This window comes from Schistocerca americana, chromosome 3 (genome assembly GCF_021461395.2).
Source record: "Schistocerca americana isolate TAMUIC-IGC-003095 chromosome 3, iqSchAmer2.1, whole genome shotgun sequence".
Lineage (NCBI taxonomy): Eukaryota > Metazoa > Arthropoda > Insecta > Orthoptera > Acrididae > Schistocerca > Schistocerca americana.
The window spans coordinates 700,417,867-700,706,224 of NC_060121.1; the positions used below are offsets into that span (position 1 = coordinate 700,417,867).

Here is a 288,358-nt window from a genome sequence, read left to right on the forward strand (position 1 = left end):
TCCTCTGTTTCAATGCCATCATCTTTACAGTGTCTCGATATGCTGTTTCGATCCACTTACTAATTTAACGTAAGATCAGAACTTCCTAGGATTTTCTGACAAGTCCGTACATAGAATTTTGCTTTCGAATTTACTGAACGCTTCACGCATAGCCCTCCTTGCGCTAACTTTAACATCGTTTGGCTTCTGTTTGTCTGAGAGGTTTTGGCTGCGTTTAAACTTGCAGTGAAGCTCTCTTTGCTTTCGCAGTAGTTTCCTAACTTTGTTGTTGAACCACGGTATGTTTTTTCTCGTCCCTCACAGTTTTACTTGGCACGTACCTGTCTAAAACGCATTTTACGAGTCCTTGAACGTTTTCCATAAACACTCAACATTGTCAGTGTCGGAACAGAAATTTTCGTTTTGATCTGTTAGGTAGTCTGAAATCTGCCTCCTATTACTCTTGCTAAACAGATAAATCTTCCTCCCTTTTTTTATATTCCTATTTACTTCCATGTTCAGGGATGCTGCAACGGCCTTATGATGACTGATTCCCTGTTCTGCGCTTACAGAGTCGAAAAGTTCGGGTCTGTCTGTTATCAGTAGGTCCAAGATGTTATCTCCACGAGTCGGTTCTCTGTTTAATGGCTCAAGGTAATTTTCGGATAGTGCACTCAGTATAATGTCACTCGATGCTCTGTCTCTACCACCCGTCCTAAACATCTGAGTGTCCCAGTCTATATCTGGTAAACTGAAATCTCCACCTAAGACTATAACATGCTGAGGAAATTTATGTGAAATGTATTCCAGATTTTCTCTCAGTTGTTCTGCCACTAATGCTGCTAAGTCGGGAGGTCGATAAAAGGAGCCAATTATTAACCTAACTCGGTTGTTGAGTATAGCCTCCACCCATACTAATTCACAGGAACTATCCACTTCTATTTCACTACAGGATAAACTACTACTAACAGCGACAAACACTCCACCACCGGTTGCATGCAATCTATCCTTTCTAAACACCGTCTGTGTCTTTGTAAAAATTTCGACAGACTTTATCTCTGGCTTCAGCCAGCCTTTCGTACCTATACCAATTTCAGCTTCTGTGGTTTCTATCAGCGCTTGAAGTTCCGGTACTTCACCAACGCAGCTTCGACAGTTTACAATTACAATACCGATTGCTGCCTGGTCCCCACATGTCCTGACTCTGCCCCGCACCCTTTGAGGCTGTTGCCCTTTCTGTACTTGCCCGAGGCCATCTAACCTAAAAAAAACCGCCCAGCCCACGCCACACAGCCCCTGCTACCCGTGCAGCCGACCGCTGGGTATAGTGGACTCCTGACCTACCCAGCGAAACCCGAAACCCCACCACCTTAGGGCGCAAGTCGAGGAATCTGCACCCCACACGGTCGCAGAACCGTCTCAGCCTCTGATTCAGACCCTCCACTCGGCTCTGTACCAAAGGTCCGCAGTAAGTCCTGTCGACGATGCTGCAGATGGTGAGCTCTGCTTTCATCCCGCTAGCGAGACTGCCAGTCTTCACCAAATCAGATAGCTGCCGGAAGCCAGAGAGGATTTCCTCCGATCCATAGCGACACACATCATTAGTGCCGACATGAGCGACCACCTGCAGATGGGTGCACCCTGTACCCTTCATGGCATCCGGAAGGACCCTTTCCACATCTGGAATGACTCCCCCCCCGGTATGCACATAGAGTGCACATTGGTTTTCTTCCCCTGCCTTGCAAACAGAACACAGCATGTTGTTCTCAATGGAGAGACGTCTACAAACGGTAAAGTAACCTCTGTCGAACCACAGGAGATTGTTATGGGATTATTGCTTTTCACAATATATATAAATGACCTAGTAGATTGTGTCGGAAGTTCCATGCGGCTTTTCGCAGATGATGCTGTAGTATACAGAGAAGTTGCAGCATTAGAAAATTCCAGCGAAATGCAGGAAGATCTGCAGCGGATAGGCACTTGGTGCAGGGAGTGGCAACCGACCCTCAACATAGACAATTGTAATGTATTGTGAATACATAGAAAGAAGGATCCTTTATTGTATGATTATATAATAGCAGAACAAACACTGGTAGCAGTTACTTCTGTAAAATATCTGGGAGTATGCGTGCGGAACGATTTGAAGTGGAATGATCATATAAAATTAATTGTTGGTAAGGCGGGTGGGAGATTGAGATTCATTGTGAGAGTCCTTAGAAGATGTAGTCCATCAACAAAGGAGGTGGCTTACAAAACACTCGTTCGGCCTATACTTAAGTATTGCTCATCAGTGTGGGATCCGTACCAGGTCGGGTTGAAAGAGGAGATAGAGAAGATCCAAAGAAGAGCGGCGCGTTTCGTCACAGGGTTATTTGGTAAGCGTGATAGCGTTACGGAGATGTTTAGCAAACTCAAGTGGCAGACTCTGCAAGAGAGGCGCTTTGCATCGCGGTGTAGCTTGCTGTCCAGGTTTCGAGAGGATGCGTTTCTGGATGAGGTATCGAATATATTGCTTCCCCCTACTTATACCTCCCGAGGAGATCACGAATGTAAAATTAGAGAGATTCGAGCGCGCACAGAGGCTTTCCGGCAGTCGTTCTTCCCGCGAACCATACGCGAGTAGAACAGGAAAGGGAGGTAATGATAGTGGCACGTAAAGTGCCCTCCGCCACACACCGTTGGGTGGCTTGCGGTGTATAAATATAGATGTAGATGTGAGCCAGTTACGTGTTTTTGGCATGAAGGTCTAAGGTGTAGGAGCGCAAGCAACATAGCATCTCATCTCTTTAAATTTTGTTCGCGATATCATGCCAAAGGAAAAACTCATTACGTGGAATTATAACTGCAGCGCCAGCGCTGAAAACAAAGATCGTATCATGATGTTTCTCCATATGTTGTTCAGATGAAGGGCGGTTATTTTATGGACTTTCGATAAGGAGCTAAGGCTCTTGTAACTTCTGCCTCATGGATTATAATCATCACGCCTGGGTAAATTCAGATAAAAAGGACATTTGGTGAAATAGGGGGATGGGAAATGATAAGAGTGTTGGAAAAAGATGGCAAGGTGAATATTCCAAAAATATCTCATTCACTGATGTCACTTTCGCTAGAGGATTGTCTTCAGAGAAGAAAAGAGACCTCAAAAGTACGATGGAATACCTACCTGAGGTGCATAAACAGTTTTACAGTGAAATGTGCCAAAACTGAACAGTACCGTGATTACAAGGGATAGAAACATTACAAAATTTGTTTGGTGGGCTTAGCCCGTTTAGCATATCAGTGCAAATTTGCTTAGAACAGTCGGTGTCTCTTTGGTAATCCTGGATCGTGCCAAGAGATAACTTGCTTTCCTTAAGTCAATGAGCAAGTGTTAATGTGGAGTCAGTTCTTATTTATGTTCACGTTATTTGAATTCAATTTATTCTGAATAACGTAGAAAGTACATTTTGATACTTAGCCCATTTAGCGTGATGACTGGGCAGAATAATTTGTGTTCGAACTTAAAATACTTTTGAAATGTGCAAAATTCGTGTGGCTATTCCGGGTAGTACAAGCGACGTCACTACGGGCATCACTCTGAACAACAGCGCAAAGCGCACTGTGAGTTTGGTGCTGTAAGTGATGTTGTCTATGAGCTACACAAGAAGTGAAACTATTGTTACGAAACTGCCGAGAGCTCTGCGTGAGGCTGATGCGGAGCACTGAGAACATCAGGAGCATCTGCAAGCTGTCCAGCGACATCAGGATGTAGAGACGATCAGTACGAATGCTACATCTCTGTGCACTCAGTAGCTAGGGGGTGCGGCGATGCCCAGTAGCAAAGGTCAGTAGCGTCGCGTCTGCCTGCAGTATGTACTTGGAAGTGTGCATTTAGCATTTAACGATTATTTCTGTTTTAGTACACCTTTGAGAATGCTTGTTTTGCCACTACAGCGGTTATTATAGGAGCATAAAGAGAACACCACAAGTGTTACGTTACCTACCGACGGTGCTGGCATTCAGTGCATACAGAGTGGCTCAAAAGTAACTGTACACGTTTCATGGGTGTATTGTTTGCATAAAAATAAGTGTAAAATGTCGAATAAAGTTTTGTCTGAAACGGCTTTGTTTCAGAGTTATGCAGTAGAGTAGGGGCCACAAATGGAATACAAACAACAATTCTTTACGGAAAGCAACGACACTAAGGCACCTGAAATACAACTAAACTGCGTAATGTACGTTTACCCCAGGACATGTTCAAAACGATGTCCATGTAGAAGACTTCCTGTCGCTCTGGGAACATTGTGGGCTTCATTCATCTCATTCTGGACAGCTGCACAGGTGTTTTCAGTTCGCTGCTGTAGTTGTGCTGCATTCTCAATTGCAACGCCATAGACTAACCACCCGAGACGGCCCCAAAAGTAGAAGTCCAGGGCTTAAGATCCGGAGACCTGGCGGGACAAACTAATGGACCTTCACAACTCGTCTGCCTATCGGGACAAGCTACCTTGAGATACTCCGTTGCCTCCCGACTGAAATGTGCAGGGCAATCGTCGATAGAGTAGCATCGGTCAATAAGCATGCGAACACGACACGTCAGATGCCTGTACTGGCCCAAGATGTAATGTCTACTGCAAATGACACTATGCATCATAAGTCGAAAATAGTAGCTTCAGAAAAACTTTTTTAACATTTTACTCTTGTTTCAATCCATTAATTACACCCACGAAGTGTGTACAGCTACTTTCGAACACCCCACATAAATTTTTCGAAAGTGAACTGGAAGCGGAAATAGTGTCCCCCAGAGGCGCCAGGGGAGATAACAGCCGGAGCACGTGATGTCAGACAGAGAGAGAGAGAGAGAGAGAGAGAGAGAGAGAGAGAGAAAGAGAGAGAGAGAGTGCACTCTGGCGGCGTCGCGATGTATCCTCTGTCTTCACACAACACATGAAGCGGACACCACTAACCTGCATCGCAACGTCTGTTTGTTGTTAAAGATTTTTATCCACACTGTGACGTCCCTTTGGTACTGCCCTGTCTTGTAACAAGAAGTCATCTCCTACTGGAGTCGCATAAGGTCATTCATAAAAATCGTAGCTGTTGTCGCTACAGACCTACGCAGTTCCAGTTCAATGTCATGAAAGATGGAGTGCTATATGCCCACCTTAATACACAGTTATAATCCCACTGACATTACAACATCCACTGATCGATAAAGGGTTCTGGCTCTTCAGAAGGTCCAGACACGTCTGAAAAATAAACCAGGACTAGTTGGTGTGGCGTCGGACTGCTCAGCTTCATTAAGTCTTCTGCACTCAGTACAACGATTCAGAAATTCGTAACTAGCATAAGTGTAATTAGGAAGCGGGCCTTGTACGGGATGTTTCGACTACATATCTCGATGTATCGTTCAGTGGTGAACACTAGAGCCTTAGCTCGTCCTTTGACACAGAATGCAAAACATACAGTTAGAAGTCGTTGCACAAACTATGATTGATCATATGTCCACCGCTGTTTACGTTTCAAGTGAAGTTTAGCTCACTTATAATTCATGAACACTTGCGGCTGCTCACGCTCTTACTTGCGAGAACACCAGTGGGGGCGTGGTGGGACGCGGAAGGAAGGCGCGTGTCATGTGGTGCTGCAAAATGGAAGAAGAGCAGCGGTGAGGTCAGCATTATGTAACATCGATAAAGTCTGCGCATTTTAATCCACAGTTCGAGGAATCTTACCTTTTCACACAAAACGATGGGTACGCAAAATGTTTAGTGCATCATAAGATACTGAATGCTTTCAGCAGGTTCACTTTGCGAAGATACTGCTTGTCCTACCACGTCTAATAATTCATAAACAGTAAAAGTGAAGCACCTGAGCGTAGACAAAAAGTATTAAAAATGAAAAGGAAGCTCTCTGAAAGGAGACGTTACAAATCTGTATTAGTTTTAGTGAAGCCCTTGCGCCCTTTCAGGGATGGTGATTTAAGACGTTCGGAGCCAAGTGCAAAATATTTGCAAAGAATTTGTTGCACGTTATTTAGCGCTCTATGATAGTGTAGATACCACAGGCACACAGCTGTATATGACATTCTTAGCAGTGTTGAAGAAAGTTTAGGAAATATGGGTATGTCATGGAATTTATTAATTTCCATGTCTGCAGACAAACGCCAGTCATGCTGGAAAACAAATCAGGATTCATGGCGCAAGTGAATGGGAAAACGAAAAAGCTTCCAGTCAGCAGCTTACACTGACCTGCAGCTTAAAGCAATTGATCTGCAGTGCTTCAGGGAGTATGAGGATGTCTAGATTCCTCCAAGTAATTCCGCTCAGGATTGATTTTCCCGTTTACACGTGCCTCCACACGGCTCCCCGCCCTGTTCCCTGTGCTCGCAGGCCCGCGCTCACCGCCTCATCGTGGAACACGCTGGCTGTGAAGCCCTGCCCTAGGCGACTTTAGACAGTGGTGTGTATCCCATCTGACTTCCCCACTCTCTCGGCACGAACTGTGTTACTCTCAAACGGGTAGCAGTCCGCGACGAAGCCATGACGTCGTCCTATTGCTACTCCGCTGTTTTGCATTCTCATTTTAACAGACGACCACACTGATGATAATGTAGTGACAAAAATCCTCAGTCGTCATAGGTGTCTGACTGCCTTTGCAATAAAATGTATTTTTTCCAACAGGAGTCAGTCCAGTAATGAAATATTTTAGAAAGTCATAAACAACAGAATTTCTTTGGATAACTTGATTCATTTCTTTCCATCCACACATCAAGAATATCATATGAGAGGAACACAGACTGCATATCTGTGATTGACGATCTTTCCTCGGTCTATGTGGAATATCTCCTTTTACATCTATACCCCACAAGATAACGTCTGATCTATGGTGGAGGGTACTTCGTGTATGGCTCTCATTTATCCTCGTCGCTGTTCCAGTCGCGAATGGTCCACTGGAAGACTCCGTGTGGACCAAGGTCTCTCTAATTTTACTTTTACGGTCTTTTCGTGAGATATACGTAGGCGGGGCCAATATATACCTTTCCTCTTCTAGGAACGTACGCACTCGGAATATTAACAGTAAACCACTCCCAGTAAGCGCAACAACTCTACAGTAGCGTATGTCACTGCAATTGACTGAGCTCTTCTTGACGCTTTCACGCTTAAAAAATGAACTTCACACGAAACACGCTCCTCTTCTTTGGATCTTCTTTATTTCCTCTATCAACCCTGTCTGGTACGAATTTCAGACTGACAAGGAATATTCAGATGTTGGCAGAACGAGGGTTTTGCAAGGTATCTCCTTTGTAGGTGGATTAAAATTCCTCAGAATTCTTCCAAAGACTCTCAGCCTGGTATGTGCTTTACCTGCGATTGGTTTTATGTGGCCATTTTCACCTTAAATCGCTCCCTATCCTTATTCTTCGATATTTATTGCACGTGATTGTTCTGTAATCGTTTAACCATATAATACTGGGTATTTACATCTATTTATGCGCAATAGCTAAGATTTGTTCATGTTGGGGGTCAACTTCCACATCCTGTACTAAGCGTCGATCCTCTGCAGGTCTTCCTGTATTTCGCTACAGTTTTGTAGCTTTGAGACTTCTTTCTACAGAGTAGCATCATCCACAAACATCCTCACCGAGCTTCCAACGTTATCCACTAGGTTGACTGAGGACGGTGTACTGAACAACATTACATCAGTATTTACGTGTTATCTGCAGACTAATAACTATAGCTTATAACCATTACAAGTTGTGTGTTTTTAGATTGAGTAGTATCTTCAAGTATATGTGGCAAGAGGAAGCCATTATGCTTATTTTCCGATGGGCGGCAAGTCAACTGATTGGTCTGTGCTGACAGGCGTGGTCCACTTAGTGGTGCAGTACGATCGTGTAGAAAACATCAAGCCGCAAAGTTTGTGATGTGTTCGTGGGAAGACTGTTCGGTGGAGAGAGAAAGTAACTGAAGCACTGATGTGTGTACGTACATTCACGCCACACATAAAAATATCTCACTTACACTATGTGATCAAAAGTAACCGGACACCTGGCTGAAAATGACTTACACGTTCGTGGCGCCCTCCATCGGTAATTCTGGAATTCAGTATGGTGTGGGCCCACCTAAGCCTTGATGACAGCTTCCACTCTCGCAGGCATACGTTCAATCAGGTGTTGGAAGGTTTCTTCACGGAGTACTGCACTGAGGAGAGGTATCGATGTCGGTCGGTGAGGCCTGGCACGAAGTCGGTGTTCCAAAACATCCCAACGGTATTCTATAGGATTCAGGTCAGGACTCTGCGCAGGCCAGTCCATTACAGGGATGTTATTGTCGTGTAACCATTCCGCCACAGGCCGTGTATTATGAAGAGGTGCTCGATCGTGTTGAAAGATGCAATCGCCATCCCTGAATTGCTCTTCAACAGTGGAAAGCAAGAAGTTGCTTAAAACATCAGTGTAGGCCTGCGCTTTGATGGTGCCACGCAAAACAACAAGGGATGCAAGCCCCCTCCGTGACAAACACGACCACACTGTAACACCAACGCCTCCGAATTTACCATTTGGCACTACACACGCTGGCAGATGACGTTCACCGGGCATTCGCCGTACCCACACGCTGCCATCGGATCGCCACATTGTGTACTGTGATTCGTCATTCCATACAACGTTTTTCCACTGTTCAATCGTCCATTGTTTACGCTACTTACACAAAGAGAGCCGTCGTTTGGCATTTACTGGCGCGATGTGTGGCTTATGAGCGGCCGCTCGACCATGAAATCCAAGCTTTCTCATCTCTCGCCTAACTGTCATAGTACTTGCAGCGGATCCTGATGCAGTTTGGAATTCCTGAGTGATGGTCTGGACAGATGCCTGGCTATCACACATTAGACCCTCTTCAATTGTCAGCAGTCTCTGCAGTCAACAGACGAGGTCGGCCTGTACGCTTTTGTGCTGTACGTGTCCCTCACGTTTCCACTTCACTATCACTTCGGAAAGAGTGGACCTGTGGATGTTTAGGAGTGTGGCAAATGGTTCAAATGGCTCTGAGCACTATGGGACTTAACATCTGAGGTCATCAGTCCCCTAGAACTTAGAACTACTTAAACCTAACTAACTTAAGGACATCACACACATCCATGCCCGAGGCAGGATTCGAACCTGCGACCGTAGCGGTCACGCGGTTCCCGACTGAAGTGCCTAGAACCGCACGGCCACACCGGCCGGGTTAGGAGTGTGGAAATCTTGCTTACAGAGCTATGACACAAGTGACACCCATCACCTGACCACGTTCGAAGTCCGTGAGTTCCGCGGAGCGCCCCATTTTGCCCTTTCACGATGTCTAATAGCTACTGAGGTCGCTGATACGGAGTACTTGGCAGTAGGTGACAGCACAATGCACCTAATATGAAAAACATATGTTTCTGGGGGTGTACCGATACTTTTGATCACATAGTGTATAACCAATACATCCTGTTAAAAGTAATAGTTCAGTAACATTTCCTATGTTTCTGTTACGTCTGAATATTTGCCCCATTAAAAATGTCACGCCGTGTTTTCTTTACTAGCAACTCTTCAGTAACAGATAGGAATAGGAAATAGTCATTTATGCAGAACGTGGAAACTTGTTATGTATAGCCTGCGAGTTCGTCAGATAAAAACACTTAGGTGCCAAGCTGAGAAAATTTTCATTCCTCATACATATTTCCTCAGTGAAGCGCGAGTGTTGTGGCTTAAGCGCGACTGTTTATTGCAAGTGAGTGCGAGGAGTCCGTACAGACTGGAGTGTCGTATTTGTGTTATCTGACGATTCAAGAATTGAGGCAGGGAATATAATCTGGTGGAGAAACGTAACATGACGCATCACCATAAAATATGTCAGTCCCGTCTCTCCATGACATGCTGGTTAATATGATTGTATCAGCGACTGTTCGTGGTATCGTCTCCACACCTTCTCGGCCAACTGCTGACGATAGGACCGGACAACAGACGAAGGAAGGAATGTATGGGAAACACTGAATGGAAGAAAGGACAGGCTGGTAGGTTATATCTTAAGACGTCAGTGAATAGCTTCCGTAGTACTGAACGGAGCCGTAGAGGGCAACAGCTGTAGACGTGGAGATTGGCACAGAAATCATGACGGGCCAAATTATTCAAGTCAGAAGACTGGTGAGAAAAAAGAAAAAGGATCCGACAATACACAACCGCCAGATTGATCACCAGTGCAATGGCGTTCGCTTGGGCTTTCTATTACAGTGGAGGAGTCCAGTCCGAAGCAGTTATCAGTATTATCTACTCTCTTTAAGAAAACAACACAGTGATGATCTCGCGATGAGACGACATTGAATGACGCTTTGGCGGCTGCCAAAGCCACAGCCACCTGTTGAGAAGGAAAGAGTTTAGCTGCTTCCTTATCGTCGAGGCGACGAGGGACAGGTTGTGCTGGCGTGTAGAACGGGGCAGCTGGCGGCTGGTGGAGGCCCCCAGGGCCCGTTATCGCCGCAGCGGGACGAGGATGCAACACGACGCTGCAGTGCGGCGCCGCGCTGCTCGACGCGTGGGAATTTCACGATCGCCGAGGAGGCCGGCGGCTGTTTGTCTTTCCCAGCGGCGCGCAGACCCTGCCCGGCCAACACGGTTCGCCGCGGTGATTGGCGACGCCTCACGTTCGCAACTTCTGCATTCTCAGAAATCGACGCATTTGCCCCTGGCGTGACGTCAGTGCTGCATTCAGGAGGCGTGGATGCCGCCGATCGATAGCCATAAGAATCTTAGCGCCGGCAGATTTGTCCACCATCACCACTACCATTATCATTATCATCATCACGACGTAATCTTTTCCTACTGTTATATCGCTTCGTTTAGAGGTCCAAAACCTGATGAGACCACTCGTTATGGAAGTGGTACACTTTTATACAGGCTGTCCCATTTACGAGTGGCGTTCAGTAAGTAAAACAACACTTTTTTTTCTCGGCGAATTTACGTTTCAGAAATGCTGGAATTGTTTTGCGACATTGCAGAATGTTTCTGCTTCAGTCCCTACAGTTTCATGAAGTTCGGAAAGGTGGCAGCATCACACGTGGTCTGCAAAATGACTTCAGTAACGGGGGTGAATTCCAAGCAAGGAGCTCTTATTAAGTTTCCTTTGGCGGAAAACTACAGCCTCGCAAATATTCACAGGTGCTTGCAAAATGTCTACGGAGATCTGAAGTAAACAAAATCACGGTGAGTCGTTGGGCGAAGCATCTGTCATCATCGCAACAAGGTCACGAAACCCTGTCCGATCTCCCTGTGTCGGCTGTGACTCTTGACGTGGTGAAAAGTACGGACACACTCATTCGAAATGATTGACGGATCACAGTCACACACCTGGCTGCAAAACTGGACGTCTCTGTTGGTAGAGATCACACACTCCTCCGGCAGCTTGCTTACTCACAGGTGTGCGCCCGCTGGGTTCGTCGCCTCGTGACAGAAGACCACAAGGAGCATCGCTTCCAACCGAAAACAGAACGGGAATCTATGGTGTAGCGCCACACAACCTCCTCTCGGAAGAAAAAGTTCAATGCAGTACCCTCAGCCGGTAAAGGAATGGCGACGTTCTTCCAGGGCTCTGAAGGGGTTATTTTGTTTCGTGTCCTCCATGTTGCAACGATCAGCTTTGAAATGCATTGTGCTACCGTGAGGAAACTGAAGAAACTACTTCAGCCTGTTCGTCGCCATAAAAATAAAAACAAACTTCTCCTTCTCCATGACGTCACATAGCCTCACACGAGTCTTCACACCCGCGAGGATTTCACAAAACTTCACTGGACTGTCCCTTCTTATCCAACCTACAGCTCGGATTTCGTACCTCCTGCCTTCCATCTGCCTGGCAGAATGAAGGATGCACTCCGTCGGAAGCAGTACGAGGGTGACGTGGAGTTTATCGATCCAGCAAGAAGTCGCCAGTACATTGGTACCATGTGGGTATACAGGCCTTTTCGTATGGTGACGTAAGGCCGTCTCATTGAATGGAGATTATGTTGAAAAATAGATTTTTGTAGTCAAAAGAGTGGGAAATAAACTAATGTATTGGACTACTGAATAAAACCAACCTGCTTTCAAAAAAGATACGCGTTGTATAACTTATTAAACGTATCTCTTATTGACCACTCCAAAAAACTACTTGTCCAGAAGTAAAATATAAAATTTTGTTTAGCTGGCGGGGGGACATCAACCAGCATGATTGATTTCTTTGTGACTCTTTGTTACAACCATAAGAACAGCAGTGCGTAGTTTTTAAATAGCGGCCTATATTTTTTTATTCGGTAATATGCTTCTTATCCTGCAGACCTGTCCAGAAACTGATTACAGTTTAACATTCACATAAAGATGAAGTAATTAAGAACGTAAAACAAGACTGACTTTGATTCTTCTGTACTAGGAAATAATGCTGATATCTGGGTAACATAACTAGTCCCCTTGCTGAAAACACTGTTGACAGTAAACAAATGATGCCTGTGTATGAGAGTAATTTCAACCTTCACTTTGTTGGTGTGCACTGTACGCACAAAAACCTTCAACTGAAGACGCCTGACTGAGTGACTGGTGTGCATTTTTCTTGTGTTACTATTTGTTAACGATCAAATTATCAAGTGGACGCGTTATATCACACCGTTACCTGCTACTAAACAAAGATCTTCTCTAGTCCTTCGATAGTTGCTTCCTGGCACTACTAACCTAGTTACTGCATTTCGACATGATGCTAAAAATATCAACAGAGGTAGAAAATACCGCTTCAGCTGTAAATTACTTTATTTTCACACGACCGGTTTCGGACTGTTATAAGCCCATCCTCAGGTGTCGTAGCTGTGCTGTGGTCCCCGAGCGCCGTGTGTACCAGGCGCCTGGTACACACGGCGCTCGGGGACTACAGCACAGCTACGACACCTGAGGATGGGCTTATAACAGTCCGAAACCGGTCGTGTGAAAATAAAGTAATTTACAACTGAAGCGGTATTTTGAACCTCTGCTATAATGCTCAGTTGCGGTTGTTCTGCCAACAGGATTGTTTGTAAAGGTATCATGTTTGTATGTGAAGGTCAAGTAGATATTGACACCTCTTTCACCGAGTTTAAATACAACAGTGCGAAGTGTTGCATCAAAGTACGGTTGGTTCATACTTACTGACAAAATATATAACATACTGCTTGAATGATGGTAGGTATAAATTTTACATACTCATATGTATTAACAATTATCAGACATCTAATTTACTGATTATACATGGACAAGTTTGGTACACTATCATATCATTAGTTAGGTACTGGAGACAGGCGCAGAAACATTCCCCTTCACGTGCCACTCAGGACACCCCATTTCGGAAAAAAACACACCATACACATCACGATTTAGTATCGCACGATTTAGTACTGTCAACAAGAAATTGGGTTTTAGTCACTACACGTTCAGTTGTTAAAAATTTAAAAACTAACAGTATGTGCAGTAATGGACGTCCCAAACAGAATGAAGCAGTTACTTCAAACGTCAGTGACGTACGGTTTCAGTTTGAATCAAATAGAACCTCCTGACACTACAACAAATTCACTAGATGCTATTGTCATGGTCTTCAGTCGAAGACTGATCTGCTGCAACTCTCCATGCTAATTTAGCCTATGCAAGTTTCTTCATCTCCGTATAACTATTGCAATGTAAATCCATCTGAAACAAGTTACTGTAAACAAGCCATTGTATCCCTGTACAACTACACTCCCGTCCCCATCCCATCACCTGTATCCACCTCCGTCTACTACTAAAACTGACGATTCCTTTCTGCTTCAAAATGTGGCCTCTCAGCCAATATCTCCATTTAGTAAAGTGCTACAAAAATTTCTTTTCCCCTTGATTCGAGTCACTACTTCTTCAATTGTCATATTCTCTTACAGCACCACATTTCAAAACCTTTTACGCTACTTGCCTGAAGTCCAAGTTTCACTTTCGTAAAAGATAAGACTTCCTATTACTTTAAACGATTTTTACAATTGCCAATTTGCATACTTAGCCGTTTCTGTGTAATGAAACAAGTCTTAAGGGAACTTCTAAAGAAAACGTAAATTTGCAATAACACTTAGTTCTTCAGTAATAGTGTAACTAAGTTTCAGTTACAGTTTATGTGGTACATGTCTACCAAATCTTTGTGTCGTACATTGATGAATTTAACAAAATTTCCCCATTTCCAAAATTGGTAGGTAACATAATAAGAATTTTGCGTATTTCTGTGAATTAATGCTGCTCTAAGAAAAGTAGCGTTCCTATAGATTCTACTTTGTAGGAGTTACCAAAGAGGTCACGTGTTTCACGTATTTGTGGTTATTCACGAAAAATATTTTTTATTAAGTATAAAATCGTTATTATACACCAGAAACAGATCTAATTTTTTCATAAATACAGGCATTGTCTTAAGCACGTGGCATATGTCGACGTATTTTAAATTATATTTTTAGTTTATTTAATGCAAACTAGACTACTAAATTTGTTCTTACATTTATGTAAACTTCAGAAAAGATATCTTTGCTTAAATTATTTACTACTGATAAATAGGAAATGAACTGACCTGACAATGAATCATTAGCTTTTTTGCAACATTCCAGAAAGAAATGTTCTAAGGTATAGAAAACTGCAAGTCGTAGTCGACAGTCGTGGTACATTCGTTGTTGAGGCAGTATCAACTATGCAACTTATGCACGAACCGCTTTATCTTTGTCTCATATAGTTCTTTACTGATCGACGTAAAGCTTCTTTGCTATAAATCATCAAAACCTGAACCTATCCATCACTCTTGAACATCAAAGAATTGAACCTCTGAACACCATGTGACCACTGGTATAGGAACTAGGCCTAAGCACAATGAGAAACTCAGACAGGAGAGTACTGCAAATGTTAGTATAAGGAAAGGTTCTCATAAAAGTATAATTAAAAATAATGTAAGTACATTTCATCAAAATATTGGGAGTTTAAAGAATAAAGTAGATGAGCTTCTGGTTTGTTTGGAAGATTTAGAAGCTGAGAATGAAATAGATATACTATGCCTGTCTGAGCATCACATTGTTACTGATATGGATAAGGTAAATGTAAGTGGTTATAAGCTCTCTGCACATGTAATGAGAGAAAATATGGAGAAAGGAGGAGTTGCCATATATGTCAAAAGTTATCATTGTGCAAAAAGCATAGAAACAAAAAAGTTTTGTGTAGAGAAACATATAGAAGCATGTGCCTGTGAGCTTAAATTAAATAAAGGCACATTTATAATTGTAACTGTATATAGGTCCCCATCAGGAAATTTTCATCTATTTCTGAAAAATTTGGACTCCTTGTTGTGCTATCTGTCAGACAGGGGGAAGCAAATCATTATTTGTGGGGACTTCAATGTAGATTCTCTGAAAGAGGGTAATAGGAAAAATGACCTTGAAGTATTACTCGGTTCTTTCAATTTGACACCCGTTATTGATTTTCCTACTCGGGTGGTAAAGGATAGCAGCTCACTGATAGATAACTTCTTTATAGACCAAGATAAGTTTAACCAGATAAATGCTCAGCCTGTTGAGAATGGTCTTTCTGATCATGGTGCACAGCTAGTTACAATATATGACATAGCTCCATTCAGCAATACTAAACAGTCCTCCAAAGTAGTACGTTCAGTCAACAATTTAACAATTGCAAATTTCAGGGAAAGCCTACAGCAGTTAGACTGGGATGAGGTGTACCGTGAACCTGATGCCAATTTAAAATATAGTTTATTTCATGACATTTTTGTAAATGCATTTGAAAACTGCTTCCCCAAGAAAATAGTTAAATATACTGGTAAGAAACCTTGTAACAAACCATGGCTTACTAAGGGTATAAAAATATCTTGTAACCGGAAAAGGGAAATGTATCTGACAGCAAGAAAGAGTAGTGACCCAGAAACTATCAAAAATTATAAAAACTACTGTGTTATATTAAGAAAAGTTATTAAAAAATCCAGGAGTATGTGTATCATATCTGAAATCAGCAACTCTGATAATAAAATTAAAACAATTTGGAATATTATTAAAAGAGAAACAGGTCAACCAAGAGCAGAGGAAGACAGTATTAGCATCAAATTGAATGAAAACTTTACAAACAAAAAGTCAGAAGTTGAAAATATTTTTAATAATCATTTTCTAAATGTTGTGGATATAGTAGGATCCAGGTGTTCATTAGAAGATGCTAGGCTGTTAATGGAAGAGGCCATACCTATGCAATTTGATACAATTGAAATCTCACCCACTTCTCCCTCTGAAATTAGGAAAATAATAAACTTGCTCAAAAGCAAAAACTCACATGGAATTGATGGCATTTCCAGCAAAATACTAAAAGCTTGTTCTCAACAGATAAGTAAGATTCTCAGCCACCTGTGTAATCGCTCTCTGGAACAGGGCATTTTCCCTGATAGACTGAAATATGCTATTGTTATACCTTTGCATAAAAAGGGGGATAGATCTGATGTCAACAATTACCGTCCAATCTCCCTTCTAACAGCTTTATCCAAAATTTTTGAGAAAGTAATGTATTCAAGAGTAGCTTCACATATCTGTAAAAATGAAGTACTAACAAAATGTCAGTTTGGTTTCCAGAAAGGTTTTTCAACGGAAAATGCCATATATGCTTTCACAAGTCAAATTTTGAATGATCTGAATAACCGAACACCACCCATTGGGATTTTTTGTGATCTCTCAAAGGCTTTTGATTGTGTAAATCATGAAATTCTGCTAGATAAGCTCAAGTATTGTGGCATGAGTGGGACAGTGCACAAATGGTTTAATTCGTACCTAACTGGAAGAGTGCAGAAAGTTGAAATAAGTAGTTCTCGTAACATGCAAAGATCAGCACATTCCTCAAACTGGGGAACTATCAAGAATGGGGTTCCACAAGGGTCAGTCTTGGGTCCTTTGTTGTTCTTATTATACATTAATGACTTGCCATTCTATGTTCATGAAGAGGCAAAGTTAGTTCTCTTCGCTGATGATACAAGTATAGTAATCACACCTGAGAAACAAGAATTAACTGATGAAATTGTCAATACTGTCTTTCAGAAAATTACTAAGTGGTTCCTTGTAAACGGACTCTCACTGAATTTTGATAAGACACAGTACATACAGTTCCGTACAGTGAATGGTATGACACCATTAATAAATATAGATTTTAATCAGAAGCATATAGCTAGGGTAGAATATTCCAAATTTTTAGGTATGTCCATTGATGAGAGATTAAATTGGAAGAAACACATTGATGATCTGCTGAAACGTTTGAGTTCAGCTACTTATGCAATAAGGGTCATTGCAAATTTTGGTGATAAACATCTTAGTAAATTAGCTTACTACGCCTATTTTCACTCATTGCTTTCATATGGCATCATATTTTGGGGTAATTCATCACTGAGGAATAAAGTATTTATTGCACAAAAGTGTGTAATCAGAATAATAGCTGGAGTCCACCCAAGATCATCCTGCAGACATTTATTTAAGGATCTAGGGATATTCACAGTAGCTTCTCAGTATATATACTCTCTTATGAAATTTGTTATTAACAACCAAACCCAATTCAAAAGTAATAGCAGTGTGCATAACTACAATACTAGGAGAAAGGACGATCTTCACTATTCAAGATTAAATCTAACTTTGGCACAGAAAGGGGTGAATTATACTGGCACTAAAGTCTTTGGTCACTTACCAAATAGTATCAAAAGTCTGACAGATAACCAACAAGTATTTAAGAAGAAATTAAAAGAATTTCTGAATGAGAACTCCTTCTACTCCATAGAGGAATTTTTAGATATAAATTAAGAAAAAAAATAAAAAAAATATAAAAAAAAATAAAAAAATAAAATAAAAAATAAAGAAAAACAAAAAAACACAAAAAATAAAGTTGTTATATTAACTTAAGTATGTTGTTAAATTAACCTAATTATGTCATGTATTGGAAAATTCGACTCGTTCCACATCATTATGAAATATCGTATTCATGATCCATGGAACTAGTATTAATCTAATCTAATCTAATCTAACACAGATGAGTACAACAGCATTCTTTCGTAAGAACTTTTTTATTATCTGTTATTACTGTCCACCTTTCTGATAATGTTAGAAATGTACTGAAGAAGTAGTGTCTGTTGTTAGAAACGTGCGTATTTCAATACAAAATTGTTTATTACATAGAATAACAAATAAGAACGGGGACATTACATCTGATAGATTTAAAATATCATCTTCGAAGCTCAAAGATTATGGTTTTCCTCCCTGAACGTTAATTCCCTCCTAATATGCCGAGTTGGTGACTTAGAGTATCAGTGAACATGCTGAATTTCACTACAGAAGTCAACAATCAATATGAAATATTTTATTTAACGGCTGAACTGGTTTTGACTTTCATGTCATCGTCAATAGTCAAAATACGAAAACATCATCTGGGAAAGATGAGAAAATGAATATTTCTGAGGAGTCTGAAATTTGGAGCACCTACAAAAATGAGCCGGAGACTTTATTTAAAGAGCAATATGGATGGAGTATGAACGGTATTTACAAATCGTTCAACGACTTCCTTTGAGACTACCACTCCAGTTTTACGTGTTTTAACACACCAATGTCCGTTGTTTATTGTTTTAAATCATGTTTACCTTTATTGTTATTATTTATTATTATGTACTAAATACGGTGCAGTTGAGGTATACATCGAACATTTTACATCCGTGCTTGTTATTTTCCCGCCACCTGAAGACGGTATAGAGTGCTGTTATCTGGCAACGCTCTGCGGACCAACGCAATGGCAATCTCGTCTACGAGTAATCGCTGGCCTGCCTACGATATCAAAAGACATCTCTTCAGTTACGCCGCCGTCGCTAAGCGTTAGTATGCTGCTCGGCCAGCGCAGATGTTGCGTCAGCTACAATCAGTCAGTTCTAGCTATGTTTGCTGAAAGCATTGCTAACTTCTTATGCAGCCTCCATCTTAGATTACACTCCATCAGCTGCAGACTGCCATACACGTGACAACGCAGTTAAGGGGGGTAGGACGTCAAAGGGGCTGACTTGGAGCAGGAGAGGCACCACAGGACATTTTAATTTCCACTGTCTATACTTTTACAAATAAATTCACGTAACTTTGTCATCATGACCAGGAAGGATGCAGAATTCACACTCATAGCAGTGGAAGTTCGAAAACATAACGAAATGATCTTTGCTACATGTGAAATTTCATCATTTTTTCACTTACTAATGTCAGTATTTGTTGCTATAGGTACACTTTTCTTCATAACTAAGAGAAATTCTTCGATGAATTTTGCACAGCATACAAACCATATTTACAGGTGTATGAAACTCTAGAATTTTCCAAATCTATTAAACACTGTGGTAAAAATTGAGATAATTAACTATAAAATTAGATTTTTTTTGTCAACATGAAGTTTAAAATATATAATATGAGTTTTTTCTATACATGAAGTTTAAAATGTAACACCACATTCACTTTTTCATAAATTAAATAATTTCTAGAGCTTCATACACCTGTAAGTATGGTTTGTATGCTGTGCAAAATTCATCGAAGAATCTCTTTTACTTATGAAGAAACGTGTACCTATAGCAACAAACGCAGCCAATAGAAGTGAAAGAAATGATGAACTTTGACATGTACAAAAAAATTATTTTGTTATTTTTTTGAACTTCCACTGTTATGATTGTGAATCCTGAATCGCCGGCCGAAGTGGCCGTGCGGTTAAAGGTGCTGCAGTCTGGAACCGCAAGACCGCTACGGTCGCAGGTTCGAATGCTGCCTCGGGCATGGATGTTTGTGATGTCCTTAGGTTAGTTAGGTTTAACTAGTTCTAAGTTCTAGGGGACTAATGACCTCAGCAGTTGAGTCCCATAGTGCTCAGAGCCATTTGAACCATTTTGAATCCTGAATCGTCCTGCTCATGCTGACAAAGTTTTATGAATTTATTCATAAAAGTATAGACAGAGGAAAGTAAAATGTCCTGTGGTGCCTCTCCTGCCCCAAGTCGGCCCGTTTGACGATATATCCCCCTTAAAAAAATTGAACACGGATTTGTTTTTATTTCTGACGGAGAAGCAAAATACAAATTTTCGTAGATTGAGCTCCAAAAATGCTTCCACGATGAAATATTTCGATAAAAACTATTTAACACCCCCCCCCCTGGGGGTTGAATTTTCAAAAACAGTGCAACGCTGAAACACGTATTTTTTATTTCCAACCGAGAAGTCGTATGCCTGTGTTTACAGAGGTAGCTTTACAAACGTTTTAGTAGTACTTTAATATTGATCTACTTTAAAAAACATTCACTAGTTTACTCCCTCTCTGGCTGAATTTCAAAAAATACCGAAATACATATTTGTTTATTTCTGACCGAGTTACGAAATACCAGTTTTCGTAGTTCTGGTTTCAGAATTGATTTAATAGCGACATATTTTCATAAAACGTTTCATCACCCATTTCATCCCTTTAGGGGTGGAATTTCGAAAAAACGCTTCTTGAAGGACGCCTGCAGTATAAGGTCACACCAACTCCAAATTTCAGTTGCTATTCACTGCGGTTCAGACTTGGCAATGATGATTCAGTCAGTCAGGACATTGCCTTTTATGCACTGAAGCGCCAAAGGAACTGGTATAGGCATGGGTATTCAAATACAGAGATATGTAAACAGACAGAATGCGGCGCTGTGGTCAGCAACATCTATGTAAGACACCAAGTGTCTGGCGCAGTTGTTACATCGGCTACTGCTGCTACAAGATTTAAGTGAGTTTGAACGTGGTGCTATAGTCGGCACACGAGCGATGGGACACATTATCTCCAAGGTAGTAATGAAGCGGGGATTTTCCTGTACGACCATTTCACGAGTGTACCGTGAATATCAGGAATAAGGCAAAACATCAAATCTCCGACATCACTGCAGCCAGAAAAAGATCCTGCAAGAAAGGGACCAACAACGACTGAGAAAATAGTTCAACGTGACAGAAGTGCAATCCTTCCGCAAATTGCTGCAGATTTCAATGCTGGGCCATCAACAAGTGCCAGCTTGTGAAACATTCAACGAAACATCATCGATATGGGCTTTCGAAGCCGAAGGCTCACGTGTGTATCCTTTGTGACTCCACGACGCAAAGCCTTACGCCTCGCCTGGGCCCGTCAACACTGACATTGGACTGTTGATGACTGGCAACATATTGCCTGGTCGGACGAGTCTCGTTTCAGATTGTATCAGCGGATGGACGTGTACGAGTACTCAGACAACCTCATGAGTCCATGGGCCCTGCATGTCTGCAGGGGACTGTTCAAGCTGGTGGAGACTTAGTAATGGTGTGGTGCGTATGCAGTTGAAGTGATATGGGACACCTGATACTTCTAGATATGACTCTTGACTGGTGACACGTACGTCAGCATCCTGTCTGATCACTTGCATCCATTCATGTCCATTGAGCATTACGACGGTCTTGGGCGATTCCAGCAGGACAATGCGATACCCTACACTTCTATAATTGCTAGAGGGTGGCGTCAGGAACACTCTTCTCAGTTTAAACACTTCCGCTGGCCACCAAACTTCCCAGACATGAACATTATTGAGCATATGTGGGATGCCTTGTAATTTGCTGTTCAGAATAGATCTCCAGCCCCTCGTGCATTTACGGATTTATGGATAGCTCTGCAGGATTCATGGTGCCAATTCCCTCCAGCACTACTTCAGACATTAGTCGAGTCAATGCCACGTCGTGTTGCGGCACTTCTGCGTATTCTCGTGGACCCTTCACGATATTAGGTAGTTGTACTAGTTTCTTTGGCTCTCCATTGTATATATAGACTGTTAACGTGTGCAGTTTAATTCTCTTTATAAAGTTCTCCTTAGTTTCCTCCACAGCTTTCTTACTTTACAAAAAGAATAACAGCAGGGATGGGCTACAACCCTGTCAGTATTGCCTCGCGTTCCTAAACTTTTCCGGATACCAGACTCAACCTTCCGAGGTCGACTTCTTCTAGTCTATTCATGCCAGTATTTTGCAAAGATGAATTATTAATCTGATGGTTCGGTAATAATGATACCTGTCAGCACCTGCTTTCTTTCGAATTGGAATTTTTATGTTCTTGCCCGCATCTCGTGGTCGTGCGGTAGCGTTCTCGCTTCCCACGCCCGGGTTCCCGGGTTCGATTCCCGGCGGGGTCAGGGATTTTCTCTGCCTCGTGATGGTTGGGTGTTGTGTGATGTCCTTAGGTTAGTTAGGTTTAAGTAGTTCTAAGTTCTAGGGGACTGATGACCATAGATGTTAAGTCCCATGGTGCTCAGAGCCATTTGAACCAGCCATTTTATGTTCTTCTTGAAGTATGAAGGCATTTTGCCTATCTCATATACCTTACATACCAGGTGGAGTAGTCTTGTCATAGTATGCCTAGTTAATTTTGCTTGTATCCCTTGAAGATATCGATCGAGGTGGCGCGATGGTTAGCACACTGTACTCGCATTCGTGAAGATGACAGTTCTAACCCGCGTACGCCCATGCTGATTTAGGTTTTCCGTTACTTCCCCAAATCGCTTCAGGCAAATGCAGGGATGGTTGCTTTGAAAAGGCACGACCGACTTACCCCCCCATCCTTCCCTAGTCCAATGGGACTGATGACCTCACTGTTTTGTCCCCTCCCCCATTTCAACCAACCAATCCTTGAATACGTGCCTTTGGCTTTATTATATTAGAATATGTTTTAAACAGGTATGTTTCTTCACATGTTTAAGCTCTTTTTAGACATACCTGAAGATTACTACCATGGAGCCAAATCATAATCTGACAACAATTTCTGTTATCATAGATTGGAATTAAAGAAAGAATAACTATGGGTGAAGCAAGCATGCCTATAGATTCCCCGCCCCAGCCGATGTGGTTCCACCTGCGACATGGCAATTATTATGTAACGTTGAGGCACGCAAACCACTTCACTGTGGAGGGTCCGCTGTTCGAGCAGGGGAGGGTCATTAGATAGAATATCTGAAGTTCAACGCATGGCATAAATGCTCTGTCACACAGAGAATTCTATCAGGAAGAAGTAAAACTGTTATTCTATGTATTTTTGTGTTTCGCCATGAATGAGATCTACTTATGTTCAAGGAATTTGCCTTCATGGCTTCAGCGTAGACAGTCGTGTTATATTAGCAGTCAGTACGCCAATTCCGTTCCATAAACCGCTAATGTCGCTGAAAACTAGACAGACTGTTCAATGTTTATCTAAATCCCATCTCTTGATTTCTTGGGATAGTGCAAGGATGTACATGGCATGGTCTGTTGCTCTGATCTTTCCATTGCTCTGAGAACCGAGTGTATTTTATGGGTCATGGAAACCAGATTTCAGGTTACGTTTTAACATGCTGGAGCCATCAACTTGGAAAACCAAAAACGTCCATCAGTATGTCATCTGAAAAGGAAGTCACCACTTATTACTTACAGAGTAAAGGATATTGTATGTTTGTAATGACCAATGTATACCTTATTTTACGCCAAATACGGTCAGTAAGAAACGATTATAATTGAATTTACTTCCAAAGACACTAGACGTGTCATATCCGCCCCCTTTTAAGAAAAATTCAATTTGTGAATAACCCAGGTGAAATTATGAACCACTATAGAATCTGGATGATTGCCAAAATTAGAAATTACTCTTGGAGTCAGCAACACCATGAAGCCTCCGCCGTTTTCACCGAGGCTGCAGACTCATCACAAGTGCTTTGAATGCTGGTGCTGGAGGGGGGGGGGGCTTGAAACACGTATGTAACATAGCAGCGATGGCGAGGCATTGTAGCATCTGTGACCAGAGAGTTTGCGCTTGACCGCGCGAGTGTTGCGAGCGGTTCTCAGTCGGTCAGTCAGTCGTTGCGAGTCTGTCAGTCAGTCGTTGGGAGTCTGTAGCTCTGTCTAGTGGAGGGCAGTACTCTGTCAGTAGTCGTCGCGTGCAGTACGCTAATAGTCGTCATGCAGAGCGGTCGGTCAGTAGTAGCAGTCCAGTGCGGGTGATGTAGGCGGTCGGCAACACTTGTCAAGATGGTGAATAAGGTATACTGTTAATTAATATAATCATTAGATAATGAAAAATTTTATTTATTGTAATTATTGTCCAACAAGTCCCCCAATAATAATTTTTATTTCAAAAGCATTTTTTTCAAAAATTTAATTTTTTATTGAACTAAAGATTTCGTTGCACTTCCCATTTCATTCCACTTCTTTTGAAGAAAAATTTCACTAAAATCACAAAAAAAGAGAATATTATTATTTGCAATGCAGTTCCTCCAAGCGGTGCGCAACAACAAGAGCAGAAATGTGACATCCATTTATTCTGAGGTAAGACTTTAATTCTGATTGTTTTGCACAGGGCCAAAGACCGATATTTCGGTTTAATTGAATTTTCTTGTCACTGAATGGACTTTAATTTTTTGAAGGATTTATATTTGAGTCAGATTGCGAATTTCACATTTTTGTTGCCATTGTCAGTACATTTCATTGTGGGCAGGTTACACTTAGCGCAATGTCCATTAGGATTCATAATTAAATATTGTCATATTTCTTTCTTTCAAATTTTTGTGGGGAGGTTACACTCGGCTCCCATTTCTATTAAGTATTGTCTTTTCTTTCTTATAAAATTACGGTGGGGAGGTTACACTTGGCGACACCCAGTCCAGGATCGTATTTCGTTGAGAGTCTTTTGAACAACAGTCAGATATCTGCTCTTGTTTGCTTAGATATAATTAGGATTTGGCGCAACGCTTTTATTAACTTGTAACTTTTTTTCTACAGGTCAACGGCAATTCGTTGCTCTATTGTATTTGTGTGTTGCTTTTGCATTTGTGCTTATTGTTTTGTGAATATTTGTGACTGTTGCAAAAATGCCGCGAAAGACTGTGAATAGTGTATCGCGAGGTATTACGAACGAAATTACCGGCTCAAACGACTCTACCGATAGGACATGTGACACGCAGTGTAATGATGACAATCCTGCGTTCACTAACAATCTGTGCATTACATCCACTAGTGATGACTTTTATATTAATGATGAACAAACGAACTCAATTGTCTCGTCTGTTAATTTGACGACAATTGATGACGCGGGACGCTCTATTGTAATGAGCGCTGCCGAGCTTAACACACCCGATTTGGAAAATTCATGTAACATACAAACAAATTTTTCGAATGAAAATGGTCAGTGTAGTGAAAGTACGACGGAGTTAATTAATTCCGAAATAGGGACTGACAGTGTATGTTTAACTGGCAAACCTTTTTGTAAATTACGGAATGACCAAATGGTCACGCAAAACGAGACAATTCCAGATCGACCATTGAATAGCACAGAGAATAGAAATGCCAATTTTGAATCGGATCCAATTATGGCATTTTTGCGGCAAAATTTCAAACAGTTTAATGAAAAATTTAATAAAATTGATGAAAATTTCAAACAACAGAACGAAAAACTTGACAATAATGACGAAAATTTCAAACAACTTAGCGAACAGGTCAGACAACAGAGGGAAGATAACAAACAAGATAATGAAAATCTCAAACAACACTTAAATAAAAAATTAGACGACAATTCCAGACAGCTTAGTGAACAAATTAGAGCCGTTGCCGCGCAGTGTCATGACACTAAGGAACAGTTGCGCACGGAAATTGAGGCTTGTTCACAAAAAAATAGCGAAGAAATTAAGTCTGTTGCGCAGGAATTAAGAGAAATGCAAACAGCCGCAACAGGTACACTCAGAGACGAAATTAGCGGAGTCGCTAAACAATGCTCTGAAAAAGCTACACAATTACGGGATGAGTTTAAAGCAATGACGGTAGAACTTTCGCGCACTATGGACGCAAAGATAGACGCGAAATTCGAACAGCAGAACACTCAGATTAACGAGCGCTTTAATCAGCACATACAGAACAGTGATACGCGTTTCCGCAGATTTATTCAGGATCAAAACAAAGTAAAACGACAAGTCATGGAAACAATCACTGCACAAAGACAAGAGGACAAACGTAAAATATTCGCGAAAGCGAAGACGTATGTAGACAATAATATTACTACAGTGTCCGACAAAATTAATACCATAGAACAATTGAACGCGGAATTACGGGATGAAATTTCTGACCTTAAATCAAAAACAGATACACACACAATAAATATTCAAACAGTGACAGACAGATTCGAACAATTAGATCTAACACAGGATTGCGATGTCATCAAAGCTGATGTTAAAAAACTGAGCGAAACTACGCGTAAGTTGCAAAAACAGATTAATGCGTCTGATTCTAAAACCGATGATCAGGTTAAGATACTGACTGAAAAATGTGATGAATTGGCCAGTCGTATTGATGTTATCGAAAATACTAATGACAATAAATCGGACGATACTGCACCGGTTTCATTTAACCAAACACCTGAATTTCAAAATTTACAGCAGACAATTAATGAGATCGATTCATCTAACAACACGTTACGTAGGAAGTTGTCAAGTTTACAACAAGAAGTAACAGAAATGAAAAACACTTCAGTTAATAATATACAACAGACGCCACTTTATGAACATGTGTCAGACTCACGCAGCGCGTATAATTTGGGTAATCTACAGAGAGTACGAGACTTAGATTCCGATCAACCAAAGTTCAATAGATTCTCTTACGATCCTGAACCTGTTCCATCATACAGAGATGATAACTTCGACTACAAACATTTTCTGTCAGTGAGAAAGTTTAAGGTTTTCAAAAACGATAGAACGCAGATTCACCCACTGGATTGGATTCAACAATTTAGCTTTGCTCTTCCACCGACTTGGCCTGTAACACACAAACTTGAATTTATTTGCAGCTTTTTGGAAGGCGAACCGGCAACTCGTATGAGACCGATCGCGAGGCAATGCTACTCAGTAGAGGAATTTCAGAATGCTTTTCTGTCAGCGTACTGGTCGAAGACGACACAGCGCGGAATTAAAGACCAACTAATTAGTTTGCCAAACTACGAGAACTCAAATTTTCCCAGTGTAACGCAATTTTTTGAGCACATGGTACAACAAAACCAGTACCTAAGTGAACCGTACAGTGAATCCGCACTTATACAACTATGCATCTCTAAATTACCACGGTCATTACGAGTGTCACTTCTAACGGGCCAGCAAAAAGAAAACATTTCAGCATTCAGAGATCTTTTACAGCTCTTGGAAGTACAGCAATCCGATTATTCTTTTGTAAACAAAAACTTTTCGAGTAACAACCAAGGTCAACAACAGTACTGCAATTATGATCAGGGACGTAATTTCAATCGGAAAGATAACAGACGCTTTAGGAACGACAACTACCAAAACTTTAATAACAGGCAAAATTCTAATTATCAATACCATCAAAATTTTCAGAAACAGGAACAACACTTTAGTAACAATAGAGGTGTTTCACAACAACAACATCAAAACCGGCCGGTTAGCATACCTAACCAACAATGGAATGCACAAGGTCAACCAAGCTTTAATGTTCCGCCGCGTGCACGTATAGTCCCTGGTGCAACAAATATTAACGCACGGCAGCAAGGAAACAACTACGTACAAAGAAGACAGTATTTCAGTTCCTATCGTAATGCACCGTATAGGAATGACTATTACGACAGACGTAAAAACGACGAGCACAATTATCAGCGTACATATAATAACAGTCGGTCTCACCAACAGCAAAATTATTCACAAGAACATATTCTCATGAATGAACCCGACAGTAGATACCATCCAGAACGTAATACGTCTGGAAGAAGTAATAGAACGGTTCAAATAGTCGAAATGCCACAGAATCCTCCTAATAATAATAACACGTCAGATAGAATCTGACTAGATAATGTACAGGACGCATCTTGCAATAATACAAGCACTACCTTAGACACGCAAAATGTTGTTCACGAAAATGTAATTACTTTTGACGACATCAGAGACACTCTTTTACAGGAAAGACCAGTTATTCAGAAAACCATTTCACATCCTGTTATCGAAATTAAAATTGGTTCATCGAAATTTTCAGCAGTAATCGATTCCGGATCACCTATATCAGTAATTAATGAGGAGACTTTCAACGAGTGCAACAAAGAGAATACTTATCCGACGTTACCTTTAGGCAAAACAAAAGTGAAAGGAGCAGTATCGAGTAAAGGTGTAGACGTTAAATTACAGACGCATTTATCATTTTGTATTGGAGGTCATACTTTTCACTCTAATTTTTGGATTGTGCCTTTATTGACAACAGACGTTATTTTAGGTACGAATTTTCTGGTACAACACGACGCAGTCATTGATTTTCAGAATTCTTATTTAATGTTAAAGGATGAAAATGTACAACTTGGTTTAGAATTTCAGCACTCATTATCTGCGGAAGAACAAACAATCAACCGCACAGAGGTCATTTCCGCAACACGTGACATAGACTGTAATCCCACATTGTTAACGGATACGTACGTACACAACTATAATACTCCAGACGAAGCTGACTACGACGTAATGCAATTGATTTCTGATAAGGTTAAAAAGAGCAGTGCAACTACAGACGACGAACGAAAGCAATTACACAAAATTCTTTTACAGCAAGCTCCAGTTTTCGACAACATTCCTGGTACTATGTCCGGATTTATGTATGAATTTCAAGTGAAACAGCACGACACATTTAAAGCAAAGCATTATCCCATTCCATATATCCACAGAGAACAAGTTAAAAAAGAATTGCGGGATATGCTTGATCAAGGAATTATTGAACCAGCAGTTAGTCCGTACATAAACCCGCTGCATATTGTTAAGAAAAAAGATGGCTCACTTCGCCTTGTACTTGATTCACGTCACATTAATGACATTATTATTAATGAAACAGATCGGCCACAGACATTAGAGGAACTTTTACAGAAATTTCACGGTACAGCTATTTATTCTACACTAGATTTGAAATCGGGATTTTGGCAAATTCAACTTCATCCAAATTGCAGAAAATATACAGCTTTTCTCTGTTTCGGCGACTGTTATCAATTTTGCAAATTACCGTTCGGCTTAACTATTTCTTCTGCAGCTTTTATTCGCGGTTTGAACACAATACTTCCGACAGAACTTAGAGACAGAATCACGACGTATGTAGACGACATTCTTATCGCAGAAGCTAACTGGTCTGAACACAATCTGATTCTTGAACAACTGTTGCAAACTTTTCATGCACAAGGACTTACAGTTAACCTCAGTAAATCGCATTTTGGCAAAACTTCCATAAAATTTCTTGGACACGTAATTTCAGCAGAAGGCATTGCACCTGATCCGGAAAAACTTCAAGCTCTACGTGACATTACTGTTCCTACGACAAAAAAGCAACTACGCAGTTTTTTAGGCTTAATTAACTTTTTTCGTAAATTTATTCACCATTCTGCTTTAGACACGCCTAGACTATGCCAATTAACAGGTAAAAACAGTATTTGGTCTTGGGATAAGCAAGCACACTCTGAATTCATGAACCTGAAACATGCTCTGTTGAATGCTCCACTTTTATCGCACCCAGATCTTACCAGAAATTTTTCCATTGCTACCGACAGTTCCAACACCGCTTTAGGCGTGCACATTTTCCAGGAAATAGAAGAAGATGGTTCAATAGTAATTAAAAACATCGCATTTGCAAGTCGCATTCTGTCACCTGCTGAACGAAATTATTCCGTTACAGAACTGGAAACATTATGTGTTGTATGGGCTTTCACGAGATTTAGGCACTTTCTTTATGGCAGACATACCACAGTTTACACAGACCACAGAGCAATACAATTTTTACTTTCAGCTAAATTTACTCACGACAGATTAAGCAGATGGAAACTTTATTTACAAGAATTTAATTTTACAATAGTTCACATTCCCGGCACGCAAAATGTTATAGCAGACGCACTATCGCGTTCTCTGAGCAACAATCAGCAAGACGTAGCAACCAACTTCTGCAAAGCAAATTTCAGTGTCATGTACATTCAGCAAGTTGCATTTGAAAATTTTATTTCATCGTCATTACAGGACATAGCACAAGAACAAAATAAAGACAACGTGTGGAAAGAAATTAAACACCTTTGGCAAGATAAGAAAAATGTTACGATTAGAAACCACTACACTGTACGCAATGACATTCTGTTTCGCCGCTCTCATCCTGACAGCAACAATTGGTTATTATGCATTCCTGACGAACTGGTCAACAAATTAATTTGGTACACTCATTTAAGCTACGCACATTACGGAGCACGAAAATGTTTTCTTATACTGAGACAGAACTGTTATTTTACTAACATGGAAAAACGTATACGACGAGTTTTAGCGTCTTGTAAAATTTGCCAGAAAGCTAAATCAGACACCACTTCACATATTCCTCCTTTATATCCCATTATACCTGTTAAATTAAGACACATGGCTGCAGTAGACATTTTTGGTCCGATTCCCAGAACTAACAGAGGTTTTTGCTACATCTTTGTCGCTGTTGAGCTCACTTCAAAATTTGTTACTTTCACTCCGTTACGCAAAGCTACTGCTAAAACTGTTTCGAAAGCATTTGTGAAACATTTTCTATTTCATGTAGGGCATGTAATGAAAGTAATTTCTGACAATGGATCTCAATTTCGTAGTAGCGTATGGACACGCATGTTACGAGCCAGAAACATTTCTCCGATCTAGATATCCAAGTACCACGCTTCTTCGAACCCTTGTGAAAGATTAATGAAAGAAATTGGTAAACTGTGCCGAATATACTGCCACAAAAGACATATTGATTGGGACACACACATATTCTCATTCCAAGATGTAATTAATTCCATTCCAAATGAATCCACTATGCTATCTCCGTCTGTTATACTGAAAAATGCTGAACCACCTAACAAAATTAAAGAATTAATAACATTTCCTACATCTCGTCGATTACGACACCACGAAATAATTGACATTGCGCTGAACAACATCAAACGTGCAGCAGAGCGCCGGAGAAGACAGCAAAAACAGGTTTGTACACGCCGCGTCTTTCACGTTGGACAGAAGATACTAGTACGTACACACTATTTATCCAGCAAATTAAAAGGTAAGTGCAGTAAATTTGAACTTCTATACGCAGGTCCGTATCGGATTCGCAGCATCCCTCACCCCAATGTTGTACACGTCGAAACTTTGAGAACCAGAAAATCGAAAGGCAATCACCATATCTCAAACATTAAACCGTTTATTGAGTGAAACCACTGTATGATTCAACACACTATGATGTCATTTACTAATGCAATTAATTCACCTAACTAATTACTGGTGATTATCGTATTTTTTCTTGGCAAGTGCCCGGCAAGGTAAGGTTAGCAGGTCGTTTTTCTTGTCGTTACACATCAGACCGTGCACATTTTCCACTTTTTTTTGTGTATATGATTGTACTCCAGTTTTGTTTGTATGTATTGTGAAATAGTTAAGATATAACACACAACAGTCGACTTTGACATTTTTTTTTTGCCCTATGACATCTCAACATCGTGACTGTTTTACATTTTGTTTTGCTACTGCATTGTATTATTCTGTGTACATTTTTGCATCTGAACACTGTCAACGTCTTTAACATATTACGTTTTCTGTCATGTTATGCTGTATGCTTAATTGCGTCACCATTAACCAGTCATTATTTAGTGGGTATATGATTTAAATGCAAGACATTAATCTTTGTTCATCAATTTCAGAAAGAATAATGCGTGTAAGAGATAAATTCAACAGAAATGGGAATTTCACCTACGGAATAAACGAAAGAAGATGCAATAACCTTATGAGGAAGAGTAAATGGATCAGGATTGGCAAACATTAACAAGAATATACTATACTCATCACAGAATAGCAGTCTTAACTAATTTTTCTTTCAGAATACAAGGTGATTGATGCAGGCTGTCAGAGAGAACTACACATCTTAGTTTTAGTGATGAAATATGCTAGAGATAAGGAATAGTTGTATAATGAGTAATGAAGTGATTTTTTTTGCTGATGATAATGAATACTGATGAATAATGATGAAGGAAATGGTATTATGAATAATGAAGTTTTTCTGTACAGGTGATGATAATAATGAAGTTATGGTAATGTGGATAATGAAGTTTTTTCTTTACAGATGAGGATAATGTTGAAGTTATGTATTTATGTTATGTAGTTATTTAAGTATTTGTTGCAGTTTGCTTTGACAGCAGGTGTAATATTGCATAGTAGGATGACGGAAAGTTTTGGAAAGGACAGCTATGAAACACATTTTTATACACATTTCGCTACCTGTTAATTCGAAGTTCACTACTTTTCAGCATAGTGTGCGTTTCTTCTTTCAGGTCAATAATCCATTTTGTAATTTTTCCAGGAGAAGTTTTTCATGATACTTACTAAACCTGTTACTTATTATACCTGTTCTAGTACTTGCATTTTTATATTTTTTACCCATTTGTGTCTATCGTTTATAAATGTGATCACATGTACTGCCTTGTTACATAATCTTGCTACAGCTGACTCATGACGAATGACGTTACCTATCCTCATTTGCTGCAATAGGTCAAAAGCAAATAGTGTTATGTTTCAGCAATTAATTATCGATCCCAACGCAATGCATTGCTACCAAAAAAATGTATTACCAGTCGCACATAATGTCACTAGTTTATGATAATTCTGAATAATACTGATCAACTCTGAATAGCATGTCACTTGAATAATGACCACTTAATGAGACTATATTCAAAATAATGCTTTGTCACTAGCTAATAACTGCCACTGTTTATTGTAATGATACTACTTATAATGCCTGTGATTATTAATGATTTGACTGTAATTAACTGATTTTTAATAATGACTTCGTAATAATCTGAATAATACTGAATGATGATTCTATTCAATACTTGCTGGCCACTGAGTGCCAATAATTAATGTCACTTGAAGAATTGTTATTAATTATGCCATTAATTAGCCCTTTTTTTCCCCATGTTGAGTTTTCATGTTTTGGTTAATGGCCAATGAGTGCCAATAATTTGTATCACTCAATGTATTATGTTAATGCTAGGCCAATAATTGACTCTCCTTTTCAGTTAAGGCTTCTGATGAACATTATTCTGTCTTACTAAATATACTTTGTAACTGGCCAAGGACCGCCACTGTTTATTGTAATACGATTACCCATGATGCCAGCTAGTGATTCTTAATAGATTGTAATGACACATAATTAATTAACTATGGTACTGTTTAATAATGCTTTGTAATTAGGAGAAGACTAATGATTCTTACTATATTAGAATGACAAATGATTAATTAACTGTAATTAGACAAATGATTAATTAACTGTAATTAGACAAATGATTAATTAACGACAAATGATTAATCAACTGTAATTAGGAAAAGGCTAATGATTATTATTGGAATGACAAACGATTAATTAACTGTAATTAGGAGAAGGTTAATGATTCTTAATTATACTCTGTAACTGAAAAGAATGAGATTATTTCATAATATTTTGTAACCAGGAAAAGAAGGCTACTGATTCTATGTAAAACAATTAATGAACATTTTTCTGTAATACTACATACTTGGTACAGAAATGTTCAATAACTGGGCTATGAATGCCACAAACTATCAATGAAGACTGTAATTGTCAATATTATGTGACTTGATGTCCTTCACCTCATAAGCTGACTACCCTGAATTACTGCAATGTCCATTTGTCCTGTTTATCCTAGTGATCATGGAGCACTATATTTGGTTTTTGCACTAATTCTACGTTGGTGTGCCTTGTAAGAGTGTGGTGTTGACACGACATGCTGTCCACCACCATGAGCGATGAAGACATTATTATGGTCCCACTGTTTGGTGTACGTAATGTACTGCCAAAATGAAAACATGGAACATTACTACGACAGTTCAGTGTCTTGGCTACACTGATAAATTCTGATGGGAAAAGAACTTCAAGTTGTGTCACTTGGTGTTGTACTTCTGTGGAAAGATATGGACTTTCAGAGCAGCTGTGTGCAATCTAAAGTGCTACAACCATGATGCAATCCTTCCCTTTCCTATCCTGATTCTTGTCACATAAAGAAAAAAATTTTTTGGTAACATCATTTATGTTCATAGGTTATACATTTTTTCGATTCCTGAACTCCAGTGCGAGTACACTTATGGCACTGGTCGACATGATGTTTGCCATTATGTTTATTTGTTGTGAAAATGCTAAAGACATTTTTCAGTGCATGTGCACTTTGGACATGATTTTCTTGCCATTAAGTTTATTCATTGCGAAAATGCTAAAGACATTTTTTTTGATTTGTTCTGAAGTACAGTATATGTCCACTCTTGTCTTTTATATTGTATATACATTTTTTTATTTTCTGAACTACAGTGCATGTGCACTTATGTTAGGTGTTAATATGTTTTTTACTGAACTTCAGTGCCTGTGCACTTTTCTCATTTTTCAATATGATTTGTATAACCTTTATGATTTCCTGATATGTTCATAAAGTACACTCATGTCACTTGTCAACATAATATTTTTTGCCAGTCTGTTTATTTGTTCTGAATATGCTAAAGAATTTTTTCAGTGCCTGTGCACTTTGTTATCTGTCAAAAAATTTGTATATACATTTTTCTGATTTGCTACTATGTTTTGTATTCACATTTTGTCTTTGTCTGATACATTTTGTACTTAGTGCGTGTGCACAACATTTAAATATTCTGTAAGTTGTAGAATTTTGTTAATTAAAGAAAAATTTTGCCGCGCTTGGCAAGTCCAAATGACTCACCATCGCTGCCAAATTTTTGCCCCCCCAGTGGAGGGTTATGAAACACGTATGTAACATAGCAGCGATGGCGAGGCATTGTAGCATCTGTGACCAGAGAGTTTGCGCTTGACCGCGCGAGTGTTGCGAGCGGTTCTCAGTCGGTCAGTCAGTCGTTGCGAGTCTGTCAGTCAGTCGTTGCGAGTCTGTAGCTCTGTCTAGTGGAGGGCAGTACTCTGTCAGTAGTCGTCGCGTGCAGTACGCTAATAGTCGTCATGCAGAGCGGTCGGTCAGTAGTAGCAGTCCAGTGCGGGTGATGTAGGCGGTCGGCAACACTGGTCAAGATGGTGAATAAGGTATACTGTTAATTAATATAATCATTAGATAATGAAAAATTTTATTTATTGTAATTATTGTCCAACAAGTCCCCCAATAATAATTTTTATTTCAAAAGCATTTTTTTCAAAAATTTAATTTTTTATTGAACTAAAGATTTCGTTGCACTTCCCATTTCATTCCACTTCTTTTGAAGAAAAATTTCACTAAAATCACAAAAAAAGAGAATATTATTATTTGCAATGCAGTTCCTCCAAGCGGTGCGCAACAACAAGAGCAGAAATGTGACATCCATTTATTCTGAGGTAAGACTTTAATTCTGATTGTTTTGCACAGGGCCAAAGACCGATATTTCGGTTTAATTGAATTTTCTTGTCACTGAATGGACTTTAATTTTTTGAAGGATTTATATTTGAGTCAGATTGCGAATTTCACATTTTTGTTGCCATTGTCAGTACATTTCATTGTGGGCAGGTTACACTTAGCGCAATGTCCATTAGGATTCATAATTAAATATTGTCATATTTCTTTCTTTCAAATTTTTGTGGGGAGGTTACACTCGGCTCCCATTTCTATTAAGTATTGTCTTTTCTTTCTTATAAAATTACGGTGGGGAGGTTACAGGCTTCAGTGTGTCTCTGCGTGGTATATCGCCGCAAAAGCCGCCAATCTGCAGCGCGGCCACCGCAAACGTGTTATCACGTGTGGGAACAGCTAGGCAATGACCCTGACGACTTGAACACAGCAGTGGTTTTGGGGAACTCCGAGTAACGTTTATCGCGATCTGTGTATGTGAGTATGTTTGACTAAAAGTTCAATGCGTAGCCTTTGCGAATCTTTTATAATGCGTATCACGAACCGCCATTTAGCCGAGCTGTGCCTGTCTCCACCCGCAACTAAAATCTTGGAGAGTTCGAGCGCTGCTGAACTTCTGATGCTAAATGAGATGAAAGTATTGGCGGCGTTTGGCGACAGTCGTTACTGACAGGGTAATAAACTTGTAAATATAGTACGTATTTAAACAAAATTCTTGCATACCTAGTTTATCTTCACCTATTCTGAATGAGCTACTATTCGATTTTCAGATTTTAATTGAGGTAGGAGTAAATTATAATAGACAAGACAGCTAGAATAGGACAATAAGGAAGAGAACAATGATTGCATCACACAAATCTACATCTACATCTACATGGATACTCTGCAAATCACGTTTAAGTGCCTGACTGAGGGTTCACAATTCTCTGTTATTCCAATCTCGTATAGCACGCGGAAAGAACGAACACCTTTGTCTTTCGGTACGAGCTCTGATTTCCCTTATTTTATCGTGGTGATCGTTCCGTCCTATGTAGGTCGGTATCAATAAAATATTTTCGCATTCGGAGGAAAAAGTTCGTGATTGCAATTTCGTGAGATGATTCCGTCGCAACGAAAAACGCCGTTCTTTTAATCATGTCCAGCCCAAACACTGTGTTATTTCTGTGACACTCTCTCCCATATTTCTCGATAGTGCAAAACATGCTGCCCTTCGAACTATTTCGATGTACTCCGTCAGTCCCATCTGGTAAGGATCCCACACCGCGCAGCAGTATTCTAAAAGAGGACGGACAAGCGTAGTGTAGGCAGTCACCTTAGTAGATCTCTTACATTTTCTAAGTGTTCTGCCAATAGAACGCAGCCTTCCGTTAGCCTTCCCCACAACATTTTCTATGTGTTCCTTCCAATTTAAATTGATCGTAATTGTAATACCTAGGTATTTAGTTGAATTTACGGCTTTTAGCTTAGCCTGATTTATCGTTTAACAGTAGTTTAACGAATTCCTCTTAGCACTCATGCGGATGACCTCACACCTTTCGTTATTTAGGGTCAACTGCTAATTTTCGCACCATTCAGATATCTTTTCTAAATCGTTTTGCAGTTTGTTTTGATCTTCTGATGACTTTATTAGTCGATAAACGACAGCGTCATCTGCAAACAATCGAAGACGGCTGTTCAGATTGTCTCCCAAATCGTTTATATAGATAAGGAACAGCAAAGGGCCTATAACACTACCTTGCGGAACGCCAGAAATAACTTCTGTTTTACTCGACGACTTTCCATCAATTACTACGAAGTGTGACCTCTCTGACAGGAAACCACAAAAATGGTTCAAATGGCTCTGAGCACTATGGGACTTAACATCTGAGGTCATCAGTCCCCCAGAACTTAGAACTACTTTAACCTAACTAACCTAAGGACATCAGATACATCCATGCCCGAGGCAGGATGCGAGCCTGTGACCGTAGCAGTCGCGCGGTTCCAAACTGAAGCGCCTAGAACCTCTCGGCCACCGCGGCCAGCCCAAGAAATCACAAATCCAATCACATAACTGAGATGATATTCCATAAGCACGCAGTTTCACTACTAGCTGCTTGTGTGGTACAGTGTCAAAATCCTTCCCGACATCCAGAAATACTGAATCGATCTATCGATCTGAAATCCCTTGTCAATAACACTCAGCACTTAATGTGAATGAAGAGCTAGTTGTGTTTCACAGAAACGATGTTTTCTAAACCCATGTTGACTGTGTGTCAATAGACAGTTTTCTTGGAGGTAATTCATAACGTTTGAACACAGTATATGTTCCAAAATCCTGCTGCATATCGACGTTAACGACATAGGCCTGTAATGTAGTGGATTACTCCTAATACCTTGCATGAATATTGGTGTGACCTGTTCAACTTTCCAGTCTATAAGGAGCGTTCAAAAAGTTTCCTTAAATGCTGCATCTTATATGCAACCAGCGCTATTCCAATGCGGTCGTATAAGCACTAGTATGCAGGGAAGGAATTAGTGTGCATTCGTGTCTTGCCGTCGTACATGCGATAAATGCGGAAACGTGAATTATAGCAACGTTATTACCAAACACGTCTAAATAGGACCAACGTGCTGTTATTCTTTCCTCAGCTGCCGAAGGACAAGCATGCGTAGACACTCATCGGAGAATGAAGAAAGAGTATGGGGCAGCATGTTTGCCGATATCCATCTGTGAAATGGCGCACCAAGTTCCGTGCTGGTCGCGATTTGACATAAGACGCCGGTCGATCAGGAAGGCCAGCCTCATCGGTTACCTGGTGTCTCCATCACTGGGGAACGCTACTACACAACGCTTGCTTTCAGTTAAGGCCAAATGTCCGGTAAAACTGCGACAAAGGGAGCTGGTGCTACATGATGACTGACGTATTAGTATTGTTATCGTAACGCAGAAGTTATGTCAACTCAAGTGGGAGATACTCGAGCAACCGACCTATGGTACTGACATCCCCCGTGCTATTACATTGCATTCAGTGCCTCAAAAAAGCTTTAAACCTCTACGGTTCCTGTAGGATAAGGATATGCAGCAGGCAGTTAAGGACTATTTCACGTAGCAGGGCACGGTGTTTTGCCAAACAGGTAAATGTCCAGTCAGTAAGGACATCAGATTAGATGAGTTTCATTACACAAAGTGCCAGACAAATTTGCAGACCTTCTCCCACATAAAGAACCATTATTTTTTCATTCCCATGTTGTAGTAAACCCCAAGGTTCATTCTTACTTGGTCACTGCTTCTGCAATGCGCATCAGAATCGAAGGATCACTTTTCTGAAACCCCTTAATTGTCTCCCATTTCGAGGCATAAGTTTAAATTTTAGCTCAAAGGTGCTTTTTAATTTCCTCTGTAATGACGCAAAAGCATGGCGCCCTTAGACGTATCTCTCCGTCCCCCCCCCCCCTTTCCCCTTCCCTGGGCTCGAAGACGCTTCAAACAGCACGGTATCGACAAATGTGAGAAAAAGGCCAGATCTCAGATGTTCACGTGACGTGTAAAATGGCACCAAATTACCCTAGAATTCTGCCCAACGCCACCGTGGACGTCCCACGCGATAGTAAGGTCGTCATAGCCCTTCTTACACACATTTAACTCCTTCTTTTGACGCCTATCTGCTGGTAGTCAGAACCGCGGCGCCCAGCGTTGTAATTACAGTTTCCTTAGTGGTGGCGGGAGAAAACATTTCAGACACACTGCCGCTCAGAATCTAAACGGAAAGGCTTCAGGGGGTCGTATGAAGGGCGTCAATGAAATCCACCTCATGCCTTGGGACGATGACTCCCACACATTTCGCGCTCGAAAGTGGCAGTTCGTGGTGCCAAGAGCAACGGAAATACTTTCTTGACAACCTTTTGGACTGTTGACACACCCTGAACGATTCAAAACATTTCGACAGGCACAACAGGTTACAACACCGTTTAATGTGTTCTCATCTCTCAGTGCTCCTTTTTCACGCCCTCCTGTGACATGATCATGGGGTGTGACACTGACACATATGTGAATAAAATGGCAGAGCGTCCCTCTTACGCACCCCTGTTCGGTGACACCCACCCGCATTTATTGAGTATTTTAATGTGCATTTACAGGGATACATGTGAAATACTCCTAGGAGTCTTCAGACAGGTAACACGCCTCAGAAGTGTGTCAAGCGGTTGCCTACCTGCAGCCCCCTTGGGGTACTTGGCGGGTTTTCTCTGTAAAGGTACATTTCTAAAATTCTCAGTAAATGTTGGCGGCTGCCACCGAGGGTATTGGTGAAATGGGTGAGGCGAGGGGGTCTTACGGGGACCCTTTGCCGTTTTATTCACGCTTGTGTCAGTGTCTTGATAATGCTGCAGGAGGACGTGAAGTAGGAATGCTGAAACAGCGTAAGGATTCTTTGCTGCTTGATCATGTTCAAATATCGTCGAATGGTTTTCAGTGGCTCCTAGTGGTTTCACCGTATGTACCGAAGCAGAAATTGCACTACAAATGAGTGAGATCACTTTCAATGGAGATAGAGCTTCTGACGTCACTTGGGAAGAGCTGAATAGCCCAAGAAATGTCAACAGTGTTAAAGGTTTTCAAGAACACCTTACTATTGTTCACCGCCTTGCAAACTGTCGTTTTCGATCGCAAAATGTGTGGAAGTCAACGTCCAAAGGAAATGAGTGATTTCATTAACGCCCTTTATAGCACCCCTGAGGTGGTGTGCCTGAAAGGTTTTCCTCGGCCACCCATAAGGAAGGTGGGTGTCACGGTTCTGACCTCCATAGCAAAGCTGTCAAAAGCAGGGATGAAATGTGGGTAAATGGGGCTGTGTCGACTTTCCTATCGTGTGACACATCCACTGTGGCGTTGGGCAGAATTGCGGTGTAATTCGGCGCCATTGTGACACCATTAATCCATATTCGACGTCACATGTACTTCTGAGGTCTGGCCTTTTATTCGCGTGTGTCGCCTCGTTGCTTCTTGAATTTTCGTCGTGCTAGAGGGAATCTTACCTTGTTGCTCATTCATCTATTCACTCCCCTACAGGATGAAGATGAATTGGGAGATAAGATACTCCGTGAAGAGTTTGACAGAGCACTGAAAGACCTTAGTCGAAACAAGGCCCCGGGAGTAGACAACATTCCATTAGAACTACTGATGGCCTTGGGAGAGCCAGTCATGACAAAACTCTACCATCTGGTGAGCAAGATGTATGAGACAGGCGAAATACCCACAGACTTCAAGAAGAATATAATAATTCCAATCCCAAAGAAAGCAGGTGTTGACAGATGTGAAAATTACCGAACTATCAGTTTAATAAGTCACAGCTGCAAAATACTAACGCGAATTCTTTACAGACTAATGGAAAAACTGGTAGAAGCGGACCTCGGGGAAGATCAGTTTGGATTCCGTAGAAGTGTTGAAACACGTGAGGCAATACTAACCTTACGACTTATCTTAGAAGAAAGATTAAGAACAGGCAAACCTACGTTTCTAGCATTTGTAGACTTAGATAAAGCTTTTGACAACGTTAACTGGAATACTCTCTTTCAAATTCTGAAGGTGGCAGGGGTAAAATACAGGGAGCGAAAGGCTATTTACAATTTGTACAGAAACCAGATGGCAGTTATAAGAGTCGAGGGGCATGAAAGGGAAGCAGTGGTTGGGAAAGGAGTGAGACAGGGTTGTAGCCTCTCCCCGATGATATTCAATCTGTATATTGAGCAAGCAGTAAAGGAAACAAAAGAAAAATTCGGAGTAAGTATTAAAATTCATGGAGAAGATGTAAAAACTTTGAGGTTCGCCTATGACATTGTAATTCTGTCAGAGACAGCAAAGGACTTGGAAGAGCATTTGAACGCAATGGACAGTGTCTTGAAAGGAGGACATAAGATGAACATCAACAAAAGCAAAACGAGGATAATGGAATGTAGTCAAATTAAATCGGGTGATGCTGAGGGGATTAGATTAGGAAATGAGACACTTAAAGTAGTAAAGGAGTTTCGCTATTTAGGGAGTAAAATAACTGATGATGGTCGAAGTAGAAAGGATATAAAATGTAGACTGGCAATGGCAAGGAAATCGTTTCTGAAGAAGAGAAATTTGTTAACATCGAGTATAGATTTAAGTGTCAGGAAGTCGTTTCTGAAGGTATTTGTATGGAGTGTAGCCATGAATGGAAGTGAAACATGGACGATAACCAGTTTGGTCAAGAAGAGAATAGAAGCTTTCGAAATGTGGTGCTACAGAAGAATGCTGAAGATTAGGTGGGTAGATCACGTAACTAATGAGGAGGTACTGAATAGGATTGGGGAGAAGAGAAGTTTGTGGCACAACTTGACTAGAAGAAGGGATCGGTTGGTAGGACATGTTTTGAGGCATCAAGGGATCACAAATTTAGCATTGGAGGACAGCGTGGAGGGTAAAAATCGTAGAGGGAGACAAGAGATGAATACACTAAGCAGATTCAGAAGGATGTAGGTTGCAGTAGGTACTGGGAGATGAAGAAGCTTGCACAGGATAGAGTAGCATGGAGAGCTGCATCAAACCAGTCTCAGGACTGAAGACAACAACAACAACAACAACATCATGCCGTTTTTGGAAACCCAGAATCTACTCTGTAGGAATCAGCATGGATTCCGGAAACAGCGATCGTGTGAGACCCAACTCGCTTTATTTGTTCATGAGATCCAGAAAATATTAGATACAGGCTCCCAGGTAGATGCTATTTTCCTTGACTTCCGGAAGGCGTTCGATACAGTTCCGCACTGTCGCCTGATAAACAGAGTAAGAGCCTACGGAATATCAGACCAGCTGTGTGGCTGGATTGAAGAATTTTTAGCAAACGGAACACAGCATGTTGGTATCAATGGAGAGACGTCTACACGCGTTAAAGTAACCTCTGGCGTGCTACAGGGGAGTGTTATGGGACCATTACTTTTCACAATATATATAAATGACCTAGTAGATAGTGTCGGAAGTTCCATGCGGCTTTTCGCGGATGATGCTGTAGCATACAGAGAAGTTGCAGCATTAGAAAATCGTAGCGAAATGCAGGAAGATCTGCAGCGGATAGGCACTTGGTGCAGGGAGTGGTAACTGACCCTTAACATAGACAAATTTAATGTATTGCGAATACATAGAAAGAAGGGTCCTTTATTGTATGATTACATGATAGCGGAACAAACACTGGTAGCAGTTACTTGTGTAAAATATCTGAGAGTGTGCTTGCGGAACGATTTGAAGTGGAATGATCATATAAAATTAATTGTTGGTATGGCGGGTACCAGGTTGAGATTCATTGGGAGAGTCCTTAGAAAATGTAGTCCATCAGCAAAGGAGGTGGCTTACAAAACACTCGTTTGGCCTATACTTGAGTATTGCTCATCAGTGTGGGATCCGTACCAGATCGGGTTGACGGAGGAGATAGAGAAGATCCAAAGAAGAGCGGCGCGTTCCGTCACAGGGTTATTTGGTAAGCGTGATAGCTTTACGGAGATATTTAGCAAACTCAAGTGGCAGACTCTGCAAGAGAGGCGCTCTGCATCGCGGTGTAGCTTGCTCGCCAGGTTTCGAGGGGGTGCGTTTCTGGATGAGGTATCGAATATATTGCTTCCCCCTACTTATACCTCCCGAGGAGATCACGAATGTAAAATTAGAGAGATTCGAGCGCGCACGGAGGCTTTCAGACAGTCGTTCTTCCCGCGAACCATACGCGACTGGAACAGAAAAGGGAGGTAATGACAGTGGCACGTAAAGTGCCGTCTGCCACACACCGTTGGGTGGCTTGCGGAGTATAAATGTTGATGTAGATGTAGAAGGATGAAGAAACCACAGCAGGGAAGAGGAGATGACTGTTTGAATTGTGTAGACCATCTTTTTGTACATAGTACTTAGTGAACATAAGCGTAGATTAGTTAAAGAGTTGTCAGAGCTGCTTTGGAAAACACAATGTAGTGTAGTTTGAATTTTCGTTGTAATAAAGTTGGTAGTTTGGTATGAAGTGCGAGCCACATCTGTATTGGCGGGTATCTGCACCTAAGAAACTGTAAACACCAATATCTTTGCATGGGAACGTAGTTGACGATTCAAGGCATTTGGTGTTTTGTGTATCACTTTCCAACCCGACTGTGTTAGACCTTATTCCCCAGTTCTCCAAGAGTAATTTTCCTCATGTAAATAGTTTACGGACTAGTGTAGAGGTACCCCAATTATGTTGCAATTTTTCGGTACGAATAAATATATTTTGCATCTCATTCAAATGATGGAATAATTTAAAGCTGTATCGGACGCATTATATTTTGTCTTGTAAATACTGTTTATCGGTTATTATGTTTTTTTATGTTCAGGGATGACAGTTGTAATACAATGTTCTTACCTCTGTCAAATACATTCCTTTTTGTAAATCTTGTTTTGTCGCCTTCGACTTGTGTTGTTTCCCTGATTTGTGTCAAAGGTTTCACATGAAAATCACGCCATCCTGTGTACTTTCATTATTATTATACACTGGTATGTTATTTTCATGATGATGAAGGTTTACATGGCGAGAGGGGGAGAGAAGAGACACCCTCAGATTTGGGGGTAGGAAGTGGTGTTGGTGTTATGCTTTCTTGTTCCTCTCCCGCCGGACCTCAGGCTTTACGAGATCCTGCCACCACTGTCCTGCTTACGGTGACGCTTCCCCCCCCCCCTCCCTTCCCAGCTCCGCCTGGAGGGCACCAGCTAAGCGTCTTGCAGTGTGGACACCGCCCTGACTCCTCACCCAGCTACTTGTAAACATGCCAGTAAGGCCACCACCAGCTGCTCGTTACTAACGTAATGCAGCCAGTGGCAGTCAGAACGGTTCGAGATGACTTAGTTTCTGATGTCACGTAGAGCTGCAGGGGGTGTGGACCATTGTAAAGAGGGTCTGAGAGAGGTCAGCTTTTGGAAGGCCATTAGAGTTGGTCAGCCGTGGGGCCTTAAGGTGGCAAGGAAAACAGGCAGGATTGCTAGTTATCCTCTGGAGATAGGCGACGAATGGAAAGGCATGTTGCCTCGTCCCTTGGGTACGTATGCATGGACAAATTTTGATTCATGAATAGTGAGCACACGACAAGCATCTTTGCCTATAGTCAGCTTAAGCTTCAGGCCAATTTCTGATAAACTAATATGAACTCTGTGAGAAGATTAGACGCGAGAACATTCGTTAAAACTATATAGATACCTACACAATCATGAACACTTTCTATTACTAGGTGTCTTGCTCATTGCTGATGGGAACTTTGAAAACGAGTTGTTCCGGGGCTCATGCGATTTGATCATTAGTAAACAATATTTTACTAGTCAGGCCTGTGTAAACGTCATGAAGATTGAATATTAACTATCTGTCACAGATGCAATAGAAGTCGGTGATGTCTGAATGGCATTGAAAGGAACTAATTAATAGATAGAATGAGAGACAGTCAAGAGGCCGTAATTCAGGAGTGTCTTCAGGCGAGCTGCGTCAGATAGTTTGCCCTCATATTCGCCATCAATACATTGCGGTAGAGACCCTCATGCCAACGTCCGTCCGAACTTCGAAGTCATTTTTTGTGTTCCTGTTGTACCAGCGTCGTGCCTTCATAAGATACTTGTGTTTCTGTGTGAACTATGATGCGATGTACATCTCTTCGTTTGTTGTTACTGTAGACAGACAATTGATACTTCAGTGCTTAAATGTTTGTTTGTGTCGCGGCTGATGGTATCCAAGTGACCACATTTCTTTCTAACTGTAAAAACGTTCAATATCCAAGATTACATAAATATTTCTTTATTTAGAACAATCAGTTTCGACAAACTTTGCTGCCTTCTTCACGTCTTCAAAGGTCTTTTTTGTGAAACATGTTCATTTTACGACGGACCTCACGCCAAGCTGTCGTGTGCATGAAAATCAGCACATGATAAAAGACTTGTCAAAGTGAAGTATTTAAAAAGATAAAGCACCTTGGGCAAACGGCCATATCCATATACATACGGTTCACAGATACTTGTCACGTCACAAAAATACAGTGCGCAGCAGCGCATCTGTTTACATAAGCTGGACATTAGAACGTGACTTGAAGATGGCAGAAAAGTCTATCGAAACCGGTTGTTTTAAATAAAGAAATATTTGTGCGATCTTGGCTGTTGAACGTTTGTATCTTCTCAAAATGGGATGATTCAGTTCTATCTGATGTGTGTTTTCCCTGATTATAACAAACAGTATTAGTTTTTGTATGTCTTTTTTTTAATGTATAGCTAAATCACATTTAATGTTACCCAAAAGAGCTATTAACCACTTCTTATTTCCTTTCTGTCCCTGTTTGATATCATTTCTGACTGTTCCTTGGTTCAAGGTCTGTCATTAATGTTACGTACTGATATGTTTTTGTAAACGTCCTTGTAATCTCTGTTACTAGTCCAAGTCCTGTCAACCTATCCTCTTAGTCTGAGATATGTGCTAATTTTCAGTAAAACAAGCTTAGTATTTGTGGGTATGTGACATACTTACATAGACTGTCATTTCAGCTGATAGGATTTGTAGTGTTTCTAATTTTCCTTCGTTTTTTAATACATTTGTCAACTGGATTAATAAGAGGCGATTATTGATTCTAATTTTGCCTTTGATATTTTGTCCTTCAACAATCAACATAAATGTAATTTTGTCTTTAATGTTTCCCTTCCTTATACAAGATACTAATTTTGTCTTAATGTTTTTGTTCTTACACAATCAACATAAGTGTAATTTTGCATTTGTGTTTTTGTCTATGCTATTGACATACAGACCCACTAAGAGTATAGTTGTTTTTTACCTCTCTAATTTTTGGAAATACTGCACAATTTCAGTGATGACCTTTTTTTTGCTCTTCTCAAAATGATTTCTGTCTCGTTTCTTTACGATAAAATTTTAAAAAATTGCTTCTTCTGTAAATTTTTCCGAAACATCGGCGTGATGAAAGGGATACCTTTTTCGTCCGCTTTCATAATTTTTGATTCCAAGGATTGCTGGTATCTCTAGTTTGTTGTTGTTACTGTATAATTGAGGTCGTACCGATATTTGTGAATAAATGCAATGGAACAATACTGTTTTATTTCTTTTGAGATCAAAAAGATTTTCCTTTCCTCTTGTCAAGCCATGAATGTCTGTCTGTCCAATATGGATGTTTGAGTCAGTGTTATCAAATGTTCTGGGGCCGATCAGAGGAGTTTCTTTCCCTCAGAGCATACCAATACCAATCTCCCTGTTTCCATTCCATACAGTATCACAGCATGCTGCAAATCCAGAGCTGTCTTGCTTTTTTCGTGTTCACCCGACTGAATAGCCAAATGTCGCCCACCCACTCCGTACAGAAAACGTTTTCTTGATGTACTCTTGCTGCCGTCTCCAAGATGTGACTGTGCTTAATCTACTGGAACTTGTTTCAGTCTGAGTTGGGTTGCTTTGTGCTTGTTAGGATGTCGTTAAGGATGAACTGCAGTATCGTGTACACTCATAATTAATAATACTTCGTTTAGTGATGCTTGCTTATGAGTCTTGTTAAAGTATAAGATGTTGTGGACATGCTTTCTCCTTAGGCAGTATGCGGACACATGGGCTGATCGTGTTAATTGCTAGATTCAGTATTGCATATGTTGTTATTGTTTAATATCACTGGTGCTACGAGTGTTGGTTCCGCGCGCTGTTCCTCTGTAAATTCTACTTATAATCCATTCGTTTAATCACTATCGGTAAACTTTCCTGTTATCATTCCACCGCCGTCCGTGTTGCTTTCGTTCATTCCATATTATATGTTCAGCAGTTTGAACCAGTCCTTTGTGTAGCACTCAGAGTATGCTGATAAAATAACTCCATATTTAGCAATTATATACAACCACTCGCTCACAGAAAGATACGTACCTAAAGATTGGAAAATTGCTCAGGTCACACCAACATCCAGAAAGGGAAGTAGGAGTAATCCTCTGAATTACAGACCTATATCACTAACGTCGATTTGCAGTAGAGTTTTAGAACATACTGTGTTCGAACATTATGAAGTACCTCGAAGAAAACGATTTATTGACATATAATCAGCACGGATTCAGAAAATACCGTTCTTGTGAACCACAACTAGCTCTTTATACTCGTAAAGTAATGAGTGCTATCTACAGGGGATGTCAAATTGATTCCACATTTTCAGATTTCCGCATTTCGACACCGTTCCTCACAAGCGTCTTCTAACCAAACTGCTTGCCTATGGAATATCGCCTCAGTTGTGCGACTAGATTCGTGATTTCCTGTGAGAAAGGTCACAGTTAGTAGTAATAGACGGAAAGTCATCGAGTAAAACAGAGGTAATATCCGGCGTTCCCTAAGGAAGTGTTATAGGCCCTCTATTGTTCCTGATCTATATTAACGACATAGGAAACAATCTGAGTAGCCGTCTTAGATTGTTTGCAGATGATGCTGTCATTTACCGTCTTGTAAAGTCATCAGACGATCAAAACGACTTGCAAAATGATTTAGATAAGATATCTGTATAGTGGGAAAAGTGGCAATTGACCCTGAATATAGAAAAGTGTGAAGTTATTCACATGAGTACTAAAAGATATCAGCTAAATTTTGATTACGCGGTAAGTCACACAAATCTGAGGGCTGTAAATTCAATTAATTACAAATAACGTAAATTGGAACGATCACATAGATAATATTATGGGTAGAGCAAACCAAAGACTGCGATTGATTTGCAGAACACTTAGAAGGTGCAACAGGTCTACTAAAGAGACTGCTTACACCACACTTGTCCGCCCTATTCTGGAGTGTTGCTGTGCAGTGTGGGATCCGCATCAGGTGCGACTGACGGATGACATCGAAAAAGTACAAAGAAGGGCATCTCGTTTTGTATTATCGCGAAATAGGGGAGATAGTGTCACAGACATGATAGGTGAATTGGAGTGGCAATCATTAAAACAAAGGCAATTTTCGTTGTGACGGGATTTTCTCATGAAATTTCAATCACCAGCTTTTTCCTCCGATTGCACAAACATTCTATTGGCACCCACATACATAGAGAGAAATGATCATCACGATAAAATAAGAGAAATCAGGGCTCACACAGAAAAATTTAAGTGCTCGTTTTTCACGCGTGCCGTTCGAGAGTGGAACGGTAGCAAGACAGCTTGAAGGTGGTTCATTGAAACCTCTGCCAGGAAGTTTATTGTGAATAGCAAAGTAATCACGTAGATGAAGATGTAGCGATGTCTTTCCCGTGGTTTCGAATCTATGCTTTACATTGAGAAATCTATTAGAGGGAGAACAACTCATTGTGTACAATGATCACGACATCCATGATAACAATTTTCTGCAACCGGTTTTATTGGATTTAATTTGTTCTGTTTTCACACAGTAGCTTCTTCTTCCCGTATCTGTCCGTAGGCTCCCTCTCTAGTCATATGACACTTATTATCCTTATGTGCATGATAACCATCCCCTTTTTCAGATATCATCGGGGTAATTCTTTCATACTGGATGTGCCGAACGTATATTTCCTCCTACTCTTGTGTGGTTGGTCATTGGAGGAGATCCAGTTTTATAGTTTTTTTTTTAGTAATTCCGAAGCATCAGATCCCACGTTGCCCTCTGAGAGATGGTTACTGCTTATCAACTGAGTTAACGAGGTAAATACAGGGTGTTTCAAAATGAATATACAGGTTTTAAGGCTTTGTAGCACATATTACATTCACCTCACAATTATAAATAATACATCAAATGAAAGAGAAACAAAAACAGTTTTTCTTACAATTATTCAGTGTGAACACCGATCACACATCGAGTCGATAGGGGAGTTGTTCCGCAACCTTAATCAATGTGTCAGGAGTAACTGTTGCAATAACACTGTTTCTAAAGTCGGATAGATCAGCTGCTATCTGAGGCCCACACACGTGATCGCGTCAGATCGTGTGTGAACGTGGAGGCCGTGCATAAAATGCTGTGTGAACCGCCCCCTTGCGCCCAATCCACCGGTCGGGTACAACGTCGTTTAACCAGTCGCGTACTGAATTATGCCAATGAGGCGGCACACCAATTTCCTCCCAAACAAAGATGTGTTTTTCAGTTTCTTCCCATCGAAGCACGGGCCACAGCTGCAGAACATCTAGATAAGAAACATCAGTTACAGTTGATTCACCGAAAAAGAAAGGCCCATAAAATTTCCGCGGAGATATTTCTTGGGGCTAAGCGTGAATGACTCGCACTCGTTCAACACGTTTTTCAGTCTCTCTTTGTCATTCCACACTCTTCCCATTACGCACAGGTATACACACAAAACTGTTTGAGTTGCTCTTTCATTTGGTGTATTATTTACAATTGTAAGTTGAACGTAATAAATGCTACAACGCCTTAAAACCAGTATGTTCATTTTGAAACACCCTGTATTTCCCTTGTGTAATGGAATTTTGTGAAACAATCTTTCTTCGTCGTATAATGACTGACTTCGGTGCGGGAAAGTAATTATTTGTTATAAAATGTCAGTTTTATTGGAACTAATCTTTAACTGGTTCACCCTCCTTTCAGCCTTTATTCTTATTAGTATTTCATATGTGTTAAAAATGAGTGGGCTTCCCCCTCCCCCCCCCCCCCCCCTTAAAAGACATTTCTTAGAGCAGAAGCATTTGTGAGATGTGTTCACTCTCGAAATGAGTAATGAACTCATGAAGAAACGACGGCCACCATATAGCCTCGCAGAATCCCAAGCGCTGTTTTCCTTTGCGCGCCTTAATGTTTTAATCGCCAGTTTAATCTAGCATTTAAACGTTAGTTCAGTACGACCTTCCGCGTACAGTGAGCGGCGATATTATTTATATAAGAGTAACAGTAGAAAAGCATTTCGTCACAATTGTCTGAACTATCTCGGTAATCAAATAAAATCCACTTGACATGTAAAAAGAGAGGATACGCGCAGGAAGGCTAATCAAATGTTACGAAACTGTAGAAACCATTCTTAGTAATCGAGAGAAACTAGGTAGAGATCGTTTTTAACTTTGGAATCACTAACTATATCGGCTACCAACAATAGGGGGCATCTTTTAAGATGACTTTTGGTTTGACTCATGGCGATGAAGCCTGGTGCACTGAAAACAAGAACTCAGTCAAATTGCAAATTGTCTCTACATCCGCTCTAAAAATGCCCATTAACTACATTTTATTGTCAAACGTGGGCTCTATACCACGCGAAATACCACATTAATCTCTTTTGACGCCCAACTTGGGGCTCTAAATCACGTGAGTTACGACAGAGCGTTGTACTGTACGCAAGAGAAATATGGGTGATGAACAAATCGAACAAGAGGAGTAGATGCTTTTGATATGCAATGTTACAGAAGAATGCTGGTGATTGGATGAGTTGACTGTCTAGCTAATGACGAAGTACTGAATCGAAATGAGGAAAACAGAAATTTTTGGCACACTATGACTAAAAGAAGGGATCAATTGATGGGACACATCATGAGACATCAAGGAATCATCAGTATGGTACTGTAGGATAGTTTGGAGGGGGGGGTGTGTGTGTCGAAGGTTACGATTGTGTAGGAAACCTATTGTTTCACTACAATAAACAGGTTCAGATGGATACAACCTACAGTAATAATGGAGAGATGAAGACGCTTGCATAATATAAATTTGTGTGGATAGCAGCACTGAACTAGTCTTCAGACTGAAGACCACAAGAACAAAAAGTACATATTTAAAACAAACGGTTAAAGCAGGTTGGAGGTTGGAGAAGCACTGAACTATCACGTTGAAGGAAAAGCTCTAGTGCTGCAGGAGATTCCGGAAAACCGCATGCAATTTTACACTGCGATGATGTCGTATTTAACAAAACTGAGCCCCTATAAAGAACGTATAGGCTGAATACTGCATTCTGGTCCCCGATGCGGATCACCCAAATGCTGCAGCCGATGAAATACATCTTCAGTCTCAGATCTTCTGGTTCAAAAAAATGGTTCAGATGGCTCTGAGCACTATGGGACTCAACTTCTGAGGTCATTAGTCCCCTAGCACTTACAACTAGTTGAACCTAACTAACCTAAGGACATCACACACATCCATGCCCGAGGCAGGATTCGAACCTGCGACCGTAGCGGTCGCGCGGTTCCATACTGCAGCGCCTAGAACCGAAGGGCTACCTCGGCCGGCTCATATCTTCTGGAATGTGTCAAGTCTTGTACGGCTGTACTGTGAACTATGTGTGCTAGATCATTCGAACTGTGGTTAGCCGGCCGCGGTGGCCGAGCGGTTCTAGACGCTTCAGCCTGGAACCGCGCGACTGCTACGGTTGCAGGTTTGAATCCTGCCTCGGGCATGGATGTGTGTGATGTCCTTAGGTTAGTTAGGTTTAAGTAGTTCTACGTTTTGGGGGACTGATGATCTCAGATGTTAAGTCTCATAGTGCTCAGTGCCATTTGAACCATTTACACTGTGGCTAAAGACTACGCAGTACACGAATGCCTTTTAAAATAAATGAAATTAGGCAAGTTGATCACGGCAGAGTTGTGCTTAGGAAATGATCACACATTTAAGTTCCAGAAACTAAGATCCATGCCCATCCAGATATGTCCAGAGATCAATTGGAGAAGAGGCAACAGAGATTCACATTATGGGAAAGAACTTTATTTCGTAAGTGCAGCGTGGAAAGAGGGATGGACACGACGATGCCAGATTGACTGGTAGGAACAGCGGCAGCTGACGCATTACACGGTAGTCGGTAAGCAGCTCACCGTCATTCCAGTCTGATTAGTCCGGGGGTGGCTGAGGCTCTGTCTGTCTCCCATTACTTTCCATGAATATTGAAATTATCAAGTCCACCCTGCGAAATGAAAGGAGCGGCTAGACACGCACTCGTTTGACATGCTGTGCGCTGGGGAGCGAGTCCAGGGTCAGGCGAGCATAGCTCTCAAGAAGGTAGCAAGTGGAGCTGTCCGTCTGACCAGCAGGCGACGACTGACCTACTGCCGCGCGGGATTAGCCGTGCGGTCTGAAGCGCTGCAGTCATGGACTGTACGGCTGGTCCCGGCGGAGGTTCGATTCCTCCCTCGGGCATGGGTGTGTGTGTTTGTCCTTAGGATAATTTAGGTTAAGTAGTGTGTAAGCTTTGGGACTGATGACCTTAGTAGTTAAGTCCCATAAGATTTCACACACATTTGAACATTTTTTGACTGACCTACTGATATTGGCGAAGAATACGGACCACGAAATAAGTCGGCTGATCAGATGGGTATCAGGTAGTCTGAACGGTTAATGCGACTGGTTTGCCCCAGCCAAGTGGCCATTGCACATCCGTGTGGTGGCTTGAGAGAGCCGCCATGGCAAAAACCCGAGGCCGCAAGTTATTTCGCAGCCACCACATACTAACTCTACAATAACAATACAAAGAAGACAAGGGCACCACGTGAAAGAGAGACAGGAGGGCGAGGAAGCACGTACAAACACCCACTCTCTACACTTAATAGTACTTTAGATATTGAAGATGTAAGATATGAATACTCTTAATTTCTATAAAAATTAATAACTTCTAAATACATTAAGCTATTGTAGCGACCGAAGTATTAACTGATATTGCTTGAATAGAATTACCGGAAAACAGCTTTAGAGTTTGTATTGAAGCACTATGGTTTCAATTATGAGTCAGAATGTTGATTCTGAGGTAAAAAAGTATATTTTAACGTGAAATAAATTACAAAACTATAACTGTTACATAACATATCACAATATTATCGAATGAAACTGTAAGTTTACTGCTAACAGTCACTATATATTTATATTCGCAATGCGTGTCGATGGTGTAAACCTCTATCAGGTGAATTTATATGGTGTCAATACAACATGTGTGTGTTATGTTGTGACTCTGGAGTTACCTATGGTAATGTCTAGTGGAGAAACAGAACACTATCTCAAATGATGGTTTTGAGGAAGACTTTGACTCAAAACTAAACATAAACGTAAATGTGAAAATGAAACGACTAAAACATAATAACTCCAGTGGTAACAGTCTCCTTTTTCTGTCGTAGTATGTCTTGTGAACAAAGATGGTGTCTGGAATCTACCAGGCGCAAAGAACATATAGCATAAGCAGAAACATTATTTCGAAATACGAAGAACATACAGTAATCCAACGTAATTATATCAGAGTAAGTTTTAAAGAATTGTGGAGGTCTTTGGTTGAGTTGATGAATACATACATTGGAGTAAATATTTCAAGTGATATACAACTCCTTTACTCTCAAATTTATATAGATTCATTTTCGTAATCGCTTGTGTAACCATGTGACATGTCGCAAACCTTAAGTGCAATAATCATTTTGCCAACAATGGTAAATTTATACATAAATAACGATTTTGGCTGGGATTTACAGATAGAGCATGAAGGATTGTGGGAAAGAGAGCTATGTTTCGGATATGCTAGAGTTGTAGATTTGTTAAACTTACATTTAATAACTAGAAAATGCTGAAGTAATACCTTGATGCCTAGTTAAAGATATGCAGACAGATATACTATAAGTCATATAAGCAAATATACATGTAATATCAGGCTGACACGGGGTACAAATTTTTTGCGTTTTTTGGATGAATCTATTGAGTTTTGTGACTTAGGCAAATTAATCTCCGTTTGGAAAAAATCAAAGGAAACATGCAAATAACTAAATTAATTAAATCATGGAAAATATCCTGGGGGGAGGAGAGAGAGAGAGAGAGAGAGGGAGAGTGAGAGAGAGAGAGAGAGAGAGAGAGAGGTTCAGGTATTCATGTACAGAGGGTAAAGGAGTGACTGAAGCACCCCAGGGGGGGGGGGGGGGGAGGGGGGGCGAGGGTATTAAGATTATATTTCTTGCATGTTGTACCTAAGTAAAGCTGGAGTAGTTCATTGACTATACTTTAAAATATGTAAATAAATACCTTTCTGCATATTTTTAACTTGGCATTTATGCGTTAAGTCAGCGTTTACTTAGTTATAAGACGTAACAGATGTAAGTTCAACAAACTTATAGCTCTGCATATTCAAAACTTAGCTCTCTTTCTTAAAATCCTTTCATCCTCTATCTCTGAAACCCAAACAGAATTGTTATTTATGTACCACCTTACCGCGGTTAGCAACATAATTGTTCCATATCAGGTCTGTAACACGTCAGCTGACTACACAGATGATTACCAAAGTAACGCCACACAGAATCGACAGAAAAGGACTTGTATACCATTTAAAATTTTTATTCTAGTGTATTTATTCGTCAGTTCAACCAAAGATCTCCATAATGCTTTAAAACTTTCTCGGAAATATTAGTGTCGTTGTGCTATATATTCTTTGCATTCCTGAATAATGTTTCTGCTTTGCTACATATTCTTTGCACCCAGTAGATTCCGCACAACATCTTTGTTTACCAAATGTAACAGATTATAAGTGATATTTTACGACTGTGGACGGAGCCTCTACCAATGGAGATACTCTCTTTTAGTTGTTTCATTTTCACATCCCCAAAAACATGTTCTGAAATATTGTTTTGTTTCTTCACTAGACAGTGCCACAGATTACCGAAAAGTCGTAACACATTAGACATGTATCTTATTTACACATATCATATAACTCCACCTGATGATGGCGGCTTAAGCCTTGTCGATGTAAATAAATAGTGACTGATAACAGAAAACTTGTTTCATTTTATAAGCTAAAAGGTTGCATTTAAAGCTACAATACCTAGTTGATGACATTTGATTCTCCTCCAAAAAATCAAATGTGTGTTAAATCTTATGGGACTTAACTGCTAAGGTCATCAGTCCCTAAGTTTACACACTACTTAATCTAAATTATCCTAAGGACAAACACACACACCCATGCCCGAGGGAGGACTCGAACCTCCGCCGGGACCAGAAGCACAGTCCATGACTGCAGCGCCTGAGACCGCTCGGCTAATCGATTCTCCTTAGTATTAAAATAGGTAAATAATGCTAGTTTTAACAGTATCACTGTATAAGCCCGCTCGGTTAGCCGTTCGGTCTAACGCACTGCTTTCCTGGCTGGAAGGCGTGCCGAACCCTGGCCCGAATGCCGCCCGATGAATTAGTGTCGAGGTCCGGTGTGCCGGCCAGTCTGTGTACTGTGGATGGTTTTTAAGGCGGTTTTCCATCTGTCTCGGCAAATGCGGGCTGGTTCCCTTTATTCCGCCTCAGTTACACTATGTCGGCGATTGCTGCGCTAACACTATCTCCATGTTCGCGTACACCATAATTACTCTACCACGCTAACATTGGGGTTACACCCGTCTGGTGTGAGACGTTCCCGGGGTATCCACTGGTGGGCCGAACCGCACTATAACCCTGGGTTCGGTGTGGGGCGGCGGTGCGGTAAGTGGACTGCAAATGTCCAAGCAAATGTGAACATGTTCTGGAATTTTGGAGAGCGAAGTTGATTATGTGTGAGTGCCTAAACTTTGACAACTGTCTGAAAATAGAAATTAAACTTTTCACTCGAGGGAAGATTCGAACCATGGACCTCTCGTTCTGCAGCTGGTCACGCTAACCACGGGACCACGGCGCTCCTGAGCTGACACCAAGCTTGATGTTGCCTATGTTGCTCACGGACTACTTAGTTTGTATATTTTGCTTATTTTTCCATAGTTCCATACAACTTCTTCCTGTTTTCTCAATTGATCTGTCTTCAGTTTTTCAAGGCCTATCCACTGTGCCAAATTATAACTAAATCTGAAGGGGGTGCGATGGGGAGGTTGCCTTGTGAGAGCTACGGCGGGGACGGAGCCTCTCCGTCGTTTCTAGATTCCCAGTTCCATATCATACAATACAATACAATCACTTAATAAGATGCAAATACCGCAAAAGAACTAATCATCAAAGCAAAAATCGAAGACGCCACAAAAGCTGTTGAAATTCTAGACTTAAATCATGTGTGCTACCTATAGTAGGGTTAAGTTTAATGTTATTTTTATTCATTATAAAATTGATAAAAAGCAAACATCCTCCAAACAGGCCTTCAAGGCTGAACGGTACCGACCGGCCGCCGTGTCATCGTCAGCCCTTGGGCGCCGCCGGATGCGGGTGTGGAGGAGCATGTGGTCAGCACACAGCTCTCCCAGTCGTTGTCAGTTTTCGTGGCCAATGACCTCGGCGCTGTGGTAACACCGTTCCTGTCACATCACCGAAGTTAAGCGCTGTCAGGCTTGGCTAGCACTTGGATAGGTTGCCAAGTGCGGTTGGCAAGTGGGGTGCACTCAGGCGTTGTGAGGTCAGTTGAAGAGCTACTTGATTGAGAAGTAGCGGCACTGTTCACGAAAACTGATAACAGTCGGAAGAGCTGTGCGCTGACCACATGCCCCTCCACATCGGCATCCGGTGACGCCTAAGGGGTGAGGATGACCCGGCGGCCGGTCGGTAGCGTTGGGCCTTCAAGGCTTGTTCGGATGGTGTTTGTTTGTTGTATAAAATTTGGAAGCAAATAACGAATGATATTATGTTAGATTTTTCTGATAAAAAGACAATGAAACTAATATTCTTTAATCGTTCATAGGAATCAGCACGCGACTGTGTCGTATAAAGTCTACAGACAGGTATTTTTTTCTACTAATATGTACAGTATGTCCAGTTTTGTAGACTCCGCAGCGATGAATCTAGGTTACATAAGGCTCGTGGCCACGATGGCCTGGGCAGTTCACTTTGCGAGTTCCGTTGATCAGAAGGTGCACTGATTAGCGACGTATCAGACGCGATTAATGTGTTTGAAATTTCCGCGAAAGAAGTTTAGGGATTTTTGTGGAGCTGTTCGGGAACTTCGACAAATTTTCGACAGTCGCGTACGTGGACTTCAACTATGAACAGTGGAGCAGTGTTAAAGACTTGTAAAATTTTTGTATAGGCGCGAGGACTGTTACTCTGAACAGCCTCGTGATGTTAAAGATTTGTAAAATCGACTCGTGGATTTCAACTGTGAACTGTAATAGCGTGTGAAATTTCTGTACAAGTTCGTCGACTTTGAAAAGTTATCCACAACCGACTTTTTTAGTTTTAAACTGCAATGTGGTGAGTCTTGTGAATTCTTGCTCGAGATCCCAGATCAATCTGTCATTACACTCACAGTATTAAGCAAGGGCTCAATAAACATTGTGTTTACTGAACAGTGCCCAGCTTGTGTTACGGATAGGTATACATTTCGCCAACCATAATCCTGCTTGGAATTTAATCAAGTTATAGAAAAGTTAAAATAACGGTAACAGCGAAATGTGATAAGTGTGACTCCGTCCCAGAGACACATATTAAACCAACAAACGTAATAAAAGCGACACTTAGTAAAGATATATTACAGAAAGAGAGTGAATAAGGATTTGGAATGTAGCAATCTGTGCAACATTTCGCAGGTCTCTTGTTCTCAACGCATATGTAGATGACTCCCTGAGATCCCAGCAGTGAGTTTGTATCCCAGACGTACACGATATCGGAAATTGTCCAATGTTGGTAATTAACAACCGAAATGACACAATTTATCAAAGTGAAACGCCTCCCTTTAAAAACAGCGGGTACCCATATTGCTTCCTAGATCTTTTGATCTGCAACTACTGTATATTGCCCTTTGGGATCTATTTACAGTATGAAATGAACATCATATTTTGGTTCAGAAAACTTATGAAATAATCTGAAAAATTGTCTGTAAGCCCTTAACATTTTGTAAAGTCTGTGAAAGGATTATGTCGTACCGATAAACATTCTATTAAGGGGTTTTTAAGATTTAATTTTATGTGTTCTTGCCTTCTGTTTTATTTTCTCTTCAAAACCTTAATCATCTTCGCATCAACTTGCATTCCACCACCTGAGTGTATTGTTACAAATAGATACAATATATATATATATATATATATATATATATATATATATATATATATATATATATCACACACACACACAGAATAATATATTATAGGGTTCAAACAGACAGAGCAGGAAAGCAGAAACGAAATATATAAGAAAAGCGATATAACAAGCTAATATCAGATTCTATTTGTATTTCAATATATTACACATTTTAAATGGTGTTTCAATAGACACAAATACAACAAGGACTTGCTTTTATCAACAATCATTGGTATAGGCTCGAACATGTAACACATTCATATTTGGTCTACAGTACAGCACAAAAACAATATTGTGTCTCAACCGACAGTTTACAAAGTAAGTACATATATTTTAAGTTTCCATTAAAATAGCACAACAAGTAAACGATATGAATCTATGGCGTAACATGCAACATACTACCTAATCAGTCCTCAGTTCGTATTTTTTTTTTCAGAACATAGCACACATGCGTAAACTATAATATATCGTAAAATAATATTCTTCAAAATATACTTAATAAAACAATGTACAAAGTTTAATACTTCCGGGAATGAAAATAAAAGGACATTAAATGATTTTTCTTACATTTTTACTTCGTGAATGTCTTTCTACAGCTGCAAATGTCAGCTGCGCGACAAGTTCAGAAACACACGGTAATAACACAAAGGCAGCATGTACTCTTGGACATAGTAGGAACTTCTGCGTTTCAGGCCAGGAGGAATAATGGGTCTGAAAATTTCTTTCTGTGCGTCGATGTATTCTGAAATCTGTGCAATTGCCGTATCAAAATGAGTCGTCATAATTCGATGTTTCTGACATGTGTGTACAATGTTACTAAATGACGAAATCAAGACCGAGCGTATCCATAATACCTATTTACTTCCTTCAAGATAACAATTCAATTTTTCTATTAGCAAAAGATTCCCGTTTTCTTGCGTGTATTGTAAAGCTCCATTGCTATTCTGTGCCAAACGCTCATCTGCAGGTGTAAATATGTATTACCTAAGTCGTTACGTCACCGCTGATTTTGAGTGCGTTTCTTATTTCTCTTTCTTTCGTGCTCAGGAAAGTAGACGGCAGCCGACTGGCGTATTCTTCTCCTCCTTTAGCTTATTTTGGTCGTCCGAGGCGATTGGGCTCGGCTTTTCGGCCGAGAAATCGACGCCGGCAAGTGGCCATTGGAAGTGCAGCGCCGCAGGACACGGTATATTTCTGCCGGCTGACCATATATACCGTATCGTCATGTTTACGGCGCGAGCAAAAAAGCCCGGCCCCGTAATGAAATTAAGTGTTTTCTTTCTCCGGCGACGGCGGCGCGGCCGCTGCACGCCGCTCTCGTGTTTCCTTTTGGGCGGCGCAGTGTTGAATGCTGACGTCATAGGCATGGCGACCTGACACGAGCCAGAGGGTACAGTCGCTGCGCATGCTGCGGCACCCATACGCCGCACACCCTAACAAACATGGACGCATTTTGGTCTTTCTGAACGCGTAACGCCATTTGTGCTGTGAGCCAGCTTAGGAGACTGCGGGAGAAGGGTTGTGGGCCTCTCTAGCCAAGCGTGCGCCGTGCTTTTGCGCAGGTGGTTTTAAAAATGGAAGTACTCCTCTCAGAAATGGAAGTTCTCTCTTTAGTTATAGATTTTACGTCCCAAGGCTAAGGGAATGCGCTGAGAGAAATACAATTGTCCTGTAAAAATACAGGACAATGAATGACAGCGCAAGACCCACATCGCGCCGTATAGCGTACGGTTGAGCATACAGGGACAATGAAAGATGCATCACGTAGTACCCAAATGTTCCCTTACTTTGAATTGTGCGCACAGATTGCCATGTGTACAGTGAAACGCCGCTAGGTGTCTCCTCAAACATCCCTTTTCAAATCAGAACAATAAGTGGCGGTGAGCTGAGTGATTCGTTTAGTTGTTTGTGAGCCTATTTCCAACGTAGTCTTCCCGTCAGTTTGTAATTACACGACGGATGACTTGAAAGAGCAGCTTGTCTACACAAACGTTTGTTTTAAATTTCGTGAAACCGCTGCAAATATCCACCAGATACTGAATTAAGCTCTTAGAGACTCGTTTCAGATTAGGCGCAGAGTTATGACTAGTATCAGATTTTCGAAAAAGGGCCGACAATACTGATCATAAACGACCTCTTCGATCGGCTGTCAACTAGGGTTACACCACAAAAGTTCAAAGTGATGGATCTGATTCTGTAACATCCCTGTCTTCAACACCTTGGGGACACCTTATGGTACCTGCGAACGTATTCTGTAAGCACGAGAAGAACTGTGGCGAAGTTTGCGCCCCGTCTGTTTCAAGATGACCGGAAGTGACATCGCACGTAACTTGGCAGGGAACTTAAAGGACTGCTTGAACCTGATCCAGACATCCTGTCAAGGTTGACATTGGAGACAAAGGTTAGGTCTATGGCCATGCCCTGGATCTGAGCAGCAATCATCGCAGCGAAAGATCATTTTTCACCTCGACCTTTTACATAAAAAAGTTCGTCGGGCTTCGTAATGTAGTCCATCAAGATTTCTTTCGCGTTTTGGGTGAGAACATGAGTAGAATAAGAGCACAGAAACAGTGTACAACGACTGGGTTCTCTAACACGACAATGCCCGAGCGCATACAACCGACGTTATCCAGGAATTTTTGACTAAAACCAAGACGACAGTTCGTTTCCCATCCTCTGAACTCACAAGATTTTGCTGGAAAGGTGATGATGCAGAACTATATCTATATAAGACGTAATAATTTTAAGCAATTTACGTCGGAAACTTTTGGATACTACGTTGTTTCTGTGCTATAACACATAGTACAGAAATCGGCATTACCCGCGACTGCAGTAGTAGTACCATCAAACCAGAAAAGTTTAGAAAAACTTCAATGAACAAAAAGTACTGCGCATATATTCTCTTTTAGTCCTAAGGTCTCCGAGTGATGGACATCAGTGTAGTGTATAACAAGAAACTTGTATTACTTAAAACGAATTTGTAGTGCTCGCTATAAGGAGACGTCGTTTATGGATATGATGCCATTTTTAGAGCGTTCTAACGAGCGCTGATGTAACAGTTTTAGTGTGTGGTGTCAACTATGACAATTGCACGGTTGACAATTTTTGGCCGACACTAGTAGTGTTTGACAGCAGACCACAGTGTAGTCTGAAATGAGATCAGTTACAGAATATGCGACAGATAATTATATCTTGCTTCTAGATCGAAGCAAAAGGCCAACTGCATCAAAAACAAATAAGGCACGGATGCATCCAACTCACAGACAAGATAATAAGTAAATGGTGTGGAACATGTGACGAAATTGATTGTTTTTAACAAAGTGATGCACAGTAACTGTACAAATCACAGTTTTTCAAAAAAATTGTAAGCTTTAAATCATCGCCTTCTTAAGACAACGAGGAGTTTAATAAGTTTACTGCTGGAGAATATCAATCGATAAATTATTTCTCGGCACAGCGTTCGTCGATGAACACACACAAAAATACTTCAGCTAAAAATAATACAGAGCAAAAGAAGAAATCATCGTATTATTATGCTGGCTGCCCTGTCGGCGACTAATCTCTCTCCCAACGCAACATGTGACAGGTACAGTCTCTCATGTCACCTTGGCGTGATTTATTAATGTGCTGATTAAAGGTGTTCAAACGAGTTGTTGATGCTGTTTTTATGGACATTTCGACAACCCACATAAGTGCGCATAATGACAACTCGCAGCACTTGAAGGACACGATTCAGTGACTGACTGCATTATGGGGATAAAAATGAAATCAACAATTCGGCGGAACATCGGAAAGCACACCATTATGAGAGGTGCAACGCATATTGTTTCTTCCAAATGTCAATAACCTTACATATTGTCGTTAGTGAGAACCAAAAGCATTTCAACGGGGACTCGTGAAACTCAGGGGTGCTGGACGTCGAGCACGGTGCTGAAGCTTCTATCCATTTAGAAAGACCAGCGAAGGAAAGTTATTAGACACTTCAGTGCTCCTGTTCACTGGCATCACTTCGTCACCAGCGTGAAAAACTGTCCATTTCGCAGCACTACAGGTGGAGACTGACACTGGTAGTTTTTGAACTCGGGGAGAATATTTCTTTGACAGGGGTGCTACCGCCCAGTCAGGAGAACGGAAGGGCCGGTGCCAGAGGGCGTCACAGGTTGGCGCCGCAGTCCGGGTAGCCGGCCCACAGGTGGGCGGGCGACGCGTCGGCGTCGAGCGGCGCGTGGTAGGCGGCGCGCTGCGGCAGGTACTGGCAGTGGGGCAGCGCGTACTGCGCGCCGTAGCCGCCGTGCTGCGGCGCCGCCTGCGGCTGCAGCTGAGGCTGCGGCTGCGGCTGCGGCGGCGCCAGCAGCTGCTGGCCGTACGCGTCCAGCTTGCCCGGCTGCAGCTCGTGGTACGACACGTCGGCCGCGCCCGCGCCCGCCGCCGCCGCCTCCAGCAGGTACTTGACGTTGTTGTTGCTCTCGCCGGCGGCCGGCTGCTGCGGCGGCGCGGCCACCCACTGCTGCTGTTGCTGCTGCTGCTGCTGCGGGGGCGGCGGGGGCGCGTAGTAGTACTGCTTGAGGTACTGGTCGAACTCGGCGGGCTCGAGGCCGCCGCCGTCGATGATGTCGAGCAGGCCGTAGCGAGGCAGCTCCGCCAGGTAGGCGGCGCTCGAGCGCGCGTATGCCGGCGCCACCAGCTGCGACGGCTCCGCACACAGACCTGCACCCGAGCGTACGTTAAGTCATACATTGTATTTACATGTACACTCATCAAAAATAAGTGCTGGCTCTTCCCTGTAGACAGCAAAGCAACAAATGTCAGACTGCCACTAAGTGTACTACATAATTGGATTCGCACTTGTCATGCGAACGCGGAAGTGGTAGATGTAGAATACTCGACGCCATACAGGATCTCAGCGGTTCCACGCGGCTAGTGCCAGAGAGGACAATTGTTCTCTCATTTGTGCAGGATTATATAGTCTCGTCAGTTACCACGAGTCAGGAAACGGGCTTGTCTACAGAGTGGCAGCCTAATGACGTCTGCTACACTACGAACTGTCAGCGCGCAATATTTACTGTGGGTTCCTTCCCATGGTAGGACAGAAAGGTGCCCTAACAATGGTGTGCTCAACAGCATCACTGGACGGAGGACCGATACCGCGTCGTCTTTCCAGAAGAGTCTTCTTTCCCTGCACAGCATCCGAGTGTTGATCTTCCGAGGAGAAGGAACACTGCCAGGATGCTTTCGTCATCATCATAAGGGATCAACAGCCGACGTGATTTTGTGGTACCGTTGGGTACACAACGCAGTCACCTTGCGCTACCACACGTAAACTGACTGCCACAGTTTTCCTGTCCCAGGCAGCATGAATGAAAGGTGCTTTCCCCAGTTAGCGGACGAGGTAAATACTGATAGGCCAACGGGATCTCATGTTATAATTCCACCCTGTGTCACCGAGCGAGTTGGCGCAGTGGTTAGCACACTGGACTCGCATTCGGGAGGACGACGGTTCAATCCCGCGTCCGGCCATCCTGATTTAGGTTTTCCGTGATTTCCCTAAATCGCTCCAGGCAAATGCCGGGATGGTTCCTTTGAAAGGGCACGGCCGACTTCATTCACCATCCTTCCCTAATCCGATGAGACCGATGACCATGCTGTTTGGTCTCTTCCCCCAAACAACCCCCCCTCCACCCTGTGTCAGACTGTGGGAAGGCATGGACTAAGGCCCTGTATGGTGGTTATAATTTCGCACCTTACAAGCACCCATCCACATACTTTGCCGTGACCTACAAACACAATTAAGTATCATGTGATAGGTTGTACATCGTATATATGAATATATAAAGGAGACTGACATTGTCACGTACGCCTTGTAAATAATTGTTAACGCTTATTGCATGAAAGGTGACGGAGTGTCTTTATTATCACACTAGTAGAGGTTGGAACGACAGTGGAAATGAAACGGCAGGCGGAACTCAAGCCCTGGGTGGAAGTCCCACACAGGTGTGCTGGTACTGCTTAAACACAGGAAGTAGCAAGACGGACATTCAGACGGCTGAGCGCTGGGGCGCAATAGAGTCGCGACTGGCCGGTGTTGTAGCCGGACGGGAAGGATTATACTTCAGAAACTACGAAAATCTTGGACGCAGCTGAGAGGAACGAGGAAGCGTCACCTCGGAAAACGCACAGGCTGTGTTATTTCCAAGGGAAGGGTAACCAAAGATGCGTTTTATTTGCAGGACACTTAGGAAATGTAACAGACCTACTAAGGAGACTGCCTACACTACGCTTGTCCGCCCTCTTTTAGAATACTGCTGCGCGGTGTGGGATCCTTACCAGATAGGACTGACGAGTACATCGAAAAAGTTCAGAGAAATGCAGCACCTTTGTATTATCGCGAAATATGGGAGAGAGTGTCACAGAAATGATACAGGATTTGGGCTGGACATCATTTTAAAAAAAAGTCGTTTTTCATTGCTACGGAATCTTCTCACGAAATTCCAATCACCAATTTTCTCCTCCGTATGCGAAAATATTTTGTTGACACGGACCTACATAGGCAGGAACGATCATCAAGATAAAATAACGGAAATAAGAGCTCGTACGGAAAGATACAGGTGTTCATTCTTTCCGCGCGCTATACGATATTGGAATAATAGAGAATTGTGAAGGTGGTTCGATGATCCCTCTGCCAGGCACTTAAATGTGATTTGCAGAGTATCCATGGAGATGTAGACGTAGATGTACTCAGAAGCGTACCATTGTACGAATATAGGTTTTTCCTCGCAAACTTTCTGCGCTGGACGACAAAAGACTAAAATATTGTTGGTCGGAATTCGAAAGAGTCTGTAGAGAGGGAGAATATTCCGTGGTTTCGGCAATATGATTTGTTTACGGAATTACGATGGTGGAGAGCCGAGCTTTGCTGGGAGGCCAGCGGTAGAGAGACGTAGTCTTCCGTTGAGACGGTCGCTCGATATCAGCTTTGTTGGTACGGACGGACTTGCTGTCTTTGCTCTCAGGAGAGTTAATAGTTAGAACAGTTAGTCACTGTACTGTTGCGTACCTATATGATTCTGGACTTCACCTCTGGGTTGGAAGTCGTCGTTGAGTACGCAGCGTTCAGTAATTGAGAGCACTTCTTTTGCCTATACTTACGTTGAGACGTTATCTGAACGCCGTCCTTGTGGCTGCGAGTTCGCGTTTCTCGTATGTAGAACACAGAGAGGAGAAGACAGTATTTGAGTAGTATATTAGTCAGAGGACCGCCTTCTGCCGTCCTAGTGTTTGAAAGACTTTATTGGTGGCTGGAGTTCTTCCATCGTCGCAGACGAGTACGAGAACCATCATTTCGACGCACCGGACGTAGTGCATACGGTGATATCGCAAATTGCTTTGGCTTATTAGGGCTATGAAAGTTAAGCAGCTTTGATTACGTTAGTTTATTTCCACTGAGGTTCCACACCACCGTAGATCATCTCTGAAAGTAGTGTCTTCTAGTGTTTGTTAAGTAGATGATGTCAGTCATTTCGCGTTATTGATGTTGGACCGTGCTGCGTATAATAAGGGGCAGAGCTGCGCAATTGATTAGAAATCTTACTTAGGAAATGTAAGCTTTTTAATATAAAGTTTTTTTTAATCTGCAATAGTATACAAGCAGAAACAACGTTTATCATTTAGTAGGATTAGTAGCATTCATCATTCATTTATGTTTAGATTGTAATTCATAGAATTAAGAGATCCTAAGAGCTGCTTCAGGGGGTAGTCGACAGGGCCAAATCTTCATTTTAGCGTTAATTATTCTTCGCTGCGCACCCGCCTGGAGTAGCATATTTGAGTCCTACCTGCAGGAAGCCACTGATCCGAATGAACACTGGGGAAAGGTGGCAGAAATCGCAACACAAATAAAGGATTTAGAAACTAACACAGAGAGATATATTCTGAAGCCAGCATGGATCATAGTACTGTTATCCTGGGGCAGCCTCCATTTATATAGAGATAATCACAGCACGACGTATAGAAATAATATACACCCATAACCACACGAGTTTTGAGTGTGAGCACCCCCGAGAGAGAATACTAAACTATGAGTACCAGGTTTCGACAACAGAAATGGTGAATCTTACGCATGACTGGCGCTGCTGATCCCCCGTAGTATCGCGACATACCCACGATCGCCAAACGACTGAAACGGCGATCGTATCCGAGCAGTGTTACAAGACTGTGCCCGAAGTAACGATCCGTTTGATCCGCGTGGCGGAGCGTAACTACAGACAAGAGGCGGTCGCAGGGGAGACTGTAGTTGGTGGACCTTCCAAGAAGGCGTTACAGAATAGGCAGGAGCAGCGATGTTCAGGTGTTCTGTTAGCTGGTCGGCACCTCACACAGTGTGCCTCCGGCTCAAAAAAAGTAGTTCTGGTGGCAACTTGCTGAGTAGTCAAGCAGTTAGACGTCGCCTGTTGAGCCATAGAACACGCCGCTTCTCTGGTACAGCTGGGGCAGCGGGATGCTCTGTGTTGGTGCGCGCATCAAGACCGAGAAGGCGCTCCATCTGAACTTGAATCTTTTTAACTGAGCTGCCATTTTGCACAATTTATTCATTCCTCTCAAAATGACGGTAACTGAAAACTGTTTACAGATATCGGTTCATTTGTATGTAGGGAATTATTATTATAATGTTTCTTTAGTTTATGTAATTACATAGGTGCTTTAATTTGGGGGTTGAATCTTTAGATACTTCAAATAAAATTGATACGCAAATTATGGGTGGAGGAACGGTTTGTTCATCGTCAGTAGGTCCCGAGTCTGTCACCTAATTTCATATTCTTTAATTGCCTCTCGACTCATGCTTGTGCAGACGCCTACGTGCTCATCATTGCACGTGACTTTCTTGGGAGGGTTCGTAACAAAATGTGTTATAACCTCTGGTTCGCGTAGCCGCATTTGGATAGGATGCGTTGCATTTCTGGTGAGCACAGACCGTTAGCTTTCCCATGACTTCGAAGTCTCTATGATACTGTCTTTCAACGAGATAATCAAAGGCCGCATGCTGCCCGTGCTGCCCTGACCTTCCTCCGCCCAGACGGTGTTACCCTGGAGAAAGGTCCTCGGAATCACTCATCCGTTGGAAACATTGGGTCATGGGCGGCCAAGGAACTGTCTCTGTCCTCATAGCATAGAGATGAAGCAGCATGGAATTACGAAACTGTATCTGTCACCCATGCTCAGTTCGAACAGAGACCCAGCAGGGATGGAGGTGGCAGACTTAATTTCGCACACTGTATATTACTACACTGTATACGCACAATAGCTAAAATTTCGTTATTTGTTTCCTTCTTGGATAGAAGTTTTAATGGCCAGCTGTTTATCTTTCGGTGGAAATTGTGGAGATCCCTCGTAAGTGCTCGTAAATTATCAATACGTTAGAAATCTGCAGTCTCATTCTTCCTGCACTGTAGCAGTAGATGCAGAACTGACAGCTAGTATCAGAAAAATCAATTCAAGCCAAACAATGCTAATACCCACACATGCACCTTCCACTTACCAAACACTATGGACTCACCAAATTGATCGAGAGGTAACCAGTTAAATCACAGCCCCGCACCAAATATATTTGGGAGTGACACTAAAGAGGGACTTACGTATATTTACACAAATATTTCTGAAGTCACATAGGAACAACACCCATCTCCTTAATCAGTATAACAAAAACATTCAACTACTACTTGTTATTCACTGGCACATTTTATTATGTGCGCAGCTCCGTGTACTGGCTCCAATGTCACTAAGGAGTTAGTGGTCCGAAGATGGTAACATTTTGAAACTGGTTACCACAATAAATAAATGTTAGTTGTGATATAGATTGATTGTTCCTGTTATACTATATATTTATCTACTTACTGCTTTACATTTGACTCCGTTGTCTTGTGATCTTGAAGCGCTTTGTGACATTCTGCAATGTGGCACAAAATAAAGGATCACTTTTTCGAAACCTCGTAATTGTCTCCAATTGCAACGCATAAGTTTGAAATTTGGCTCGAAGATAACTACAACCTTCGTCTGTAATGTTTCAATAGGTTGGCGCTCTGCGATATCATCCTCGACCTCGGTGACATCAGACAGCAAACATTTCACTCCTTTTGACGCCTCTGCATTGAAGGTCAGACCTGAGGCACCCAGCACTGAAATCAAGCGATTTTCGTGTGGATCGCCGAGGAAAACATTTCAGACACAGCTCCGCTCAGAATTGACACGAAAAGCTCAGGGGGTCGTATGAAGGGCGTCAATTAAATCACCTTTTCCCTTGGGGTGTTGATTCCCGCACCTTTCGTGGTCGAAAACTACAGTTCGCAGTGAGATTAGTAACAGGAAGATGTTCTTAACAACCTTTGGCACTGTTGACACCTCCTGGACGCTTCAGTCCTACTCTAGGCACATTGCGTGGTTGCAGCCTCACTGAAGATGATTTCACTCCTTTGGAGTGTAGAGTAACAGCAATTTTTGCTGTGCAATACAGGGTGGAACCACAACGGACCGTTCAAAGCCATTCGACGAAATTTGAACGTGATCCGAAAGGAGTATAGTGTTTTATGCTTTTTCATCCCTTCTTTTTCACGTCGTCCTGTAGCGTGATAATGAGAGGATTCGACATTGAAACGTGCACGAATAAAATGGCAAAGTGTCCTTCTAAGATCATACAGTTCGGCAGCATCCTCGGTGCCACCCTTGCACCCACGTTGAGCTCGTCAAAAATGTGTCTGTCAGAAACTTTGAAACCAATTCAGTCTGACGCCTCCTCTAGCGCCTGAGTGGTAGGCAGCCCCTTCGACACCATTAGGATGAGTTTCTCTGCCTTCAGGCCCTAGAGCAGTTGCGGGACTAAATTGGTGTCCAAGTTTCTGACATGCAAATTTTTGTCGCTCTCAACAGAAATGCAAGCGTGGTACAGAGGGTGCCGCTGAACTCGGTCATCTTAAAGGGACAGTTTGACATTTTAATCGCGCATGTGTCGATGCTGAACCCTCCAGTGATCAGGCCTCAAGAGGGCGCGGAAAAGGAAGGATGAGAAAGCGCAAAAAACTTTTCTGCTATGAATCACGTTCAAATGCCGTCGAACAGTTTTGAATGTTATCTAGTGGTTCCACCCGGTACAACACAGCAAAAATTGCTGTCACGCTACGCTCTTAAGTGATGAGGTCATGTTCAGAGGGGTTCCTGCACCACAATGTCTTCAGAGGAGGGTGGAAACGTGCAGGCGGAGGCATCAATGGCCAGATTTGTCAAGAACGACATAGTCTTGCTCATCGCACTACGAAATGTCGTTTTCGACCATGAAATGTGTGGGAATCAACGCCCAAAGGGACAAGGTGGTTTCATTGACACCATGTATGGTATCTTCTGAGGCCATCTCGTGTCATTTCTGAGCGGAGGTAGGCCTGAACTATTTTTATCGTCCATCTATAAGAAAACCGCGTGATTTCAGAGCTGGATGTCGTGGTTCTGACTTTCATCTCAGAGACATCAAAATAAGGGGTGAAATGAGGGTAAGAGAGGGTGTTACGACATTACCATCGTGTGAAACGTCCACGGTGATGTCGTGCAGACTTATGGTGACTTTCTCTCTCTCTTTCTTCCATGTTTTTAATGCGTGCCACCACGACATTTCTTTCCTAAATTAGGGCCTATGTTTGATACTAGTAGACTTTTCTTCGCCAAGAATGGCGTCTTTGAATGTCCACTCTCAGCCATCATCAGCTCTTCGTCACCGCATGACTAAGGGCAGCATGGGCAGTGACACAGGTGATTCATTGCCTCCTCGCCTCTGCAACAAGATTGTGACGGCCCTTTGGAGTATCTCCTTTCGACAAGGTTGTCTCTGAGTTTACCGACACCTGATCTTGGCCTCTTCAATTATCGCCAGGTGGACCCATCTAAAATGCCTCAAGGCGGTAGACGGTCAGCAGGTTTCATCCACATTTGAAGTTGGTCACATCTAGATGCCCATAGTGAACCTCTGGCAGTGCGTGGAGACATAGTCAGTGTTGACGCTGAACTGAGGAAACTTCTTCTTGATTTCACCCGAGATCTTGGTGGTTGATGACCATGGAGTGAGTGTAAATGATTTATTGCAACCTTTTACCTTTCAACGTCTTCAGCCACTTTATCAACGTACATCCCTTGGTGCAATACATGCCATGCGATTAACTTTGTCTGCAGGTATCGGGTTCAGAAATACAGTGATCAGTACTGCTATGAAATTTCCTGGCGGATTAAAACTGTGTGCCGGACCGAGACTCGAACTCGGGACCTTTGCCTTTCGCGGGCAAGTGCTCTACCAACTGAGCTACTCAAGTACGACTCACGCCCCGTCCTCACAGCTTTACTTCCGCCAGTACCTCGTCTCCTACTTTCCAAACTTCACAAAAGCTTTCCTGCGAACCTCGGAGAACTAGCACTCCTGGAAGAAAGGATACTGCGGAGACATGGCTTAGCCACAGCCTGGGGGATGTCTCCGCAATATCCGTTCTTCCTGGAGTGCTAGTTCTGCAAGGTTTGCAGGAGAGCTTCTGCAAAGTTTGGAAAGTAGGAGGCGAGGTACTGGCGGAAGCAAAGCTGTGAGGATGGGGCGTGAGTCGCGCTTGGGTAGCTCAGTTGGTAGAGCACTTGCCCGCGAAAGGCAAAGTTCCCAAGTTCGAGTCTCGGTCCGCCACCCATTTTTAATCTGCCAGGAAGTTTCATATCAGTGCACACTCAGCTGCAGAGTGAAAATCTCATTCTGGAATCAGTACTGTTGTTTCATTTAGTGCAACGTTCACTTGTTTTGTACGGGCACAGCTACACCATACAGTGGACGCACTCTCTCCTACAAAGAAACAGAGTGCCATGGCGGAGGTTCTGATAACATGAGACTCGCTTCCCAAGTTACTGCAAGTGACGTTACAAACAATGTTTTTTCTGGCTGACATTTAGAATCAGGCGTTGAGACAGTGTTTTTGGCCTGTTGAGATCTGTCTGAAGTTACGCCAATGTATTTAGGTGTAAAACAGTGCCCGAACTCGGTGCAATATAAATCAACATTATTTAGTTGGGTTGCTAAGGCAAGACCATCAGCAATATATGAAGCTTTAGCGCTTGTTAGGCCTTGATTAGTCATTGGTGTATATGTTATAGAGAGTAAATACGGCAAAACGCTTTCTTCGAGCGATACATTCTTTTGGTTTCTCTAGCGGCTTCGTATTCCTTGAGCAAATGTGCAACGAAATGCCTAAAATTTCCATGGAGCCACAATTGTGTGTCATGCTGTAGACCTACTGCAGCATTACATGAAGGTACATCAATAAAAATAACCCCGTTGATGTCACCTGTTTCAAATCCGTCCTGTATGTGTTGGGTCTGAAGCATACCTGTTCAGGTATTAATAGACGGATAGGCACAGGGTCAAATTGTCCAAAAGAAGCCATTCAAATACCTTGTAAAGATGGCAGAGGAAATAAGCGGATAATATTTGAGGTTGGATGGTTCTCTCCCAGATTTCAAGAAGGAAACTACTTTGCTTTTTCTCGATACTTAAGTGATCTGCTTCTGTTGAAAGCAGTTATTAAGAAATCCATGAAGCCATTTCATCGGTGCTTGTCCAGATCGTTCATTTGCATCCAGGACAGTTCCTATACGAGCGGTTCTAGGAGCTTCAACCTGGAACCGCGCGCCCGCTACGGCCGCAGGTTCGAATCCTGCCTCTGGCGTGGATGTGTGTGAAGTCCTTAGGTTAGTTCGGTTTAAGTCGTAAGTTCTAGGTGACTGATGACCTCAGATGTTAAGTCCCATAGCGCCCAGAGCCATTTGAACCATTTGAACAGTTCCTATATGCTTTTTGCATCCCTCAATTAACACGTGCCAAATACTAGTAGTCAAAGGGTGTTGAAAACTTGTATTTCACGAAAGAAAAACAAAACTTACGTAAATCATGAAAGTGGTGCAATATTTTCTTAAGCTGTTGTGCTGTATGGAGACGGGCAATGATTTTATAGAGAAATGTGCCTGAGATTATAAAAGTCCAGGATAAGTAGCACGAAGTATTAGGAGTAATGTGTAAAGTATAAGAGGCAGTCAAATGAAAACGACACAGACAGAAAAAAAGTAAGTAAACTATTTATTATTTTAAATCGTCATAGCTGTTAATGTGTTTATTCTACTGTGAGAGATGTCGGTCAATGCCCTTTATGGAACAATGTTTGCAGTTGCCTACAGAATCATGATTCTACCCAGGCGTGCACTCTAAAGAAAGACATTCGAAGCAAAGCAGCTGCTACGAATGTCTTTCCTTAGGGCTCCAGAAATATGGAAATCGCAAGGGGTTGGATGAGATTGTACGAAGGACGTTTAAGGCTTTCATAGCCAAACTAATGTAGTATAGTCGAAACAGCCTTGGCAACATGTGGGTGAACATTATCCTGTAACAGGATGACGCTGTCTGTCAACAATCCTGGGCGTTTGCACTTCATGGCGCGCTTCAATTTTTGCAAAGTACACGAATACCGCTGTGCGTTAACTGTGGCTCCGTGTTCCATAAAGTCAGTGGGCAATGGGTTGACGAACATCATCATTCTGTTTCGTGATAATGTCCGCCCACATGACGCCAATATTGTATCGACTACGCTGCAGAAGTTTCGCTGGGAAGCTGTCACATATCCCTCACAAGCCATTTTCCTGTGGTGTTGGTCAATTTGGTTCGAAAGAAGTGGTGCACCCTGCGTACATTCTGGTTCCGTAGGCCACGGCAAACGTTTTTCCATGAAGGCACTGACCGTCTTGTCTCACAGTAGGGTGAATGTGTTAACAGTTATGGCTATTACATTTGAAATACTGTAATAAACAGTGTACTACTTTTTTTGGATCTACCTCGTTTCCATTTGACAGTGTCTTATACGTACGGGATGTGGTGATGCCTATAGAAACGGCCATACGAGATGAAAAGGAAAAGTTTTCACATAGACTGGCTTATGCAGCCGCAAGGTTGAGGTACAAAATGATACCACGAAACAATTATGTTTAATATAATGCGAGAACCTGAATAATAGGTAATACTGAGACGGTGGTTCCGCCCCATTCTTTCGCCTCGAGGTACCCTCATTACTTTATCTTTAGTGACACACTATTCACTTTCACGTCTTTCTTCGAGTACCGAGAGCTAAGAGAAGTTTACCAGTACCAAACATAGGCCTTCATGTGAGGAAGAAATTTCTGAGAGTGTACGTTTGGAGCTCAGCGTTGTATGGCAAACCGGCACAGAACAGAATCGAAGCATTAGAAATGTGGTGGTAAGGATGAATGTTGAAAATCAGGTGGACTGATAAGATGAGGAATGAGGAGTTTCTCCGCAGAATCGATGAGGAAAGGAATGTTATGGAAAACACTGACAAGAGCAAGAAATAGGATGATAGGACACGTGTTGAGACATCTGGGAATAACTTGCATGGTGCTAGGGGGACCTGTAGAGGGTAAAAGGCGTACGGCAAGAGAGTGGTTGGAATACAACCAACAAAGAATTAAGGACCTAGGTTGTAAGTGCTCTTCTGATGCGTAGAGACTGGCTCAGGAGAGGAATTCGTGGCGGACTGCATCAAACCAGTCAGAAAACTAATGAGTCGGAAAAGAGAGACAGAGAGAGCCTTTGGCGAAGGGATGGACACACGATTGCTTTTGTTTATATATTTCATGTTGCCCATTCTTTTCCTATTCCTGTTATGTTGCTCTCAGTTATGGAATGACTTGAGTGTTTTGAATGTGGTTTCTTGAACTGAGCAGCTGTACTGTAAAGATACGTGTTTTACTTAAGCATTGGTGCTAACCTAATGCCTGGGGTGAACAGTCCACGATACACCTGTGCTGGTGGAATCTCGTGGTTGGTAGGAGCCTCTTCTCCTTCCCCTCGGCGACGAGCAGAATGACTGTTAGCTGGCACTTCGCAGTTATCAGGGATTCTGTTTCCAGGTGGCCCAGAGGATAATTGCACGGAGCAAGGACCATCTGCTTCGTAAGTTAGTTAGGAATAGGGTTTGCGTGTACTGCGAGTGAAATTTTGCTGTTAATTCCAGATCAGTCCCACTCGGTGAGTGCGTATTATATTTCTGGCATTGACTTCCAATTGCCCATGTAGTCTGCACGGTCACTGCAGATTGATCGATCTATTAGAATTTCAAGTAGGCTAAACGTGTGATCGTGTGAGAGATTTGTTAGGATGTTCTGATGATTTATATGTATTTTATCATGTGTGTTTTATCTGTTTGACCTCCCAGTTTTATGATATCTTGAAGTTACTCGTTGATTATTCTCGCCAGAGCTGAAACAATAGGCATGAGCCAGTGTATGGATGGCATGAAAATAAAAGTTACGTATCGGAATCACATTAATCCTAGAAGTAGTATATTTTTCCTCCTAATCCCACGCATAATAACTTACGAGGCCGCTTAGGTTTAGACACTGGCCCCCTCAGCGCCAAATATATCATATATGCTTTGTTCAAAAAAATGGATCAAATGGCTCTGAGCACTATGCGACTTAACTTCTGAGGTCATCAGTCGCCTAGAACTTAGAACTAATTAAACCTAACTAACCTAAGGACATCACACACATCCATGCCCGAGGCAGGATTCGAACCTGCGACCGTAGCGGTCACTCGGCTCCAAACTGTAGCGCCTAGAACCGCACGGCCATTCCGGCCGGCTGCTTTGTTCACCATTGAGATTTGGACCGAGTACCAAAATAAACGGTATCTTTAACAAGAATCAACGTCTGTGTTCACGGTAGTAATTTCAGTCACCTGACCCCACCTGATAATGCAGTCCTGAATACTTTTTTCTGCCAAAATAGCACTGAAACAGTCATTAAGTAAATGATATACCCATGTGGATACTTATAGTGGCAGACAGTGGTCTAAATGGTTTCATTCAGCTACCTCCTATGGCTGCTTGCCCGCTCCCATTGCATTGTGGATTGTACTAAGTTGTTCATTTCAAGGTTTATCTAATTAATTGATTAAATAAATATTGGGGCAGCCCTCCCAATTATTATCAACAGCAAACATTGAATCAGAGAGAGCAGCACTAGTTTAACGTCCGTCGCCAAGCAATGATTCAATGTAAATGAAACAGAAAGTGAAATGGGTCCTCTTGTCGGAGAAGTAAAATTGTCAATAGAAGCAGAAAAGTTAGCTAATGGCGTGAATATCCATTTTCGTTATTTCTGTATTATAATAATATAGTTCATTCTATACATGCCCGTATCGATTTGAAAGTTGTTTGAATCCAACATGAGTGAATAATATTATTAAAAGCCATCGATGTCAGTCTTCTGGAAACGGACATCTTGTCGTTGCAGGAAACTAACATTGGCCTGACAAGAGGTCCTTTTTCAGAATCTCGCAGCTGTTTATGCAATGTTCCAGACAGTAGCATCTCCTAAATTTTACAGGCATTTTAACGAGCTCGGAGTAGTTTTGCGTAAAACAACATTTTATGATGACAATAAAACCAAACAAGACAAATGATACCTTTTTACATTACAGTTATAGATGCCTACAGATGTTACCAATTTACCGTTGGCTACAACACAGTATAAAAATACCAATACTTTGCCAAAAGATAACAGCACAGAATTGACTAATTTCTCTCAATCTGGGGCCAGTTTACTTGGTTTTCAATTTATGTACACTGCAATGTGCTATAGATGTGAAAAGGGTTAAGCACATAATATGTAAAGTTAACTTAAAAAACTGCATATAATGTTGAATTTGTTTCTTAAACATGTGCAACGAAACAATGGTACTAAAGTGAAACTTTAAAACACATTATTTCAAAAAACCCATCTTGCGTCACAAATATTCAAACTGTCACTCAAAATTAGAGATAAAATTCCTTTTTTTTACAAATTGTTCAAATTTAATACGCACGTAGAATTTTAAGTTAAAATCCAAAAGTTTCGAAAACAGGTCCTTTTCGCTTTCCGTTTCACGTACTATTCGACGAATAATAAAATCATATCAGGCGAATTCTACCCGCGCAGAAGTAAAAGCAGCACTGTGCAAGGGAAGGAAAAAGCGAGCGGACTGCAAGTGCTCCCGCCTGGGCAGTGAAAGGGACGGCAGCTGCAGCTGCAGCTGCGACACTCACCGCTAGTGGGGCTGGGCGAGCCGTGGGCGGCGCGGCGGTCGCGGTCTGCGGCGCTGCCCGGCGTGGTGGGCGGCGTCAGCGACAGGCTGCTGCTGGAGCCCGCGTCGCCAGCCTCCTCCTGCTTGAACACGCGGCTGCCGGCACACAGGAGACACACCCACTCACACACCACGTCTGCGACTAGCTCTACAACACTAAGTTTTACACTGCCTCTTACAGTAAAGACCATTGCCAAATTCTTACGAGGACTGTACAATCTACTTTTCCATACATTTTATTTCAATATACAAGGCTTACAGAAACAGTTCCTTCCTCGAACATACGTAACGGTAACCAGAAAATCTCCCAAATCCATGCGTATAACATTGAAGGGGCAAAGAAACTGCTACACCTGCCGAACATCGTTAGGGCCCCCGTGAGCAGGCAGAAGTTCCGTAACACGACGTGGCATGGACTCGACTAATGTCTAAAGTAATGCTGGAAGGAACTGACACCATGAATTTTGCAGAGCTCTCTACAAATCCGTAAGAGTACGAGGGGTTGAGATCTCTTCTGAACAGCACGTACCAGACATACCAGGTATGCTCAATAATCTTCATGTCTCAGGAGTTTGGTGGCCAGCAGAAGTGTTTAAACTCAGAAGAGTGCTCCTAGAGCCACCTATAGCAATTCTGGACTAATAGGGTGTCACATTGTCGCGCTGCAATTGCCCAAGTCCGTTGGAATGCACAATGGACATGAGTGGATGCAGGTGATCAGACAAAATGCTTGCGTACGTGTCATCTGTCAGAGTCGTATCTAGACGGCTCAGAGGCCCCATATCACTTCAACTGCACACGCTTCCCACCATTACAGAGTCTCCACCAGCTTGAACAGTCCCCTACTGGCATGCAGTATCTATGGATTCATGAGACTCTCCCCATATCCGTACACGCCCATCCGCTCGATACGTCCGACCAGGCAATATGTTTCAAGTCATCAACAGTTGAATGTCAGTGTTGACGGGCGCAGCAGAGGCATAAGGCTTTGTGTCGTGCAGTTGAAATACTAAACACCTTTTTCCAAAGCTGTTTCACAGAGGAAGACCGCACTGCAGTTCCTTCTCTAAATCACCGCACGAACGAAAAAATGGCTGACATCGAAATAAGTGTCCAAGGAATAGAAAAGCAACTGAAATCACTCAACAGAGGAAAGTCCACTGGACCTGACGGCATACCAATTCGATACTATACAGAGTACACGAAAGAACTTGCCCCCCTTCAAACAGCCGTGTACCGCAAGTCTCTAGAGGAACGGAAGGTTCCAAATGATTCGAAAAGAACACAGGTAGTCCCAGTTTTCAAGAAGGGTCGTCGATCAGATGCGCAAAACTATAGGCCTATATCTCTGACATCGATCTGTTGTAGAATTTTAGAACAAGTTTTTTGCTCGCGTATCATGTCATTTCTGGAAACCCAGAATCTACTTTGTAGGAATCAACATGGATTCCGGAAACAGCGATCATGTGAGACCCAACTCGCTTTATTTGTTCATGAGATCCAGAAAATATTAGATACAGCCTCCCAGGTAGATGCCATTTTCCTTGACTTCCGGAAGGCGTTCGATACAGTTCCGCACTGTCGCCTGATAAACAAAGTAAGAGCCTACGGAATATCAGACCAGCTGTGTGGCTGGATTGAACAGTTTTTAGCAAACAGAGCACAGCATGTTGTTCTCAATGGAGAGACGTCTACAGACGTTAAAGTAACCTCTGGCGTGCCCCAGGGGAGTGTTATGGGACCATTGCTCTTCCTAATATATATAAATGACATAGTAGATAGTGTCGGAAGTTCCATGCGGCTTTTCGCGGATGATGCTGTAGTACACAGAGAAGTTGCAGCATTAGAAAATTGCAGCGAAATGCAGGAAGATTTGCAGCGGATAGGCACTTGGTGCAGGGAGTGGCAACAGACCCTTAACATAGACAAATGTAATGTATTGCGAATACATAGAAAGGAGGATCCTTTATTGTATGATTATATGATAGCGGAACAAACACTGGTAGCAGTTACTTCTGTAAAATATCTGGGAGTATGCGTACGGAACGATTTGAAGTGGAATGATCAAATAAAATAAATTGTTGATAAGGCGCGTGCCAGGTTGAGGTTCATTGGGAGAGTCCTTAGAAAATGTAGTCCATCAACAAAGGAGGTGGCTTACAAAACACTCGTTCGACCTATACTTGAGTATTGCTCATCAGTGTGGGATCCGTACCAGGTCGGGTTGACAGAGGAGATAGAGAAGATCCAAAGAAGAGCGGCGCGTTTCGTCACAGGGTTATTTGGTAAGCGTGATAGCGTTACGGATATGTTTAGCAAACTCAAGTGGCAGACTCTGCAAGAGAGGCGCTCTGCATCGCGGTGTAGCTTGCTGTCCAGGTTTCTGGATGAGGTATCGAATATATTGCTTCCCCCTACTTATACTTCCAGAGCAGATCACGAATGTAAAATTAGAGAGATTCGAGCGCCACGGAGGCTTTCCGGTAGTCGTTCTTCCCGCGAATCATACGAGACTGGAACAGGATAGAGAGGTAATGACAGAGGGACGTAAAGTGCCCTCCACCACACACCGTTGGGTGGCTTGCGGAGTATAAATGTAGATGTAGATGTAGACATCAAGGGTACAAGAGTGGGCCTTCGGCTCTGAAAGCCCGTATCGATGATGCTTTGTTGAATAGTTCGCACGCTGACACTTGTTGATGGTTCATCACTGAAATCTGCAGCGATTCGTGGAAGGCTTGCACTTCTGTCACGTTGAACGATTCTCTTCAGTCGTCGTTAGTTCCGTTCTTGCAGGATCTTTTTCCGGCCCCAGCCATATCGGACATTTGATGTTCTACCGGATTCCTGACATTCATCGTGCACTCGTGAAGTGGTCGTGTCGTAAAGGGAAATACCCACTTCATTGCTACCTCGGAGATGCTGTGTCCCATCGCTCAGACGCCGACTATAGCACGTCGCTGAAACTCAAAGCTTGATAACCTGCCATTATATCAGCAGTAACCGATCTAACTACTGTGCCACTTTTTGTCGTATATAGGCGTTGCCGACCGCAGCGCCGTACACTGCCTGTTTACATGTCTCTGTATTTGAATACGCATGCCCATACCAGTTTCTTAGCACTTGAGCGTATCATTGTGCAACGCATAATTCAGGAGATAGTATGTCATAAACATTGAGCTGCGTATAATATGTTAAATATATGTAAAATACATCTGGCATGTGTGTATGCAGTCAAAACCATGAGTAGAAAGCTCCTAAGCCCCCGAAACGTTTTCAACCAAATGTGGAACACATCCCACGTACAGTCTGGAAAGAAATACTGTGGGGGTAAGAACCACCAAGCTCCTATTGGCGTGAGCGTGAAGGAGGAAGAAAGATGTACAGACAGCAGCAGGGAAGAAAGAGATAGGCACAGGTTGTGGGGTGGGTTGGGAGGGGTGTTTTACACAGACAGTGGAGCAGGAGTAGATGAACCGAGATTGGACGGTGTAGGAGGTGGACATATAGAGGGGGTGGAGGGGATGAAGTAACAAAAGATTTGAATAAATATGTGCCAAGTCCACGCCGGATATTTAGCAGTATATTGACTAAACTTATCAAGTCTTAGCTAGAGCTTATTCTGAACCATCACCTAAAAATTACTCCCAATGACAGCAAAAACACCGAGCCCATCACTTATGCTACTTTTCAAATGCACCCTGTCATTGTAATTTGTGTGGGGATCCCTTAAGTCTAAGGTGTATCGCAATAACCCTCGTAGTCTTCAAGACTTGCAGTAGAACATTTCGAATGAAACTGCAACAATTTCAACAGTCCAGCTTCGATCTGTCTTTAGTTGCTTGCTGACCAGGTCTCAGAAATGCCAAGAGATGAATGGCGCTCACTTTCAACATCTGCTATTGTCAAGTTGGTAATGTGTTTCTTTTTCTCTGCTGTGTTTCTTTTAACACTGGAATTCTGTTCTCCGGGCCACTTTTATTTGCCCCATCCTGTATTATTTTCTGTTAATACCCATAAATTTTAACCTAAATAGAAAAATGAAGCCCATTTAAAAAAAGTAACTATAAAGAGAAGTCAATTGCTCATTACAACTCTACAAAGGGTTTTTAAGCACTTTCGTTATCAATTTATACTTTTTCTATAAGCGTTGTTATACCTTCCTGTAACGGAAGCGTTATTTCAGTTGTACCAGTGAATGAAAGAGACAGTCTCCTGATAGAATTGTGCACGGGACATAATTTAATCATTGTTAACACTTTGCTTAAGAATCATGAAAGAAGGTTGTATACGCAGATGAGACTTGGAGACACTGGAAGGTCTCAAATTGTTTAAATTATTGTAAGGCAAAGATTAGACACTTCCAGAAACAGATGTGAGCCCTTGCCACAATTTATTGGTTATGCAATACACTTCATATTGCGGCCAGTAACAGCTGTAACAATGCATTCGCGTAAAACAAAACGGTAGCAGTTTTTGAATAATCCTTTTTAACTACAACCAGTTCAGCAACCTAAAATTGCATCATCATGTACACTATCAAATCACTCACAGCGAAACGTAGAGATTACTGGACGCTTCAGTTCTCTCAGATCTTTAAAGGAAAGAATTTTTAGTACAACTTGACTGAGAGTGATAGGGGGTATCCAATTGTATCTACGTTTTGCTGTACATGATTTGAATATGTGTCTGATAATGCAACTTTAGGTTGCGAAACCGGTTGTACTAGTAAAGGATTATTCAACAGCTGTTGCCATTTTGTTTAATAAGAAAGACTGGTCATGAACCGTAGATTAAAACTACTGAAGAAATTGTAAAAAGGTAGGAAATTAAGGAGGTGGCACCTGTATAAATTGAAAGAACCAGAGGCTGTTGAGAGTTTCAAGAGAAACATTAAGCAAGGACTGAATGGAACAGGGGAAAGAAATGCAGTAGAAGACGAATTGTTATTTTTGAGAGATAGTGGGGCCAGCAGTAGTAAAAATCCTTGAATTTCACAAGAGATATTGAGTTTAATTGATGAAAGGAGAAAATATAAAAATCCAGCAAATAGAGCAAGCGAAAGGGAATCCAGACGTTTGGAAACGAGACTGACAGTGGAAAATGGCTAAGGAAGAATGGCTGGAGGACAAATGCAAGGCTATTCAAGCATGCATAACAAGGGAAAAATAGATACCATTTATTGGAAAATTAAAGAGACATTTGGCGAAATGAGAAGTAGCTATATGAATATCAAGAGCTTACATGTCAAGCCAGTATTGAGAAAAACCAATGAAGGGAAAGCTGAAAGGTGGAAGGAATGTAAAGAGGGACTATACAAGTGCAAAGAGGGCACTATTATAGAATGGGAAGAGGAAGTAGATGAAGAAAGGATACGATGCTGCGAAAAGAATTTGACAGAGCAGTGAAAAACCTAATTCTAAAAAAGACTCCTGGAGTCCATGCCCGAGGCAGGATTCGAACCTGCGACCGTAGCGGTACTCCAGCTGGTGTGCAAGATGTATGAGACAGGCGAAATTACCCTCACATTTCGATAAGAATGTAATAATTTCAGTTACAATTAAAGCAGGTGCTGACAGGTGCGAATATTACCGAACTATCAGTTTAATAAGCCGTGGTTGCGAAATACTGTGACGAATTATTTACAGTAGAATGCAAAAACTAGTAGAAGCCGATCTCAAAAAGATCAGTTTGGATTCAGGAGTAATGTAGGAACATATGAGGCAGTACTGAACCTACGACAACTTTTAGAAGACTAATAGCTTTTGGCAATACTGACTGGAATACACTTTTTGAAATTCGAAGGTAGCAGGGGTAAATATAGGGATCGAAAAGATATTTACAGCTTGTACAGCTTGTACAGAAACCATATTGCACATACCTCGTATAAGGGACAAAGGGCATGAAAGGAAAGCGGTGGTTGAGAAGGGAGTGAGGCAGGCTTGTACCCATTTCCAATTGTTATTCAATCTGTACATTGAGCAAGGAAACTAAATACAAATTTGGAGATGGAATTAAAGTTCAGGTAGAGGAAATAAAAACAGTGAGATTTACCAATGACACTGTAATTCTGTCAGAGACAGGAAAGAACTTACAGCAGCTGAAAGAATTGGACTGCGTCTTGAAAGGAGGGTGTAAAGTGAACATCAAATAAAGCAGAACGAGGGTAATGGAAGGCAGTCGAATTAAACCAGGCGACGCTAAGGCAGTTAAATTAGGAAGTAAGATAGCAGATGATTTTTACTATATGGGGAGTGAAATAACTGATGATGGCGAAAGTAGAAATGATATAAAATGTAGATTATCAGTGTCAGGGAAAGCGTTGCTGGGTAAGAGAAATTTGCTGACATCGAATGTAAAGGAATTTTTATAGTGTTTTTTTTTTTTTAAAGAAAAGATCAATTGCCAGTCACCTGACTTCTCCTGTGCTAACCTCTTCATCTCAGAGTAGCATTAGCACACTAGATCCTCAATTACTTGTTGGACATTTTGACATACGCTCTACAGCTCCCTCTAGTACCGTGGAAACTATTGCCTCATCCCTTAACTCATGTCTGATTGTTCTGTCCTTTCATATTATCAGTGATTTCCACATGTTCCTTTCTTCGCCGGCAGAGACGAAAGACTGCATCCCTGCCTCACTTCCTTTCTAAGCCGAGTACTTCGTTATTGGTCTTCCAGTCCTATAGTTCTCTCTTATTTCTTGTACATATTGTATATCACCTGTATTTCCTTATAGATTACTCGCATTTTTCTCAGAATTTCGAACATTTGCACCATTTTACATTGCTGAACTTTTTTTCCAGGTATAGAAATCTTGTGAAAGTGTCTTGTCTTTAGTGTTGCTTCTACACATCAACTTGAATCTCAGATTTCAGAAATTTAGATGGAATCTATACCTTCTGCCATATTTGATCTGCCTTGTATGGGAGTGAAACGTGGGTGATAAGTAGTTCAGACAAGAAGAGAGTAGAAGGTTCAGAAATGTGTTGCTACTGAAGAAAGCTGAAATTGAAATAGGCAGATGGCCCATACTAACGAAGAAGTATTGAACGGATATAAGAAAAGAAATTTGTGGCACCACTTGATTAAAAGAAGGGAAGGGTTGACAGGACTGGATGCAAGGAATTATCAATCTAGTACTGGAATGTAGAGTGGAGGGGGCAGGATTAAAAATTATTGTGGAAGGGGAACAAGAGATGAATGCAGTAAGCAGGTTCAAATAGAAATGGATACAGATTGCAGTGATAGTAGGGCTTTCGCTGGATAAAAGATAAGAGTAGCATGGGGAGCCGCATCAGAGTAGTCTTCAATTACGCAGGATGTATTCCTTAGTAGAGGTAGGCGACGATTCAAATTTCACACAAATTGCAGTTATGGAAGTATCTTGATCGCATAATTCTTTATTAAGTGCTACTCATTTAAAAAAATCATTTTCAGATATAAACTATGGGACAATGTACATAAATTATGAAAAATGAATGGCACATGCCTGTATAAAGCATAATCGCGGCAAACGCTGTATGCGCAGATATTTCAGTGCTTGCATGTAGATCTGGTTTTAGGCTCAAAAAACTGAGTACATGGAATCTATACCGTAATACAATTCTCATTCCATAAAGATTGCATATGGTAGTACAAAAAATGGTTCAAATGGCTCTGAGCACTATGGGACTTAACAGCTATGGTCATCAGTCCCCTAGAACTTAGAACTACTTAAACCTAACTAACCTAAGGACATCACACAACACCCAGTCATCACGAGGCAGAGAAAATCCCTGACCCCGCCGGGAATCGAACCCGGGAACCCGGGCGTGGGAAGCGAGAACGCTGCCGCACCATGGTAGTACAGTTATCCATTCAATGAAAGCAGGTGTTAAACTGGCTGTAGCTATATGTCGCTGTAGTTTACTTCTTCGATAGCTTAATACTCTACAACCAACTTGACACTTGCTTTCATTGAATTGATAACTTATTACCATATGCAGTCTTTTTGTGAGGTTGGGGCACTGTGAAAAACAGTCAATGTGCGTTTCCATCCAGCTCCAACAACATTGGATAATATGCGACCGTCGCCGCACAGCAACAGAAGCCAATGCAGTAATTCTGCAAATGGACGCAAACGTATGGGACGACTTTAACTATCGTTCGCAAGTTTGTCCTTTGTGATTAGACACTGATCGTTTATGAAATGTAAACGAAAAGTTAAGTCTTCCTCCGTAGCTGAGTAGTGAGTGCGGCGGCTGCAATGTGGAGGACCTGGGTCCAATTCCTGGTACTGCCACGGTTTTTTTCTTGATGGGAAGACTAGTACGGGGTGCAGTTAACCTCGTGAGGCCGACTGAGGAGCTAACCGACCGATTAGTAGGTTCCAAAGAAAAAAAAACAAACAAAAAACGACAAAGACCGAAAGAGCGGTGTGCTGACCACGTGCTCCTCCATTCCGCATCTGATGACGGCATTGGCTGAGGATGGCACGGCTGTCGGTCAGACCGCATTGACGTTTTAGGACCAGAACGCGGAACTAAATGAAAACTTTGATCTCAAACGTAATCCTCAAAAGCAGCCGAGGTTGTGTATAGGTGTAAGCAAAAGATATTCATTTATAAATCTCTTATTGTTCTGCGTAGTCCTACGCTTAAGTCGAAATTCACCCCCCGTTTCTAGCTTAATTCAAGTGAAATCGGAGGGATTGTTTTGAACGGCCTTCCATGCTGCTCTACCCTTGTTATGGACAGCAGTGGCTGTTACATGGACAAAGTAGAGCAGGGCCCCATTCCTGAGAGCTTAATCTACGGGATTCGGAGTTGCAAAACGTTGGCTAGACACGCACCTGAAGACGACTCCGTGCTGGTGCGAGACGGCGTGCAGCGGCGGCGGCGACCCCGCGGCGGCGTGCGAGTGCGCGTGCGCGGCGGCCGGCTCCTGCTGGCGCGCCAGGGCGCCGCCCGCGCCGCCCCCGCCGTCGCCGGCGCCGCCCCCGCCTCCGGCCGCGCCTCCTCCGCCCCCGGCGGCCCCGCCCTTGCGCCGGCGCGGCTGGTACTTGTAGTCGGGGTGGTCCCTCTTGTGGATCATGCGCAGGCGCTCCGCCTCCTCCACGAACGGCCGCTTGTCGTCGTCGCTCAGGAGCCTGCGGGCACAGCGCGAGGCGTTGGCTCAGCTGCTTTGCTAAGGCTGGACGTAATCGGCGCTGCACTTTACAGCAGCCGTACTGCTTAGGAGTGGGTCCTGCTCTCCGTACATGACCCACTATTGCCACCGACGACATGGACGAGGCGTGAATGCTTAGAGAAGGTAAATTAGAGGTGGCCTCTGGTACCGTCGTTAATTACATTTACATCCTCCTGAAAAAGAGTAGTTAAGTGAAATGAGGATACATACTGAATATAAAACTGTCACTGTCGCGAAGTTACTTTTATTTAAAGTAACGCGTTTCCCCGTGTTTAAGCATCATCAAGTTACATAAAAGTGTCACATGAAGTTCATTGCGCCGGTTACCAAAGCTCTATGGCAACCACATACACATAAAAAGACTGGATGGAAATCCGGTCGTCAGACTAACTAAAAGGGACCGTGTAAACTTTTGAAAAGTTATAGCAGCCAGAAGAGCACAGCGCAGACCCATGGGTACATCACGGTGCCGTTATCAAGAGCATTTGGAATTGGCATTCTCAGTATATAATATGGATATATACAAAAAATTATACACATAATAGGAGCTGTGAGGCAGTCTCACATATATGCAGTCTAACTACAAAAAACGTTACATAACTTACGTCATGCTGCAACGAGCAGAATAGTTTTTTTTCCTTTATTGGATTTCGATCCCCCCCCTTCCGAAGGGGGCGGGCTGGAAGCAGCTTAGTACGCCGCTCTTTAGCCTACAGAATTTTTAAAACATATGAAGATAAGAAACAATAAAAACAGGCGATAAAACGGTGATGTAAAATGTAAATCGGCGGAAAATTGTGGAAAGTTAAAACATAAAACTAGTGGTAGGTGATGATAACAAAATACAAAGGAAGCAGACATGGAAAAAGTATACAGAGAATTAAAAAAAAAGAAAAAACGAAAAACACGGCGACAGCATGATGTCCATTTGCAACACTTCGCAAAAGACGCGCAACACTGAACAATCAGTAGGAATGCTGCACTAAAAGGTCGGCACGAAGATGACACTCCACAGGCAAGGGCAAAGGGGAGATGGGAGGGGGGACCTGGACAAAGGAGGAGGAAGAAGAGGGGGAGGAGGGGAAAAACGGAAGGCGGGGGGGGGGGGGGACGACGAAGGGAGAGGACTCAGAAGGGGGGAGCAGGGTAGACACGAGAGGGAATGGGGAAGGTCAGAGGGTGAAAAACGCAAAAGGGCTTGGGGGAGAGAGGGGAGGCAGAAAGAGGGTAGGAGGGAAATAAACAGAATGGAGGGGTGAGGGGAAGGGGATATGGAGCCCGGGAAAAGGACAAAGGAAAGGAGGGGGGAGGATCAGAGTTGATAGGAGGGATAAATGGAGGGAGATAGGCCATCATCAGGGAGGGGGAGTTGATGGAAGCCACCTTGGGAAAGGAGATGAAGAGTGTAGAGATGGAGGGTAGGGGAGACACAACAGTGAAGGCGTGGCAGAGGGATGGGTTGGAGAGGAGAAGAGCAACCAGGGGGTGAGGGGGATCAAGGCGACGGGAGGTGTAGATTATGTGGATATGTTCGAGGAATAGGAGCAGATGGGGGAAATGACTCAGGTCGTAGAGGATCCGTGTGGGGGACAGGAGGCGTATACGGAAGGCGAGGCGGAGTGCATGACGCTCAAGGATCTGGAGGGACTTACAGAATTTTGGGGGGGACTGGCATAACAGAAGATGGGACGGATTAAGGATTTGCAGGTGTAGACGATGGTAGAGGGGTGCAACCGTCATGTCCAGCCAGAGAGGAGTTTGAGGAATCGGAGGCGGTTGTGGGCTTTGGATTGGATGGAGCAGAGATGAGGGATCCAGGTGAGGTGACGGTCAATGGTGAGGCCAAGGTAGGTGAGGGTGGGGGTGAGGCGAACAGGACGGGCGCAGACGGTAAGGGAGAAATCCAGGAGCTGGAAGGATCGAGTGGTACGACCTACGATGATTGGCTGGACGAGAATAGTAAAAGTCAAGTGGATTTAAAAGGTTTTGCGCCGAAGGACACCATGAGATAAAACTATAGGCCTGCAGTTCTATACGTTAAAACTATTAGGATACATTAGCTTAAGAAGAGTTATTCGAGAGTGTTTCAGATTTTCATATTGCATGTTTTTTTCCAAATAAATGCTAAAGTTGATTATTTGGATTTAATAAAAGTGTAACATATATGCAACGGAGGGGGCGTCCAAGTCGAGCGTAAGGTTACGTCCTCTAACGTGCAAAATTTAAACCACTAGAAACTTTTATGAGCTCCAGCACGTTAAAGAACGTAACGTGCCATTCACTGCACGTATTCTACTTATTATTAAATCCAAATAACTACTTTTAGACTTTATTTGAAACACATAAACGGTGGCTGGCCGTGGTCAGGTTGTGTGGCCGATGGCGGCGGCCGGCCGAGGCGAGGTGAGGTGAGTTCCCCGGCCCGCGGCCCGCGGCTGTTTGCTGACGCAGCGCCTAATGACGATGACTGGCGGCGGCGTGTTTACGCTGCACGCCGTGATCCCACGCGCACCGTTTGTTGACGTTCGGACACGCGACGACGGCCGCTGCGGCCGGACCATTGCTCCGGGAGGCCGGGCAGATAAGGCGAGCGGCCGAGACGACGACTAACCCGCTCGCCTACTAGGGGCCCGCTCTCACGCTTTCATAGCTAACGAATACTCGCATCATTTCGAACGCGCAGCCAACAGCACACTAAGTCCGTCGAAAAGATTCCGAGCCTGATTTTATTCCTGGCATGTAAGCGACGTCAGCGTACTAACTACGGTGGCATATTCAACAACCAATTGTAAACAACCGATGTGCATTCCACCACCACTCAGCTGCTAGCAGGCAGTGTTCAGTAGTGGACGTACGGCCGCAGGGTGTCAACGTTGTTGCGTCACAAATCCCAACGCAGCAACGTATCTAAAGCAACTATGCACGGCATTCTGTAGAAGCTTTTGGAGAAGGGAAAAGTTTGTGGAAAGCGTGTCCCGCTCATTTTGACTCCAGAAAAACACAAACAATCGTGGACGCCTGCCGTGACTTGTTTCAAATGCTAAACGCGAATAAATCTTTGTTGTAAAAAGTAATAGCGACAAAGTGCCGAAATTCAAATGAACGGTCAACGATTTGACGACGTAGCAGACTTTAGAGGCAGTGTCACGCATGAGTTGAGCACGATCTCAAATAAGGAATTTTCTGATCGTTTTATGCGGTTATATGAAAGACCGGTGCGTTATACTGAAGTCAAGGAGGACTACGCAGAACACCAGTAGCATTAAAATAACCTTCTTAAATTTTCTTTGGTTTTTGTTAATCCAGTCTTTGTGGTATCACCCATCGAGATCACTCTACGGCGTATCAGGGCTGGTAACAGAATTACAAGTTTCCGCCTGACACCGACACCGGTGGCGCGGGGTGCAGCAGAGCAAATGGCGTTTTCCCCGCTGCGCCAGGCCTGCAGCGGCTGTGTAGCAGGTGCGCCTTCCGCTGCCTCAATACAAGACGGCCGGCAGCAGCCTCTCACCTCATCTGTGTTTAGAGCCGCTAAGCTAGGACACATTCGTTCGTGCTCCATCTTTGTTGACAATGATGAGCTGGACTATGCTTCTTGCTGCGGTATTCATGATTAATCTTCGTGCGTTTGCAGAAATACGTGTTAAGTAAATAAAAAAAATGTCAAATGTGTGTGAAATCTTATGGGACTTAACTGCTAAGGTCATCAGTCCCTAAGCTTACACACTAATTAACCTAAATTAAAGGACAAACACACAAACCCGTGCCCGAGGTAGGACTCAACGTACGCCGGGACCAGCCGCACAGTCCATGAGTGCAGCGCCCTAGACCGCTCGGCTAATCACGCGCGGCTGTTAAGTAAATCTTCTTTTTATTGTGTTAACTTATTCGCTAATCATATCTGCTCCTGTGCAGCATTTCTACGATGACAGCTGCTGCACCATTCTGTAATTCACCTTTGCTTACCGCTGTGTACGAACTGTACACAATAGTCTTGAAACTATTTGGATTGATGTGGTAAACGCGATGTTCCATGGGCGTGGCACTGGCTAGCATTACAGAAGGACAAGTTTTACTAAAAGATGAGAATATTCGCAAGTAGAATTAATAATTTTAACGTTTGTATTTGCCGAGATACATTGCGTACAACGGTAACTGTAGATTTTGTAAATGGGGCGAGGTATCCTCTTAACTGCACGCTGTAACTCTCTAGAAGAAGAAAGCAGTGATACGAGAATTATTCTGAAACTAATGCTTCCTATTTCTTTAGTTACCTTTGAGTGTTAGAGGCAAATTACGTTCGCCTAGTACCAGTTATTGAAATATTCCCGGAAATTTGCTGTTGGTTCCGGTGTTCTGCGATAGATGGCGGCAGAGTTCCACAATGACGTCTGACGTGGAGCTGTGTATAAGACAGACACGCATCTCAGAATTCGTCATTGCTGAAAAAACTGCGGTAAGTGAAATATATCGATGCTTACTAAACGTGATGGGAACGGTACAGCATGAGTAATGTAGAGGAAACTTTGCGCCTTGAGGATAGTGTATCTAGTGTACTTAGTTTCTGGTCGATGTTTCTGCCTAGCGACCGATTTTAGAATCACATGGAGGAACTCGCCCTACAGACCGCCGTAAGCATTTTCCGGCTTCTTTTACTCTTTCGGCTGTTGGTAGACATTAGGCTGCCTTTTTTTTCAAATATTTTAGAGTCACATAGTATTTTGATGATGTTGTTACTTCTTCAGTTACAGAATTTCATAGTGAGTAAAATTCTGTACATTTTTAAAACTAGTTACAGAACTTGTGGGCTATTAAGTCATACATAGTCAGTCTTGCACCATCTTGTGCTTTAAAAAAGAAATTCTCTTTATAATAGGACTCGTGATATTTGGGGAGAACTAAGTTTCCCTAATGTCTTAACAATTTTCTCTGTCTCGAAAATGAAATTTTGCTTTACCAGTCAATAGCTTTTATTTCAGAATGTTTTTATTTGCAAATGGTTTTAATAACATTTCTTATTAATTTGATTTCAGTGGCTGTTTATCGGTCAATAGCGTAACACAAAGCAAGCACTGAACAAGTGGGAATGTGCGGGCTCTACATTACCTACATGCACTTTCCACAACGTTTTCTCGGTTGCAACATTTTTAAATATGAATAGAATATTCGTCCCTAGGTACATGAACATGTTGTAACTTAAAAAATAATTTCAAATTTGGAAAAACCTTATTTTATCAGAGTAATTTTTGTAATTTCAGAAAAAGACTTCAAGACACATAACGTAAATGCTTTAATTTAAAACAGATTAAGAAAATTTATTAAACTTCTAAACCAAGGCTTGCTGGAGGTGGAAGTCTGAGAACTCTCATCTACTGTGTTTCAATGGCGCCGAAAATATCCTGAAGAGCCATGTCCCAACCGATCCCGCTCATCCGTGATGACTGGGGGCTTACGTACAAGGAACTGTGTATTCGGCTCAATGTCAGCTGCAATATGCCTTAGATAAGACGTATCGCAACCTTGATTATTGCAAAGTGTGTGCCGGATGGATCTCACGAAGCTCACCTGAGGCCAAAAATTATGGGATGAAAATTTATTGAAACCTGCTGAACGAACGTAAACACCATCATCACGGGAGATGAAAAGTTGGGTCACAATCTGGAATCTAGAAAGCAATCTGTTAAGTGGCAACACCATCAGAGAAGAAGTTTCAGACGCAACCATCAGCAGGCAAAGTGCACAGTTTTCTGAGATGGGCATGGTGTGGTTATTTGTACTGGGGCCAATTCAGTACGCTACAACATAAGCTCAGTTTCAGGAGTCAGGCCAGAGAATAAAACAAACGTCCCCTTTCACGACGATAATGTCAGGCCACACAACACTGCCAAATTTGCCTGAACTGTCCTATCACACGCATTGTATAGCCCTGATTTAGCATCTTCAGGCTTGCATCTTCTTGGGCCTAAGAAAGATGCCCTGTGTAGCCACCATTTTTACAAATGCTACCATCAAAGCTTTAAGACAGTGACTAGTTCCAGCTGTTTAATTATGGGAAAAAAATGATAGTATGTAGCTGAAATCTTGCTCCTAACTTTATTATTATCCCTTATATATCTTCTATAGTTTCTGTGAGAATGAATGGGAGGAATTAATTGATTTTATATGTGAAGACATGCGTTTCGGTCTGTGATACCGTGCAGTTTTGTATTTGCTTAGAGATATTTATCGGAAAGTTGGAGGGAAACCCGCGCCGGCAATTTTGGTCTTCATCTTCGGAACACGGCCAATCTACTTCTTGCCCCATTAAAAGCCATTTTGAAAATTAACTAAAAGCTCTTTCGTAAAATGTGCTAAGCACGTTGAAGTGCTAATTTGGAGAGACTGACACGAGATTGTTCATATTAGTTGATGTGTAAGATGATTTTAAACAAAACAATGTGAAAACTTGCTTTAATGTTTTTGTAGGAAAAAAGTTGCTAGAGTACGGCTAAATCCTCGCACCTCTTCTTACAATCAGCTGTCTGAATCGTGATTTGAATATAAATCTGTGGACTTCCCTGCCGCTAACGATTGTATTAAAATCATCCGTGGTGTACTGGCGTGTTATCATATTAAAAATTTAAAACAGTAAAGAATGTCAATGTTTCGGACGTATTGCACAATTTTCCTCATATACATTGATTTTCTCGGTAAAATATTTGATCAGAGGCACATCCGCAAATGAAGGACATATTAATAGAACAAAAATCTGGTCCACATTAAACAACCGCACGGGAGCTAGTATCAGAAATTGTGGCGCACGCTTCGTCACCACTATTCGGAAGTGATATTGGTGTGGCTGTGACTCCCCATGACTGACTCGACCGCCACATGTTTACGGCTCTATAATTACACTATGTGATCAAAAGTATCCGGACACCCCAAAAAAACCTACGTTTCTCATATAAGGTGCATTGTGCTGCCACCTACTGCCAGGTACTCCATATCAGCGACATCAGTAGTCATTAGACATAGTGAGAGAGCAGAATGGAGCGTTCTGCGGAACTCACGGACTTCGAATGTGGTCAGATGACAGGGGATCACTTGTGCCATACGTCTGTACGCGAGATTTTCACACTCCTAAACATCACTATGACCACTGTTTCCGATGTGATATTGAAGTGGAAACGTGAAGGGACACGTACAGCACAAAAGCGTACAGGCGACCTCCTGTATTGACTGACAGAGGCCACCGAAAGTTGAAGAGGGTCGTAATGTGTAATAGGCAGACATCTATCCAGACGATCACACAGGAATTCCAAACTGCATCAGGATCCACTGCAAGTACTATGACAGTTAGGCCGGAGGTGAGAAACCTTGGATTTCACGGTCGAGTGGCTGCTCATAAGCCACACATCAAGCCGGTAAACGCCAGACGACGTCTCGTTTCGTCAAAGGAGGGTAAGCAATGGACGATTTAACAGTGGAAACATGTTGTCTGGAGTGACGAATCACGGTGCACGATGTGGCGATCCGATGGCAGGGTGTGGGTATCGTGAATGCCCGGTGAACGTCATCTGCCAGCGTGCGTAGTGCCAACAATAAAATTCGAAGGCGGTGGTGTTGTGGTGTGGTCGTGTTTTTCATGGAAGGGGCTTGCACCCATTTTTGATTTGCGTGGCACTATCACAGCAAAGGCCTTCACTGATGTTTCAAGCATCTTCCAGCTTCCCACTGTTGAAGAGCAATCCGGGGGTGGCGATTGCATCTTTCAACATGATCGAGCACCTGTTCATAATGCATGGCCTGTGGCAAAGTGCTTACATGACAATAACATCGCTGTAATGGACCGGCCTGTACCGAGTCCTGACGTAAATCCTACAGAACACATTTGGGACGATTTGGAACGCCGACTTCGTGACAGGCCTCACCGACCGACATCAGTGTAGCACTCCGTGAAGAATGGGCTGCCATTTCCAAGGAAACCTTCTAGCACCTGAGTGAACGTATGCCTGCGAGAGTGGAAGCTGTCATCAAGGCTAAGGGTGGACCAACACCATACTGAATTCTAGCATTGCCGATGGAGGGCGCTACGAACCCATTTTCAGCCAGGTGTTCGGGTACTTATGATCACACAGTATATTTGGCTTCGAAACCGGTCGTGCAATAAATAAGAAATTACAAGTAAGTGAAGCGGAATTTTTATTATATTAAAATGATTTGTCGAAGTTGTATACAACGGTATATTGCCTGTTAGTGCTGTCAGTAAGGCCTCCGACCTCATAATTTTCATTCACATTGGCCCTGAAAAGTTACTAATCCTCATACCATTAGTTAAACTGATACTTGTTGTTTTAGCATAACGTACACACTCATACCGCCGTTATCATGAAAGAAAGCTTCCAACTACCCAACTACCACGGTAATGTAAAACGCACCTCTCTTGATACCTGACAGGTATAGCATCTGACACATAAGGACTGGGCAGAAACCCGACACCTATTTATTCCGCCATTCGGGCACATCTGATTCAATGAGACTATGGAGAAACCAGGAAATGATAGCGGGAATGGAGTGTGGACCCTGAACCTCCAATGTCTTAACCAGTGCGCTACACTAATCATGTCTGGACCACAGAGACCTCGTGCTCGTAACGCATTACATCGTTACGTAATGCAGAACTGGTAGTCCGGTTTCCTAGCCTTTTTCCATTTTCCATCGATTATCTGAGGAAAAAGGAGAGAAGTGTTATCGGCAGGAAGTTAGGTAACGGTGAGACTCGGAGGGCCGGCAGAGGCGCTGCCGGCGGCTGCGAACTGCGGCGCCCTGGGTGGTCTCGATGGCTCCTCCTCGCCTCTCCTCATGTCACTGCACTTCTGTCTAGGGGCCACGTACTCGCTGCGACGCGATGCAGACCAGCCGCTCAGAAAAAAGCATCCAATTCCAACCGCTCACCGCCGACTGTTGGCCAACACTGGGCAGCGAAGCTCCAGAAAGAACTCTATCGAGGGATCAGAGTCTCGTGATCAGTAATTATGTGAGTAATGAGTAACCCTGCCTACTATTCCGCGTATATGAACTTTATCAGAAGTAGTCAAAGCTGTTATAAAATGACGCAGGCATTTCGTTAACAGTGACACAAAAGTAACTCAGCTCTTGTCATATAAAGTTCTTTACGTTAATTTAACTCAGCGCTGGGGCAAATTACAGTAATGTAGTCCTTTCTGTCACATCCTTTTTTTATATAGGGCTCCATCAGCTAAAGTAACTTGCACCCTACGAAAGATACCGAACTTCACATGCACAGCAAAAATTAAAGCTAATTTTATTCCTGCTATGAATCAGTTGTTCGAGATCAATAACGGCGCTATTTGTTCTAATGAACTGCGTGATTAACAATCGATGGTTAGTGTTTTCATTTTTTTGTAAGATCTAACCTGTATAGGATTCTTCCTTCGACAAAAGTAAAATTGATTTCTACTCCGATTTTAATATGACAGCGTTTGTAACGATGTCCTCGTCGTATTCATAACCTGTCTGTAAAATTAAAAATCGATAGCACTTCGAAATTCGTCAACGCTAGTATTATGGTGATTATGGTAATGGATTCTGGACGTACAGACTCATGCATAGCATGTAAAATTTAGACTTACGTTGAAGAGCTAAAAACAGCAGCTGCTGATGGTCATTGGTGGCCTGGGAGGTTCTACAAAAAAAAGTACCAGTTGCCTCTCAGCCACCAAATTTTTGGTCGTGCATATTAATGAAAACTTAAACTGCAAGAAGCGTATTACTGAGCAATTCAAACAATTAATTCACCTGTTGTGCTTCTTCATATTTTCATGGCGTAAAGACTGTTCCATAAAACTTTGGGCGTGCAGCCGCATGAATCCATCTTCTTCTTCTAATATTTCGGCTGAGTACCGTCCAGCCATCTTCAGAGTGAGTCGAGGTGACTAACGCTGCTGCACTTGCTCCGTCCTTTTACACCCGAGCACCGAAGCACTGAGTATGCGGCCAAAGATACACAAGGCGCCAGAGACGTTGATAGGCGGCAAAGAGGTGTAACATCTGCATGGAAATGAAATCTATGGCTGCGCAGTCGTTCCACACGGTGATAGCGATGTGTCACGACGTCTTTGTGATTTAATTATAGGAATTGCCGGGTTCGATGATATGTCCAAGCTTTGGCTGCTATCTCTGTTAATTAAATTCGGTGCAAACCGAATTTCAGTTGCTTCTTTCAATACTAAGTCCCAGAAAGGTGAAGTCGAGACTAAAATTTCGACATTATCGCACACCATAGCGCGCCCAGTGTCAATACAGTGCTCCACCGCGCAGATTAATTATGTTGTAAGAGACTGGTGTACCTGCGGTGCTCTGTGCATCTCTGCTGGACTGTACGTGCCGTCTGTCCGATGTATATAAGATCCCCTGCGAGTGCCCCCGGTTAATACATGGGACAGACGGCACGTACAGTCCAGGAGAGATGAACAGAGCACCGAAGGTACACCAGTCTCTTACAACCTAATTAATCTGCGTGATGGAGCACTGCATTGACACTGGGCGCGCTATGATGTACTATAATGTCGAAATTTTAGCCTTTCTGGAAATCAGTAGTGAAAGAAGCAATTCGGTTGGCGACGAATTTAATTAACAGAGATGGCGGCTTCAGCTTGGACAAATTATGGAATCCCGCAATTTCTGTAATTAAATCACAAAGACGTCGCGACGGTGCATCTCTCCGTAACACATCGATATCACCGTGTGGAACGACTGCGCAGCCATAGATTTAATTTCCATGCATATGTTACACCTCTTTGCCGCCCATCAACGTCTCTGGCGCCCTGTGAATCTTTGGCCGCATACGCAGTGCTTCGGTGCTCGGGTGGTGAAGGACAGAGCAAGTGCTGGAGCGTTAGTTACCTCGGCTCTCTCTGAAGATGGCTGGACTGTATTCAGCCGAAATATTAGAAGAAGAAGCTGAATTTACGCAGCTGCACACCCGAAAATTTATGGAACAATTAATTCACCTACTTTTCCGCTTCGTGTAATTGCTAGTATTGAAAAAAGAAAACGAATCACCTCCTGCAATATTTTGCGTATTTCCACTCAATAATGTGTTACGGAATAATTTTCTGGGGGGGGGGGGGGGGGCAATTCACCAATCGGAACGAAACTACTCGTTGAACAAAAGCGATCAGTCAGAATAATATGTGGTATTCACCAACGAGCATCATGTAGGTAGGTACTTCTTTAAGGAAACAGCCACTTTAAATGCGCCATCACAAATTCATAATAATTTATCTATCACAATTTGAGAAGAACAGTGACATCCACGACTACAACGTTAGAGGAAAAAAATGACCTTTATTTCTCGTTATTAAAGCTGTCAGTGGATCAGAAACGAGTTCAGTATGCAGAAACAAAAAAATTTCATAATTTCCCCAACAGCATAAAATGTCTGACTGGTGCCAAAGCAAGTTTTAACTCCTACCTAAAGTCAATTCCCCTTGACAGTTCCTTCTACACCATGGAAGAACTTGTATTTAAAAACCGGTATTCTGAGAAAAAAAGACGCCTTGGTTTTGAGTCTAGTTGCATTAGCAGGACTAAAAAATAAAGTATTTATTACTGTCAACAGTGATCACGTATTTATACTGTACGTGGTTCATTCCACATAATTTCGATAAAAGAATCGTTCAAATGATATATGGAACATGTAACTAACCACGAGAAAAAAGAACCAAAGGATGAGGAATGTCTTTTAACATTTTACGCAGGAGTAAAGAGAAAGACGCACAATTGTGGCGTACATCGGATCTTTACCAGAGTCAAAACCCGCACTATGCTTGAGGTGAGTGAAACGTGATGGCGTAGTGGCATATTTTCGGAGAGTTGCAGTGTACAAGGATGGACAGATGACTTCCAACCCGCAGAGAAGTCATTACAGCAGGATCATCACTTCAGCTGGGTAAGAAAGAAGCAAGAAAACGTACAGGGCCCATTTGAAGCAGCCATGCCAACACGCACCTCAAGTTATTTAGAAAAACCGCTGGAAATCTAAACCAATGTTGTCGAACTGAAAGCTATCCTCATTCCTTTCAACGAACATACACTCCTGGAAATTGAAATAAGAACACCGTGAATTCATTGTCCCAGGAAGGGGAAACTTTATTGACACATTCCTGGGGTCAGATACATCACATGATCACACTGACAGAACCACAGGCACATAGACACAGGCAACAGAGCATGCACAATGTCGGCACTAGTACAGTGTATATCCACCTTTCGCAGCAATGCAGGCTGCTATTCTCCCATGGAGACGATCGTAGAGATGCTGGATGTAGTCCTGTGGAACGGCTTGCCATGCCATTTCCACCTGGCGCCTCAGTTGGACCAGCGTTCGTGCTGGACGCGCAGACCGCGTGAGACGACGCTTCATCCAGTTCCAAACATGCTCAATGGGGGACAGATCCGGAGATCTTGCTGGCCAGGGTAGTTGACTTACACCTTCTAGAGCACGTTGGGTGGCACGGGATACATGCGGACGTGCATTGTCCTGTTGGAACAGCAAGTTTCCTTGCCGGTCTAGGAATGGTAGAACGATGGGTTCGATGACGGTTTGGATGTACCGTGCACTATTCAGTGTCCCCTCGACGATCACCAGTGGTGTACGGCCAGTGTAGGAGATCGCTCCCCACACCATGATGCCGGGTGTTGGCCCTGTGTGCCTCGGTCGTATGCAGTACTGATTGTGGCGCTCACCTGCACGGCGCCAAACACGCATACGACCATCATTGGCACCAAGGCAGAAGCGACTCTCATCGCTGAAGACGACACGTCTCCATTCGTCCGTCCATTCACGCCTGTCGCGACACCACTGGAGGCGGGCTGCACGATGTTGGGGCGTGAGCGGAAGACGGCCTAACGGTGTGCGGGACCGTAGCCCAGCTTCATGGAGACGGTTGCGAATGTTCCTCGCCGATACCCCAGGAGCAACAGTGTCCCTAATTTGCTGGGAAGTGGCGGTGCGGTCCCCTACGGCACTGCGTAGGATCCTACGGTCTTGGCGTGCATCCGTGCGTCGCTGCGGTCCGGTCCCAGGTCGACGGGCACGTGCACCTTCCGCCGACCACTGGCGACAACATCGATGTACTGTGTTGAGCAATTCGGCGGTACGTCCACCCGGCCTCCCGCATGCCCACTATACGCCCTCGCTCAAAGTCCGTCAACTGCACATACGGTTCACGTCCACGCTGTCGCGGCATGCTACCAGTGTTAAAGACTGCGATGGAGCTCCGTATGCCACGGCAAACTGGCTGACACTGACGGCGGCGGTGCACAAATGCTGCGCAGCTAGCGCCATTCGACGGCCAATACCGCGGTTCCTGGTGTGTCCGCTGTGCCGTGCGTGTGATCATTGCTTGTACAGCCCTCTCGCAGTGTCCGGAGCAAGTATGGTGGGTCTGACACACCGGTGTCAATGTGTTCTTTTTTCCATTTCCAAGAGTGTAGTTTAGAACTCAGCGTGCGGTTCGATTTCCAGCAGTCTGAAAATTTTTCGTGGCTATAATTGAGGTCGAAATGGACCTATGTTCCCTGATCACAAAACATGGAAACGCTAACTTGCGTTAGATGGCAAGCGTCTCTGCGGAATCAAATAGCGTGAAGGACCCTATGGTGCTACTCGACAGGAAATTCCGATAAAAGTTTCACCATGTTCCTTTCCCTCCTTACACACTCTTCCGTATCAAGATAGTGTCAGTATCCCAATCCAAGCACATATCACATGGCACGACATACGACACAATTACACGTTTGGCCCTTCAGCCCCATGTGGAACTGTAACAACAAGCTATATCCATAATGTCTTTACGAAGAAGATAAACCGATATTTGTCCTGAAAGCTCATTACTGAGTGTGTACTTTCCATTTCACCGCCATCGAAAGACTGTCCGACGCCTAACGAGCAACATGTGGCACTCCCCAAAATAAAAGTTATAGTCACTAGTCCCATCATTATCCTCATCATCATCATCATCATCATCACTATCGTCTGTACCGTCGAAAGAACATCCTTATGCCATCCTCCAGGGAGCTGGCAATTGGTGAATAACCGATAAAGAAACATGGAACAGAAAGGAAATTAATACGAAGAATTTCCGTCTCAATGGGGAAAAATGGCACTTTCAAACTAAGTGGAGATAGCACCTGTTAGGAAGTATAACACTTGCAAAAATTTCTAGAACTGAATACTGATTCACAGTTGAAGTGGTAGAACACACATAAATACCTGCAAGCAGAATGTCATCAGCATGGTATGCCCTTAAGAGTTGTGTCATCAGTGTGCAACAGGCAGTGTGTTTTAGTTACGTGCTATACACATAAATAAAGCTATGACATTCTTTTCCGGGGATCAAATGCACAAAATATAAATACAGTTTTCAAACTGCACAACAGAGTCATAAAAATAATAACCAAAAATAATAGCCGAGGTCATTGTGAAGATAATGAGGATTTTAAGTGCTTTATGTGAATACATTTACCAAACGGTTGTACACATCAGAAATAAGATTGGTAATTACTGTACCAACAGCTGTGTCCATGGCCTTGGTACAAGATCTAGGCTGAACTTATATAAACCAAGAAAGAACGAAGATAAAACACAAAACAGCATTTTCTCCCAAGAGATAAAAATTTACGATAAATTACCAGTGGAGATTAAAGAAATTGCTAAAACAAACTTATTTAAAAAGGCAGTTAAAATACCTATTACCGAAACATTCTCTACAATGAAGGATTATTTAGACAACACTGAGTACAGGGTTGGTAAAAAATGTACCACAAATAATAAATAACGATAATAAAACATTTAACATCGCATGTAACACTTTCACATTACTTTTTCCCTTCTTTTTTTCCTTTTCTGGAAATACTTACTCCCAAAGCTATGCAATGTACTATCTTCTTTCTGAGCTCAATATTTCACTCGCTATAGAGGTTTATAGAGGGATGGTGACTCAGTTTTTCAGTCCAGCAAATGGGAAGTTGCGATGCACAAAATGGTCCTTATATCAGCTGATAGTATGTGTGGGGATATCAAACAATGTGTATGTAGTATGAGCAGTGACTGGGGGTGAGAAATAATTGGAAAGTGTATCATTAGACTTTTATCATTATTAAATAACTTATTTGTAAAACAGTACTTTAGGCTGTGGATAAACCGAATGAGATAGCACTGTTTTAAACAGAGTGTCCCTGTATTCGCGAGGGTGGAAGCTCCAATCTACAACCAACCATCCTGATTTATGTTTTTCATGGTTCCCCTAAACTATTTAAGGCAAATGCTGGGATAGTTCGTACCATCAGGCCACGGCCGACTACCTGTCCCATCCTTATCACTCTAGCCCCATAAATCTTTCAATTCTATATGTGTGAATTACTTTATTTTTGTTGTTATTAAGCTGTAATACCAAGACATGTCCAGTGTCCTTGTAAAAGAGCTCTACGGATGAATAAAACTACTACTACTGCTAATACTAGTACTACCACTACACAAGTCTCTTGACTGGTTTGATGAAGACCGATGCCGAATTCCTCCTCTCAGGGTAGCACTTACATGCAACGTCTTCAATTATTTGTTGTATACAGGATGCTCAAACCAGTCCGAAAAGCTTGCTATGGTGCACGGTAGGCTGAGCTGAGCAATAGTTGTTAAGAAAAAAATCTATATGTTGCGCCGTTTTCGAGTTAATTAGCATTGAAGTCAGCCAATCAGGCCGTTATGCTTGCAAATTCAAGCGGCCCGCCAGAGACGGTGTCGGCAAATGTGTTCTTCTTTTGGTTTCCTATTACCGAACAAGTGAGTGATACAAAAGTTGGACACGGGACAGTAGTCAGAATCGAATCCGACCCAAAGACTAGGCAGTCTCGTGCGCTCCCATGCACGCTGTGAGAGAGCAACCGACAGTAACTGTGTCAAGGCGCAACGGCTTGACTGGCTAACTTAAATGATCATTAATTCGGAAATGACGTAACGTATCGATATTTTTTTCTAAACAATTATTTCTCAGCAACTCCCTTACAAGCTTTCCAGATTGTTTCTGACCAACCAGTATCTGGAATCTGTATTTTCTGGGACAAGTTTTGCCCTCTATAGCTCCCAACGGTACGGTAGTGTGGAAGTTATTACCTTAGGCGTTACCACATGTCCATTTATTTTGGTCGGCCGCTGTGGCCGAGCGGTTCTAGGCACTTCAGTACAGAACCGCGCTGCTGCTACGGTCGTAGGTTCGAATCCTGCCTCGGGCATGGATGTGTGTGATGTCCTTAAGTTAGTTAGGTTTAAGTAGTTCTAAGTTCTAGGCGACTGATGACCTCAGATGCACTCCCATAGTGCTTAGAGCCATTTGAACCATTTATTTTGTCATTTCTTCGAGTCAGTATTTTCCTCGTATACCTTTCCTCAAGTTTCTGTGAAGAACATTGTCATTCCTTATCTCACCAACCTACATAACTTTCAGCATCGTTCTGTTACACTCAACTCAAACACTCCTGTTTTCCTATTTCCCGATTTTCTTAGAGTCCGTGATTCACTCTCACATTGTCCTGTTCTCCAGAAGTACATTCTTAGAAATATCTTTGTCAACTTGACGTCTACGTTTGAAAGCAGTCAAGCTATTTTGCCAAGGAATGCACGTCTTGTCTCTGCTATTCTGTTTCTGAGAACGAATTAATGACTAGCAGCTTATTATTTCTCACTTTAGGTAATAAATAGGTATTTAGGATTAAAGAATTCACTCACAGTTAGAATCAGTGTTAAGAACAGATAGTTCTCGTACTTCTGAGTATATAGTTGGAACGAGGAGATAAATTGGAGATTACCTCGGAATAAGAGGCCGAAATCTTGTCACTGAAAGGATAAGATAAAGTGAAGAGCAATGCGGCCATGAACTCGGTATATCGGTTACCAGATTTGTGTGTTTTCGTGTCACACGGTGCGGCGAACCCGCTACCGTGGCGGGAGATATTGACTGAAATAGTTTAAGGCCGGGTCCGGAGTGGCTCTTAAAAGCTGTGTCGTCACTTCCGGTGCACGTGGGCTACACTTCTGTCCAAGGGCATTCTGAGTGTAATAACCTCTGCGAGCGACTGACAGCGAAGTTCCGTTGTAAAAGCCGCGACTCATCCGCTAAGACGAAATTAAAATGTTTAATAGCGAAAGTGAGAGAGATTATCATTTAGGTCGTGATTAACATGCCAAGCAGAACTTGTGCACTCACCCTCTCATACTTTGCATAATCATTGAAAAGCAGTTGAAACGTCGCTATTTGTGATATGTACCTTGCGGATCGAAGGGAAATGATTCTTAAAGCGATAATGAAACAGAAATTAAAAAAAACTGCAGACTGTTCCCGCAGCCGAGATGCCGGCACGGTGGCTCAGTGTGTTCGGAGAGAGGGTTAGCTACCTTCTGCAATAAAAAAACTGAGTGAATGGATCAACAATCAACTTCAGCGGGTATCAGGGGACGCCCGCACCTAACAAATACAACGAACAGTAACGGACAAAATGAGATTAAAAAAGAGAAAAAAAGATAAAAGGGTCGTTGGCGCACGCCTTTGGAATGGCGCTCGGTACGGACGTAAGCCGGTTCGAACCCTGACGGTGCACGAAATTTTCACTGCCAGTATTTGGCCGGCAAGGGAAGGAGGGGTGACGGCTTATAGTTTCCGATCAGCAGTCCTTGCGCCAATGTCCTCGATTAAATTCCAAGCCTCTCCGCAGTGTCTCATGAAGTGACGGCATTTGACAACTGTTGACGGTGATCCGTTCTTCGGAGGGGGACAGTAAGCACAGCGGTCCCCTCGATGCCTTTCGAGAGGAGTCGGCTATGTGCCCGCACCGGGTTTCATCCCCTCGCTTCCCTTCATCCACGACAACACAAACCCAACCAATAGCGCACTGTTTGAGCTGTCATCACGGTGGTCACAACACAGGTACGTACTTGACTCTTCATAACAGGTCGAAGGAAGGCAACAGCAGACCACCTCCACCGGGACCTTTCCATGAGGAGAGGTGCAGGATTCGTGCAACTGCTCTCCCTACCACCATTCCCCGAGTATGGAACTCTCATTCATACACAGAATATAAATAAACGCAAGCAAGCACCGAATAAGTGGGAATGTGTGGGCTCTACATTACCTTGACCAACATTTTCGTTTTTTGTGAATGTATGGAAGAGTTTAATATAGTGGTGTCTGTAGCAGTAAGTTTCCTGTGAATATTAACAGACCCCTGTTGGTACAGTTTTGAGAGCTTCATGTCGGAAAACGTACAGTATTCTTTTCTACCTTAATGGCGAATTGGGAATCAGTTGCTCTAGACGTCAATTTCTTTCCGCTCCTCTCCCCCGCCCCTACCCCTCCCCAAGCAGATCCTCCAATAGCCACTCGATTAGAAAAATATTTCATAAAATTTTAGCTGTAGTATTTCTGTGTTAATTCAGACTAGTCAATACTTCTTCAGTAACATGTATATCTGTATGCATGCTCGAAAATCGTAATGTTACGTTGCACTAGAAATAAGATAATTATAAATGTGACTGGTAGCAGCTTAACACATAATTATTCTACACTGTCGTCGTCTCTGCACTCAGTCATTGTGCCCGCAGTTAACTATTCAGCGATGTTTGGACGAATCGCCTGACCTCGACAGAATCAGTGATGAACGTCTCGGAGAGGTTCGGCGAACCAGAAGTACCGTGCGCTTGAGTACCAGAATTAGCGGCACTCACGTTAAGGAAAGCCACAGCGACGGAGGTACTGCTGACCCAATATTGACTCAGTCCGGTCACACGGGCTGCCGCCGGCCGCTTCTCACGGCTGACGCGCGATTTGCGACCCGGCGTTATCTGGGCAACCCTCCTGTTTACCTCGAGTGCCCCTGGCCTGCAAACACGGCCAGGAGAAAATAAAAGGCCGGGGCACGGCGCCACGGCCGTGAATTATTTTCAAGGTCAAGGCCGCTCTGCTGATGATGGTGTGCGAAATTAAATTTTCACTGTGCAGCGGAGTATGCGCTGATATGAAACTTAATGGCAGATTAAAACTTTGTGTCGGACCGAGACTCGAACTAGGGACCTTTGCCTTTCGCGGGAAAGTGCTCTACCGGCTGGAAAGTAAAAAGATAAGGTACTGGCGGAAGTAAAGTGGGCATGGGTCGTGGTTGGCTGGCCCTATCGGTAGCCGCCACGTCATCGCGTACAAGACTTGGCATTGTGGAATCGACCCGAAGACTCAAAGTAGATCTAGTTATGTGTCAAGTAATATGCCTTTTACATTGTATACTCGTTCCTGTAGAAAAGTTAGTAATGATGAAAAAATACATGTATGGATGAAAGGACTTGATGTACTTGCTGATAATGTAACTAACTGCAGATATTACTCTGTACTCTAATTATTAATAAAGTGTGATCCTTGTCCCCTGTAACCGCTAGACTTACATCGCGAACCGGGGGCTCAAGGATGCAGCAGTTTGAAAAGATTCGAAAACATAGTGCCGCACTGCCCGCTGAGCGCCTAGCGTAATCAAGGTCACTCTCTCTCTGTATAAACGGGCAGTGCACGCCAGCGGAACCATTCCGCTGTGAGCTCTATCTGCAACAGCATTGAAGCACTATGCCTCGTCGACGTGTGTATCGTCAACGCCGCCACCGCATGCCAGTCTACAAACATATTATAAGCCTCGAAAATAAACTTGGAGGCAATGGAACACCTCAAGCTGTAATCTTAAATGGGCCTATATTCTTCCGAGGCTGTAGGGTTAATTTTACTTTGGATGTCGCTACCGGAAATTCTGGTAGTGGTTGGTTTACCGTAGCCACTGTTCGTTGTGAAAACGCCTCCCTTCCTGGACTGGAATCCTTCGCCGATCGAGATGTCATCGCGTACAAGACTTGGCAGTCAGAGGGCTGGTTGCCCTCTGTAAAAAAAAAAAAAAAAAAAAAAATAAAAAAAAAAACGAGTGAAGTATTCAACGATCAACTTGAACACGTATCATGTGACATCCGTCCAAAGCAAATGCCGAGAGCAATAAGTATCAAAATGTAAATGAAAGATCATTTGCTCCCTAAAGTCAAAAGTTCCGAGTCCGACTCTCCGTCCACGTCCAGCACCACCACACAGTCTTAACCTGCCAGGAATTTTCATATCAGCGCACACTCTGCTGAAGAGTGAAAATTTCAATCTATAAACATCGACCAGGCTGTGGCTTAGCCCTGACTCCGCAGTATCCTTTCTCCAAGGAGTGTTAGTCCTGCGAGTCCTGAAGTTTGGAAGGTAGGACATGAGGTACTGGCGACAGTACAATTCTGACAACACGATGCGAGTCGCGGTTGGGTAGCTCAGACGGTAGACCAGTTATGCAAGATAAGCAAGGGTCCCGAGTTCGAGTCCTCGTCCGACACATAGTTTTCATCTGCCAGGAATTCTGATGCTATGTGGGTTTCTGTGGGTACTATCACAAATAGATAAACCCTCAGTTTTATTTTCCTCTCATTACTCCTGTGTAACTCCATCATTCAGCTGAAGCTGTACTGCCTTATACCTGCCACTTATCGCCCCTTGGGTATCCACGTCATATGAATCTGAAAGAGATGTGCGTCATCTATCGAAACACTTTTAAATTCTGTTTTTAGTTTATAATCTACATATGTACTCCGCAAGCCATCTTATATTGTGAGGCATAGCGTACTTCTGATACCACTATCTTGCCCCCACCCTCTTCCCCTCCTTTCCTTCCGTGTCCCATTTGTGAAATGTTCTTGGTAAGAATTATTGTTCGCAAACTTCCAAATGAGTTTTAATTTAAAGATTTTAAACATGGCTGAGACAGCAACTGTTGAAATTCTTCACGCTAAATGATACTGTTTGGCTGTTATCATTTAGCGTGAAGCTTTAATTTAGCTAATTTTTGGGTTGTTGTCATCTCGCGAGACGTAGTTGCATTACGTACTTGAGGCAACAGAGTGGAACTATCGTGGAATTCTTGCAAACAGTTGTGATATCACAAGCGGGGCGCTCGGGTTCTGTGTGCCGTTGATTCTGGGAGGATACTCAATGTATAGAACGATTTTTAAAATACGCTGGTATGCAAAACCTAACGACGAATGTAACTTTCGCGTGATGTGTCACTGCCAAGTCACACAGCTCGATGAAACTAGGATGGTAGATACAAGGAACTACTGCAATATTGTACGGAAGGTAACTGAAAGAAATAGGCAATGAGGCGAACAGAAATGATTATTCAAATACTATAACTGGACTGAAGTCGCCGTTATTTGTGACTGCCCACGGACATTACGCAAGGCGAGACACCGTTGTCAGTAGAGTGCGTGGTCACCACGGACGGCAATATATGCTCTGCAGAGTGCTGCTGGCCTACAAGTTAGTAATGTGTTCTTGTGGCAGGGCGTTCCATTCCCCCACCACCGCGGTAGACTAATGGAGGATGGTTGTTGATGTGTGTGAAGGTACTAAAACGTCTCCCCAAACCCATACCACACGTGTCCAATGGGCTTTAAGTAGGGGTAAGGGCAAGCCAGTCCATTCGCCGAATATCCTCTCGTTCCAAAAACTCCGCCTGCGCTGTTCTATGCGCTTTCCGATTGTCATCCATAAAAATTAAGCCAGGGCCAAATACACACCTGAAAAGATGCACATGAGGAAGCAGTGCAATGTCACAAACTTGAATGTACACCACTTAAAGATTTGGAGGTCATTATTCCCATGCAACATAGTGCCTCCAGACATTGCAACGTCCGGACCACCAATACTATCATGTTCGCGGCGCATTACGTGCTCCCGCCTCTCGCCATGTAATGGTACGTCCAGAATCGCTTCTCAGACTGAATGTGATCACATCTGGGAAGAGCACGCGACCGTGCTCCTCGTTGGTACAGTCCCTGTGTTTCAAATGGTTCAAATGGCTCTGAACACTATGGGACTTTAACATCTGAGGTCATGAGTACACTAGACTTAGAACTACTTAAACCTAACTAAGCTAAGGACATCACACACATCCATGCCCGAGGCAGAATTCGAACCTGCGACCGTAGCAGCTGCGCGCTTCCGGACTGAAGCGCCTAGAACCGCCCGGCCACACCGGCCGGCCCTATATTAAATGTTGGTCTCTTCGTAACAGCTGTGAACATAACGAAATATGTACAATGCCTACTTAGATTTAAGACAAGGTCTGATGTTCCTAGTCTTGACAGGATTAATACATCATCTAATAAATAAAATGTCAAATTCGCGTGTTACGAGGTTTTCTCGAGTAATGCGAGTTAGACACGTATTTAATTGCTGTTTATGTTTGTATAAGGCTGTCTGCATGTATAACTGGAAATGATACACAGTTGACTGTGTTGTATACACTGTGGATTTTTAGCTGTGGTGTAATACAAAGTCTCTGGCGTCCGGAACCTCAATAGAAACTAAAGAGGAACTGTTTGGTACAGTTGCAGCTGTTTTCTAGTTGTACAGTAGGAATATTCGACACTTAGTAAAATTTTATGAAACGCTCTTATGCATATGTTGAGCCTGTCGGTCGTCACTTTCAAAACTACGTTAAATAACAAGGTAAGCGCGGTCTTTAGTGCTTTAAGATTAGGACGCCTGCGCGTTGCCTGTAGTCACAGTGAACTGCGCAGCAGAGGGGTGCGGCTCCTTTCCTCGGCTGCAGCGGAGGCGACCCGGCAGTAGACCATAACAAAGTTGCCACCGAAAGTCGAGGAAGTCTGTATTTACTTTGGCAAGGGCGGCGCCGGCGCGGCAGTATTTCGCGACCGTAAAAGTGACGTCACGGTGGGCGGAGTGTTTAGCCGCAAGCGCACGTAATGAGGCCGCTTGTTGAAAGTGGGGGCAGAAAAAGCCCGCCCGACACGTGCCACGTGCCTCGGCGCCACCGCCCAAAAAGCGGCGCCTGCTGTCTGCTGTCTGGCGACCACGTGGCTGAGCCGCAGGTGCGGGGCGACCCGCTGCACCAGTGCCGACACTCCAGTTTATCCACGCAAATATCTTGTCAACACTGGACGACCCTAAGGATATCTACTGTAGATTCATCTCGTCAACATTTAGGTGTGACATACTGAATCCAATTTGGGTTAATATTTATGTACGACACAGGAAACTGTGTTGTTCTTCGTTTCTCTGGTTTCGAAGAAGTACAGTGTTTCTAAAGTACATGGACTGTAAAGGTGCGTTCAAAGGGGAATATTCCCGAACAGTCTAGAAAATTCTAGAACATTCTGGAATATTCTAGAAGTCTCTAACCTTCTGCAAGATTATATAAAACTCCGCAACATTCTAAAACATTCTCCAGCATTCTCGAAAATTCTAGAAGAAACATTCTGGTCAACCGCAGCCACATCAGCTCTCGATTGCCAGTTGCTTCACCGATTTCCCACCAGAAATCCGTTGGTGCGATGCCCTCTGTTGATGCCCACATCTTCGAATGCAACCCCCCTCAATTCCAAACAGAAATCTTGTTCATGGATGGGAGCTGGACGGCTACCATGTCATTTAACCTTCGTGGGGCTGCAGGCATGTGTTGCTGAGCTATAACGTCACACACGGAGAAATCACTCTTGTGTTCATCTTGTATAGTGATGTGAGCATAAAGTGATGCTATGGACCTTGATTTCTGAGATACATAATTAAAATTTCTGACGTACTAAAGCTACCCGTCACGCTCCATTATTTTTAGCTCCATTCGCATAGCAGGGAACAGTCACTACTTACCAGTAGTAAATACACTCCTGGAAATGGAAAAAAGAACACATTGACACCGGTGTGTCAGACCCACCATACTTGCTCCGGACACTGCGAGAGGGCTGTACAAGCAATGATCACACGCACGGCACAGCGGACACACCAGGAACCGCGGTGTTGGCCGTCGAATGGCGCTAACTGCGCAGCATTTGTGCACCGCCGCCGTCAGTGTCAGCCAGTTTGCCGTGGCATACGGAGCTCCATCGCAGTCTTCAACACTGGTAGCATGCCGCGACAGCGTGGACGTGAACCGTATGTGCAGTTGACGGACTTTGAGCGAGGGCGTATAGTGGGCATGCGGGACGCCGGGTGGACGTACCGCCGAATTGCTCAACACGTGGGGCGTGAGGTCTCCACAGTACATCGATGTTGTCGCCAGTGGTCGGCGGAAGGTGCACGTGCCCGTCGACCTGGAACCGGACCGCAGCGACGCACGGATGCACGCCAAGACCGTAGGATCCTACGCAGTGCCGTAGGGGACCGCACCGCCACTTCCCAGCAAATTAGGGACACTGTTGCTCCTGGGGTATCGGCGAGGACCATTCGCAACCGTCTCCATGAAGCTGGGCTACGGTCCCGCACACCGTTAGGCCGTCTTCCGCTCACGCCCCAACATCGTGCAGCCCGCCTCCAGTGGTGTCGCGACAGGCGTGAATGCAGGGACGAATGGAGACGTGTCGTCTTCAGCGATGAGAGTCGCTTCTGCCTTGGTGCCAATGATGGTCGTATGCGTGTTTGGCGCCGTGCAGGTGAGCGCCACAATCAGGACTGCATACGACCGAGGCACACAGGGCCAACACCCGGCATCATGGTGTGGGGAGCGATCTCCTACACTGGCCGTACACCACTGGTGATCGTCGAGGGGACACTGAATAGTGCACGGTACATCCAAACCGTCATCGAACCCATCGTTCTACCATTCCTAGACCGGCAAGGGAACTTGCTGTTCCAACAGGACAATGCACGTCCGCATGTATCCCGTGCCACCCAACGTGCTCTAGAAGGTGTAAGTCAACTACCCTGGCCAGCAAGATCTCCGGATCTGTCCCCCATTGAGCATGTTTGGGACTGGATGAAGCGTCGTCTCACGCGGTCTGCATGTCCAGCACGAACGCTGGTCCAACTGAGGCGCCAGGTGGAAATGGCATGGCAAGCCGTTCCACAGGATTACATCCAGCATCTCTACGATCGTCTCCATGGGAGAATAGCAGCCTGCATTGCTGCGAAAGGTGGATATACACTGTACTAGTGCCGACATTGTGCATGCTCTGTTGCCTGTGTCTATGTGCCTGTGGTTCTGTCAGTGTGATCATGTGATGTATCTGACCCCAGGAATGTGTCAATAAAGTTTCCCCTTCCTGGGATAATGAATTCACGGTGTTCTTATTTCAATTTCCAGGAGTGTATGTCCGCCACAGATCTGAGATAAACTTTATGGTCCATTACCTACTTCGGCTACGTACACACTGAAACTGGCCTCGTGTTCTTGCTCTTGTTTACTCTAAGACAGAAGACTAAGATAACCACCGCTAAAGACTGACTTTTACCATAGCATAACCAACTGACAGAACTGACAGTTGCCCACAGTTGCTGATTTGTGCAGATTGCCTCGAAATTCATTACGATTTGTTAGGCTCAAATTAAAAAGTAGAATGGTTCGTGTTAAGTCTAGAACTCCGCTAGCAGAACAATTTTTCACGATACACACCATAGTCCTGTGCCGCTGGCTGTTCTACATTTGGCCGGCCGCGGTGGTCTAGCGGTTCTAGGCGCGCAGTCCGGAACCGCGCGACTGCTACGGTCGCAGGTTCGAATCCTGCCTCGGGCATGGATGTGTGTGATGTCCTTAGGTTAGTTAGGTTTAAGTAGTTCTAAGTTCTAGGGGACTGATGACCACAGTAGTTAAGTCCCATAGTGCTCAGAGCCATTTGAACCATTTTTTTGTTCTACATTTGGCTCAGTGGCGGTAAACGCTCTCTGCAGAGAACGACATTTCAGACGTTCTGGAGACGACAGTGATTGCTTGTTTTGAAAAATAATGAATTTTCCGTCACAACTATAACGATCCCATTACCAGATCTGAAAAAGGCCGGCAACAGTTGGAACTGGGAATTCCGTATTGAAACATTGTTGCCGTTATGCCGGCAAATTCTCGTACATTGTTTTCCAAATAATCTCTGCCAGCAATTCTGAGGTCCAAGTCTGGAAAAATGCACAGTCTACAATTGAGGAACACAATCTTAAATAATAGCCCTGCGCCAGTTTGTAATATATAACATGTGCTTTAACGAAACAGAATTATCGAATATATTCTGGAATCATTCGAAGACAGATTCGGTTTTATGTCACGGATGCTGTGGTATCGATAGCTACGATGCCACGGCGTAGGTGAGAGTTAAGTTGGCACCACGACCGACACCGACGATAGCGCCCTCTAGCAGGCGCTGTGGAGCTCTACGAACTTCGCTCCGGATTCAGCCCATTTGATCAAGAGCACACGGCCGGAACACTTCACTTCAGCTTCGCACCTACGTACTAAGTTATGTATGCCTCTGTAAATATTCATGCACCAGTAAACCACTTTTACTCACTCTCAGTACCGACGTGTTTTACCTCACCTGCTCCTAGTCGCTTCCTTCATTCAGCCAACCTTTCAGTTTTCAGGAGAACCCACGCGCAGCCTTCCAGGCGGGATAGAAAAGATGTATTATTTCTAATGCTTTAAAAATACTGCACATCCATGTGCACTTCATGTTAAACAGTGTCATTATTTTCATTTCTTTACTGCTAAAGTTTAATTTTTCCCCGAAAAATAGGCAGTGCTGTGTCGGGCTCCAGACAGCGAGCGGCTCGTAACACGTGCTTCGTTTGCTATACTATACTGATAAACCGCCTCTGTTCTGTTTGTCACCACGTTGACACGAGGCTTCCAAAACCGAATTTCGTGAACCGATTTCCCAATACCGCTTCTTGTTGGTTATGAAGACATTCCATTGTCGATTCTTGAAATGCTGTTCTAGTTGCCAGATTTCCTCTTGCACAGTCGTTTTTTGCTCTATTGTAATCAATCGCTTTTGAAATGTGCTCGAGTTGTCAAGTTACGCCTTGTTTCCAAAAATTTTCGGCCAGAATGATTGGAGTGACACTATGTCCAGTGGAGGAGAAGTAGAAAAATTGGACTCCGTTATTTAAATAAAGAGAAACAGCCACTGTACTGACTAAATTAGAGATCGGAACATCTTATTTCCAGAGGCCATTTCCGTAAAACAACTGAGGATCGGAGAACCTACGTCTGACCGAGCTAACAGAACCCATTCCGGCCTTAACATATAAACACGACAGCGAGAAACGATTTCCGAAGTTCGAGTCTTGTCTTTCGGAAGTTGTGTCTCATATAAATCTAACATGTACACCGTGCGACACTATTAAAGGATCACTTTTTGGGAGGAATCCATAATTTTCTCCCATTATCACATATAAGTTTGGAATTTGGAACAAAGATGCCTTCAAAATTACTCTGTAACGGTGCTGTGATGGCACTCTCGGGATTGCCGACGCTTCAAACAGCAAGGTGTCCCACACATGAGGAAAAAAAAGCCAGAGGTGAGAGGTTAATGTAGGCTGTAAGGTGGATTAATGCTGTCACATTGGCACCAAATTTCACCGTAATTCTGCCCAATGCTACCGCTATATCACGCGATATGTAGGTCGTTACATATCTACTTACACACATTTCACCGCTTTTTTTTTTATGCCTCTGCGGCGGGGGTCAGAACCGGCGGCAACCAACGTTGAAATCACGAAGTTCTCTTATGGGCGGCCAAGGGAAAAAGTGGTTCAAATGGCTCTGAGCACTATGGGACTTAACATCTGAGGTCATCAGTCCCCTAGAACTTAGAACTACTTAAACCTAAGTAACCTAAGAACATCACACACATCATGCCCGAGGCAGCTTTCGAACCTGCGACCGTAGCGGTCGCGCGGTTCCTGACTGACGCGTCTAGAACCGCTCGGCCACACTGGCCGGCCAGAGGAAAACATTTAAGACACATCGCCACCCAGAAGCTACCCGAAATGACCTCAGGGGCTGGCGTAAAGGACGTCAATGAAACCACTCCTTCCTTGTCGCGTAGATTCCCACACATTTTGTGGTCGAAAACGACAATTCGCAGTGCCGTGTGGCTGCAACAAGAGACGCTCTTGACAACGTTTGACGCTGCTGCCACCGCCGGGGCGTTTCAGTCCTATTCTAAGGACATTGTAAGGTTGCAACACCACTGATCCTGATCTGACCCCTATGGAGTGTAGGGAGACTACAGTTTTTGTTTTGATATACAGAGTGGAAACACTAGGGACAGCTGAAAATCATTCGATAAAATTCGAACGTGATATGAAGCAGCGAAGGGTGTTTAGGCTTTTCCAGCCCTCGTGTTCCGCTTCTCCCGTGACGTGATCACGGTGGGGGGAGATGGAACATTAAGGGTACGTCGAAGACACCCCAGTTTGGCAGCACCCTCGGTGCCACCAACACACCTTTGTTGAGCAGAGGAGCGAGGAGGAGGAGTGTTTAACGTCCCGTCAACATTGAGGTCATTAGAGACGGAGCACAGCCTCGGATTAGAGAAGGATGGGGAAGAAAATCACCCGTTCGCTTTCAAGGGAACCAGACCGGCATTTGCCTGAAGCGATTCATGGAAATCACGGAAAACCTAAATCGTGATGGCCGGGCGCGGGTCCAGTGTGCTAGCCACTGAGCCACTTCGCTCGATCTTTGTTGATCATGTTAAAAATGAAGCTTTCAGAAACTTCGATACACTTTGGGACTCGCGCTGTTCTAGCGCCTGAGTGTTACGCAACCCCTCGGACACCCGTTAGGTTTCAGCAGGGCATTATTGTCTGACATAATATGTAATGTTTTCGTAGTTTGATGTACTTTTTATATGACCTAATGAACCAATGTCCTTCTGAATGGAGAATTAAACAAAGTAGTATGAAACAGAGGTCTTAGTTTCCGACTGCACTTTCATTTTCACCTTAATTACTTGATAAGTGATCGAATCAAAACCGTCCACTGCGACCGTCATACTACCTACAGTAGGGACGTCTGCACAGTGTACTGGCCTTATTCGCTCTACCGGGAGAATGCACGACCCTCTTACGAGAAGTCCCGGTCAGACACAGAGCTCCCACATCCAAACCTTAAACACAAAAGCCATTTTAGTGCTAGTACCAACTGGCTAGCGCCGTTTATACAATAATCAGCACCTCATTAAGGGAGTAGTAAAGGAAATCATAAAAGAGAACCAAATGTAATGCTCTAATTACTAGTCAAACAAAGTCGAAGGAAAATTCGGAAGGTTGTGGACTTCATCACACTGAAAAAACCATGTAGATCGTAGAGTAATTCAAAATGTGAAGCACTCTTATTTCCAAATATTAGATTTTCTTACTCCATTTTTTGTGCCGTTTGTATTTTAGTGCCGCACGTACGTTCGTCAGCTTAGGTGTCCGGTCATTCCAAGTTGTGTAGTGACTATGATAAGCGTACAGCATCTGTGTTTCTAATTAAATGAATGACGGAAAGCAAAAGGATACGACCCAGATACCTCTGAAGGAGAGCTAAGGTTAGCATTCCCCTACACTGGATTGGAATGATCACCAACAGCCGGCCGCTGGCGGCCGAGCGGTTCTAGGCGCTTCAGTCTGGAACCGCGCGACCGCTACGGTCGCAGGTTCGAATCCTTCCTCGGGCATGGATGTGTGTGATGTCCTTAGGTTAGTTAGGTTTAAGTAGTTCTAAGTTCTAGGGGACTCATGACCTGAGATGTTAAGTCGCATAGTGCTCAGAGCTATTTGAACCATTTGATCACCAACAACAGTATTTATACCTCCACATAATAATAAACTGCACAGAATTTCGTAACTGAATCTAGGAAATTGACTTATAATTTGGCACTCAAAAAAATGTAAACGTTGACCTGCTCTCTCATTGCAGATCAAATTCCAGCAGGAAAAAATCTTTGAAGTCCAAGATTCGCACAGGATATCTCCAGATCGAAGGTTCTCAAGCTAGTAACTGGTAGCGACATCTCCCACGGATGTGGGAGAATTATTCAGTTCAGGTGGCATGAATAGATTCTGAGTTGCCACGTCGACGCCATCATCATTATTAACGGAGAAGAGGGTTTGTAACAAGATGTGCCACTGTTTCTCACGTGTTATAACGCTGGCTCCTGTCCACAAGTGCTGACCTCTACGACTGTTTGCCAAACGTTGGGCAACATTCCTTGGAAATCTTCCATCCGACGTAAAAACGCGCCCTGCGGAAATTGGATGATTATATAATAGTATTTTGATTCAATTAGTAGCCACGCTGTCATAACAGTCTATCATTCACGACTGATTGACATTGCTGTGAAGAACCAACGTTAATCCGTCGGTATATTTTTGTCTATCAGCGATCAAGTATTTGAATCAAGTCATGTAATTTTCTTTAAAATAACCACGAAACTCCAGATTTTGTTGACAAATAATTTGCTTCATTTACTGACTCTCCATTCATAATATTTCCAAGTCTATATTTCTAATATTTTAGAACAGCGACTGCTATATATGAACCCTTGTTGAGGAACCTGCCGGCTAGCCTCCTGTTTCGAAGCTCGTCATCTGTACTCTACCCTATTTCTCTTACTGTGGATGCCTGGTAATCTCTCCACAAGCTCACTTCTCTTATTGCGGCAATTTTACACTTTTATGCTGCATCATTTAAACATAAATCGTTTCGATAAGGCTGACAGCACTGGTTTAACAGTGGAATGCCCCAACCTCGCTGTTGTTCTTGTGAGTTAGTTTTGTTGGTTCAATGAACAACTTTATTCCTAACGACTTTGGATCATTTTGAGTCCCCTGTTGTCCGTATGCACCAAGAAAGAAATAAGGAGAGTGGTTCCTATTCTGTAATCTGACGACTTTAAGCTGCGGAAGTCATTCGCAGACTGCAGATGAAATATGATAATATAACTATCTTTATGATCAAAAAATTTTCGATTGGATGAATCGCTTTAAAAGTAAACGTGTATTCGTCTGCGACGAAGAGCGTTCTCGTAGACCATCCACTACGAAAACGTACAGAAACTTTGAGACAGTCAGCAAATAATTCGTGCCAGAATTGACAATTGTATTGTATGGAACTGGGTACCTAGAAACGAAGGAGAGAGGCTTCGTCCCCGCCTAACCCTCAGTGGTTCGGGCGGATTCGTACCGAGGACTGGCACGCCCTGCAGCCCGGAAATTTTTTAAACATAGCTGCCCTTCAGCGACGGTGCATGTAGAATCTTGAGAGTACGGGAAAATAACAGCCAACCAGTTGTAGAAATACAGGTTTATTAATCTTTCACCATGGTTTCAACAAACACAAATTTGCCTTCCTCAGAAGAAAACTGGACCAGTTGAACAAATTATCACAAAATAGTTACAAATGGCAACCAGAGAAGGAACCAAATTTGATAAAAAAAAATTTCTTGGAAGAGTATAGTCACTCGTGAAATCACATTTTGACACAAACGAATGCTTATGCCATAACGGTCTTGTCTAGTGCAATTGTGCATGTCACCCACAAATATCAACAGTTAAAATGCATAATTGAAAGTAGTAAGCCAATGAAGCAGCGCTTTGTCGTAAAACCTTAAAATGAAACACACGTGACATTGGCTCCAGCAGACCTTTAGTATGTCACACACAAGGCTAGTGATATAAGCCGACTGCCTAATAACGTGCATGCTCTGGCGACAGTAAACTGCGGCAGGTGACGCTTACTGAGCAAACGTGTAGCTGCACTGAACAGCCAATGTCTGATTCAGCAAATAAAACGGTGAATAGCTAATATTGAAACAGAATAAAACTAATGAAAATAGGACAAAAGCAGAGAAAACGGCGAGGGGGGAGGAGGGCCTTAACCAGAAGATTCGAACGTAACAGTATAATTATGAAACCAATACACTTCGTAAGGCATGTTGACATAATGTATGAAACCATAAATACATAGAGCCGTGTTAACGAGCACGTAACTCACTTGAAAGAGAAGATGCTTACGAGAAGGAGTGTAACAGATTAAAAGACAAGCAAAAAGGCGGGGGAGGGGGTAGGCGTGGAGGGGGATTACTATAACCTATGAAGTAACAACTAAGGGATTAAATTTTGATGAATCCTGCAGAATCGGTAAGCTCCACTTATCGTCAATGCCTGCAGATCTTACAAGGGGAGACCAAGACGTTGGGATGACGGATTTACTTCAAACTTCGTACAACTTTAATAGGACATTAAAACACAAAGTAGTGAGGTGCACTATTCTGGCAATTCCTAGAAAATCACAAGAGAAGTTTTACACGTCTGTTACGTGACTGATGTATCTGTCCATAGGTGACGAACGTTAGGGTTCATGGTGGTCGAATGGTTAGCGTACGAGCTTCGTAAGACGAATGTGTAGGAGGCGACGGCTCTTGATTCCTTCTGAAACCTTCATTTTTGTAGTACAAGTGTAAACTCTATGATATTCAAAAAATTTGCACGTACACTATTCGTTCTTGCTACATTAGCAACGTCTCCCCGCTGCGCAGGTTAAGCACCAAATGAGGCCTGCCTCTGTGTCTGCAGTTCGACGTCGAGGTGCAAAGTAGTCCCGGGTATCTTACCAGATTGATGTATAGGGGATTTCGCAAACCACAACAGTCATACATTTTCAAGAAAACTCTATGCGTTTCTTCATATACTTGTCGATAGTTGTAAATATAGTTGTTCTAATAATTAAATTTAATTAAAAATAGTACGTAGTCAAATAACATGAAATTCACTAATACTTGCAAATACACTTGGAATTTTTTAATCATATTACCTCTCAAATGCCATATAAAATAAATAATACAACCAGTGATAAAAAATGTAGATTAAAAATTAAGTCACCTCATACACATTTGTCTGACGAAGCTCGAAGGCAAACCACATGACCATTGTGAATTCTTAACATTTCATTCCTACGCACAGATAGATCAGTTACATAATAGACACGTAAAACTTATCTTGCGATTTTCTCGGAATTGCCTGAGTGGTGCACGTTACTACTTCCACATTATGTTGTTTCAATGGCCTACTGTATAAAGTTTGAAGTTAATCTGCGATTCCAACATCGTAGTGCCCCCTTTTTAGTCAGTCGGCTCATGCCTCTAGCCTTGTACGTGCCATACTAGATGTCTGTGGTAGCCAAGGTCACTTGTGTTTCATTTTAAAGTTTTATGACGAAGCCTTACGCTATTGGGTTACTATCTTTAAACAGTTGATATTTGTGGGTGACATGCACATTGGTCTAGCCTTATGGTTTCAACATCCATTTATGCCATTACGTGATTTTACGAATGAATACGCTCTTCTAAAAATATTGTAATTATTTTTTATCGAATGTGGTTCCTTCTCTGGTTGACATTTGTACCTATTTTGTAATAATTCGTGCAATAGGTCCATTTTTCTTATGAAGAAGACAAATTTATGTTTGTCGAAACAATGGCAAAGATGATTACTGCTATCACACAACTGGTAAAATAATCCATTACATTCACGATCTTGCTTTGAGATGCTGGAGCTCCAACCATATAGTCCTGACCTAGCCCCTAGTGATATTTACCTCTTTGGTATGATGAAGGAGCACTTGTGTGTATTTGTCGGATGTCGAGTTTGTGGACGTGGTACAAGACTGGATGTTCATTATGTTGCAAAACTTTTTACAAGACGGAACTAGTGACTTTCTCAAGGGATGGACCATGAGGATAAGTTGAGAGAGGTTACGGAGAGAAAAATGTTACTTGTGACGTAGTTTTCCCAATAAAAAGCTTCTTTTTAGTGAATAACCTTTACAGTTTCTCATTTTCCTCGTTCACAGGAGTAATACTACTAAGTGATTTGAAACACGACGAAAAAATAATATTAATAGTAAGGATGATGATGTAACAATATGGGGAGATTTCTGGAAAAGTGCAGTGTATTTTTCAAGAAAAGCTCATAATGTACGATAGTGGTATATATTCTAAGCACTGGGCCGGCCGGAGTGGCCGTGCGTTTCTAGGCGCTACAGTCTGGAACCGCGTGACTGCTACGGTCGCAGGTTCGAATCCTGCCTCGGGCTTGGATGTGTGTGATGTCCTTAGGTTAGTTAGGTTTAAGTAGTTCTAAGTTCTAGGGGACTGATGACCACTATGTGACTTAACTGCTGAGGTCATCAGTCCCCTAGAACATAGAACTACTGAAACCTAACTAACCTACGGACATCACACACATCCATGCCCGAAGCAGGATTCGAACCTGCGACCGTCGCGGTCTTGCGGTTCCAGACCGTAGCGCCTAGAGCCGCTGGCCACTCCGGCCGGTCATCTCTTTGTGATCCGTAGCAGATGGGGCTGATCCTGTAAATAGAGAAGATCCAAAGAAGAGCAGTACGATTCTTTACAGGTTCATTTAGAAAACACGATAGCGTCACGAAGACGCTCAGTCGACTCCCGAGGCAGACGCTGTAGTAGAGGCGTTCCGCATCACGGCGTGGTTTACAGTTAAAGTTCCGAGAGCGAACGTTCTTCTTCCCACGAATACCTCGCGGAGAGACCGTGAAGATAAAATCAGAGAGTTTCGAAATCACAAACAGGCTTAGCACCAATCGTTCTTCCTGGAAAGTATTCGTGACTGGGTAGGAATGGGCGTAAGTGACATTGGTACACAAAATAACCTCCGTCGCATACAGTGTGTAGACACAGTGTAGATTTACAGGGGGCGATAGTTCGTACGAAAGTGCATCAGAGAAGCTGAGGGAACATCATTGCGAATGGTTGGATGAAAACTTTGCCTTCGCGACACCCTGTAGGTAAATGTAGAATCCTTATTTAATTAAGAGCACACCAGAATTCTGCTGCTTTCGTCGTATATCTCTCGTAGAACTCATAAGAATCTGACTGGAATGTTTTAAAGTGCAAATGGGAGAGGGACGGAGGGGGGAGGGAGTCCATTCAACCATTTCCCCCTCTCTCTATACTCAGATGTTTAGTTTTGGGTTGGTGCATAAGTTCCGAGTGCTTTCCCATAGTTAAAAAAAGATGCGCATAACAGAGACTTAAATAATGAATAATATATTCTCCTTCATTATTTACAACAGTCTGCCAACGCTGGGGTAACATTTCGATTCCGCGACAATAGAAGTCACGTGGGTTTGAGGCGAAGAGTTTGGTCAGCCATGTTCAGAGCTAATTTTCGTCCAGAAAGGAAGTTTCTTTAAGGTTGTTCGATAGAGGGCTGTAAAGGTGAAAATCCGAAGGCGGAAGATCAGGTGAATAAGGTGGACCCGGAATGATTCCTCGAAACAACTTCAGCCTGGAGTTTTTTGTCAGTCTAGCAGAATGCGGGCTGGTGTTTCACGCAGTCTTCCTGGTCATTGTTCTTGAAGTGCATCTGCAAGACGTTTCAGTTGTTGACAATGAACTTCAGCAGTAATCAGAATGAGATTTTCACTCTGCAACGAAGTGTGCGCTGTTATGAAACTTTCTGGCAGATTAAAACTGTGTGCCGGACCGACACTAGAACTCGGAACCTTTGCCTTTCGCGGGCAAGTGCTCTACCATTACACAGTTTTAATCTGCCAGGAGGTTTCAACGTCAGCAGTGGCGGTCATATGTCGGGGAAATAATTCGTAGTACACCACACCGTTGCTGTTCCACCAGGTGCATAACGTTACCTATTGTGAATGTGCTCAGGTCTTTTTACAGGGAGTTGCTGCTTTGTTTGGGCTCAGCCATTCCTTTTGTTTTCCGTATGTTAACGTAAGAACAGCATTTCCTGTCACCAGCAACAATACAGAACAGGAATGATCGGTGTTGTTCACGGCCCAGTTGATGACGTGCAAGCAGAGATGCGCATATGACCATCCGCAGATTTTTGTGATTTTCGCTTAGACTGCAGTACCCTTACACCCGATTTTTGAACCTTCCTATCGCACGTAAATGTTACACGTTGGTGTAATGACTACAATTTAGCACATCTGCCAGTTGCACAATGTACTGACGTGGATCATTGTGGATTAATACGTTTAAACGATGTTCAACAAACCCTGATGGTCTTCCTGAGCGTGCAGCGTCACTAATGTCAAAACGGTCCTCCTCAAAACGAGGAAAGTATTTTCTGGCCATGATCTGTCCAAGGCATTATACTCATATACAGCGCAAATGTTTCTAGCTGCCTCCGCTGCTGTCACCCCTCTAACAGAAGAGTATTTCGGAAATGTTCCCATTGGCACTCCATTTTCTTGCGTCCACAGCTCCACTCGCTATCTTCAGATGACAAAAAGACAATATGTAAACTGAAATAGCAACCATGAACTACAAATAAAAAAAGTTACCATCGATAAATAAAACCATACCAACCAGAATACCAACGTGCAAAATAAAAACGCTACGTATTTACGGACCAACCAACAAATACAACTTGCAGTAAGAGTACTGGCACAAGCTGTCTTCCGCCATGCAATCGACAGCGGCTTGCGGTGTATGGGCGAAGGAAAATATCACTAGAACAGAATTCGTATCCAGTTGTAAAGTAAATTATTTTCTGTGGCATACAGTGACGAAGTTTCTAACGAGTGAGAAAGACTCGAAACATCAACGGAAGTTTCGTTGACGCCCTAATGCCCCGCCTCGACATTTTTTTTATCGATCTCATTTAGGCGTCGTCGCCTGTGCCGACAGTAAGTGGTGCCGGGGCCGCAGGCGTGCCGGCCGCCCAGTGTAAACCACGGCTCAGCCGGAGGGTGGCGGGCCGGACGCTAACGAAGCGGGCGGGTCGTAAAGCGCGGCTGAGTGGCGGGGGTGCGGGGGCGGCGAGTGACGGCTTCCAGCAGCCGGCAGCGGCGGCCGGCCGCCACCCAGGAGGTGGCGTGGGGCGCTGCGCCGCGCTGTCAGCGTCGGCCCGCCGCCGCCGCCGCCGCCGCCGGGGCTCTCGAGCAGCCGCTGGCCTCAGACAGCCCTCTGACTCACCGACCACTCGCACGCTCTTCCGGAAACCGCGCCGCGCTCCGAGTGGACGCCACACTCGGGCTCCGGCTCAGCCCTCCTTTGAAACCACACGCCATGACCACCGATAGTTTACAAAATTTTGGGTAGGTGTGAGCAGAACTCGCCTAGGGTCCCGTACAATGTATACTGATAGTTCGTGGGCAACGGCCTTGCCGCAGTGGATACAACGCTTCCCGGGAGAGCACCGAAGTTAAGCGCTGTAGGGCGTGGTCGGCACTTGGATGGGTGACCATCCGGGCTGCCATGCACTGTTCCCATTTTTCGGGGTGCACTCAGCCTCGTGATGCCAATTGAGGAGCTACTCGACCGAAAAGTAGCGGCCTCGCTCAAGAATACCATCGTAACGACCGGGAGAGCGGTGTGCCGAGCCCACGCCCCTCCTATCCGCATCCTCCATTGGGGATGACACGGCGGTCGGATGGTCCCGGTAGGCCACTCGTGCCCTGAAGACGGAGTGCTTTTTTTTTATATATATACAGATAGTTCATCCATCCCAGGATTAGAGAATCTCGACGATTTTTGCCTGTTATCGATATCGGTAATGGCAAGATATACGTCTATCCATCGCTGAGAAAACGCGGTCTTAATGGCAGGACGGACAGTCGGATTACAAATGACAAAAATTTTTTTCGTTTGATATAGTCACAGATTAACCATTTTTGAGTTTTTTCGTTCGCTTGCTTCCAGTCAAATACCAGCATTCTAGGTCAGTGGAAACTACCATATACGTCTTGATGACTAGATTAGTATCAAAATACCTTACATAAATGGCCGTATCTTTTAATTGCATTGACTTAGAAGCGTCAGTTCTGTACACTGCTAACATGCTGTAGCCCTTAATATGTGACAGTTCAACTTAATACGTGTACCCGTTTCTGAGAAAAGCGGATTTTAAGAGTAGCACTGAGACAGGCTGACAGGCTGACAGACGGACAGCAAAGTGATCCTATAAAGGTTCCGTTTTTACCGATTGAGGTACGGGACCCTAAAAAGGACCTGTTACCGAGTATGCAAGGTGTAGAGTTAGTACTTCAAATATTATGCCTCTCAAACGGCTATCGAAGATACCCATTCGCTAGTAAAACTCATTTTTCATGTATTTCAAAAAATGAAAGGTCAGAAACGGTCATCCGCAACTTTTTTTTTTTTTAACCGACCGATTCTGAAAATCAATGTCGCGTGCATGTGTCCCTCGAACCTAGGTCCATGCTTTCATTTGAACCTATGATTTTCAAAGTTAAGCTTCTGTTTATTGAGGGACTTTATCAGGAGCCCAAATACGGAAAAAGTATAAAAAAATCTGTACCAAAACACTTTTATTCTCATCACAATGAAAAACACGAAATATCACTTACAAATTTTCCAGATGAATGTGGCTTTGACATATCACATACCAACGACGAATATACAGGGTGTGCGAAGATTTCCCATAACACCTAGTACCGAATGTTAATTGATTTGATTTGTTTTAGCACAAATACTTACTTACGTATTAAATGTCCAATATCTTGGTATGTTCTCCATCATGCTGTAAACAGACTTCCATGCGTCTCCATGTTCTTCTTGACATGCTTCTGAGCGTGTCCGGTGACATAGAGCGAAATGCATCCTCAACAGTATTGTGCCGGTCTTCGTTTTTTGCGTAATGCCGTTCAGCCTCAATGACTCCGCATAAGGAGTTTTTAGGTGCTGTGAGGTCAGGACTCCTTGGTGGCCATTTAAAGGGAGCTGGTGTTGCTGACGAAACACGACCTGTCCACGTTCCTCGACGTTTTTCATCTAGTAACTCACTCGCTGCAAGAGCGTAGTAAGGAGGGCTACTTCTTTCTGCAACCATATGCGTTCTTTATGGTCCTTTTCCTCAACATGAGGTATTAAAAATGTTTGTAACACGTGCATATAAATTGCGCCACTCATAGTCCCTTCAAAAAAGTACTTGAGGCGCATTTGCTATATAACTCGACTATGTAATGAGGATTATCTTTGGCCTAAACGGTAATATTTATAGCACGTGAGCTGCGATAAATGGCACATTCATCTGAAAACATTATGTTGGCGCGGTTCCCTGCATTTGGAAATTGAATTAACAAAGCATGGTGTGCTAAAACGCGCTAATTCCGGTCTCTATCAGATAACTCGTTTACGAACGTCGGCCGAAAAGTCTGACCTCAAGGTATTTTTTCACATGATCTCGCCTTGTTGTCTTCGTCATACCGACTTCCGAAGCACCTTCACGTGTCGACTTCGAAGGAGATTGTTCAATCGAAAAAGAGAATCCGGCGCATGCTTCTTCTCGTGTCTTCTTCCTTCTACTCCGTTGTCTGTCTTCATTTCTGCCAAAACAAATGCGCGTCTTTCGCAGTCCATAAGTGCTGCCGTTCGTTGTGGAGCCCTATTAAACTTTTTTCTGGAATGCTTCCATAATCCATCTCATTGTCTGCCTTGTGTGTTGTCGTTCGTGCATCCACACACTTGTCACTAAGCACTCATTAACAGTGTACCTATGACCGCTCTCATATACCATGGTACAAATTAAAACTCGACTAAGAGTGCGACTGCGAAAACATATACCACATGAATTCCAACTATTGATAAGAATTAACGTAGCTACCAACCTCCACAATAACATTTGATACGGCGTACGAGAACTTCTCGTGCACCCTGTACATCCTACTAACTACTATGATGTGCAAACATCCCAGAACTAGTGAGGCGTAAGAAATTTTTCAAAAATAATATCTTTACATTTTTGAAAAAAAAAATCATATTTACCGTTGACTGTATAAATAATTTATTTTCACTATTGCAGTTTCTCCTTTAGGGCCATTATCAAGCGCAAAAGCTAAAAAGTAAAGAACGGAGTGTATACAGGGTTGTCACAAACAGTCTGAAAGGCTTGTAAGTGTGTTGCAGGATAGGTTGTGCTGAGAAATTACTGTAAAATATAAACTTTCACGGCCGGAAATGTCACAATTAATAAAATGTTAGCCGGCCGCAGATTCGCTGATAACATTGCAATACTCAGTGAAAGTGAGAAAGAATTAAGGCTCTTTAGAACAGACCGTACAGTCTAATGAGCAGTGAATATGGACGCAGAGTGAACCAACGATAATGGTACTAATGGGGAGTAGCAGAAATGAGATAAGCAGTTAACCTGACATCCAAACTGGGGCCACGTCGTAGATGAAGGGAAGGAATTGCGCTAAATTGCTGACTATAGATGAAGGATATGAGAAACAGGGTAGCACAGGTCGTGCTGCTTCGTTTTGAACAAACTCGATACAGAGGGTGTCCGCCAATTGCCTTGACCAGCACATTTTTCACATATCTTCTTCTTCTCTCTCTTGTGCCTTTGTCCCGCATCATCGCGTGGTCCGCGTGGTTGTTGACGAATTTGGCACGGTGGCCAGATGTGTTTCCTGTCGCCACCCCGTTTCCGTGAACCCCCTCCCCCTCGCCCCCAACTCCCTCGGGACGAGATATTCGTGTAACTGAGGAGGGACTTGGCTGCCGGCCCGGTATTCACCTACTGGGATGGGGGAATCCGTCTAAATATCACTTCCAGGCTGGCCGGCACACCGACCCCCGTCGCCAACCAACCGGGCGGATTCAGTACGCGGCCGGCGCACCTTCTCGTCCTGGAACGCGAGCTTGAACGCGTGCGGTTACGCAGGAGGGTATTCTCCAGATCTCTTCCCCATCGAAAACCTCTAATTTGCTGAGAAACTGACACACCATCTCTTGTTACCCACTACAATCGATAAAATTTGGGGTAGAGTCGAAGCAGCATGATCTCATGTACACGTATCTGTCATCCAGACCAGTTCAATGCGACACCTATCATCGTTACAGCCACTGTTTTTACCAAAGATGGCATCCGTCCTTACTGAATTTAACGCTCTGTATACTCTCAGATCACCCACAGGTTTAACTGGCACGCATGCTACAGCATACGCTACCAATATATTCCGAAACGCCGCGCATAAAAACATGATTTTTCATAGATGGGGTTCTATTGGTGACCGAAAGGTAGGGTCAAGTGTTTGGGGTAGCCCTCGGGCTGGCACCATTTGTATACCCGACATAAGGATCGTCTTAATGTAACCATCCTGCAGTACAGGGTTGAAGTTAGAATATTACACACTTCCTCCAGCTTAGGCAAATGGAGCAAATGAGTTTGTTCTTTTTGCGTTAGATGTAGTCTACAGTCTACCTTAAAGGGCTTACGAAGGCATCATTTAGTTCATGGGCGGTTCTTCATTAAACCAGAAAAAAGGATTTTCCACCATTTCTTCACCGTCAGTGGCGGATATCTAAATACCTAACCCCAAAAAATTGCTTAAATTTTAACGGTATATTCTTTGGGCATTTATTTAGAAGTTCCATCTTCCCGTTTTCAAAAATCGTCGTCCATTACCGAGAAACACCCTAAAAACATGGTTTTTGGGTACCAAAACCAAGACCGTGATGCGCAGTATAATCCAAATATCCAGATCTACAACAACTTTGAAAATTTTCTTTGTATCTTTATCTGTTTCCAAGCTACAGGTGTTCGAAGTTACCCTACATGGACACGTAAACTACGCACGTAAAATCCGTTGTGAAGCGAAAACATTGTTTATAAAGTGACGTAGCGTGGATAAATATACTATAAAGTCTCTCTGTTTTGATCATAAGGGTTCTTGGCGCCTCATGTTGTCATACTAAAGCACATGCAAAATTTTTGTGCACCCAAGATCTTGTCCAAGGTGTAAAATTAGTTCTGCGTTATTTCAATTTCATATAAAAACTTTGTGTCTTGCCTTACGGCAGGTCTTGTCATGGGGGAAGCCTCGTCAGAGAGGTCCACCGCATGAGCGTCTAGAGAAGTGATTCCAGTGCTAGTTTCCCGTTGCCTTCCATTGATGATGATGAAATGATAATGAGGACACTTTTTTTTCACTAACTGCTTATTTTTTATGACCCACCGTCTAATTTCTTATGGTGGGTCATATGTTGCCACTTAGCCGCTGTGACTGGGTCCGGGGTCCGAAGTGACTGAAAGTAACACCACCCCAGTTCCCGTCACCACTCACACCGTTGCCCGGGTCCCGCCACGTAGAGGCGGGCTCTATTTGTTTACATCCATTTGATATCTTTTTTGTGCTGCATTAGAAAAACTTATAACTAATACAAAATCAAGTGAGATATTAATAAACAAAACGAAATTAAATATGAGGACAACACAACACCCAGCCCCTCAGCGGATAAAAATCTCCGAACCAGCCGAGAATCGAACCCGGGTCCCTTGGCGTGACAGACCGCCGCGCCGACCACTGAGCTATCGGGGCGGACTTAAGTTCATATCCGAGTAGGTAAAATATCAACATTTTACTGTCCCGTAAAATTCTTTTCATACGTCTGACATAATTTTATGTAGTAGGGAAAAGATGGGAAACAGCAGGAAAATGCAAATATGCTCCTCCCTATTAAGATACTCTTAGTGAAAAGTGGGGTCCAGCTGCCTCGTTCTACCTTCCTCAGTGCCTTTAAAAATTTTCGAAAAAGTATTGACGTGCGAGCACAACCGCGCTTTTTTATGCTCAGAGAGAAGGAGACAGTGTCAGTGGAAAATAGACGGAGAAGAATAAATACCGGAAGATAGTAGACAGTAGCTATAGTACAGTAAGAGCGAGGGAGAAAATGGCAGCGTGAGAGAAAGATTGGGACGCATTGCCAGTGGGATGTAGTAGGCAGTAAGAGAATAGCCCTAGGAAAGGAGTGAAGGAGACAGTAACGGTGGGAGAGGAATAAAGAGCAGAAGAAAGTGTAAGTGGATGAATGTAAGCGTAGGCCTCCGCGGCCGTTGTCTTCTTGTGTAAGTGGATGAGTCAATGATAATGAGAGACAGAGTCTGTGACAACGACGAAGAGGAAGAGGGAGACTGTGGCAGGGAGAAGAGAGGGCAGCAGTGGGAAGGAATGATTGATAAGAGATGGCAAGAGGAAGGCAGTGGCAACGAGAGGAGACAGCGACAATATGACAGAACTGTGAGATAGGAGGCACAAAGAGACTATGGCAATGAGTTCGGCTGAAGGAATGAGAGGGAATGAGCAAGTGGGAGTGGACAGACATGAGCGACTTAACAGGGATGGACTAGTAGCTGTGATCAAGTTACAGTGAGGGGAACGTATGGAAGTGAGAGGTGAGTTGCATATTAAAAAGAGAGCGAATATGTTCTCATGCCAAAATTAGTTGAGAAACCTATAAAGGTGCTGAGAGAGGTAGAATGAGGTAGATGGTACCCCACCTTTTAGACCGAGTCTCTCAAAACACTAGCATATCAGCCTTTTTGGCGCTACGATAGGGGCGTTTTTCTGCTGGTCGTGTATTGTTCTTACTGTACTGTAGCGCACAATAAATGAAATTCCGTTATTTGCTATTTTCCTGTTGTTCCAATTTCGATGAGCAGATACTGTGCCTTCGTTGTGTATGGGGGGGGGGGGGGGGTGAGACGGCAGGGAGTCAGGTGCCGGCAGGTGTGGCATAAGCTCGGTGCGCCGTGGAACAGGCGCGGCAGGGCGCGGATCTCAGATCTGCGCGCGAGGAATCTGCAGCTGCCTGGCCACCTGGCGCCCCGGCGATACGCCCACAATGCGCCTCTGTTGCGACTTGCGTAACCCCCCTCCCCGGAGGCGCCGGCGTGTGCCGGCCGCGTGTCGCGTGCTCCGCTCCCCCAGCGTCTCCGTCACCGCGCTGCGCGTCGCGCCTTGTAAAGCAGGTCCCATTCTCGAGATGTCTCACTGTCTCAGGGGCTAATGGTAGGCTTCTTACAGCGCAACCCAGGGTGAGAAACAGTTGAAGTAGAAACACATCCCTAGTAACGAGCGGCAGTTCTCTTTCAAAAATGGTTCAAATGGCTCTGAGCACTATGGGACTCAACATCTTAGGTCATAAGTCCCCTAGAACTTGGAACTACTTAAACCTAACTAACCTAAGGACATCACACACACCCATGCCCGAGGCAGGATTCGAACCTGCGACCGTAGCAGTCCCGCGGTTCCGGACTGCAGCGCCAGAACCGCTAGACCACCGCGGCCGGCCAGTTCTCTTTCGTGTTAATTACTAAGACAACGCCAACTGTAAATCTGGCTGTTGTAGCTGCACATTTTTGCTTGGCACTCGCTTTAGTGGTGGCCGGTTCGTTTTCTGGTGGACGTAGCTTTCAACACCGTTTTCTAACTGACAGGGGGACTGTAGGTGGCGGCGAAAAATTGCTGATCCTTGGACTTCCTGCCAACGTCTCGAGTTCAAAGCTCTCCGCGCTAATGCAGTACAATGGCATGTGCCTTCAAGACCCAGCCAAAGGGTGGTATGGACACTTTCTTACACCCTTTTCCCCCATAACATTACACTTCTTCTGTCTTTCTCGGCATAACAATGACTGAAATATGTTAACATATTTGAAAATTTATGCTAATAAATTATGTTATAAAGGTGACCAACAAGTTTTCGTTCGAAGGCCGTGCACTCCAAAATCGGTAGGCCAAACAAAAAAAACATCGCCGTGTACGTTGAGGCAATCATCCCATCGACTTGTTGATACCCGTTTGATAAAACACCTCGTCCTGCTGCGTGATAAAGTCCGCAACTGTCTGCTGCACTACACCGTCCGACAAGAATCGTACACCTTTCGAGGTCTTTTTTAAGGGGCCGAAGGTGTGTTAACCGCATGGGGAGAAATCAGGACTACGGGGAGGGTGCGCAAGTGTCTCCCAACTGCGTTGGCGTAATGTCTGCTTCACGACATTTGCGATATGGGGACGTGTGTTATCATGAAACAGTTGCACCGTTTGTCGCTGTTTTCCTCGGACGTGTTGCTTTAATTGCACGCCGTAATTTCTTCAGCGTTGCACAGTACCGTTCCCCAGTGGTGGAGATATCAAGTTCCTCGAAATCGATAAGCAATGGGCCCCTCCCCGGACGTATTACTTTAATTACACGCCGTAATTTCATCAGCGTTGCACAGTACCGTGCCCCAGTGGTGGAGACAGCAAGTTCTTTGAAATCAGTAAGCAATGGGCTCTTCCCCGGACGTGTTGCTTTAATTGCATGCCGTAATTTCTTCAGCGTTGCACAGTACCGTCCCTCAGTGGCGGAGATACCAAGTTCCTCGAAATCAGTAAGCAATGGGCCCTGGTAATCAATCGACCGGCGTCTTGTGTCGAATCGCTACCAGTGCGGATCTTTGCGCACCACTATACAACAGAGGTTTTCGACAGGCCTGCTGCCCCACACACGTTCTTCATTCTCTTTGGATGTCCACCGGCAAGTCGATAAGACACGAATGTCACACTATCCCCTAGCCTTCATGGCGGTGCTTATCTACTACACGGGAGTCGCACTACGTTATATATACGCTGCAACAACGGCATCAATTGGAAACTTTTTAATCGCCCCTTATAATAAGTGAAACGTGAATGATGAACAGCCTGGACAAGAAAAGAATAGAACCTTTTGAAATTTGCTGCTACAGAAGAGCGCTGAAAATTAAATGGGTAGATCAGATAATTAGCTAAAATGTAATCACTCGAACGGGATAAAATAAATTTATGCCAAAAGAAGGAATCGGTTAATAGAACTTACTCTGAGATATCTAGAAATTGTGGCGGTAGAAGGGAGTGCAGGGGCTTAGACTGTAAAGGGAGACAAAGGTTTGACTTTACTAACCAGGTTGAAATAGATGTAGGTTGCAGTAGTTATACAGAGTTGAGCCTTGCACGCTGAGAGCTTCATCAAACCAGTGTTCCGACTCAAGATAACATCAACAAACAACTAGTATGTACAACTCTTTATGTAACATTTGGTCTGTTTTGTAATCTAAAAGCACTCCGTCTTCAGGCCATGAGTGGCCTACCGGGACCATCCGACCGCCGTGTCGAGGAGGATGCGGATGCGGATGGGAGGGGCGTCAGGGTCAGCACACCTCTCTCCCGGTCGGTATGATGGTATTCTTGACCGAAGACGCTACAATTCGGTCGAGTAGCTCCTCAATTGGCATCACGAGGCTGAGTGCACCCCGAAAAATGGCAACAGCGCATGGCAGCTGGATGGTCACCCATCCAAGTGCCGGCCACGCCCAACATCGCTTAACTTTGGTGATCCCACGGGAACCGGTGTATCCACTGCGGCAAGGCCGCTGCCACGTTTTGTAATCGAAACAACAGGCTAAAATAAAACAGTGAACAAACAAATAAAATATCCTGCGTTCGAACCTCGCTGTGGCGGCTTGTGAAGTGAGGGTATGTCATACTTTTGATACTGATGGCGTCTTTAAGATGGGTGACTCGACGTATGCCTCTGAATGTGTGTCTTAAATGGTTTATCTGTTAGATGTTTACGAAATGGAGTTATATAGAATACTTGAACACGTTCCCCATGAAGTGCTTGGTCTGAAGGTACACTCATATTCACTACCTACTTCAAGTTAAATCTCAGTTCATAAAGGGGTTGGTATTCTTCCTGCTTGAGAACAGTTTCTTAGCCATGAGGCTGCTTGAGGTTCGACATGTAACATATAACTTCCGCCTCTCTGACCAAGGACAAGCCAGTCTGGACCGACCGACCGCCGTGTCATTGTCAGCCAATGGCGTCTTTTGGATGTGGTATGGAGGGGCGTGAGATCAGAACACCTCTCTTCCTGCCGCTGTCATCTTTGCAGCTCTCGAAGCCGCTAATTCGCACTCAAGTTACTCCTCAAGGGGCATCACGAGGCAGAGCGGACCGCGTTCCAGTCCTCCTGGGAATACCGGGAATTGAACGCAGGTCCTTCCCATGGCAGCCCTGTATGCTGATCCCTCAGCTAAGGAGGCGAACTCGATCCATTTTCCTGCACATTAATTCCGATTCTTTGTGGTGAACATTAAGTAGCATTGCATCTGGTTGTTCAACATAATGAAAGACAATTCCATTTCCCGCTTTCTCTGTGTTACGATCGCAGTCATACACTTCGTACGATCAGCTGATTTCGGCGATGTGCCTTTTTGAAGTGCTTACGTGTAAGAGGTACATTTGTCATATAACTATACAGGGTGTCCCAGAAATGCTGCAACAAACTTCGATGATTTGTAGAGGGTATCTTGAGGAACAAAACGAGGAAGGCGTTTCCGGAAACGTCATTCAACGATATTATCGGGCATGGAAGCTATAGGCGCCAGCACTTGCCACTAGGTCACCGCTTTGCCAGTAAACGTGACTTTGCACACTCATGGATCGTAGGCGGAACGTCTCGCAATGTTGTTAGTTATTCGGTGATCGTGACTGATTGCCAAGATAGCCAGTGGAGAAGATGGAGCTATCTGCTGCGAAGACGGGCGTTGTTTCCTGTGAACGAGATACGTTATCTGGATGAGTGGCGGTTTCAGACACGGGTTTCCACCTGCAGTTTATATTTCTCCTGGAACCCTCTAAAATTTTGAATATTTTTAGATGTGTAGGAGAAAAATAAACTGCAGATGGAAACCCATGTCCGAAACCGTCATCCACCGAGGCAACAAAACATCGCACTCATAGGAGACAAGGCCTGTCTACGCAGCTGATAATTCCATTTCATCCCACTGGCGATCGTGGCAATCAGTCGCGATTACCGAATAATGAACAACATTGTGAAACAGTCTGTCTACGGTTCGTAATAGGGCCGAGCTGGAAAATAGAACTGATGATTTAAAACATTGTCGCTATGACCCCCGATATGAAGAAACTTATTACAGCATAATGCCAAAAGTTCTCACTTCGAATAGCCCATAAAGATTTCTGTTTGAAATATAAACCCTTTTCGCTCGCAATAATCGTCAGCAAATCACTTTCCCAAAACTCACTGACGGTACACATCATCATTTTTACGCGAAAAAGTGGGTAAGTTCCTGTCCAAGAACTAAATATTAAACTAAAAGTAGTCGGCACCAACATATCAGTTATGTACATTACAATAACAGTCGATTGCGCTATTCGATAGTCTAACTGAATTCGAATGTACCCTGGCCACAAAAGTTTGTTCCACATCTGGTTGTGTGTATTTTATTGCCATAAAGACATAGAGTAGAGGGAATAATGATTAAACTCAATAAATTAGAAACGAAGTCATTACATGGTGGGAAATTAAGCCATCCGTGACTTACGCCAATATTGCATTTTAGGCTACAGACTAGCCCCAATAACAATAACAATTTGTAATTGAGACTGTACTTCTGTACCCAGCGACGAAAGTAAAAAATATTAATGGCTACAGGGAAAAGAGTATAGGTGTCATAAAGATTCAGCCCCAAACTAAAGCGAAAACTTTCAGATATCAATTCTTTGCAGGAACCGTAAATATCACCAGGTCGAATTAGAATATTAAAGAATGGAGTGTGAGGAACACAGAGTGAAATGTATTCACATCTTATGTAGTCACCAACCTTCTCCTCTGACTGCGAAAATATTTTGCTGACGCGAACCTACACAGGGAGAAATTATAATAGTAATAAAATAAAAGAAATTAGAGTTCGCAAGGAAAAATTGAAAAGTTCGTATTTCTCACGTGCTCTTCGGAAGTCGAACGGTAGAGAAACAGTTCGATGAACCCTCTTCTAGGCACTTACATGTGAATTGCAGAATAGACTTGTAGTATGTAGCTGTTTTTGAAGCATTTGTTCCGTTGCTGATAGGTGAGAAGATATTGAAAATAATTCTTCAGTGACTCTGTAGAAAATACTGCATTAACATTAATCAGTTCCTTATAAGTAGTTCGCTGGGTATGACAGTAAGTACGTAAAAAGAGAAAAATACTTTGTTATATACCTTATGGACTCCAAATAACGACCAAAAGAAAAGCATGTTTCTCCCGAGACGATTTGTGTCTCGTACTCAGTAATTTGTAAGGAAATGGAGAGTCCTTTTTTTTCCTGGTCCAAACGTAATGTACTAGTAGTCAAAAATATCTTTCAAACGTTATGATGAAATAATGCGTGATAATCACGATTTTCCTGAACCAAGTGAGAAAGTCTGTCCAACTAAAGCAACACTAGAATCTGGCAAAAATTGTTTTGTTATTGTTGAGTAACGCCTACCTCTAAAAGACACGAGTAGCTGTTGGCTCTGCCACTACCCCCACGTACCACTCCCACCTCTAGTATCACGTGACCTGGCACCATGAATCTACCAGTGTTTTCACAGTTGAAGAGGACATGAAGAATATTAAGTTGGATAAAATAACCAAAGCAGCGAGTGAAATGGAACTTACTTTGCAGACCAATCTCCAGGATTATTCGTGTACAGGTTCAAGAGTTTTAACTAAGTTGGAGTGGTACTGCTTATTCAGAATATTTCTCGTTAAAAACCTGTTCATTGACACCCTCGTGATTAGAAGTTATCATCACATTAAGAACGCCTGGGAAATAATTCGTTGGGTGCGGAAGAAGGCTGAGTAAATTTGTTTTAGTGCTCATCACAGCAGAGGCCGATCGATATTTTTAGGGTCACGGAGACGCTGAGACAGATAAGCGGAAAACGCCAGCGGAAGCGAGGCGGGACATGATATATCGACAGAGCGGCCGTATTACCGGGCCAGCGCGCGCCCTTTATCTGTACCAATATTTGAGGCGCACAACGACGGCATCGGCACCGCGGGCGCACCGTCCACACGTGGCGAGTGCCGCCTTCTCGACGCAGGCTTCGAGCCTCTGGACTGCACTTTCGCCGTCTCCCTCCTCCTCTCCCTCTCATTCTTACTCTCACTCTCATTCTCATTCTCCCTCCCCCTCTCGCTCTTAATCTCATTCTCACTCTCACTTTCATTCTGATCCTCGTTCTCCCTCCCCTTCTCCCTCTCATTCTCACTCTCACTTTCATTCTCCTTCTCCCTCCCCCCCTCGCCTTCAGTCTCATTCTCACTCTCACTTTCATTCTCATCCTCATTCTCCCTCCCCTTCTCCCTCTCATTCTCACTTTCATTCTCCTTCACCCTTCCCCTCTCCCTCTCCCTCTCCCTCTCCCTCTCACTAACCCACACCCTCACCCTCACCCTCACCCTCACCCTCGCCTTTCCATATTAAAAGTATTAGCCCGCATCTCGTGGTCGTGCGGTAGCGTTCTCGCTTCCCACGCCCGGGTTCCCGGGTTCGATTCCCGGCGGGGTCAGGGATTTTCTCTGCCTCGTGATGGCTGGGTGTTGTGTGCTGTCCTTAGGTTAGTTAGGTTTAAGTAGTTCTAAGTTCTAGGGGACTTATGACCACAGCAGTTGAGTCCCATAGTGCTCAGAGCCATTTTTTTAAAAGTATTATTTGTAAAATGGTAGAACTATAGTGTTGTCATACATATAAAACGACACACCACCAAGGAGTTATCTGAATGGGACGGAAAACGGTAGATGTGATGTGTTCATGTACAGACAGAGAAATATTACAATTACAGAAAAACTGGATAACTTATCCAAGAGAAGGAGCTTCGCAAATTGAGCAAGTCAGTAACACGTTGGTCCACCTCAGACCCCTACGCAAGGAGTTATTCAACTTGGTACTGAATGATAGATTTATTTCGTGTCCTCCTCGGGGATATCGAGCCAAATTCTGTCCTGTTAGTGCGTTAGGTCATCAAAAGCCCGAGGTGGTTGGAGGGCCCTGCTCATAATGCTCCAAACATTCTCAGCTGGGGAGAGATCTGGCGTCCTCGCTGCCCAAGACAGGGTCTGGCAAGCACGAAGACGAGCAGCAGGAACACTCACCATGTGCCAGCTGGCTTCATCTTGCTGACATGTAAGCCCTGAATGGTTTGCCACGAAGGGCACTAAACGGGACTTAGAATATTGTCGACATATGACTGAGCTGTAAGGTAAGGGTGCTGCGGATGACCCAAAGGGGTCCTGCTATAAAAGGAAACGGCATCCCAGACCATCAATCCTGGTTGTCAGGCTGTATGGCACGCGACAGTCAGGTTGCTATCCTGCTGTTGTCTGGGGCATATCCAGATACGTCATTCCTAGTGACAGGCGCTCAGTTCAAAGTGGGACTCGTCACTGAAGACAGTTCTTCTACAGTTAGAGAGACAAGTCTGGAGAAGCCCCAGACGGTGGTGGAATAGCAACCTGACTGCCACCCGTCATACTACCCGACAATCAGAAGTGACGGTATGAGATGCCATTTCCTTTCATAGCTGGGCTCCTTTGGTTGCCATCCATGGTACCCTTAAATCAGAGCAGTGCGTCGACGATATTCCACACACCGTTTTGTTGCCCTTCATGGTAAGCCGCCCTTGCCTTAAATTTCAGGAGCATAGTATGCGACCGCACATAGCAAGATTCTCTACTGCTTGCATCTCTCCCCACGTGAGAACGTATGGAGCACTGTGGGCATGGCCCTCCAACCGGCTCGGGATTTTGACGGTCTAACGCGCCAATTGGACAGAATTTGGCACGATATCCCTCAGCAGCACATCAAAAACTCTGTCAATCAATGCCAAGCCGAATAACTGCCTGCACAAGTGCCGATGTACACCATCGCGTTGTTGACATTCTCAATTTGTGAAGTTCATCCTCTTCTTTAAACCATCCATTTTTCTGAAATTGTAACCATTTGTATGTATTTAAATGTACGCCATACCTAATCAATCACATACCTAACGATTTCCGTCCCATTCGGCTAATTCCTTTGTGGTGGTTCATTTTCTTTCTTTTTTCCTATCCTGTACTGCAAATTTTACGGTGAATGGGTAACGTTCCTACTTCCACCGAGAAGTATCCAGAGATGTATCACATTAAAACATTTCAGACACAATCGATTATGGATCGGCAGTAATCGTACGTAATGTGACTACTACGCATCCTGACACACCATTCAGCCCTTCTTCGGAGTGAATCACGCACTTTTTCAAATACACCGGGCTGAATTCTGACTGCGTCACAACCACTGGTCACATGCTACTGGAACGACAGCACATTGTCGACGGGTTTGGCATACACAGCTGTCTCCACAGCCAGAAATCCAAAGGATTCAGGTACGGCGAACAGAGAGGATGTACCACCAAGTCCCCTTAATCAATCTGTAGCCCGTGTGAAGTTTTGGTGAGCTACTGTTTCACGTTCCGTAAAAAATGAGGTTGGCGCCTCGTCGTGCATAAACCACTGTTGTTTTCTTCTGCAAGGGTACAGTACTCCAATAGCGCTGGTAATTCATCGCGCAGAAATCGGCGATACACTGCACCTGTTAATCTCCACGGTAACGTGTATGGCTATATGAGTAAAAATTCCTGTCCATATTCTGCTACTGGAGCGATCCTGATGTCTCACCTTCATGATCGTTCCATGATTTGCATCTTCCCGCACGTGCTAGTTGTGGTGGTCTTTTGTACTGTCACTTGTGAATGCTATAAATCGATATGGACTACATATGACATTTACGCCCGACTTTTATCCTGTGTGCTGTGTTGCTTGAAATAGATTATCCCGCAGGACAATAGCAGGAAATGCCAATAAGTGCAAACTAGAATGTGTTTCTAGTTTGGCAGTGACGGTGGTAGACTTTCAGTTTAGGCCACACATGGAAACCAGTTCTTTGACACTCGCCAGGCTTGTTAAGGGTTTACAGTGGAAGCGTAACTGGTCCACACCTACATGTGTTTTTTCATCTTCGAAATGGAGAAGCCCGAAAGAAACCACTGGAACTGTTCTGTAGTATTGCTGTAAACGTGAACATGATAAAGAAACTTTGTAAAGCACTCATTCGTTCAAGCATAAGCAGGGTTGCAGCGTGAATAACCTCCTCTCCAAAAACGTCTTCTAGAAGAGGCCAACTTGCCCCATCACGCTGCGCACAAATACTTTTTGCTCTGCCTTTCAGCAGTAGAATATCTTTCTCGCGCGGCGTATACTTTTGTGCATGCATAACACGTGAGTTTCTTAGTAAATGAAATCTGTTGTACCTCTGCGGGTGCTTCAAAAAGAGTGAAAGCGTTTAATATGCTTCTGATGTGCGGAAGAGCAATAATAGCATTGCGAAGAGCGGTTGTAGTTGAGGTCGAGGTCAGTGAACTGAATCGTGTTGTCACAAGCCTTCAAAACAGAGGCGAAAGTCGAGAAGGGGCTTATTGGCAACCAAAACATCTTTCTCTCATGGGCCGGCCGTTGAGACCGAATGGTTCTAGGCGCTTCAGTTCGGAATCGCGCCACTTCTACGATCGCAGGTTCGAATCCTTCCTCGGGCATGGATGTGTTTTATGTCCTTAGGTTAGTTAGGTTATCAACATTCCTAGAGTTAAGATATAACCATTGATCAACTTTAGATCGTAATTTATAAATAACATATGTGTGTTTAATGAGTACTGTAATTGTGTTACACCATTCCTTTGACGCCTTTGACACGTTGACTAAACATATTTACGCGAATGATTATGTTTCAAAACACAGCATGTTTTCTAAAGTCTGCAGAAATGAAGTGGTTGCTTAAAAGGTCAACGGCACTTTTTCATGGTATTTGAGCTGTAATGTTTTATGTTAGTCATATAATACTTGTTTTTTTCTTATTTTGAGCTAAGAATACTACCTACTACAAAGCATTATAGTAATTATGAAATTTTTCGTTGCTTTGCATGCACAAACATTTCCATCTCTTCCCTTTGAAGCACACCGCAGCACATCGTTCCCCTCACAGTCAGAATACACCGCACTTGGTTGGACTTACTTTCGACCCTTGCTACGTTAAAGGAAGTGAGCTATCCGTACCTTAAGTAATATATGACAGACTCCTCCGTACACTTTTTGAAACGGAGATGGAAATGGAAATGCCGTGTGGCTAGGGCCTCCCGTCGGGTAGACCGTTCGCCTGGTGTAAGTCTTTCGAGTTGACGCCACTTCGGCGACTTGCGTGTCGATGGGGATGAAATGATGATGATAAGGACGACACAACACCCAGTCCCTGAGCGGAGAAAATATGCGACCCAGCCAGGAATCGAAACCGGGCCGTTAGGTATTATATTCCATCGCGCTGACCACTCAGCTACCAGGGACGGACTGAAACGGAGATGAGCAATGTTCTTACAACGAAGACATGTTCTTGGGATATAATTATATGGAGGATATGCACTGAAACATGCCAGTGTACCTCGGCGTAGAAGCGACAACGTCTCTAGTGACGTCAGCCTCGTGTCAAGATCTGATCAGTGACGGAGAAAAGAGCATAAAAACCAAATTTCTGTTGCTTGAAATGCCAAACATTGAGACTTAAATGTCACAGAGAATAAAAAGAAACGCTGAGAAACAAATGAAGGCAGAATTAGCTTGGGAAACAGTTCCGTTTGCGTCAACATAGTCCAGTCCAGATGGCGTAGGTCTCCAGTCCCTAACACTGTACAATATAGTGATTTTTCTAAAATTAGTCCATGTGAAAAAATTAAATACTGCGATATTGCCTGCATACATGTACAAAGGAACTTGGCATCGTAATCAGAATAGCACATACTTTGCAATTACGTATTTATCTGCCAATAACGGGCAAGCGACTTTCAAGTGCAACGTCTGAACAATGGATGTAAGAGTTCAGGACATAGACTCATGGTTGACGACATATGGAAGTTTGGGAGTGGCTGTGAGTCGTACACGGATAGCCAAAAGGTAAGGCGACCGCTCGCGATTATCAGGAAATCCGGGTTCGAGTACCAGTCCAGCACAAATTTTCATTGCCATCATTCCATTCTACACCTCATGATAGCCCTTATTCGCAATTGCGAATTAATTTGATGAATTAAATTCTGGGTTACTAAGAGTTATTGTTCGAAAATTAACCACAGAATTCAGAGGATACAGTGCTTTTGTAGCATCTGACATTGTGCTGCATTGCTGGCTTACACAAAATAACTTGAAAATGGCAGTAAAATGCACTTGGAAGAACCAGTTATCTTTTCCAGGTGTCTCTACCCCGTCGCTAAGTTGACGTCAGAGTGAACATTCCTATCGTGTTCGGGGAGGAGGTGACACTCTCTGATTAGTGAGGTGTAACCATGCCCTTTGGGCGACTGCAGTTGTAGGCTGTGTTTATTGGTTCCCGCTGCGTGTGTGTCCTTCTCAATAATTTAGAGGAAGTATTGTAATATTGAATTTTGTAATACTGTGTTCGTATATCATTTCCTGGCAGTCCGAGTGTGATAGCTCTGTTCGCTGTTGCAATCACCTCGAGTAGTTACCAGTTGCTGGGAAAGAGGCTTTTCGTTCCACTTGGAGATCGTGGGGCGGGTGTAATCCTCCTAAATGGGTGATGGTCGGCGCCGACTCAGCTGACTTTGAGGACCAGTGATTTTCCCACGGCGGCCTGTGTTTTCCAGTATCCGTGCCAGAGAAACTCCTAAGAGTTGCAGAAGCTCTAGTACCAGGAATAGGAAATAATCATTTTCCTGGTTCTGATTGGCTACAGGACCTAAACAAAGAAAAATTTCGAGAAGCGCTTTGGGAGTCTGTGAAGTTGGGAGTTGGTCAGCAGCTGTCGAAGAGTGCAGAAGTCGTGTGCCCCCTGGGGAAGAGGTGGTGCTTTTGCAGTGTACCTCACGAGTTGGTAAAAGGTGATTCTTCGTGATAAAGCAAGTTATATCTTGCAGTACGGAAGACTGAGGGATTCGAAAACCGCGGTTTTGTGCGCCACCGTGGATTTCAGGTTGAACCACTAAAGTTTTCTAGTCGAGTGTTGCCGTATAACTAGCGTGCAGACGCTCAGTGGCCAGGAACTTTAGATATCGTTCAAATGGCTCTAAGCACTGTGGGACTTAAGAACCGAGGTCATCAGTCCCCTAGACTTAGAACTACTTAACCTAACTTACGTAAGGACATCACATACATCTATGCCCGAAGCAGGATTCGAACTTTCGACCGTAGCAGCAGCGCGTTTCCGGACTGAAGCACCTAGAACCGCTCGCCCACAGAAGTCGGCCAGGGACTTAAGACTACATTGTGGGCCCTATAAGCTAACTGGGTCGTGGCATTTAGCTTACGAGACGGACTTATCTAGGTTTCCGTTGAAGCCAGTGAACTGTAAGCGGCGACCAACAAATTTCCGTTTGAGGGCTTGCTGCAGCGTATATGGAACGTTACGCAACCCCGATGTGGGTATATACACTGAGGTGAGAAAAGCCACGAGATACATGCTGATATCGTGTCGGAGCTCCTCTTTCCCGGCGTAGTGGAGCGGTTCGACATGGCATGAAGTCTACAAGTCGTTGGAAGTTCCCTGCAGAAATACTGAGCCATGCTGTCTCTATAGCCGTCCATAATTGCGGAAGTGTTGCCGGTGCAGAATTTTGTTCGCGAACAGACCTCTCGATTACGTCCCATAAATGTTCGATGAGGTTCATGTCGGGCGGTCTGAGTGGCCAAATCATTCGCTCGAACTTTCCAGAATGATCTTCAAATCAGTCGTGAACAACTGAGGCCTGGTGACATTGCGCATTGTTAGTGATAAAAATTCATTGTTGTTTGCGAACGTGAAGTCCATGAATGGCTGCAAACGGTCTCCAAGTAGTCGAACTTAACCATTTCCAGTCAATCATTGGTTCAGTTGGACCAGAGGACCCGGTCCTTTCCACGTAAATACAGCCCACACCATTAAGGAGCCACTGCCAGCTTGCACTTTGCCTTGTTGACAACTTGGGTCCATGGCTTCGTGGGGTCTGCACCATACTGGAACTCTACCATTAGCTCATTTACCAACTGAAACTGGAACTCATTGAACCAGGCCACGGTTTGCCACACGTCTAGGATCCAACTAGTATGGTCACGAGCTCAGGAGAGGCGCTGCAGGCGAGGTCGTGATGTTACCAAAGGCACTCGTGTCGGTCGTCTGCTGCCAAGGATCATTGATGCCAAGTTTCGCCGCACTGTCCTAGCGGATACGCTCGTCGTGCGTCCCACATTGATTCCTGCAGTTACTTCACGCAGTGCTGGTTGTACGGTAGCACTGACAATTCCCCTCAAACGACGCTGCTGTCGGACGTTAAGCGAAGGCCGCCCGCCATTGGTTTGTGCATGGTGAAAGGGAATGCCTGAAATTTGGTATTCTCGGCACGCTCTTGACGTTGTGAATCTCGGAATATCGAATTCCCTAACGCTTTCCGATATCGAATGTCCCATGCGTCTAGTTCCAACTACCATTCCCTGCTCAAAGTCGCTTAGTTATCGTCGTGCTACCACAATCAAGTAGTAAAAATTTCCACACGAATCACTTGAGTACATATGAAAAATTTTGGAAATTTGTGGTAATATCTTATGGTACCAAACTGCAGACATCATCGGTCCCTATGCTTACGCACTAATTAATCTAACTTAAGCTTACTTAGGATAAGGACAACAGACACACCCATGGCCAAGGGAGGGTGCTTTTATATAACATTAGGTGCCAAATGGCTAACAATTACAAGGATGAACTCGTCCCGTCCATCGTGTTTTCCGGACTGCAGAAATGAGTGTGTGAATTCTTAAGGGACCAAACTGCTGAGGTAATCGGTCCCTAAACTTACACACTACGTAAACTAACTTACGCTAAGGACAACACACACACACATGCCCGAGGGAGGACTCGAACCTCCGAGGCTCGAGATGACTGGGTGTATGTTTGTCATCATTTCATCATCATTCATGAAAGTGGCGAGATTGGACTGAACAAAGGTTGGAATTTGTACGGGCACTGATAACCGCGCACTTTAGTGCCCCACAAACCAAACATCATCATCATGGAACCTCCGACGGGTGGGGCCGCGCAATTCGTGACATGGCGCCTCTAACCGCGCGGCCACTCCACGCTGCCCGGACTCGAGAAGTGCCTATTTATTTCAACTACTGCTCGCTTCGAGAATGTCCCAAGAAATCGTCATTAATAAAAATATGATAATGGGAGGTTATGGTTCAAATGGCTCTGAGCACTATGTGACTTAACATCTGAGGTCATCAGTCCCCTAGAACTTAGAACTACTTAAAACTAACTAACCTAAGGAGATCACACACATCCATGCCCGAGGCAGGATTCGAACCTGCGACCGTATCAGTCGCACAGTCGCCTAGAACCACTGGGCCACCGCGGCCTGCTGGAGGGGGCAGCCACGCAGACCGTGACAAGGCGCCTCAGACCGCGCGGCTGCCCCACGCGGAAAGAGTACAAATGACAGCTCCGCCCATGCACTGCCCTTTTATAGTTTGCATACGCGATACTGCAGCCATATGTTTATGTACATACCGCTATACCATGACTTCTGTCACCTCAGTGCAAGTCAACTACCGCTACGGTCTCGCACAGTACGTGCGCCATGGTGCTGGCGATCGCTGGTGTCATCACCACATATAGGGGATGTAAACACGGCTCCACGGCCATGGGGCGTGGCGGGCCAGCTAATCCGTGTTCGGGGAAGGCCCGGCGCCGCTTCCTGGCCGCTTATGGCCGTTTTCCCGCCATAAAGCGCCACGCCGCGCGGATGTTCGCCATATACCGCGACACGGCGTCGCCCGCTTCCTGGCAAACAGGGTCGCCGCCGCCGGCGCCGCCGCTATGGCCTTCTCTCGCGGTTCCCATAAATTCCGCCGTCCGATACCCTCGATATCTTCTCGCCGCCAGGAAGCGCCGCTGCCTCCCACATGACCTCCAGCAGACCGCGGTGGCTGTGTGGTTCTAGACGACTGCGTGACTGCTACTGTCGCAGGTTCGAATCCTACCTCGGGCATGGATGTGAATGATGTCCTCAGGTTAGTTAGGTTCAAGCAGTTCTAAGTTCTAGGGGACTGATGACCTTAGATGTTAAGTCCTATAGTGCTCAGAGCCATTTGAACCATAACCCCCCATTATCATATTTTTATTCAGGACCTTTTCTTGGGACATTCTGGAAGCGAGCAGTAGTTGAAAGAAATAGGTACTTCTCGAGCCCGGGCCGCTTGGAGTGGCTGAGCAGTTAGAGGCGCCGTGTCACGAGTTGCGCGACCCGACCCGTCGGAGGTTCGATGATGATGATGATGATGTTTGGTTTGTGGGGCGCTCAACTGCGCGGTTGTCAGTTCCCGTACAAATTCCCAACCTTATCTCAGTCCAATCTCGCCACTTTCATGAATGATGATGAAATGATGAGAAATAATGGTTCAAATGACTCTGAGCACTATGGGACTTAACTACTGATGTCATCAGTCCCCTAGAACGTAGTACTACTTAAACCTAACTAACCTAAGGACATCACACACATCCATGCCCGAGGCAGGATTCGAACCTGTGACCGTAGCGGTCTCACGGTTCCAGACTGTAGCGCCTAGAACCGCACGGCCACTCCGGCCGGCAAATGATGACAACACAAATACCCAGTCATCTCGAGCCTCGGAGGTTCGAGTCCTCCCTCGGACATGTGTGTGTGTGTGTTGTCCTTAGCGTAAGTTAGTTTCCGTAGTGTGTAAGTCTACGGACCGATTACCTCAGCAGTTTGGTCCCTTAAGAATTCACACACACATTTCTCGAGTCTGGAAAACACGATGGACGGGACGAGTTCATCCTTCTAATCGTTAGCCATTTGGCACCTAGTGTTATATATAAACACCTCTATACCTTCGCACGCATTTTGGTTCAAATGGTTCAAATGACTCTGAGCACTATGCGACTTAACTTCTGAGGTCATCAGTCGCCTAGAACTTAGAACTAATTAAACCTAACTAACCTAAGGACATCACACACATCCATGCCCGAGGCAGGATTCGAACCTGCGACCGGAGCGGTCGCTCGGCTCCAGACTGTAGCGCCTAGAACCGCTCGGCCACTCCGGCCGGCCGCATTTTGGTGTTCAGAGAATTCTAATGCGCTCAACCCATCTTCTGTTGGGTCGAAGTCTGTCAAGCCATCATAAAACTAAGAAATCGACTGTAGCCTCGCTGGCGGAGTCATCCTGACACGATTTAGAAATATAGCGAAAATCCCTGATCGGAATAACAGGGCGGAATTCTGGATCGCGCTCCAACTGACTAGGCGTCCAGCGTTTCAACCTCTGCTCCCCTTCGCGCGGTGATTGTGTAATTGTTCTTAGCCACAAGCGGATAAAATGAAGATACAGAAAGCATAAATGGTGTGAAGAGAATCTGGAGTTCCGAAAAATAAGAATCATCCGCATGTACCGGCACCCATAGTTCATCTGCTGCCATTACTTAATCAGTAGTTATAACATGAAAAAGGTAATATGTGTCAGTAGACAGAGTGAAAAGAAGAAAAGCTTAAGTAGATCCCGAAAAAATTTAAAACGGACTGGAAAGAATGAAACTAGAAATAAATGAATACCCTTAGCTACATACAGCGGCTGATATAAATCAACGGGGACAGTTCAAAATGTGTGCCCCGACAGGGACTCGAACCTGGGATCTCCTGCTTACATGGCAGAAGCTCTTTCCATCTCGGCCACCGAGGACACTGAAGATCGCGCGACTGCAGGGACTTATCTCTGGCACGCCTCCCGTGAGACCCACATTCGCAACTTATTGTCCCGCGCTATATTCATAGTGCTCCTGCCCATTATACTCATTACTCGCGGCCTTACTGCCGATTCCCGTAAGAGTTCGGGCACTGTTTGTGCATCTGCACAGAAGAAGATGGTCAAATGGCCGGTGAGTCTTAACTATGTCCGAAAGAACAGGCACCATCATCATTTATCTACATGGAAAGAATGAAGGTCATTAAGCATGATATTTTTGTCGACTCTGGACGCCATACTCGGGTGCGAAAGCTGTTTGCGGATCTCGCCAGGATTGATGCTTACCGTGAACGGCGGCCCTTTTAACGCCGTGGAACACCAACTGTACGTGCGCCAGCAACCTCTTCTGCCGCCCCCTAACGCAACTGAAGGTACAGCGTCCCAGTGGTGAAAGCTGGCGTGAGTGATGAGCCACTATCGAGTACCTCTGTCAATACATTCTATCTGCCGAGTCAGAAATCGTAGTTTTTTTTAATAAAAAATAAAACAAAAAGTCCAAATTTTACTTAAAGGATGACCCTTGTCGCTTAAAGATACAGTTGCGATAACGAAACGCAGTGGCAATCATTTGTGGCTTATCACACACCATTCTGTGTCCCTCTGTTAGACCCTCTTAGGTTGTAATAATCGTGTGTGGCGATGGTGTTCAACACATCTGTTGTGAATGGTGAGAATTGTTTGGCCGATATACGTTTTCCCACAATAGTAAACGCCGGACTTCCTCTATCCTGCCTCATCTTTTATCGACAAAAGAGGGCTCTAATCCTGGCTGGCGGACGGAACACTCTTTTGATGTTGTTAAAAAAAATGGTTCAAATGGCTCTGAGCACTATGGGACTCAACTGCTGTGGTCATAAGTCCCCTAGAACTTAGAACTACTTAAACCTAACTAACCTAAGGACAGCACACAACACCCAGCCATCACGAGGCAGAGAAAATCCCTGACCCCGCCGGGAATCGAACCCGGGAACCCGGGCGTGGGAAGCGAGAACGCTACCGCACGACCACGAGATGCGGGCATGTTGTTAAAAATCCTCCCTGTTTTTTCTAGATACTTCACAGCATACAGCAGGAAAGCCACCGATCGACACGCATGTTCTACTGGTTCCGAAGAAGCTCCAGAGTCGAAGGCTCGACAGTTTTGTTTGTCTGTGTAGTCATTCTGCTTGAACACGCGCTTACGGTGTTCCAGATCTTGTGTCAAGCTTACCGCGTCTGAAATAGCGTAAGCCCTCCTTTCCGAAGTCCCCCGTGCGTTGGTACGGTGGATGCCAACTTGTATGTAGACACCAATCCGTGGTTTTTCTTTACACTCTTTGTCCCAGAGTCCCATCATCCTTTCTGTCCATTAACCGGTCCAGAAACGTGAGTTTTCCATCCTTTTCGATCTCCGTTGCGAATTTAGAGTCGGGCGCAATTGAAATTATCAGGGAAATGATTCAGAGCGACCGTGCCGTGGGGCCATACCATAAAGGGCCGCTGTTCACGGTACGAATCAGTTCCGGCTAGATCAGAAAGGTGTTTTCATTCCTGAAGATGGCGGCCAGATATACTGTAGAAATACTGTATCTAGAAGACTATACGATCCGCTACAGACTTGACAAGAATACCATCATTTAACGCACCCGGAAAGTCTACGCGTTCACGTCATTTTCTATGTGACACAGTAAATAAGTTTTCTGAGGTTCATGCTCATATTTACTACACCACACTCCGCGTAACGGTGTGGAAGCCTTTGACAAAATGAGGTTTGCTCAACGAGCGAGAAGTAAAGATAGACATGCTAGAAATTACTGAGAGGCATGTGATAATGAAATACGTTGTTAACACTACAATGAAAGTAAAAAGGAAGTCATCTGTACAGGCGGATGAATTCCAAGGGATAAGAAAAGACCGAGATGACGGACTAATTGGAAGAAGGTGAAACATATAAGAAAACATGAAAAACCACCATGAATGCAAACAGTTGTAGGTTATACTGCGTGGAAACTTTTATTTAGCGGTCTACTTCATATAGCATAAAGTAAAAGTCAAAACAGAGAAAAATCAAGAGATGAAACTAAAGTCGGCTTGTGTAAAACAAGGATAATCTTCAATATTTATCTGAAACAAACAGAAAAGACTTCAGTAAGAAGAGGGAATAGCGATAGATCTAAGGAAAATTTGTAACCATATTAGGGATTTTCAGTGAAATGAATATTAAATTACTCTCTAACCTAGTTGAAATGATTAATTACGGAATTACGAGTATTACCTGAAGACGAGAAGACAGTCAGCAGCAGTTCGAAGCTGGGTACAGTGTAATATGAAGACAAGTGTTAAAAAGACAAGGCAGTTGGTGAATGCCAGGTTCAAATGGCTCTGAGCACTATGGGTCTTAACATCTGAGGCCATCAGTCCCCTAGAACTTAGAACTACTTAAACCTAAGGATATCACACACATCCATGCCCGAAGCAGGATTCGAACCTGCGACCGTAGCGGTCGCGCGACTCCAGACTGAAGTGCCTAGAACCACTCGGCCACAACGGCCGGCGGTGAATGCCAGGGAAAAAAGAAAAATCTGAGAAACAGAAGAGAGAAAAGAAAGATCGTAAATTTAAACATGTAGCGGAGAAGAAGCGCAGTGGATGTGAAAGAAAAACTACAGGCCATTTTTTAAAGAATAAAGGAAATCTTATGCCAGAAACTTGATAAGTAACTAGGAAAAAGTGAATTGCTCCATAGGGGGCGTAGAGACGAGGCAAATAACAGTGTTTAGAAGGCTTCTAAATGTCGAACGGAAAGAATATAGAAAGATTAAACTCAATCCGACATTTATTTTCTTCATTGTGAAGGCATAGCTAACCTATAACCGGGTTAGCTACGCCAGCGTTTCTCACCTGCCGTGTCGCGACAAATTGATGTGTCGCAAATACATGTAAGGTGCATAAAGAGATTTTTAATGTCTTCTAATATTCCTCAGGTAAAATATTTGGAACATAAAAAAATTATCACCATTTCGATTCTCGGAGTAGCTCAGTTTGCAAGACATCTGCCATCACTGTACGTAATTATAAGCATAATACACTCCTGGAAATTGAAATAAGAACACCGTGAATTCATTGTCCCAGGAAGGGGAAACTTTATTGACACATTCCTGGGGTCAGATACATCACATGATCACACTGACAGAACCACAGGCACATAGACACAGGCAACACAGCATGCACAATGTCGGCACTAGTACAGTGTATATCCACCTTTCGCAGCAATGCAGGCTGCTATTCTCCCATGGAGACGATCGTAGAGATGCTGGATGTAGTCCTGTGGAACGGCTTGCCATGCCATTTCCACCTGGCGCCTCAGTTGGACCAGCGTTCGTGCTGGACGTGCAGACCGCGTGAGACGACGCTTCATCCAGTCCCAAACATGCTCAATGGGGGACAGATCCGGAGATCTTGCTGGCCAGGGTAGTTGACTTACACCTTCTAGAGCACGTTGGGTGGCACGGGATACATGCGGACGTGCATTGTCCTGTTGGAACAGCAAGTTCCCTTGCCGGTCTAGGAATGGTAGAACGATGGGTTCGATGACGGTTTGGATGTACCGTGCACTATTCAGTGTCCCCTCGACGATCACCAGTGGTGTACAGCCAGTGTAGGAGATCGCTCCCCACACCATGATGCCGGGTGTTGGCCCTGTGTGCCTCGGTCGTATGCAGTCCTGATTGTGGCGCTCACCTGCACGGCGCCAAACACGCATACGACCATCATTGGCACCAAGGCAGAAGCGACTCTCATCGCTGAAGACGACACGTCTCCATTCGTCCCTCCATTCACGCCTGTCGCGACACCACTGGAGGCGGGCTGCACGATGTTGGGGCGTGAGCGGAAGACGGCCTAACGGTGTGCGGGACCGTAGCCCAGCTTCATGGAGACGGTTGCGAATGGTCCTCGCCGATACCCCAAGAGCAACAGTGTCCCTAATTTGCTGGGAAGTGGCGGTGCGGTCCCCTACGGCACTGCGTAGGATCCTACGGTCTTGGCGTGCATCCGTGCGTCGCTGCGGTCCGGTCCCAGGTCGACGGGCACGTGCACCTTCCGCCGATCACTGGCGACAACATCGATGTACTGTGGAGACCTCACGCCCCACGTGTTGAGCAATTCGGCGGTACGTCCACCCGGCCTCCCGCATGCCCACTATACGCCCTCGCTCAAAGTCCGTCAACTGCACATACGGTTCACGTCCACGCTGTCGCGGCATGCTACCAGTGTTAAAGACTGCGATGGAGCTCCGTATGCCACGGCAAACTGGCTGACACTGACGGCGGCGGTGCACAAATGCTGCGCAGCTAGCGCCATTCGACGGCCAACACCGCGGTTCCTCGTGTGTCCGCTGTGCCGTGCGTGTGATCATTGCTTGTACAGCCCTCTCGCAGTGTCCGGAGCAAGTATGGTGGGTCTGACACACCGGTGTCAATGTGTTCTTTTTTCCATTTCCAGGAGTGTAATAAAAAATGTGTTCTACGTGCTTTGTGTTTGCCTTTTTGCATCTAGGGAAAAAAGCCACACGTTGGCGTGTCGCAGAAGTTTGAAACGTACGTAGATGTGCCCTAAGAGAAAAAAGTTAAGAAATGCGGAGTTAGGCGATAGGGCTGCGACCTTTGAGCATCCAAACAAACCTAATAAGGGCAATTCAGGGTTTGTATGATGATAAAATCAAGATATGTGTCGGCTCAACTACACTGAGGAGCCAAAGAAACTGGTGCACCCGCCTAATTTCGTGTAGGGCTCCCGCGAGTCGCAGCACGACGTTGGCATGGATTCGACTAAAGTCTGAGGTAGTGCTGGAGGGAACTGACACCATGAATCCTGCAGGGCTGTCCATAAATCCGTAAGAGTGCGACGGGGTGGAGATCCTTTCTGAAGAGGACGTTGCAAGGCATCCCATATATGCTTAATAATGTCCATGTCTGGGGAGTTTGGTGGCCAGCGGAAGTGTTTAAACTAAAAAAAGTGTCCCTGGAGCCTCTCTGTAGCAATTCTGGACATGTGGTGCGTCCTGCTGGAACTGCCCAAGTCCGTCGGAATTCACAATGGACGTCAATGGATGCAGGTGATCAGACAGGATGCTTAAGTACGTGTCACTTGTCAGAGTCGTACCTAGACTTATCAGGGGTCCTATATCACTCCAACTGCACACGCCCCATACCATTACAGAGCCTCCACCAGCTTGAACAGTCCCCTGCTGACATGCAGGGTCCATGGTTTCATGAGGTTGTCTCCACACCCATACACGTCCATCCGCTCGATGCAATTTGAAACGAGACTCGTCCGACCAGGCATCAACAGTCCTATGTTGGTTGTGACGGGCCCAGGCGAGGCGTAAAGCTGTGTGTTGTGCACTCATCAAGGGTACACGAATGGGCCTTCGGCTCCGATAGTCCACATCGATTATGTTTCGTTGAATGGTTCGCACGCTGACACTTGTTGATGACCGAGCATTGAAATCTGCAGCAATTTGCGGAAGGGCTGCACTTCTGTCCCGTTCTTGCAGGATCTTTTTCCGGCTGCAGCGATGTCGGAGATTTGATGTATTACCGGAGTTCTGATATTCACGGTACACTCGTGAAAAAGTCCTAAGGAAAAAATCCCTACTTCATCGCTACCTCGGAGTTGCTGTGTCCCATCGTTCGTGCGCCGGCTATAACACCACGTTCAAACCTGCCTTTGTTGCAGCAGTAACCGATCTAACAACTGCGCCATTTAGATGTTGCCGACCGTAGAGCCGTATTCTGCCTGTTTATATATCGCTGTATTTGAATACGCATGTCTATAACTGTTTCTTTGGCGCTTCATTGTAGTACAGGAATGAGAAGAATCATACAAGGAATCAGACAATGACGTCCCTTATCGCCCACACTACTTCACACATAAATGACAATGTCAACAAATGGCAAACGAATATGAAGGATTCTTACCCACCCAGTTGGACAGTATTTAACTCGGTTCTTTTCGCAGCTGACCAGGTTACACTGGCAGATACGGAAGACAATCCACAACGAGCTATATGGTGCTTACATGCAATGGGAAAACATTATAATTTGACCGTGTCCACGAAGAAACCTAAAATTGTGGAAATGAACTTCTTAAAGCTAAAATCGTAATAAAGAATGAATATTGGAAAAGGTCCATATATTCAACCACTTGGGCTGTAATATCTCTTATACTTACGATAATAACGATCGAAAGAAACTAGAAAGACACTGCACTTGAATTCTACTCGGTGTTTCCGTAAGAGCGTACAAAAACTTAACAGGACATAGAGGATGCTCCACTGAACAATTTGAGGTAGGGAACCTGGGATCGAAGAAACCAGCTTAAAGAGATAATAAGAATAAACTCACATTACTGTCTACTCTTTTATTTACATTAGTTACATTTAATTGCAAATACCATCTTGACACAAGATTCTGACGCATCCTGACAAATATCCCTGGTGTGTTTCAAATCACGTCATAGGCAGTTGCAATCGTGGCAACTAATTCCATCTCCGTATCCACTAGGATCTCATACACAAGTGACTTTAGAATTCCCCATAGAATGTAATCAAGGGAGTTCATGTCAAGTGACCTCGCAGGCCATGTAATAGGACCTCCCTGAGCGAGTGATGCTAATGTTGCCATGTGCCTTGTTTCTTCTTTCCAATGAACCAGTCTCCCGTATTCGTCGATCGAGAGAAATAAACACTCGTGGTGACGGATGATGCCTGTTAGGAAATCGTTCCCTGTGCAGCCTTTCAGCAGCTAGAGCATTACAAGGTATTTCCCCACACACAGGATGCATGTCAGTGAGTTCTGCGAAACTCTACCGATACTGCGCCATCGTGTTGCACTGTGCGTCTCTGAATAGCATTGAGTAATGAATGGGTCTATCGTTGATTCATTGCACGTTCTGTCATGGGACAACGTAAATACCATACAACCGAGCCAAAGTAAACAAAAAACCTGCATCATGACTTCCTAGTAAACAGGCTCGTCCTCCTTGTTTCCTTGAAGGAAATGAAGAATGATTTGCAAATAAACGGCACAGTACGTGTAAACTTGCAGGGATATTAGTTGTTAACAAGCAGGAAAACGGTAATGTTAGACAAGGCGATAGACAAGTTTACTTCCACATCTCCTTAAGCAGGCTCCTCCTTTCCCTGGTTACCTACCTCAGATTGTTCTGAGGAGCTATCTTTATGTCCTGTTATATTTTTACGCACAAGAAAACACCATATATAGTGCTATAAGTGTACCTTTACTGCTCTATAGATCCGAAGTGTGGGCTCTAACGTCCAAACAATTACAGAGAATTGAAGCGGCAGAAATGATACTTCTAAGACCTTTGCAGAAAAAAAAGGTTCAAATGGCTCTGAGCACTATGAGACTTAACTTCTGAGGTCATCAGTCCCCTACAACGTAGAACTACTTAAATCTAACTAACCTAATGACATCACACACATCCATGTCCAAGGTAGGATTCGAACCTGCGACCGTAGCGGTCTCGCGGTTCCACACTGTAGCGCCTAGAACCGCTCGGCCACTCTGGCCGGCAGGCCTTTACATGATTCAAATTAAATCATGATAGCCACAGCAGGATAAGAAAAGATCTCCTTGTCCTAGGAATAGCAGAAAATATCCAGTAGCTTAGAAGTGAATGAGAAGACTATCTGCTACATATGTTTCAAAGTAAGATACGAAGAAAAACATGTGACTCAAACCAAAGGTTAGAAGAATTATAAGACGACCAGGAAGATGATGGTGCGGCCAGCTTTAAATTTCTTAGTATCAGAACAGGCAAAATGGTCTAACTAGAAAATTTATACGATGATAATGAACTGTAAATACAAAATAGTGAATGCAGATAGATGTACGAGAAGAATGGATGATGGGAGGCAGTTACTAAGGATAATTAGCAACAAGAACAGAAATTATAATAATCGATGAAAAAAGACTCCATAATCGAGGATGTTTTACAAGGAACTGTGATTGGACAAACAGTCAAAGGATGGAGAACAGACGATAAGTTTTTAATAGCGGAGAACTGAAATATTGTTTGCGAGTATGGAGGGCAAGGGTGGAGGAGAATAGATAGACTGGACGTGTTGCATTTCATGTTCCTCTAAGGCAGACACTTGATGAGTATTATGGGTAATGACGTTAATTCGATTTCCGTACAAGATTAGAGTCACAAAATTTCGACGTAACGCCATATCCCACTGGCAATCGGTTTATAAACGTTGGAAGACGTACCAGGTAAATAAATTTCATCCTTTCGCCCAAAGCTCTCCAGGGGGGATATGCTTGCGAGAAGAGGGAAGATGGACGCCATGTACGCGCCGACCGACAGCGCAAGTGGCTGGCCAAAAGCCAACGAGCGCTGCTGCTAATTGTTTGTCTTTCTCGTGCGGCCTTGTTTGCTGAAAGAGTAAAACTGACGCACAGGGAGGTGCCAAGTGACGCAGAATTCTTTTCCCGCTAGCTAAATGGGGGAGAAAAGAAAGTATTCCGCCTGTATTGTTTGCGCAATTGCGTAGCGTTCGGCGCTAGCTAGCGAATGCTGGCTGACGAATAGGCCGCGTTTAGCGAGCACATTCTCGGCACCTTGTGAAAATTCCGTTCGGCCTGCGCGCTGCAAACCAAATGCGACACTGATCCGCTAAGACAAATGGGATGGAGTACTCGCTGCTCATTTTAGATCTAACTAAGCGTATTCCGATTCATCATTTCTAACACTAATTTCTTGTGACATATTACACGTAGAGTCAAGAATCGAAGATTCTCTTACGGCGAGAAATATTGGAACAAACTACTGAACGAATTCTGTGTGGAATCATGTTATGCATCCGAAAGTGTAACCGGGTATTAGAAGGCAGTTCATAAGTTCTAATTGATTCGGGCCCCCCATCAGAAGTTTTCACAGGAGCTACTTGGGACCAAGATCACTGTTGATAATGTTGTAACATGTCAATGTCAGGGCTGTAGTAAAGTCCATCTCCAATCTGATATACCTAAAAAGGCAACAGAAAGGAGCTCTCCGGCAGTTCGGGTACATACACTACTGACAAAGTTATCTGTCGTGAGTGAGTCCACTCTGCTGTCCAAGATCGCTGATCACAATAGCCACTGAACAACATAATGGTACAAAGTATGCCGTCGGTGAACTTTGGAGCAGTAGGACGAAGTTAAGTGAAATAACTATTCGCAATACGTAATGGGGCAGTCAGATACGTGTGTCTAGACCTAGAGGGCGTCTGGAGAGTGGTGCTTAACTGATTATGTTTTGGGAGTCAAGAAAATTATGAGGAGATACAGAATTGTGTTAAGCTCGCACCATTAGTTTTGGTAGATTACAGAAGGAACGCGGGTGTTTTTTTACGTTTCTTAGGCAGTAGCACGCTTCCCACGATAGCAAAGTTGATTCTACATCTCCATCTCCATCTCCATCTACACTACTTATATGCAATCCACAAATAAGTGATTGGTGGAAATTTCATCGAACCACTTTCAGATTACTCCTCTACTGTTCCAATCTCGAACAGAATGTGGCAAAACCGAGCACTTAGATCATTCCGTGCGAGCTCTTGTTTCCCTTACTTTGTTATGTTGTTCACTTCTTTTAATGCAGATGGTGTCAGCAAAATATTTAACATTCGGAGGAAAAGTTGACGAAAAGATCTCGCAGCAACGAATAACATCTTCGTTTTAATGATTGTCACCTCATCTCCCGTATCATATCCGTGACACTTCTTCCTCCTTTGCGCCATAATACAAAACGAGCTGCCCTTCTTTGCACCTTTTCGATCTCCTTTGTCAATCCATTCTTGTAAGTATCCCACACCGCACAGCAGTACTCCAGAAGAGGACGGCAAAGTGTAGTGTAGACAGTCACTTCATTAGATCTCTTGCAGGTTCTAAGTGTTCTGCCAATAAAACGCAGCCTGCGGTTCGCCTTCGCTGCAATATTTTCTGTGATCTTTTTCGAATTTAAGTTCTTCGTAACTAGATATTTAGTTGAACTGATAGCCTTTAAATCTAACGAACTGCTTTTAGAACCCACGTGGATGTCGTCTCACTTTTTATTGTTTAGAGTTAAGTGCCACTTTTCGCTCCATACAAATATGTTATCTAAACGATTTTGCAATTTGGTTTCACCTTCTGATGACTTCATTAGATGATAAAAGGTAGCATTATCTGCAAAAAACCTAAGAGGGCAGCTAAGATTGTCTCCTAAGTCGTTTATATAGATTATGAACAGCAGGCAGCCTACAAAACGTCCTTGGGGAACGCCAGATATCGCTTCTGTTCTACTCGATGACTTTTCGTCAGTTACTACGAACTATGACCTTTCTGACAAGTAATCACGGATCCAGTAGCATGATTGAGAGGATGCTCCACAAGCACGCAATTTTCATAAAAGACGGTAGTGAGTCTTCTCGAAATCTAGAAATATGAAATCAGTTTGAGATCCCATGTCGATAGTAATCATTACTTCGTGTGGATAAAGAGCCAGTTGTGGTTCAGGAGAATTATATTTCCTGAATCAGTGCTGACCAAGTGTCAATAAATTGTCTTCTTCGAGGCAATTCACAATGTTACAACACAGAATAAGTTCGAAAGACACACTGCAAATCGACGTCAGTGATATGGGGCTGTAATTCAACGGATTCGTTTGCTTAGCACTACGGCCGGCCGTTGTGACCGTCCGGTTCTAGGCGCTTCAGTCTGGAACCGCGCGACCGCTACGGTCGCAGGTTCGAATCCTGCCTCAGCATGGATGTGTGTGGTGTCCTTAGGTTAGTTAGGTTTAAGTAGTTCTAAGTTCTAGGGGACTGATGACCTCAGATGTTAAGTCCAATAGTGCTCAGAGCCATTTGAATCATTTTTTTTAGCACTACAGGCTGGGACACCCTGAGGGGTAGGTTCACCAACTTAATCGGAAACGTTTTCTTTCTTCCTGCAAAAAGGAACATTTCGTTGGTGAAGTGTGAGAGTAGTATTTAAAGTGTATCTGTTGAGTATGGGTGGTTGTGATGAGTGTGTGTACATTCTGCATAGTCGCTATAAGGGAGAGAAATACAGGAAGAGCTGCAGATGATCGACACTTGGTGCAGAGATTCGTAGTCGATACTCAACAGAAAAAAGAGTCGTCCAGCTGATTCTAAAAAGGCTGTTTGTTGGCATTCAGGGGATACGTACCCGCCGGCCGGTGTGGCCGAGCGGTTCTAGGCGCTTCCGTCTGGAACCGCGCGACCGCTACGGTAGCAGGCTCGAATCCTGCCTCGGGCATGGATGTGTGTGATGTCCTTAGGTTAGTTAGGTTTAAGTAGTTCTAAGTTATAGGGGACTGATGACCTCAGATGTTAAGTCTCATACTGCTTAGAGCCATTTTTTGATACGTACCCATTGTAGACAGTAGTATGAGAAAGATTACATGCACACAGTGATAAGAAAATGGCACAGCTCTGACAGTGTTCTAATGGGTTACCAACATCAGAGATGAAGCTCCAGTAATATCTGTCACTGCAATGCGGTTATCTTCCCCTACCGTCTCGATCAAAGCACAGATTTGCGACACACTTGGTTCTCTTTGATCTATTCCTTCTCTACATCATTGCAGGAACATTTAACCGAGTCCATGCTGTAATTTCCGACACAACTACTGTGTAGAACACGTAACGGGCTGTTCATGGGAGGGGGGAGGTGCTTATGAACTCAAGCGCTGACAATAATGGCTCCGAAGTTTTAATCATTTGCATTGAACACTCTGTTTCGAGTCACTTGCGCTATTTCACTGTTGTCTGACAATTTCCTTCGTGTTTATTCCTTGGTGTAGTATAATATGGGTCTGTAGCGTGAACGGGAGTGAAACAGAAAATAATTTACGCTAAGATCTGAATAAAATAACGTACGCACAAATAAGAGCTTTCACTAGTTTCAATGTTCACATTCAAGGATTCGTTGCGGAATACCTATACCGTTAAACTGCGTAGCAAGCTTCATGTTATACACTGTCCAGTATCATTAATACGACCATCGCCTGTGTTCGATGTTAACGTGCAATAATCACTCACAGCCGAAAGGTGGGAGCACCAGCAGTGGAGGTGATATAACGCGTATGAGGTGGACGCAGAAAACAGTGCAGTCGTTGTCGTAGTGCGGAACCAGAACGATTTGTATAACTTCCAGAAGGGCAAGATTGTTGGCTTTTGGGCCAAGAGTGGAAGCATTTAAGAAACGGCTAAGTTCTTAAACTATTCTCCTGCCGCCGTGGTTTAAGTATACGGTGCATATCAAAATTGTGCTATTCAAAACTGGCGCCGAGGCAACTGTTGTGCATCACGGGAACAGGTGACATGGGTGTGGAGATGTGTACGGGCGAATAGAAGTGCAGTTGTGTAGCAATTTATCACCCAGATGGACTATGGGGCTATCAACAGTGTCTTCTCAACCACCATTCAGCGAAAGTTTCTGCGTTCATGTACCCCTGCTGACTGATGTTCATCGGCGACGAAGGCTGGAATTTGCACGCCAGTACCGTAACTGGACGTCCAAAAAAATGGTTCAAATGGCTCTGAGCACAATGGGACTTAACATCTGTGGTCGTCAGTCCCCTAGAACTTAGAACTACTTAAACCTAATTTAAACCTAAGGACATCACACACATCCATGCCCGAGGCAGGATTCGAACCTGCGACCGTAGCGGTCACGCGGTTCCAGACTGAAGCGCCTAGAACTGCACGGCCACACCGGCCGGCTCTGGACGTCCACTGAGTGGCGACAGGTGGCCTTTTCAGAGGAATTACGCTTTAGGCAGAATCGGACAGATGAATGTTGTCGTATACGAACCTGCAACAATCCTCTTACGGTTACGGGCTACAGGCGGGACCGTTATGGTCTGCGGAATGTTTTCGTGACGTCTTGCACCAGCTACCATCACGTGCTCGTTGTTTGTTAACTCACAACGTGCCACCATGTTCGCTACGCATCTACCTGTAACAGATTGATCAGGTACTGTGTTCACACTCGCGCCATACTCCCATCTAGCGGCCATAATTGGGCGTCACACACGGCACATCTTCAAGTGGGAGAAGCCTCCACCGACAGTTTACAAGATGCTGCAGAGATATTCGTAACTGTGATACGAAAAATGCCAGACAAAACAAAAAGAATCACGAGGAAATGTCTATTTTAGATCTGTATTTCGGACGGAAGGCAAGAGTTCCGCGATAGACGTATAATTCGCCTACCGCGACTTCTATAGCATCAGAGCAGCGCGACGGGCGGGTAAGGACGGTATTACAACCGCAAAGTAGATGAAACCCTCTGGCCTGAAGCGGTTTCAGAGCACCACAAAAAAGAGTATATTTCTCACCTGGATTGCAGGATTGTAACATGAGCTTCAACATAACTGTGACTCGTTCATGACAGTGGCGAGATTGGACTGAGCAAAGGTTGGAAATTTGCACGGGCGCTGATATCCGCGCAGTTGAGCGCCCCACAAACCACACATCATCATCATCATCATCATCATCATCATCATCATCATCATCAGAACTGTGCCACTATTATATAAGCACACAATGCACTTAGTCACATTCAACCACCTAACATTGAAATATGGAGCCATTTTGACACATTCGTCATGACAAAATATCCCAGTTTCTTTTCCTTAAATTCACTATACTAATGTTTAGTGATTCGTGAGGAATAACTATAACGACGAAATTATTTAAGTTGTCCCGAGAACTGTCCAGGAATACCAGCTGCTACAGCAAGATAACCGTTCCTCTCTGACTAATGGATCGACTTGAATGACGTGTAGTTCCCATTTTCTACGAGACACGTCAGCTTTCGTTTTCATCCAGGGTTAGAGATACAATCTGTCGATGAAACATCCTTACTAAAATATGAATCCAAATCAATTGAATTTCAGCTGACAAGCAGTCTTGTCCAGGAATGTATAGACACGAGACGCTTGAAATGCATGAACTCACAAGAATCAGAAAAATAAAGAAAAATGGTAACACTATTGTAATAAATATCTTTGCAACACTAAGAGACCATTTTCACAGAGTAATTAAAAAAAAATTTATGAAAATCCAAAATCGCTTACAAGATTCTTTAGAGATTATGGGCAAACGGGATTCATGTGAGCTTCCGAAAAGTATGGACACCAGTTTTTGGCCAGTATAAAAAAATTAGTTCACAAACATTACCATTTTTGTACGCTTCGTACCATCCTATGTGCAAATTTGTTACGGTCGCATTTTGCACCTCTTGCCATTTATATGAACGTCTGCAGCAGAAATGCACGAGAGGAAACTGTAGTGTAAAAGTTGGTAAGTGGATGTTTTCCCTTATGAATCTGGTTTGCATTTTAGCGTCAGTTTTCTGGGTCGTTGTGTTCTTGGTATCTACATTTGTGGCGATACTCTGCCAGTCACTGTAAATTGCATGGTCCAAGATGTGTTTCATAAAGAGATTCAAGGTTCTCCTGCTGCTTTACTTCTATCCGAACACCATAAATAACTGGTGATTTTCTGATCGTTTCTTGTGATTGTACTAATGTGAGTCAACTGAATGCTTCGGCGTTTATTTATGATCTTCAAACAGAAGTTGAGCAGAATGTGAGTCTTGAATCTCACGTCTTGCGCCATGCAGTTCGCAATGACTAGCAGAGTATCGTCACACATGAAGACATCAAGGACACGTGCAGTCGCAGTCTAGACATACTATGCTGATTACATTTCGGGTCCCTGTGGTTGATGGACTGCAGATGTTTGTCGATTGTTTCGTTACAGTTAAAGAAATAGCCTGTCGGATCAGAGTTACTGTCTAGCTTCTCGATCGCCCTCTGCAGCTTGTGTCCCGTACGTGCGCACCGGACTGTTTACGAAGCGATACGCAATCGGAAGCAGCGGATAGTGGCACGGCCTGCGGCAGTCAAACAATGCCGACCGCTGGGAGCCCGCGAAAAGCGAGCCGCCGACACTCGCTGATATCTGTGTGTTTGCTCAGGTGGTCCGCGAAACCGACATCTAAGCGATAAGGAGGGGGAACTGTCTTAGGAATCGTAGTGGCACCACTCAAACACTGCGGAAGTGGGCACGCCTATTGTGTAAAGATGCTCTTGGTTGTCATCGACTTGTAACCCTATTTCTGTCTTGACAGGATCGAGGTCTCATACAGGCTGACTGTCCTATACTTGTACACAGCAGATATAAATAAAGACCTCCCGGTAAACAAAGCTAAATAATGATCGAAGAGAAGAAGAGTTATTGCGCGTAGCCGGCCGAAGTGGCCGTGCGGTTAAAGGCGCTGCAGTCTGGAACCGCAAGACCGCTACGGTCGCAGGTTCGAATCCTGCCTCGGGCATGGATGTTTGTGATGTTCTTAGGTTAGTTAGGTTTAACTAGTTCTAAGTTCTAGGGGACTAATGACCTCAGCAGTTGAGTCCCATAGTGCTCAGAACCGTTTGAACCATTTTATTGCGCGTAAAGCATCGTACATGTGCTTTACTCATATTAGTTGATAGTTCCACGACAAACCTAGGGACGGCAATTATCTAATTTCAGATTTTCATTAATGGCAAATCTGTCTACGTGTGTGCATGTAAAAAATACAATAATGGGATGTGCCAGATACATGGCTGCTAGTGGTAGTAGTAACGCGTGCAGTGTTCCCGCCAAGAAAATCCTTTTCAGGGACGATTTATATGAAGACGATGATATTGTGCAGAACTACGACTCAGATAAAGATCCTGAATATGTTCCTGAACGCAAATGCGCTTCGGAAGTTGTTGGTAATTAGGTAAAAGTGAATAATTAGTTTAGCAAGTGAACAACGTTATGTCCCTTACCATAGTTTTGTGAATTTATGTGACAGTGTGATGGCAGAAACTTTAACGGCCGTCCTTAACGTTATTTACGTGCTGTAGTAAGACGATAGTAACATTAAATTTACATTGTGCTGAATCATAGATTAATTTTGGTGGTTGTTTTGCTTTGTTATTGCAAAAATTGATAAAGCAATTCGAACCCCTCTAATTTGTGTTTTTGTGAAGGTCCATAGTAATGTTTCGTTAACTTGTGCAGCAAGTAAACAGTGGTAAGTCAACGCTAATTCATGTTACTTGCACTCAGTTTGCAAGTGAACAATGTTAAAGTACCCATTGACGTACTTTTAAGAAAACAATTTTGAATAGAAATTACAATTTAAAAAAATTGGTACTAGTTCAGAAATTTTTGAAAACAATGACTTACCTGAATAAAAAAATCACAATGGATGTACCTGTAATATCTCATTATTGAGATTTTATTAAAACCCTACTGCACAATTTCTCTAAATAGCCAACTTTTCGCTTACCATTTTTTACAGCAAAGGTCTTCAAATGCCAACGGGCTTGCCGCGGTCGTAACACCGGCTCCCGTCAGATCACCGAAGTTAAGGGCTGTCGGGCTGCGGTAGCACTTGGATGGGTAACCATCCGGTCTGCCGAGCGCTCTTGGCAAGCGGGGTGCACTCAGCCCTTGTGAAGCAAACTGAGGAGCTACTTGATTGAGAAGTAGCGGCTTCGGTCTTGTAAACTGACATACGACTAGGAGAGTGGTGTGCCGACCACATGCCCCTCCATATCCGCATACAGTGACGCCTGTGCGCTGAGGATGACGTGGCGACCGGTCAGTAAGGTTGGGCCTTGGCGGAGTTTAATTTAGTTTGTTTATAGGTCCTCAAATATACAGAGTAGTCAGAGACAGTCTGGAAAGCATGTAAGGGCGTTGTAGGGTGCGTTGTGCTGAGAAATAATTGTCAAGATAAAAATTCGATACCCTGCGCCGTTTCCGAGTTGATAAGCATTGAAGTAGGTCAATCAGGCAGTTGCGAGCGCAAATTCAAGTTGCCCCCCAGATACAGTTAGGGCCGGTTGTTCTCACAGTACAGATGACAGTGCATGAGACAGCTCACACTTTGGCTCGGGTTAGATCCCATGTTCAACTTTTGGATTGTTTTCCCGTTCAGTTTCAGGGAACCCAAGGAAGAACACGTCCAGCGACACCGTCTACAGCAGCCCGTTTGAATTGGCGCGTGCAACGGTCTGATTGGCCAAATTCAATGTTAATTAAATCTAAAACGGCGCAGCGTATCGAACTTTCTTCTTAACTATTATTTCTCGTCGCAACCAACCCTTACAAGCTTGTCACACTGTTTCTGACCACCCTGTATAAGGATCACCAGGAGGTGCGTTACCCGACTACTGTATACTCACCCTAGGGGATATCGACAGTGTAGGTAAGTATCTGACTGTCTGCTTGTGTTGTAGTGATCCGCCAGCATTCACTCCTTACCCAGCAATTTGTTTCTGTGGTAGAGTTTAGGGTCAACCGCAGCTTGAAAACATTATTCCTAATTTTCTACCCTTCTTTGCCCTCTTTGTAATTCAAACGTTTAAAAATGCAGCTTTGCGTCGCCTGTGACACCACAACTATACGGGGTATTCCACAATTCCTATTACTTACAACGGGCACTTAGTAAACAGAGTTTTGATAAGGAACCCTGTTCGGAAATGTACCGTTTGCGTATGAAATAAGTTTGAAAATCGGACCACACACAGGTCTCCCGCTTCTCGCTACGCACAGAAACTGAGAAGAGGGTGCCGTTGTCAGTCATTGTAATAATTATGACATTGCCTACCATTTTCACCCGACTGCAAAACGGCTTCGAGAAACTGATACGTTCGCAAGTACAGTGGTAGATTCTGGTGCTTCACGGACGCGTCACACAGAAGAGAACCCGATGAAGAGATCTTGAAACACCGTCCATGCCATGGTCTCCTGTAGAGCACACTCCTCAGAGCTCACTGTTTTTCCGCCGTGCGTACCGTTAGCTTTGGAAGTGATCCAATCTTCAATCTTATTTCACAAATAATGCGAGCTTTTTCAGACATGAGCTACTTACCAAAAATTTTTCCATAAGTTCCCTCTACAACCTCTAGAATGGAGTAATAGGAACGGTCAAACATCTCTATAGTTTTACGCTCTGTCTGCAGGTCGTTTCCGGTTGCCTCGGCTAGTAGTTCCTTTTGTTTTCTTCGAGAATAATGTGTAAACACAGGAAAATGTGGCCAAAACTAGGAAAAATGTTGACCTCGCGGACAGGCTTCATCTGCTGGCCTTGCCTTCGGTGATGTTGGGCACATAATGTACAGACTGCAGCGTCCGTGCTACCGCGGAGTCTCGTGACATCCATTATGTTGTTGCGCCGTCCTGTGCAGCTAACTCAGTCTGCTCATCCTTACTCGAGAGTGACTGGTAATCTACAGTAGGTTCAAAATAAATGGGTGCAGGTCGAATGTTGTTTTCTATCCCTTAGCAAGTTACACGAGCTGCCGCCCTGTACTGAGAGCACACGTGAATCAGTAAAGAATACTTCATCTGTTGGGCCTATAGCCGATCTCCCAGGAAAATCGGAAAAATATGGTATATGTGTTGTTTAATGGCAACTACAACTTTGGGGGGAGGGGGGGGGGAGGGAGGGGAAGTGGGAAGAAGGTCCTATACGTATCCCAGCAGAGAATTTTACTCGACATCTATGAAAATTACTGTGAGCAGTTAGAATACCCGCTATTCACGGTAACGTCTTAGATCTACTGGCTACAAAAAGAGCCAAACTTTTTGATTCAAATATTGAAAAGGAGTGAATCAGAGGCCGCAATGCAGATGCAAAGCTGAGATTCATTGGAAGAATCCTCAGGAAATGTAGTCCGCCCACAAAGGACGTGGCTTACAAAACCCTCGTTCGACCAATGCTTGAAAGTTACTCGTCAGTCCGAGGATCCGTACCAAAGAGGACTGAAGAAATAGAGAAGATCAAAGAGTATCGCGTTTCGTATAACAAGGTAAAAGCTGCATCTTATTTGTTGTCCTGGAATGAACTCATCGCTTTGAGTTATTAAGTGCGACTATGCGCTGTAGAAATGCTGCTCCTTGAAAACTGATAAACAACTATCGATGTGATATCACGGAGCACTGTCAAGAGAATATTTATATGGTAGGGAGGCACCTGTACAAACACGGCCGCCGATAACAAGACGTCATATTTACGTTTCACTTTCCTCTGCTCCTTTGTCATCCCCCCATTCGTGCGGCAGATTACCATACTCTTACGTTGCACATCCTGCTTTGCGAAATGTTGACACGGTCACAATTTCAGCGAAATCTTTACTTTGCTCTTTTGGTTATCAGCTCCCAGGACCCTACCTCGCGATATCTTTCCAGGTTACTGCGTCTCAGACAATGCACTGCTTCCTGTCGGAACGAGTGACGATAGAGGGAAAGTTTCAAACTTCCGTGAAAAAAAGACAGCATGCTTTGTTTATGTTATGTATATGGTAACAGTTCACTTACAGATACATCTCCCGCGGCTAATCAGTCGAGGCTTTTAGTTCATGTTGTATGAAGTTTTTCCAGAGACATATGTCACTTGTTATTACAAATATTAGAATAGAATAATAGAATTCTAGACTTCGCTAAATGCATTTAAGTAAAATCTACAAGGCATAGAATTTTTCTCAGAAAAAGCTATGAGCATTTTTGATAATTTTAATATTTCGAACTTGCTCTTGGACAACCATCTGTGACTTTCGTGGCAAATGCGCTACGGACCTACACAAATCTTCATCTCGTCGGTATTTTCTCACCATATCTATCAAGGCGCTTTCAAGTTGTGGACAATATCCAGGTCCAAGCTCGACATAAAGCCTTACCTTGCTATAAACGTTCATAGCACCACAAACTTCGCCAAAGAGTACACATATGTCCAGGCAGTGAATCTAACTCTGCCTGGTCACTAACAACTAAAACAACGCGCACTGAGGAACTAATGAAATGGGTACCAGGAAGAAACCTCATACCTAACACTAGGATGTAAGGGTACTAAGCTAAGAAGAAAGAGAGTGAAGAACGAAATCGCACTCTGTAGACATACGCAGAAGTGAAACAAATAGACAGCTTTTTGTTGTTTTATATTCATTGACTTCGCTTTAAAAGTGTGTAATTCAGGGCACGATCACTTTAGATTACATTATTACCGTTTTCTTCCGTATTCAAGGAACGTGAACTGAAGTAGTTACTTGCAGTTTTACGTAACGTTGATACTGAACTGAAAAAGGAATGAGCATGCTAACTTTTCCATATTTATCATTTTTGGTTACACAACAGGTATTTTTCTGGGATATAAGAGTTGCGAAACTAGTATCATAATTTCGTCAACAGAAATGTAACAACGAATGTTTAATAGACGCTAAGACCCATGGTCTAGGGATGGCACCTTTAACTAGTAATCAAAGCATCATCGGTCGCGGATTCAAACCCAGACACTGCTTACATTTTGTGACCCGCCTTCTGCCAACGATCTTGTCAAAGACGGCGGGAGAGTGGACAGAAGTTTGGGGAATCCTACTGCCCTTGGAACGGAAAACTACCTCTAAAAGGCGGAAGAATCAGCACTGATGAACGACATGTGTATCCACAGGACATTTGACCTATAATAGAAAAAAATCTCATATAACCTCTCAGTTTGCGGAAGATACCGGATTAGATCCGATGCGGATCTCCGGGATAAGACGGGCAAGGAGGAGGTAACACTGAGAAAAATATTTATAAGTAACGAAAGAGTAACACTTTAGAAGTTGGAGAGTGGAATGTTGTAAGTCTGAAAATGGTGGGGAAGTTAGAATATCTGGAAAGAGGGTATGTAAAGGACCGTGCTATGCAAAGTGGGCATCAGTGAAGTGAAATAGAAAGAAGATCATGACTTCTGGTTAGATGAATATAGCGTGATAGCAACAGCAATAGAAAATGGTATAACAAGCGTAGGATTCATCATAAATAGAAAGTCAGGGAAAAGAGCGAGTTATTGTGAACACTTCAATGATAGGTTTATTCACAACAGAATCGATAGCAAACAAAGCCAACAACAATGTTTCAGATATACACACGAAGTCTCAAGTGGAAGATTCAGAGAAAGAGAAACGGTACGAGGATATTGACCTTGGATTGCATTATGTAAAGGAAGATGAAAATCGGATTATCGTGGGAAATGGGAAAGGTGTGATAGGGGAAAGAATAGAGGAAAGAGTTACGGGAGAATATGGGATCGAAGAATGGGACAGGGGAAAGGTTGAGTTCTACGAATAGTAATAGAGAATACACTATTCCGAAATCACAACAGGAGGAACTATACTTGGAAAAGGCCCAGAGATATCGGAAGAAGCCACTTAGATTGCATCACGATCAGACAGAGCTATAGAAACCAGATATTGGTTTGTATCCAGAAGCAGCTATAGACCCGCATCACAATTTAGTGAAAATTAAGAGTAAAGTGAAGTTCATAGAATTGTCCGTAAGAACAAATGAAGAAAGTTGTGGGAAACTTATGCTCTCAGGAAGGATGTGACATGTTTGAAGTTTTCTAAAGTTGCTGACATACGATAATGAATGCCATCCTACACACCTAAGGTGAAGAGCAATGGACATCACTAACAAGAGTTGAGGGAAAGGACGATGTTCTTGTCAATGTTCGATACTGCTGCCATCGTGGGATTGCAACCGCCTTGAACGGAATCTGATCCCTTTGGAGTGTACGTGACCGCAATTTACAGCGTGAACCAACTAGGGGCCGTTCAAAACCATTCGATAAAATATGAACATCATCCGAAGCCCCAAAGAGGCCTTCGGTTTCGCGCCATCCATTGCCGGAGGGAGGTGGGGGGGGGGGGGGGGGGGGGGGAAAGGAAGGAAGGGAGGCAACGTTAACATATGAATAAATAAAACGGCACAGGGTCCCTCTAATACATCATCCGTGCCATCCGAGCACCTTTGGTGAGCAAGTTAAAAATGGGCCTGTCAGAAACTTCGACAGTAGTTCAGCCTCACAGACGCTCTAGCCCCTAAGCGTTATGCAACTCCTTAGACGCCCGTTACGTCTACATCTACATCTACATTTATACTCCGGAAGCCATCCAACGGTGTGTGGCGGAGGGCACTTTACGTGCCACTGTCATTACCTCCCTTTCCTGTTCCAGTCGCGTATGGTCCGCGGGAAGAACGACTGTCGGAAAGCCTTCGTGCGCGCTCTGAGCTCTCTAATTTTACATTGGTGATCTCCTCGGGAGGTATAAGTAAGGGGAAGCAATATATTCGATACTTCATCCAGAAACGCACCCTCTCGGAACCTGGACAGCAAGCTACACCGCGCTGCAGAGCGCCTCTCTTGCAGAGTCAGCCACTTGAGTTTGCTAAGCATCTCCGTAACGCTATCACGCTTACCAAATAACCCTGTGACGAAACGCGTCGCTCTTCTTTGGATGTTCTTTATCTCCTCTGTCAACCCGACCTGGTACGGATCCCACACTGATGAGCAATACTCAAGTATAGGTCGAACGAGTGTTTTGTAAGCCACCTCCTTTGTTGATGGACTACATTTTCTAAGGATCCTTCTTTCTATGTATTTGCAATGCTTTACATTTGTCTATGTTAAGGGTCAGTTGCCACTCCCTGCACCAAGTGCCTATCCGCTGCAGATCTTCCTGCATTTCGATGCAATTTTCTAATGCTGCAACTTCTCTGTATACGGGGCTTACCTGCCTTCCAGCGTCTAAAGAAGGTGTGATTTACGTGTAAGAGTGGGTGTGAGAACCTTTCCACCGTGTGGCATGTCTGCAGTACATTTGGCAGTGTTGTGGTGAGATTTGGTGTCCATGTGAAATCCTTAACCCACCTTAAAGCTCATATAAGCTCCTGAGATGTGGTCCTTTTTTTTTTTTTTTTTTTTTTTTTTTTGCCTGTGTCGACGTGTTGTTTGAAGTGTCGCCGAGGTCGAGGATGATGTCTCAGGGCGTCAAGCTTTTGCACAGTTATAGAGGAAGGTTGTAGGAATCTTCGAGCCAAATTTCAGACTAACGTGTCGCAGTTTTCTTTCTGAGCCCTTCCGGCGATGTGGGAAGAAAAATGAATGAGACATTACAGCGATGCACAAAACTAGGGCCACACTTGTCAGGCTACCCAGAGAGTGGGTAGCGAGCTGCGGCCGCGGCCGTGACGGGGCACCGGCGGATAACGAGCCGAGGACCACCCCGCGGGCCGCATTCCGCCCGTCACCGCCCAATCAGCGCCTCTTGTCGGAGACAAAGCCAGCTTTCGCGATCCCCGCCTCCCCGGCAGCGGCGCGCCTTTGCCGGCTCCGCCGCCTGCCCGCCACTCGACATACCGCTGACAACACTCCTGGCTGGCTGACTGACTAAAGGACCGCCGCCTGCCGCCTGCCGCGACCGTGCCCGCTCCTCTGGCGTGCTGCGCCGCGTCAGCTGGCTGCGCTCTGTGAGACCAACACCGCGTAGCTCTCAGATGCGTGAAAAGTGTGTTGCCGCAAGTGGTGTTCCTTCTACATCGACGCAACTAAAGATGGACCATACCACTTTCATCTTAACATTTATTATGGTGAATAAAACCTCCCGCCCTGGCTATTAAATTACTTTTATTAGAAAGTCACAGCAGGTTTCGTATCATTAGATACCTGAACAAGAAATCAAAACATTACAGAACTACAGTGGCTTGAAAAGAGGTGTGTACTACCATAAAAAGCCTGATATCAATGAGAGCTGTGTTTTTTAATCAGTCATGGTGTGAGGAAGTAATTGCTAAGAACCAAGTCCCATCGTTCATCAGACAGAACGCTAAAAGCGGTAGTCCACGATTAAAATGATTGTACAGCATTTCTGTAATGTTTTAATTTCTTGTACCGATCATCTGACGATGCATCACTATTGCTGCGAAACCGGTAGTGAATTTTTAATAAAAGTGTTTTAACAAGCAATGAGGAAGATTTGATTCAACATATAGAATTCTGACTTCGTTTGCCCGATGTTCAAAATAAGATGTTTGACATTTATTGTTGTTATTGTGGAACATATGACCAGCTACCTAATAATCGGCACGTTCACCTTTGGCATGTATAACAGAGGCGACCCGTCGTCACATGGAAGCAGTGAAGCCTAGGTAGGTCGCTAGAGGGAGTTGACGGCACATCTGCACGAATGAGGAACCTAATTCCCGTAAATTCCGGGGATGGGGGCGATGACCTCTGACGCTACGTTCAATCACCTCAATCACATCCCAGATGTGTTCGATTGTGTTCAGATCTGCTGAGATGAGGTTCAGCACATCACGTGGAACTCGCCACTGTGTTCCTCGAACCACTCCATCACACTTCTGGCCTTGTGACATGGCGCATTATCTTGTTGAAACATGCCACTACCGTCGGGTAACATGATCGTCATGGAAAGTGTGCGTGGTCTGCAACCATTGTACAATACTCCTTGTCCGTCATGGTGCCTTGCAGAAGCTTCACTGGACCCGTGGACGCCCACGTGATTGTTCCCCAGAGTGCAATGGAGCCGTCGCCAGCTTCTCTCCGGCCCACAGTACAGGTGTTAAGGAGCTGCCCCCCTGGAAGAAGACAGATCCGTTCCCTCCCAGCCGCGCGGGGTAGCCGTGCGGTCTGTGTCTGAGGCGTCTTGTCGCAGTCCGTCGTTTCCCCCCCCCCCCTCCTCCCCCCTCCCGTCGGAGATTGGAGTCCTCCCTCGGGCATGGGTGTGTGTGTTGTCCTTAGCGTAAGTTAGTTTAAGTTAGATTAAGTAGTGCGTAAGCCTAGGGACCCATGACCTCAGCAGTTTGGTCCCATAGTCCTTATCACAAATTTCCAAATTTTGCACCCTCCCATCGGCGCGATGGAGAAGATATCGTGCAGACATGCAACGCTCTGCCACTTCGCCAACGTCCAGTGTCGATGGCCACTTGCCCATTTGAGCCGTAGTTACCAGTGTCCTGGCGTCAACATTGGCACATTCATGGGTCGTCGGCTGCGGTAGCCTATCGTTAGGAGCGTTCGGTGCATTGGTGTTTGTTCACACACTCTTGTACTCTGCCCAGCACTAAAATCTGATTTAGTACCGCCACATTTCACCGCCTCTCCTGTTTTATCAATCTACCCAGCCTACGACTTCCGATAAATGTAATGAGCGGCGGCCGCCCAACCCCACGACATCTGGACGTGGTATCGCCTTGGTTTCGCTACGTGTTGAAGACACTCACCACAATACTCCTCGAATAGCCAACAACTCGTGCAGTTTCCGAAATGCTCGTGCCAAGCCTACTGACTATCACAATCTGCCCTCGGCCAAACACAGACAGATCGCGCGCCTTGTCTGGCTAGCTGTCATTCCTTGCCAGGTGACGATGCTATCGCCTGCAAGAATTTATGTCGATAGTAGATCTGTGGTCATAATGTTGTGGCTGATCGTGTACTTCTTTTCAAATGTATTGGCTTTCGGGACGTGCCTATACAGCCAACTCAGCAACTCAGGAATGTAATGACAGTTATGACGATACGAACGTAAGGACAACACAACAGCCAATTTTCAAGCTGAGTAGACTCTGTAGTTCATCCGGGAATGGAACCTACCGGTTAACAATCGGCCACATATTTTACTGAGTGACTGGTTTCGACAGAAAGCTATTCTGTCATCATTGGATCTTACGCTTTGAATTTTTTATCAGCAAATTATCCATCAGTGTTGCAAATCTCTTCACGCTGCATTTGCAACTGAGGATAATTCCAGATCGGAATGTCAGATAAGAAAGTGTTATGTACAAACATAAACATAACTATATTGCGCCGATTACAAGGGTTTATGTTCACCTCCATCTCGCATCTGACCCGCCTGGGCGGTGAACATGAGCCCTTGTAATCGACGCAATATAGCTATGTTTATGTTCGTACATAACACTTTCTTATCTGACATTCCGATCTGGAATGATCCTCAGTTGCATATGCAGCGTGAAGACATTTGCAACACTTATGTGTAATATGGTGCAAAAATTTTAAAGTATAAGATCCGATGATGACAGAATAGCTCTGTCGAAAACAGTCACCCAATAAAATGCTTTCTTAGCGATCTTGGCTGATGAAGTTTTCTTCAGTTATCATAAAAATCTCTACTAAATTTCCATAAACACGACCCGGAAACGAATGTAATTAGAAGCTCTTTCCAAAACTGGCAATGCATGCCTACAGTGGTCGATAATCGCACACTACTTAACAGAGAAGGCACCAGCTACAGAAACGGGTTTTCCGTGGACGACGTAGTTTAATGGCAGACCACTGTGCATCGGTAACGGAAAACTTGCCGATACCTCATTGAAAACTTACAAATTGGTCAAAGTTTCAAGGATCCAAGCCATAAGCGCTTAAATTGGATCGTCTTTCCTTTCTCATCCATTACACAGTCGTCAATGATCCTTGAGAGGAAGTTGATTCAGACTTGACGAGAAATTGCTGAAGCCTTTATGAAGCCTTGTCGAGTCTTCAAAGCCAAATGTAAAACTACAAATGGAGGGACCCCTTAACGTGACTCATAACGGTGCGAGTGGACTATGCGTGTACGTAGCGGGGACCGGCTGTGGTCTGCGGCGCACGTGGAGGCGGTCGCGGAGTGAGTCGGCGGAGGCGGCGCCTTTGAAGGCAGCCGCGGGGGGCGGCGCCGCTTCGCCAATTCGTGACTGCGGCCCGCGCCTAACGAAGCCCCGGGACCATTAGCGGCGACACATTTCTGTGGGAACGCGCGTCGCGCAGCGTCCATCACCGTCTCGCCGCCCGCACGTTCGCTGGAGACGTGGCTGTGTAATCTGAGACAGCGGACGGAAGTCATAATGTCTAATGTACCAGGTTTCTGTCTCAGCGACAGCAAATCGGAGGCCAGAATGTCGCCTTTTGTCTCGAGCAGTGACGTGTTGACAATGTTGCATCGAGTCCCTATAGGCCTAATACGTGGACCTCACAACAGGTATATTTATTGCTGGTCCTTCTCCGACTGTTTTTATTGACGAGTCACTTTCTTCCCCCTTACTTGGGGGCGGCATGGCAGAGGATAAATTTGCTTCGTCCGTCTTCAGCCACTACATTATAATATTTTACGGTTTTAATGTAAAAACGTTTAATAGGTTGAAAGGGCTCAGTTTCAGCCCACTTTCATGGCGCTGCTGCAGCTTTCACACAAGACAGCTCGATTCCGATACGCGTATTTAAGCACCGACATGTAGGCGAGAGATTAGTGTGGCCGGTCGATCTGGGAGGACAGCCTCATCCATTACGGACTCTCGAGCATCGGCATAGTCCTGATCTCTCCCCAAGCGATTATCACGCCTTTGGTCCCTTAAAAAAGACCTTAGAGGGTCGATGATTTCTGTCGGGCAAGGATGTGCAAAAGGCAATTACGGATTTCTTCACACAGCAGGACACGTTGTTTCACCTGGTAGGTACCTTCAACCTGGTGCGATGTTGGGATGATTGCCTGAATAGTCACGGCAGTTTTGCCTGATTGGCATACCGATACTGGACTGAACGGGCTTCGGACGGAAACTTTTTGATCACATCTTACAAATGTCATTTTATTTTGTTCACTTCGGAATCAGCCTCGCAGCTTAGTTTTCTGCTATTTTTGCCACACTTCTATCCTGTTCTTGGAGAAGGAATACGTAGAGACCAATTTGTTCGATTTAATGTCTCCTTTCGGTAATCCACATCACGAACAAGCTTTGTAACATGTTGATATGTGGGTATTTGAGGGCACCAGTAGACAACAGGGTTTCTTTCTTTTCCTATGTAGAGTCGTGGATATTTTGCATTGACTCCTGCTTAAACTTCTTTACTAATGTGGCCTGGCATAGAGCAAAACCATCCCGTCATTTTTAGCGTCTTTTGATTGGTCAAGGACCACCGGCCTTTTTTAGCGATATTTCACAATTGGTCAAGTACGCCTCTACCTGCTAAAAAAAAAAAAAAAAAAAAAAAAAAAAAAAAAAAAAAAAAAAGAAAAAGCGGATCTCAGCGGTTAACGGATGTCACATTGAGTGTCTGATGCTCCTCAGAGTACGCTTATCATCAGGTCCAGTTTAGTAGGAGTTAGTTAAATTTTTGTTTCATAATGTTCCTGATCTATATTAATGACATAGGAGACAACCTAAGTAGCCGTCTTAGATTGTTTGCAGATGGTGCTGTCATTTACCGTCTTGTAAAGTCATCAGATGATCGAAACGACTTGCAAAATGATTTAGATAAGATATCTGTATGAAGTTATTCACGTTACTAAAAGAAATCAGTTAAATTTCGATTACGCGATAAGTCACACAAATCTGAAGGCTGTAAATTGAAACTAAATACTTAGAGATTACAATTACAAATAACCTAAATGTGAACGATCACATAGATAACATTGTGGGTAGAGCAAACCAAAGACTGCGATTCATTGGCAGAACACTTAGAAGGTGCAACAAGTCTACTAAAGAGACCGCTTACACCACGCTTGTCCGCCCTATTCTGGAGTATTGCTGTGCAGTGTGGGATCCGCATCAGGTGGGACTGACGGATGACATCGAAAAAGTACTAAGAAGGGCAGCTCGTTTTGTATTATCGCGAAATGGGGGAGATAGTGTCACAGACATGACACGTGAATCATTAAAACAAAAGCGTTTTTCGTTGCGACGGGATCTTCTCATGAAATTTCAATCACCAGTTTCTCCTCCGATTGCGAAAACATTCTGTAGGCACCCATCTACATAGGGAGAAATGATCATGACGGTAAAATAAGAGAAATCAGGGCTCGCACGGAAAAATTTAAGTGCTCGTTTTCCCCTCGTGCCGTTCGAGAGTGGGACGGTAGAGAGACAGCTTAAAGGTGGTTCATTGAACCCTCTGCCAGGCACTTTATTGTGAATAGCAGAGTAATGAAGTAGATGTAGGTAATTATCGCATGCAACTTGAATTATCAGTCAAAGAATTCTTTCCGGAAAGGCCACACTTTTATTTTCACAGGTTTCTCAGCTTGTTGTGGACTTCGGTGATTGTATACTTCATACTTGGTGTGATGCTGAAATAGTGGATTCAGCACTGTCGACAGGTGAATTCAGGATTTGCTTCTGTGGTTACTAGGTGATTAACGCATGCTTGCATCCTGTGAAGTGAATGTTTGAATAGATGTAGCTTGTTTTTATGTGAACTTTGAATGCAAGACTTTGTACCGAGTTAAAATTGTGTAAATTCCTCAACCATTACAGCTTATTGATGGCTTTTAGCGAATTATCTGTAACTCCTGTTTTCTATTTTGATTATTCAAATCGTGGCTCCGCATATGTATGGTTACTCAGGTTGAACTTATACATCTGTGCAGTGCTAAACACCACGTGGGCTCTAAGTACAGTTGTTCCCACTAGAAGACAGGATAATCGAATAATTCTCATCTCACTGAGCATAGTGAATATCTAATTGTGTATTCAAACTTGCGAATGTCGAAATTTACCGACTTTATTAGATTGTGACGAACTGAGTCAGGAACTCATGTCCCTCTTCAACAGTTTCTGTATCTTATAAATTTCTTGAAGCAACATTGCACAGCTGTCAAGTACTTGAAATAATGCGTTAGAGGTCATCAGATTTACCAAAAAACTTTATTCCTCTACCGTTTTCGGTTCATAAAACCACCGTCACTGAAGAGCTATAAAAATGCAATGCACAAGACGTAGGATACAAATACAAACACAGAAAAATGTTCTGACAACTTATAGCTGTAAGGTTACTTACAAATCTGGACGCCGGAGATTTATGCTTGCACATCGGTACAATGACAGTTCACTCTGAATTTGCCTCTCTCTTGGTTCACACAGTATTCGCTAATCTTGACAACAACTTATGTCTGAAGATCAAGATCACATACTTGATATACGGTAATCATACTCGTCAGGTTACGTCTTTTACCATGACAAAGTGCCAAAGATAACATAAAAAGAACTCACAAAAACACATGACCATCAAAGATCTACGAGTGTGATCAGTAACGTCCATAGGCCTTCTGATCTATGCCAACAAAATTGGCGTATACATATTGTTATTAATACACACACACAGTTAAAGAGGACAACAGCAAAAAGTGCATACTTAGTGTCATTCATACGCAAAAATTCTGCACATTAATGTGGCCACTTGCGTTTCTAAAACAAGTAAATAAAGTAAGAAAAATTTCCGTGTACAGTTATCATGACCTATAATAACCTCCTTTGGAATTACCAGTGGACTATGAATACATTTCAGCCTATTAACAGAAAATAATAGTTGTCAGTATGCAATATTACAGCTAGTTAATGTATCACTTTACGAGCCAGATATTCTTTGAGCAGTCAGTCGAAAATCTATACATTTGTGCTTTGCTCTTTCTTTGACAGTAAAACTAGTGTTATATTATTTATGAAAGTAACAGTTCTCACATCTCTACGAATACATGGCCACGAACCTACTTAAGGGTTGCCTCTAGGTGCTAAGGCCTTATTTTAATACCTACTGTGATAGAATAAAAGTTTTCTAACCCGTTTAATATGTCTTGCTAGTCACAAAAAAAAGTAAGACATAAATCTTCAACTGTAAGTGTACAGGATTTAATTAAGAATTTTATTTTAAAAATAATACCCTTATAAATCGAAACTGGTATCCCGAAGAATATCTAAATATGAATGAGAATATGGACCACTTTTTAGGTAAACTAGGTGATGATATTTGCTGGATGGTTGCGACGTGTTACACATTGTCTTTATTATGAGGATATGGTGGGGGCTATTAGGCACTGTGAGTAGAGAGAAAAATGGTTCGTGGTTCAAATGGCTCTGAGCACTGTGGGACTTAACATCTGACGTGATCAGTCCCCTAGAACTTAGAACTACTTAAACCTAACTAACCTAAGGACATCAAACACATCCATGCCCGAGGCAGGATTCAAACCTGCAACCGTAGCGGTCGCGCGGTTCCAGACTGAAGCACCTAGAACCTCTCGGTCACACCGGCAGGCAGCTGTGAGTAGATATTTGGATCTGAGAGGTATTGGGGGTTATTATGTGGAAAAGGATGGGAGTTGTCTACTTGGGAAAGAACTAATAAGTAGATGTTAGGAGATGACTGGAATAGCAGTTGGGCAAGGGATGGCAGGATGGAGCCTTAGTTGGGGATTAGATGGGTTGGATATGATAAGTTATGGTTAGAAGGAAAGGTAGATTTCAGGAATTAGTTCATGGTCTGCGAGGGGGAGGCAATCGAAAATACATTTGGAGAGAAAGGAAAGGTGGAGTGTGCTAATAAAGACACGACAGCCGGCCGAGTTTCTTAAGAATGGACACTACAGAGTTGTGGAACTTTAGTTTATAGGAGATGTGCCAGAGGTGAAGGTGTTCTACGTATTTTGACAAGGTATAGCTCTCAGTGCGTCACAGACAGACACTCGTTAAAGCCTTATCCAAGAATATTTCGGGATTTTCCTCGAGAAAAAGAAAAAATAATTAACATCCACTCGACCATGACATTATTAGAAGTTGAACATTAGCTGAATTTAACTGAAATAGATAAAATACCGCCATAGTTTTGTTCAAAGGAGAATCGTGACTTTCGTCTGAAGTGACTACGAAAACCACTCAAACTGAAGACATTGGAATGGGACATTCATATCTTATTACCCTATACCGTTGCTAAATGGTTGCTCTGCTGAATGCAGAGTTTCGATTATCGGTCATCTGTTGATTTAACAATTTTTTGTTGCAAGTGACACGACTTTCACCTTTGATAATGGTTCGCGCGAGAGAAACTAATCATTTCACTTAACTCACTGGATGCTACGTTAAACTATGTGTGTTTGCATACAACTGGCTGAAGGAATCAATTAACAGGTCACAGAAGACAAGAGCAGACTATCTCCGAAATCTCCATTCCTAATGAGGCATAGCAGTATTCAAACCAGCCATTGCATTGATGACAACATTATTATTATTATTATTATTATTATTATCTCTCTGGAGTGCTGCGTAACCTGAATCGGGTGTGCAACTCTCGAACTGCTCACTTTACGTGCATAAAATGGGTTGTGTGAAATATTGGTCGCTGCTAATACCTACAGGTGAAAAGGCAGTAAGAAATGGAGGACAGCGTAGAGTGTGTCGAAAGCAGACTTACTAAAGAAAAGGATAGCTAACGTTCAACTACTGACAATGTGATGTTAGAAATGTTGGCAAAGAGAAAAGTACAGGTATTACTACCAGATTTTCAAAGAGCTTATGACAGTATTCATCAAAATGGACTCCACAAAATCCTGGAGGAGTTCCGAATCCCAAATAAGCTCACTGAAATGATTAGAGTATATGCGAATGAATGGAGAGCGATAGTAAGAACTGATGGAAAATAGTCACAAACTTTTGTCATAAGAACTGGATTAATACAGGGATATGGACTGTCATGCGTACTATTTAGTCTCAGCTTGGAGAAAGCCGTAAGAGAGAGCGAAGTCGAAGAGTGTAATGGGCTACAAATGGAAGGTGACGAGTTTCAGAAGTTTCTTACGCAGACGACGTAGTGTTAGTGAGCAAGAATGAGCAATATCTTTGGAATCTGTGTAAACAGATAGCTGTAGCAGCAAGTAAAGCAGGATTACTCATCAATAAACAAAAAGAAAATAACATATGCAAGTAGGCAGAATTAAATATGCACCAGAGCACTTCATAGTTGACAAGTATGTTGATATGTTCAAGTACCTAGGAATGGTAAAATTGTTGTAATGAAATATCCATAGAATTTTTGCTGGCACCTGATGTCTACGTTCAAGTCTAAAGCCATATCGCATTCTGCGAAAATTAAGACCTTCAATGCCGTTATATGCCCCATTGTCCTGTGTGGTTCTGGAAGCTGGACGCTAACTAAAAGAGAGACGTAAAAGTGACTAACAAGCAAGTCTTCTGGGAGACAGAGATACGTGCAGACCAAGAAAGAATAATGAATTTTATAAGATCATAAACCAGCAAGACTTTCGCAATATCAGAAGAGCAGACGACTCCAACTGGCAGATGAAGTAATCCGTATGCCAGAGACCCGACGTCCGAAGCAGACTCTCATTGCCCACAGCAAAAATACCCATGAGTAGGCTAACGAACAGATGGTAAGACGCCGTAAAGAAAGATACGAAAGCTCGGAATACAGTTAATTGCGAGGAAACACAACAGCCAGAATTTAATGGAGACTGATGGTTGTCCGCAGCTCGTGGTCGTGCGGTAGCGTTCTCGCTTCCCACGCCCGGGTTCCCGGATTCGATTCCCGGCGGGGTCATGGATTTTCTCTGCCTCGTGATGACTGGGTGTTGTGTGATCTCCTTAGGTTAGTTAGGTTTAAGTAGCTCTAAGTTCTAGAGGACTGATGCCCATAGATGTTAAGTCCCATAGTGCTCAGAGCCATTTGAACCATTTGAACTGATGGTTGATGCAGCACATGATCTACAAGGCCTGTGACCACTGGATAAGAGGAAGGGCATGAAGTTCGAAATTTTGTCTCCATAATCTCACAGGGTGGCGTCGTTGTACATCAGGTGCCACACGTCGAGGCTGGTGGATGAATAGGAGACGGCAGCGGTGTCCCACGCGCTTGCGCTGTGCCCCAGCGCCCCGGGGCGCCTGGATTGTGTCGTCGGGTGGCGGCACCCATCGTCCTCCGGCTGTGTACACACAGCACAGCGCGACACGTCGACACAGTGCACCGCAACACGACGCAGCACAGCACAGGGCAGCGTGCTCCGTGCTGCCTGCGCTGGATCGCGCCTGCCGCCCCTCCACACGTATACCGGTCATGGACAGTCTCCTGTCAATACTAAGTAGGCCGCCGCTCATCTTCATAATGCAGTCTTTACCTTCCGCTACAAATCCAGCCATCCCTCGTTCCTTCCAGGAGCATATTAGCTAAAGCTGTACGTTTGTGCCTACTACCCTACACCGAATGCGACAGAGTTAAGCTAAAGTCGGAGGCAGTGGTGCGAATCTCCTTGGCAGAATAACGCTTATTATCGTACGTTGCTGCCGACAGTCTCTGACTGGGACGTGGCACAAGGCCTAATTTTCAGAATTAGAACGATTTCAAAGGGACGGGCATTTGATTGTATCTTTCATCAAGAGGAAAGCTTTCATGATTGCTGGAAGCATGGGAATGCTTCTGGTCTAAGCCCATCGCATTTAAATGGCGTTTAGGACGCCCTTCTCCGCTATGAGGTATGTCTTTAGACGGTACGATAAGTCTAGAGACAGAAAACGTAAATGATATCAAGGGAAATGGCCACTTGGAAGCCAATTGTCAGTGAAAAGACGATAGAAAATTGAATGAAAAATCAATGTTGATGAAAACTCTACAAAACCAATTGTAACGAACTCATAAAAAACATACGGGTACACAAGCGCATGGAAACGTAGGCATCTCATGAAATTTTATAGCTGTTAATGGACGGGATACGGTTTTGAAACTTTCTGCCACATTAAAACTATTTACCGGGCCGGAATTCAAGTCTGAATCGTTTGCCTTTTGGGACCAAGTGCTCCACCAACTGAGCACAGGAGCGCCATTCACAGCTTGTCGTAACAGCCAGACTTCGCCAGTACCTCATCTTCTTCCTTCTAAACTTCACATAAGCTCTGCTGCGAAACTTGCCGCACTAGCCCTCCTGGAAGAAACGATATTCCGGAGACACAGTTCAGCCACAGCCTGACGGTTGTTTCCAGAATGAAACTTTCACCCTGCAGCGGAGTGTGCCCTGATTTAGAATTTCTTGGCAGGTTAAAACTGTGTGCCGGCCCGACACTTGAACTTGACACCTTTGTGTTTCACGAGAGAGTACCCTGCCAGCTGAAATACATGACGGACATACCGCAGGTCTGTTCAGAGCCTCAACAGGCGTCGGAGTTGGCAGGTTTCGGATGAAATGTAAGCAATTCGCGTGTTACTACAGAACTGTATCACAAATAACTTTACTAGCAAAACAAGTGAAAAGAAAGCGTTGTTAAAGAGCAATGAAAATTCTCATCAGATAATTATTGGCAAAATTAAACTGACGGACAGGACAATAAAATGTAAGTATACAACCAGAATGAATTTGGTGAACGCAAGAGTAACGAGATGCTAATATGTTTGATAAGAGGGATGGAAGGTTGCTGAATCCAGTGGACATCAGTGCAAGCAGTGACAATGCTACTTTCTCCAGCACGCAACATGCAAGCTACGTGACGGACCAAGCCGCCAATAAATTCATCGCCACCTAGTAATTGTGTGCATTAAGGAACCAGGGTAAAATCCACCTCTCCTTGAAGTCACTCGTAACTAACACTCAGGAAGGTGGTCCTGACATTATAATTAACATACTGAATATACTGTTGTTTCTCAATCCGTATTTTTGATGGAGAGGTGTCACTTATTTTGGGTTAAGCACACCCGAGAAAGATAATAAATAAGTTTAGAACGGGTAGCTACCGTAAATTTAGCCATAGTACTTATACATTTATATATATATACTCCGCAAACCATCGAACGGCGCATGGCAGAGGGTATATTTCTACATTACTAGCCATTCCGTTTCCTTTTCCACTCGCAAATAGAGAGAGGGAAAAACGACAATATGTGTGCCTCCGTATGGGCTCTAATTTCTCGGATCGCATCTTCATAATCCTTACGGGAAATGTACGTTGACGGCAGTGGAATCGTTCTGCAGTCAGCCTCAAAGCTGGTTCTCTAATTTTCCGCAGTAGTGTCTTGCGAAAAGAGGATCGACTTCTCTCCAGCGATTCCCATTTGAGTTCACGAAGCACCCCCCTAACATTTGCTTGCTGACCGAACCTATCGGTAGTTACATTCCTGCACTTGGTGCACATGACCTTTCGATATTAATTTTATGTGTATCAAGTGCCACGGAGATATGCATTACTTCAATTAGTCTGACTTTCAATTCTTCACATTTAATGGAAATGTGTGTAACAAATGGAACTAATCAAAATTAGCTTTACGAGCTTAATAGCATGAAAAAGCCATTACCTCATAAATGATTTGCTCAAACGGCGACTCTAACGGGGTAAACTATACAAAATAGCTTTCCAGCATAGGGTTAAAAAATTTCGGACTGTAACATGTACCTGCACAAGTAGGAACACAGGTCATTGCGGCAGAGAAAGAGAAACAGTGGTCCGTTGTCCAACAATATTGAGCTCACTCATTGGTACATGAACGTCTCTACCTCAGTCAACACTTCTCACGTCAGTGGACTTGTTACGCAGGGACAGCAGCTGAGGCATGCACATTTTCATGTACTGTTTTCCAAACAGGCGAGTATTTCAAAACACGCGCACGACATGTCACGGAGGCGAGCGGTCTCGGCTGTGTGGAACCATGGTCGGCCGGATTCCGAACTTGAGGTTGTGGAGTCTGGCTGAAGTTTTCATCATGCTGCAACGTACTTATTGGGTGCGATCGCAATGTGCTCAAGCAACACTGTTCACAAGTATTCGATTGTAGGCGCGTTTGTTTCTTCGAGTTAGGCGGAGTAAATTCTCCTTGTTCAAATTGAAATGGAACTTAACTTTGTTGTGCTCAGTTCATAATCACGTGCCCGAGTGGATAACAATGTCCCGTGGTGCTTGCTTCGTCAGTGCCAATTCGTGGTTTTGAGTTCTGCTCTCATTGAGTTATACATGAGCAAACTGTTTTAATAAAATCATTTTTGTGAATATTGTAAAACTTGGTACATTATGTATGCTCTTTACGTAGTATTTGAGTAATCTCATATTCTATGTAGCATTGTAGCTTTTCAGTAAGTATTGTGTCGCAATTTCTTGCTAAATGGAGCTCCATTGGTAGCTCCACCTTAATATCAGTTCGATTAAGAAGTTCGCCAAAAATCGCTACCACTCATAGAACTCAGACTTCAGTGTTCATTCAAATCGCACAAACCGCATATACGTGTGCATTAACGAGTGTTTGTGCGTAATGTGAACCTCTTAACCCAGACCCTTGCATCTATTTCAGCCATATTTGGCATAGAAACAGCAGGCATCAGAAGTATCATCACCGTAAAACAGACATATTATGTGGGAATAGTATCGCTCTGGTAAATCGACCTCCTTTGCCAGGCAGCCTACATTTCTAGGGCAAGAAGTAATATTTCTAGGTCTCGACATGTAGGCTGTCATGGATGACAGGCATGTTATGGGAGTAGTATAGGCCCACTTTACTGAACTACTAGTGCCAATGAGCATGGCTGGGTACTAGTTGAAATGGGTAGAGTAGAGAATGGACAGAGTGAGAGGGAGAAGGAAATAGAGAGAGGGGTGGAGGGGAGGTGCATGAGGCATGTGGAAGGTGTAGAAAGGTAGTGGGCAGGTGGCGTAGGAAGAGGGGGAGGTGCAGATAAGAAATAGAGAGGGGGAGGAGGAATAGTCACAAGGTGGAGGGAGGAAGACATTGTCATAGCGAGGGGCTGGAGGAAATGGGTTACGTTAGATTAGAGACGAAGTGACATAGACGGTGGGGAGGAAGAGATAGATAGAGGTGGGGGGTGCCGATATGAAACTTCCTTGCAGATTAAACTGTGTGCCGGACCGGGACTCGAACTTGGGGTCTTTGCCTTTCGCGGGGAAGTGCTCTAGACTCTAACCTCGAACTCGGGACCTTTGCCTTTCGCGGGCAAGTGCTCTAACACTTTTTTTTTTTTTTTTTTTTTTTTTTGCAATTGCCTGAGAAAGCAAAACGTTCCGAGTTCGAGTCTCTGTCCGGCGCACGGTTTTAATCTGCCAGCAGGAAGTTTCAGTTTACATTCCTGTTCCACTTCCAGCGACGTTACCATAGTTGAGCTGGCGCATTGTAATAGCAAACCAAAACACACAAGGCTGGTCGTGTTGAAGAGGCGTGGCGAGATCGGGGCTACCAATGCCACCTGGACATCTTTTAGTTTTATGATAAAACCAATGTCACACAAAATGTGACTTTCAGTACCAGAAAGAACTTCCACTCTGCAGTGGTATGTGCGCTGATTTGAAACTATCTGGAAGACTGAAACTGTGTGCTATATCTGCACTCGGACCTGAAATCTTTGCCGATCGCAGGCAAGCGCTGCACTGTTTGAGCTATTCAAGCACTGCTTACTACCCGCCCTCATAGCTCTATTTCCTCCAGTACCTCTTGCGATATCTTGCAAACTTCGCAGAAATTCTTGCGCATGCCTTGCGCGACTAGCATCGGAAGAGAGGATATTGCGGAATAAATGCTTAGCCGCAGCCGAAGAGCTGTTTAAGCAGTTGAATATTTTTTAAGTAACGAGTATTTTAGAATATGATACTTCCCTACATTTTTACTGTGTTAAGGAGTTACTTAGCCCAGTCACATTAATGTCACCACCGCTTATGTTCGACGTCAGTATGCAATAACCATTCACAGACGGCAGGTCACAGCACTAACAGAGGACGGCATATGAAGACTGTTGGGGGAAACGGACAACAGTGCAATCGTTGTAGTAATATGGAAACGGAGCACTTTATCTGACGTCCAAATGGGTATGATCATTGGCTTTTGGGGCAAAGGTGGAAGCGTTTCAGAAACGAGTAATTTTGTAAACTGTTTGCGTGTCGCCGTACTTGGTTCAAATGGTTCAAATGGCTCTGAGCACTATGGGACTCAACTGCTGAGGTCATTAGTCCCCTAGAACTTAGAACTAGTTAAACCTAACTAACATAAGGACATCACAAACATCCATGCCCGAGGCAGGATTCGAACCTGCGACCGTAGCGGTCTTGCGGTTCCAGACTGCAGCGCCTTTAACCCCACGGCCACTTCGGCCGTCGCCGTACTTAAAGTATACCCCGCTTGACAAAATGGCGCTTTGCAAAATCGGCATCGATCAGCGGTAGTGCTCCAGGGGCCATAGATGACAGGGGTGAACGACGGCCGCGGAGCTGTGTACAGGCGAATAGATACGTACGAACAGACGTGAAGCTGGTGAATAACTAACTGCCCAGATGAAGCAAGGGACTATTTAGTGTCTCCTCAAAGAACGTCCAGCGAACTTTACTCCGCACGGACCATCGCAGCAGGCACCTGTTTCATGCACCCATGCTGACCGCTGTTCTCGTTCGCTTCTATCAGCAGGACAGGGCAATGTGTTACACAGCTCGGACTGTGTGTGGGTGGTTCAGGTAGTACCGTGATAAGTTTACCGTACTCCCACGGCTACCAAACACTGCGGATTAAAACTCAGTTGAGAATCTGTGGGACCAGCTCAGTCGGGCTCTTCGCACCAAGGATACTCAGCCGAGAAACATAGCGCAGGTGACCACGCATTGGAGTCGGCATGGTTCCACTTCCCTACTGGTACCTCGTTAGCTGTCCTCCTGCACGTCTTGCGCTGCAAAAGTGGTTATTCAGGCTTTTGCCATCTGGTCATATGAATGCGACTGGACAGTGTGGAACGTAGGAGGAGCTGTATGTTTCGGGGTATTTCGCCGGTGAGAAGCAAGAAACAGCGCAGTGGGATCCTCGGGTTCTGCGATTTCAACTTGCGGAGGTTCACCCGGCCCACAACGCAACTCCTCTGCAACGCGGTCTCCTGCAGTGGGGCCAAGCAACTGGAAAGATGCCGGCAGATAGACAGGCGAGCCTCACTGAGGCGTGTAGGCGCCAGCGAGCAGCGAAAGCTGCGGACCGAGAAACGAGAGCAGCATGTGGGGGCGGCAGCGGCAGCGCCACAGGACGGGACAGCGCGCCTCGCCGGGCTGTGGGAGCCGCCGGCGTTCCCACAGCGAGCAGAAGAGCGAGAGGGCGCCCTCCTCAGCGCTCGGCGCGTCTGCTGTCTCAGGTCTCCCGCCTCCATCTCCTGCAGCCGCGAACGTACTTAAAATCAGGAGTCGTAGACGGGATCTCATTTCCATTTGTAGCCATGGTGGAAACAATGTATGAAACAGATGCCGCCTTTATACACTACTGGCCATTAAAATTGCTACACCACGAAGATGACTTGCTACAGACGCGGAATTTAACCGACAGGAAGAAGATGCTGTGATATGCAAATGATTAGCTTTTCAGAACAGTCACACAAGGTTGGCGGCGGTGGCGACACCTACAAAGTGCTGACTTGAGGAAAGTTTCCAACCGATTTCTCATACACAAACAGAAGTTCACCAGCGTTCCCTTGTGAAACGTTGTTGTGATGCCTAGTGTAAGGAGGAGAAATGCGTACCATCACGTTTCCGACATTGATAAAGGTCGGAATGTAGCCTATCGCGATTGCGGTTTATCGTATCGCGACATTGCTGCTCGCGTTGGTCGAGATCCAATGACTGTTACCAGGATATGGAATCGGTGCGTTCAGGAGGGTAATACGGAACGCCGTGCAGGATCCCAACGGCCTCGTATCACTAACAGTCGAGATGACAGGCATCTTATCCGATTGACCGTAACGCATCGTGCAGCCACGTCTCGATCCCTGAGTCAACAGATGGGGACGTTTGCAAGACAACAACCATCTGAACCAACAGTTCTACGACGTTTTCAGCAGCATGGACTATCAGCTCGGAGACCGTGGCTGCGGTTACCCTTCACGCTGCATCACAGGCAGGAGGGCCTGCGATGGTGTACTCAACGATTAACCTGGATGCACGAATGGCAAAACGTCATTTTTTCGGATGAATCCAGGTTCTGTTTACAGCATCATGATGGTCGCATCCGTGTTTGGCGACATCGCGGTGAACGCACATTGGAAGCGTGTATTCGTCATCGCCATACTGGCGTATACCCCGGCGTGATGGTATGGGGTGCCACTGGTTACACGTCTCCGTTACCTCTTGTTCGCATTGACGGCACTTTGAACAGTGGACGTTATATTTCACATGTGTTACGACCCGTGGCTCTATCCTTTATTCGATCCCTGCGAAACCCTACATTTCAGGAGGATAATGCACGACCGCATGTTGCAGATCCTGTACGGGCCTTTCTGGATACAGAAAATGTTCGACTGGTGCCCTGGCCAGCACATTCTCCAGATCTCTCACCAATTGAAAACGTCTGGTCAGTGGTGGCCGAGCAACTGGCTCGTCACAATACGCCAGTAACTACTCTTGGTGAACTGTGGTGTCGTGTTGAAGCTGCATGGGCAGCTGTACCTGTACACGCCACCCAAGCTCTGTTTGACTCAATGCCCAGGCATATCAAGGCCGTTATTACGGCCAGACGTGGTTGTTCTGGGTACTGATTTCTCAGGATCTATGAACCCAAACTGCTTGAAAATGTAATCAGATGTCAATTCTAGTATAATATATTTGTCCAATGAATACCCGTTTATCATCTGCATTTCTTCTTGGTGTAGCAATTTTAATGGCCATTAGTGTAGATGTCTGAAGTACAGGATTTTTCGTTAAGTACCTCCAAGCTCCCAGAAGACAGCTGCGCTACAACCATAAGACATTGAGGAAGCAGACACTTACCAGTGGACAAGAGCATCTCTCCAAGTTTTTAACGCACATGACAGGTGCTCAACGTGGACACCGTTTGTGCGTCAAAATCATAGAAACCGCTGACACGAACCGTGTGTTGACTGGGTTGCCTACCTGCAGGCGCGAGCTGATTCGATGCGACTCTACAGAGAAGATAGAATGTCTACATGTTCTCACGCACCTGCACTGTAGTGGAACTACGCCACGGTGCTTGTTGAAAAATTTTGGCGAGGTGCTCTGCCCGCTGACACGTGCAATTTCTCTGTATGCCTCGTAATTTTGGTACAGTCGTCTTTTGAAACCTCAGAGGCACGTATGAATAAAGGTTTCGAGAAACAGCTGCAACCTGTCACCTTTCGTCATCCTTCAGTTTTTATTTAACAATGATCGGTTTAGAAACGCCTAATGATTCATCGTGAGATGGGACAAATGTACTAAAAAATTGTGGCATTGTGGAGGGCGTTAGCTGAGGCAAGACGTAAAAAAAAAGAAAGCACTGAATTTGCTAAGAGTTATTTGCATCATGAGATCCATTTAAAGGCATCATTATTAACATCCGATAGTTTTGTAAAACATAATGTATGTAATAATGTTAAATCTGTTGCACTACACAAGCTTTGCCACAGGCAGCGACTCCCACGTGCTTCACACAACTTAAATAAATCAAAGAGCGTGACTCAAGTTGTGTTCACAGACTTTTTATTCTCATCATTCACAATGCCTATTGGTGATATATCGATTTATAGTACATTAATTCTTACAAAAGCATCATATATTCAAATTCCAAAATTGATATGTGCTATCTACAAAGTGTATCAATCTAGGAGTTCTTTGCTTATTGCATGGTAAACACTGATAGTTATTAATGGATTAAACATCAGAACTTAGCATGTGGGTTCATTTAATGAAATTTTAAGTTATGTGTAAATTTCTGAGAGGGATATACGGAGGGGGGAGGTGTGTGTGTGTGTGTGTGTGTATGTGTGTGTGTTTGTGTGTGTATGTGTGTGTGGTCTCTTTAAACGCTCACTCAGCATCAGCATCACAAACATAGATCCGGTCTCTTCCCCACAACATGCAATATGATTTCAAGCAGAGCCCCCACAGGCTTGTACCCAGTTATTCGTCTTTATCTACTTCTCTACAGATGCGACAGAACAGACAGCTTTTTTACTACGTGTAGGTATCGATTTCAATGCGCCAGTAAACTGGCTATCGTAATTATCAACTTTGCCGTAATCAAAAATGCTGGAAACATCCGAAATCACCGATATTCTACTGTTTTTCTCTTTATTCTGGTTTTCTTTTCCTTCTCTTCTGGGTATCCAGTAAGGTACGCGCGTACACTGTACCTTTCTTATTTTTCAATCCAATCCGGGTTTTTTTCTCATTTCTTACTTTCTTCTTCAAATTCTTCCAGCTTCTTATCCACAAGGATGCGAACTTGTTCTCTTTCGATACATCCTTATCCCAGTCTACCAATATACACTTACGTGATAAGATTCCCTATCTTTCACTAGTATATTCAAAAAGCAAATCCCTGCAATGACCCAATGAATTACAGGTTTCAATAGCATATTCAGATAAAAGTAAATCAGTAACAACTGTAGGGTTCCCTTTTTTGTGGCTGCTAAAGCTAATTGTCATTGGCCTGCTTTATTGCCTCACAATGACGCATTCCACGGCTCAAATGCCGCCTGTCTTCTTGTTCGTGTTTGTTACTTAACAGGAAACAGAAGAGAGCAGTAGTGGACGGATGTCGTCATGTTTATCATAAGCTTCAAAATAATACTGAATGCGCGCAGTTACCCACTGCACACAATTTTTCAACCCTCCCTTACTAAATTATCAAGTAATAACCATGATATGAAACTTTCTGCCACGCACATTTAATCTGCCACGAAGTTTCAAATCAGCACAACTTCGCCGCTACCTGAAAATTAATTCCTGGAAGCATGATACGATCGTATACAGTTTTTCAGAGATAGATGACTGCTTTTAAGAATGGTTAATACGAGGGCTGGAACTTTAATAGTGCCAACTATTTATTTACAGCTTCACCAAAATAGACGTGTGTTTCAAAGTTTTACTGACCTTCAAAGTACTCACCACCTGGTCGTAGGTTGTGTTCCAAAAATGAACAGCATAGACTCGGAAGTGTTTACACTTCCTGCAGGACCTGACCATCATTTTGCAGGACAATGCTCAGTCACGTACAGTGCAAGTTGTTACTTATTTGTTTGACTGATGGGGCAGCTTAGTGCTATATCATCTACTGCACTCCCCTGACTGAAGCCCTCGTAAGTTCAACTCGATTTCTAAACTGAAGGAAAAACTTCACCGCATTCGCTTCAGAACTGCTACAAATTCGTCGGGCAATAGACCGCGCCGCTTGAACTGTCAACACAACTGGAACTGCCAAGAGTATCCTACGACTTGCATGTCACTGGCAACGGGTTATACACACTACTTTGAAGGTCAGTAAAACTTTGAATCACGTATATTCTTTTTATGAGCTGTAAATAAATAGTTGCCACTATTAAAGTTCCAACCCTCGTAGAGTCCAATACATTTTATTCGACGAAGAATGTTCAATAGAAATGAAGTATCGAAGGAGATTGCTCGAAGATAAGATGATATGGCCTCTATAGTTCTCAATTTAGAAATATTTATAATGTAGAGTCAACGGTTCTGTCGATGGTATTGTCTACATGACTGTATCGCCATTGGATGGTCGTAAGGGATTGTGGAAATACGTCGACGTAATTTCCACTTGGTGCAGTGAATGACATCCTCCTTACATATGGAAAAATGCAAGATAATGCCCGTAACATAAATAAGTGACCCGATAAAGTACAATTGCAAGATTAGTAAAAAGCTTTATGGGCCCACCATATGGATTAAGTGTCTGGAGTTAGCACTAAGAAAAATATGTTATAGGGTGAGAACGTAAAATCAGTAGTAGATAAGGCAGATGCCTTCCTGATTCATTTATTGGGTATTCAAGTGCGAACTGGCGTAAGTGTCGCCATTTCGCGATCGAAGATATTGCTGTATTAAGAAGAAGCCCATGAATACCAGTTTTGTATGCTGGTCCCTATTTCGATTATAAAAGAGGTGGGATTCTTCCTACGCGCTTGGAGGTGGCGTAATATAACACTGAATCTGGTAGCACAAAAGAAATAGATTTAGAAATTTAGACGGCTGCAAATGTTTTGATTTGATGTTTTATGCCTACTCAAATCTTTCGGACTGCAACACCATTCAAGAGACTTTAAGTCTTATTGCTAGCAGTTATTCAGAGTTTCATATTTTACTATTGTGATTACGGTACTGGGTTCACATCAATATCGCACAGTGACCAACTATAAGTTGTCCATTATAATATTGTGAACATTGTTAGAATCTTGTGACTGCTATTTTATCTTCACTATTGTTCAGTTTCGGATACTATGCCTGATATTTTTCTGTTCCACGATTAATATACGCGTGTGCTGCTCATTCAACTATCTTTCCTCACAATACAGCCAGATTTCGTTTCTTGTTGCGTTACTTGTATCACTGACAGGGCTGTTACAAGATACAGGTTCTTTATATCAGGACAAGCTAGGTTTACTTGGCACAATATTACGTATTTCTGAAGGGAGCACACCATTTAAGAAAATGGAAATTAGTGGTAAGTCCTATGGGACCAAACTGCTGAGGTCATCGGTCCCTAAGCTTACACACTACTTAATCTAACTTAAACTAACTTACGCTAAAGACAACACACACCAGCCGGCCGCGGTGGCCGTGCGGTTCTAGGCGCTCCAGTCCGGAGCCGCGCTGCTGCTACGGTCGCAGGTTCGAATCCTGCCTCGGGCATGGGTGTGTGGGATGTCCTTAGGTTAGTTAGGTTTAAGTAGTTCTAAGTTCTAGGGGACTAATGACCACAGCAGTTGAGTCCCTTAGTGCTCAGAGCCATTTGAACCATTTTGAACACACACCACCATGACCGAGGGAGGACTCGAACCTCCGACGGGTGCAGCAGCACCATTTAAGACATAAAGCCTGAAAAGAAGACTAGTGAAAACGTGTACGGCTATTAATGTTATATTATGGCATCCATTAATTACGTAAGAGTTCAAAAAATGGCTCTGAGCACTATGGGACTCAACTGCTGAGGTCATTAGTCCCCTAGAACTTAGAACTAGTTAAACCTAACTAACCTAAGGACATCACAAACATCCATGCCCGAGGCAGGATTCGAACCTGCGACCGTAGCGGTCTTGCGGTTCCAGACTGCAGCGCCTTTAACCGCACGGCCACTTCGGCCGGCACGTAAGAGTGGCTGCTAACATTAGAGAAGAATGTCGTGCAACCGTAACGTAAAATGAGAAGAGATTAGTACATATTCATATCAACGAAGTACTTAACGAGAGGTATGATAAAACGATCATAATATGTAAAACAAAACATAAACGTCATAAAGGGATCAGTAAACATTGTCAAGACTGAAATGCAAAAAGACCAAATTCATTACTCATTAAAAGCTACGTTTGTTGTTCCCTTTTTTAAAATTCATTTCAGTGGTGTTGTTGAATAGGGTATAGCACGAATGGCATCCGTGAGCAAATATCTTTATTTAGAAGGCCACATCAGAGGGAGACAGTATGAAAGTAAGGAATTCAAACGCGGTCCAACTATTCTTGTTTGCTACAACACTAAAGTGCACCCCCTTCGTCAACTTTTGTTGCTCGTTAGGTTTTTTGTTTGTGCCACGATTGACGTAACTGTTGTGCCCCACGGCCCCCACTTGCATGATCTCGAACCTTTGAGCATTCGTTTCATTACGGGGAAGGTCCCGCGGTTCATCTGAAAGTGTTGGTGGTAAATATATAAAAAGGTATAGCTCCATCGCTCTGGCCTCAAACGGGCCAGTTGGAATCGACCGACCGCCGTGTCATCCTCACACACTGTCGTCATTTGATGAGGAATGGAAGAGCATGGGGTCAGCACACAGCCATCCTTGCCGTTGTTGGCTTTATAGCCCACGGTACCGCTATTTATCATTCAAGTAGCTCCTCAGTGGTCACCACGAGGTCCAGTCATTCCACCAAGGAAAACTCCTTGCCAGTACAGAAAGTCGAAACCAGGACCCTAAATGGTAGCAGCCACGCTCACCGCTCAGCTACGGACGCGGTCATTGAAAGAGTTATAAATTACAGAACAAAAGGCAACTGTAGCATTCAAATTGATGTCGATAAAAAGTTATAGGGACAAAGATATAGAAAATATTACTGTACTTCAAGACGGGTGAAAGCCCAAATCAAAGTCTTAACGTAAATTAAAGCTATACAAAAAGTACCCTGCTGTGTGCCATTAACATGTACACATCAATGGAAAGCCGTTCAACTGAAAGTAAAGCCGCGAATCTTATGGAATGGTTACGAAAGTTACAGCTAAACAGCGCTATGTTTGTGCTTACTGTTAGCTTTAAACATACAAGTCAGTGAAACCCATAACTTTGCTGACCGCGTTCTTCTTCTCGGAAGACTGGCGGAGAACCGCCCATATTTGTGTGTGGCCAAGAGGTAAACAGCGCAAAGAAAATAATCGGCTCTGGTGCTCACGAGACAGAATAGTACGTGGCGGTTTCCCGCCCGTCGACAGGATGATGGCTCGCTGGATTACGCGGTCAGAGGTCGTTGACTGCAGGTCCGCGGGGCACCCCGGCCGCCGCCTGCAGCCGGAGGGACACGTGCTGGCCTCGCGCTGCTGTCGTCGCGGCAGCGCCCCGTTGTTGCGTCTGCGCCGGGATTCCCCGAATCCTCGTTAAAAGGCGGGCCACAGCTTTTCGGGAGCCGCGCCTCACTCATAAATGGCCAGCAGGTGGTGGCGGCGGCGGCAGCCACAACAGCCTCAACGCGGGCAACGTTGGCGGGTCTGACACGTGCGCGCGCTCTCTGCCCTCCCTCCCGGTGCCCTAACGAGCATGTTTGGGGTGCTGCCACCAGCCGCCCCCTACCTCCGACAAGCCATGTGCCGCAAGGGAAGGCCGCGCCCCTCTGGGTGAGCTCTTACGAACTATACAACCGAAAGGAGAGAGCCACGTAGAGAGGCATTTGACTTTAGAGCGTTTTGAAGTACTTGTAATTTAGAAAACTTTCTCGAACAATGGTCGGCTGTCACGTGTGCCTATATCAACGGGTCTAAATACGAGGGCCGTTCAGAACGTAAGTCTCGTTATTGCTAAAAGCAAAGACACCGTGACATGAGGAACGATACACTGAGGTGACAAAAATCATCGGATACTCCTTATGCCGTGTCGGACATGCTTTTGCCGGAGTAGTGCGGCAAATCGACACGGGGCGGACTTCACAAGTCGTTCCAAGTCACCTGCAGAAATTCTGGGCCATGCTGCGTCTGTAGCCGTCCATGATTGCGAAAGCGTGGCTGGTGCAGGATCTTGTGCACGAACTGACCTCTCGATTATGTCAAATGGTTCAAATGGCTCTGAGCACTGTGGGACTTAACTTCTGAGGTCATCAGTCCCCTAGAACCTAGAACTACTTAAACCTAACTAACCTAAGGGCATCACACACTTCCATGCCCGAGGCAGGATTCGAACCTGCGACCGTATCGGTCGCGCGGTTCCAGACTGTAGCGCCTAGAACCGCTCGGCCACCCGGCCGGCTCGATTGTGTTCGATAAGATTCATGTCGTACGATCTGGCTGGCGGGATCATTCGCTCGAACTGTCCAGAACGTTCTTCAAAGAAATCGCAAACAACTGTGGCACTGTGACACGGCCCATTGTCATCCATAAAAAATTCCATCGTTATTTGGAACTTGAAGTACATGAACGGCTGAGAATGGCCTCCAAGTAGCCAGACATAGCCTTTAGCAGTCAATGTTTAGTGTAGTTTGGACGAGAGGGCCCAGTTCATTCCATGTAAACACAACCCAAATCATTATGGAGCGACGAGCAGCTTTCACAGGGCCTTGTTGAAAACTTGGGTCCATGTCTTCGTGGGGTCTGCGCCACACTCGAACCCTACTGTTAGTTCTTACCAACTGAAATATGGACTCATCTGACGAGGCCACCGTTTTCCGGTCGTCTTTGGTCCAACCGATATGGTCACAAGCCCAGGAGAGGCACTGCAGGCGATGTCGTGCTGTTAGCAAAGGCACTCGCGTCGCTCGCCTGCTACCGTACCGCACTAACGCCAGATTTCGCCGCACTGTCCGAATGGATACGTTCGTCGTACGTCCCACATTGATTTCTAAGGTTATTTCACCCAGTGTTGCTTGTCTGTTAGCACTGACAACTCTACACCGCTGCTCTCGATCGTTAAGTGAAGGCCGTTGGCCACTGCGGTGTTCGTGGTGACTGGTAATACCTGAAATTTGGTATTCTCGGCACACTCTTGACGCTGTGGATCTCGGAATGGTGAATTGCTGAACGATTTCCGAAATAGAATGTGCTATGCGTCTTGCTCCAGTTACCATTCCGTGTTCAAACTCTCTTAATTCTCCTGATGCGGTCATAATCACGTCGGAGACTTTTTCACACGGATCACCTGAGTACAAATGACATCTCCGCCAATGCTCCATCCTTTTTTCCCTGTGTACTTGACACTACCGTCATTTGTAACGTGCACATCGCTATCCTACAACTTTTGTCACCTGAGTGTATACCTGCACTACTTCTCGATATAGTCGTCACCGACATTGAGACATTTGCTGTAGCAGTCGGTTTTTAAGAAACCTCTCTAACAAAACTCGGTACCCTGCAGAACAAGGAACTACCGCATAGCCTGCTCAACTCAGCTTTGGTTTGAAAGTGACACCCCGAGAGTTCAGTTTTCAATGCAGAGAACAGATGAAAGCCCGATGAGGCAAGATCAGGGCTGTAGAATGGGTGTTCCAATCTCTCCGATTCAGAGCGACTAACCCACTCCCGTGTGAGCATTGCTGCGTTAGGTTTTGCGTTGTCGTCCAAGAGCACAGCTCCTTCAGCAAATAGCCGAAGTCTCCTTCGTCGAATTGCGGACATGAGTTCGGTGATGGTGTCGCAATAGCGTGACGCGTTTATGGTTCCTTGCTGGAGTAAATCCAGGAGAATCACACCTCGCACGTCCCGGAAGACTGTGGCTATAAACTTTACTGCGGAGGGTGACACTTAGAATTTTTTCTTCACTAGTGAACTGGGATGCCATTGATTCGAAATCTCTCATACGAAATCGCACCCCACCCCATCACTTCTGGTGGAAGTGCAGCTTGTCTAGCAAGCAGATGGGTTCTGCGTCTGCATCTATATCTACATCTATATCTATATCTATACTCTGCAAACCGCCATGAAATGCATGGCAGAGGGTACGTCTCATTAGTTACACGGTTTCTTCCTGTTCCATTCTCGTATTGTCAGTAACGAGCATTGCGCTCCCATTTAAATATATGGCCGAAAGAGTCAGGCAACAGGAATTGTGAAATGAACCCTATCGTCCAGGACCGTGTGCCACAAAGGGCGCAGATTCACCACGAGATGGGGAAACTATTTAATTCTCTAGTAATGCAGGGAATGAAGCCACAGTAATTTGAACCTACCGTCCTTCATAAACTTTCATGGTGATCCCAATAAAACTTGAATATTGATCATATCTATAATAGTTTAGGACTTTCTGTTAAAGTGAAATTCACAAGTTTTGTAACAAAGACCTGAATGCTAAAATCTGAACGCTTTAGTCGATCTTAACGATCGACATTTCATATAGAAGCGCATCATTGAAATGACAATGTTGTAAATATCAACACTGAAACTTTATTTGCTTAAAAGATATAGTACATTTAAATTATCAGTATTTTCAGTTAAGCATCAGATCAGCATTTCCTCCACACAAAACACAGTTAACGATGACAGCATGACACCTTATTGAATCGTTATGTAATAGAATATTTGTTGTAAAGTTTTGTGCGTAATAGTTACTTTGTTCTTTATTTATTTATCGGAAAGCACGTTGGTGCAAGTCTACTGGCCATGGCATTCCAAGTTAAGAAGGAAATTGTGTTGGTTTTACGTAAAAAAAAATGGCTCTGAGCACTATGGGACTTAACATTTGAAGTCATCAGTCCCCTAGACCGTAGAACTAATTAAACCTAACTAACATAAAGACATCACAGACATCCATGCCCGAGGCAGGATTCGAAATAGCGACCGTAGCGGTCGTGCGGTTCCAGACTGAAGCGCTTAGAACCATTTGGCCATAGCAGCCGGCGGTTTTATGCAAAAGAATTTAACGTTTATTGCGTAATGGATATTATTGTTACTTTATTTAGAACGTGAAAGTGGTCAAACTTTGATTATTTAACTATGTTAAAATGTAAAATAATGTAGAATAAGCTGAATAGCCATTCAGATGGACGGCTTTAGGAAAGGGGACCGCCCTAGTCAGTTGAGAGAGGATATTCGGCGCGCGGGGAACGCTGCCAGGGACGGGCAGAGGGACAGTGCTGATGCAGACACGAAAGCGGACAGTTCGGCTGGAGACACCAAAGGGTACAGTTCGGATTGAGACGCGAAAGCGGACAGTCGGTCTTTAGGCAGCTAGGAAGAGAAACGACTTAGAAAATTTCGCGTTGTGTGGTAACTGAGCGGTGAGCAGCCGCGCGCCTGGTGAGAACTCTAACTTTCGTGTGAATGTCGAGTTGGAGTATTGGACTTGTGTTTCGTGATGAGATTGTGAATCATCGAACTGTGTCAAATGGATAAGAGCTCGAGTTTAATAGTAAACCTAAATACGACTACTGTCTCTATTAGTTTTATTTCTAGATAAACATTATTCTAACCAAATAACAACTGTGTGACCTAGATCATTTATGGGCCGTTAATTTAGTTCTCTATTTTATTATTACTGTTAATATATGTTACATTAACTTTGTTTCATGCAATTTCGGAAACTTGCCATCAGCCAGTCAATTTAACCTAAGGGTCACAAGTGTCTAATTTAGGGAGTGTAATGCGACACGTGAGGTTCAACCCCTAGACGAGTTTGAGCCAACCGCATGTGAGCCTGAACATCTTTGGGATGTTAGCTCGCAGTATGGAGGGCGAGAAAAACGTTTGTTAGAATGCATGTGTGTGTGTGCTGTAATTATTCTAATCTTGTCCCTATGTGAGCGATACGTAGGGGGCTGTAGTATATTCCTGGAATCATCATGTAAAACCAGTACTTGAAACTTTGTTAGCACACCCGAAATTACTTCTACATCTGACACTGAATCTCCATCTAAGACAACATGTTGCGTCCTCCCTGGCAAAAAGTCCTCAATCAAGTCATGAATGTAACTTGATACGCCAGATGACCGTACTTTTGACAATAAGCGTAGGTGTGGTACTGAGCCAAATGCTTTTCGGAAATCAAGAAATAATGCATCTACCTGACAGCCTTCATCAAAAGCTTTCAGTATGTCATGTGTCCACCGTCAGTGCGACGGAATGTCCTGCTACAGGGCCAGGGTTCGATTCCCGGCTGGGTCAGAGATTTTCTCCGCTCAGGGACTGGGTGTTGCCTTATCTTCAACATCACACTAACGTATTGCCACTAACAGTCTTTACATATGACCAGAATTTATTTGCGTTTTGTGGCAGATAGTTTGCCAATATTCTGCTGCGGCAGTCATTGAAGGCTTCACGCATTACTGTCTTGACAGCCAAACGCGTTTCATCCAGCATCTCTCTATCTATAGCTCTATGCTTTGATTTACACCTGTTATGCTGTGACGTCTGTTTTTTAGAAGTTTCCTTACAGTGATTGTATACCATGAAGGTCCCTCCCATTACGAACTCTTCTACTTGGTCCATATCTATCCAGTGCATGGTCAATTATTCTTTCAAACGTGAGCCATAGTTCTTCCACAAGCACCTGCCCTGTGCTGATAGTTTCAAGTTCCTCACTGAGATATGACACTGCTGATTTTTGAATGTAGTTTACTGAACATACATATCTTTTAACTTCTTTCAATTGTACTTCGTAATTTGGTAATCACTGTTGCCACAAGTGCGTCATGATCACTGATACCAATTTCGATGTGGACATCCTCAAAGAGGCAGTTACGTACAATATATTCCGAAATATCTGTTCTAGGTAGTTTTCAGAGAAGGAAATTCGTAATGTTTCACAGGTTGTCTTATCACGCCCACCACCAATGAAACTGTAATTTTCCCATTTGACTGCTGTATGATAAAAGTCTCCATCGATGATTACAGTATGATTGAGGAACTTAAGTACAAGTGAACTGAGGTTTTCTCTAAAGTTTTCGGTTACTTCAGAAGATGAGTCTGATGGGCGATAGAAGGGTCCAATTATCGTTGTATGCCCACCAATAATATCGTCTTCCCCAAAAAATCCCACATGTAACTTCAATTTCTAGCTCGGTGGATCTGAGTTTCTTGCCTACTGCGACGAATATACCACCATCATTTCCCTTAAATTTTCCCCAAAAATCTCACTGGTGTCAAATTCAGGTTTCAGCCAGCTATCTGTACCTAGTATTATGTGAGCTTCACTGCTTTTGAGGAACGCAGGTTGGTTGCAGGCCCTCAGCTGGCCTTCTTCTCACCAACGCACGGCCATCACTGACACTGAGGCAGAACCAACTTTTATCAGGAAACACAACAGACCTCCACCATGCCCTCCAAGAGCTCTCGCTTGACACCACTGAAGTTGCAGGTGGCAGCGGTTTGGGTCAGTGGAATGCACGCTACAGGGCGTCTGTCTCGGAGCTGTCCTTAAAGTAACCGATTTGTAACGGTTCATTGTGTCACTGAGGTGCCAACTGCCGCTCGGATTGCTGCTACAGACGCAGTACGACGCGCCACAGCCATACACCGAACACGATGCTCTTCCTCTAGGTAGCCTGGTCATCTTGCGACAGTACTTGCTCGTGACCACTGCTGCCAGCAGTCTTTCTGTGTTATGGCAGAAGGAACATGGAGCTTCGCGTAGCAGTACACGGCGTCGTTCAAAGTCAGTGAGGTGTCAATAACGGCGTCTTTGTCGCCTTAAAGGCATTCTTGGCTGACACTGATTCAGCACATCTATCCTCAGGTAAATAACTCCCGCGACCGTTACAGCGTGTATTTAAAGCAAACCTGGTTTGCATTCTCACAGTGGCGCCACTAGCGCCACTCTCATACGACTGGCGCGAAATCTAAGTAGACGTCGTCCTTCAGATGTAGGAACAAGCGTACCAACTTTCGTTTATGTCGCACAACTACTTGGTTTTGCGTTTCATTTTTCTTCAGTGTATATTGTATATTCCACATTCTTATAATCTCTTGTTCCTCTAAACTCTTTACCTCTTTAAAGTAAAAGAGTAATTACCAATACTTTCTTAATTTTTACATTCAAACAGGTAAATGTCGACTGCCGCACTTTGAATTCACAACGACCATTATGAGCTACTGCACTACTGGGCATTCCTTATTAGACAACATAGACAGCTGCACGCAAAGTGAGTGCGAATCCTAAATCTTGAGAATGGTTTTATAGCAAGACCGAATGCAGTGGCGTGTTTAGAGAGTGTATAAACTACATCACATAAGGAATAGAGAATATAACATTCGAATGTAAATAAAGGAAACTAAAATCCCGGCTCATCACGGGAAATACCTCACTCAAAAATAATAATAATATCTAATGAGCAGGTCTGCAACTATAATTGTTTAGATGCGGTATAACCTTCAAGAATGCAGAAAAATGAGAGTAATAAATGTTAATAAATATGCGTAATAATAAATAAAAGAAGCCAAAACAAAATACGGAAGGAGACAAAATTAAATTAAAAAAAAAAACACGGCGACGCTTCTATGCCCCACAGTAGTCAGTTACGGATCCCGAAAGAAATGAGATAAATTACAAGCTGTGGAAATTTCTCAGGAAGGTTAGAAGTATTACCAGCTAAAACCGTATAAGGAATGGTGATATTAGGACACAACTAGATGTTCATAATTTTACTGAAAACACCGAAGAAAATAAAACATAATCAATTACAGGCGATGATTTACCAGCCTAGAGGAAGAAGGGACCTAGGAAGACAGAAGACGTAGAACGAGATAGTCGTGAAAAGTGAAGACGGAACATGCACAAGCTCCTAAACATGGAAATGCAGAAGAAGAAGAAGAAGAAGAAGAAGAAGCTTAGAAGATACTGACAAAGGTTAGTGTGTTGTATGAAGGCAAACTGCTAATTATTCAAGAGGGAATCCATATCCGGAAAGGTATAATTACGGAATTGTGGACGTCAGAGTTGGAGAACGGTGGGGTCAAAGCATCTTCGTAATTAGTTGTGCAACCCATTACCTAAAGGGTGACAATTATTGAACTATACAAAAAAAAAAAGTCGTAAATTAATTACAAACTACGGCGTGCACACACTTTACTCAACATGTAAACGTCACTACAGATATTCGGATTTAGGTTATGGTATGTTCGATACGCCTGCGATCATTGGCGATGACGTGGCGCAGACGAATAGCGAAATTATGCACGGTCTGCTGAAGTGTCGGAACATCGATGTTGTCGATGACCTCCTGGATGGCTGTTGTCAGCCCGTCAATGGTTTCGGGGTTATTGCTGTACACCTTGTATTTAATATAGCCCCACAAAAAGGCGTCGCATGCGTTCAGATCCGGAGAATATGGCGGCCAATTGAGGGCGCGTCTGGGTACCCCAGAGCCAGAAAGCGGTCCCCGAAGTGCTCCTCCAGGACATCAACTACTCTCCTGCTTCGATGGGGTCGAGCTCCGTCTCGCATGAACCACATCATGTCGAAATCGGGGATAGTGGGCATGAAATCATGTTCCAAAACCTTCACGTACCGTTCGGTAGTCACTATGCCGTCAAAGAATATCGCACCTATTGTTGCGTGACTGGACACAGTCACCCGTTGAGGGTGAAGAGACTTTTCGGTCGCGAAATGCTGATTCTGTCCCCCAAATGTGCCAAATTTACTTATTTACGAACCCACCCAAATGAAAGTGGCTGAGAACGACATGGCGTGTGGACATGCGCATACTCATTCCCATCATGCCCTGCGGCGAACAGTGCAGTTTGAACGTCGTAACGCAAACTGTTCAGAAGTTATAACGATTTTATTTCATATAGTATCAAGGTAAAGTAGACGCGAGCACTGGGACTGATTAGCGCTTAGTATATTGGTTCCTCAGAAGAATGTTGAAAACAAAAAATAAAAGAGAGAGAGAGAGAGAGAGAGAGAGAGAGAGAGAGAGAGAACTGAGAAGGGCAGTAAACAATTTTTGGAGACATGAATAGTTTCCAGATTTTCGTGGTTATGGTCATGCGGGGTGTCCTACTGGAGTATGGATACACCTTGCACTGTTGGCTAATGGGTTGAATAACTAATTAGACTACCAAGAACAATCCAAATAAACAATGACGCCACCGTTCTAAAACGCCCAATCTAAGAATGTCGTGACAGAGGGTGTCCCCCTCAACATATTTACAGACAAAGGAGTTCGTCATCCCCGAATATACTTTCCAAAATATGAAATGTCGATAGTCACGTAGAGCGCTTGTCGTTACAGAACGTTTTTCTGAAGACCATTATTTACCTTTCATCAAAACAAATATTCAACACAGATGATCCATTGTACTTGACGATCTACAACTGATATTGACTTTAGTCGCCAGGGGAAACAGAGGCTGAAGCTACTAATCAACAACTTGTAAACCGAGTAACTATAGCACAACAATAAGGTGTTTGTCACACACAGTAGGCTGTCAGAATTTCGTGTGGGTTTGGACTACAGTATTAATGTTTTAAAGAGTGAATCTTAAGCGGCGACGAGAGTCAAGTGGTGCGACGAGGGCAGGCAGGCAGACCCACCTCCAGAGCTTCCCCAGCGTCTTGCTGAGCTCGGCGTTGTGCAGCTGCGGGTACTGCTCGGCCAACTTGCGCCTCGCCGCCTGCGCCCACACCATGAACGCGTTCATCGGCCGCTTCACGTGCAGCTTGCGCTTGTCCGACGTTCCCCTGCACAAGAAATAGTACACCGTCACAAGTACATCCGAATGCGGCACGTAAAACGGAGACACAACGACATTCCAAAGAGTTTCTGTAACCTTTTTTCCATATTTGGTGTGTTGATGTTTTTTGGAGGTGAGATACATTTTTGTTGCTGTATGATATTTACATTATTGAGTAGCTAAAATGGTGACCCCGCCACCGAGATACTATTTGTGAGTTTCCCTTACTAATGGCTTCAAAGGACAACAAAAAATTGTATTTCACTATTTTATATAATTATTGGTGAATTTGAAAATTTTAAATGCTGTCACAATCTGCTTCATTAAGAGGTACAATCTTACTTTAAAGATTTAACACAATAAGTCAAGTATTATAGTCAGAAACTGTGTACATACTTGAGGCAGCATAACTCACGGTGCGCAAATTACCCAGACTGTACTCTTCCAGTGTTTGATAATGAGAGCTGTTTTATGTATGGGAGTTCGATTCTTTAGGGAATCCCGCGTGGAGGAGAGGGGTTACAGCATGAAACTAAAAGCAAAGTATTATTACAGTCAATTAAGCATATTGCTTAAGCCCAAAAAATCTCATCTCTGTAATTACTTAATACTGGCACGGAAAATCGCCTGTGTGTCGTACACCATCTCTCTCACATGACTTCATTCACAATACTATGTTTATATTAAATTTAACTTGTAACTTAAATTAATTATTATAATAAAATTGGAAACACAACGATCTGTATTGAAATTCATAAGAAATAACAAAATTTTAATCGCAAAAATATTTGTTGCATATGTTTGATTATAATTGTAGTGTGTCTCACTTTTGACCATCATCATCAGACCATTACACGCCTCTAAAATGTAGATAATCAAGGACATAAGCTAAAAATTGATAATGTGTACAGTAAAAGTAATGAGAATGTATAGACAGATATACATCCTCTGTTCGCGTGAAGAGACGCTGAGCGAAGCACGCTTCTGCACACTTCCTTTTTTCACCTGTTTTTTACACTAAAACAGTGAGGTATCAGCCAAGTGGCCAACTGACGTTTTTGTTTACGTGGAAAATTATATCTATGGTCGAACTTATATCTTACTGAGAGATTCTGAAAGCACTATTTTAGTTTAAACTTCTGCATGATTGAAAAAAATTATAACTGCTTAGCATGATTATGCTGAGTGGTTGTATGGTTATTTATAAAGTGCAGTAGCGACTGGTTAAATGCGTATGTTGATTATTATAAAAAATTTTACGCATACATGAGCTTAACCTAGAAATAGTCCTTTCATAACGTGTAAGTAAAATATAGTTTTTACGATAGATACAATATTCCGATGTAAACGAATATTTCAATCGGCAGCATCGTGGATACTACGCTTTTCTGTGCAAAATCCTAGTGAAAAGTGTTTATGCTACGATTATAAAGGCGAAATTTGGAACAACTGCAAGCAGAGTATAAAGTAAATACAATTAATGAGTAATATATTAAAAATATACAACTCGCGAAGTGTATTAGCTAAATAAAACTATTACACTGCACAGGCCAGCTGTGTTATCTAAATTAACTATCACGTTTTAACAATGTACAACTGAAGACTGAATATGTATTATGCTAACTGAATATGGGTGAAAGCCTGAAACGTATATTGCCGTAAAGGAAAAGGAAGTGAAAGAGTTGCTATATTTCTTAAAATAATGTGATCCACAGCCACGGAGTCAACAACCAACAAAATGGATTAATTATTGGGCGCAGTCATTTCGGGAAACTTTTATTCTAGTTTAGAGTTGCTACAGATAGAGTATACAGCCACAGACTACACTTTCACTCAAAGAGTATTGCGGGCAGAATATCTTGTCTGTATGTCCTACAAGTAAAATCTTCTTGTAAGAAGTAGAGGCATGAAGTGAAACATAATGCAACCTTTACGGTGACCTCAGTTAATTTTCTGGAAGGACTTTAATCTCTTGTGTAGTTGTTGGCTTAAAAATATCACGAATCCTCTCAATTTCAAGTTCATGCTTCCAGTCAGGAGATATCTTTAGGACGTGAATACCACTGTGACACTATTACTCAGTATCATTACGGTCAGTCGCTTTTTCCATTATATACAGATAAGGCGCTACATTACGACAGGCTGCTTGGTAGCGCGTCTGTCCATCTTTGGAATTCAGCACATCAGCGAGTCTGCATCTCATGACTTTGACAAGTGCCTGTTAGATATACGGAGATATGTGCCACGAGATGTCCACGTACAGGTCATGTAGTTCCCTTAAAATACGGGCCGCTAGTTTGTGGGCACGCAGTTAGCTGGTTCAAAAAAATTGTTCAAATGGCTCTGAGCACTATGGGACTTAACATCTGAGGTCATCAGTCCCCTAGAACTTAGAACTACGTGAACTTAACTAACCTAAGGACATCACACACATCCATGCCCGAGGCAGGATTCGAACCTGCGACCGTAGCGGTCGCGCGGTTCCAGACTGAAACGCCTAGAACCGCTCGGCCACAGCGGCTTGCGTGAAGTTGGCGACCGAAAGTGTCCCAGGTGTTCCATCGCGTTCTCATCAATTGAATTTGGTGGTGAAGACATCAACGTAACTAGAATTCTGCGGAAACCACTGTAGTAAGCCGTTATCCTGCCTGAAGAATCCATCGCCGTTTGGCAAGATATGAAGCCTGAAGGGATGCAAGTTGTCTGCAATAATGTCCACCAGGTATTCCACGGCTGTCATGAGCGCGTTTGATTACTGCCACAGGTTCCATGAAAGTCCAGGTGGTTGTACTCCGTAGCTTAATAATGTACACAACAGTCTGAGTTTGTGGCGCGGTACATGTCTCTGGCAGCCATTCGCCTGGATGACGGTGTCAGAAACGACAATCGACATAGTGTAACAAAAAATTCAATTCATCCAACGAGTGACACGGTTCCGAAACATCATTTTCTTCGAATCTTATATGTATGTGCTAGCATGTTCACCTTCATGCAGCCCGCCCGGCGAGCCGCGCGGTCTAACGCGCTGCTTCTCGAGCGGGAAGGCGTGTCGGTCCCTGGCAGGAATCCGCCCGGCGGATTAGAGTCGAGGTCTGGTGTGCCGACCAGCCTGTGGATGGTTTTTAAGGCGGTTTTCCATCTGCCTCGGCGAATGCGGGCTGGTTCCCCTTATTCCGCCTCAGTTACACTATGTCGGCGATTGCTGAGCGAACATTGTCTCCACGTACGCGTACACAATAATTACTCTACCAGGTAAACATTTTGGGTTACACTCGTCTGGTATAAAACGTTCCCGTGGGGAGTGGGGGAGGAGGGTCCGGGGGTCCAGTGGGGGCCGAACCGCACAATAACCCTGGGTTCGGTGTGGGGTGGCGGTAAGGTGAGTGGACTGCTGTAGCCAGTTGGGGGTTGTGAACCACTGAGGGCTACGGCGGGGACGGAGCCTCTCCGTCGTTACTAGATCCCCGGTTCAATACACACAATACACAATACCTTCATGCAGATACTGAACTGTACCTCTGTTTGTATAGCTTTTCTAAGTTGTTCTGTGCTTTACGTAATAGTAACTTCTGTAAAGCCTAATAGATGGCTATTAGTGGTACTTAACCTGCTCGACTACTGTGTGTTTTCAAAAATGCATTAAGCACTCTTCCTTCGTTTTTTTTTCGATTATTTCTGTTATAATGTTTCAAATGGGCACACGCCACTATCCGCGCCCGAAAGGCGGCGCAACTTGTATTGTTTTCGTGGCAGCAATGTAAGTCACTTGGTCTATCAGTCGGATGTTGTTTCCAGGAAGGCACACGTAGCAAAGGCTGCAAAGTGTTTTATTTTATTATTGGCTTGAGCATAACTGCTCAAACATTCTGACGCTTTCTCGCAATGAAATTTTACCTAAGTAACTTTTGTATGTCATGACAATTGACATCTTGGATAATGTGTTCTTTTGTCATACTAAATTTTCTATGTGCTATTTTATAGGGTTTCTCAAAATTACATTCTGATGAAGACATCTTTAGTACGTGTCGAAATCTAGGTCATGTACATCCAGTTGTTTGCAACCGGTTGGCTGTATAATCATATGTTGACACGGTTCCATAGAACCATAGTCCAATCTCGATCATTCTGAGCCTACTGAGATTGTAATTGAAGATATCGTTGGGATAACATGGGGACATGTGTGGGTCGTCTTCAACGAAGCCAGATGACCAACAATATGCGCTGAACGGTGGGCTCCGCGTCTGCGCCATCAGTGTAGGGCAAAGTGAGCGGGTAGTGGGGTGAAATCGGGTATCCTATTTCTGATGTCACTATTTATTCCCTCTGGTGACGAGATACACGATCATAGCCAATAACTGAAGAAGGAAAAGCGACTGTACAGGCGTGTTGTTGGTGTTCAGTTCAATGCGCCTGTGAAGGTAAGTTTGTTTTACGGTATGAATTGACTTTGTTCTTTCGTTCTTAAACTATGATTATCTCATAGTCATTACTCTTGTAAACTTTCTATTTATACAGGAAAATTAGATGACTAGTATTTACACAGTAGCATACAACAGCGATTTGGTTCTGCAATAGCGTGCTTTTGTTCCGTTTTTATAACCTCTGCTCTTCGGGTAAGAACGGATACGTTAAGTGAGCAGTAGCCGGTCTTGCCCGACCATATAATATTGCACTACAAACAAGCCATCTAATGGTAACCGAATTCTCTTGATTTGGAAAGGGCATGTGCCACATAGGAAGAGACTCCATCTGATCAGCTTGGCCCGAGGAAATCACGTTACTCTGTTGGGTTTCCCACCACATTGTTCCCACTGAATGCAGCCACTAAACATGATCTTCATAGCTCCTTTGAACATCTATTACAGCCAAGGAATTCGTCAATGGCTGGAAGGGCTATGGCCTTTCATAAAGTAGCCACATTATTTGGTACTGTTTTCTCAAAGGGAATGCAACCTGCAGTAGACGGGCTAAAAAAAAGACGTATTTTTCCACCACTCGACAGAATTGTTTCTGGACCACTTGTTTGCCCTGGTCCTACCGTTCCAGAAGAGAGTCTATTTCTATAAGAAGACCCAACTCTAGGAAAGATCTCACCTCCACAGGCGAATCTCATTACAGAAGAAGACCCAGCTGCAACATAAAATCGTACACCACAAACAAAGAATAAACCCGTAACTCTAATTAAGCCTCGGTATTTTTTAGAAAACAAGAATGTTGAATCGTTTGCGAATGAGCATTGCTGCTCTAAAAGTTGGGAGCCAGAAGCGTTTGGGAGTGACGCCTTGGCTACGTCGTCAGTGTTTGCTGTATCATCCAATGGTATAATGCAATCACTTCAAATTGCAAACAGGAAAACAGAAAGAAATGGTAAAATAAGGGGGGAAACTCGTTTTAAATCCTCATCTTATAAAGCTGAATTGGAATGTCAATTAAAAGAAAAGAAAAAAATACACGAGAAAATTGTATAAAGCAAGAGAAAGTTGTTTTTTAAAGACGCAAAAAATCAGAAAAAGAGGTCAAAGCAAATCAGCCAAAAAGAGACGCATGTGAATAACCACCACAAAAAAGAAATTTCATCAAAAAATTCTCAGTCCTACGATAATGACTGTATGGATGAAGACTATAAAAACAAATCAGACGTCAATTGCTAGCACTGTGAAGAAGAATTTTCAAACTCAGAAGAAGGAGACGGTTGGATTCAGTGGGGAAAATGTCTTTGATGTGCCCAAGAAAGCTATATTGGAACAGCTGAGGAGGACTGTTACTTTACGTGTGAATTTTTCGAATAATATTGCTCATTAAATTATACTGCAACAAACATTCCTTCGGCTTTCCCTCTGAAAATGTTTTGCTACGCTCCCCTAACGGTAGCATGTGCTCCTGCTCTTACCCCAATAGTGGGGTAAGACCGGATGATTTGTCTTTTTCTGTAAAAGAACCTCTCATTATGGGGCAGGTACGCGAAATCGACTAAAATTGTGAAAAAATGTTTATTGGATCGTCATTTACTACACGATATTGAGGTTTCAGTTCCTGAATATTACGTTCCAATTCCACTCCTAAGTGTTATAAAAATAATAATTAACAGAATCTTGCACGGGGCCACGCCCCTACTTTGTTCTTCTATATTTCCTCATATTATTCATTCCTGCGACGATTTCTTCCAGTTTTATGCAGTCAAAATATGGGGGATATTTCCGTGCTTAGCAGATCCAGAACTTCTACAAAAGTGTGTGCTTGGAAAAAAGTTACAACTTTCTGAAAGGAAAAGCAAGCCTGAAGATATTTTTTTCCATAACTGCTGTTGAAGTTGCAGCGAATGAAGCTCATTTAGTTTTTAATTGTGCTAATCTTGGCAGACTACTGTCTCTACAGAAGGCAGGATTTGATACAGCAGCTTTCACACTGTCGATACTGAAGGAAACCGGTAACGGGAGAGCTTATGTAGCTGACATTATTCTTACTGAGTTTGAAAACCACATTAACCAAGCAAAGGAAAGACTGCTTGAGGGTGAAAAGGAGAATGCATGTGGTTTGCACTAGTACACCCAGATAAGGTAAGGTTTAATACAAACTCTGTCATACTTCTGATTCACGTTGCCCGTAACTTACATTTTGGAAACCTTATGTATCTGTCTCTTACAAATCACACATTATAGTACTTAAATTTAGCATGCAGTTAGTCAATACTACAGTGAAACATTCTGTGGAAAGAACTTTCATTTATTACAGCAGTAAAGCATTTTGCATATTTTTTTCACAGAAATTTGCAGAGCTGTAAAAGTCTAGCAAAAGAGAATTCTCTTCCACAGATATTTGCAAAGTTTCTCCAAAAATACATTAATTTCGTTGTGACAGATTTTTCAAAAAAGGAATATTTGTACTCAGCTTGTTGAAAAAATTTCAGCTGTTTGTAATTAAAACCGTATAACTTCAATAAGCATGAAAACGTTTGTTTGTATCCATGTAACATTCCTCTACAACTGTGCCAAATGTAGTTACATTGCCTTGACAACTTTGGTCTTTATAAGGATTTTTTCAAAGAAATTACAACTTTGCATACGTTCCCTTTTAATGAAGTACTGGGGCTGCAGCCCTTCAGGAGTAATGTATTGTATCCCGTTAAAAATGATTGTTTTTGCTAAATCTCACAATCTCTAGGTCACGTAGTTTAGCTCCAAAGGGCGTTGGAGTACTGACTACCCGATCTTACCCCACTTCCCTTTCAAATGGTTCAAATGGCTCTGAGCACTATGGCACTTAACTTCTGAGGTCATCAGTCCCCTGGAACTTAGAACTACTTAAACCTAACTAACCTAAGGACATCACACACATCCATGCCCGAGGCAGGATTCGAAACTGCGACCGTAGCGGTCGTGCGGTTCCAGACTGTATCGCCTAGAACCGCTCGGCCACCCCGGCCGGCCCACTTCCCTTTCTCTGTTATCAGTTTTGCCACAGATAGCCCCCTATCCTGCTTTATAGAATGGGCAAGCCTACGCCCTCCAAGTTCATTCTCTGGTGCAGGGCGATAAAATCTGTGCCTCGTCAAAGTCGCTTATGCCAGTAGGCTTCCCTATCACCGCCGGAATGATTCCCCATTCATCTCCGGTTATATACCAGTGCCACTCCAAAAGAAATACACACTATTTTCGTAAAAATACAGTTTTCATTCCACATGTGTAAAAGTTTTACAGTGTGTAATACATCCTTCCCGCTTGTTTTCAAACTTAGTTCAACCTGTTCCCGTGAATGGCGCCGTCACAGCATGTCTTCAAGATGGCTGCTACACTTGACGTTCGTCAGAAGCAACGTGCTGTCATAGAATTCCTGTGCTGTGAAAACGAGAGACTGTGGGAGACATCCACAAGAGGTTAAAAGGTGTATGGAGATGCTGCTGTCTATCGCAGTAGAGTTCGTCGGTGGGTAAGCAGGTTACATGATGAAAGCGGGCACGGCAACATTGAGGATTGTCCTCGCAGCAGCAGGCCTCGTACTGCACACACTTCAGACAATGTGCAGAGGGTTAACGAATTGGTGACTGCTGACAGACGCATCACAGTGAACGAATTGTCACGCTACGTTGGGATAGGGGAAGGAAGTGTTTGCAGAATATTGAAAGTGTTGGCGTTAAAAAAGGTTTTTACCAGGTGGGTTCCCAGTATGTTGACAGTGGCTCACAAAGGAACAAGAAAAACGGTGTGCAGCGAACTTTTGGAACAGTATGAGAATGGTGGAGATTAATGTCTTGGAAGAATTGTGACAGGTGGTGAAACATGGCTCCATAATTTTTCACCAGAAACGAAGAGGCAATCAATGGAGTGGCATCATGCAAATTCACCCAATAAAAAAAAATTCAAAACCACACGTTCTGCTGGAAAAGTTACGGATACGGTGTGTTTCGATTCCGAAGGACTCTTGCTTGTGGACGTCATGCCAAGCGGAACCACCATAAATTCTGATGCAAATGTGACGACACTGAAGAAACTTCAAGCTCGACTGAGTCGTGTTCGAGCACATCTACATCTACATCCATACTCCGCAAGCCACATGACGGTGTGTGGCGGAGGGTACCTTGAATACCTCTATCGGTTCTTCCTTCTATTCCAGTCTCGTATTGTTTGTGGAAAGAAGGATTGTCGGTATGCCTCTGTGTGGGCTCTAATCTCTCTGATTTTATCCTCATGGTGTCTTCGCGAGATATACGTAGGAGGGAGCAATATACTGCTTGAATCCTCGGTGAAGGTATGTTCTCGAAACTTCAACAAAAGCCGGTACCGCGCTACTGAGCGTCTCTCCTGCAGAGTCTTCCACTGGAGTTTATCTATCATCTCCGTAACGCTTTCGCGATTACTAAATGATCCTGTAACGAAGCGCGCTGCTCTCCATTGGATCTTCTCTATCTCTTCTATCAACCCTATGTGGTACGGATCCCACACTGCTGAGCAGTATTCAAGCAGTGGGCGAACAAGCGTACTGTAACCTACTTCCTTTATTTTCGGATTGCATTTCCTTATGATTCTTCCAATGAATCTCAGTCTGGCATCTGCTTTACCGACGATCAACTTTACATGATCATTCCATTTTAGATGACTGCTAATGCGTACTCCCAGAAATTAACTGCTTCCAGTTGCTGACCTGCTATATTGTAGCTAAATGATAAGGGATCTTCCTTTCTATGTATTCGCAGCACATTACACTTGTCTACATTGAGATTCGATTGCCATTCCCTGCACCATGCGTCAATTCGCTGCAGAACCTCCTGCATTTCAGTACAATTTTCCATTGTTACATCGGCAAAAGCAGCATGTTTTGCTGTTGCACGACAATGCACGGCCACATGTCAGTCAAAAACCCATGGAAGCGATCACAAAACTCGGATGGACAACACTGAAACACCCGCCTTACAGTCCTGACCTGGCTCCATGTGACTATCACCTCTTTGGGAAACTGAAAGACACTCTTCGTGGAAGAAGGTTTGAAGATGATGACTCCCTTGTGCACGCTGCCAAACAGTGGCTCCAACAGGTTGGTCCAGAATTTTACTGTGCGGGTATACAGACGCTGGTTCCAAGATGGCGTAAGGCCGTTGATAGGGATGGAAATTATGTGGAGAAATGAAAATATTGTTCCTAAAGGATGTATCTACACACTGTAAAACTTTCAAACATGTAGAATAGAAGATGGATTTTAAAAGAAATAGTGTGCATTTGTCCTGGAATGACCCTCGTACTTATCCTCAAACGCCACTAGACAGCATCCAGTCTCGCGGTATCAATGGGCATCAGCGCCCGTCAGGGTATTTCACCTGAAATTCCATTATTACTCGAATAGCAAGAGGTTGTGGTGCAGGTCTCAGTGATGAGAATAGTAGTGAGCTTAGGTTCAGAGGCAGAAAGATTCGGCGTGGTTGCGGCGCACACAGAGTCCGCAGCGGAAGTGTGAGGTGCACAGTGGTCCTTTCCGGCCATCACTCCTCGGCTGCGAGCACAGCTCGTGCCGGAGCGCCGCGGCGGGTTTACACACCGGCGTCGTCGGCTCGTGCTCCGTGTTGGCGTTGCTGGTGGAAGTGGTGTGTGTGTGTGTGTGTGGTGGGGGCGGGGGGGGGGGGGCAGGAAGAGGTCTGGGCGCCAAGGGACAGGTAGTGTGGGGCGGAGGGCGCCGGAAGCGGCCGTCAGCGGAGCAAACAGCCGCTCCCGCGCTTGCGATCCGGCGGCCGTGGGCCACGGGCTCCCAGCCCCGTCTTACACGCGGCATCTGTTCATCGCCTACCCCAGAACTCGCTTCTTCTGTATTACCCAGTGTCGAAAAACACGCTCTTCAGTTGCAGCGTGAATGCTTTACTGTATACTTGTTTATCACAAGTTCGACCTCAATCCCGGGTTCCCGGGTTCGATTCCCCGCGGGGTCAGGGATTTTCTCTGCGTCGTGATGACTGGCTGTTGTGTGATGTTCTTAGGTTAGTTAGGTTTAAGTAGTTCTAAGTTCTAGGTGACTGATGACCATAGATGTTAAGTCCCATAGTGCTCAGAGCCATTTGAACCATTTCAACTTCAGTCTAAACCAACGCCCACTCAACGACTCGTCGTCGGTAGCGGTGTACCTACACCGGACGTTATGGCGCCACAGGAAAAAGGCTCTTCTTATGTCTCAGTTATTACATCTTTATTTATTTATTTAATCGTGTCAGAAGCACCGTACATAAAATCAGAATAATTACCACATACGTATCAAGTATATAACAAATACAAAAAGAGTATAGAAGTATACAGATATATAAGCAGGGTCAAGTAGTTTTTTATTTTGTGAAGTCTTGGACCAGAACCTGGCCACGTCCAGCGCTTCCGGGGTGGCATTCACCAATACCTTCATGGTGCAGGTGCTTGGGCACAGCACACACTGCGTGAGGTGGGTGGTGATTTGAGTGTGTTCGCAGTCACACAACGACGGTTCATTTGAGAGGCCCCATTTGCGCATATTCTCTCTGGATCGTGTGACACCAGAGAGCAGCCTATTAAGAGATTTCCATGTCGTCCATCCTTCCATATGGCCGGGAGGGAGTTCTTCGTTTGGGACTAACCATTCCCCAAGGTGCGCGTTTTCTTCTCACCACATTGTCAGCCCCACTTGCTGCGGTGTCCCGACGATGTTTTCTGCTGTGTGCAGGAAGCTTTTTCTAGATTTTAGTCGACGGCGGGCTGGCTCGTGTTTGTACAGCGGATGGGCAGGTGGGTCAACACCTTTGTCTTTTCCTTCCTGGCCGCTACTTTCCTTCTAATATCGGGAGGGGCCACGCCTGCAAAGCAGTACAATTTATCAGTCGGAATATCTCAGACAGCCTGTGGTGATGCGGCAGGATTCATTAAGCGGTTTGTCCACTTGCTTGGCGTGGCTAGAATTGTACCACACTGGGCACGCGTACTCCGCTGTTGAATAGCACAAAGCAAGAGCTGTGGTTCTCACTATTGCAGGCTATGCCCCTCATGTAGTACCCGTTAGTTTGCGTACAATGTTGTTTCTTGCGGCTACTTTGTGTTTACTGCTCATGCAGTGCTTTTTATAGGTGAGTGCTCTATGCAAGGTGACGCCTAGGTATTTTGGTGTTTCGCAATGTTCCAGGGGCACTCCTTCCCCGTTAAGTTGTAGTCTTCTTGCAGATTGTCTGTTCTTTAGGTGGAAGACGCAGGCTTGGGTTTTCCCTGGGTTGGGTTTGAGCTGGTTCACCTTATACTAGGTGGCAAGCTATTCGAGGGCTTCTGACGGATTCTGTTCAACAGTTTCAAAGCTGTCTGCTTGAGCGGTAATGGCACAATCATCTGCATATATGAAGCTTTCGGTGCCTTGGCGGAGGGGCTGGTCATTAGTATACACATTAAAAAGTGTTGGGGCCAGTACGCTTCCTTGGGGGAGGTCCTTTTTCTGTATCCTCCACCGGCTTCTCTGTCCCTGAAAATCCACGAAGAATCTTCGATTCTGGAGTAGGTTTCCAATCAGTAAGGTTATTACATGGATATTCTAAGACAAAAGCCACAATGAGAGCTCTAAGGCTCATAGGGTAAACAGCAGTCTGCGGCCGTTAGCTGATGATGCTGTGGTATACGGTTAAGTGTCGAAGATGAGAGACTGTAAGAAGGCAGAAGAAGACTTAGAAAAAATTTCTAGTTAGTGTGATGAAAGGAAGCTGACTCTAAAGGCAGAAAAATGTGAGTTAATGTAGATGAGTAGGAAAAACAAACCCATAATGTTCGAATACACAATTAGCAGTGTGCTGAATGACACAGTTACGTTGGTTAAATATCTAGGCGTAACGTCACAAAGCAGTATGAAACGGAATGACAGCGTAAAGACTGTAGTAGGAAAGGCGAATGGTCGACTTCGGCTTATTGGGAGAATTTTAGGAAGTGTTGTTTATCTGTAAAGAAAATTGCACATAGGACGCTGTTTTTGAGTACTGTTCGACTGTTTGGCATCGGCAGCAGATCGGATGAAAGGAAGACATCGAAGCAATTGAGAGGCCGGCTTCTAATTTTGTCGCCAGTAGGTCCGAACAACACCCAAGTATTACGGAGATGCTTCGGGAATTAAAGTGGGAATCACTGGAAGCATGGCAACGTTCTTTTCGAGGAGCGCTGTTGACAAAATTTAGAGAACCGGCATTTGAGGCTGACTGCTGAACGATTCTGGTGCTGCCAACAACGAAGGCTATTCGGAAACTAAGGAACGATAGGTCATGAAATGGAAACCACAGTGAAAATCAAAACTGTTTTACTTGCAACAAAAAAGGGTCAAATGGTTCTGAGCACTATGTGACTTAACTTCTGAGGTCATCAGCCCCTAGAACTTAGAACTGCTTAAACCTAACCAACCTAAGGACATCACACACATCCATGCCCGAGGCAGGATTCGAACCTGCGACCGTAGCGGTCGCGCGGTTCCAGACTGAAGCGTCTAGAACCGCAACTGTTTGCAACAGTTAGCTACAACTTCCAGCTACTTATCTCCATAGGCGCCGATCCGACTTAGACGTTTATCGTAGAGTTGTACCAACTTTCCAATACCCTCGTTATAGAAGGCAGCCGCCAGTGCTCTCCGCCAATTCTCTACGCTGGCCTACAGCTCGTTGTCTGTGCCAAAATATTTTCTTCATAGCCAGAGGTTATGTCAGCACAGATGCAACTCAGAGGGAGACAATTAAGGGCTGTATTGTGAGTGATCAAACATTTCCAATTGAAAACGATGCAGGAGCATCTTCATTGGCCCTGCAGAATGCGGCTGAGAATTGTCTTGAAGAAGAAAACGCACAACAGCAATGTAATGTTGGCTGCATAGTTTCGGGCGAAATTTCTCACCAGGCCATCGCACTTGGCAGAAGACACTGTTGTTGTACGAATCTTTACGTGCTCCCTGTGTGCTCAGAACTAAAAAGAACGACGAAACGCGATCGACGGGCATACTAGAGACACTGCCCAACACACCTGTGCAAAGCTTTATCGGATTTTCACTGTGGTCTCCATTTCGCGACCGAGCGTTCCTTAACACGAAGATAAGATTAAAGAGATTAGGGCTTGTACGTAGGCATATAGACAGTCGTATTTGCCTCGCTCTGTCTGCAAGTGGAACAGGAAAGGAAATGGCTAGTAGTGGTACAAGCAACCCTCCACCACGCACCATACGGTACCTTGCGGCATCTCGCGTATGGACCAAGAGGAGAAAATTCGAGAAATTAGAGACAATACACAGGATTACCGACAATCATTCCTCCCATGCACTATTCGCGAGCGGAACAGAGTTGGAGGGATCAGATAGTGGTTTCGAAAGTACCATACACCATTAGGTGGCTTGCGGAGTATGATGTAGATGTAGATAGTGTGGTGGTGGTGGGGGGGATTAATGTTGCATGTGCATACTGATCTCCAAACATTTGAACACGATACACTTACTAGTCAACATTACTGTCTACACCTTCCCCATGCGTCTTTTCAGGGATGCATTCGGCTCCGACATTATTTTTGTGGATGATAATGCTCAACCGTAAACAACAGTGCAGGTGAAGGAGCTCTTGGAACAAGACGATATTCGGCGAATGGACTGGTCTTCTCGTTTCCCCAATTTAAATCCCATCGCGCATTTTGGAGTGCATTGGGGAGACGTGTTGCAGTACATTCCATGGCTCCATCTAGCAGTTGTCAACAGCAGTGGTGGAGCAACCTACCGCCCAACCACAAGAACGCTTTACCAACCTCGTGGCCAGCATGCCAGCACGTTCCACAGCATCCATAGCTGTCCGTGTTGAACACACACCCTACTAAGAATCAAATCTCGCCTTTTGTAATGTCCAGGGGACCATCGTAAATGACGGTTACTTACTGTAATTCGTATCTGAACAAAAGTATTCTTTCCGTTAGTCTCATTGCGTATTTACGTCAGTTACCTTCTCTAATACATTTTTGTAGTAATTTCTATGTATGGCCCAAGCTTCATCGAGGTATGTTACTTGGCAGTGACACGTCAAACGAAAATTATTTTCCTCTTTAAAGTTTCGCTCACCAGTGTATGTCAGTTAAGATGATACTAAGCAATCGGTGACAGCCTTGATCATGGTTATGCTGATACCGTCATTGCCTATTGATTCAGAAGATAATGTCGTTATTGATTTTATTGTTGTATTTACAATTAGTTAAAATCCTATTTTTGAAATCTTTACCCAAATATGTTGGTATTTTTATTTGTTACAGATGGAAAACCTGGTGGTTATTTATGTACTTTGGGGATTCTTATGGGTGACAGTTCTTTGCCACAGGGGGTTGAAAGGTCGGCTGAGACCTGAAAAACAGTTTCTGATTTTGCCTTCCCAACAGCCAACCTACGGAGCAGACTCTTCCACAGAGCCGCGACTTTGGAATCGCTGCATACAAGGGAACGAGCGTGTTTGATTTTGGCGTCGCTAACGCATTGCTTTACCTTGTTTCGTAGCTTTCTGTATTCTTCGTAACCATCGGATTTCGGATTTGCCGTGAAACATCTATGGGCAACATCCCTATTACTCATCGTCTGGCACTCACTTGGGGCTATCCGGGCCTGGGAGTACCCTCTGGTGTCCTTTACCGGAAGCCCATCTGCTCCAGTGTTCTGCTTTGCTGGATGAGTGGCTTCAGATAACCTGCGAAGTTTTTTATCTACAAGCGATATCGCTCTCTCGCGGCTTCCACCACACAGAATTCAAGTCGATCGCTTTTATTCTGAATAGCTGCGTGGGAGGACTGTATCGTTACAAGTCAGCAAACCACGTCAAATGACCGTGTTGGCTTTAAAAAAAATGTAGTTGGTGCCTCACGCCGTCTCCTCGGACGTCTGGACTGTCTATACGATCGGCGGTTTGTCGATTGGCCTCCGAATCCTGCTGACTGGACAGTGTACTTGAGGATTCTCTGCTGCGTGTGCCAGATTATGTCGAATTGATGACGGACGCTCGCGGTAACTGCAGGCACGAACTTCAGCGGAGAGACCGGCGTTCCTAATGCTGACTTATAAGGTCGATCGAGAAATGTAATACAGTACAGGCTATTCGTCAGGCGCGTGCGCTAATGAGGACCATATTAATTGGTGTGGGAGTGGTGTAGGAGTATGGTGGGAGAGGGGGGGGGGGGGAGTGGGACTGTTAGACGAGATGGTGGCCGGCGATAGCGGCGGCGAGCACAGAGCGCCGATCGCGCCGGGTCGGCTCGCGTTACGCGCGTCCGTCACGCCGCACCGCGCCGCCTGCGCTGGACGCCGTTTTTTCTGCGATCCTGACGACGGAGGGCGGTGCGGTCAGCGGAAACGCCACGTGTTCCGCGCCGCGGTGTACGTTACACCGAGGCGTGCGGCGTGCTGCAAGAAGTCCCCGCCATCTGCGTCTGGCAGCAGGAAATTCTTATTTAACGACCAGAATCGACCTGTTTGTAAGTCGAGCCGATCTGGCTAGTAGCGCACAAGGGCGCAGCATAACGTTACTCCGTACATGTCTCGAAATCCGGCGCAGCCGACGTACTTACTGTATATCTATACAGTAACCACGAAAAAACTAGAAGCAAGTATCATATTTCCAGAATGAGATTTTCACTCTGCAGCGGAGTGTGCGCTGATATGAAACTTCCTGGCAGATTAAAACTGTGTGCCCGACCGAGACTCGAACTCGGGACCTTTGCCTTTCGCGGGCAAGTTTGGAAGGTAGGAGACGAGATACTGGCAGAAGTAAAGCTGTGAGGACCGGGCGTTAGTCGTGCTTCGGTACCTCAGATGGTAGAGCACTTGCCCGCGAAAGACAAAGGTCCCGAGATCGAGTCTCGGTCGGGCACACAGTTTTAATCTGCCAGGAAGTTTCATATCAGCGCACACTCCGCTGCAGAGTGAAAATCTCATTCTGGAAACATCCCCCAGGCTGTGGCTAAGCCATGTCTCCGCAATATCCTTTCTTTCAGGAGTGATAGTTCTGCAAGGTTCGCAGGAGAGCTTCTGTAAAGTCTGGAAAGTAGGAGACGAGATACTGGCAGAAGTAAAGCTGTGAGGACCGGGCGTTAGTCGTGCTTCGGTAGCTCAGATGGTAGAGCACTTGCCCGCGAAGGGCAAAGGTCCCGAGTTCGAGTCTCGGTCGGGCACATTGTTTTAATCTGCCAGTAAGTTTCAAGTATCACATTGTTTCTCCCTACGAGTGTCGAAATATTATCAGTCCTCAACGATATTTTGGGTTAGCTAGTGAAAAAATTGGAATCACGTCCAGGACCAGAAGTAGAACCTTAATATAAGCACGTATATAGAATGTAGGGACGAATGAAAATTAGTACTAAGGGTAGGATTTGAGCCCCGGTCTCACGATCAAAAGGCTGACACGCTAGCCACTACGCTACCCTGGCACAGTGGCTTTGCACAACTCATCAGCCCAAATTCCTAGACGCCACTTCATATTCTTCCTAAACTGGAACAGCACTGTATTGGAAGAGGGGGAGTACCAAGTGGGCTGTAGTGTGATTGTGAATTGGGATTGAGAAGGGAGGTGTGTTATGGCAGTCCATACAGTTGTGCAAATCCGCTGTGCCAGGGTGGCGGAGGGGTGTGGGGTGAGTGTGAAGAACGAGCAATTATCGGCGAAAGCAATTTAGGGCATAAGACGCTGTCCCAATAGTCTGTGCGGTTACGTAGCCGTGCGTTGTGCGGGGACGAGACCGTTGGTAGTGGCTTGGATGTCGGAGAGTTTGCGATTTGGGAGGCAATGGAAAAGCACAAGAAAAAACATAAAGAACGAACACTGACTAAAGTAACGCAAATCTAAAGGCAAATGACAGAAATAAGACAACTACAATAAAAGTAAGCCGGCCGGAGTGGCCGAGCGGTTCTAGGCACTACAGTCTGGAACCGAGCTACCGCTACGGTCGCAGGTTCGAATCCTGCCTCGGGCATGGATGTGTGTGATGTCCTTAGGTTAGTTAGGTTTAATTAGTTCTAAGTTCTAGGCGACTGATGACCTCAGAAGTTAAGTCGCGTAGTGCTCAGAGCCATTTGAACCATTTAATAAAAGTAAACAGTGCAACCATAACAAGTGAGGCTAACTGTAATGGCACCCCATGTCCGCAGTCATGTTGTGTTAGCTCCGTTGAGGCACTGTTTAATTAATATTGCGTTATTGCCTTTGTTAACAACGTGAGTATACTTTGAAACGTTTTTGTCTTTGCGTAGCAACCTTGTGGTATAAGACTGAATAAACTACCATTCTCTGTAATTACCTACCTCCATCTTTTATTGATACCACGCATAAATCAAAACTTGGTCCTTTCCCACATATTTAATCTTCTCCAACATCGTGATGAATGTTGGAACAGGGAACGAAGCCAATTTATTCTGTCGTTCCACGCGTTACTACGTAGCACAGAGTTTGCATGCTAATGCTGAAGTTATCCCTTGCCCATACAGTCAGTATCAATTGGCTTTATTTAGCCGGTTCAGTAGTAGAGATTCAAGAATTCCACACGAGCCCTGTATGACGTGAATTTAAAATGAATACCGTGCTCAAATCCGGTTCATTTTCAAGATACCCTTATTTATCCTATAATTACGTTATATAGATGTCAACTTCTTTAAATTATACCCCTGTTATCTAAAGCTACAGCCTATGCACAACGTTTGTTATCACTATAGAGATATGATAATAGTGCGTCCCAAGTACCAAAGAACAGTAATTCACACACGCCTCCTCCCCCCCTTTTCAATATATATACGAAATTCACGCTTTTGAGAATTGGCTGTCGTATATTTGGGGGGGGGATTGAAGAATATGGGTCGGGCTTCATGAACAATGGGCTGTAATAGACAATAGAGTGCAGTATGCACCATTTTTCAGTTCCTACTTTTCCTTACAAATTTAGTTTAATCCGAGTAACCGAGCAATGTTGTTTCAACGTCCTTACGTGAAACGTCTAGGGGTGACAAATCACGTCATGGGGAATAACTTTACTTGGAGACAAAATGTTTGTTAACGCTTCCCCGTGACACAGGGTGTGTTTTGTTTCGTCATTGAGGGGTATCAGGGCGTTGGCAACGCGTAGCGTGAGTATATAATGTGTTCTGCTTATAGGGCAGTCATCTTCTCCGCATGAAACGGAGTAGGCAGAAAAAAATGAATATTTCTGATTCGCTTCAGAGATATCTTCTTCGACGTAGAGACACTGATTCGTCAAGTTTTCGTGCAGAAAATCACTCTATCAATTTACTGGGGTAGGTATTATGCAAATGTAGCACGCATTTTAACTCTAGCAAAAGTTGCTCCCCATGACGTTTCATGCAAAGACGTTGAAACACCCTGTCTATAATTCATTCGAAACCTTCGAATATGGGCTAAAAGATTAACAGTAGAATTTACAAACTGAACGTTTTACTGGTTAAGTGTGTCTAAGAAATATCTGCAATCTACAGTGTGATTATAATTAATGTTACAGTTTAAAAACACTATAAAAAACGAATCACTGCTCAGAATGGCGTCAAATTTGAACGTAATATTATCGAAGAAGGGGGAAACTTTATGGAATCAAACAAAAATAAAATTTTATCACTACATAGCGCTTAAGAGGCAGAATATGCAAAATGAAAGAGATGGGGTGATTACGAAATCCGAAAAGACAGAGTCTTATGAAATATAGTGTGACAGAGCGAGGAAAGTAATTTATCCGACGTCAGTAGAAGATGTGGCCACAGTATTTCAGGAGGGGTCGAGTGGTGATGTGCAAACACGCAGTGCACAGGGAATTGCCCCAGCTTTGGACATGCCTCTGAGTGCGCTGCTTAAAATTCTGCGAAACATTCTGCACTGCTGTCCATACAAAATTATCCATGTCTAGGAGCTGCTTCATGCTGACCTCCTAGTAAGATAAACGTTTGCTATAGAATTTCTTGCTTGCATAGAAGTGGACAATGAATGGCCACGGAAAATTCTGTAGGCAGAAGAAGCCCATTTACATCTCCAAGCACATGCCAATACATGGAACTGCAGAATATGAGCAATGGAAAAGCCGCTCTCAAATAAATCCGTACCTCTTCATCTTGCAAAGGTAACTGTGTGTTGCGGGTTGACAGCATCGTTTATCACAGAGCAACATTATTTCGAGGAGATGAGTCCTGTGGATCCTGTTATCTGTACCTCACTGCTAAAAGCTATGATGTGTCTTGGGCACCAACGTATTTCCAATTCTTCAACAGCGTGAATATGTGAGTAGGATCATTTTCATTCTAGATGGCGCTCCTCCGAACATTGCGCAGCCAGTGACGAAGCTGCTGCACAGACATTTTCGAAATGGTAGAATTACCAGCCGTCATCTCCACACTGCCTGACCATCGAGATAACGTGATCTTAATCCGTCTGACTTCTGCCTGTGAGGTTATCAGAAAGGTGCAGTATGCTGTGTCCCGATTAAAAACGTAGATTAATTGAAGGCACATGTAGCACAACACATACTGAACGTGGCACCTGAGTTTCACCTGTTGTGGAACATACTGTTGCTCGATTTCAGCTTGTGGCAGAAAGCAGTGGGTAGCATACAGCATGTCTTTTACCAGGCACACGACAATTAACATCCGATGTCATTGTTCGCTTTTTTCGGTTTTTGGCCAAGGGGTAGTTAAATATCGTTTTTTGTTGGGTTTTTTTCACGCGATGTGGCAGGAAAACAACACGACCTTGCCGTTGTGGATAGGCTAACACTGCCACACCGTGAAACTAGTGCTAACATGCAAAATGCACAGCACGGTTGGTTTAATGTGCAACTCTCACGACAGGTGTCATATTGCGATTCATCTGTCATTTGTAGCCAAACCTAGGTACCTTCTAGTGGGAAAATTTTCGTTAAATTTTTTTAATTTCCCTGATGATTCTCCCCAATTTTGACGTCATTATGGGCAGCGGTTCCTTTCAACCGTGTTCTGTAACTGGAAGTTTAATTATAATCACCCGGTATATCATAAAATACCACATTTTGGGCGACGGGACGGACTATAAGTTCCCTTCGCTTTTCCAAAGAGACCTTAGAGGAAGATCTGGATTCAAGCGTGTATCCAACCACTGCGATTAAGATTTTCGATTGTTTTCCAAGGATGACTCCTGACACTGACCTGGGGAATACCGATACACTGGCTGTCGCATTTCTTACACTGCAGAAAAATGTCGTTGTTTAACTGCAAAATTTCAACAGAACACCAGTGAAGAAAAATGAACAAATTCAATGATTAGTCGTTGATCAATTTCTGTTGCACTGGTTTCCAATCCAGAGACTGGTTTGATGCAGCTCCCCATGCTATTAAACCCTGTGTAAGTATCCTTTTACTACAGCCTACATTCACTTGAACCTATTTATTTTTGTCAGGTCCTTGTGTGGCTCTAAAACTTCTACTCTTCACACTTCGGCCCATTACCACATTAGCTATTCCTTGATGGGACAGGATGTATCCCATCCCTTCAGTCAAGTTGTGTCATAAATTTTGTTATATATACTAATAACGAAAGGATAGAATTAGAGTATTGCTGTTGATAGTAGTATTTTTCTGGTAGTGTTTCATACGAAACCGTAGCTCTAGCTATCACCTTCGTTGTTGATGGGCATGAAAACAGTTTGTGCATGCTTACATCAGATCACTTACGTCGGATAAACTTTGACACGTATAGTCGTGTGCTAATGTTGTCGCGATATGATAGAAGCAGCTAGTTGGCTTGCATTCCATGGAATGAGCCTCTTTACGCAAGGCTGACGTGGTCTCCCTGTCTCGTAATATGGTTTCGGAGCAAATAAAGGACTATGCATCAAGTGAAAAGACGTTGTGGGACGGAAAAGAACGACACTGCCAAGAAGAAGCAGATAGCTGGTCACAAAGAAGACAGATGACTCAACGACAATTTGGGTAACAGTATGGAATGTAGCATCATCATTCGAACAACTTGTAAATATGTTAAGAATAAATCTCCTAGAAGAGCAAAGATGTTAACTTGGCAGCAACGTCACATGCTGAGTAAGTACAGCGCTAGGAAAATACACCTGGAAAACCACACGTAACACTGCCACCAGTTTATACAGATTCACATTGCTCTGGTTAGTCAGTAGAAGCAATGATAGAAATGACAGCTCTTTTTCATACTGCTGCTCTAGATGTCTAGGGAGCTCGTTTTGTGGGAGGTAAAATGGATAGAACGAAAGATTGGTCAGACTGTTGGAACTATTTGTGAGAAGAACTCATCTGTTGTCAAGCCATGGTAGATCTGTATCACAATATCAGTACGAACATCATGAGGAACCATAGGCATGCCTGATTTAGTTAACACAACATGTTTCGGTACTACGTTATCGTATTGTCAGTACAATACAAGAAGGAAAAACCAAACCATTACTTCGCATTATTGCACATATTAACATACATGTCACGAAAACTGTCTGTATTACCATTACGTGTACGTACCTTAAAATTAATATGTCATTAGCGCAGTCAAAAATAATAAGCAAATAGCAAACATGCACTGTCAAAAACACAAGACGATGGCACATAAAGCTTACTCGGCTCTCCGTTTACTAACGAAAATGCTGCCAATTACCCACCAAAGATTCTACTATCTTGTTACGTAAACATCTATGGAAGTAATGAAAGAAGAGAGTTGTCATTACGTCACAAACTTGAAGCCAATGTCCGACATCTTAAGTCGCCCAGAACATTCGGTTCACCGCATTCATACCTCCATGGATCAACGAGGTGATACTTCTCCGAAACGTCACTCTGACGTGTTCGTGCCCAGTTTCGACAAGTGTTTGGCGCTTTGATTGTGTGGAGACGTAGTTGTTTCATCAAAAATGTTAGCTTGCCACGTGCACAGGTGTACTGTTCGATCCCATCGTAATCTAAATTTTGAAGGAATCGCATTTCATTCGTAAGTGGAGGTGTTCAAGCAATATTTCCTTTTGTATAAATACTCGTATATTATGGTTGCACTGTTTACTTTTATTGTAGTGGTCTTATTTCTGTCATTTGCTTTTAGATTTTCCTTAATTTACTCAGTGCACGTTCTTTCTCTTTTTTCCTGTGTTTTTCCATTGCCTTCCAAATTGCAAACGCTCCGACATCCGATCCACTATCAACGGTCTCGTTCCCGCACAACGCACAGCTACGTAACCGCACAGATTGTCGGGCCAGCGTCTTATGCCCTAAATTCCTCCCGCCGATAATTGCTCGTTCTTCGCGATCCCCACCCCCCTCCATCGCTTTAGAAAATATTATTTCTAGAACAGCCGGAGACAGTGGTCATGTGTCTATTATTGTGCGAATGTATATGCGTTCTTTGCTTCCTTTCTGGAGAAGGCTTTGCCGATGTGAACAGTCTTTCCGTCGTGCCTGACTGGTGCTCGGCGTGTAACTAGCGTCTATCCGTGTCACAGTATAGTTATTCCCTCATGAAGTTTGCAGTAAATAATCCACTGCACTTCAACAGAAACAAGATGTACATAACTACAATACAACAAGAAAAACTGACATTCATTACGCCGCATTACGATTGTGTGTAGCACAAACAGAGGTTGACAATGCTGCATCCAAAGCTTTTGTTCACTTACCCGTTGACATAAAATGTCTAACAGACGTTAAAGTAAAATTTGAAACTAAAGTGAAAACGTCTCTCTTTGATAACTCCTCCAATTCCACAGAAAATTATCTGTTACTGTAATGTGTAAATGGTGATGGATGGAAATTACTGTCTAAAGTCTGCCTGTCTTTAATTTTTAACAAAACGAAAAAAGCTAATAAATGATCAGCATGGAGGCATATTTACAAAAAGAAAAAGAAATTGATATCAGTATATAATGATTCATTCCACTCATTACGAATTATCGTGCAAATTATACATGGAACATGAAACTAAGTAACTAACAACTGGTATATCAAAAAGCATTATATAAGGCCTATATACTTTTAAAACCTAAAAATGAAATTCGAAAGTAAAATCAACCAGATGATCAAAGAAGACGCATATTCAAATTGTGTTATGTTTGGTGATTGCTGAAAAACTGTCGGAGTTACTGGTGACAAATATTCCGGGGAAGGAAGGAAATAGGCTACTGTTGAATGGGTAGGCTACATGTTACACAGATTAGGCTATCATTACTAAAAAATTAATTACATACGTGTTAAATCAAAATGTCCATTTTAAAGTTACTTAAGGATTAGAGACCATTCCCTTAATCACATTTATAGCGTTCCACAATGCCGGAAGATATTTAAAAAATTATATCTTTTTTTTTTTTTGCCCTGCAGATTGCTATTATTGACCACATACTGAAAGACGCGACATATGTAAGATTCCAAAGTGAGAAGATGTGTAAACTACAGTGCGACTAATGCACTGGCATTCTAATAAAACAAGAACTCTATTCTGCATGCAGTCCTGTTTCGCTGACATTTCAACAATCGTTCAGTTTATTTCCGTACACAAGATAAGATAGCATGCCTTGCATCTTCCCTCACTGCACGCGTTTATAGGCTCACAAAGACCACGTAGGTAAGCTTTTTGCAAATGTGAACATTGAAAGTGCTCTGCATACGAGTTGAAAACTGAAAATGTAACGAACAAGAAGCAGTACCAATAAGTAAACAAGCATTGGTTTCGGAGTTACAGCTTCATTTGCTGTCGGTACAAATACAGTAAAAGTGGAATAAAGTAGATTACTAAATCATGTTTTTCACATCACATCCTTGTCTTCTTGGTTATTCGAAATACCATCAACAAAAAACAAATTACATTAACGAGGCAAATGCGTCGTATTACTACAGCAAATAAGCATTTAAGAACAAAAACTTATCGAAATTGCCTTCGTGATACTATGTTATCACGTAAGCACTGTAATTTTTAGTCTATGAAACAATTGTTGCATGTAAACGACAGAGATAATGGACAAGAAGCAGTCGTAAACAGTAGTGTGCTAATGTTCTTGGCTATTTAAGACGGCGTCAGACCCCGCCCACTCTGGCTTCAAAACATTGTACAGCGTGTCTATAGTGCCATCTCCCTTCTTTGTTACCTCCATACAAATATCAGTGCCACCAACGATGCTGCTGTCGACAGTAAAATCTTTGGGAGTTTATGTCTCAGGTAGCAAATCTTACATCTATTTTACAGTGTTTATTACCATTGAGAAATGACAGTTTTGCACCTATTTTACAATGTTTAATTCTATTGAGAAATGATATAACAGTGGTGGCTTTTAAGTAAATACCATTTTGATATAAAAATAAAAACGTGTCGACTTTTTTAGCAATTTAATTTTTACGCGAAGGCTTGTACCTTAATCTACATTTCTACATACTTCCCACCAATAGTAAGGCACTTATAGTATCGTCGAGAAAATTATTCATGTACATCAAGTCACTCAGAAGGAAAGTGTTCTCTACTTCATATGAATAGGAAGTGGCTGTCTCAGTTTTCACCATCGCTTGTTTTTCTGTAGTTAGGTTTTGTGTGCGTAGTTATGCATATTAAATGATAGAATTTGCATTTAATTCCCAATTAGAATTATGGGAAAAATATTTTGTACACTTTTTTATAAGGCGATTTAATCGTTCTAACTACTTAATTTGTAAGCAGCAAGTCACCTAAATCGGTGAAGAACCTGCTAGTGTTTAGTAATGCCTTGCTCATAGTAGCACTGACGTCTGTGTGGTCTGGAGCAGCTGCTGTGGCAAACAGCAGTTTTCTTCGTCTGGCACTGCGCATCGCAGCTAACTTACACGTATTTTACGAGCGGTCCGCAGGAGGTCTGCCAACGTCCGAAGATTGAGCGGTGGGATGAGTACTTTACAAGAAACATCGAGAAATAAAGAGCTCGCTTGAGAATTGTGAAGCATGTGTGCTTCAACGCTGCTAGAAAATATGTGTTGCCCGCAGCTGCTGTGTTGAACCCAAAGCAGTATTTGTGCTAATGAGTATTCCTCATTGACAGCTTCTGTTTTTTTTTCCACGCTCTGTACAAAAACGATAACTCTTCTGTTTTCGACGAGTGACGGATTGCGGTTTTGCTGTTTTCGTTACATACAAAGTGGGCATGACTTTGGGGTAGTCTTGAAGCTCCCGCTGCGTCATTTATCAACGCAAATTTGAAGGGTCTTATGCAGCCACAATAATGCTCTTTTTTTAAATTACAGATTTTTTTTTTCAGTGATATCTACACCACGGTCTAAGACTGCACGCCGTTGGAAAGCTTCAGATGACAAGAAAAATATTGTTTGTAGAATATCAGTGCGAATCTAGTAGAAATAACTGCACGCCACCTTTTCAAATTGAGAAATTTGACGCGTGTGAATACAGACAACAGAACCCGTCGGTATTCAGAGATGCAATAACGCTTTTAGTTTTCCTTTTTGCTTCTATTTATTTTCATGCAACGAAAATAGTTGAACAGTACTGTAGTGTTCGCCATGATAGTCATGGGAAGTACCTGTTCATTACTGACTGAGAAACAGCTAGGGGCCTAAGTCCCGGAAATGACTACTGCGCCTGCAAAGCATTTTTTAAGAACGAATTTAGAAAAATGGAACATTATAACTCAACTGAATTTTAGATCCGCGCAGCTGGCAAATTTCGAATTAGATTTGTACTCGGAACTCTATACCCTAGCTACCGCGTATTGCAACCGGTCAAATAAGGGGCCTGACACCAGAGGGAATATGCATGTTGCCCATCCAATGTTGCGGTATTGGTGCAGTTCCATAACCGGTGACGTCTACCTTTGTATCTGCCTCCGAAGCGAGATCCCACTTGGAGTCTTGAGTACCAACAAGTATGTGGTCAAGACGAGCGAAGCCCCTTCCAGTGATTCCCTATTTGGGAAAACGAAGGAAAATTTTGTGCAATAGGCACACACTACGCAGCAGAATTACAGGTTCACTCTTTCGAAATCGCGTAATTCCCACCCATTACTACGCTTAAGTTTAAAATTTGGCTCAAATGTGCGTATAGTCTTCCTCTAACCCTGCAACGTAACCATCGAACTCGACAACGCTTCAAACAGCAAGGTGTTGACACCTGCGAAGAAAAAGGCCACAGTTCAGAAGTTCATGTGGCGTGTGAGGCGGGTTAACGATGATGTCACATTGGGACCAAATTTCAACACAGTTCTGCCCAAGCCACCGTGGACGTGTTACATGACCAGAAGATCGTCAAACCTCCTCTTACCCACATTTCACCATTTCTTTTGACGCCTCTACGAAGGAGATGAAAACCGGGACGCACAGCTTTGAAATCATCCCCACGTCCAAGGCAAGTACCTCACAAAACAGAACCATTAATCATACCTTATTTATGAGTTACTGTGTCATTACAACTATTCAAAATAGGCGTAACGTAATGCCAATTTTATTGGAACCACTGTAAAAGTTAATAATTTAAGACAGTAATATGAAAGCAAAGTATCCAAAATACTGAAATGTTATGTCAATCATCGTTTCAAATAAGAACGATCTTTGTACTGAAAATCAACATGTTATTAGTTACCCGTCCTTCGCACTCTGTAATTAGGGTAGAACAGACGCTAATTAATCGTGCTGTATGATTTTTGTAACTAATAACATTGTGTTTAACTCAAAAACCATTTCCTTTCAGTGAACTGATTAACCAATGATTCCTCTCGTTTTAATTGTGTCATGGGAATGGGTTTTGGCCTTTTTAACTGAATTGGAAGAGGTTTGTTTGATCACGCAACGATCAAGTGTCATCAGCGGTATATCGTTGGCTGTTTATTTATTAAATAGGAAATCCGATAAAATTTTTCAAAACGCTTTTCTGTGTGAGAATTTATCTTACTTACGCAGTCATATGTCGCCAAACGTACTGACAACAAACATTGACTTTTAGCCATTAACTCCAATATTTTCACTGAAGTAATTCGTTAAGAAACTTAAGAAAATTGATCAAAAACACAATTGGTGATCATATGTCAAAGATACAGAATTTTTATTCCACCATCGTTGAAGTGGATCCTTTCGATGAATGCTTGTAAAAATACTACTACTGTGGAAGTTAAACTAGTACCACAAAAGGAAATATTTCACTGAGATTAAGAAGGTGCACTCTGAAATGATAGAATTACAGTGAGAAGCCCCTAATAAAGCCTCATTACATGTAGGAATACGGAACATACGTAGAGAGGAGAATTTTAAATACCTTTGTATATGGTTCAGTAGATATAACTATCTAAAACAAGAAACTAATCAGTATATTGTCAATAGGTCTAAACAATGTCGTCAAAAACTCTGTCACTTAAGATCAGACTTAAAGCCTATAATGCAGTGATAATAACAGTATATTTGTACGGTACGGAAACCTAGACCTTCGCAAAAAATGATAAAGAGAGCCCAATGACCTTCAAACGGAAAATCGTGAGAGAGATCTTTGGACGAAACCGCGAAGAGAAAACCTGGAAACATAAAATGAACCACGAACTGTACGACGTGATGGAAACAGCCGAACGTGGTGCAGAAAATGAAAGCGCGGAGAATAAACGTGTCAGCACACAATGACGCTTACCGAGTCAAAGATGTATGATAGAGAAAAACTAATGGAACTTGTCCAATTGGATGACCAAGGAAGCATGGACTGTATAAGGATTTTCAGCTGCAGGGTGTCCATTAGAACTGGATCCAAAGTCCAGCTATGGAGGAAAGTTGTATCGTTGGCACATGAACTTCAGGGTTCGTGATCGCCATGTGTCGTAACTACCGGTTATTGCAAATACATTAACCCAAAGAGAACGAAACTGTTCAGTTTTATGGAGAGAGAATTTGCTTCAGTCTTGGATTAAAAGAATAACCTAGTTAATTCTATTACAGAATTCAGTCAAGCAGCTTCATCAGTCAGAAACTGCATCGCAGATATCTGGCAGTCGCACTTGTCGTACTGGATGAGAGTCGCTGTTATCTTGGAAAGTGTGCTCATACTGCGAATAGAAACACGGATGGTGGGTTACATGTTTCCCTTGCGAACGTACCATGTAAGTGAAGCATACATAACGGCAGCTTTCTGTGTTGCTCAAACATAAAAATGGTGGTTTACTGGCTAGCGGTAGAACAGTAATTGCTAGATTAGGAGGTGGGTGAAGCCGAATGTAATAGTAGTTGCTGTATATGTGAGCATGAAATTTCACGTAGAACATCTTTTGACTTTCGAATTTGTTTGAGGTTGTCGGGTAATTGGATTTTATTCAAATGCAGTGCCCTTCCCTGCTGACTTGATGTCATGTCGCACGGTCTTCTAGTCAACTTGAACTTTGATTTGACTCTTGAGAGAGGATACCTCTCACAATAGTTAATGAGCCCTATACATGAAATATTTGAAAACTGGGTCCTAATTTCAGTCATCAGCTACAACATAAAAGGGCTTCTTCAGAATGGTCAGGGGACCTTGGTTAGCTTCGCCTTTGACGTAACGTTGCAGAGCGACGAGATACAGTAGCGTTCCTCGCCTTGGCAGAAGTCCCAAGAACAATGTCACGGACACCGCTTCCGGCCAGTGCTGTAGTTATGAATTAAAACGACTATCTCTGCTTACATTTGACTGAAGACGTGAGCAGCTTTTCCGTGTGAATGACATTGCTGCGCACGCGCGTGCCGTCCAAGGTTTCAAAACAGCGCAGCAGTCTCCTTTTGGGTCACTGCACAATACAGAGGGGACAAGTGTCATGGGATAGCGATCTGCACATATGCAGTTGGCGGTAGTACAGCTTACACAAGGTGTGCACTGGCGGAGCTGTCATTTGCACTCAGGTGAGTCATGTGAAACGGTTTCGGTCATGATTATGGCTGAGCGACGGGAATTAACACACTTTGAACGAGGAATGGTATTTATACCTAGTCCCATGCGGCACTCCATATCGAAAACAGTTACGGAATTCAATATTCCGAGATCCACAGCGTCAACGGTGCGCCGATAATTCCAAATTTCAGTCATTGCCTCTCACCACGGACGACGCAGTGGCTGACGGCCTTCACTGAACTATCGAGAGAAGCGGCATTAGCGTAGAGTTTTCAGTGCTAACAGACAAGCAAAACTTCATGAAATAACGGCAGAAATCAATGTGGGACGTACGGCGAACGTATGTATTTGGGCAGCGCGGCGAAATTTTGCGTTACTGGGCTGTGGCAGCAGACGACGGATGCGAGTGTCTTGATAACAGCAAGACGTCGTCTGCAGCGCCTCTCCTGGGCTTGTGACCGTATGGGATGGACCGTAGACCACTGAAAAACTGTGGCTTGGCCACACGAGTTCCGAGCTACGGTCGCAGGTTCGAATCCTGCCTCGGGCATGGATGTTTGTGATGTCCTTAGGTTAGTTAACTTTAACTAGTTCTAAGTTCTAGGGGACTAATGACCTCAGCAGTTGAGTCCCATAGTGCTCAGAGCCATTTGAACCATTTTTGAAATGTTTCAAATGTTCCCATTGTTCGAACATTCCGACCGCTGAGTTTAGTTTTCTTGGTTTCTTTACTTAATCCAGCCAGAATTAACGCTGATTTCGTCAGGAAGTGGGTAACGCCTTCTACGTAAGTTACTGTTATATCTTTCGGTGTCATTTTCAGTGCAGGTAAACTGAAAAATATAAACAGTGTTAGTCAGTCATACATTGCAACATATTACCAGTAGAAGTAACAGATCATTGTAACGGATAATATCGCATTAAACGTATGACAGTAATACTTAACTGATAGAGAGCGGCTGAAGTACGCTCAGAAACGCTTTGTAGTCGATAGGTGACAATTAAACTTGCATAGCTCAAGAGATTCATACAGTTACGGATTAGTTTGTTTACACGTGGCTTTTGGTTTCAGCAACGAAAGGTCTCAATAAGAATTTTGGATGAAGTCTGTTCAGATATGAGACCGGTTTTTTAAGGATCTCTGGAGCACTGTCGATAATCTTCACACAAAATTTATGAATTATGGGGTAATGTGAGAACGAACAAAACGCAAATTTTCATTTCAAGCGTCTCTTTAGTACTCTATATATGCCAGTGAGCCCGCTTTAGAATATATTAACAAAGTAATACTAACATTAGTCCATTTTGTCGTTAATAAAAGGATGGTTCTCAACGCGAACAAAGAACCTCACTGAAAGAAATAATAAGTGAAAATCTCTGTGTAAATCATTAACTGCGACGTCGCAAATGGATTAGTTTTAAATTTAAACGGAGTACAGTTCATGTATTCTATGTCTTGTCAAAATACCCGACCCCGATTAATGTAGTGTATCATCTAGAAATAAGAAAAAGTGCTTTTATGAACACTTTCAAGTATGAAATTCATAGACTAGAAACGAGCTAACACTGACTTGTGTTCTACAGGATAATAAGTTCCGTCTTACTTAGATAAAGAACATTAAATCTGATTATATGTACGTCTTGCAGGCATCTGTTTAAGCAGTCGGAAATATTAAAGTATTATATCACATTGAGCCCCAACTCCCAGGTTCCGATCAAAGTCTGTCGAAGGTTTCACTTGATTGTGAAGTACAAACTGAAAGTGGAAATTGCCTCCCATTTATCCCCAGTAGGGAGCTCCCTGTCACAGCCACGGATTGCTAGGATCAGACTGGAAAGATCAGAATCCTACAATCCGCAGAGACCTCAAACCGCCTGATTTAGATAAGATATCTGTATGGTGCGAAAAGTGGCAATTGACACTGAATAAGGAAAAGTGTGAAGTTATTCACATGAGTACTGAAAGAAATCAGCTAAATTTCGATTACGCGATAAGTCACACAAATCTGAAGGCTGTAAATTCAACTAAATATTTAGGGATTACGATTACAAATAACCTAAATTGGAACGATCACATAGATAATATTGTGGGTAGAGCAAACCAAATACTGCGATTCATTGGCAGAACGCTTAGAAGGTGCAGCAGGTCTACTAAAGAGACTGATTACACCACGCTTGTCCGGCCTTTTCTGGAGTATTCCTGTGCGGTGTGGGATCTTCATTAGGTGGGACTGACGGATGACATCGAAAAAGTACAAGGAAGGGCAGCTCGTTTCGTATTATCGCGAAATAGGGGAGATAGTGTCACAGACATGACACGTGAATTTGAGTGGCAATCATTAAAACAAAAGCGTTTTTCTTTGCGACGGGATCTTCTCATGAAATTTCAATCACTAGTTTTCTCCTTCGATTGCGAAAACATTCTGTTGACACCCACCTACACAGGGAGAAATGATCATCACGATGAAATAAGAGAAATCAAGGCTCGCACAGAAAAATGTAAGTGTTCGTTTTTCCCGCGCGCCGTTCGAGAGTGGAACGGTAGAGAGACAGCTTGAAGGTGGTTCATTGAACCCTCTGCCAGGCACTTTATTGTGAATAACAGAGTAATCACGCAGATGTAGATGTAGACCCTACGTTATAGTAAGGAATCTAATGATTAGGACAGGTACATGTACTTGTCGAGGGGAACTGTCCTTTCGAGTTTTTGAGTAGTAGAGATATTCTTAGGTACAGTTCAGGAAGGAAACATTATCTGTTTTACTGCCTAGTAAGCCTAACTCTGGCACAAGAAAAGAGGGAGGATATTTCGGGGTTATAAAAATCTTTGTCAATTTGCCAACTGAAATAAAATGTCTGAGACAGCGAAAATAGTTTTTAGATGCAGCCGTTGATCGCCTTATGTAAATTTTTATACGTCGTAGACGAGCTCCTGTACAAAGATGTACAAGTTATTTATAGATCTGTAAACTGCCGGCTTTTAAATATAAGGGGCGGTCAAGAAGTACCCGTTTGAGCGAGTTACTGCAGCGTATATGGAATGTAGCGATACTCCGCTATGGGTATATAACCACCAACATGCAGGTAAGGGATTAGTGTGGCATTCGTAACTTTCTGAAGTGTGTGCAGTAAATGTGGTAACGTGAACTATGGCGACCTTATCACCAAATGCGTGCAAACAGGACCAAGGTGTTGTTATTCTTTTCTTGGCTGTCGAAGGACAAACACCGGTACACATCCACTGGAGAATGAAGAATGTGAGTGAGGCAGCATGTCTGTCGAAAACCATCACTGTGGAATGGTGCGCCAACATCGTAAATGTCGTAACGCAGAAGTTAGGCCTCTCAAGTGGGGGACACACAAACACCTCCCCCATAGTCCTGATCTCTCCCTGTGCGATTATCACCCCTTCTGTGCCTTAAAAAGACTTTTAAGGGACGACGACTCCTGTCGGGCGAGGATGTGCTGCAAGCAGTTACGGACTTCTTCACACAGCAGGACACAGTGTTTACCAAAAGGGTTCAACCTGGTGCGTTTGTGGGATGATTGCCTCAGTGCTCACGGCGATATAGCCTGACTGGCACACCAATTCAGGACTGTAAAGACTTAGAACTAAAAATATTCAATTTACTCTTAAACAAGTATTTTTTAAGAAATCGTTGCAAATTTCGCTCTCTTGATATTTTTCGCATGATAACCTTTGTCCAGCCACCTTCAGAATTTGAAAGTGAGTGAAGGTGGGTGCGGTAAAATACAGGGAGCGAAAGGCTATTGTACAGAAACCAGATGGCATTTATAAGAGTAGAGGGGCATGAAAGGGTAGCAGTGGTTGGGAAGGGAGTGAGGCAGGGTTGTTGCCTATCCCCGATGTTATTCAATCTGTATATTGAGCAAGCAGTAAAGGAAACCAAAGAAAAATTCGGAGCAGGAATTAAAATCCACGGAGAAGAAATAAAGACTTTGAGGTTCGCCGACGACATTGTAATTCTGTCAGAGACAGCAAAGGACCTGGAAGAGCAGCTGAACGGAATGGACAGTGTCTTGAAAGGAGAATATGAGACGAACGTCAACAAAAGCAAAGCGAGAATGATCGAATGTAGTCGAATTAAATCGGGTGATGCTACGGGAATTAGATTAGGAAATGAGACGCTTAAAGTAGTAAATGAGTTTTCTATTTGGGGAGCAAAATAACTGATGATGGTCGAAGTAGAGAGGATATAAAATCTAGACTGGTAATGCAAGGAAAGCGTTTCTGAAGAAGAGAAATTTGTTAACATCGAGTACAGATTTAAGTGTCAGGAAGTCGTTTCTGAAAGTGTTTGTGTGGAGTGTAGCCATGTACGGAAGTGAAACGTGGACGATAAATAGTTTGGACAAGAAGAGAATAGAAGCTTTCGAAATGTGGTGCTACAGAAGAATGCTGAAGATTAGATGGGTAGATCACATAACTAATTAGGCGGTATTGAATAGAATTGGAGGGAAGAGAAATTTGTGGCACAACTTGACCAGAAGAAGGGATCGGTTGGTAGGACATGTTCTGAGGCATCAAGGGATCACCAATTTAGCATTGGAGGGCAGCGTGGAGGGTAAAAATCGTAGAGGGAGACCAAGAGATGAATACACTAAACAGATTCAGAAGGATGTAGTTTGCAGTAGGTGCTGGGAGATGAAGAAGCTTGCACAGCACACAGTAGCATGGAGAGCTGCATCAAACCAATCTCTGGACTGAAGACCACAATAACAACAACAACCTTTGTCCCACATATGTTCAATAGAATATATAGCTAATAAACTAAGTTAAACGAACTTACGTTACCTGTCGTGTATGTTACTTGAGGAGTTTTAGAACCGAAGGACAAGTTGCAGTTTACGGAAAAAACCATAAGGCCGTGGAAGGCGGAATATTACCAGAGATGGGCTGAGGCAGCCACGAGGCCGACGTATTTCGCTGGGAAAAATGGGAATGAGTCAAAAGTGTGCAAAGCGCATAATGAGTCGATGGCGGTGGGACTCAAATTGGCTTCTACTGCGGCGCTAATGAGCGTACTACGCGGCCAACTCAGCCCGGGCGGCCGTTTGCAGGCTCTCCTGCCTGCTGTTGACGGCTGTCTGCGCACCCCTTGCTGCCGTAAACGAGGAAAACGTCTTTCGTAACTCACCTGACTGGAACAGTTGCGGAGGGCCATTCTTCAGTGATTTCATAGCGTCACACTTCTTCGAAAACTTTTGATCAAATTGATCAAGTTACAATAAAAGTTTGTCAGCATTGTGTACCATGTTTCATATGAAGTGAGGAACATTTATGCAGACTTTATTTCCTATGCTTTTTCTGCCTATTGGTCGCTTGTACAGGTGTAGTTACAGTGAATGAAATAGGAGATCTGGGTCGAGCGTTTGCTTTCAGCTACGCCTGCACTCGTGTACTAAACTTAAGGACGAAAGAACGTCTGCATGAACTGGCACCACCAAGTAGTACAGGGTGATTCAAAAAGAATACCACAACTTTAAAAATGTGTATTTAATGAAAGAAACATAATATAACCTTCTGTTATACATCATTACAAAGAGTATTTAAGAAGTTTTTTTTTTCACTCAAAAACAAGTTCAGAGATGTTCAATATGGCCCCCTCCAGACACACGAGCAATATCAACCCGATACTCCAACTCGTTCCACACTCTCTGTAGCATATCAGGCGTAACAGTTTGGATAGCTGCTGTTATTTCTCGTTTCAAATCATCAATGGTGGCTGGGAGAGGTGGCCGAAACACCATATCCTTAACATACCCCCATAAGAAAAAATCGCAGGGGGTAAGATCAGGACTTCTTGGAGGCCAGTGATGAAGTGCTCTGTCACGGGCTACCCGGCGGCCGATCCATCGCCTCGGGTAGTTGACGTTCAGGTAGTTACAGACAGATAAGTGCCAATGTGGTGGCGCTCCATCCTGCTGAAATTGTGGAATTTGCAGCTCTCTGCTAGCTCTGCGAGTCGATTTTCCTGGGCTGCGAACAAATGCTTGCTGGATGCGTGCTACATTTTCATCACTCGTTCTCGGCCGTCCAGAACTTTTCCCTTTGCACAAACACCCATTCTCTGTAAACTGTTTATACCAACATTTAATACACCACCTATCAGGAGGTTTAACACCATACATCGTTCGAAATGCACGCTGAACAACTGTCGTCGATTCATTTCTGCCGAAATCAATAACACAAAAAGCTTTCTGTTGAGCGGTCGCCATCTTAGCGAACAAATGTACAACTAAATGAAACTTTATAGCTCCCTTAATTCGCCGACAGATAGTGCTTAGCTCTGCCTTTTGTCGTTGCAAAGTTTTAAATTCCTAAAGTTGTGGTATTCTTTTTGAATCACCCTGTATAGTTCGAAGAAACTCAGACCTTAAACGGGAACACTGCTACAGCATAGTACAGAAGCTAACTGAAAGAAATATGCAGTGAGACGATCGAGAAGTGACGCTTTTATTCAGATACAATAATTATGATTGTTTTTTGGATATTACGGAAGGCGGGACATGATTCTCGACACAGTGTGTGATCACCACGAACTGCGATGCATGCTCTGCAACGAACTACCATGCTGCCCACAAGGCTGATAAGAAATTCTTGTAGTAGGGTGTTCCATTCCTGCACCACCGTGATTGAGAGCTGCTGCGTGGTGGCTGGCGTATTTGGGTGCGCTGTAATATGTTTCCCTAACGCATCCCCCAAGTATCAGGTGGACAACACAGAGGAGCACGCCAGTCCATTCGCCGAACATTGTATCGTCCCAAAAGGTCCTCCACCTGCACTGTTCGATGTGGTCGCGCATTGGCATCCACAAAAGTGAAATCTGGGTCGACTGCATCCGTGAAAAGACGTACACGGGAAAACAGTGCAGTATCGTAATAACGTTGACCGGTGGCTGTACCGTGTTCAATGATTTGGAGGTCAGCACGCCACAGCAACATTATGCCTCCCACGGCGTAGCACCGGACCACCAAAAGAATCGCGTTCGACATTATTCTGCTGATATACAAATCTCTGTTGTACACTCACCGGTCAGTGTTATTGTGACAATGACACTGTACTCCTTCCCAGAGTGCGTCTTTTCAAGAGTACATTCGACCCTGACTTCATTCTTATGCTCAATGATAAAAACTGTTACAGTTGTAAAAATTATTTATTTATATTTTTCCAACTTTTGGTTGTCCTTGACACTTGGCTGATGGTTGAGTATGCAGCATAGGATTCGTATGACCGCCTATATGTTTTCATGCGGATCCATGTGTGGCACGCCCTTAAGTCCGAGCCGTTATTCTTCTCTGCGAAACGCTTTCTGGAACGCCTAGGATTAAAGAGGATAACCTGCTTCATGCCATGCACCAAGCATACATTATTTTAACATATTTTAAGCTATTTTAACCTCAGTTATGCATCCTTCGTAGAAGGCATTTTGATATGCTCTTGAAAATGAGACACAGGTCCTGAAAGCGGGGTGTGCATTCCAACTTGGAAGTAACTGATTATTAAAACTGTTGCTCATGTTATCATTCAGAGAGGATACGAGTCAAACACTGGTGTAAAGTAAACTTAATGTCCAGGGCACCTGGAACAGGATCTGTCAGCCCCGTCGGTACCGACCGACCAACGTGTCATCCTCTGCCAATGGCATCATTGGATGCGTTATGGTGGGGACTGGGGACCGCATACCCCTCTTCCGGCCGTTGCCAGTTTTCGTGACCTGGGGCCGCTACAGCTGGATGACATAGGAACTGAACTGGCGTCACGAGACTGAGTTCAAACCGTTTAAGTCCTCCCACTAAGGAAAAATATCACAGGCAGTACCAGGATCGAACGCGGACACTCCTCACGGCTGTGAGCCAGGCTGACCACTCAAAATCAGCTACGGAGGCAGACAGGAGGTCATTGACCCCAGAGATGTATTCATTGTCAGAAGGTTGTAAGTAGGCTGTTTTGATGGCTGCTAGCCATCTCTACAAGGACTACAGTGGGTCTACACCTTTGATGACTCACCAATACCATTATCTCTACAAGGACTACAGCGGGTACACCTTTGATGACCCACCAATACCATTATTTCTACAAGGACTACAGTGGGTCTGCACCTCTGGTGGCCCACCAATACCGTATCCTCTACCAGGAATACAGTGGGTTTGCTCTTTGATGACCTACCTACCAATACTCTTCAAAACTTCGACTGACTCTGCTGTGAGTTTGCTCTGCTGTGGCCTATTACCTGTCTGCATGTCAAGAGTCAGCACTGTCTTTCCGTTGGAAGGACAACACTACTTCCTCAAGACTGCATGGAAATCCACTACTTCCGTGTGCATTCTCTTTTACTGCTCAGACTTTGAGAAAAAAAAAAAACAACACTGCAATTTTACTGTGATGAATGATCAGTACTGTCTTTATGGACAGTGAGAAAATTTTAGCTTTTGACCAACATTGTGTCAATAAGTGTGTGCATTTGATTTCTTTGTTATTGTAATTATGAAAAATTTTATCAAATCATTATTGGCCACTGCCCAAAACAATTTGCAAAATTTTTTGTGGGGAGCATGGGGGCTATGTAAGTAGGCTGTTTATGTTTTCTTATTGGCAACGTTACGTAGCGCTCTGTATGAAAATCGCTAGCTGTGCTGTGTGCAGTCTGTGGCTAGTTTGCATTGTTGTCTGCCATTGTAGTGTTGGGCAGCTGGATGTGAACAGCGCGTAGAGTTGCGCAGTTGGAGGTGAGCCGCCAGCAGTGATGGATGTGGGGAGAGAAATGGCGGAGTTTGGAAATTTGTAAGACTGATGTCATGAAGTGCTATGTATATTATGATTTTTCAACACTATTAAGGTAAATACATTGCTTGTTCTCTATCAAAATCTTTCATTTGCTAAGTATGCCTATCAGTAGTTAGTGCCTTCAGTAGTTTGAATCTTTTATTTAGCTGGCAGTTGTGGCGCTCGCTGTATTGCAGTAGTTAGAGTAACGAAGATTTTTGTGAGGTAAGTGATTTGTGAAAGGTATAGGTTAATGTTAGTCAGGGTCATTCTTTGTAGCGATTACTGAAAGTCAGATTGCGTTATGCTAAAAATATTGTGTGTCACTTTAGTGAATGTTTGAGTACGTTCAGTTTTGCTCAGCTGTTTGAAAAGCAAATAATGTAAGAGGTTTATCAGCACAGTAATTCATAAATTTTTCTAAGGGGACGTTTCAAGGTGTCCAGGCATGTTTGCCACATAAGCCTCAGTACGGCTTGAAGCAGGCTAGCCGACAGTGGAACCTGAAGTTGAATAATATAATGCTTGAAGTAGGACTCAAAAAACCTCAACAATTGATCCCTGCGGATATTATTCTATTCACATATCAGTATCTACTAGACAGTTCCGTGACTTTCCAAATAGATCTGCGAAATTATTTTTCTTTTGGGCCTTCCAATCAATCAAAATCAGGAGCAGAATGTAGACATTCTCTTTGGCCATATCCCGTTCGCTGTAATCAAGCTTCTGTAAGGGAATGCTTTAAGGCGGCACTCCTACTAGTTTTTCTGCAATGGTTGTCTGTACAGCCCCTGCTGCCAAATCAGTAATGTTGTTCTTTACAATGTGTGTTGATGATATACTAATTTTTGCTATACATCATCGAAACAAACCAGAAACCAAAGAAATTTTGCATGGAAGATAATGATGATTTACAGACCTCCAGAATGCCAGAGATGAAATAGGTTCGCAACTTTAGTTAAATAGATGTTTGGAGTACCATCGTATGTTGCATTAGGAAGTTTTCTTTATTTTTTAATGGTGACTACTTTCGGACTTGCGTCCGTTCTCATATCATCCTATGGGAACAGAATAATGAAGTGAAACAATATATTGGCATGAACGTAAATACAACCTGCAAAGCTGATGTGAGTAAACAAGATCAAAAGAAGTATATCAGTAAAATACTGCTTCATTTTAGCATGTCAAATATTAGGTATGTTTGAACTTCCATTGAAGTGAATACAAAATTTGGCAGAAGAGACAACATACCCTACAGACAGACGACAGGATGTCTGCTATATCTTTGTCAAGTAACAGGACTGATAATTAATATGGAGTAAACAACGTAAGCCAACACTCCAATTATTTATAAAACCAACACTGGGCCGATGTGAAACGAATTCTCAGATATCTTCAGGGATCCAAGAGTTTGAAACTTTGTTACATTAAAAAAAGACTCCACAGAAAGAACTGGATATTGCGGCGGAGACTGGGACAATAATCCTATAGACAGAAGATCCCGTACTACATTTCCCTGGTCCAAAAATGCAGTACTGCATGGGATTCGTGCAAACAGCGAACTGTAGCGTTTTCTACGGCGGAAACAGAATACATGGCGACGGCGTCGGTAACTCAAGGAGCTCTGTGGTTTACCAGCTGCGCTGGCCGGTGTGGCCGTGCGGTTTTAGGCGCTTCAGTCTGGAACCGCGTGACCGCTACGGTCGCAGGTTCGAATCCTGCCTCGGCATGGATGTGTGTGATGTCCTTAGGTTAGTTAGCTTTAATTAGTTCTAAGTTCTAGGCGACTGATGACCTCAGAAGTTAACCATTTTTTACTAGCTGCAAACCGAACATGGTCATCGAGGGAATAACGCGCTAGTCACACACTGCGACTATCAAAGCGTAATAAAGTTGTCATCCACAGCCTGCTCCAATCCGAAGACGAAACATATAGCAACCGTCTGAACTTTATCGGAGATGAAGTTACGAGGTCAAGAATTAAATTTGTGTTCATTAGAAGATGTGGCATAGAGGCTATCAATTTGACAAAAGGAACGATATACGACAAATATTTGTATTGTGTTGATAAAACAGGTTTGCTTTCTTGTGGGGTTGTTAGATATTAAAATGCAAATCCTTGTACGCTCTCCCAGTCTCATGAAAATACAGAGTACATGTAAACACTCATTATGTGAAAGATGTTTTAGTTAGGCACAGAATTCAGGTAAAAAAGATTAGATGATATATCCCTAGAAGTCTGTTTTTATCATTATTATTATTATTTATTTGTCATGGTTGCCCCTGCCTCGTGGAATAAGCGCTCGTTGGGCACGCTGCGGCAATGGGAAGATAAACTTTTGCAAGTTTGGGGAAAAGTGACTTCTTATCCTCCCAGATATCAGTAGAGTCTCTTTTTATTAGTGTAACAGGAAACGATAGGTACACGTAAACCACAGTTTCAGTAATGTTTTCATCAGATGTTAACTCATTTCTCATGTTTTATGTGCCAACTGAATGTGGTATTTTCAGATGTCGAAATCTGAACCTTCTTTAATCTCTGAAGCTTTTTTTTATGAGACGGATGCGTTGGTCTTGATTGTAGGTACGTTACAGTCCCGTACGTATTTGTGGAAATAACTAATTACCTTTGATTGAGTGACGGCATCTCTGAAGTCCATAACTGGAAGGTTGGGTCAAGAGACGTTGAAATTGCCAGAATGGTGGAATGTTCTAAGCTCTCAATCCTTCTTGCCAGTTCTTCCTTTATTTCGTTAATAAATTGAACAATCATGTTATTTCTAGGCTTCATGTTTTCGACTGTATCAGGAACTCGACTATCGTGATCGCTTCGTTTTCTAAGTGTGCCCTGAAATTTTTTGTTAGTTTTTCAAACTGTCGTAGCGATTTCGTCATTTCTTGGACACAATCTAACTCAGATTTAGCCTCCTAAAAGTATCGCTGTGACAACGGACACTAATTCTACAGCCGGCCAGGGTGGCCGAGCGGTTCTAGGCGCTACAGTCTGGAACCGCGCGACCGCTACGGTCGCAGGTTCGAATCCTGCCTCGGGCATGGATGTCTGTGATGTCCTTAGGTTAGTTAGGTTTAAGTTCTAGGGGACTGATGACCTCAGAAGTTAAGTCCCATAGTGCTCAGAGCCATTGGAACTAATTCTACAAATCGTTCTAACATATACAAGCACGAAATTCCGTCGGGTGTGAACGTATATTTTATTTTTTATTTTTAATTTGGTCTTGTTTCCGTCCTCTCTCTACCTGTCTCTTCCGTAAACCGTTACTTGCATTGAAGCTCCCTTTAATATATTTGACAATATCTCGGACCTTACTTATCAGTTCACTGCAGTGTTCCGCATCATCAGTGAAGTTAGTTACCACTAAGTTAATCATATGGACAAAACAAGGGATAGCCTGTTTTTGCTACACACGTCGCGGTTGACCTTCATAATAGTGTTGGCATTACCTTCGCTGGTTGCTGAAACTTTTTCAAATGAAATGTTCCATTCGGAGAAAATATTTGTAAGTTTTTATGTGAATGGTTGCAACGGCTCTAAGCACTATGGGACTTCACATCTGAGGTCATCAGTCCTCTAGACTTAGAACTCCTCAGTGTGCGATTTGCTGGGGGGGGGGAAGGGATGGGGGGGGGGGGATTTCCCTCCCTCTGCATCAGACCATCATCCCCTCCTCTGGTTTTAGTTTGTGCATCCCAACCTGGGATGTTTATTTCCCACGCTCTGGAGTAAAACTTTACACAATTTAAATTTGCGGAGCCGAACACTGAAAGTTTTTAATACAGTCTTACTATTAATACTGTTAATATGTTTGCTTACTAATTTTGAAGAAGTGTTATGTAGTAGGTAAGCATTTCAAAACATTTAGAACTAAATGACAAGACGCCACATTTCCGTAGCATGCCACAATGTTGCAAGACGTCGCCCCAGCGTAAACGAGGCTATAGAGCCAGGTCTGTACTGTATGGTGGATGTGATGTGTTGCGTACTAAACTAGAACCTGCAATCAGATCCAAACGTCGTGGAAAACTGTGAAGAGGTGTCATCCTGCAGCAAGATAACGATCGCCCACATTCTGCCAAACGGACAGCCGACGCAATAACGGAGTTGAGATTCGAGGTGCTGGAACATCCACCATACAGTCCAGACCTGGCTGCAAGCGATTTTCACATGTTTGGACCCTTAACAGAAGCACTACAGGGAAGAAGATTTTAAAGTGATGAAGACGTCATTGCTGCTGTGCAAAATTGGTTACAGATGCAACCGATAAACGTATTTTCTGATGAAGTAAAAAAAAACTCGTAAAACGTCGGGAAAACTGCATTGAAGTCGAGGGATGTTACGTAGAAAAATAACGCATGTTTCAGTTTTCTATCGTCAGAATAAGTACAGCTTTTCACAAATGTACCTTTACTTTTTGAATTCCCCTCGTATACCTCTATGTAGATGATTTTGTAAATAAGCTTTACCTATGATGCACTTTTAAAGATATAACAAGGGATGGCTTTTCTGATAGTGCATACGCGTGAATAGTGAGTTTCGGCATTAACATCTATTTATAAATAACTGTTTAACCATGGGAAACGCCACGGTCCAAGCTAGTAACATATATAATTATAATAACCCCCGAGGACATTCCCCCCCCCCACTGGTAAAAGCAGAAATCGCACACTGGAACTACTTAAACCTAACTAACCTAAGGACATCACACACACCCATGCCCGAGACAGGATTCGAACCTGCGACCGTAGCAGCAGCGCGGTTCCGGACTGAAGCACCTAGAGCCACTCGGCCACAGCGGCCGGCTTCTGTGATGTACGCTATGTGTAGTGTTCAGTCAGCTTAGAAACACCCAACGTTAAGGTTAATAGTAACGCCCAGAAATGTATGTACGCTTTAAAAATATCGATCATTGCCACATACGTATCGTCAATACTGGTTTTTTATTGATTCTCGACTTGGCACCACGTACAGTGGACATTGGGACTACTTAAAGTAAATTATTATATTGTAAGCTTTATACTTTATTTATCTACTTATTCAAAAATACAAAAATCACGAAGACAGCAATAAATGTAGCACTTCACGAATTAAGAGACTCGACGCGTCGAAGGCTGCGCATCCCAATACGGAATGAATGAGCCACTGTCGAACAGTGTCTGTATTTTTGGACTTTTTTCATCGATACATCGGCGATGTATCGTCATTCAGCATATCAATGCTAACACCGAGGTTTTCAAAACTTCGATCTATCGTTTGCATCTCTACCAATGTGAATTTGTTGGCTCCAACAGCTGAAGAAGAGCCTTGCTGTATGGCAAATAATAGAATTCAGTCCTTGGACCTAACAGTTAAAGAAGGCACTGGCTGTGTGTCATATAACTGTAAAGGAATTTTCTTCAAAATAAATATCAGTCCTGTCCCTCTGTTGGCGCCCTGGTCTGTGGCACCGAGCACTATAATCTGGCTTAGTGCTTGGTGCAAAACTGAAATCTTGAAGAAATATATACATGCTTAAATGCGAAATGTGTCGCATATCGTTGAAAAATATTTCATTAGCTTTATTTCATAAGATTTGTTCCACGTTCGAAGAGACTGTTGTGTCTAGACCAGACAGCCTAGACACAATGAGAGGAAGCCGAAAGGCACGCGCTTAAACTCACGCAGGCTGGCGTGAGGTCTGAAACAGGATACGTAATGAATGCTATAAAGAAAAGTACGTAGCTGCTGGAATACTTAACTTTAATCCACAATTGGTGTACATCGCTCTTGTACAGATATAATCTCCATTTCAATATACTTGGTGATGGCGCCTTACTAGGTCGTAGCAATTGACTTAGCTGAAGGCTATGCTAACTATCTTCTCGGCAAATGAGAGAGTCTTCGTCAGAGTAGCATCTCTAGCAAAGTCGGCTGTCCAACTGGGGCGAGTGCCAGTACGTCTCTCTAGACCTGCCGTGTGGTGGCGCTCGATCTGCTATCACTGACAGTGGCGACACGCGGGTCTGACGTATACTAGCGGACCGCGGCCGATTTAAAGGCTACCACCTAGCAAGTGTGGTGTCTGGCGGTGACACCACAGAGACTTCACCATGGATAGCCACCATTAGAGGAGAGAAAGAGACGGGAGGACGTAAGGAGTATGGGAGGAACGGACTTTGTGGTGCTTTCTGGAATTCTTTGCTGTTTTACACAACGTGGCTTGAGGAAACAGTTTATATTATCTTGTTAAAATAGTTGAGGTACGTAACTGAAAGCATCAAATATAAAACTGTTCCATGAACAGCCATGCTTCTGTTTCCTTAGTGACAGATTTAAAGTATTTTTATTTGTAAGTAATTTTGTAGGCAAGTAGTTGTATATTTTCATAAAAACGAGGGAAAAACCGCCTTCAGTCATACAGCATGATATTATTTGAAAATCTAAAACATCTGCAGGAGCCTTGCGCAAGAATTCCATCACAATTTGTACACAGTAAGACTATTTCGTTTGTTTTGTTACACGTACATATATTGGAAACCAGCCATTGGCAACTTATCGTGCCTGCTGTGTGATATATTCGTTGATCATAATGAAATTTGTTAGTAATTTACCAGAATCGCAGTTCAGGTACTGGATATACGGAAAACCGCATTGACGCAGCGCGCTGATCGAAAAAGGGACTAAGTCAAAATCTTGCATTTTTTGGCTGAAATCAAAGTCTTGTCGGACCGTCAAATTTTAACAATCTACTCATAAACGGCAGGGATTCTCGCAGTAAATCTGTTGCTGTGCGGACTCCGCTATGCCTTCCTCAGAGTGTTTCTTTTGACAGACTGTACGCTCTCAAGGAGGCACTTGGCTTCGCTTTACTATAATTATCAGCGGCGCTTGTTACTTGTATTTCGGTGGGTCCTGTTTACATTCTCCTAAGGCCTCTTCATATTTTAACGCCCGCCACTTAACGAGCCTGGAGCAGGGGGGGATGCATCACAGGCCACTGCCGTGGGCCGCTCAGCTACGCCAGGCGCGCATCGGAGAACACTGGGCGATGGGATGTTGTATGTCCGAAGGAACTTTGCATCGCAGTTCGGAATAACGCAGGCATTGCAATATTGTATTTACCCCCCGACACCAGACAAGCAACTCTCGAGTAAAATATCTCCCCTGTATAAGAAAATACATGATGGATGTACGAGTACAGGCTGTGGACACGTGGTTGACGACATTTGGAAGTTTGGGACTGCCCGTTAGTAGTGCACGAATAGCCAAATGGTAAGGCGACCGCTCCCGATATGCGGGAAATCCGGGTTCGAGTTTCGGTCCGGCACAAATTTTCATTGTCTTCATTCCATTATACAGATGATTGTAGTCCTTAGTCGCAGTAGCGAATACATTTCATGTCTAACACTGAGGTAGCCAGAAGGCGTGGTGTGTTTGAGAGACAAAGAGAGAATGGGACAAACAGGGGCAATTCGTGAAGCAGATTCCGATTGCACCCTGCGTGAAGCAGAAGATACGTAATGTTGTCTACTGTGAGCCTATACGTAACCGAGGTCATTAGGTGTCTTGAAGGCCTCATTAAATGATCTTTACGACGCTATGCTTTATTTCATAAAGTGTTAGAGTGACCAATACAGTAGTAAATTCCGGCGGCCGTGTAATTTGCGATCGGTGATACTTTCTCTGTGGGTGAAAAAGGAACACCTGAAGACACTCGTCGAGTAATTTGTGCAGATTATGGAGGGAACTTTACGTGTGGCCGTCCGTGAGACAATAACGTCCCATGTTTTTGGAGGGATGAAGTGATAGGATCACATAATCAAGGCATTATTAAAACATTTTCAAAATTTTTTCCTGACAGATTGTGCTAACCGACTGATTATACTAACACAAGATTTGCGCTCAGCTTTGCTTCTGACGATAATAGTACACAGAGAAAGGTTCCGGAACTCATGTTCTTGATACGTTATTCAGTGATGGTACCCATTTCCTTGACCACATTTTTGCAGTTGGTGTGACATGGATTTCGTACGTGAACATCTATCGAATGAGCTCATCCCACTTAACCATGAGAGCCTCTGGAAAGAGATTAGATGTTCTCTTTTAAGAAGGTTGTTGTTAGTGGCTTCTGTGGACAGGTGCGGTGTAATGCTAGATCAGTAACTGCAGTGAGGCTACAACAAGGAGTTCAGCAATGTACAACGAAACGTTAAAAAGGTACGAATAATAACTCAAGAACTGTCATGCTAAAGGGACTGAGTAACAAAAGGTACTTTCTATCTTATTCAGAATAAACTTTATACAAATAACGTGGACATAAATATGAACGAACTCTACATTACACTTACTCATGGACTTAAGGAACGGAAGTTATCTCTTGGAGTGATCCAAAAATAGCAAATAAACGCTGACTTTCCTAAATAAATTTGCACTGAAATGCTAAACTAAGTTATCTGAGTTATCCAAGGCTGTTGAAATTCCACAAACTAGCTGCTTCTCGTCTGAACAACTTGAAATGGTTGCTTATTGCGAGCTGTTGCTGTAATGTTCATTACATCATCAGGAACAAAAAGCTTCCCCATCTTTACTCTTACTTCAATAACTGACCTCTTTTAGAGCTACCAGTTTTTCTATTACTTCCCTTTCCTGAATTATCCATATTGTTTTCACTGTCCATTGTCTTTCCAACGAAACCACGCAAAAGACAGGCTACCTGACGGCAGGAGGAAGCGGAAGTGTATAATTTCTATGTACAGTATATCCAAGTCGTGTAATACATTCGGCACTTACTCCATTTAGCATTACAGTTCATATGACTTACCCTCATGTCATCTACTGACCATCGAAGCACCTACATCGGTCATCATTGGAGACAGTCCTTTTAGTATGTAAGGGCATTGTTCACATACCACTCAACGAAGCATAAAACACAATGTATGCAAAATTGACGTGTAACTCCTTCAGTATGATAACCATTGAATTAACAAAAAAGGACGCGGCAGTTGATTTCTGGCGTGGCAGGCAAAAGACAATTTCTAACTTTACTGCACTGCCACAAAAATTCTAGAACTTTTGAGAAATTTCAAATGGGAGCTCTTTAACCATGGGCCCAAAGGACTCCTACAACCATCACGGCTAAAGTAGTTCGCGACAGAGTTCTTTGACAAGTGTATACGGTAGCTGGCCCATTTCTAGTGTCAGATGCGTAGCACACCGCCTGTTTTAATGCTGAATCTGTTTTAATGCGATATCTGTCTAGTGAGATAAAGAAACAGACAACTAGTTCTGTTAACTCGTTATATTTTAGTTCAGATATTAAGCAGCAACAATAATGTAGTAAGAAAGTCTGTAACGAAAATAATCAAACGTAAGTTACTTTCGGAATTTCTCTCGTATATAAGTGGCTAGTAGTCGTAAGAAACAGCTGACGAGTAGAACACGTCAAGTGGTCATAATCCGATTACGCAGAAACTTCACTCATTGAAAGAGGGGTCAAAATAAGAGAATGCGTGTCTCGGCATATCCGTGTATACTCGACCGTTTCAGGAAAAACGACGGTCAAAGTTTTCAAGGTACATTGCAGGCACTTAATGTGCCTTTTACCACACGATATCCTAAAATAACGACGTGGTGGCACAGTGGTTAGTGTCGCGGCTTTTCAATTTTGGGCCTTGTTTTCGGAACTCGATTGTTACCTTTTTTGCTTTTCATTTATATACCCATGTATGTAGAACATTACTACACGAATGTTTTCCAGTGTATATTGATATAACGTAGTCCTTGTTCATCTACTGATTTTGTGTCAGACGAATGGATTAAAAAAAAAAAAGGAAAAAAGAATGAGAAAAGTATTTGAAATTGTTATAGGTGAAATTCTAGCAGTCTTTCTTGATTCATAATCAATTGCAAGCGCCAGTTTTCAGAAAAGTGATCCGTTATGCATGGTTAGCCCCAAAATCATTGCCATTGTGCGAAATCTTCAGCAATGTTAACGAAGCTTCTTTTCCGAGAGAGAGTCATACCAAGAAATGCCACTGTGGCAAACCTGTCTTTACGCAATGCTCGTGGTGTCCGGAATATCTGTGTTTCGAACGTTTCTACGATCGATATCATTCAAGGCAATGCACCAAATCTTCTTCAAAAATAAACAAGTGAATAAGATACAAGAATTAACATAAGAATTGATGTTGTTGTTGTTGTGGTCTTCAGTCCTGGGACTGGTTTGATGCAGCTCTCCATGCAGAATTGATATGAGAATGAAATATCAGAATATGAGAATTTAGAAAGATTGAAACTCCTTAATATACAATACACACATACGTAATACAATAAATGTTTAATACTTCTCGTTCAATCCAGTTGCAATTTTTCATTTGATATAACGCCCTTGTATCCCTCAATTTGATAAGAAACATTCATGTAATAACCTTCTACGAACATGGGTAGTGGATTGAAAACAATAAATATAAAATAAATAAAAGCAATAATCGGGTTTCGAACATGAAGTGCAAAATCAAGAAACCGTGACGCTAACCACTGATTATATCGCGTGGTAAAAGGCACATAATGTACCTCGAAAATACCTCGAAAAGTGTGACCGAGTGTCTACGGATAAGCCGAGACACGCATTCGCTTAGTTTGACTCCTCTTCCACTGAGCGAAGTTCCTGGGAAATCGCGTAATGGCGCTTGCCGTGTTCTCTTAAGTGACAATTCGTACCGAGACAATGATTTTCTTACGGGAGTTTGAAAAATACGAATAGGAACACAGAGTTTAGCAGTATTCAATGTTTGCCACATGGGATCTAAGCAAACATAACGTGCACATTCCAGCGAGCGCCACGAGAAACTGTTCGAGGAAAAAGAAATGAGAAGCATAATTCGTGAAGCCTTGTGGCCGTCGGCGGGAGCACTGTAATGGCCATCTCTTTAAGAAGTATAGCGCGTGCTCCTAATTTGGCAATAATGAACTCTGGCGTCTCTGCTTTGTTTTTCCCTTGTAGAAGTCAAGCACATATCTCAAGTCGACAGGCGTACGTGCGAATGTTTTGCTTGCTTTTGCTCTAACGAAAAGCAAATGAGACACAGGGGCCACGGTTCTTCTGAATACTCGTGCAGACTTTATACTCTGGATTGGACGGGACCGATGTGATTGATATAGATATCTGCAGTCCCGTTAATTAATGAGAGGAGGACTGGTTTACTGTCCCCCACTAATAAATTATCATCCAGAAACAAAATGAGCACAGTCAGCACACAGCCCATTTTGCAGTAACGCTACAAATACCTACACTTCCTCAAACATAAAAATTAGAAGAAGTCTGATTTGGTGCTGAACAGATGTGAAATCTGTCGAAAGGCAGGAATAAAATAGGTAACTGGTCCTGTTAATTTATTCAGTTTCAGTTCAAATATTAAAAGGCAACACTATTGTAATTTTTTCTTCTTAGAGCTCTTTCTCCCTGTTTTACTCAAGATTTTTAACAGGAAAATGGGCAACTATTGTTTACTCTTTTCGATATCAGGAATAATGATGAGGTGGAAAATAAATGAACTTGCATAACTTGTTAAGGTTTGAACTTGCGTTATATTGGAAACGAAAATGGTCACTGAATCGTAGTAGAAGGTTATCCTGGAGGAAATACTTGCTTTCTGACTCTTTGAAAGTTGTCGGCGAATCTGGGTCAAGATAATGATAACAGTCGATCCACGCCTTCAGTGAAACCGTCGCAATGTCGTCTTCTGTTACTTTGGTGCTCTGGGCGAGTAAGGTTTTCATCTTTAGCACCCTTCCTCCAGTCACTCAACCGTACAACTCAGTCTTCAAGAAAATAATTGTAAACCAGAATATTATCTTATTCAGATGGAAAGTAAAACAATACCCAGTATGTAAAATCTACCGATGGAGCAATCAGGTTTTAGGCTTAAAAGAAATTGCTGTGAACAAGTCCTTGCCCTCACAGCTTTAATCGAGAAGCGCCACCAGGATAAGAAGAAAACGGACGTTGTCCTTACGGATATTTAACATCAGCATATGATATAGTATTGAGGAACGGCCTCTTTAAACTGATAGAAAAAGCTCAATACATCCAGATTTATAAATTGATGGCCAATTTAACTGACCAATTTAACTAAAGGAAAAATTAGAGCAACACTTATCGGCAAGACCAGCACATGCATAGCGCTCAACAGTGGACTCCCGCACGGGTCGGTACTGGCCCCGCTATTATTTAACTTGTACGCTACGGATGTTCCAGGTTCAACGTCCCGTAAGCTTGTATACTCGCATGATATGATAATAGCTTATCAAAATGAATCTTTCGAAAAAATAGGGCAGAAACTGAACGAATATATAAACCTGCTGCACCCATATTACACGAAATGGCATCTACAGTCCAATCTAGGCAAGACGATCTCAATAATAGAGAAGCCAAAAGAAATTTGAAAATCTGCAGGAATAACCTGATCATTAAGCACGAAGGTAACCCTCGGTATCTTGGAGTAAGGCTTGACTGGACTCTAACGTACAGAGTCATACAGAGGACACAAAACGAAAACTCAAATCTAGACATACAATCCGTCCCAAACTCAATGGAACAACCGGGGGGTGTGATGTAAATACCTTTGCTAACTTCAGCCATGACACTGGTACATAGCGTGGCCGAATATTGTGCGCCTGTATGAGCCAGAAGTGCAAACGTGTCAAAAATCGATACCCAATTAAGAGATGCAACGAGAGTGATATCTGGAACGCTTAGACCTTGGCTACCCGTATAGCACCATCTTAAACCCGAGGAAATCAGTTAATATTCAGATAAGCAACGGAAACAGTGACAACATGGGACCTCTCCAACGACCCTGAGTGCGAGTTTGGACTCAGCCAATCGATGGACCAGCTGACCCAGTGCACTTTGTGTGACTTTAGTGGTGAAGCTGAGGACATACATAAACTCATGGACAATGCCGTTGATTGACTTAAAAAATAAGTCGTATTGTGTAAAATTTTGTATTATGTAATACTTAATGTGTCTTATTTTATGGTGTAGTCTCTCTTTTTTTATATATGTGCCCTGCAAATCACTGAACGAATAAATAAATACAAAAATTATCAACAATTTACGATAATATATTTAGAAAACAATAACAGCTGAATAATTGCAAACTCTCAATCAGAATTGTGAAAAGTCAAGAAACAATAATAATATGAAAATTGACAGGCTCTACACTACCATCTGAAAGTACAATGATTGCATTTACGCTAGTCTAATTTTTATTTTGGTGTCAACTCCAAGGCCAACTGTTTTGACGTGAAATCATAGCCTTAAATTTGGCAACGAATGAATTAGAGATATCTCCGAGGTTCTTTGGCTGTATCAGAGGCCGTATCCTTAAACAACATGACCCGTGAGGGTTTTTTGACTCTAAGGAAGGAAATTACTGGCATCTAATGGCTCTGAATTCATAGTTTTGATACGAGACACCGACGCTCTAACTATACAGTCCCCAGATTCAACAACAATAATAGCAATAGCCATGTAATTACTAATTAAGCTGACAGGAATGTGTTGCAAATTTATAGTAATGGAACTGATTTTGAAATGGAAATAAACTAATGGTTAAGGACGAGAAACAATGAAAATTACCTTTAGTAAGTAAATAGTCTTCTAAATATCCACCTTGTATTTTTTTAGATGATCTGTTGAAAGAGCAATCGAGTGGGGCCGTGACAGATACATGAATGGTCACAGGACTAATGCTTGCGTATTATGCTACTCAGGAGCAGGCAGACATAAATGTAAGTTTGTTGCACTCGCTCCCAAGCCCCGTTCCAGCCTCAAAAGCTGCTTCCTCGGATACAGCCTAGTTCGTCGATTGTGCGCGCAGGACAAGCCGCGGTAGTACACAAGTTCATCCGTAAACCAGAAACTTTTATTTAGAAACTACGCAATAAAAATACTTTCCTTTGCATTTAACTGTAAATTTGTGTACAAGATGAGGAAAAGCTAAATGCAGATGCCAGGGATGCAACTTCGCTGTGGCTATGAACTTTGAAAATAAACGCTAAAAAGGTAGATAACGAGTAAAATGTTCTTTAACCGTCAGGTGGACATCAATTAGCATGACTGCCTTCGTTGTAGCTTTACTTTTTACAAAGATGTGAAGAGCGGTATGACTTTTTTAAATGGGACCCTGTATCTTTTATTCGGTAATTCATTTCCTCTTTCCTCACATCGTGTATATATATAAACTGATTATGGCAGACCCGCACCTACTAGAAAGCATTATTAGTGACAGAGTACACATCGTTCATACTTCAAAGTATAAATAGCAAAATGAGCAACCAGATGTGGTGCCAAAATATACAGGGTGTTACAAAAAGGTACGGCCAAACTTTCAGGAATCATTCCTCACACACAAATAAAGAAAAGATGTTATGTAGACATGTGTCCGGAAACGCTTAATTTCCATATTAGAGCTCATTTTAGTTTCGTCATTATGTACTGTACTTCCTCGATTCACCGCCAGTTGGCCCAATTGAAGGAAGGTAATGTTGACTTCGGTGCTTGTGTTGACATGCGACTCATTGCTCTACAGTACTAGCATCAAGCACATCAGTACGTAGCATCAACGGGTTAGTGTTCAGCACGAGCGTGGTTTTGCAGTCAGTGCAAAGTTTACAAATGCGGAGTTGGCAGATGCCCATTTGATGTATGGCGGGGCAATAGCCGTGGCGCGGTACGTTTGTATCGAGACAGATTTCCAGAACGAAGGTGTCCCGACAGGAAGACGTTCGAAGCAATTGATCGGCGTCTTAGGGAGCACGGAACATTCCAACCTATGACTCGCGACTGGGGAAGATCTAGAACGACGAGGACACCTGCAACGGACGGGGCAATTCTTCGTGCAGTTGACGATAACCGTAATGTCAGCGTAAGAGAAGTTGCTGCTGTACAAGGTACGTTGCCCACGTCACTGTATGGAGAGTGCTACGGGAGAACCAGTTGTTTCCGTGCCATGTACAGCGTGTGCAGGCACTATCAGCAGCCGATTGGCCTTCACGGGCACACTTCTGCAAATGGTTCATCCAACAATGTGTCAATTCTCATTTCAGTGCAAATGTTCTTCATTCCAACGTGATCAAATTGTAAATTTTCACAATCAACATGTGTGGGCTGACGAGAATCCGCACGCAATTGTGCAATCACGCCATCAACACAGATTTTCTTTGAACTTTTGGGCAGGCATTGTTGGTGATGTCTTGATTGTGCCCCATGTTCTTCCACCTACGCTCAATGGAGCACGTTATCATGATTTCATACGGGATACTCTACCTGTGCTGCTAGAACATATGCCTTTACAAGTACGACACAACATGTGGCTCATGCACGATGGAGCTCCTGCACATTTCAGTCGAAGTGTTCGTACGCTTCTCAACAACAGATTCGGTGACCGATGGATTGGTAGAGGCGGACCAATCCCATGGCCTCCACGCTCTCCTGACCTCAACCCTCTTTCATTTATGGGGGCATTTGAAAGCTCTTGTCTACGCAACCCCGGTACCAAATGTAGAGACTCTTCATGCTCGTATTGTGGACGGCTGTGATACAATACGCCATTCTCCAGGGCTGCATCAGCGCATCAGGGATTCCATGCGACGGAGGGTGCATGCATGTATCCTCGCTACTGGAGGACATTTTGAACACTTCCTGTAACAAAGTGTTTGAAGTGACGCTGGTACGTTCTGTTGCTGTGTGTTTCCATTCCATGATTAATGTGATTTGAAGAGAAGTAATAAAATGAGCTCTAACATGGAAAGTAAGCGTTTCCGGACACATGTCCACATAACATATTTTCTTTCTTTGTGTGTGAGGAATGTTTCCTGAAAGTTTGGCCGTACCTTTTTGTAACACCCTGTATATTGTGTGCATGTGTTTTGAGAAACAGTCAAGTCCTAAGTTATCTGTTGAGACATACTATATGAAATATGAGTACTCTGTCACTAATAATGCTTTCTAGAAGGACTTACCTTTTGACGAGGTAAAACATATGCATAAAAGTTGAATTACTTGCTTCTATCTATTAATTGAACTATTTCTTTCACACTGTTTACCGTGTTTATTGCCTCACTACTGCTGCCGCCAAATTGGTAGAATAACAGTATTAACTCTGTTTTTGACAAGCGCCGTTGCTCAGGAGGGAAGATTAGAGTTTAAGGTCCAGTAAAACAGTGCATTCTTGTAGTTAAAGAAAAGCATTTCTAATACTTGGGAGTACAAATAAACAAATTAATTTCAACTTGCTTTCGTCGGTGTTCGTAGTGGTTTCCGCGTTGTCTGAACCATATCACTATGTGCTAAAAACAGCTACTGAACCTCCCCCCCCCCCTGATACACTTTTTACTATGCACGCTAGATAGATAATTCGCGAAGAGGTTTTGAAAGTAAACGTTCGTGCATCAGTATTTTGAAAGATGAGTTTTGGCGGTTTACATGTACGAGTATATGAGGTGTGGGTAGAAAAGACGGGGAAAGGGGGGGGGGGTGAAAAAGTGGGCTATCTTCAGTTTTAGTGTATGTGTCTATTATTTTCGCATTTACTGACAGTTCCTTGTTACCGCTGCTTGTTTTCTAATTACATTTCTGGTTTTCAGGAACCACGAAGAAAATTGTGGTAGCCGTAATGCTTATATGTTGCTAACAATTTGGATGCGATAAAGAGCCTCCTGGATTAGCGATCAGAGAACTCGAAAAATATGGATTGTACTGTAAGATTTTGGATTTGGATTGAAACCGAATACGGGAGATTGGATAATAAGGGACAAATTTAAAGGGAAAACAGCTGCCTGTCTCTAGATTTTTTGATCTCGTAGGCCATTACTGTAGCTTTTAGTCAAAACTAATTTATGATGCCAACGAGCAGTCGAGGGGAGGTCCCGAGCACACACGCACGAAAAAACTCACAATTTTCTCCTATCTTATTTTATTGCTCGCTGCCAGAGGGCAAGTATGAAAGCGCGCCTTGTCCTGTTGTATCGCGCGCCACATTTATATAACGGCAGCGTTACTGGGGGAGATACGTAGCACGTTAATTATTTTTATTGGCTTGTGCCGTGCACCCACGTAACGAATCATAGTTTAAACGGTTTTTTCGCCGGCCGGAGTTTTTAAATAACGAAATTTGTCAGTTCGTCGGAGTCTCCCTAATACATGTAAAGGGAACTGCACCTGATCCCCTTTCGTCTTCTCCTTTGTATCTCACTTACCTCTTCCCAGATAGAATTTTGTGAGGAGTCCTCTGTAATGATGAGACTCTTTTTGTTATCTATCGAATACTTAATTTTTCCTGGTCCTACTCTATGTTGCTGACTGTAAGTTTATGATATAGTTGAGAGAGGTATCTAGTCTGGTTCTTTCTTTCAGTTCGCCCTTGTAGTTTGAAACAACAAACACGGGCAATGAAAGAACCTAATGTATTGAAATAAAAAATGCCATTTTTTTTAATTCTGCAAATGTTAGGAGGAAAAGTACTTTATGTGGATGTCATCAATTTAAAAGTGCGTCAATTTTATAGGAAAGACTATAGGACCTCGAAGGTCTATTAGAATGACTGTTATGTGAAAGCAATTATGTAGCAAAGGTTTTCAGAATAGCGTAAATCAAGATGACATTATATTAACATAGAGCGCCTCGAATGATAGGAAAATATGCTTCACATAATGAAAGAACAATACATCAATTTAAAAGGAGAAAAATAAAGGAGCATGACTTCTAATAAGGATAATCGCAGAAACTTGTTAGAGAAAAGGCTATAAAAAGGGTGATGCAGAGAAACGTGCCCCTAAAATTTAAATTTCAGCGACAGTAAAAAAAAAAAAAGAACTTTCCTTGGTCAGTCGAAAACACATACGTATTTGTGTGAACAGCCATAATGACAGAATATTAGATCAGTCCAAATCAGTTGCCATAGAATGCTGCTCAAGGATATTTGAGCACATGAAATATGGAGATTAAGCGCAAGAGGATTGAGGAAGAGAGTGTATGGAAAAAACTTCTGCCTACCATTCCAAAACGCATTCTGCCACATCAGCACCACTGTCATATGCGCGTACCGCCACAGGGTGATAAATGAAATAGAATTTAAGTAGGCTAATGCGATGTATGTCTTTCATTAGTCAGTATGTAAATATTTATTGAAAAACTGTTTTATTGGCAAATTTTGAATACATAAGATATAAAGACGAGTGATAATAAGGAACATACAGTTATTTGGCAGTTGGTTGCGGTAAGATCGCTGTCCAATGAAACAGATTACTGCGTTAATCCAAGATCTTTGATATAGACCTTTGTGGGCAGTGTGTAAAGGCTTTCTTATTGTCACCACTTAACATCCGCGAGTTATAATATTGATCGAGTCCTTACTGTTCTGCCGGCCGCGGTGGTCTAGCGGTTCTAGGCGCTCAGTCCGGAGCCGCGCGACTGCTACGGTCGCAGGTTAGAATTCTGCCTCGGGCATGGATGTGTGTGATGCCCTTAGGTTAGTTAGGTTTAAGCAGTTCTAAGTTCTAGGGGACTGATGACCATAGATGTTAAGTCCCATAGTGCTCAGAGCCATTTGAACCATTTGTACCTTACTGTTCTACTGAATTTATGAATACAGAAATTTTCTCGATTTTATCAATGCAATGTAAGTGAAATTTCAGTACAAGTATAAGCACAGATACAAAACGGTAACGGTCGACAAAACATCAGGTCAGTACTGCTAAGCTTACATTATGTAAGCTCTTCAATGACATGTCTGATGTCATGATGGAAGTATATACGGACGAAGACTATATGCACATGAGGCAATCACTTTCATTCCTGCAAGAATAATGAAGGTTTTAAGCGTCTGACGCTGAACAACGTGTGCGGTAAGTGATTCACGGTTTGTACCTTTCTTTTCGAGCCTCTATACGCAGAAAGAAAAGGTTACCTTAATAATTATAATTGTCTGTTGAACTGAAACCAGAAATTTAAAAAAAAGTAATTTGTATTACAAACTAGTTTCAGAAATAACGGATATAGTTTTTTTTATTTCCCAGCACTGGCTGTTGTTTTTCACTGAAAACGAAGTCTACTAGCAGTTGATATTAAATTTTGATACTATGACTTTTAGCAGCCATGTTAAATTGTCCTCTTCTAATTTTAAAATAAAAAATCTAATTTCTATATACTTCACGCTCTCAGTAATATGACCTCCTTTACCGATAAAAGTTTCTTTTCCTTTTTTTAGATGCTTAACTCGGTCTTTATACTTCGATGAAGATATTCAGCACGTGGAGTAAGTAGCCAGGCGGTTACCCAACCAAGCAGTGACCACATCCGGCATCGCTCAACTTCGGTGATCCGCTGATAACGGTATATTCAGTGAGGCAAGGGCGTTAGAGACTTGGTATGTACTATCTGTACGTTGCTGCTTCTGATATCGGATAGAAACTTGAGTCTTACCCCTCTCAGCATAGTGTCTTTCGTGCCGTAGTTTTTCACACCATCGAAATACTCAACTTTAACCTTTAGTTTGGGCGTTCCATCATCTTTTCCACCTGTATTCTTTCTTGCTCCTTGTCATCATTAACAAATGTAATGAAATTAACAGCAAGTCGCCACGACTGGCCGCGAAGGTATCTTCCACAGTGAATTTTCACGGTTTCCCAACTATGTAAAAACGCGCACTGCTTTGAATCGGAACGTGACTGTACCTTGTCACGTGACCGACTTGGTTCCCACTACTTGCTTTTTCGAGTGATGTGACAACTTGGAGTAATCTTGTGACAATCAGGCGTTAGTAATGTTGGTGGTTAATGACACAATTGTTCTTACAGACCGAAGCGACGGTTGTTCCTTCTATCCATTTAGAGTTTGCGAGAAACCCTCACTGAAAGGACAGGCAAGATGTAAATTATTCCCTAACTGCAATAATTCAACGTCATCAGTTGTTTTCAGACTGGAGGACAAATTGTTATCTAACTGTGCGAAGTAGTTTTTGAAACTTATATACAAAAAAAGACTAGATCCATTTACTATAAGGAAGTACATCAAATCTTGCGTGTTTTCTGTTACGTATTTCTTACCCTCACTTGTTCGTAGGGATATTACACTTATTTTCTGCCTCAGTTCATTTGTTGTCAACAGTGAACGTCTGTGTAAATATAACGACATAGATAACGTGTACAATTAATTACTATTTCTAGTCATATATTTTTATGATTTAAGACAGGTTCATTGCCTACTCCACCCCTCTCCCCCAAGCATACAGTTTTTCCCATACGCGGAATAGCTATTTCAAAATCAGTACAATTTTAGAACACATTGCTACTCAAAAAATTTCAATCTCTGGAAACAGAAATCTAAAAATACGTAGAGACTCAGCGCTCGGGATCTGTTTAGGTGTCCAGCAGTCCATCGCTGCCAATACAACAGAAAATCGATAATGCGAGAAATAACAATAGACATGGAATCACTGTCAGTACGATGGTTACTTTTTTCAAGGTCCGATCGATCGCGAAATTGAAACCACGGTGAAAAATCAGAAGTTTTTTGTTTGTAACATTTAACTACACCTACCTAGCTACTCCCCTACACAGTAGGCTCCCCGACTTAGACATTTGTTGTAGCATTGTACTAACATTCAAATACCATCGTCATAGTAGGTTTTCCTCTGTGCTATGCGGCAATTCTCTCAACTTTTCTGCAGCTCGTTGTATGTGCCAAAATGCTGTCCTCGTAGCCAGCTGTTCTTGTAAGCAGAGAGCCGAAAATCAGGGGGATCCAAGTCAGGGCTGTATGGTGCGTGACCGAACACTTCTCGTCGCAAACTTGATAGGAGCATCTTCGTTGTAGCTGCAGTGTGAGACCGAGCATTGTCGTGAAGAACGACAATGTCTGATGACATTCCTCTTCGCTTATTCTACATTCCCCTTCGTAGACGATTTTCTCTCCATTCGCTGAAACAAGATCATCAGTTGACACACGAGTGATGCGATCTTTGTCTTGACCGACAATTTTACGAAACCATTGTTAAGAATCTGATCGGAGCCAAGCATTCGTGACAAGCAAAATCATAATAATTTGTGTCCTTAGGTTGCTAGGTAACCACACCCTCAAAAATTGCGACATATTCAGAAAAAACAGCAAAATATTGGTGTCGGACAAAACTGTAGACATGACTGCCCCTCATTCTACTAGCAACAATTTAAGCTGTACTCTTACATTTCTGCCTAACTACACCCTTGGAAATCGAGATATGTTCGAAAAAAAATGGCCAAATACTTGCGACAAGGAGGAATCTAAATGTCATTGCAGGTTGTAAATCTGCGACATATTCCGAACAAACAGAAAAGCAGAGGTGTCAAACAAGACTGTAAACATGATTGTCCCTCGTTTTACTCTTATCAGTTTAAGCTGTACCATTAGGTTCCTGTGTGTGAAGTTCCAAAATGGAAGGAACAAATTACTCAGAGAGCATACTCTATAAATAACATCGAATACTGCAGAACATACTCCTGTTACACAAAATAAGGAAGTCCCAAAACGGGCTACAAACGCTAAGATGAAAAAAACTATTATTATGTATCTAGATGCGAACCTACGACCTTCAACTTTGCAACACCATGTCTTTTGCCACATGACCGCAGGAAACAGGCACAGGCTAGTACTTTAAAACTGTTGATAGTAAGTTTTAGTATGAATTTTCCAGAAAATCTTCCATTATCTGACATTGAGTTACAATAAATGGCAGCTAGAGTGATAAATATTTATTGTGTCTTTGTCTTATAACGTCGTACTGTCACAACACACAAGTTATAATGCAGAAACTGCCGAACAATGATGAACCCAATATGACGTCTGGAAGGTAGCGAGCGAGGGACGACACGTGACTGCTTTCCGACTTCAGCGGAGTGCCAGACGCTCTTCGGATTTTTAATCAGTCGTAGTTGACACTAACTTTCTTTCCTTACCGCCTGCATCATGAATGCCTGAATGTCCTGCTTCAAAGTTCCTGCAGTATAGCCACTCTTCGCTGTCACGCGTGACTGTTACGTTAAGCGGGCGGCATGAAACCAGGCAGAACTAGTCAGCCTGAAGAAATCGAATGACAGCATGCACTTCACCCATGACAGGAGACTCTATTATTCCAGGAATCTTCAATGCTTACCTCACGTTCATAACTGCATCGTGCAATGAGACGCTGTCGATGGGCGTACTGGAGACACTGAGCAAAGCTTCATTGGATTTCCACTGTGATTTTAACTACGCGGCCGATTGGACCATTACGTCATACCGACTGCGTGACTTGCCTGGCGGAATTGTGCCACACTTACAAGGGGGACATATGTTCGTTCAAACGCTCTATGAGACCAGCGTTCTCTTAGAAGGAATCTCTGGTTATTCAGTGCTATTGTTGCTTATGAGAAGATAGTTTTGTCTAAAAGCTGTAGAGATAATCACAAATGTGCTGGATACATTTCATGCTTGAAAGAGTTAATGACTAGTAGCAGTTATCCAACAGTTATCGACTGAAGACCCAATGGCTCGTAACTGAACGAATTAAGGCGGCCTGTTATATCGCCATAACAAAGCATGTTGATATGAAGTGCAATGAATTTATTAATAAGATAAGTGGTAAGCTTAAGCGTTGTTATGTGTGCAGATCTCTCTAATAACATATTCTTAAGAATTTTTTCAGTATATGTGTTGTTTCGGAGCTCGACTTTGAATGGATCGTTCACTTGGGCACCCCTGTCACTCGAGTTAAACGCCCTGGACTGCCACCTGTATTCGACAGCTCGTGTGAATGAAACTACTCTCCATGAAACGCATTGTGGTAGCCTCTCAGACAATACGAATTCACCAGACATTTTTGAATTCCATGACGTGACGGTCGGAGGTCTGTATTCGGGCGAGAGGAGGTCATTTGAATATTTCGTCTGATACGTAACCAGAGTGTACCGCCTCGCGTTACAGACCTAGAGTACAGTTTGTAGGAACTGAAGGTCGAATTAATCTGTGATTTCCGACGAGTTTTGGAACACCCTGGATAGAAACCTTATGATGTAGGTATGGAAAGGTACCTTACTTGGCAGGTAAAATTACTGAAGTCGAGAGTACCACGCAGTCTCTGTCACTCTGTGTGATGAACGTAATGACTTGATGGTTCAGCCATAGATGGTATGCCGAATGATGAACCACATTGTACAATATCCAGTGAGAATTCAAGATTACAGCTGGAGGATTTGTACTTGTTGCCTCGATATTTCGGCTAACAAACTAGCAGCTATCCTGACGACTCGTAAAATTCACCTGAAGACGGCTGCTTGATTGTCAGGCAGAAAAATGTCATCGACATCTAGATGCAATTTAAAAAATAAAATAAAAATAAAAAATGACTGAATTCTCATTACGGCTACAAACTTTCAGCATAAACATAGTGGAATAGATTCGGAACACGTAATACATTAAAAAGTCTTAGAATGCCAGTAATGATAGCTGAAAGTTATTATTAACGAAAATAAATTTCTGATACGAGCAGGCGATCAAAATGCTCTTTACGAATAACCCCCGTTTTATCGATCTGCGCGTAATGATGCATAAAAATAATGAGAAGTCGGAGATACTTACTCAACTGCTCGAGTGTGGCAAACGAGCCGTTTTTCTCTCTTCCCCTTTTTTGTGGCGAATTGAGAAAGCTCATACTTATTTACACTCAGCTGAGAAAAATCATACCTTCTAATATCGTCTCGGACTTCCTTTTGCCCCGCATAGAGCAGCAACTCGACGTGACATGAACTTAAAAAGTCGTTGGAAGTCCTCTGCAGATATGTCGAGCCATGATGCCTCTACAGATGTCCTTAACTGTGAAAGTGTTGCCGGTGCAGCATGCTGTGCACGAAATGTCCTCTCGTTCCACAAAAACACAAACCACGCTATTATGAGGCCATTACCAGCTTGCATAGTGCCTTGTTAACAACTTCTGTTCATGGCTTTGTGGGGTCTGTGCCACACTCGAACCCTACCATCAGCTCTTAACAACTGAAATCGAAGCTGACCAGACCACGGATGTCCAGTCGTCTTGGCTCCAACGGACATGCTCACGCGTCCATGAGAGATGTCGAGCTGTTAGCAAGGCACTCGCGTCGGTCGTTTGCTGCCTTAGCCCGTTAACGCCAAACTTCAGGACACTGTCGTAACAGATAAGTTCGTCGTACGCCCAAAAGTAATTTCTGCGGTTGTTTCATGCAGCGTTGCTTGTCTGCTAGCACTAACAACCCTATGCAAACGATGCTGCTCTCGGTCGTTAAGTGAAGGCCATCGGCCACTGCATTGTCCGTGGTGAGAGGTAATGGGTGAAGTGTCGTATTCTCGGTACACTCCTGATACTGTTAATTTCGGAATATTGCATTCGCTAATTGCTTCCGACACGGAACGTTCCATGCGTCTAGGTTCAACTACCATTCGCGTTCAAAGTCTGTTAATTCCTGTCGTCTAACCATAATCATGTAGGAAAGCTTTTCATATGAATCATCTGAGTACAAATGACATCTCCGTCAATTCACTGCCCTTTTGCACCTTGTGTATGCGATAATGTCGCCAGCTATACATGTGCTTAAAGCATCCCTTGACTTTCGTCACCTCCGCGTATATTAAAATTGTTACTTGGGAAAGCAGTGTGAAGACGGAGTAGAGAATGTTTGCAAAATTATTTCACCTTTTACACCAATCCGTCAGAGACTTCGCCGAATACAACTGTTCAGATTCTGAAGTTCTCCCTGCGTATGCGCCGGGGGAGGCCAGTGGTGTTGACGGTGACAGGCAGTTAGGGTCGCGTATGTCGCCGGGGTTACTTAATTAGACTGGTGTCGTCTAAATTTAGGCGCGAGTGACCGCGGCTGTGCGCGCCGCTTGTTTTTCCTCAGCTGCGGCCAGATAAGGCGTGGCAGCGCCGCCCCGCCGCCGACAATGGCCAGCCGACCCGGCTGCACAGTGTCTGCGTCTGGCCGCCACCTGCCCGCCTCCCGCTGTCGATGCGCCTCTGGCATCTGGCTCTCCCTCTCCCCATCCCCTGCGCCCGTCGACGCCGCATCTTAAAACAAGCCAATACCGTAGCCGAGTCACTGTGTCATTACAAGCCTTTCGGCCAGCGATGTTCCTGTCCACGATATCTGTTATAGCAGTTGCAGTTCCAACAAGGGTCTTAAGGGGTCATGCCCCATTTCCCTCCTCCCCCCCCCCTCCCGTCCCAAGAACATTTTACCGGAAGTGAATGTTTTGAAAATGTTCAGCTACCTTTCGGAGAATATAGTTCCATGGCACGAATGAAAATGGCAAGGAATTCTAGAAAAATATATGTTTAACGCAGGACATTTTCAAATTACTTGCCAGACGACTTGACCACTTGATGGGCTGGCAGCCTGACGTATCAGTCACTAAAATACGGCTCACCACAGGATGACCATACCCGTTGCCACGGTTCTTAAGTTCACTGGTAACGCCAGCTAACCACAGTAAGTTGAGTAAGGAAGAACAGAAAGGGAATGACCGTCCGTTACAGTAAATAAATAAATAAATAACATAGACTACTTTTCCCGAATGTAAGCGAAAACGACAAACAAATAGCACCTCATCCCCGCCGCAACTCGACGTCGTTCGGCTGCATTGAATCTGAAAACAATTTTAAAAAAATTCTCAGTGACTGGTGTCGAATTTTAGACAAAAAGAGACTCTAGGAAGCAAATGCATGCATAAATATATTTGCAGTCAAAGTGGGACAGGGCATGTGCAACCGGAGAACTATAACACTTATTAGAACTTGGAGAGTTTTAAACATGGCTGCATAATCAGCGACCGTTTATAAATTAAAGTTAAAGCAATTACAGCCCTCGGTCGCAAAAATTGAGTCATTTGACCTGGTTTCGACACTTCGAAGAGCACCTTTTTTTTTTTTTTTTTTTTTTTTTTTTTTTTTTTTTTTTAATACGATGGTTGGAACTTAAACAGTGGCAACTATTTATTCACAACCGATACAAAAGAGTTGCCTGTTTGCTCCTGTTACTGTCCTTCACAGTAGTCACGAGCGTTGTGTAGAACCCGTTGAAGAAACAGACGTGCATAAATGGGAAGATCCGGGCGTTCGAGGGAGACAGCTAGCACCGAATATCCCCAAGGTGTGCGAACTTGCTAGAAGGCTAAGGTCATACAGCAACTACAGATTTAAATAGCTGATAAACGTAGAAATAAACCAAACCAGAAATGTAAACAAAACCACTGCAATATGTACACAGGCAAAACCATCTCAGAGTCAATATGGGGCCGGCCGAAGTGGCCGTGCGGTTAAAGGCGCTGCAGTCTGGAGCCGCAAGACCGCTACGGTCGCAGGTTCGAATCCTGCCTCGGGCATGGATGTTTGTGATGTCCTTAGGTTAGTTAGGTTTAACTAGTTCTAAGTTCTAGGGGACTAATGACCTCAGCAGTTGAGTCCCATAGTGCTCAGAGCCATTTGAACCATTTGAGCCAAGAGCCAGTCAATATGGGCAGAAGATCACCAGGATAGACACATCCCGAGGCGTCAACGAATAGTCAGTTTGACAGTGAGGGGTAGGGTAGGGACTAAAAACTTTCCGTGTGCGCAGTTGTGATCGGTGCAGTAGATTTTTAAAACGTCGCAATAAAATTATAACAAGTGTTACATATTAACGAATAATTTAATTAGCAATCTATATAACACAATGGTTATGCAGAGCTGAAACGGTTCAAATGGCTCTGAGCACTATGGGACTTAACATCTGAGGTCGTCAGTCCCCTAGACTTAGAACTACTTAAACCTAACTAACCTTTGAACATCACACACATCCATGCCCGAGGCAGGATTCGAACCTGCGACCGTAGCGGCTGCGAGGTTCCGGACTGAAGCGCCTAGAACCACTCGGCCACAACGGCCGGCTTATGGAGAGTAGTATGATGCTCACGGGATAGATGAATCACAAGACATCCCATGTAGCGACAATTTACAATACGTTGTTATTTGGCGGTCACTATACACACTCGTTTAGTGCTGGTGTATTACCTATTACGTGTGTAGTGCCACCGTACCCTGTGTTGCTGTCCAACGACGCTTGCACACGGTTGGTAGACATTTGGAGTTTCGTTGACCGCTGAGAGCCCGATGAGCCAGCTACGTAATCGCTCTACGCCATTTTTTTTTTTTTCATTTCTTTTCCGATCCTGCCGTAGTCTCGTATTTGCTCGACACTGGAAGCGACCTTTCCCCTGACTTGCGTTTTCTATAATTCTGAATATATTTACGAGTCATATGAAACGATATCTATCATTATTTTGTAATGTCCAATTTAACATCGATTTTCACTTATATCCCGGCGAATATATGTAGTGTGTCGTAACAACCCAAGATTTACACTGATCAGCCAGAACATAATGACCACCGATCTACTATGGATATAAACCTGTCCAAACGATAGCAGCGTCACCTGGCGAGGAATGTGTGGTGTCACCGCCAGACACCACACTTGCTAGGTGGTAGCCTTTAAATCGGCCGCGGTCCATTAGTATACGTCGGACCCGCGTGTCGCCACTGTCAGTGATTGCAGACCGAGCGCCGCCACACGGCAGGTCTAGAGAGACTTCCTAGCACTCGCCCCAGTTGTACAGCCGACGTTGCTAGGAATGGTTCACTGACAAATACGCTCTCATTTGCCGAGACGATAGTTAGCATAGCCTTCAGCTACGTCATTTGCTACGACCTAGCAAGGCGCCATTACCAGTTAATATTGAGATTGTAAAACATGTACCGTCAAGAGCGATGTACACCAATTATGGATTAAAGTTAAGTATTCCAGCAGCAACGTACCTTATTGGCTATATTAATTACATTGTCCTGTTCCAGACCTCACGCCAGTCTGCGTGAGCGTAAACGCGTGCATTTCGGCCTCCTCTAGCAACACGGTGTGGGCTCTTCTGCCAACACATCTGAATGACTGCTAGTCATGCACACGCACGGTGCATCTGGTATCGGTGAGTGTGCTGTCCGTGTGTAGAACGGGGAAGGCACGCGATCTATCTGAGTATGACCGAGGACAGATTATAATGGCACGGAGGCTCGGCATGAGCATTTCGTAAACTGCAAAACTTGTCGGGTGTTCCAGGAGTGCTCTGGTGAGTGTCTTCGACATGAGAGAAGCTAAGGTGAAACCACCTTCAGACGTCGTGGGGTCCGGCGACCACCCCTCAATACAGATTTCGGACGCCGTAGGTTGGGCATATTGATGAAACGGGACAAGCGGAGAAACTAACACCAGACTTTAGTGCTAGCCAGAGTTAAGTGTGAACACACAGTTCGCTGAACACTCCTAACGAAGGGCTTTCGCAGCCGACGGCCCATGCATGTCCCAATGATAGCACCACATCGGCATCTCCGACTGGAATGGGCACGTGACCATCGACACTGGACGTTGGTGCAGCAGCACAGCTTTGCATTGTCTGATGAATCCCGACGCCTTCTACGTCATGCCGATGGGAGGGCGCGAATCTGTCGTCATCCAGGGATACAGCTCCATGACACCTGTACTGCGGTACGGAATCAAGCTGGTGGCAACTCCATGATGCTCTGGGCAGCATTCACGTAGGCATCAGTGGGTCCAGTAGAGCTCGTGCAAGGCACCTTGACGGCCGAGGAGTGTCTGTCATTGGTTGTAGACCACGGACACCCCTTTATGACGATCATGTTTCCCGATAGCAGTGGCGTTTTTCAGCAAGATAATGCGCCATGTCACAAGGTCAGGGGTCTGATGGAGTGATTCGAGGAACACAGTGGGGAATTCCAATTGATGTGCTGGCTACCAAACTCGCCAGATCTGAACCCGATCGAACACATCTGGGATGTGATTGTACGCGGCGTCAGAGAACACAGTCCCCCTCCTCGGAATTTTCGGGAATTAGGTGGCTTGCGTGTGCATATGTGGTGCCAACTCTCTCCAGCGGCCTCATTGGTTCCATGACACGAAGCATCGCCGCGCTATCCGTGCCAAACTTAGATGGTCATAATGTTCTGGTTGATTAGTGTATTTCTGGAGAAGGTCGAGCGGATGCACCAAAATATTAGATCACTCTGTTAAAATTTAAGCAATCTAAGATAGTTAATCTTGAACCAACCGATGTCCATAGGAATGACGTTTATTTGATAATGCCGCTGACACTTCGTTATCCCTTCGTTTAATACAGAATGACAGAAATAGGTCAATGTTCAGTTGGTAATGAACTTTAGTACATAGTTGTGTTAGAACGCACCCTGATCTGTTGAAGTAAGACGAGCTGTCGTCGTAGACGATGATTACGGAGTGGGGGCTGAGCAGTGCTGCGGTCTGATGTAAGTAATTTTCCGCTAGTGGCGGAGCATGGAACTTCTTCAGGACGTGTCTTCGCCGACGTCTCTCACTCATTGTTGCTCCTGGCACCCATTGTCCTTACTAGTGGTTCCTTCACGAGGTACTAACTTTGACATGGGATGACACCACAATATTTTAAACATCTCGCTTTTGGTCCTTGTAGTGTACTCCCAAGCTCTTCACAGTGCCGTCCGAATCAATGTTGTAGCCAAACACGTGTCCACGTTATATTAATTATAACTCTACACACAGGCAATTCGTAATAAATCGCGCGCGTGAGTTTCCACTGGTTCAATGACGTCCGAGGCAAAACAACTACTGCGTGGTGATCACGTGAATATGTATCCGTTGTGGGCTCAACCACTAACCACGCATTATTAGTCTCGTATTTATTGGCGATTCAAATATGATGATATTTTGCTTGTCACACAAGAAAGTTCAATCGACGAGCCAATAGGTGTTTTCACATCAAAACTGTAGAGCGAGACCAAGACTTGAGTACAGTAAGCGTGTTCACACTGGCGTAAGTTGCAGTAGTTATGAGGAGATGAAAGGTTCGCGCGGAGTGGACTAGCGTACAAAGATGCATCAAAAGTCTTCGGAGTACAGCAACAACAAATGAAGAGTATATTTCCAAAAAGTGATTTACATTCGTAAAATAAGGAACTCAAGAAATCATCTTTTTCAAAATTGGGTCCTAAATATCAAATAAGCACATGTGAAACTAAGCACCTAACTTAATGATCTGCCAGTGAAAGACGGAAAGCGTTACTAAAATTCTTGATGCTTGGAAGTGCAGGAACTGGGTTCGTGTCTTGTGAAGTTAAAACACATTGACACTAAAATAATATTCTTTAATATTTTTCCCGATTGCAATATGATAAAAATTGTATTAAATAGTTATTTAAGTACTTTTTACTTTTTAATGTGGAAACAGAGGAATAATTTTTTTAAATACACCAAAATGTCGCATTTGGTAGAGCCAAATATTTACTAATGAACATCACAGGAATACACCTTTTAATACTTATGTACTGACTTACAGACGCTCAATCTGCATGGTTTCGTATCAAAACTGTGATAAATCATAGGAACATAAATCTGATTTCATGCTTTCGTTATCACCTTCAAAACCGAACATCTTTTTTACAGAAAGGCATAGCGGTAGCATTCGGTCCTACACGTCGTCTGGAAACTAGTTTTTGCACATAACTTATTTATTCTATTTTTCCATTGTTTTCCAATGATAACCCTCGCACATTCAACACATTCTCTATCTTTTCGGTACACTACGTTTGCACATGTGTCTTAGAATGGATTACACCAACCTACACTAAACTTCACCTCGATCGATAAAGAGTACTTTCATGTCAGCTATTCCGAAATTCGTTAGCTTGACGTAATTCACATGACTTGAAGCAGCGCCTGTTGGCCAAGTGGACATAAGTCAGATAGCAAATAAAGAAACGAAGCAATAACGTCACTTCGGAAATAAACATACATTTCTATCATACTTGTAGACAGGGCTTACCCAGTTTTGGAAACAAAATGTTATAAGTAGCCTATGATAGGGTAGACATATGAGAATGCGACAATAGCGTTAGCTCAGCTTTTTTAATTTTTTTAGTGGCGTTAAGTCAGTTTGGATATACACTATTCGATTACACTGGGGTGACAAAAGTCAGAGGATACAGTGTCGGACCACCCTTTGCCCGGCGTAGTGCAGAAATGCGACGTGGCATGGACTCGACAAGTCGTTGAAAGTCTCCTGCAGTGCTGCCTTTATAGCCATCCAGAATTGCGAACATGTTGCCGATGCAGGATGTTGTCCACGAACTATCTCTCGTATATGCTCCATAGATGTTAGAAGCGATTCATATTGGGCGATCTGAGTGGCCAAATCGTCCACTCGAATGGTTCAGAATGTTCTTCAAATCAATCACGGACAATTGTGGCCCGGTGATATAGCGCATCGTCATCCATAAAAATTCCATCGTTGTTTGGGAACATGAGGTCCATGAATAGCTGCAAATGTTCTCCATGTAGCCGAAAACAGCCATTTACAGTCAGTAATACACTATTGGCCATTAAAATTGTTCGCCAAGAAGAAGTGCAGATGATAAACGGGTATTCATTGGACAAATATATTATACTAGAACTGACATGTGATTACATCTTCACCCAATTTGGGTGCATAGATCCTGAAAAATCAGTACCCAGAACAACCACCCATGGCCGTAATAACGGCCTTCATACGCCTGGACATTGAGTCAAACAGAGCTTGGATGGCGTTTACAGGTACAGCTGCCCATACAGCTTCAACACGATACAACAGTTCATCAAGAGTGGTGACTGGAGTATTGTGACGAGCCAGTTGCTCGGCCACCATTTACCAGACGTTTTCAGTTGGTGACAGAGCTGGAGAATGTGCTGGCCAGGGCAGCAGGCGAACATTTTCTGTATCCAGAAATGCTCGTACGGGACCTGCAACATGCGGTCGTGCATTATCCTGCTGAAATGTAGGGTTTCGCAGGGATCGAATGAAGGGTAGAGCCACGGGTCGTAACACATCTGAAAAGTAACGTCCACTGTTCAAAGTGCCGTCAAAGTGATCAAGAGGTGACCGAGACGTGTAGCCAATGGCACCCCATACCACCACACTTGGTGATACTCCAGTATGGCGATGGCGAATACACGCTTCCAATGTGTGTTCACCGCGATGTCGCCAAACACGGCTGCGACCATCATGATGCTGTAAACAGAACCTGGATTCAACCGAAAAAATGACGTTTTGTCATTCGTGCACCCAGGTTCGTCGTCGAGTACACCATTGCAGGCGCTCCTGTCTGTGATGCAGCGTCAAGAGTAACCGCAGCCGTGGTCTCCGAGCTGATAGTCCACGCTGCTGCAAACGTCGTCGAACTGTTCGTGCAGATGGTTGTTGTCTTGCAAACGTCCCCATCTGTTGACTCAGGGATCGAGACGTGGCTGCACGGTCCGTTACAGCCATGCGGATAAGATGCCTGTCATCTCGACTGCTAGTGATACGAGGCCGTTGGTACCCAGCACGGAGTTCCGTATTACCCTCCTCGCCCCCACCGATTCCATATTCTGCTAACAGTCATTAGATCTCGACCAACGCGAGCAGCAATGTCGCGATACGATAAACCGCAATCGCGATAGACTACAATCCGACCTTTATCAAAGTCGGAAACGTGATGGTACGCATTTCTCCTCCTTACACGAGACATCACAACAACGTTTCACCAGGCAACGCCGGTCAAGTGCGGTTTGTGTATGAGAAATCGGTTGGAAACTTTCCTCATGTCAGCACGTTGTAGGTGTAGCCGCCGGCGCCAACCTTGTGTGAATGCTCTGAAAAGCTAATTATTTGCATATCACAGCATCTTCTTCCTGTCGGTTAAATTTCGCGTCTGTAGCACGTATCTTCATGGTGTAGCAATTTTAATGGCCAGTAGTGTAGGTTGAGTTGGACACAGCACACAGTCCATTCGGTGTAAGCACAGCCCATACCAATAAGGAGCCACCGAAAACTTGCGCAGTGTCTTTTAACAACTTGAGTCCATGACGTCGTGGTGTGTGCGCCACACTCGAAACCTACCATCAGATCTTACCAATGGAAATAGGGCCTCATCTGACTAGGCAATAGATATCCAGTTGTCTAGCGTCCAACCGATATGCTCACGAGCCTAGGAGAGGCGTTGCAGGCGATGTCGTGCTGTTAGCAAAGGCACTCGCGTCGGTCGTCTGCTGCCATAGCCTTGTAACACTAAATTTCTCCGCATTGTCCTAAGGGACACGTTCGTCGTATGAGCCACATTGATTTCGGCGGTAATTTCACGTAACGACTCCACACAAACGCCGCTGCGCTCGGTAGTTTAGTGAAAGCAGTCTGCCACTGCGTTGTCTATAAAAATGGCCCTGAGCACTATGGGACTTAACATCTGAGGTCATTAGTCCCCTAGAACTTAGAACTACTTAAACCTAAGTAGCGTAAGGACATGACACACATCCACGCTCAAGGCAGGATTCGAACGTGCGACCGTAGTGGTCGCGCGGTGCCGGACTGAAGCGCCTAGAACCGCTCGGCCACCCCGGCCGGCTGCGTTGTCTATGGTGGGAGGTAACGCCTGTAGTGTGGTATGCTCGGCACATTCTTGACGATGTGCATCTCAGAATACTGAATTCCCTAACGATTTCCGAAATGGAATGCCCCTTGCGTCTAGGTCCAATAACCATTCCACGTTCAAAGTCTATTAATTCCCGTCGTACGACCGTAATTACGTCAGAAACCTGTCACATGAATCACCTGAGTACAAAGACAGCTCCGCCAATGCATTGCCGTTTTGTACCTTCTGTAAGCGGTACTATTATGTGTGTATGTGCACGTCGCTATCCCATGAGTTTTGTCACGTCATTGCACGCTTAAATTTTTGGCTACTTTAGTTTCTTTTCCTATTCCGAAGTGCTGGCTCACGTCCTCCAACGGACAGACTGACCCAGAGCGTGAGCGGCGTCTCCGAGGGCGGTGGGCAGGAAACGCGGAGGAGGGGGTGTGGGCCATTAGCGCTGGCGGGTTAATGAGTCCGCCGCGGCGCGGCGCTGGCCACACGCGCCCCCGACCGCCTAATTGCTGCGCAAACGCGCTGCCTGCCGCCGGCCCTCGACTCGGACGCCAGCCCAGCTCCGGCCGAGGAATTTTGCGAGCCGCCGCGTCGCGCTTGCCGCCACTGCGATAATTGCCTCTGCCGCGTAGCGCCGCGCTGCGAGCCACAAAAAAGACCAAAACGAGGCACCTGGCGGGGCGGGCGTGCTGCGTTTCTTTGCGTCTCCTTCCTCATTCCTGACGAGAGCCCTCAGCCGCCCCGCCCGGTTAGCGCGGCGACGCCAACGCACTAGCGCAGAGGTGACACGACGCAAACTGGTTCGCGCTCTGCTAACGGCGCCCACCAACGAAATCAAGTCGCGCCACTTACGACCTATGGACACCAGAAAACTTACTATTCTCTTATTCCTACTTACGGGGAGAACACGGCAAGTGCCGTAACATGATTTTCCAGAAACTCCGCACAGTGGAAGAGGAGTCAAAATAAGCGAACGTGAGTCTCGGCTTATCCGTGGATACTCGACCGTTTCTGTAAAAGCGCAGATCAAAGTTTTTGAGGTACTTCATACGCCTTTACAGCTCGATATTTTCACACGGAACGGTGGCTCAGTGGTTAGAGTCTGGGCTTCTTAATTTTGTCCCCGTGTTCAGAATTAAGAAGCTGCGAAGCTAACCACTGAGCTACCACTTCGTCTGAAGATATCGCGCGGTAAGAGGCATTTAGAGTACCTCGGAAATACCTGCAAAACTTTGACCGTCGTTTTTACAGAAAAGATCTAGTATCTTCGGATTTGCCTCCTCTTCCACTGATCGAAGTTCCTGGGATATCGGATTCTGTCACTTGACGTGCTCTCTTCGTTAGTAGGACCATCCGAAAAGACAGTAAAAGACTTGTGGGTGATCAGGCTTCCTAATTCTTCTCGTCCAGTCTCTTCTTTGAAACTCAGAGTCAGGAATTCTACTCAGGGATTTATCTTACGAATCATCTGATGTTCCTAGGTGGCTGCACGCTGCCGTGCCTTCAAAGGATACCAATCGGCTCCTGAGGGGTCTGAATGGTGAGTACTGGAGAAGAAATTTGGCGTATGCTGTGGCCTAATAACCCATAACATTTTACTTTCAAGACAAGGGCCACAAAAGCCCCCACACTTATACAGTGCAAGTATTTTAGGTCAAGTTATAATTTTGACATAGTTCCCTAAACCAAATTTTAAAGAATGGATGAAATTATGTAGAGCGATGGGGATTACCTATCGAGTTCACTATTCGCCGATGATAAAGTAAAATTGTTGGCAAATGACTGTGATATGGAGTACATGATGATGAAAACCTTAGAAGCGTGCAATAAGGCCGGACTAATAATAATTTTTCTAAAACGAAATATATTTCAGTAGGAAGTAAACAACATGAAATTATCATAGATGGAAATGCTACTGAGATACGTCAAAACTATAAATATCTGCGAGCTATAGCGTCACATCAGTACATCAGTAAACAAAAAGTAGCGCAGACGATAACACAAGCTGAACAAACGATCAGTAAGTTAAATTCCATCTTTTAATGAGATAGGATTAGGAAAAAGACAAAAAATTTATATGAATCAATAATATTAAGCATTTATTTGTTTGGATCAGAATCCTGGGAAATGACGATACAAGATGGAAGAAGAGTCGAACCCTCAAAACGAAAGTTTTTGAGAGGAAGTTGTAGAGTTTGAAGGAAGCAAGAAACGAATGCAATCTCTCACATACATCACCGAAGAGGTGGAAAAGCGGGGTTTAAAATGATATGGATATGCGATGAGATTAGGGGATGAACGATGGCTGAAAAAAGTACATTGTTGGCAATCTGCACATAAGAGAGAAATAGGAGGGCGCTCTGCAGAATAGAAAAATCCTTGGACAGGAGGTTGTGAGAGATGGCCTAAAGAGATGTAAACAACTCGCAAAAAGGTCTCTATTAGTGTATTACACTTTGTCTGAAGCTATTCCGGAGGTATATTCAGTTCTTTAAATGCAGTATCAGAAGACCAACAAAATTACCATCCATAGTGGCCTGAAATCTCTTCACTGGTATCAAAAAGTTTTCCACACACAAATTATTTAAATATTTCCAGAAATAGCTGCAGGCAGTCGCCTTTTGTGATGCTTCAATTTTTATTTACTATGACCGGTTTCGAATCGCCCAGCGACTCATCATTACTTGGTACACATATTTAATGAATATTTGGAGCATGGTAGGGGTCGTGTTGCTGTGATAAGATGGAAAAACAAAACAAGTAAGCGAGAACTATTTATATCATAAGATCGATTTATCCACATAATTCTCGCTATATTCACCGCTTACTTGTTTCATTTTTCTATCTTGTCACAGCTGCACTACTTCATAATGCTCCAATCATTCATAAAAAAAGTACCAATGACGATTAGTTGCTAACCGATCGTGGCAAATAAAAGATGAAGTAACACAATTATCCAGTTATTACTGGAAGCTTTATTGATCATAGTCGTAGTGTTTCACATCCATAATGAATAAGAGTTTTACAAATTACGTATGTGTCGTAAATAGGGTGAAGTAAGAGAAAGTGTAATCTGTTTAATACTATGGATGTTGGTAGGCGAACTTGAAGTCTTTCATTTCCTCATCACTAAAGCAATATTGTAGGTAGCTTCACTAACAAATTTTTCTTTTGACATCGAGGATTAAACTTACGTAATTTTTTTCGTCAAATTGATACCGAACCCTTGCACGGTCGATTGAAATTATCGATACCGAACGGCGGCTTTGACTCGTGACGTAATGAACTTACGGCGTGTGATGTCATACGTGCGGAAACCAGAGAAATTTTAGAGCACTGACAATATTTGTTTTGCTTCTATATTATTTTTTGGATGTATCTTATAGTGACAAACTGATTAGCCGGCCGCGGTGGCCGTGCGGTTCTGGCGCTGCAGTCCGGAACCGCGGGACTGCTACGGTCGGAGGTTCGAATCCTGCCTCGGGCATGGGTGTGTGTGATGTCCTTAGGTTAGTTAGGTTAAAGTAGTTCTAAGTTCTAGGGGACTTATGACCTAAGATGTTGAGTCCCATAGTGCTCAGAGCCATTTGAACCATTTGACAAACTGATTAGTAGTGTAGCCAGGGGCTTACGGTTGACTGGCAACTGACAGTTCGCTTGGGAGTGAATACGAAATCTTAGTTGTGTTTACATACTCATCTATAGCATAGAGAGGCTACGAAGTCTAGGTTAGGTCGGAATGCTAAAACTTGCTTGTGAGTTGGTGAAGCAAACAAATATTCTATCGTGAGAATAAGTATAAATCTCGTCACGGCGTATATTTGACGAATGTTGGGTTTCAATGAGTGGTTTAAGTCCACAATTTTGAGGATATCGTGGGACAATGGTAGGTTCGATATTTACAACATGCTTAGTGTTAGCTAGTTATTATTGTACCTTATGCAAAGTAATAAGTAAGAAGAATCTCTCTTGCATACTTGTAGAAAATGACCATGACATTTCGCCAAGATGAAATCTGCATCACCTTTGGGCTTCTATCCATAGCATTGATATCTGTTTCGTTTCTAGAATTAGATTGTGAATTACACATAATTTATCTGTTAAGACATAAAAATGATAAAATTTCTCATAGTGGAATAGGAAGTTAGTGATCCTTTGTGTTGAACCAGGTTACGTTTCCTTTGTGCTGAACGAGATTATGTTACGCCTACGAGCATTCCAAAAAGTGTTCCTGTAGCAGGGCGTGGAATTCGGCATACTCTCTTCCGGATTTCTGGGCAAGCATACGAGAGTGCACATGTTCGTTAAGCAGAGGCCTTAGATCACATCGCGGAGCAAGAGGCTAACTGGAATGTTGGGCTTGATTAAAGAACAGACTTGGTGAGGTTTAATTGAAGCCAATACATTAGATGTGTTTCCATGGAGATTATGCTAAGGGCCTGTTAGAGGCGATGTTTCATCTGTGAGAGGTTTTTCGATACGATCATCAGATCTCGAAAATTTTCTAAAAAAAAATGGTTCAAATGGCTCTGAGCACTACGGGACTTACCATCTGAGGTCATCAGTCCCCTAGAACTTAGAACTACTTAAACCTAACCAACCCAAGGACATCACACACATCCATGCCCGAGGCAGGATTCGAACCTGCGATCGTAGCGGTCACGCGGTTCCAAACTGACGCGCTTAGAACCGCACGGTCACACCGCCCGGCAAAATTTCCTAAAGTTAGTTGGTTAGCTATGAAGATTTAATTGTGGGCTGAGGAGTAATGATAAGTTAAACCCTGGCTTTCGGGTCGAAGCGAGGCTGGCGTCTTGATTTACTGTTCCAGAATAAAGTTTGGTGGGTGGGAACTGAGGTACTGGCGGAAGTAACCCTGCAAGGGCGGGTCTGAGTCGTGCTTGGATGTCACCGTCATTAGAGAACTTTCCCGGAAAGGAAAAGTTCGAATCCCAATTCCGCACACCCTTTAAAACTGCCACGAAGTTTCACTGGTTTAATACTGTTACAATGCAGATGATTAATACAGATCCGCTACTAAATGTTTCCAAATAAATGTGTGGAACACTGTACATTGTAATTTATCTCAGGCACCGCATACCACTGGGTATGATTTTTGAAAATTAACTTTCGGTACTTGTCCATAAAGCCAACTCAGCAGTGCAAGATACAACAGAGTATTTCGATAGTTCAGAACATTCAGTGGGGGCAAGGCGTGCCCTGGTACGAAGTTAATATAGGCTTAGACTTGTCATACGATGCCATGCAAGCGATATTCGTGCCAGTTAGGTCGGTGCGCAGAGAAGGACAACACAACGTCCACTCCCAGAGCAGAGGAAATTTCGGAGCCGGCCGGAATCGAACACGAGCCCTTTCGATTACCAATTCGCCGCGTTGATGCCGCTGCTACCGGGGTGGACATGTAGCTAAGTAAGTTAGTATCGAGGACTTGCAGCGACATTTCCTCGCGCGTTTTAGCAATACATGAAACAATGGAGCCACGTACTTTACTGCAGTGAAGCTGCGAGGACGCAGGAGAGGTGCACGTATTCGCAACTCTGGCAACAGCTCTCATCAGCTTGACAAGCAAGCAGCCGGTTTTCCTGTGGAATTTTTTATTGAAGAGGCGAAGAAATGCTCTGAAAGATGGGCCACATCTCGCAAGGAATACCATTAGGATGAAAGCCATATGGTTTCAAGGGTATAATACATCTCCTCTTAAATCTACAGACGGATCATGCACACCTTTCTGACTTCCGATGAACTAACACATGACGAGTCCAAGAGCGATGTTGTATTTCTTAATGGATTCATAAATGAAAAAAGCAAACACTACCTACTTTCTTGTCTCAACGTACACACCGATTGCCTTCCAGTCTCATACTACTGCGCGATTATCGCTGCTATTCGGCGTGTGTGTACTACAAATATTTCTGACGTATCACATCGTCGCAGGCAGACGCGACTGTTCTAGATCTACATATATACTCCGCTAGCCACCAAGCGGTGTGTGGCGGAGGGCACAATTCGCGCCAAAGTCGTATTTCCCCCCTCTGTTCCACTCGCGGACCGCACGAGGGAAAAACGACTGTCTGAACGCTTCAGTACGAGCTCTTATTTTCCTTGTCTTTGAATGATGATCATTACGCGATTTGAAAGTTGGTGGTAATAATGCTCTACATCCTCGGTGAAGATTGGATTTCGGAATTTAGGGGGCAGCCCCTTCTGTTTAGCGCGTCGTCTACATGCAAGTGTGTCCCTCTTCAAACTTTCTATGAGATCTGTAACGCTCTCGCGATGGCTAAATGTACCAGTCACGAATCTTGCCGCTCTTCTTTGGACCTTCTCAATTTCTTGAATCAGACCCAACTGGTAAGGGTCCCATACAGACGAACAGTACTCTAAGACTGGACGAACTAACGTATTGTGACCTATTTTGTTTGTTGAAGGACTGCATCGATTCAGGATTCTACCAATAAACCGCAATCTAGAGTTCGTCTTACCCGTTACTTGTGTAATCTGATCATTCCATTTGAGATCATTTCGAATAGTCACACCCAGATACTTGACTGATGTTACCGCTTCCAAAAATTCATCATTTATTTTGTACTCATACATTGATGGGGATTTTCGCCTTGTTATATTCAAAATGTTCAAATCTGTATGAAATCTTATGGGACTTAACTGCTAAGGTCATTAGTCCCTAAGCTTACGCACTACTTAATCTAAATTATCCTAAGGACAAACACACACACCCATGCCCGAGGGAGAACTCGAACCTCCACCGGGACCAACCGCACAGTCCATAACTCCAGCGCCTGAGACCGCTCGGCTAATCCCGATCGGCGCCTTATTATACGCAGTAGGTTACACTTACTAATATTGAGAGATAACTGCCAGTCATTACACCACGCATTTATTTTCTGCAAATCCTCATTGATTTGTCCACAACTTTCGTGTGATACTATTTTCCTGTAGACTACAGCATCATCGGCAAACAGTCTAAGGCCGCTGTCAATACCATCAACCAGATCGTTCCTCGCTCGTGTGCATCGAGCCCGAGAGGTGTGTACATTTTGGACGCGGCTGCGAGTGGGAGCTCCGATGGCGGGCGGTAGGAACGTTTCCATAGGGATAAGTATGACATACACCGAACATAGCTAAAGACCCGTTCTTGCAAAAGGGGCTGTTTGCACCGGTGAGTTGCAGGTAGTGAGTTCAGAGCACAGCGGCAGGTTGTGGTGGCCACAGGTGGCATGGAGACACGCCGGGCCCGCTGCTGCGCAGGCGTCGGGTGTGGCGGCTGCTGCTGCCGCTGCTGCGGCGATAGCGGCCGCGCCCTGAGTGTTTTGTTATCGTAAACACTGGCTTAGTGGCCGCTCGAGAGCAGCCACAAATATTTGCCTTAGCACTCAGCCGCTTCTCCTCTCTGATTGTTTGGTAAGAGCAGTAATGAGCACCGCAACTCGGCTCTCTCCTAATGCCCGCCACTTTCTCCGCAGTACGCAGACTATTACCAGAGTCGTCACGTGCAGTCGTAAGTTACAGTATGTTATGCAGATGCAGATTTTGTGTATATTATGGCTGCCTTAATGTGAGATGTGTCGATGTCACAGAGCAACAGTTGCAATGGCTGTAAGGGACGCGCTGATTTTTCTGGGAGAGCTTCAGGCTTCATAAATCCGTTAAATCACAGTTGTTCAAGAAAGTGCATCGTGAACTATTACCGCTTCAGCCCATATAGCTTCATAAAGTTCCGATTGGTGGCGGCGCTATACGTAAACGTCAATATGGTGTCTCTAACGGAGGCGCGCTCTTTGTAGATAGCCGGCTGGAGTGGCCGAGTGGTTCTAGGTGCTACACTCTGGACCCGTGAGACCGCTACGGTCGCAGGTTCGAATCCTGCCTCGGGCATGGATGTGTGTGATGTCCTTAGGTTAGTTAGGTTTAAGTAGTTCTAAGTTCTAGGGCACTGATGACCTCAGCAGTTAAGTCGCATAGTGCTCAGAGCCATTTGAACCATTTTAACCTAGTAGATAGTTTCTTTTCGCGGAAAACCACAGCACAGCAGATACGCATAGGCGCTTGTAGAATGTCTACGGAAAAAATTTGGAAATTTGTGGTAAGTTCCTATGGGGCCGAACTGCTAAGGTCATCGCTCCCTAGGCTTAGACACTACTTAAACTAACTTACGCAAAGGACAACACACACACACACACACACACACACACACACACACACACACACACACACACACAATCACACACACACACACACACACACACCCATCCCCGAGGGAGGATTCGAACCTTCGCCGGGGATAGCCGAGCGAACCGTGGCAAGGCGCCCCAGACCGCACGGCTACACCGCGCGGCCTGTCTACGGAGACTTGGCAGTGAACAAAAGTACGGCGCGTCATTGGATGAGGCGTCTGTCATCATCGCAACAGGGTCGTGAAAAGCTGTTCGATCTACCGCGTACCACCCGGCCACACACAGCTGTGACTCTTGCATGTGCGGACACACTCTTTCGAGGTCATAGACAGGTCACAATCAAACATCTGATGATGATGTTTGGTTTGTGGGGCGCTCAACTGCGCGGATATCAGCGTCCGTAAAAATTCCCAGCCTTTGCTCAGTGCCGGCCGGAGTGGCCGTGTGGTTCTAGGCGCTACAGTCTGGAACCGGGCGACCGCTACGGTCGCAGGTTCGAACCCTTGCCTCGGGCATGGATGCGTGTGATGTCCTTAGGTTAGTTAGGTTTAATTAGTTCTAAGTTCTAGGCGACTGATGACCTCAGAAGTTAAGTCGCATAGTTCTCAGACCCATTTGAACCATTTGAACCTTTGCTCAGTCCAGTCTTGCCACGTATATGAATGAAGACGAAATAATGAGGACAACACAAACGCCCAGTCATCTCGAGGCAGGTGAAAATCCCTGACCCCGCGCTCGGGAAGCGAGAACGCGACCGCGAGACCACGAGCTGCGGACCACAATCAAACATCTTACTGCTCAGCTAGACGATACTGATCACACACTCGTCCTCTAGTTGGGATGCTCAAAGACGTGCACGCTGGGTTCTTCGCCGCCTAACAGAACACTATTCGGTTTGGGCTCTTATACGCCCATCTCCACGTGTCGTAACTTGGTGCTGTGACCCCCGAGCGCCGCGGTTGAAGCGTACCGCACCTTGTATACGTCAACCGCGGCGCTCGGTGGTCACAGCAACAAGTTACGACATTTGGAGATGGGCGTATGAGAGCCCGAAACCGGTCGCATGATAATAAAAGAACTTTACAAGTGAATCGGTATTTTCAACCTCTAGAACTGTTAAAAATGGCTTGACCAACATCAAATCACTGCGACCAGTCTCAAATGTAACTAACGCCCACGATCGTTACAGAGCGTATTTAAAACAAACCTTTTTGCATTTTCATAGTGGCGCTACTAGCGCCATTCTTATGCGACTGGCATGAAATTTGAATAGACTTCATCTTTCAGATCTATAAACACGCCTTCCAACTTTCGTTTATCTCCCTGGTGTTGAGATTTTTTTCCGTCAGTGTATATATCTTATAAATAAATTGCCTTTGACTGCTTGTCTTTCAAGATTATTACTTTTTGTTCGTATTACGGAGCAAAAGATCCAGCAGCAGAGTTTCCAGTACTGACTGAGTCTTTCTGTCATGACTTGGTGAAGGAGAAGCACCTGCTGGTGCAGTGTGCCTGACATCCGCTTACGACACATCGAGTCTATTAATAATAGATTTACACGTATAAGCAACTAAATATAGGTGTAATATAAGTCCTGCCATAAAATGAGAAATTCTGCTTCCCGTCAGGGCTTCTCAAAACAGCTTTTCCAACATCTGCCGGGAAATATCTGACATCCTGAGAACCCTTGCTCCCCACCTCCTTTCACCCACCTCGCGGGTCTCCACGATAACCCATTTCGGAGGATTAGGGAAAGACTATCCATCATTCCCAGGCTGGAGAAAGCCTCCTTCCCCCTGAATACTGGAAACCGGCTCTCCCGTACACAGTAGCTACAGGGCGAGTACACAGCTGCGTCCATGAAATGATATTTTGCCTAGACTCATACCAAACTCGAAACACTGAAACACTGCAGTCTGTCCACTTTAAATGTGAGTCTCTTCCTTCTTCCACATAGTAGCGCTACGATCCAATACCATACCACGGCCAACTCAGCACGTACTCACGCACTGAGAAGCAATGTCGGCCCACTTAAACAGAGAAATAAGTGGTCAGGACTCCAAGCCCGCGCTCGTGACGCAGACCAACTCTCCGATTTCACGAATTCCAAGCAACTCTCGAAGCTGTTTAAACATTGGAGCCGTTTGATCAATCAGCCATGTCTCAATTGTCATCACCTCTGTCCTGCACATAATTCTTCTCTGCTAAATGCTATCCCCTAACAGATATTATCCCACTCTAATTTTCAAGGTACTAGGAAATTCCTGGCACCGTTGGAAAGTCCACAACTCGTAAGTGAGCCTTTTACACGCCGGTCACAAAATTCAGGGTGGGTTGTGAATATTCCGAATTAATGAAGACGAACTTATTATCTACGTGGTGCAGAAAAACTCGAGCACCTCTCGCCGACGAGCCATTAAAAATTTCACAGAAATTCCAACAGGCGCCGGCTCTTCTCTAGCAGACAGCTACGGCCACATTCCTAGTAGAGCTTGTCTATCGGACTAGATTCAACTGAAAGTGGAGAAAGTAACACAATTAAAAACGCAGATCGGATGATCAGTCCTCTGAAGACTGTGCTCTACAAGCCAGGAACTGTTAAAAGTAAAGTGTGATGTATCGGAGTATTCCTGTGGTTGAAGCGTCATTTGACAAACTGCTGCCCGCATCTCGTGGTCGTGCGGTAGCGTTCTCGCTTCCCACGCCCGGGTTCCCGGGTTCGATTCCCGGCGGGGTCAGGGATTTTCTCTGCCTCGTGATGGCTGGGTGTTGTGTGACGTCCTTAGGTTAGTTAGGTTTAAGTAGTTCTAAGTTCTAGGGGACTGATGACCATAGATGTTAAGTCCCATAGTGCTCAGAGCCATTTGAACCATTTGACAAACTGCTAACATGTTCATCGGGAACTATTCCAGTATGCACTGCAATCCAAATTCAAGAAGTCCCAGTACTCCCTCGAACTTGTCTCCTTCGCTCATTTGAGCAACCTCCAACGAAACCCGCTTGCAGAATAGTACTGCAAGAGAACTTCAAACACCGCAAGAAACAATGCATGATCATATTAAAAGAACTGAGAATGAAAGGTTTGATAAAGATGTTTGTGGATGAATTAACTGGCAACTACATGGAGCGTCGAAGGTTCAATCTACTTTGCTTCGCTGGCACAGTTTCGAAGTACCATGTCTTGCTCAAGGTATTTTTTGAAGAATTAAAACGGAACGAGTGTGGTTTTCTGGTCTAAGGATAATCTCCATTGCACGTAAGCGTTGGAAACGAACAAGTCTCACGTTATGATAAGGTCTATGATGCTATTCGGATACCTTCCTGAACCTTATTTTTGTAAAGAATACACGAATCGAAATTCTTATTAGAAAATGTAGCAAACGTCGTTAATACCTCATCTCGAAGACAAGGGAATAATGAATCATGTTTGTTTACAAATATTCAGGAGCGTGAGTTCCTTGGCGAACAATTTCAGGCTGCTGGAATGGACTTGCTTCAACATTTCCAGCCCCATTGAAATGATCACCGCAGAAGTGGACTTTGCCTCGCCAGACAACTCATTATGTTGAATATCAAGCCCCGTGTGGCGCACTGTGCTCAAAAGTGTTAAGGAAGCCATTCGAAGCATAAACTCGAGGGTGACGGGGTGTCAAGGAGGATTGGAGAGGCATAAATCTCTATGTGAGGCACGAAGGTACTCATAGAAGTCCACCGTCCGCCCCGATAGCTGAGAGGTCAGCGTGGCGGATTGCCGTCCTACGGGCCCGGGTTCGATTCCCGGCTGGGTCGGGGAGTTTTCCCCGCTCAGGGACTGGGTGTTGTGTTGTCTTCATCATCATTTCATCCCCATCCGGCGCGCAGGTCGCTCAACGTGGCGTCGAATGTAATACTCATAAGACTTGCACCGGCCAGACCTGCCCCGCAAGGGGCCTCCCGGCCAATGACGCCAAAAGCTCATTTCCATTTCCATAGAAGTCCTCCTTTTGCGTAGTTTTAGTATGAGAGTACCCTAATACATAAAATATTGTTTTGACCTGAAGGTATGGGGACTTACCTGTCGCACTGTACAATGCCAGCTTCTAACAGGTGGTTTCATTATTTTCTGTCCACCTCCTTAGCTGAAGGGTCAGCGCGTCTGACTACCATACAGCACGCCAGTGTTCGATTCCGGCCTGGGACTGGATGTTGTGTAATCATTATCACTTCATCATTATCGACACGCATTCGCCCAAGGCTTCAACTGAAAAGACTTGCACTGGACGGCCGAACTTCATCAGGTGTGGGCTCCCAGTCTCGATGGCATATGACCATTTTTTAATTATTTTCTGTTTACATGTGGCGACAATCCTGTAATATTTTAGAAACGATAATATTTTGTGCTTGACCTGTTTGACGAGTGGCGTTCAATACGCATACATTTTTTCCTGAAAGCAAGTCGGTTTTATTCTTGATTCCAACACACCATATTATTCCCCATTCTTGTGACTATAAAACCCTGTTTTTGATCTCCGTTTAATGCGACGACCTTACACCACCTTACAGGGAGGCCTGTATGCCCGCATGATATCATTCTACTGGTCGACATCGGAACCAATGTCTTGCTACATCATTAACTTTCCCAACATTCACGTACTGAAGGAAGTCAGAAAGTGCGAGGTCCAAACTGTAGGGTGGATGAGGAAAAACAGTTGAATGAAGTTTTCTGAGCTCTTCCCGGGTGCGCAGAATTGTGTAAGGCCTTGCGTTACCATGGAGCATGAAAAATTCGTTTGTATTTTTGTGTCACCGAACACACTGAGTCGTTTCTTCAATTACCTGAAGGTAGCACAATACATTTCAGAATTGGTTTCTGTACCATGAGAGGTGACATGAAACAGAATAACCGCCTTAGAGTCCCAGAAGACCATCGTGATCGCTTTACCGGCTAAGGGTGCGGGTCTGAACTTCTTCAGAGGAGAGGTGGTATGGAGCTACTCCATGGATTGCCGTTTTGTTTCCGGTTCGAAGTGATTAATCCATGTTTCGTTGCCTATGATGATGCTTCACTAGAAATTGGCACGATCAGCATCGTACCGCATAATCAATTCTGCATAGATGAGCCTTCGTTGCTCTTTATGGTGTTCTGTTGGGCGGTGAAGAACTTTAAAACTGAAGCGGTATCTTCAGCCTCTGGTACAATGCTCAGTTGTTAATGTTCCTCCAACAGGATTGTTTCCATTATCAACAGATCACTGACATTGAATGAGGTTGTGTACTAGGGCTACGAGAATCTGGATGTTCCTTCCGCAATAACTTAGGAAGACTTGGCGGAAATAAGTCGTCTGTACATGATACGTGGCAGCGATGATCAGAGCAGGTACGGTTGCAAGATGACAGGGCTCCAGGCGACCACGTGGCACTACAGAGAGGGAAAACCGTTGTGTTCGGACTGTCGGTGTGTACTGCGTCTGCGAGAGCAATTTGAGCAGCAATTGGCACCAAAGTGACACGACGAACTGTTACAAATTGGCGGCCGCTGTGGCCGAGCGGTTCTAGGCGCTTCAGTCCGGAACCGCGCGACTGCTACGGTCGCAGGTTCGAATCCTGCCTCGGGCATGGATGTGATGTCCTTAGGTTAGTTAGGTTTAAGTAGTTCTAAGTTCTAGGGGACTGATGACCTCACATGTTAAGTCCCATCGTGCTCAGAGCCATTTGAACCATTTTTTGTTACAAATCGGTTACTTCAAGGACAGCTCCGAGTCAGACGTCCTGTAGGGTGCGTTCCACTGACCCCAAACTCCCAGCATTTCCGACTTCAGTGATGTCAAGAGAGAACTCATTGGAGGGGCGAAGTGGAAGTTTAGCGTGTTCTCTGATAAAAGCCGTTTCTGCCTCGGTGCCAGTGATGGTTACGTGATGGTTAGAAGGAGGCCAGTTGAGCGTCTGCAACCAGTCTGTCTGCAGCCTAGATACAGCTGCATCTGGAATTATGGTCTGGGGCGCG

At 43.7% G+C, this 288,358-nt stretch overlaps 1 protein-coding gene across 1 annotated transcript; it reads right to left on the reverse strand.

Moving 5' to 3' along the window:
- Positions 1-10,365: 10,365 nt before the first annotated feature.
- Positions 10,366-129,330, reverse strand: LOC124606321 (transcription factor SOX-1-like). The gene is made up of 7 exons (XM_047138304.1): positions 129,172-129,330; positions 122,319-122,497; positions 85,313-85,609; positions 76,442-76,575; positions 62,836-62,993; positions 62,512-62,769; positions 10,366-10,575 (listed from the first exon to the last, which is right to left on the reverse strand). Exons 1-7 carry the CDS (start codon positions 129,328-129,330, stop codon positions 10,366-10,368), a joined length of 1,395 nt encoding a protein of 464 aa, XP_046994260.1.
- Between the last annotated feature and the right edge of the window lie 159,028 nt (positions 129,331-288,358).

Bases quoted from the DNA above. Each gene is read 5' to 3' on its own strand.
- LOC124606321 (XM_047138304.1), bottom strand. From the start codon at position 129,330: ATGGGACCTGCTTTACAAGGCGCGACGCGCAGCGCGGTGACGGAGACG. The intron at 76,576-85,312 runs GTGCGTGTCTAG...GTGTGCCGGCAG, and splicing joins CAGCACGGAGTCGTCTTCAG to CCGCGTGTTCAAGCAGGAGG. The intron at 62,770-62,835 runs GCGCCCCCGCCG...GCGCCGCCGCAG, and splicing joins ACCTCAAGCAGTACTACTAC to CAGCCGGCCGCCGGCGAGAG.